The sequence below is a fragment of the Oncorhynchus masou genome, chromosome 29 (assembly GCF_036934945.1).
Source record: "Oncorhynchus masou masou isolate Uvic2021 chromosome 29, UVic_Omas_1.1, whole genome shotgun sequence".
Lineage (NCBI taxonomy): Eukaryota > Metazoa > Chordata > Actinopteri > Salmoniformes > Salmonidae > Oncorhynchus > Oncorhynchus masou.
In genome coordinates this window covers 53,492,203-53,780,560 of record NC_088240.1, presented here as the reverse complement: position 1 = coordinate 53,780,560, position 288,358 = coordinate 53,492,203, and the positions used below count along the sequence as shown (strand labels likewise).

Sequence of the window (288,358 nt, the reverse complement as noted above, 5' to 3'; positions counted from 1 at the left end):
AACAGAATCCAGGAGATTCTAGGAGAAAACTGTTCCAATTCATAGAGTCATTATTTTCCTTTAAATGCTCAGTGAAGATGCTTGGAAAGTCATCGCAGCGATATCACTGCCAACGGTTTAGAGCAGACTCTCCATAAATGTACCTAAATGTTCCCTGAACAGCTTGCAGTCCGAAAGAATGTATGTCATTTTGGATTGTATCAGGTTGAGATACCTGTTTAATATAAGGACACCCGTGTGTCTGTACATGGCCCAATTGGCCTCAGGAAGTGGTGGAACTGTCGCTACTCCCTGTGGAAACTTTGTGACAGTCAAATCACACACCTGGGTTGTTTTCAATAGGCACGAAATGGAAGAAAACTGTCCAAAACGAGGTTAAATTAGGAGGTGTTATCTGAATGTGTCCAGTAAGAAACGCTGTTTTTTTCATTGTCCGTTGCAAAATGTTTTTTTTACAGTGTGAGCTAATAAAAATGACCCAGCTGTAGAAGAATAGTCAGAGTAGACACACTACTACTGGTACTTAATTCTGAAATGGGTTGTCCTCTTTCATATTGAAAAGGCCTAGACGCTTATTGGGTTAGCAGAGGAAGGAGACCAAGGTAAATGGGGCTGGAAAATAATAGTGATTTAAGAGGGAAGTGTGTGAGACTTATTTAGCTGGCCCATTTAGCTTTGACAGCGCACCTGTGGCTTGCTAGATGCTAACTGCATGTTTTTCTATGATGTGTTTACTGTCTGTTAGCCTGAGCAAGCAGTATAACTGCATTGTTGGAAGCATTGTTCTTTAACATAAGCATGAGTAGTTTACTACATTTAAATTATGGATGGACTGAACTGCTGTGCGAAAGACATTTTGAAGTGCCACACAATTAGCATTGTTTTCCTATTGTGCTCCCTATTGTCCCCTCAACTTGGTGTGTTCCCTGTTAGCCCTGATGTGATAATTATTTGTGTGTTACCTGTTAGCCCCAATGTGATAATTCTCTGTGTTCCCTGTTAGTCCCAATGTGCCCATTCTCTGTGTTCCCTGTTAGTCCCAATGTGCCCATTCTCTGTGTTCCCTGTTAGCCCCAATGTGACCATTCTCTATATTCCCTGTTAGCCCCAATGTGCCCATTCTCTATATTCCCTGTTAGCCCCAATGTGACCATTCTCTACATTCCCTGTTAGCTCCAATGTGCCCATTCTCTATATTCCCTGTTAGACCCAATGTGACCATTATCTATATTCCCTGTTAGACCCAATGTGCCTATTATCTATATTCCCTGTTAGACCCAATGTGCCCATTATCTATATTCCCTGTTAGACCCAATGTGCCCATTATCTATATTCCCTGTTAGCCCCAATGTGACCATTATCTATATTCCCTGTTAGCCCCAATGTGACCATTATCTATATTACCTGTTAGCCCCAATGTGACCATTATCTATATTCCCTGTTTGCCCCAATGTGTGCATTCTTTGTGTCAGACCTCCTCTGTCTCTTCTTCTCATCCCTCTATGTGTTTTCCCCCAGACCCTTTAATCAAATCAAGTGTAATCACCTGTCAAGACCTCCCCTGTTACCTGTTGCTCCCCTGTGTTCCCTGACATCAATTTTCCCTTGAGTCTTCATGTTTTAGCGTTGAACATTTCCCTAACCCAGGGTCCTGGAAAGTTACTGGCTTTTGTACCAGCCCAGTACCATCACACTAATAGTACAAATAATCTACTAATTATTGTATTTTCCCATCTAAGCCTGCTGGGCTGGAATAAAAGCCTGCACCACCAGTAGCTCTCTAGGTTCAAAGTTGGAGACCCCTGCTCATAACCTATGTGTCTGATCCATGTACTGTACGATATACTACAGCCCTGTGGCCCCTGTAGTAATATGTTGTCCATCTCTTCTCGTTCTCCAGGCCCCTGAGAGTCTACTGCAGTCCCTGGAGACTCACCTGAACACTCTGGAGGGGAAGAAGCCGTAAGTACCAACCACACTCTCCACCAACCACACTTGAATCCTTACCCCATGGGCATCTTTGTAACCAGGGTGCTACTTGGGAATGGGACTACTTTACTTACTATTTACTTCATGTTTGAGAATTCAGCAATTTCACTATGGTTCATATGCATGAATGCATGAACATCCTTAAAGTCTGTGGAGTAAATAAATAAAGAACACACACCCTAAAGGTGAAACAGAAAGTCGTACTGGGGGTGGCAGGTAGTCTAACTATTAAGAGCGGTTAAGAGCATTGGGCCAGTAACCGAAAGGTCTCTGGTTCGAATCCCTTAGCCGACGAGGTGAGAAATCTGTCAATGTGCCCTTGAGCAAGGCCCTTAACCAGAATTGCTCCTGTAAGTCGATCTAGATGAGTGCATCTGTTAAATGACTGAAATGGAAACATTCTGACTCTTTTTGCAGTGGATTTATTTCACCAACACTTCGGCTAAAAAGCCTCCATCAGGGTGTGAAAATAGTATGTGACCATCCAGTGAACCTAAATTAGACCTGTGCTTGACCCTGATGTCCCATAGGCTTTAATTAGGCCCAGCCTCTCTCAATTAACATCATGAAGACTTCCAGTGTATGCCCTCTAGATTGTGTGATTTTTAGGGGCAGTGTTCGGACTGAATCTGTCATCACCAGACTGTCAGTCGTGTGTTCTTAACAGGACCTTAGTAGGGCAATGATCCAGGGTAGTATTTGTGGGGGGCATCATCAGATCGGATGAAATTTCATACGATGACCTTGCTGCTAGAAGTATGGAAAGAAACATAGCAGATTAAGTTTTTAGCAAATACCAGTGATTGTCAATGTGTGTTACAGAGAGGATGTTCACAGAGACGATGTGTGAGTATTGTGTTGGATCTACTACAGAATGACTTGACGGGGAGGGCCGGGTCATTACTTGCTGTTGTCTTGTATTGAAATGAATGAAACTGTAAAAAAAAAGTCCCCAGTTGTTTTGTGACGTTCACATGCGGATTCTATGGAATTGACATTTCAACCTCCAGTTTAAAGTCATGTTTTGCAGCGTTGTGAAGTTCAAATGGGATTCTATAGAGTTTATGTGAACTTGGCATATTTGTGGTTGTTCGGTGTCTCTCCTGAGTTTTGACTCTCTCTCAATATTAATATGAACTTTGACAGCTGACTCACTTTGCGTCGTTTTTTTAATAATGTGACGTGAATCTGGTGGCCTAGCTCTTCAATGTTCATGTTAACCTCATTGTCATGTTATTGGGATCAATCCACCTCCTCAAAGCTTTTGATGCATGTCATTACTAAACATGGGTTTTGTTATGTGTGGAAAGTAAGAATGAAAAGCTTTGTTCAAGGAAGTGGTTTAATATTTATTCGTTATTCGGCTGTCCCCGTGTCCCCGTGTTCCAGGTAGAACTCTTTTGGGTTCCGTATAGAACCGTCTGTGATAAGGGTTATACATGGAACCCAAAAGGGTTCTACCTGGAAGCAAAAAGGGTTCTTCAAAGGATTCTCCTATGGGGACAGCCGTATAACCCTTACTGGTTCTAAATAGCACTTTCTTTCTAAGAGTGTATCTTTTCACAATGGAGTTTCCTGGAAATGCCTGCTCTCTGCCACCAAAACAACAGGGCTTCTTTAGCTGTCAATTTGACACAACTCAGTAACAGCCATTGTGCTTCACCGTGCATATCATCTGGTGATGGTGGTTTTAACTCGTTCTTATTGTTTCATTGTTGCAGGTCACCGACCAAGGTGAGTCGGCTACACATTATTTTACACCTCAGCCAAACTTTTTGACAACTGCCGACAACTTGAGGATCATTCATTTGTTTATGAGTGTATTAATTTATGAGTAAAAGATGTCTGCTTCTGTAACTGTGGCGCGTCGCCATTGAAACTGGCTAATGAGGCTAACCCTCTGTCTGACAGGAGTGCGAAGAAAATGGCTCCCCGGCCGCAGCCGCCACGCCTACAAAGGCTCCTGCAGCCCCTGCAGCTGCTGCTGCTCCAGTTGCTCCTGCCCGCCCTGGACCACCTGCCAGACCCACGGCGGCACCCACCTTCAAGAGCTCCAACAAGTAGGCGCCCATCTGCTATGGGCTCTTAGGTTGGGCACTTCAAGTGCCACTTCAGGGGCCACACTAGCTTTAACCATTAGCTATGTTGTACAATCTACAGTCTCCAATCTCCAATTAACATTTAACGGTTCAACAATGTATCTCATTTAACCCTTTTGTCGTTCTCTATTCCTGCCTCTCCTTCTCCTCTCCTTCATTTTGTCTCTTGTCTCTTTCTCTCTCTCTCTCTCTCTCTCTCTCTCTCTCTCTCTCTCTCTCTGTTACTCTCTCTCTACCTCGCCCCTCTCTTTCTCTCACTCTATCTGCAGTGCTCTGCTAGACTTGGACCCATTGTCAGCCTCCCCATCAGCAGGTGGAGCAGCAGCCTCTATCTCGTCATGGGGAGGTAAGGCCTTTAATACATTTCATATCTGGGTTGCAATTATTTATGCCACATAATATATAGATTTTTTTTACATGAGCGTTTCTCATTGCAGGCCGAGGACTTCCCTCCCTGTTTCAGTTAGTTTTCTTCCGTTTGGTGCCTAAAGAATTCCACCCTGCTCTCTTTCATGCTTTCTACCTACATCCTCCTCTCCACCCTTACTCAAGGGAAGGGCTGATATTGGCATATATTCAAACCTGGCCCCTCTGCAGATTGAAATTGCTTTAAGGGCCTCTTACTCATAGAAAACTGTATTTTTCCTTGGAGTGGCTTGTTGTTTTCAGATGGCAGTCTGAAAATCAGAAGTACAGTAGTTACGTGGTATGGTAGTGAGTTATTGACCCTGATAGGCATTTCCATGTTTATATTCTCTGTATTTAATCCCTCACTCACGTCTTCTCTTTCTCTCTCTCTCTCTCTCTCTCTCTCTCTCTCTCTGTCTCTCTCTGTCTCGCTCTCTCTCTCGCTCTCTCTCTCTCTCTCCCTCTCTTTCATTGTCTTGTACAGACCTGCTTGGTGGCGGTGAGTACCGAGGAACATTCTGTTCTTTACAGCTCCCATCCACAGCAGAGCATGACAACTGGTAGGATTTACACCTGAAGTTATGATCAACAGCGCAGTACCGACTGCGCAATCAAGTTGATGCAATGATGTACAGCAATGTAGTCGGTCTGGAAGATGACCATTGTACCTGTGGTTCACTGTAGACCTAGGATCTGAGAGGATAGGCCTTCTTCTTAGTCTTGCTCTGTGATCTCTAACAATGTCTCTCAAGGTGTAACATACTCCTCTCCACTTCTCTATTACCACTGTTTTCTTTGACATATCTTACATGTATCTTCTTTTTCTCAACCCAATCCCTCTACTTCTCTCTCCCTGTTATGTTCCCCACTGTTCCTCTATCCTGTTGTGATTGGGGATGGGCTTGGGTGGGGATGGATGGATGGGTGGGGTGTAGGCTTAGATACCCCCGCTGATCCAACTAGCACCTCTGAGCCAGCTGCTGTTCCCGCCGATGCTGCAGCCGCTCCGGCTGCCACGGCGACAGTGGCCCATACGGATGGCCCCGCCGCGCCTTCTGTGGCCCCCGTGGTGGTGCTGCCCGTGCCCGCCACCACCGCCTCTGACATGGATCTGTTTGGAGGTCAGTGGGGGTCAGCCTCATGGGAGGGATCATCATGGCAGACTTGACTACACAGTAGCTGCCTGCTTGTTCGTTACAACCTCTGACCTGCTCACATGTAGTTACACCACCTGGTTCTCCCACTCTCACATTTACGAGTTTCAGTGTACACTCTACATACACCTTTAACAAAAAATTGTCTGTTCATGATATTCTGTATTTGTGCAAAATTCTACTTGGATAGTTATTGGAATAGCTACTGACACCTTGTAAGGACACTCATTACCAAATGTTCCATCTTGCTAAACATTGATTAGCTTGACAGATTAATCATTATTTCGGCACTACATCAGTCAGTCAATTATTTATCCAAGACAGCAAGCAGGTGAGGAAGTTTGCTCTGCACTGTATGGAGAACAGTAGAAACTGTAGTCCGTACTCGGCATATCTCCTCTTTTCACTCTCATTTCTAATAGTAGATATACAGAATTAAATCCCCTATAAAAATTGTATCGCAAAGTGTGGCCCTCTTTTCCATGGAAAAAAGCCTCTGTCAAAGAGAGAGTTTGCATTGCCCATCGCTGAGCTTGGCATTTCCTGTCACACAGTACAAGCTTATGATAACATAATGCTATCTTCACTTTCCCAGCGTGTACAAACATTGTGCACACTGAATGCAGCTTTATGCAGCCTGGAAAGTACAGGCCCCATCCATATGATACTAATAAGATCAGCAATTTCAGCAACATCTCCTATTCTCTGTTTTCTCCTAATGCTGATCTCTCATCTTTCTGTTTCTCTCATTCTCTCTATTCCCCTGCTCTTTATTCACCTCATCTCTCTTTCTCCTGCCTCCCCCTTGTTTCTGGGTGTTGTGGTTTGTGTCCACGGTCCCCTCCTCTCATGTCCGGTACTCCAGATGCGTTTGCACCCTCCCCGGGTGACGCCCCGCCCAGCAGGGCGCCTGCTGCTGATGCATGTGCCGGATCTGGTGGGTGATAACACTGCCCAGTGTGCGTGTGTGTGTGCGCACGTGCATGTGTGTAAGGGAGCATATGCTTGTACGCGCGTGTGCACTCTTCCAACAACACGTGTGTGTGTGTTGTCTGTGCAAGAGTGTATGCGTGAGATCCTGAAGCTTGGGTAGCTCAATGCTGCTTCTGCTTCCATATGGGACAGTAGTAAATCATCTGACACATTGCATTGGGGCCTACCGTCCCAACCCTAACCCCACTATCGGGGCCCAAGCCTCGGCCTCCCTCCGCCACTCAGCCCTGCTTCAGAACAGCCCCCTTCTTCTCTCACCTCGTAATATTCACCTGGTGATGAATACTCGAGTAAAACACAGTTGTAGAATTCTCGCCCAAATCCTAGAATTGTTTATATTTCATGTAGTTGATACCACTTCATACTAACTGACCAGCTTTATTTACCCTGTTTTGTTCTCTCCTTGGCCAGAATGTGTAAGTATTAATCGACTTCTGTAGAAGCCCAGAAGTACAGTGTGTGTAATTCACATGGCTCTATTACTGTGTGTGTGTAGGGCTTTGGTCTTTTGGCTTAGAATAGTAGGACAGTTTTACGTTGAATTATGCATATATGCGCCTTTATCATGTATTTGGATTCTATGTAGACAGAGCTTATTAGTGCGGAAGCAGATTCATGCCAAAATGTCATTATTTGTATTTGTTTTGGCATGATTCTGCTTCCGTGTGTGTGTGTGTGTGTGTGTGTGTGTGTGTGTGTGTGCGTGCGTGCGTGCGTGCGTGCTAGTTCTAATGCAACCATTGGACTTCTCCCTCTGTGGCCTGTCTATGTAACTACAGTATTTACCAAACCAGCTGCTGCCCATTGTCTGAGTGTGAGACATTGAGTGATCTAACCTGTGGCTGTAGTACAGGGTTAATGGTTTCTTTTCTTTTCTTTACCTCTCCCGAAACCTCATTATGGAAGCTGCTCTAGACATACAATAATATGTATTTTACAGCGTTTGTTGTTTTAACAAACTCTCAACTCCCCCTACTCTCTTCCCCTCCTCCCCTCTCTGGTCATATCCCTTAAACCCCCATCCTCCGCCCTCCCCCTTCTTCCCTCCTCCTGAAGACCCCTTCGCTCCATCGGAGGGGAGTGTGAACATGGCTCCAGAGATGGACCTCTTTGCTATGAAGTTCGATAACACGCTGGCTGCCCCAGAAGCAGCCAGCCCCACCTCCAGTGCAGTGCCTATCATCGTCGCCCCCATCGAGCCCCCTGCTGCCACTCCTATTCCCTCCACTACCACCACCACTGAGTCTGCAGCTGCCCCCGCCCCTGCAGTCCCCACTCTCGACCTCTTTGGTGGTAAAGTGCACATTCTACTTCGCACACTGCATTGCTCTGCGTTATGTCAATGATGATGATGGTGATGATAATGGCGATGATACAGCAACTTCCCTACATTTTAGATTTGTTTTTGCAATTATGTTTTCTTCTGTTGTTATTCATTTGATTTAAGTCACAGGCATTGAGTGAGTCACACATTTTGACCGCCTCAGCAAATGAGAAATGAAAAGGGTATGATGATGGGCACAGTATGTGGATCTATCAAATTAGGATTCTTCTCTGCATCCTTCCTGTGTAGACAAGGAGTAAATACACAGATCTCAAAACTGGACGCCTTCTAATGGTATACTTCACTTCAAACCGGCAAAGAATGCATTATGATGCCGTTATCGTGTATTGTAAGATGTCATGGGCATACATGACTATGAGCACCTTTATAATGCATTGTAATCATTTCATAATGATCGCGACTAAATAACAGCCAGAATGAGTCAGTTGAAATATGAGACAAAACATATTATAGGCCTTATTATTAGACATTATAAAGCCTCAGACGTGCTTATAACAGGTTTAGAAGCATTATATCTGCAGGCTGTTACAAAATGAACCTTTTCAGTTGTCTGTAAATGTGAGGCCATTGTTTGTATTGACTTTCAGAGGCATTGATTAAATGCGTTGGCTCAACGTGTTGTGATTTCAACCTCAATCATGAACCATTATAGTCAGTCAAAGCTAGAGGGAAGTGAGCAGAGTTGTGTTTAGTAGGGAGAAAATTATTTGAGTTATTACCTGAACGTGTTCAATAAGAAGGCACATTTTCATTTTCTGTTGCAAAAGTGTTTGATACGGTGTGCCTTACTGAACTTGACCTAGTTGTTATAGTCACTCTAGCTGCAGTGTGCCTGCATGACAACCTTTGCTTTCTTCACCTCCAACCTCTGACCAAGGTTGTAGATATCAACACCCTTCATTTGAGCATATCTTCATTTTATCTTTCACCTGATTTTAGTTCATCTTTTCCTTTGTTTTCAATAATCAGTTTGCAATTAAAAGATGAATCGGTAACACTTTGTAAACTTTCAAGAATAAGCAATTATAAAGTAACGCAATGCTTATTCATGAAAGTTATTATAAAATGTTACATCTTTAGATGTCCTTTTTAAAAATATTTTTTTTGATTTGTGCTTTTTGTTGTTGTTGCTTTTCTCCGTTTCCCCTCTGAACTCATGCTGTATAGATTGTAAACTGAATGTAACTGTGTGTCCTTGTTTATAGATTCTATGTTTGAGAAAAGCCCTACCGCAGAAAAAGCTGATGCTGCTGTTACTCCTAGCGTAGATCTATTTGGGGCAGGTACAGGACGTGGATTTCTTTCTTTTTTTGGAACTTCTTCTTCATCTCTTCTGTCCTTCCTCCTCAAACATCTGTTTCACCACACGTCTTGGTTTGTCCCCATAGTGGTATGCGACTTGTGCATGCACCCAATCCAGGGTTGGGCCAATTTGAATTGAAGTCTGTCAATTCAGGAAGTGATTTGAATTGAACATTCAAAATTGGGGACTTGTTTGAAACAAATTGCTTCTTCTTTTCAGTTTAATTTATTTGAAATTATTCATTCGGAATTTTTTTTTACTTCCTGTATTGGCTGACTTCGAATTTATCCCAACCCTGGACCCACTGGCTAAATAACAGTAAACTCCTACCACAGCTTTCACTCTCTCTGTTATGCTAATGCTCCTCTGTGCTCTTCTACTTCACTCTTCCTACTTCCTCGACCTTCTTCCTCGGGTGTTTCCCTGGAAGATCTCCCTACGATCTCTCGCGGGCCCTCTCCTTTGCCTCCCGAGGCCAATGCTGATGAAGACCTCTTGTCTGGTGTGACTGGTGAGTTACATTATCTGCCCACTCTAAGCTGACCTCACTCCATGATCACCTATGGGTATACTTCCTGTATCTCCAACTCTGCCTGCATGACTACAGCATGCAGTAGTACAAGCTTGGTAGTGCACTTCCGTGTCAGCATGTCAATCAATGTATCTCTTCAGGAAGTGACCGGAATGTTTTTTTGTGATCAGAAGAAAAAGTTTGGGATCACTTAGAAATGTCCTTGTTTTTGAAATAAACTTTTTTTTTGTCCATTAAAATAACATCAAATTGATCAGAAAGACAGTGTAGACATTGTTAACGGCTGATTTTTAATGGAATATCTAAACCATTCTCAACGTCAACAGTGAAGAGGTGACTCCGGGATGCTGGCCTTCTAGGTCCCCTGGCCAGTGTCTGTGTTCTTCTGCCCACCTTAGTCTTTTATTTTTATTGGCCAATCTGAGATATGGCTTTTTCTTTGCAACACTGCGTCCCGGAGTCGCCTCTTCACTGTTTTTTTATTTCTTTTAAATTTCACCTTTATTTAACCCGGTAGGCTAGTTGAGAACAAGTTCTCATTTACAACTGCATCCTGGCCAAGATAAAGCAAAGCAGTGCGACAAAAACAACAACAGGGTTATGCATGGAATAAACAAACATGCAGTCAATAACACAGTAGAAAAGTCTATATAGTGTGTGCAAATGAGGTAGGATAAGGGAGGTAAGGCAATAAATAGGCCATAGTGGCAAAATAATTACAATATAGAAATTAAACACTGGAGTGATAGATGTGCAGAAGATGAGTGTGCAAGTAGAGATACTGGGGTGCAAAGGAGCAAAATAAATAAAATATATAACAGTATGGGGGATGAGGTTGTTGGATGGGCTATTTACAGATGGGCAATGTACAGGTGCAGTGATTTGTGAGCTGCTGACAGCTGGTGCTTAAAGTTAGTGAGGGAGATATGAGTCTCCAGCTTCAGTGATTTTTGCAGTTCATTCCAGTCATTGGCAGCAGAGAACTGGAAGGAAAGGCGGCCAAAGGAGGAATTGGCTTTGGGGGTAACCAGTGAGATATACCTGCTGGAGCGCGTGCTACGGGTGGGTGCTGCTATGGTGACCAGTAAGCTGAGATAAGGAGGAGCTTTACCTAGCAAAGACTTATAGATGACCTGGAGCCAGTGGGTTTGGCAACGAATATGAAGCGAGGGCCAGCAAATGAGAGCATACAGGTCGCAGTGGTGGGTAGTATATGGGGCTTTGGTGACAAAACGGATGGCACTGTGATAGACCGCATCCAATTTGCTGAGTAGAGTGTTGGAGGCTATTTTGTAAATTACATCGCCGAAGTCAAGGATCGGTAGGATAGTCAGTTTTACGAGGGTATGTTTTGCAGCATGAGTGAAGGATGCTTTGTTGCGAAATAGGAAGCCGATTCTAGATTTAATTTTGGAATGGAGATGCTTAATGTGAGTCTGGAAGGAGAGTTTACAGTCTAACCAGACACCTAGTTATTTGTAGTTGTCCACATATTCTAGGTCAGTACCGTCCTGTAGTGATGCTGGACGGGCGGGCAGGTGTAGGTAGCAATCAGTTGAAGAGCATGCATTTAGTTTTACTTGCATTTAAGAGCAGTTGGAGGCCAAGGAAGGAGAGTTGTATGGCGTTGAAGCTCGTCTGGAGGTCTGGAGGTTAGTTAACAGTCTCCAAAGAAGGGCCAGATGTATACAAAATCACTGCGACCTGTATGTTCTGTGAAGGGAGTAGTACACAGCGTTGTACGAGATCTTCAGTTTCTTGGCAATTTCTCGCATGGAATAGCCTTAATTTCTCAGAACAAGAATAGTCTGATGAATTTCAGAAGAAAGTTATTTGTTTCTGGCCATTTTGAGCCTGTAATCGAACCCACAAATGCTGATGCTCCAGATACTCAACTAGTCTAAAGAAGGCCAGTTTTATTGCTTCTTTTATCAGAACAACAGTTTTCAGGTGTGGTAACACAATTGCAAAGGGGTTTTCTAATGATCAATTAGCCTTTTAAAATTATAAACTTGGATTAGCTATCACAACGTGCAATTGGAACACAGGAGTGATGGTTGCTGATAATGGGCCTCTGTACTCCTATGTAGATATTCCATAAAAAATCAGCCGTTTCCAGCTACAATAGTCATTTACAACATTAACAATGTCTACAGTGTATTTCTGATGAATTTGATGTTATTTTAATAGACAAAAAAATGTGATCTTCTTTCAAAAACAAGGACATTTCTAAGTGACCCCAAACTTTTGAAAGGTAGTGTATATATAGTACCAGTCAAAAGTTTGGAAACACCTACTAATTCAAGGTTTTTTCTTTATTTTTACTATTTTCTACATTGTAGAATAATAGTGAAGACATCAAAACTATGAAATAACACATATGGAATAATGAAGGAACCAAGAAAGTGTTAAACAAATCTAAATATATTTTATATTTGAGATTCTTCAAAAGTACACCCTTCTCCTTGATGATAGCTTTGCACACTCTTGGCAAAGCATGCCATTCCATGAGCGCAGCATTTATTTTTCAACTCGAATCAATGAGCCCAATCAGTCCTCCATGACAACAAAATCTCAAATCAAAAGACCAAGTCCGTATTATGGCAAGAACAGCTCAAAGAAGCAAAGAGAAATGACAGTCCGTCATGATTCCATGTGTTATTTCGTAGTTTTGATGTCTTCACTATTATTCTAGAGAACCCTGAGTCGGTGTGTCCACTAGTACTGTATATAACACTATTTTTTTCAAAGTGTGGTAAAATGCTCTCCTCTCTCATTCTGTAGATGCATTCTCTGCTATGGCTCCAGCACCAGCAGTGGCTCCAACTCCAGCTCAAGCCCCGGATCCAGCCCCAGCTCCTGCCCCTGCAACTGTCTCTCCTCCTGAACCTGAGCCCTCTGCACCTGCACCTGTCATTGACCTGCTAGGTGCGTACTGTACCACGAAATCCACCACTTCCTGTACACCTTCATGGATTTGACTCATGCTGAGTAACATATGACTTTTTCCATACTCTGTTCATCTTTTCGTCTTGTGTACTTTGTTTGCATACTACCCTGCATACTGCTTCCGAAGCTAAGCAGGGTTGGTCCTGGTCAGTCCCTGGATGGGAGACCAGATGCTGCTGGAAGTGGTGTTGGAGGGCCGGTAGGAGGCACTCTTTCCTCTGGTCTAATTAATATCCCGATGCCCCAGGCCAGTGATTGGGGACATCTCCCTGTGTTGGGTGCTGTCTTTTGGATGGGACGTTAAACGGGTGTCCTGACTGTCTGAGGTCATTAAAAGATCCCATGGCACTTATTGTAAGAGTAGGTGTGTTAACCCTGGTGTCCTGGCGAAATTCCCAATCTGGCCCTCAAACCATCACAGTCACCTAATCATCCCCAGTTTACAATTGGCTCATTCCTCCTCTCCCCTGTAACTATTCCCCAGGTTGTTGCTGTAAATGAGAATGTCTTCTCAGTCAACTTACCTGGTAAAATAAAAAAATACTTTTTTTGGTTGTTAAATATAGCTGTTAGGTGTGAAGGATATTTGTAAGTGGGGAGCTGTTCATGTGTACGTATATTTGTAGCCAGGGTAACAGACCCTAGATAAGTCTAGATCTAGGAGAGAGATAGTGTGATATGTTTGGTGTTGCAGTATATACCAGAAGTTTTCCTCTGCAACTGGTTTTGGATTATGTAGCCAATGTAGCATTGCTTGCTAGTTAGCTGTGTATGTCTTAGTAGCAGCCATTGAGCAGTGACCGTCACCCGCCCTGAAATCTAAAAGTACTGTCTCCCGCATCAAGAAACACCTTTGGATTTTCAGGTTAAGGCTTCTTGAGTTGCGTTGTTTTGGTGTGCAGAGAGTTTTGAGTTCATACACAGGTTGAGACGGAAATTCTACCCTCTTGTAATTGCATGGTACTTTGAGGTGTGCGTGTATGCTTGCGTGCATGCGTGCACGTGCTTGTGTTTTGCTGCAGGGTTGGGGAGTAAGGGATTATAAAAAACGGTAACTGTAATCCATTATGTTACCAGCAAAAATGATTGTAATCAGATTACCGATACTTTTGAAAAAACTAGATGATTACTTTGAGGATTACTTTTAAATTCAGAAAGGATGTTTACGGAAAGAAATATTTGACACTTCTCTGTTTTCTTAATGACATTCAAATCAGCATTGAAAAAAGGCTCAAGTTAAAGTTTGTTCCACTTGAGCGAGTCTGACCACAAGTCAGAGACCACTATGATGACACACCAAATGTGTTTGATTGATCGTGGGAAAAGAGCAGGAATAGTCTTTTGTGGGCTACAGTCCAAACTATGTCTTCCAATGGTGCGACTGCTGTCGGCATCCGAAGATGATCCAACTTGAATAAACGCTTGAAGGTAAGGATGACAGTAGTGGTGTAGTCTAAGGTGATATGGATATCACTTATTATTGAACCACACTGCTGTTCTCTCATTTAGCTATTTGCGCCTTACGGATTGTGGTTGTTGTGGATGGCTGTTCACAAATCTAAATCTGTATTTGAACCCAATAATGGTTGAATTCAAGAAGTTTAAGCTGCCTATCAATCATTGTTTTTGAAACCAGTGGTCAGCCTGTGAAAAATGCGTTCTTGTGCAATGGAATGGCATGCTTTGTGTGCAAGAGTGTGCAAAGCTGTCATCAAGGCAAAATGTGGCTACTTTGAAGAATCTGAAATATAAAATATATTTAGATTTGTTTAACACTTTTTTGGTTACTACAAAGTTTGGACGCACCTACTCATTCAAGGGTTTTTCTTTCTTTCTTTTTTACTATTTTCTACATTGTAGAATAATAGTGAAGACATAAAAACTATGAAATAACACATATGGAATCATGTAGTAACCAAAAAAGTGTTAGCAAATATAAATGTATTTTATATTTGAGATTCTTCAAAGTAGCCACCCTTTGCCTTGATGAAAGCCCAATCAGTCCTCCATGACAACAAAAACATTAAAAACAGATTAGGGCTGGCTAATACGTCCTTAGTTTTGGGGTCATGCTCAGGTAAAACAATTTGGCTAATCTATACTTCCATATTTCCAAGTCCTATTCTTGAAGATCAAGGGGTATAACATTTATTGGAATGACTGGAATTCTGATAGACTTTTATTTTTTAACGTGAAGATATAATTTAATTGTGTTGTTATCTGTAGTAGAAAGCGATGGGTTAGAAGAAGCCTACGTAACCAACCCATAAAGTAAAATGTAACATCCATATATGGCTAGCTATGTAAACTTAAACACTGATTTATTCTGCAATAGATGTCTTTCAATTGGTAACATACATTTTTGTCTTCTTCTAATGCCTCTTAAGGGGAAAGTAATCTAAAAGTAATGGAATGCAATCAGATTACATGACTGAGTTTGGGTAATCCAAAAGTTACATTACATTACATTACTTATTACAATTTTGGATAGGTAACTAGTAACGGATTAAAATTAGAAAGTAACCTAGCCAAACCTGGTTTACTGCCTGTCTGCCTCCCCTCCCCTCCCTTCCTGGCTCATGGCTAACTAACTCTTCCTTACTGTCGCTCTACAGACACATTCAGTAGTCCTACTCTGTTGGACTCTATGCCCGCTGCCCCTGGGGGACCAGAAGAGGATCTTTTGGGTGGTACGCACACACACACACACACACACACACACACACACACACACACACACACACACACACACACACACACACACACACACACACACACACACACACACACACACACACACACACACACACACGTTTTAGCTTTAACCCAGCTGTAACACCATAATCAATGTCCCGGTGAGCAGCTAATTAGTAGAATAAAGTGAGCTGGATTAGAGTTGTAGTAAAAGCCTGCAGACTGCAGTTCTCCAGGAGAAGGGTTGGGAGCCCCGGCTCTAAGACAGCCATCTGCCATTTGTGATTCATACTGTACGTGCAGTATGTTAATATTGAGTACCGTGACACACCGTAACTTAAATCAATGAAATTCTAATCAATGGAAATTAAAATCATTATCATCGTATATAATACCCTTATTCAAATGGTTCCCCACTTTCAGGACTGATGTCTCCTAGCCTGACTCCCACGGCGGCCCTTGCTCCTCTGGCCCCCACTCTGGCTCCAGCCCTCGCCCCTACCCTAGCTCCTGTCTCAGCCCAGAATGACTTGCTGGAGGGTGGCTTCGACACCCTCGGCGCCCTGCCCCCACTAATCCCCGCCACCCCAGCAGCTGCAGACACAGTGCCGGCCGCAGCAGCACCCTCTGGTGGCTTTGATGCATCAGGTAGGGGACACTGTCTGCTCCATGTGTGTATCCTGAGGGAAGTGTGTGTGTGTGTGTTCTGCATGCATGACTGACGCTGCCAAGAATCACCGCCACTGTCACTATTATGCAACGCTGAGGGATCAACGGTCACCACTGCTCACGGTTGAACTCCTCAACACTGCTTCTCTCTCACTCTCTCTCATCTCACATGTGCACATGCAGAACACATACTACTGTGCTCCCCATCCTATTTCAACTCCTTCTTTCTCTATACGTTGTTCTCCCTCTCCCTCCGTCACTCCTCTGTCACATACTACCCTTCCACATTTCTCCCCTCACATCCTTTCCTTGTCCACCCCTTCAATCCTCTCCTCTCGCCCACTCTGCCCTGGTCTCTTCCTGCCATCCCCTCTCTCTCTCTGTCACTGCTGGGTCATTGCTTGCTGCTACTGCGTAATTGGTGAGTTCACAAGCCTTTCTCCCCTCAGTGCTTTGCAGTATGAGCTGTTTTGTCATGTTCCCCATTTTTCTTTTTTATATTCCATTTCTGCATGTTTCGATATGTTTGTCTCATGTATGAGACAATGTAATGTATGTATTACTCCCATTTGTAACGTTTGCCAGATTCTACCCTCATTTTCAACATAGTGCCCTTTGAAGCTGCGATGCTGTCACTGTGGTAGTCTAAAAGCACATTTAAACACAGTTATAGACTTCAATGTTCAGATAATGTTGTAATGATTGCCTTACAGTGGCTATATGTTAATCTCTCGTGGGCAGACTAGATAAACATAAAATGTACCAAATTACACAAGATTTTTATTCTGGATTAACCGAGATTAGGTGCGTATTGTTTCTGCCCTGTTCGGTGCATTGCACATCAGAATACTGCACTGAATGCTATTGTTGTGGTGAGGAATTGAATGGTGATGATTTCACATCTGCCCCCTCTTTGTGAAGATTAGGGATAATAAAGATTTTATTCCATGCTGTATGTTTCCAACATCTTACTCCCCTTATTTCTACCCTTTCCCTCAAAGTTTTTGGTGGATTAGGGGACCTACTGATGCCAGCCATAACACCCCAGTCCACTGGGGGTAGTGTGGGCAGCACAGGCAGTGGTGGGGGGAATACCAAGGTGGCACCCGCGGTCGGGGGTGGCATGGCAGGTGCCACAGCTATTAAACGGCCATCCATCGGGGGCGACTTGGACTCCTCCCTGGCAAACCTGGTTGGAGGCATGTATTGATCACACCTGGACAGTCTTGATGGTTGTGATTACTGTTTTTTTGTCCGTTTAAAAATGATTTCTGAAATTGCTTTTTTTCTCTCTTGCAGATCTGGGGATTCAGAAAAAGTACGGACGGAATTTCTCTGTGTTCGTGCTTGTGTGTGTGTGTGTGTGTGTGCATGTGTGTGTTGTCCTTTTCTTTGTGTGCTTCCTAAATAACAATCAAAGTCATGCGGCATCTAGTGTGTACTCCCAAACCTTCCAGCTAGCTGATGACAACGTTGGTGTCCTGTGTGTCTCGTATAGGGACCATCAGTGGAATGACAAGAAGCTGACAGGAGGATCTAACTGGACCCCCCAGGTAGCCCCTCCCAGCTGGGGCGCTCCTGGGCCTATGATGGTAAAAGCCTCCACAAGCCTCCCAATATTAGCAAAGAACCGTTATTGGGACATTTAAAATTGAAATCAAATCAAAGTTTATTGGTCATATGCACAGGATACAAGTTGTAAATAGTACAGTGAAATGCTTACCTGCAAGCTACCCTCAACAGTACAATACACATTTATACAAAAAAATAGTAATGTTTTGGAATTTACACAATAAGAATATACAGTGTAGACTATGAAATGTGTTCGAGTGAGTAGTGATATGGTTGAGCAGCTTAGATGGATAGTAACAGCAATGGTGCACGGGTTTGTGCGTGCGCATGTGCGTGCGTGTGAGATGTTTGTGTGCGGGTGTGTGAGGTGTGTGTGTAAGGGTGGATGAGTGAAAGTCTCTTGGGTGCAGCTGTGAAGAGAGTCAGTCCCCAGTGATGGACTGGGCAGTCTTCACCACTCTCTGTAGAGCCTGGAGAGAGTAGAATTTATGTATATTGGAAATAAGCTGTGGACTTGAATGGGAAAGGATTGTTCAGGAATGGAAATTATGTTCTATGACGTAGAGCTGTGAACCGTTTTTGTCTTGACTTCCTGTTTCTAGGGTGGCCCTGCCCCTGGAGCCCCAGGTGCCCCTGGAGCCATGTCTCTGCCCATGGGAGCACAGCCTGGCTTTGGCATGGTGAGATACTGGACAGGATGCCCAGAAGCCAACATGGACAGCTATACTTATAAATGAGCTCAGTGCTCTTATTCAAGTCAGGAAGTAGTTATTGGTCAATTCCATTAACCCCTTCCATCTCTTTCCAGGCCTCAGCAGCTGGATCTGGAGTTTCCATGATGCCTCCCATGATGATGGGCCAGCCAATGATGGGTCAACCCATGAGACCACCCCTGCCAGGCGCTGCAGCACCAGGGGCACCGGTAACACACACACACACGCATGCACACGCACGCGCACACAGATTCACACTCACATTCATTCTCAGATTTAAAAAAATCTAAACCCTCAAACACATACACAGGAATGTGCACATAAGTATACAGAATCACCTGTTACTCCTTCAGTTATAAACTTATTAAAAGGGGAAATAAACTCATATATTCTTCATTAGTCCACTTTTGATACATTCTCATAAAATGAGAATTCATGAATTCAACATTCATGTTTTTTCAAGATATATTGCTTTTAGTCTCCCGATGACCAAAGTCAAAGTGCAAAACCATAAGACTTTTCTACAAATTAAACACAGGCTTGCTATTTGGAAAGGAATGAGTCTTGTATGTGCAAAATAAAGATACTTTAAAGGCAATGTATTTGAAGTGGTCCTCGATTCGTTCCTTCTGTTTTCCAGCTGTCTCCAGGACCTGCTGCCACCCAGAGCAAAAAGCCCAAGGACCCACTGGCAGACCTCAACCTCAAGGACTTAATGTAACCCCCCAGCCCAGGTGTGTGTTCAGGACATTAAACTGTCATCCTGGTGTGATGCTAGTCTTGCCTGGTGTCAGATCTGTTTCTGTGGTTTTGACAAATTATGATCGTTGTCATGCCAATGACTATAGGTGTTGGTTATACAGCACAAAGAGATCTGGGACCAGGCTAATGCTAGTCTTGTGTCAGTGGTCAAACTTAGGGTATATTTTTCTCCTTATTGTTTTCCAGCTCTTGTTTTTCTGGAGCTGGGCCCTCTGGCTGCCTGTCTTATTTTGGCATTCTGTACATCCCGGGACACCAGAGACCCTCCTCGGCTACTCACCCATAGGAGACCCCCTTCCTCCACTCCACCCCCGCCCCCTGTGTAATGTTGTAGCACAAACGGTGAAAGTGAAACCTTAGTGAGAAAAAAACAAGTGTGTGCTTAACTAGATGTAACCCTTTGTCTAAACAAAACCACACAAAACCTACAAAAAAAAATGTCTATAAAAGCAAGCCAGAAACCCGAGCAGAAGCTGAAGGCATATGTGCTGTATGTATTTAGATAATTTCTTCCAGTAGTGTTGGCGTGTTGAGTTGAATGATGGATGCGTGTTTGTTTGGTGCCCTCAGCTCCACCTTCGGCCTTGCACTGGCCTTCTGATCACTCTGGAGGGGGAGGGGCTTCCACCCTGCCTCACCCTGATTGGATAAGAGGGGTAAGCAAAGCAGCCCTGTAAATTTTAGATGAAATGTGCAATGTGTCGTTCACAGAAGTTCTTCTTCGGTGGTGTATATACATTACACTGGGAAATCTCTAAGGATTTGTCTCTACTCTGTACAGTATGTCTGTGGAAGAGCATATTGATGTGAATCTGATATCAAATTGTAAGAAGTCATGTGACCATTATCTTATTTCCTTTCATCTTTTGAACGTATTTAGAAACAAATATGATATGAATATATGATTAATATAAATAAGCAACATGTACGGGCTCCTGAATCCTAAATTACCATCCAATATTTTTTTTTAATGATGTTCAGTATATTTATACGTTTTTTTTTGTCAGCGTTTATTTTTCTATTTATTTTTTAGATTTGGGGCGTCATGACCAGCTTTATTTGTACTTCCTGTCTCTGTTGACATTGTTTGTGAATCTGCTGTAAAACGTTTTCGGATATTTTTATCAACAGGTCATATCTTACTGCCTATTTTCAGAGAAAATGTGTTTATATTTGAGTTATTCCTATTCAAGAGGAAGGTCAAACAGTGCATACCAGGAGCCAAATCTTGCCAGTATCTCATATCTCAATGCAGAGGAGAACAGTCTTTTGTTAAACCACTAAAACAAGTTGTGTACAGTAAGTCTACTTCCTGGTATCACTGGCACTCTCCCTATGGACCTATCACTGTCCTCCTCGTCAGTGGTCTGCTGTTTGATTTTCATAATTGCTCGTACTTTATTATTAGCATTATTACTATGACTAGACCACGATTGGTACTGGATATGTAGTGTTATTTTTGTATTTGAGAAGAAACAGAAACATCCTTATCGCCCTGTTCCCCCCCACCCCAGATGTTGTTACATGTTTCCGTTCCGTTTCCTCCCGCCTTGTTAGTGAATCAGTAATATTGTACATGGTAACATGGGCGGAGTGGAGAGCCTGTGTATACCCAGTCAGAAGGGGACACTGTTGAACAGTGTGCATTCCATGTCTATCTAGGCAGCTGTTTAGAACCAGTGAAACCAGTCCTGTGCCGTATAACCCCCAGATATAACAAATACTGTGTTGTGTCATTGCGAGACTGTTTCGACAATTGTTGTGGGGAAAAAAATATGGATTTCAAAAAATGGGAAAACATCATAATTTTCATTATTGAGTTACATTATTATTTGATTATTATTATTTACTATGCCCCTCCCCAGTGCATGTAAGCCCTTTTAGATGCAATAAACTCAATGATGGAAAGAATGGACCATTACTGATCGCCCATCTTGTTCCTATATTGATAGATCAGAACATGGACGCATTGCATTTTTAATCCGGTGCACTAAATGTCATGACATAGGAATGACATCAATAGGCGTAACCTGGGTTGTGTTCATTAGGGCGCACGATTGAAAACAATTAAAAAATGTAAATGACTGTTTCTTATTGGACAAGTCCAAGAAGTGCCTAATGATCATGACCCTGGCTACAGGCATAGATGTGTCATGGATACATACAGTACATCACTTCTCCTCATGGTAAACACACATACAAGTTGTAATCTTGGTTTAATTGTTGTTTTTTCAATCATGGTGACATGTTATTCATTTTATGTTGTTTGGTCATCAATGGCAAACTCGTATACATTGTGGTACATAATAAACAAGATGCATCAGCATGAACACTTTAGAATGATGATTGTTATCATCACATACCATTATGGCATTTGTTGTCACCACTAGCCTTCAAATGACATGAATCTAATGGAAAACTGAATATCGAAATAACGTTTTTAATCTGAAAGCTCTGTTACATCAAATCCCCTGTGTAGCCTCATATTAAATACATCGTTACAGTACTAGGCTACCAAACATATATTCCGATAGGTCTCCCCAAAGTGCACAATTTTATATTTATGAAATTAGCACCAAGTCTCTTGATAAGCACCATCATTTTTATGTGTATGGCAATGAAACCACATTTTAATGCACTGCTAGAGTAAAAACAAAAAGAACGAAACGGTAGGACTGAAAACAATCCTGTTTTTTTCCAGGATCCCTTTGGAACCTTTCACTAATTAGTCATGGAAACATAATCTTATAAGAAAAGGTAGTTTTACAACAAGGGACATTTACAGGAAACTCAAAAGATCTAGATATACATTATTTTAAACACCAACACGTTGATTTAGAAAATATTTAGAAAAAAGTCAGTTATAACCTCTTAATATACTCAAATGTTAATTTCTCAGAAAAAAATGTTGCTTTCTTCTGGGTCGTTCACCAAAGCCAATGCAAACTTTCTTGTTCCTTTTGCTAGAAAAGGGAACACATTTGAAAATGTTGACATCTCTGCGTTCATTAAGGCTGCCTGGAATATATGAAATAACAAGCATCACTCCCCTGAAACAGCTGAATATACAACATTCTATCAAAATTGGTCAAACCTAAGAATCTGTCAAAATATTCCCGTTATCATAAACACAGACCTAGTTGGACCTGGCAATATAAAATCATGATATTCATAAATTTCTAGAATGTTTGCTTTTTAATAATTTAATAAATTAGACAAGGCAGAACAGCCATAGTTCTCTTTGATCTGTTGACGAGTTCCTGTAATCAACAACAGGGAGTCTGTATGGCCGCTTGTGTGCGATGAATGCTGTGATGAGGCAATCTGTGCCAGTTGCCAGTGGGAAGCACAGGAGGTAATAGAGAAGAAGACAGAGGAAGGCAGTCGGGCAGGCGGGCCCCTGTTTCGTTCGTGATGGAGGGAGGAGGGTGGAGGGGTGTTGTGACATGTTGTGTGTCCCTCAGGCGTCCCGGCACTCGCTGGAATCCCCATGGACCCAGTAACAGATCTGGGCATACTTGAGGGGCGTTATCCTCACCGCCACATTGTAATCTTGCTGCGCCCCATTGCCGTTGACATCCACCCACTGGTGGCCTGAGAACACCCCGATGATCTTCCTCTTCCATTTCTTCTTGCCGGGCTCTTTGAGGCGGATGTAGACCCCGGAGCCGCTTGAGCCGGGCTTGGCGTCGCAATACTGATACAGCAGGTCTTTGGACTCCTCCGACACCGAGCAGAAGCGGTACACCAAGTTGTCGGGCCGGTCATCGTCGAAGCCTGAGAAGTGGATCCTGCCGGCGGGCAGCTTTTTGACCGAGGGGATGACGCCCAGGTCCATGTGCTTGACCTTCTGGGCCTTCTTCAGCTCCAGCACGGCATAGTCATAGTCAGCCGCCACACCGTCCGACGCCCCGCCTTTGAACCAACCTTTAGGGACCTGGGTCTGCTTCACTCTGGTCCACCGGAAGGATGGCTTCTCTACCTCTGCGCTGCGACGACTGCGGCTCTTTCTGTCCTTCCCTTTCCCTCCTTTCCTCTCTTTCACTCCATCTTTCTCTTCTTTCTCTTCTTCCTTGTCTTCTCCCCCTTTCCTCCTCTTGCCTTTCCCCCGTCCTCTCTTCCCCTTCCCTCCTTTCCCACGCCGGGATTTCTCTTTGAGGACGCCCACGCGTAGCTTCTGTGCTCCGCTCACGTAGTCCTGTCCGTCGTGGATGCAGTGGGCGGCCGTCAGGACGTGTTTGGGGGATAACAGGACACCAGAGCAGCCCGTGGAGATCTTGACGGAGGTGGAGAAGGGGTACTTAGTGGAGAATTGCTTGTCAGCGATGCTGAAGCGGGTGTCTGTGCCGTAGACCTCCCGTCTGCGGCGCGACTTGGAGGAAGTGGAGGAGTTCCCAGCAGGCCAGGCGTTGACCTCGTTGAGGCCCTGCACAGACACAGAGGTCAGGGTGCGCGTTCCGTTCTCATACACCGTCTCATAGGACAGGAACTCCTCCAGGTCAGCCAGGGAGGGGTCGGGGAGGCGACGCTGGCACTCAATCCCACAGGTCCCGTTCAGCTCTCCTTGAGGTTTGGCCATGAAGCCGGGGTTGCTAAGGGCCACCGTCCTCCTGTTCCTCACCAGCGGCAGCTTCCACTGTGGCCAGGTATACTCATCATCTCCTCCTGTGGCCTCCTGTGCTTCCACAGCCACCACCACGACCAGTGACGTCACTGAGAGCAGGAGACACAGGGGTACGGGGCCCATTGTGCAGATGGGCCTGGCTCTGGAGGGGCGAGGAGAGAAAGACACTATAAGGAATGGTGGAGAACGCTGAGGTGCAAATACAGTGTGCTGTCAATGCTTTGTCAACATGCATGTGTTTTCTTTTTAAATGGCTTCATATGTCTATTGAACAGAATAGACGGAAAGATTTTTTTTAAATGTGATGCTGCTCTACTTCCACAACATACACACAAGCAGTATAGCCAACCAACTCTGAGATGGGTTAGTAAAAACTTTCTACTGGAACACATTTTCATGTGGTTGTCACAGAAACCACTGTTGTCAATTTACAGTTTGAGGCATCCATCTGTTGTTGGTCAAACTTTTCAGCTGGGATGGGATGGCATTTCATTTGGAGGGTATTTTTTATACGTCTGACTCCGAATACAAACATACTCAGACAAAGATAAATGAGGTCAAATCCTCTCTTCCCCAAAATACATCCAGCACCAGCGTGCCACATCCACAGGAGGGCAATGTAATCCAGAAAATGAACGTCTCACAAGTTGCCAAATACAGAGCACTGAGAAGAAGCGAAGCTGTCAAAAAAAGTGGGCTGTGCCTGTGGCTAACAAAAGACCCAAGAGCACTCCTTGTTTACTAGCACAGTTGTTTTCATGGACACAGCCATCTTCAAAATGCTCATATCAACAAAAATAAGGTGTAGCAGCATCTTCATATGGAAACGGTTAAATATAACTGACAGTGTAAAGAAATTATAGCATTTCATTGAGTTGACATAGGAGCTGTGTGGTTGAGAGGAGATTTATGGAGCCTGAGGCTGAGTGGAGGCTGTGGCCAGTGGGGAAGAGAGGAGGAGGATAGGACCGTCCCTGGGGCTCTGACTATACTGAGATGGTGGCTTGGAGCTTAGCCACATGGTTAGCCTTTAGCTGTCAGTAATGACCATATCTGGTTTCTCTCGGACTCTATGCTGCTCTCTGCTTCATTCCACCCACAGTTTGAAGACGTAGGCCGACATGACATCACACAAGAGGAGAGTTAGACTGTGGCCGAACTGTGGAGTAACTCGCTAAGTGTGAGGGTGCTAATGGGGCTGATAGCCGTGGAGGAAATATAAATCCAGGGCATTCTATTCATTCAACAGACCATCACTGCACTACCGAGCAGAGAAATAGCCCTTTGTCAGCAGCTGTGTAGATGTAGCTCAACCACAATTCTATACAGAGAATAGAACGGGGGGGAAGTCATTTGAGCTACGGTGTAGTTCATAAAGGGGCCTAAGCAGTACTGCTGTCGTGCAAATCCAACAACCATTTCGAACAATGGTGGGATGGGATAGAGGTAAAATGAGGAGAAAAAACACCCGATGTGATTACAGTACATTCATCCAGCCAGTTTGAAGAGCCTAAATACCCGTTGGCATGCTGACTAACATCTGGCCTTCCAAACGGAGGCCGAGCCTGTGAGGGAGGGGCGAGCGTCGGTGGTCAGGTGTCTTCCTTGCATTCCCATTCAATCAGATGCTAGGCAGTGTTAAAGTGAAAAGCCGCCAGGCGTTGCACGGTGGACGGATGAAGGAGATGGACGGTAGGAAATAATCCCATCAAAGGGTGTGCTGTTGCATCGCCAACCATAGGCTACAGGGGACCAGGTCAGTTTGGCATTATCCAACCACACCTCCCACAGGGGAGTTCTCCTTCTTCCACCTCATGTAGCAAACCATATGCCCTGTCCGTTTCAGACAAGTGGTATGTCTACTGTAAGGGCAAAGGTCACACATGGCCTATCCCAGAATAGCATGTATTATGCCATTTTATGGCATCTTAATGCAGTTCTGTCCATGGTAGGTCTTGACACCTGAGGATTCTGATTTATTGGCCTCGGTTTGTGTCTACAAATCAAATCGCTCAACTGTGGATGGGATAGCCATGTACACAACACCATACATCTTCAAACCAACCTTACCCTTAAATAAAACAAGGTAGAATATAAAAAATGACATAAGAATGACTCAATGAATTTGAAATGTGGTGTCAGGAATTTGACCCAGGTTTCTGGCCAAAAAGACACTTTCTCCCAGACCAAGAATAGCACAATTCAACAGAAAATTGAAATTATTGAGGAAAGAGCAGAGACTGATATGTTGCCGGGTATAATTTGATGTTAAAGAATGCCTGCATTTAACTGAGAGATTTTCCATAACAGTATAATCTCTCAAACGCCATACCATACACCATTTTCCACTCCAGCGCATGGTCGAAAGAATGACGCACAAGGCCACCAAAAGATGGTGCTAGATTGCAATCTCTCTCGCGCGTTCCTTAATTTCTTTGTTCATAATTCGGATTTTTATGGGAAAATATCCTCTAAAATCATTGTGGAAAAATGTCGATACAATAAAAATCACTGCAAGCAAGGGTGTTCTCTTGGTCCTAAAGTGTCCTCTTGGTCCTAACTTCAGTAATTATGATGCAGATATGTTTTGTTAATAACTAGACTATCACGCAACCTATCTTGGAAATGGAAAATGAGATCAACTATTGGTTATCAATAAAGCCATGAGTTGGCTATTAATATAAACATTCATAATAACCTGGCAAAATAGGTTTCTAATCTCAAGGTTAAATAAATTGTGTGAATTGTAAATAATTGTTTTATGCTACTATATCTAAAATATTTGATTTTTAAGAAGTCTATGTGAAAATATATATATATATATAAGATTGTAGCCTAAAAACGAAACAAGAATAAAAGAAAATGAGTTAATGAATTAACCTACCACATTTGCATGTAAAAAGCTAACTATCACCTGTTCCATGTCATTGTCTCAATGACTACTCAGATAGTAAAAAAAAAATGCTTTAACAAATACAAATTATTATCCAAAACAATATTAGCCAAGTAATGAATATAATAAAATGAAAATTCCCATCAATATATAATTTAGCACATTTTGAATATCTCCATTATCAAGAAAATAAACCAAAAACCGTATTATGAAAATAATGAACTCAAAATAAACAAAAGCCTCTGCAGCTCCATACCTGCTTGCATTCGATTTATCGATATGACAAATCCTCAAATCAGTTTTTTATTTCCAGAAAGAAACTTCTATTGCATTTAAGACGTCTTCTTATCAGTGGACGAGGTTCCCTTCTCCTCATCACATTTGCACCAAAGAGGCTGAGAGAAAGTCGCAGCAGCCAGAGCCCTCCGTGCGGGCAGCGCTTGATGCTGAGAGAGGGAGGAGGGAAGACAAGTCTGAAAAATATTTTTTCACTTTCGACAAAGCTGTTTACATAGGCGTACATGGGAGTGACCAGCCGGTTCAGCTAAAAAATGCTGGATTGATTGATTGAATGAATGAGTGAGTGTTTGTCAGTCTATGCAATCCAATAGTTCTATATGGCCATCAATTGGATACTGTGTTCATGAGATGCTGTTGCGCCCTATGAAATACATATTACATGTCAGCGTCATTTTCTGCGCTTTATTCAATCGAGCTTTCATTCGACCGGGGACTGGAATTAGTTCCAGGGAGCCCACAATGGCACTCGCAGACTGCTTTCATTGTCGCCCGTCTGAACTCCCACATCTGCTGCACTTGTCTCTGTGCTCGATGAGGTGGTAAACACACTGGCAGGGGGTCTTTGCGCCATATGCACCCATGCCGCGACAGAGAGCACTATTCACGAAAACATGCCTAGAATAGTGAAGCTAACTGTCCAACGGGGTATAGCGCAATCGAATGGGATGCTCATTTCCGTTTTATAGGGAGGATGTGCTTCACTTGGATCTGCATCTGTAAAGATAAAGGGAACCACCCACACTAATCAGAGGAGGCTGGTTGGAGCAGCTATTTGACGATAGGCTCATTGTAAAGACTGAAATGGAATATATGGAAAGGTGTCTATCACATCAAACATATGGAATCCACATGTTTGATTCCATTCCATTAATTCTATTCCAGTCATTGCAACGAGCTTGTTCTCCTCTAGCTCCTCCCACCAGCCTCCTCTGCCACACTTGACTATCCATGTACTGTAAAAAACAAAACAAATGAATCAGCATTATTTTTGTGAGTTGGGTGGACTTCAGAAGAACAAGGAATTTGAGCTAATGGATTGAACATTTGTTCACTCAACAAAAACAGTGAGCTGAATGTACAAAAACGTGTTGAGTAGAATTACAAATTAATGTTTGGAAGAGAACACTGTAGGGGAGAGTGGGGTAAGCGGAGCCAAGGTGTTAGTTCAGCCACCCCTTGTTTGTAGGAAACAATACTGTCTGTGAAGGAGCCTGTCAAGGAAGAAACCACATGGAATGTGGTGGCATGCAAGTTAGCTCCAAAAAAAACGGATTTTCACAAAGGCAAATTCATTTCTGTTATAGGTTTTATGAGCTTGTATCTTAACCAAAGTAGATTGCTTGAAAATTGTTGTATATTGTACATCAACTGGGGTCTTGATAAGCTACATTATGAGGTCCTAAACCTAGCATGACAGTGCATCGTTGTAGGCTAATATAGTCAGAATGTTTGGCCTAGGGTAAGTTGAGCCAATGGTCACCATACCCCATACAAATCATGATTACATTTGGTCAGTTTTATGCAATGTGTCATGCATATGAACTCAAGATAGTGCATTCTTATTGTTACAGAGCTGGCATCATCATGCCCCTTGTAGACAAACATAAAACAAGCAGGGGTCTAGCCCCCTTTGAGGGCAGCCAAAGAAGTGAGATGAGAAAAGATGTCCATTCGAGCAGCAGCAAGAGATTAAAAAAAACACTGAAGAGGAACATTGGGAAGAAGAAAAAAACTGTCACGCCCTGATCTGTTTCACCTGTCCTTGTGCTTGTCTCCCCCCCCCCCCAGGTGTCGCCCATCTTCCCCACTTATCCCCTGGGTATTTATACCTGTGTTTTCTGTTTGTCTGTGCCAGTTCGTCTTGTTTGTTTAAGTCAGCCAGCATTTTCCCAGCTCCTATTTTTCCTCAGTCGCTCTTTTTCTCATCATCCTGGTTTTGACCCTTGCCTGTCTTGAATCTCTGCCCGCCTGCCTGACCACTCTGCCTGCCCCTGAGCCTGCCTGCCTTGACCTGTCGTTTGCCTGCCCCTGTTTTTGCAATAATCATTGTTACTTCTACAGAGTCTGCACTTGGGTCTTCCCTGAAACCTGATAGTACGAACTGGTCATGACTGACCCAGCAGACTTGGAAAAGCTCCGCAAAGCCATGTCCACCCAAGGAGCCATTTTTAGTTGACACTAGGAGTTTGATGGAAGGGTTCCAGGATGTGGCCGAACGTCATGACCTAGCATTGGACGCATTGCCGTAGAAGTTCTTTGGTTTGCTTACCAGGTAGCCTACTACAACAGTAACCTCCCAGCACCTCAGTTGCCTGGATGGTAGCAGCTCCGTCACCCCAGTTTCCCGGGAACCCCACTTACCTCCCCCGGAGTGCTACAATGGAGATTCCAGAACATGCCGGGCCTTTCTCTCCCAGTGCTCCTTAGTTTTCAAGCTGCAGCCTTCTTCATTCCCCTCAGACCGCTCAACGATAGCATACATTATTACGCTGATGTCCGGGAGGGCACTCGTCTGGGCCATGGCGGTGTGGGAGCAGCCTCAGTCTGGAGGTATTTGTGGCGGAGGTGAGAAAGGTTTGAGGCTCTGGTGTCCGGGACAGATGCTGCCCACAAGTTACCTCAGCTTCGGCAGGACTCCCTCAGTGTGGTAGACTATGTGGTGGAGTTCAGCACACTAGTAGAGGAGGCTACCGGGAACCCGGAAGCGCTGTTCGACACGTTCCTGCATGGATTATCGGAGGAGATAAAGGATGAGCTGGCACCGACGGATCTCGACTCACTCATTGCTTTAAACATCCGGATCGATGGTCGACTACGGGAACGTAGGAGGGAGAATAGGTCCGATTGCGGTCCCAAGCGCTCACTCAGGGATCCCACCTTGCATCTGATTAACTCTGGAAGTCCCCAGAATCTATGTCCCTGAGAGGATCCAAGATTATTCGAGTGCGTTCAAGAGCCTCCGGAGACTGCTGATTCACCTCTTCCCGAGCCGATGCAGCTTGGCAGGGCTATGCTGTCTCCAGCCGAACGTGTATGCAGACTTGAGACCCAGAGTTGTCTGTATTGCGGTATTGCCGGCCATTATCTGTCTACCTGTCCCTTCAAGAGACTTAGCTCATTCATTGGAGTGAGTAAACTGGTGGACCTTAAAGATCATTTTTCGTCTCCCCTTGTTTGCCCCCCTCTCCAAGCCATCCTGTGGTGGGGCGACCAGTCCATGTCTCTCCAGGTACTCATCGACTCGGGGGCCGATGTGAGTCTCATGGACGCTACCCTGGTGTCTGAGCTGGGCATCCCTACTTAACCCCTCTCCATTTCCATGTGTGTTAGAGCGCTGGATGGGCGCTCTATAGGCCGGGTCACCCACCAGACCACCCCATTCAACCTACGAGTGTCGGGGAACCACAACGAGAGAATCCAATCCCTGCTGCTTGAGTCTCTGCAGGTTCCCTTGGTATTGGGATTCTCTTGGCTCCAGCAATACAATCCCTCCATTGACTGGGCTACTGGTGCCATAGTGGGCCCATCCTGCCACACTCATTGCCTGAAGTCAGCTTTGCCGGTCCAATGACGTCTTCCTGGGGGCTTGGAAATTGCCCCGGACCTCTCCGCCAGCTCCGCAGAGTACCAGGACCCCCGGGAGGGGTTCAGTAAGGCCCGGGCCACTTCGCTTCCGGTATCCAAGAAGGTCAAGCATGAGGCGCTGGCACGCCACTATATTGCCCGCCGGCTACTCCCCCGGAAGTCGAGACCTTTCCCCCGCTCCAAGATCATTAGCCCCTCTGCTGTTCATCCTCTGTTGCCCCGTACCCTCCATATTTTTCCTATCTTTTCTGTGTCTAAAGTTAAAACCATGTCTGACTGCCGCCCCTATATTTTACACCGGATGAATATACACAAGATATACTAAGAATGATATGTACAGCAGTAGATATATTAGAGTGAGCTATGTCAAGAATCCAGTACATAAATAAATATGCAGTGTGTATAAAATAAATGCAACATGTTGGTCCCATGTTTCATGAGCTGATAGAAAAGATTCAATACATTTTCCATACACACAAAAAGCTTGTTTCTCTCAAATTTTGTGCACAAATTTTTTTACGTCCCTGTTAGTGAGCATTTCTCCTTTACCAAGATAATCCATTCACCTGACAGGTGTGACATATCTAGAAGGTGATTAATTGATGCTCTGGGGGCGCTATTTCATTTTTGGATGAAAAACGTTCCCGTTTTAAACAAGATATTTTGTCACAAAAAGATGCTCAACTATGCATATAATTGATAGCTATCGAAAGAAAACACTCTGACGTGTCCAGAACTACCAAGATATTTTCTGTGCGTGCCCTAGAACGTGAGCTTCAGGCAAAACCAAGATGAGACGGCATCCAGGAAATGAGCAGGATTTTTGAGGCTCTGTTTTCCATTGTCTCCTTATATGGCTGTGAATGCGAGAGGAATGAGCCTGCCCTTTCTGTCGATTCCCCAAGGTGTCTGCAGCATTGTGACGTATTTGTAGGCAGATCATTGGAAGATTGACCATAAGAGACCACATTTACCAGGTGTCCGCCCGGTGTCCTGCGCCGTAATTGGTGCGCAAAAGACAGCTGCCAGTATTTTTCCATGGGATACAGAGAGGAAAGCAAGCTTCCACGAACTGCATATCAATGAAGAGATATGTGAAAAAACACCTTGAGGATTGATTCCAAACAACGTTTGCCATGTTTCGGTCGATATTATGTAGTTAATCCGGAAAAAGTTTTACGTTGTAGGTGACTGAATTTTCGGTTCGTTTCGGTAGCCAGACGCAATGTAGAAAACGGAACGATTTCTCCTACACACAGACGCTTTCAGGAAAAACTGCGCATTTGGTATGTAACTGAGAGTCTCCTCATTGAAAACATCAGAAGCTCTTCAAAGGTAAATGATTTTATTTATTTGGTTATCTGGTTTTTGTGAAAATGTTGCGTGCTAAATGCTACTCAAAATGCTATGCTAGCTTTGCATACTCTTACACAAATTAGTCAATTTCTATGGTTCAAAAGCATATTTTGAAAATCTGAGATGACAGTGTTGTTAAGAAAAGGCTAAGCTTGAGAGCAGACGCATTATTTTCATTTTATTTGCGATTTTCAGAAATCGTTAACGTTGCGTTATGCTAATGAGCCTGAGGCTTTAGTCACGATCCCGGATCCGGGATGGGGAGTTCCAAGAGTTAAACAGCATGATCATTACACAGGTGCACCCTGTGCAGTATGTCCAACCGTCCTCACAACCGCAGAGTACCCCATGGTGGCTGTGGGGTTCTGGTATGGACAGGCTTAACTACATACAACAAACATTTTATCTACGGCAATTTGAATGTACAGAGATACTGTGATGAGATCCTGAGGTCCATTGATGGGCCATTCATCTGCCGCCTTCACCTCATTTCAGCATGATAATGCACAGCCCCATGTCGCAAGGATCTGTACACAATTCCTGGAAGCTCAAAATGTAGCAATTATTCCATGGCCTGCATACTCACCAGACATGTCACCCATTGAGCAGGCTTGGGATGCTCTGGATCGACCTGTACGACAACAATAGCCTTTGGAAGAAAATGTGTTGATGGAAATAAAAGGTCCAGTATTTGCTTCTTGAAATAAGACTGTGTGTATTATAGTGGACTTGGATAATGTGATGATGAGCTAGCAACTAATTCCTGATTGAGAGTGTGTGTGTTCAAAGTTGAGTGTTGGAAAAGCTAAGCATGTCAGCACCTTGTCTATGGACCTGTGAGCTCAGGCCAGGGCCAGTGGAAAAAGCAGGGACTCTGGAAGATGGGAATGCAGTGCCGATTGGCAAAGCCCCAAGGAGCCAAGAAAAGAGCGATGGAAAGAATGTGTTCAATGGAGAGAAAAGGGAGGTACAGTGATGCATATTTGGTGGATTACAGGATGTCACTTGGAAACTGATCCACATGTAGTCACATTGTCACTCACCTTGATGTACAGTAGGCTTACACTCACTCATGCTCTCACAAACATTGTAGAGCGCATCAGCCCCTCCTCCATGTGCGTGTGTGTGCATGCGAGAGAGAGAGAGAGAGAGAGAGAGGTTGATAAGGAACAAAATTGAGAGAGTGCAAAAGAGAGAGTGAGAGAAAGGTAAGGTTGCGAGAGAGAGAGGCTGGAAGAGAGAGTCATGGAGAAAGCGATAGCGAGAGAGGTTTAAACTTTAGAGGCCCTGCTGATCAATGGCAGGCTGTGTTCAGTGAGAATTGTGAAGAGTGGCTAAATGGCCAAATGAAACGTGTGGCAGCGAAGGCTGGGTCATTACTGCCTGCTGAGGTGGTTTAATGGTGTGGCCTGCCCATATAATAGACCAAAGTCATAATCGGTTAGGTTATTGTTTGAATCAAAGTTGTAAATCAGTACCCTGTACTTCACCTCTAAACTGAAAACAAATAGATATGTTTCCATGTCCCCTGCAATTCATCTCTATACCCCCCTGTACAGTAAGAGGACAGCTGGATGTTCAGGTCTTAGTGATTCATAGTGATTTATTATGTTGAAAATGGACACTGGCTCCTTCGTCTAAAACATACACCATCATACATCACCCAAACGTTGAGCTGCCTCAACTCCCTAGAACACCCTTGAACTTCTGAATGCAGAAGGAGGCACAAAAGCCCGTCTGTGCACCCCGCAGACCCTAAACATAACCAGAAACATCACTCACTGCTTTCCCATTTAGAGCCTCTCTCACCCCACATTCACAACCTTTGACTTTGGACTGCAAACAGAAAAGTCACTGTTTCTTTTGTCTCACGTTGAAGCGGTTGCCATGGCAACAGCCATCGGTTGTTATAACGTATGGGTGGGGTAATTCTCTGACTTTTGTTGCACATTCAGTCCTATAGGGGCACCTATGGCCCTGACCAGTGAACCTGAGAGCCTGAAAAGCAAGTCAGTTCCATCCACCTGATCTGTTTAGTAGGGTTACACTCCTTTGGATTACTTGTGTACGTATACATGAATAAATGTCACGAGAGCACAGACATTCAAACGCACGCGCTCACACACACACATACACACACGGTCCCACTTAGATCTATCTCTGAACCGTTTTTTTTACAATTGCTTGAGCACATTTGTCAAAACAGAATTCACTTTTTCAAAAAGAATTAACACGCAGCCCCAAACTGAGACACGTTGGCCAAAATGACACATTTGGTTTGCAAAATGCATTAAGACCCTAACCCTAACATGGTTGACCGTCTTTTATATATCTGTGACATTTATTTAAACTATAATTACAGTATGCACCATTAAAGACAAGTATGTCAGGACCCGGTTACGAACCTGGGTCTCCAGAGTGAGAAACAGTCACTTAACCAACTGAGCCACGAATAGTCAGCAGAACCCAGAAGATGAGGCAGACACAGCAGTACTTAAGATGGTGTATTTAATAAAGTAAAAAGGAGAAGTCCTTCAATACAAAAAATGGCAAATCCAAAAGGTGGTAGGAATAGCACAAAAAGCCTCAAGAGATACTCGAAAACAAAAACAGAATTCCACAAGAGCATCCACCGGAATCGACAAGAATACACAGAACACCAGGGCTGGGTGCTAACATACAAACACAGAGCACAGAACTGAGGGAAACTAAGGGTTTAAATACAATCAGGGGAAACGAGGCACAGGTGCAAATAATAATGGGGAACAAGGGAAAAAACATAAGGTCAAAAAGCACAATGGGGGCATCTAGTGACCAAAACCCGGAACAACCCTGACCAAATCCTGACAAAGTAAACATATTATCATAGCATGGGCTGTCTTCTTTCGTCCCAAAATGATTTTTTACCTAAGATGACCAACGCAGAAGGAATGTCACTGAATATGAAAATCCAGAAACAAAGGTTTTATTTGACCTTTTACCAGATTAACTATCTTCCCCTCTGCCTCTGCCTCTCCTTTGTCCTTGCCCTCGGCCTCGGCCTCTGCCTCTGTCTCTCCTTTGTCCTTGCCCTCGGCCTCGGCCTCTGCCTCTGCTTCTCCTTTGTCCTTGCCCTCGGCCTCGGCCTCTGCCTCTCCTTTGTCCTTGCCCTCGGCCTCTTACTTGGTCCATTCTTAAAAACAGTAGCTCAGAGGTGACCTCTTTCATGTGCTTAGAATTTGCATTGCGTGTGTGAAAGCAATGAGAAATGACGTTTTGCAAAAAAAATAATAGTGTTGTGCTCATTTGGTTATGATGGAGTGGACCCCAGTTTCATTAAAAATGTCTTAGCAATCAAGAAAAAACTGTAATTGTAAATATCTGAGTAAAGGTTTAGCATGCCAAGTTTTACAGTAGAAACTGTAGCCATATTGATGGAAGGCTGACAGAACACAGATTCACACGTGCTTATGAACTTATGCACGCACGGACCATAGGACTGACCTTGAACTCAATGATACCTCTCTACCGAACACCCTATGAGACATCTTAAATGGTGCAAAAAAACACAACCACTGGAAACTATTCAATAATAGTTCATTATCATTGTAGACCTGAGAGCTAAATACATTAGATCCTGTTCAACTACCGTCCACACCTATGGACCTTTTGAGGAACTGTTGACCACTGGGACTGCATAGGTCATCCCCTGATATAGTCTTTCGTGACCAATTACGTACATTGAACAAAAATATAAACGGAACATATAAAGTGTTGGTCCCATGTTTCATGAACTGAAATAAAAGATTGCAGAAATGTTCCATGCGCACAAAAAGCATATTTCTCAAACACTTTGTGCACATATTAGTTTACATCTCTGTTAGTGAGCATTTCTCCTATGCCAACATAATATCTTCTGTTGGAGCCTCTCTAAAACGTGCAGTTTTGTCACACAACACATTGCCACAGATGTCTCAAGTTTTGAGGGTGCGTTCAATGGGCATGCTGACTGCAGGAATGTACACCAAAGCTGTTGCCAGATAATTTAATGTTTATTCCTCTACCATAAGCCGCCTCCAATGTCATTTTAGAGATTCTGGCAGTGTGTACAACCGGCCTCACAACTACAGAGCACATGTAACCACGCCAGCCCAGGACCCCCACATCCGGCTTCTTCACCTGTGGGATCATCTGAGATCAGCCAAACGGACAGCTGATGAAACTGTGAGTTTGCACAACCAAAGTATTTCTGCACAAACTGTCAGAAACCGTCTCAGGGAAGCTCATCTGTGTGCTCGTCATCCTCACTAGGGTCTGGACCTGACTGCAGTTCGAGGTCGTAACCAACCTCAGTGGGCAATTGTTCACCTTCGATGGCCACCAGCATGCTGGAGAAGTGTGCTCTTCACAGGATTAATTCCAGTTTCAACTGTACCTGGCAGAAGGCAGTGTTTTGAACAGAGTGCCCCATGGTGGTGGTTGGGGTTATGGTAAGGGCAAGCATAAGCAACAGACAACGAACATTTACACTTGAGTATAAGTAAAGTTACGTTAATAGAAAATGACTCAAGTAGTGAATGTCACCCAGTAAAATATTCTTAAGTATCAAAAGTAAAAGTTTACAGTATTTCAAATTCCTTATATTAGGCAAACCAGACAGAAACATTTTTTTTTTTTATTTACAGATAGCCAGGGGCACACTCCAACACTCAGACATAATTTACAAGCGAAGCATTTGTGTTTAGTGAGTCTGCCAGATCAGATGCAGTAGGGATGACCAGGATTTTTTTCTTGATAAGTGTGTGAATTGGACCAGTTTCCTGTCCTGCTTGCTGTTCAAAATGTAACGAGTACTTTTGGGTGTCAGGGAAAATGAATGGAGTAAAAAGTGCATTCGTTACTTTAGGAATGTAGTGAAGTAAAAGTAAAAGTAGTCAACGTTTTAAATAGTAAATTAAAGTACAGATACCCCAAAAAAGTACTTAAGTATTTTTACTTAAGTACTTTACACCACTGACAACGAACACAATTGCATTTTATCGATGTCTATTTGAATGCACAGAGATACCATGATGAGATCCTGAGGCCCATTGTCGTGCTATTCATCCGTATCCATCACCTCATATTTAAGCATGATAATGCATGGCCCGTGTCCCAAGGATCTGTACACGATTCCTGGAAGCTGAAAATGTCCCAGTTCTTCCATGGCCTGCATACTCACCAGACATGTCACCCATTGAGCATGTATGGGATGTTCTGGATCAACGTGTACGATAGCGTGTTCCAGTTCCCTCTAATATCCAGCAACTTCGCATAGCTATTGAAGAGGGGTGGGACGACATGTACACTGTATGTCCCTACTTTCACATGCACATGTACAGTGAGCTCCAAAATTCTTGGGACAGCGACACATTGTCACGTACTGACCTTAGTTCTTTTGTTATGTCTTTGTTTAGTATGGTCAGGGCGTGAGTTGGGTGGGTTGTCTATGTTCCTTTTTCTTTGATTTGGGATTTCTGTGTTTGGCCTGGTATGGTTCTCAATCAGAGGCAGCTGTCAATCATTGTCCCTGATTGAGAACCATACTTAGGTAGCCTGGTTTCACTTTTGAGTTGTGGGTGATTATTTTCCGTGTTAGTGTTTGTGTCACATGGGACTGTTTCATTTGTTTCACTTTATTATTTTGTATTTTGAATTTTGAATTTTTTGTTGTTTTGGCTCGGTACTCCAGCACTTTGGATTTGAAATGATACAATGACTGAGGTTAAAGTGAAGATTGTCAGCTTTAATTTGAGGGTATTTTCATCCATATCGGGTTAATAATTTGTCATTACTGCACTTTGTGTATATAGTCACCCCATTTTAAGGGACCAAACGTATTGGGACAAATACACTAGTAAAAAGTTAAGTATTTGGTCCCATATTTATAGCACGCAATGATTACATCAAGCTTGTGAATCTGTACATTTGTTGGATGCATTTGCTGTTGGTTTTGGTTGTGTTTCATATTGTTTTGTGCCCAATAGAAATGAATGGTAAATAATGTACTGTGTCATTTTGGAGTCAGTTTTTTGTAAATAATAATAGACTGTTTTCTAAACACTTCTACATGAATGTGGATGCTACTATGATTACGGATAATCCTGATGAGTGACAAAGTTAGATGCACAAATGTATATTTGTGCGTCTGCACTTTAACCTCATAGTCATTGTATCATTTCAAATCCAAAGTGCTGGGGTACAGAGCCTAAACAATCAAAAAATGTGTCCCTGTCCCAATACTTTTGGAGCGCACTGTAAATTGATCACCCATATCTCTCACACACCACTCATGCACATTCCACATCCCCATCACATCCCATATCTCCACCTGAAGAAACCTGGCTACAACCAAGGTCATCCTAATGAATACCACCATTGAGAGTAAAACCTGTAGGCAGAAAGAGTAAGGATAACAAATTTCCCTGCTCATGAGTAAGACACTGTTCTAACTTAGAACATCTAAAGTGTAAAGCCTCTATGATTGATGAGATCGTAATTTGTGTTCAGGCACAGTAATCATAACTTCTGATGTTTCAAAGGCCACAGGAAAAGCAGCTAAGAGTATCAGCCCATAGAAATGTGCGGCCTAGAAATAGGATGTCTTGGGTCCTCTGCTGCGGAGGCATTTAAGGGCCCTGACTTTGTTGTTTCAATGATTTCTCACACAGAAGCCTCATTATACCGAATACAGAACATGCTTTGGCAAGGCACTGAAATCGCTCTCTCCATCAAAGCGTCAAAGCGGTCTGGTGCAATCAGCCCCGGTACAGTCAAGACATCTCCTCCCCCATCATCTCTGGTCCCAGTGCCAACATACAAAGCGCAGCTAATGGTTCATGCGTGAAAAGAGGCAACACAAACCCAATGTGATCTCAGTGCGTGCTACACACAACCCACCCCCCCAGATCCAATGCAGCATTTTTGCAGTATATACAAAACCTTATGTCTTATCATGGCAATCCAATATGGTACACACACACGCACACACACGAGCACACAAACGCACGCACACACGCGCACACAAACGCACGCACACACATGCACACGCACACTGGTTTACTAAAATACTGTAAACTGCCGTATGCTGTTATTCTACACATCCTCAAGGACTGTGCAAAGAACAATCCATGACTACATTTATACACGCTGAGACAAACAAGCTGACGTAGGACATGTAGTCAGGCTGACAGGCCTCTTGTTTATAGCGAAGACTTGGACAGAAAGACTTGGACATTCATTAGAGAGTGTGTACTGCCGCCAGCCAGCACTCGGGACGAGTGGGGAGAAGAGAGGAGTCGGTGGATGACGAGTTCAGATGTTGTGCATAGTTGCTCTCTGCTCTCTGAAGCCCGGACATGATTTACACGCTTAGTGAGAGTATCCAACTCAATAGCAAGCAGGCCTGTCACACACATTTTATAGTTACATTTTAGTAAACTAACCAGACGCTCTTATCCAGAGCAACTTATGCACGCACACACTCACACAAACAGTAAATGTACACACTCACTCACACACGCATACTCAACACTCAAAAACACACACAGGCACGCACACACACACATTAACATACATATTCCTTGAGGTCAAACAGGTTATACAAACACCACCACACTATGTAAATCAATGTCTTCTGCCCCTGTAGAAGAAAGGTGGTTTTGTTGAAGCAAATCAATGACGTTTCCTGCCCTACCCAAGCCATGACGTTCAGCTAGCTGCTTTGAGAAACACATTTATTTTATAAAGGAGAATGGAATTCAACTCTCCTCTTCATATTTGGACACATTATTTAGACAGGAATTTAGAGAGGAAAATAGACAAGTAGAAGAAACAGTGGGAAGGGTGGGTGTGGGGAATGAACCACAGTCTCAGACTGGGTCATATATGTGCCAACAGCTTAGAGTGTTGCCACTCAACCACGGGCTCTGAACGAGACAAGAAAAAAGCTTTTTTTACTCATCAGGCCTATCCTCTGCCTATAAAATCAAAGATCACTCCGAATCTCCTGTGGATCTCAGTGTAGGACCTTAACCCACCAACTATTTGTGCAGTCACACCCCTTTCAGTACACCCTTTGCTGAGACTGTTGGGTCTCAAGCGGGTCTAGCTCTCTTTGTGGAGTTCTCCATAAATCTCTCTCTATCATGTGCACACACAGACACACACACGCACACCAACACACACTAACAGAGACAAGCATGCACACACAGACACATGCACGCACACACAGAGACACACATAAACATGCACGTACACGCGCACACACACACAGACACACATAATAGGTAGCTAAAAGAATGAAACCAGTTGATTAACCTGTTCAAATAGGTCATTAAATCATAGGCTCAGGAATGCTTTTCTGCGGAAAAGTTTAACCGGACCTTAAATCAAACTAGCCTTTAAATGATCAGACTCCTCTTTGCTCTATACCTACATGTCAACCCAACTCTCTGCATAAAAGCAAGAAAGTAACTCTGCAGTTTCAAGATTTCTTATAGTTGTTATTCTTAGTTTCAACATCCCTAAAATATCCCTGGGCTCAAACACTGGGTCATTAATTCCCATGATCAGTGAAAGGCCCCATTGAATAAGGGACTGGTGGTGTTAAGTGGGCCCATATGCCACACAGGGCCAGTTGTATGATATCTTAGCCAGAGCCAAAGTGCTGGTGGTAAGAGCTGCATGGCTACAGACCTGGAAGGGCACTATCCCACAGGACACTCTCAAAAACAGACACCCATTTCCGCCATAGGGAGGCTCTCAACCTGCCAAACCCAGAAGTACCGTTGTGTGTGTTCTGGTCTGGAACCGAACAACAATTCGGTTTTAATACACCCACCCAGAGGGAAGAAATGTGTTTCTTATTCTGGCATCGATCAGAATTTTAGGGTAAAAGTTGAGACTGCTGGAAGTACTTTATAGATATCAGGTATTTTTTAGGGATAGATGGCTTTAACTATGAGAAGGAAGTTATGTTACATAGCATGTGCGTATCCATGGGCCCATTCCAGGATACTGAACATGTCTAGTACATGGAGCTAGGCATATGAGGCAGAATACACACAAAGAAACTCACATTACTATATGGCCCACAGTGGTCGTCAATGAGAAGCGGAGGAGTGCTACACCTTATAGAGGACTAAAGCAGGTTAACACTCTTGGGAGAGTTAGTCTAGTCTAGAGTTAGTCTAGTCTATTAGCTATTGCTAATCCTACTCCTTGACCTTGGACATTTTCACGGGAACTTTTTAAGCCCTTTTGACATTCAACATCGTACCCCAACAGCCATATTTCCCCTATCCAAATCTCTCCAACAGTCACTCCCGGTCCAGACACACCCACAGCCCACTCAGCCCTCTTCCTACACCCCAAACCACCGGAGCAGTTTTCATATTTCTCCTTCTTTGTACCCCGCCACAGTCTTTCTCACTCACACCAGTGAACTTCACAATGTGGATGTCAAGCCTGTTCAAACTGACCAAAGTCATTTCCGCCAGGGGAACTGAAACAGAGCCATTCTATGCATTTCTAGTGTTCTTTTTTTCATGCTATGAACTCATGGTTTGTATAGTTTGCATAGTTTGTATTGGCAAGTGTAAATCCAGGCCTGTTGGGTTATCCTCATTCCTGTCAGTCGGGCTGTAATCATATATAATAAGCATGTCTGTGAATAAATCCTTTAGCATCAGCCCCAGCTACGGAAGTGTGACCAGGTGTTGCTGTTGTGATACAGTGTGCGAAGGAAGTGTGGTAATCCTGTTTGAGCAGACATTCTGATCCTCTGTAATTTCACTTGTCTCTGTTCATCTTTCCCCTCCCTCTCCTGTTAGCAGTGCCCTAAAGGGTTAAACACATCACCCAGAAGACACTGAGCTACATGCTGTATGCGAATGGAGTTTATATTTTTCACTCAAATTCAGGCTATGCATGGCAAGTGTATGTATTCATCAGAGTCTGTCATTATAAAGCCATGACGGGACAAACATGCTGTTATCAAAAACCTGTCAACTTAAGCTGAAACAACTTTTTTTGTTATTGCAGGAAATGATCTATCAACAAAGGCTTCAGGCGTGGATACATTTAAACCAGGATTGTGGCCATTACATAAGCATTATTCTCTCGTAATTAAATGGAAAGTTTGAATTGATTTCGAGACAGACACACATTATTTACCTCTCAATCCCAGAAAATACGAATGAGTGAGCAAAAACAATGAAAGCTATCCATAGGTGAATGTACCAGCTTTTACAAAGGTATTAACTCAGGTATGAGGCCTGTGCAGTGTTATGCAGAGTGAGTGACCATGTCATGTACTGTGTGTTATTCAACCAGGAACAACAATTTACCCGAAGATCACAAGGTTAGAGAGCCTGATGACATATTGATGCTTAAAAGGTGACCTTTGGCCTTAGTTTGTTTGTTTATTATTATTATTCTTTTATATCGGTACACACCAACCCATCCTCTGTCCAGCCCCATGCCCCCAAGTACGATGCTGTACATGCACCACCCCTCCAAAACTCCAAGTCTTCCTCTCTATTTTTCAGCTCCATCTATCTCTCTTTCTTCGAACCGCACACAAGGGATCCTTGCCACCCTTGCTTTATCACCAGGCGTGCACAACTTCCTGTAGGTCATATCCAGCACCGTGATAAGCTCCTTCCCCCCTTACTAACCAACACGTTGATCTGGTCGGTGGAGGTGGTTGCCAAATTGTTCCTCCCTCTGCCAGCTGGCTAGCTGTCCAACCTGCAACACAGTTACTCCCGGCTCCCGGTCCCATTGGAGACGACAGCTGTTAGTCATCTGGATAAATCCTTCAGCCTCTGGGTGGAAATCTCCTGACAGTGTGGAGTGCCGGGACGCTCAGCCATTATCAAACTACTACATTTCAGGAGAGATTTAGCTGGAAAGTCTGATTGATACATTATCGTTCCATTGAGGGGGAAAAGGGAGTAATGGGTTTCCATTTGGCCTATGGGCTACACTCACTGGGCATGCAGAACTGATTTGGCTGCAGGGTTAAACCTGGGCTTCAGTAGTGCAGGTTTCACTTCTTGTAGTGCAGGTTTCGTTATTGTAGTGCAGGTTTCGCTTCTTGTAGTGCAGGTTTCGCTTCTTGGCCTTTTGCTCTTCCAGCCTGTAGTTGTACACCTTGAAATTTCACTCGACACCGTAAACCAACTACTTAGTTTGGAAAAATAAGAAATCTTACAGCACCCAGCCCAATGAACAATGATATGCTCCAATCCAGAGTGTTTTGACACGGCGGGAAATCATCTGCCTTGCAAGGGGCCTGTTGAATGGCATGTATGTCACCATTATGTCACCATCCATTGGTATAAGAAAGGTCTATCTTAACAATTAACTACCCGCAATCATTCATATTTGACAGTTTCTCTAATAAAATAACCGTGCGTAAATAGAATTTATCCACTGATGTAAGCCAGGTAGATTAAATGTTTAGCAGTCTTATGGGTTGTGGGTAGAAGCTGTTAAGGAGCCTTTTGGACCTAGACATGGTGCTCAGGTACCGTTTGCCGTGTAGTAGCAGCGAGAACAGTCTATGACTTGAAAAATGTTTGGGCCTTCCTCTGACACCGCCTAGTATATAGGTCCTGGATGGCAGGAAGCTTGGCCCCAGTGATGTACTGGGCTATACACACTACCATCTGTAGCGCCTTAAGGTCGGATGCCGAGCAATTGCCATACCAGGCGGTGATGCAACATGCTCTCGATGGTGCAGCTGTAGAACTTTTTGAGGATCTGGGGACCCATGGCAAATCTTTTCAGTCTCCTGAGGGGGAAAAGGCATTGTCGTGCCCTCTTCACAACTTTCTTGGTGTGTTTGGACCATGACAGTTTGTCGGTGATGTGGACACCATGGAATCCTGTCGATGTGAATGGGGACATGTTCGGCCCTCCTTTTCCAGTAGGCAGGCAGCAGAGCTCTGTAGCGCTGACTCAGGGCCAAGGAGGACAAAGTGCCAGCCAGGCGTGCAGTCAGTCACAGTGAATCAGCAGCAGACTCTGACTGTTTGATCTGTGAGTCAGCGCAAAGCTAAGTGCCAGCCAGACGCACTGTTGTTCAGCTGGCCTTCAATTACTCTAGCTGAGCTCTCTCTCTCTCTTCTCTCTCACTCTGTCCTTATGTCTCTGTGTCTCTCCATGTCTTCATACACACAAGCATGCACACACACGCACCAGCATGGATCAAGGTCCAGATAGAACAGCTTCACGTGCACATCCACAGCTCATATAATCTTTCCTTATCTCAATTTGAGGGACATCAATACGCTACAGTTGAACAGGCACAAGCAAGTAGAAACAGAAGGACTGTCCTCATTGCAGAGACAATATACAGTGCCTTGCGAAAGTATTCGGCCCCCTTGAACTTTGTGACCTTTTGCCACATTTCAGGACTTTGACTTGGCCATTCTAACACCTGGAAATGTTTATTTTTGAACCATTCCATTGTAGATTTTGCTTTTTATGTTTTGGATCATTGTCTTGTTGGAAGACAAATCTCCGTCCCAGTCTCAGGTCTTTTGCAGACTCCATCAGGTTTTCTTCCAGAATGGTCCTGTATTTGGCTCCATCCATCTTCCCATCAATTTTAACCATCTTCCCTGTCCCTGCTGAAGAAAAGCAGGCCCAAACCATGATGCTGCCACCACCATGTTTGACAGTGGGGATGATGTGTTCAGCGTGATGAGCTGTGTTGCTTTTACGCCAAACATAACGTTTTGCATTGTTGCCAAAAAGTTCAATTTTGGTTTCATCTGACCAGAGCACCTTCTTCCACATGTTTGGTGTGTCTCCCAGGTGGCTTGTGGCAAACTTTAAACGACACTTTTTATGTATATCTTTAAGAAATGGCTTTCTTCTTGCCACTCTTCCATAAAGGCCAGATTTGTGCAATAGACGACTGATTGTTGTCCTATGGACAGAGTCTCCCACCTCAGCTGTAGATCTCTGCAGTTCATCCAGAGTGATCATGGGCCTCTTGGCTGCATCTCTGATCAGTCTTCTCCTTGTATGAGCTGAAAGTTTAGAGGGACGGCCAGGTCTTGGTAGATTTGCAGTCGTCTGATACTCCTTCCATTTCAATATTATCGCTTGCACAGTGCTCCTTGGGATGTTTAAAGCTTGGGAAATCTTTTTGTATCCAAATCCGGCTCTAAACTTCTTCACAACAGTATCTCGGACCTGCCTGGTGTGTTCCCTGTTCTTCATGATGCTCTCTGCGCTTTTAACGGACCTCTGAGACTATCACAGTGCAGGTGCATTTATACAGAGACTTTATTACACACAGGTAGATTGTATTTATCATCATTAGTCATTTCGGTCAACATTGGATCATTCAGAGATCCTCACTGAACTTCTGGAGAGAGTTTGCTGCACTGAAAGTAAAGGGGCTGAATAATTTTGCACGCCCAATTTTTCAGTTTTTGATTTGTTAAAAAGTTTGAAATATCCAATAAATGTCATTCCACTTCATGATTGTGTCCCACTTGTTGTTGATTCTTCACAAAAAAATACAGTTTTATATCTTTATGTTTGAAGCCTGAAATGTGGCAAAAGGTCGCAAAGTTCAAGGTGGCCGAATACTTTCGCAAGGCACTGTAAGTGCTGACACACAAAGGCCGAATCTGGTTTCATATTCAAGCACATTTTAAACCTCTCTTGATGTCTTGTTAAATGTGATTGTAAAATTAATTGGACAAATATGGAAGAGTAAAGACTTACTCTAGAGGCAAGCACTATAAACATAAAAAAGATGTACAATATGGGATAAGCCTATGCTATTAAATCAGATGATAAAGCTATGAAATTATTTAGGAACATGTAAATGGCGCGTGAGTGATTCAGTGTGAAAAGAGGAAGTGACCACTTCCCTAATCCTGCAACACTAGTCTCTGTAGACAGACGGGTTTCCTCCTACTAACAAACCATTATTCTGGTTTAGGGTGTGGGTTTCCGAGACTACTGCAACACCACAGTTAGTTAACGGGTAATGGACATTGACACCATATGTAGCCTATGTGCCATACTGCCTAATCCTATATACAGAGGGGAGAACAAGTATTTGATACACTGACGATTTTGCAGGTTTTCCTACTTACAAAGCATGTAGAGGTCTGTAATTTTTACCATAGGTACACTTCAACTGTGTGAGACGGAATCTAAAAATCCAGAAAATCACATAGTATGATTTTTAAGTAATGAATTTCATTTTATTGCATGACAAGTGTTTGATATATCAGAAAAGCAGAACTTAATATTTGGTACAGAAACCTTTGTTTGAAATTACAATCATATGTTTCCTGTAGTTCTTGCACACACTGCAGCAGGGATTTTGGCCCACTCCTCCATATAGACCATATAAAATCGTCAGTGTATCAAATACTTGTTCTCTCCATTGTAACAATGTGAATGCAGTTTTGAGTTTTTTTTTACCTTGATTTCTTACCAGAAACAGTGAACATTTAATGGAAAACGGACAGGGGAGCGGGAGCAGGCGTGACAATTCCAGTCAATTCAGGAAGTACTGGAATTTAAATGCAATTCATCCCGACCTTGTTTCTTTAAAAAAAATATATATATATATATATATTTAATAAAGGACACTTCTTTTTTTCAAAGAAACAAGGTCGGGATGAATTGCATTTAAATTCCAGTATATATAGTGCCGGTCAAACATTTGGACAAACCTACTCATTCAAGGGTTTTTCCTTATTTATACTATATTACACATTGCGCATTCTTGGCATTCTCTCAACCAGCATCACCTGGAATGCTTTTCCAACAGTTTTGAAGGAGTTCCCACATACGCTGAGCACTTGTTGGCTGCTTTTCCTTCACTCTGCAGTCCAACTCATCCCAAACCATCTCAATTGGGTTGTGGTTGGGTCTCTTCTTATTTGTGTCCTTTATTAGTTGTTTCTTTGCAGGAATTCAACCATCAAGGCCAGATTCACACAGTCTCCTCTGAACAGTTGATGTTGAGATGTGTCTGTTACTTGAACTCTGTGAGGTGCAGATAATTGCTGATTTCTGAGGCTGGTAACTCTAATGAACTTATCCTCTGCAGCAGAAGTAACTCTGGGTCATCCTTTCCTGTGGAAGTCCTCACGAGAGCCAGTTCCATTATAGGGCTTGATGGTTTTTGCAACTGCACTTGATGAAACATTCAAAGTTATTTACATTTTCCACACTGACTGACCTTCATGTCTTAAAGTGATGATGGACTCTCGTTTCTCTTTGCTTATTTGAACTGATCTTGCCATAATGTGGACTTTTACCAAATAGGGCTATCTTCTGTATACAACCCCTATCTTGTCACAAAACAACTTATTGGCTCAAACGCATTAAGAAGGAAAGAAATTCCACAAATTAACATTTAAAAAGGCACACTTGATAATTGAAATGCATTCCAGGTGACTACCTCATAAGCTGGTTGAGAGAATGCCAATAGTGTGCAAAGCTGTCATCAAGGCAAAGGGTAGCTACTTTGACACAGCCTTGCCTTCACTCCTTATCAACAACACCTGTGTGTGTACTCAAGGTTGGTCATAAAACCTATATGGCTATTGAAGATTTCATGGCCCATCATTTTTAAAAGTGCTCCTACTGTAAGGGATAAAAGCCAATATTCACTCAAATTAAATGATTAATAACAGCCCCTAGCTCTTTCAGGATGGAATATAAAATGAATTCTTCTTCATAAAAATATTACCACACGCATTTGACATTTATTAAATACAATTAAATAGTTGCATTATCTTATCCAAGCAATATAATAGTAGTGTTGTTAATTCATGTAGCCTAACTTCATTCCTCACTGTAGGTAGACTGATCCGTTGCGCTCATGCTCATCGCTCTGTGTTGTCACTGGGAGAGCTGTCAATGTGCCCAAGAGAGCATTCACCGGCGCATCCACTTGTTGACTTGGGTTCATAACAGAGTTCAGGGTTACTGTACGCTATTTAAAGAGGGAGGCAACATGGCACACGGTTTAGTCAAACGGGAATCGGTCGAGAGTGAGATGCATAAATCCGAAGACCAAAGTAAAATGTTTGTTTACACGAAGAAGAGGGGGTATGACGTTACACGTAACCCCTACCTGAACAAGGTAACCAAAAACAAGTGCTTTTTGTGTTGACGTTTCTTTTCTAAACGAAGTGTTAGCTTTAGTCTACATGGTTAGGAGTATCAGCTTCAGAGCAGGCTATATTTAGATTTAAAGGAGCCCAGTGCCCTTCGGAGCGGGTTACATGAAGTTGTACCACTCTCGACTTTGCCGGTTTTTTATCCCCCAGTAGCCCTTAGCTACAAGACATGACGCGAAAGCCCATCCTCCCCGCGTAATACCTATTACACAAATTCAGCTTTTCAAATATTAAATGACGGCCCACTGTCAGCCTTCTGTGGATGATTAAGACTTGTGCGTTTAACATTAACGCGCGAACAATATATTATTTTAATTTGGTAAGTGGAATAACTAAAAGTCGGTCCGCTGCTAACCTTCGCAATTGCACGAGTGGAACGGAGCATGGGTCCCCTCTCGACTTGCTTGTCAGACTTCGAAAACTCTTCCAGTTTTTTTTTTGTTGTTGTTGTCACAGGTTGCCACTTTAGGAACGTGTTTTCAAAATAGCACAGAGGCTGGCAAAACGGTTGAACGAAATTAGCTAAAAGCTGTCAGGAGGTAGCTTTGCTAGGCAACAAAGCATAGTCATTGTGTCAGTCTGAGTTTGGTAACGGAGGGAGCTTTCGAGCGTTTTCTTTTATCGGACGAGCCCTGCCTCCCCTACAGATTTACGATACAGGCTAGTGAGGTCAACCTGGGGGAGAGTGACAGTCCACTATCCCTGTCCATGGTCCTGATCAGGTCATCACGATTACAATTCGTATTATACAGTATATTACACGTTTGCAGAACTTACTATATGTTTACAAATTCTAGCTAGCTGGCTAATGTTAGCTAGGTTAGGGTTAGGGTTAAGTTTAGGAGTTAGGTTAAAGGGGAAGGGTTAGGTAAAAGGGTTCAGGTTAAGGGAAGGGCTAGCTAACATGCTAAGTAGTTGCCAAGTAGCTAAAAAGTGGTAAGTCGTTGAACAGTTGCTAATTAGCTAAAATGCTAAAGGTTGGCAACCTTTTGGTTGCGAGACGTTGGCGTTACAGGGCAGACCAACCACCCAACTTTCGTTTTTGCCTTAGTTAACCATCTGTCTTATGTTACCATACCAAACATAATATACAGTATCATAATAAATTGAGTGTCGCGAATATACATTTACTATGTTACTTCTAGTCTATGAGACCAGGCTGATTTGGGCTGGTGTCATACAGTATGTTTCCTTTGACGCTGTAAAAGAGAAGAACAAGGACTTGGAGGTCACTTGTAAGCTTTAGCTTCATTCAACTGCTAATTAGGATACTTATCTTGTATTTAAGCTAACACGATACATGTAGATATTAGAGTGTTATTTAATTTCAATAGATGACATTTTAGAAATTAGGTAAGAGAAAATTGAATGACCCTGCTATATTCCCCACCCTTGGTCTCGAATGTCCGCTCTGATTGCCTTGAAGCACGGCATGACGCCATTCAGCAGCGGAAGTCTTTGGGTGAAAGCTCTCCCTTATCTGATAAAGAGTGGCATTTACTACTGTTGAAATGGCTGTCAGGGTCCTTGTCCCTACCTAGCTGCTGATAAGTCAGTCAGTGCAGTTCAAGCATCCTGTTTCCTGGAGGGGGGCCCAAGGCCGCACTGCTTACACTGAGCCCAGTTTGTCAGGAAGGTTAATGAGTCCACTCCTCTAAGACCAGCTCTCACACAAGGAGTGCATGCACAGGTGTTTGTGAGCGGGCATGTGTGTGTGTAATATGATGGAAAATTAGGTCACATTTTTCTATTCATGTGTCCTACCACATTATGGTTTTGAGTGATGTCTTTTTTTTACACTGTGAATGTGGCTGGCTGCAGTTGGAGTATGGTTAGGCTTTGTCTTGTGTTGTACAATTCCATACCTCAGTTTGTTAATCCAATAAGAAGTAGGCTGCCCTTGACAAAACCCATGTCATTTTGGTCACTGGGAGCACTGAATCTGCCTCTAATCCCCAGTCATTGATAGACTAAAAGCTTTAGCCAGATTCTTTCTTCTGCTGTTTTGACTCAAGTTGGTCATGTCAGCTCTGAACCCTTTTTAAATTGTTTGTTTACATCTAGTAAACTGGTTGTTTAAATTAACATTTCATCCACTTAGTAGACGCTCTTATCCAGAGAGACATACAGGAGCAACTAGAGTTAAGTGCCTTGCTCAAGGGCACATCGACACATCGATCTAGTCGGCTCAGGGATTCAAGTCAGTGACCTTTCAGTTATGCTCTTACCAGCTAGGCTACCTGCCGCACTTCCCAGTTGCACTTCAGTGGTGTGAATGGACCGTCTGTACAAGAGAGCTGTAGAGGTCTCAGATTGGACAACTAGGCTGTTAGTGTATGGTGAAACATGATTGTTCTACTGATTTGTGTTTAGTGTACCCCAAATGGTCTTTAATTTGTGTTTGGGCCTCTTTGGTAAGAAAATTGGCCCTCCAATGCAAGCTTGAATTTGAAATTGGACAGTGAATTTGACAAGTTGATTGGTCAGACAAACACAGTGAATTTGATTCTGGAATGGCATTGAATGTTGAAATTCCAGAAGGAATGGCTGAGATTTTTATTTGAGTTGCACAACTTCAAGCATGCTTCACTAGGTGCAAACTACAGAGACACTTGTCAGCACATGGTCATATTGGATTTGGTCACATGGCTATGAGCTATCTGAGACCCTGGCTGGTCTACCCATTATATTTCTATGCTCATCTCTCTGTCTCAGAGTAGTATGAAGAGTGAATGTTACGAGACCCACAGTCCTTCATGTTTTATGGTGAGGCTTTTCATGTTACTTATATGTCTTCCATCATAATGAGCTAGCTAGAGCATATGTTATTGATTTGTTTTGGAGAAGACTGGGGGTTTAATGAGATTAATTAAGAAACACTACTTTCAAACTGCTTTCATTTGGGAGTCATTGGAGACTGAGTGCAGCAACCTATTTATTTAACTCTCCTTCTGTAGTAAACGTGCTTCATTTGGAAAACGTTAAGTTAAGCCTAATTCACCAAAAGACTGCATTCAAAACTGTTCTCTTTCCAAAATATTTTTTGTTGCATCAAAATGACACACACGTCATATGAATAGATCTGTCTACCAACCAACAACACACTGATGTGCTCAACACAAAACACTTCTATGAATTTCCCATCAGTAGATTTATGGCTTTTCATTGTTACACTGGAGCCAGTTGTACAATATTGTTACAGTAATGTATACCTACTCAAATATACATAAACACACACAAATGCAATACAGTAACAAAAACATTGTAATTTATTTCCAAAATGCAGTAATTTTGAACACTTTCCATACACAACAGGAGAAAACCAGGAAAAACATATTGTAAGAAAGGTTTTTTTGTAAAAAAAACATTTTTTGAAGTGGCTCATTCTTTCAGAATTCTAAACAGAAAAAGATGAAAACACATGCAAAATGTAAGAAAAAAGACTTCAGACTGCATCCTGCCTCTTATTTTGGTCTGACCACAGTACCTCATCTACATCACAAGCGATGTTCTCCCTGGCTGAACAGCGGGGAAAGAATCTTCTGGAGTGACGGATCCAGCTGCCGAAAGCCCCCACATCAACTTCACCACATGCATCCTCCATTGCCCGGAGAAGAGGCATGCGTGCGAGGGGAAACTAAAAAAACAAAAGTCCTAAACTTGTGGTTTAGGAATGGGGAATATGGTGGTAGGTATAGAACAATAAATTGTGGGTGGTCGATGAACCAGTTGCGGACCCGAGCTCTGGTCCACCCCTCTGCTCGGCTGGAATAAGGATGCCATGTAGTGTGTCCAGGAATGTGATGAGAAGGGCGGCGTTGTAGGGACCAAGGTTGACATGGGGATGGAGGACTCCTTGCTGGCTAACGGCTGTGTACATGGTGATATTCCCTCCATGCTGTCCAGGGACATTCACAATGGCACAGTGGCCAATAACGTTCCATCCCAAATCAAATTTTATTTGTCACATACACATGGTTAGCAGATGTTAATGCGAGTGTAGCGAAATGCTTGTGCTTCTAGTTCCGACAATGCAGTAATAACCAACAAGTAATCTAACTAACAATTCCAAAACTAATTTCTTATACACAGTGTAAGGGGATAAAGAATATGTACATAAAGATATGAATGAGTGATGGTGCAGAGCAGCATAGGCAAGATACAGTAGATGGTATCGAGTACAGTATATACATATGAGATGAGTATGTAAACAAAGTGGCATAGTTTAAAGTGGCTAGTGATACATGTATTACATAAGGATGCAGTAGATGATATAGAGTACAGTATATACGTATACATATGAGATGAATAATGTAGGGTATGTAAACATTATATTAGGTAGCATTGTTTAATAAAGTGGCTCGTGATATATTTTACATCATTTCCCATCAATTCCCATTATTAAAGTGGCTGGAGTTGAGTCAGTGTGTTGGCAGCAGCCACTCAATGTTAGTGGTTGCTGTTTAACAGTCTGATGGCCTTGAGATAGAAGCTGTTTTTCAGTCTCTCGGTCCCAGCTTTGATGCACCTGTACTGACCTCGCCTTCTGGATGATAGCGGGGTGAACAGGCAGTGGCTCGGGTGGGTAATGTCCTTGATGATCTTTATGGCCTTCCTGTAACATCGGGTGGTGTAGGTGTCCTGGAGGGCAGGTAGTTTGCCCCCGGTGATGCGTTGTGCAGACCTCACTACCCTCTGGAGAGCCTTACGGTTGTGGGCGGAGCAATTGCCTTACCAGGCGGCGATACAGCTCGCCAGGATGCTCTCGATTGTGCATCTGTAGAAGTTTGTGAGTGCTTTTGGTGACAAGCTGAATTTATTCAGCCTCCTGAGGTTGAAGAGGCGCTGCTGCGCCTTCTTCACGATGCTGTCTGTGTGAGTGGACCAATTCAGTTTGTCTGTGATGTGTATGCCGAGGAACTTAAAACTTACTACCCTCTCCACTACTGTTCCATCGATGTGGATAGGGGGGTGTTCCCTCTGCTGTTTCTTGAAGTCCACAATCATCTCAGTTAGTCTCATCTTAGTTTTGTTAACGTTGAGTGTGAGGTTATTGTCCTGACACCACACTCCGAGGGCCCTCACCTCCTCCCTGTAGGCCGTCTCGTCGTTGTTGGTCATCAAGCCTACCACTGTTGTGTCGTCCGCAAACTTGATGATTGAGTTGGAGGCGTGCATGACCGCGCAGTCGTGGGTGAACAGGGAATACAGGAGAGGGCTCAGAACGCACCCTTGTGGGGCCCCAGTGTTGAGGATCAGCGGGGTGGAGATGTTGTTGCCTACCCTCACCACCTGGGGGCGGCCCGTCAGGCAGTCTAGTACCCAGTTGCACAGGGCGGGGTCGAGACCCAGGGTCTCGAGCTTGATGACGAGCTTGGAGGGTACTATGGTGTTAAATGCCGAGCTGTAGTCGATGAACAGCATTCTCACATAGGTATTCCTCTTGTCCAGATGGGTTAGGGCAGTGTGCAGTGTGGTTGAGATTGCGTCATCTGTGGACTTATTTGGGCGGTAAGCAAATTGGAGTGGGTCTAGGGTGTCAGGTAGGGTGGAGGTGATATGGTCCTTGACTAGTCTCTCAAAGCACTTCATGATGACGGAAGTGAGTGCTACGGGGCGGTAGGTAGTCGTTTAGCTCCGTTACCTTAGCTTTCTTGGGAACAGGAACAATGGTGGCCCTCTTGAAGCATGTGGGAACAGTAGACTGGTATAGGGATTGATTGAATATGTCCGTAAACACACCACCCAGTCACCTTCTTTTGGCTAGGTTGAAGCCAGCCTCATCAATGTAAATAAAAATGTGCTGATATGCAGCGGCATCCAGCTCCAAGACTCTCTGAAATAGACATTGGCGATCACATTGACTTAGAGCAGTCAATATGGTGAAGCACAATACACTGGATTACAGTACTGTAATGTGTCTATACAGTGCTGATATGATAGTAAATTCACAGTCTAGTATTTACTTGCACATATTCATAATGCTGTTCATTAACTCTCTCTGAGTTTCGCTCAAATGGCACCCTGTAGACCTGTTTCATCCGGCTTCGGTTGCGCTGTAATACACGGTCCAATATAGACAAGCCAACCTGGTGTATGTTATTGAATATTGTGTTGTCTGCAATTATGTGGTTCTGAATTTCTCGTAGTGTAATGGTATTGTTTGCCACCACAATGTTCACAATAGCGGTCTCCTGTTCTGGTGTGAACAGCCGGTATCTTTCACCATGGCCTGGCCATGTCAGTTCTGTAGAAGATCCACAAATAAGATACGATTGGTTACAGTAAGCTAAAATAATCAATTTTCTTTCAATATGAAATTACATTACTATAACATTGGCCAACAATCACTGAGTAGCATAGGCCTACTCATATGTCAGACTGCAGTATACTATAGTATACATACACAAAGAGTATAGTGTAGATGGTAGGTAACTTATCGGTTCTCATTGCTGAATGTACGGATGATGTATGCAACCGTGTAGCGGCTCAGGTTGGGCTGAACTCTCTGCCCAGCCTCCCTCATCTCAATCCATGGTTGAGCACATGGTCAACCAATGTGGCCCTGATCTCATCTGAGACAACTGTCCTTCCTCGTCCTCCTCTTTCTCCTCTTCTTCACACTCCTTCACATCTAGCTCTTGCTTCACCATTGACTTCCATTTCCCTCCAGAACAGGATAGCTCATCTGTGGCCTTTTATAGTGCTTAAAGCTCTGATTTCTAAGTGAACAATTCAGCAATTAGTGCTTACACCTGTGAGGAGTGGGTGTTGCCAATTGGTGTTTAAAACTTGGCATTGTGGTTGGCGTTGCTTTCCAATGGGACTAAAGATATTTTAATTTTCAATGTTGTGCCTAATGTAGGGAACTGTGTTTCGCAAAAAGAGTGATATAGAATTGAAAACCGAGTGTAAAGCAGGAATTGTTCTTGCAATTTTGTAGACTTAGTGTAGGGATTTGGTACATGAGTTTCAGGTTTCGGTGATTTGCGTTTCAAGATTCAATTTGAGTGTGTAAACAATTGGGGAAAACTGTAAAGAACCTTTATTTTTATATAAGTAGGGCTAAACCACAATTACTTTTGACCGCCAGCAGGCAATGAAGCATAAGCACTGAGTGCAAAGACACTGAGATTGCTTTCTTGAATGCACCAGCTTAGGTTTGGTGTGAGCTACCTGATACCCTCATAAGTCCGGTCGAAACAGACGTAGGCATACACACTTAAACACACAAGCGCACAGGTAAGAATAACGTTTTTCTCCTCTGAGGAGAAAAAGGCTTTTTATGCGGCGGAGTGAACCATTCACTGTCGACCTTGTCCATGAACCAGCAGGAGGAAATTAGAGGAGAAGGTAAGAAATGACTGCTAAATTATGTTCTGCTTCTCAACAACAGGCAGCCTTCTGTGGGCCCAGCAGTGGGACATTGTTGCCCTCTCCTGGGTTCAGCACACCCTGGGGTTATGTGTTTGCCTCCCTCACCTGATCCACTTCAGCCTCAGACAGGAGCCAGTGAGCGGGACAACACACTAATTAATGCTGAGGGACAGAGGTTGCTAAAAGTGGCGTGTCCTCACATTTGCAAGAGTCAATTTCGTTTTCATCCCCCTCCACTCACTCTACCTTCACCTCGTACCCCTCCTTTTTCGCTCTACACTCACTCCGCCTCTCTGAAAAGGCGGAACAGGATATTATAGGTGTGTTTTCTATGTGCACACCACGCAATAAAGAAACAAAGTGGGAAGCGAGGCAGAGAAAGGGGGTCTCTGTGGGGAGGAAGAGCGAGCTGGCCGGACTCCACAGACGTCCTCTGTTTCTCTGGGTTGATCAGGTATTAATGAGCAGCCTGTGTGAATCTCAGGCTCCCAGGCCACACTGCAGCTCTCAGACGCTTGCTGGGCAGGCCGGCATGTCACGAAACGCTGGCATGAAAAACAAGAAGAAGTGAATTACGCTCTCTGAGCATCCTATCAGGAATGGTGTTTTACTTCAAACACTGAGGTAGTGGAGAGCAGGTGATCCAACAGATGCCCATTTAGTGTGTCTTTGTGTGCTAACTAAGCTAACCCTGTGCTGAGTGTGGTCATGGTATGGATGGACACTTGGCCCTTAGCATTCATTAGCGTCAATGAAGACCTTGACCTGGGACAGTCCTCTGACATCTCTGGATGTTAAGGAATATGGCTCTCCTCAGAAGAACCCTATCATGCACAGAAGATGTTCTGCTGTTCATCATGGATTGTTATTCAATTTCACTAAAATTGTGTGGAATGGTTTAGAGTTCAGTCTGGCATCAACTTTCAACTCTCCAGAAAATGGAGATCCCTTAATTAAGAAGTAATATGCAGTGTATTGAGGTTTAAATAGCTGGTGTTACGTAACATTTCAGCCCAAAATACAAATTGTGTTGAAGATCCAGACCACAAATGGGATGCCCCATTTGTAACCACAGGCTCCACATGACATCGCAGATGGCCCATCAGACAACAGACGTCCATTAATCTGTGTTCTTGGCTTAGTGAAAACTCTGTGGAACAACACTGTATCTGATTGGACGACGAGGATCTGCTGGAATGTTAACTGGCTGACCCTGGCAATGGAGCTGGGTTATCATAACCCTCTGTCTCTAACAAATGGAAGTCATTATTAGCCTGAATGATTCTGAACCGAACTGTTCTATGGTTGCTACACCCATTGGCTTTCTCTCCCTATAGTTAGCTTCTCCACAAGCCTTGCATCTTCCTCTCACCGAGTTTAGAATAAATACATTTAGAAACAAACATACAGATGGCATCAAATAGCTTTCAAATCTGTAATGGAAACATTTCTAAAGCTGTAACTTTGGATTTTGGAGCACTCTTTATGAGTTGCTGGTTGGAAGACCAGTCAGTGATTGAGAGGGACTGGTTTTGTGTGAATCCACGTTTTTTTATTTTTTTTTTATTTAACTAGGCAAGTCAGTTAAAGAACAAAATTCTTGTTTACAATGACGGCCTAATCCGGCCAAAACCCGAACCTAACGACAATTGGCCAGTTGTGCGCCGCCCTATTGGATGTGCTCCAGTCTGGGCCGTAGTACTTGGACCAAGGTATAACATAATGCTGTCCTAATTGGAAAAAGGCACCACTGGATGCTTGTGGGAGTATGGGGCCGAGACCTGACTTGTTCACCTACAGAATGAGCGTTTCTCTCCAAGTATTTTGTAATGTTTGGGAAACTATTGACCGACGGTCACAACTCTGTGGGGGCCTTGTGTAGCCATGGCTGATGTGTATAATGTGTACAATGTCCTCTAAAGACATAGGCCATTATATTATGAGTAGTACAGAAACATGTTTTTTTTTAGGGCCAATGTGAGATGCAGGCGGGTGTTAGCTGGCAATATGCTTTCATGACACTGTTAAACTGATGATTGGTTATGGGACAAAGAGTGCTCTGTTCTTGCTCTCACAGGTCAGATGGTCCTGTCAATCTCCCGCTCTAAACTGCCCCTAGAACTCCCAGAACTGTGTGTGTGATGTCACAGGTATCTCAGGTGTGGCCAGGTGTCTCCAGGTGTGGCAGTGGAATGTCTGGCCGCCAGACATTCCACTGATGGACTGGAGTGGAGCGGCCAGACGGGGAAAGTGCAACCCTGTTCCCCTCCAATAACTCAACCTCGGTGGCACCTGCCAAGCAGCCTCCTTTTACCCTGTCTCACACACACACACATACACACACAAGATCTCCATCTGCCTGTTCAATCTGGCTTTTTTTCTCTGGGACAGACCCGTCTAAATCCCCTAACCTGCTGGTTCGTTGAGGCGGTGTGTATTCTCTAAGACATTTCTTTCCAGGTCTGGACAATGAACCAGCCATTAGACTGGTCCCAGACACAAAGAGGGAGACAGTGATGGACTTATCGCCTGACTATAAAGCATGGCTCAGACCTCCCATCCCCACCCATCTGTTGCTCTTGTTTCCTCAATACAGCTTTTGTTTGTTGTTTGAAAGGGAACATATTGGAAAGTCCTGATATCAATATGGGTCTAGAGCTGGAGAACCAAGGGAATAACCAAAAGGCCAATTCAAGTGAGGCTAGTCAGTGGACTTGGAATTTGGAATGACCGATTGCCTATTGTATCATAAAGGATGTTGTATGAGGATATTGTCTGATAAACAGGTTGGGGGTCTGGTTTTGGCACAACTCCCAAAGAACTTTGAATATGCCCAAACGTCAATGACTGAAAGTCCAACCTGGTCAATGGGCCTCCATATCCTATTTCTAGGATACAGTGGAGAAACACAGTCCAGCCTGCACAGGCAGCAGCACAAGCTCGCCACCAAGCACATCACTGGGAACTGGAATGCTGTCACAGGGAAAGTGATTGTTGAAGACCAACGCTCTATCCCCCTGAGCCACTGGCAATGGAGTTATGTTATGGGGTTGCAGTGTTACAGCCTTTGCTCATTATAATGGTGAAGGTGTTTGCATAGCTAGAAACAAGTTCAATGCTTCATTCTTTTTCTCCTTTGTGTTTTTTTGCAAAGATTCATTCAGTGCACAGACGTACAGTGGTTCGTCCTTTAAAAGTTGTAGCGTACTTACTGCAGCACAGCTTGCATGGTGCTGCAGAATTCTTTGGCACGTTATTTAAGTGTCAGCCATTGTGAACATTAAAGCTAGTTAGTGCTAGTTTTACCACCAGAGGACATCTTTGAGAAGTATTTGATAGCCTTCAATAGTGGCTGTACTAGAGAATTTCAACCTTTTTTTGTAAGAACGTAGTATATGTGAATGATTTTAAGAAATTTTGCTTAATTCATTTTTATTAATATTATGGTATTTCTATTCCAAGAAAAACAAAAAAAACCTCCGGGTTTCCGTTTAGGATGGAACAGAAAATATGGCGCTGTACAAAGGGACAGTCGGGAGAAGGCTACAGTACTGGGCTGTTAAGGTTTTATTTTATTTTACCTTTATTTTACTAGGCAAGTCAGTTAAGAACAAAGAATCCCTGTGTTGTGCGGGCATGCAGGAGACCGGGGTTCAATTCCCCGACGGGGAGGAAGGAGTAGGCTGTCCTTGTAAATAAGAATTTGTTCTTAACTGACTTACCTAGTTAAATAAAGGTTACACTAAGAGCATAACATTTCTACACCCTAATTGTATAATTGTAGTCCAACCAATACCCAAACAGAGATTCTGTGAAAATAAAAATTGAATTGATTTATCAAGACCAGCATGGCTGTTGTTAAAACATGGCTAAAGCACTTCAATTCTGATGATTGTACAACTGGAAATAAATCAGCCCACCTGATTTATTCAGTGTTGTTATTTTGAGATAACAGGTCAACAAGGATTTACTTCAGCCACATTTACTTATTACTGAGAACAGAACGGAAGCTAAATTGTTTAGGGATTTTCCAGGGAATTTAGAGTGAGAAGAGCAATTCAGTAGCTAAAGGACTTAGACAGGTATGTTTCTTCCTCATATCTAGTCTACCTTAAAACATTTCTGTAGCCTACTTTATACTTAAAGGCTATACAGAAATGTTACATCTGGGGGAGCTCCTGAGCCAGAAGTTGTATACTAAAATGGACAGAAATGACCATCTCTATTGCTCAGAAATTACCTCGTGATTCCTTGATGTACAGCTTCTTTAATATGGATTTAGCTGCATTCTGGGTGTAGGCTCGGTTCAGCTGTCACAAGGGAACACCATGTTGAATGTGACAGAAGCCTTGTGACAGCTCTGCTTGTTTGCATAAATACTTGTGCTTAGCGCTGTCCATCAGTCGTGCCATATCAACCCAGACTGTTTTTGGAACTAGACTAATGTGTGCTAAAGAGGTACTGGCCTGAACTATGTGAATGTTTAGCCCAAGGCTTCAGAGTTGCCGATTTGATTAGAGACTTGGACTCTTGCCCGGCAAGACTGTAGCCCCCGAAGGACCCCAATACACAGAGCTTGAAAAGTCTCAAGAGAAGACCGCGGCGGAAGGCTGCATTTGAAAAGTCTTACATCCCACACCCCGGCCGTCCCCTCTTTAGTCAACACCATCTCTGTTTTCAAAGCTGTTTAACCAGCAAGTGTCCATACAGTCATAAGTTGACACCTCACTGACTTTCAGAGCCCTGCGGCTCACATATTTACTCTGACGGATGACTTGGAGAAGTTCCTCTCAGTCAAAAGAGAATGGGAGCCCAGATGGGTGGAGTTTTCAGGATGAGGATGACTTAATGGAAGCGGAGATAATCTAAATCTAGGCTTTAATGTTGTGCTGACTAATGGTGGTTTTGGAACAGCGCTGGGCTGTGGTATGCCATATGGACGTGTCTGTGATGGTTGTGTACTCTGCATGTTGTTCGTGTCCTGTGGGACACTGTGTGAGGCTGATTGCTGGTCACGGTCACGCTGTCATCCGGCCTCAAGAACGTCTCAGTCATCCAAGGTGACACCACGTCCAAGCAGGCTTAAACACAATGGCAGTAAGCAACTGACAAAGAAGCCAATTTAGAAATGAAATGTACCCGTCAGACTGTCAACAGATGTTCTGGATAATGTTAAGCTCTTCAGCATGGTGCTGTTGAAGATTGACAGCTTAATGATCGAAACTAAACTAAGGCTGTCCTTTACTCCTGAGAGCAAAATTGTGTGTTAAGTCAAAATTTGCCTTTTTAATTTAGAGAAGTCAGTTGTGACGTATGTTGGGAAAGTTTCATAATTAGCCTTTCCAGAGGACCTTGTGAGTCTATCTACTGGCCCTGAACATGTCTGCCCCCCCCCCCCCCCTATGGTGTCCTTGTCTCTCTACTTCCAATACCACATCTCTCAGACTACTATCCTGTTTCACACCACCACCGACTTTCCTCCGCATTTCTCAGTTAAAGTAGGAATGCCTCCATGTTCTCTCTCCACTTACCCTACTTGTTCCTGCTGAGTTATTATTACTAGCTGCAAATGTTTAGGTCCTGATGACAACCGCTCTCTAAACAAAGTTGGCATATTAATGTGTTTTCTGCCCGTGATTCCAACTAATGACCCAATTTGTCTTGGTAAGCGAGTGTTTACAAATGTTGTAGCAGTCGTAAGGCCAGGAATCAGTGGAAAGAAGGTTGAAATTGAAGTTCTCAAAGTGTATATCTATTTTCTTGGTGATCCACCAGTGAAGGCGTCATATATACAACGAGTAGATTTATAAAATATACATGGGCAACGGCCCTAAAGAAATAGCCTCTGTATTAGGCTAAACCTGTCCTATCGGAACAGACACAAGTAGTGGGCAAGACTACACAGCCTCCCTTTGAGAAACCGAATCATTAGTGTTTGAGAAACAGAAGCCTCACAAGTTGCGACCACTTCTCTTTCTATTCTGGTTAGAGCTAGTTTGCGCTGTTCTGTGAAGGGAGTAGGACACAGCATTGTACAAGTTCTTCAGTTTCTTGGCAATTTTTCACATGGAATAGAACAAGAACAAGAACAAGAATAGACTGACAAGTTTCAGAAGAAAGTTCTTAGTTTCTGGCCATTTTGAGTCTGTAATCAAACCCACAAATGCTGATGCTCCAGATACTCAACTAGCCTAAAGAAGGTCAGTTTTATGTTATTATTATTTTAATGGACAAAATGTTTGTTTTTCTTTCAAAAACAAGGACATTTCTAAGTGACCCCAAACTTTTATCTGTACCTCTCCTTGCCCCACCCTGGGCTCAAACCATGGACCCTCTGCACACATTGACAACAGCCACCCTCAAAAGCCACAGCCCTTGCAGGGCAAGGGGAACAACTATTTCAGGTCTCAGAGCGAGTGACGTCACAGATTGAAACGCTATTAGCGCTCACCACCGCTAACTAGCTAGCCATTTCACATCGGTTATATATATATTATATATAGTAGGGAATTGATAAACATTTATGAATCAAATGGCAAACAATTTACACAATGAACGTGCACACTTTTGAAAGGCTTTGTTTAATTAATGAAAAAATATTTGAAAGAGTTAAAATATTATTGCTGTTCAAATTATAAGTAGTTCTGAAATTAAGGACGGCTAGGCCTATACAGTAAGTGTGTGTGTGTGTGCGCTTGCGTATTTCTTTTCTTTAGCAACATATATATTGAGCCTTCTTAGCCAAACACAAATCACTGTACAAAAGCTGTGTCTTACTTGATTTATCTAACTAAGTCCCTCTCATGCTTTGTTGTTTTCAAAAAAGCTTTTGACTCAATTTGGCTTGAGGGTCTGCTATACAAATTGATGGAAAGTGGCATTGGGGGGAAAACATACATTATGAAATCCGTTAACACAAACAACAAGTGTGCTGTTAGAATTGGCAAAAAACACACATTTCTTTCCAAAGAGCCGGGGGGTGAGACAGGGATGCAGCTTAAGCCCCACCCTCTTCAACATGTATTTCAACAAATTGGCGAGTACACTACAACAGTCTGCAGCACCCGGCCTCACCTTACTAGAATCTAAAGTCAAATGTCTACTGTTTGCTGTTTGCTGTCTACTGTCCACTGGCTTCCAGTTGAAGCTCGCATCCGCTACAAGACCATGGTGCTTGCCTACGGAGCTGTGAGGGGAACGGCACCGCAGTACCTCCAGGCTCTGATCAGGCCCTACACCCAAACAAGGGCACTGCGTTCATCCAACTCTGGCCTGCTCGCCTCCCTACCACTGAGGAAGTACAGTTCCCGCTCAGCCCAGTCAAAACTGTTCGCTGCTCTGGCCCCCCAATGGTGGAACAAACTCCCTCACGACGCCAGGACAGCGGAGTCAATCACCACCTTCCGGAGACACCTGAAACCCCACCTCTTCAAGGAATACCTAGGATAGGATAAAGTAATCCTTCTCACCCCCCCCCTTAAATGATTTAGATGCACTATTGTAAAGTGGCTGTTCCACTGGATGTCATAAGGTGAATTCACCAATTTGTAAGTCGCTCTGGATAAGAGCGTCTGCCAAATGACTTAAATGTAAATGTAAATATGGTGCTTCTGTTTCCAACCAAGGAGGGCCTACAACAGTACCTAGATCTTCTGCACAGTTTCTGTCAGCCCTGGGCCCTGACAGTAAATCTCAGTAAAACTAAATAAAATGGTGTTCTGAAAAAGGTCCAGTTACAATGACCACGAGTATAAATTCCATCTAGACACCAATGCCCTAGAGCACACAAAAAAACTATACATACTGTACCTTGACCTAAACATCAGCGCCACCGGTAACTTCCACAAAGCTGTGAACGATCTGAGAGACAAGAAGGGCCTTCTATGCCATCAAAAGGAACATAACTTTCGACAGACCAATTAGGATCTGGCTAAAGATCCTTGAATCAGAACACATTGCCCTTTATGGTTGTGAGGTCTGGGGTCCGCTCACCAACCAAGACTTCACAAAATGGGACAAACACCAAATTAAGACTGCATGCAAAAATAGAATCTGTGTACAACGTAAAACACCAAATAATGCATGAAGAGCAGAATTAGGCCGATACCCGCTAATGATCGAAATCCAGAAAAAGAGCTGTTAAACTCTAGAGACGATCTAATGTTAAATACTGTTGAAGTAATATATCTACAGGTTCATCGGCCTCACCGAAAGCCCATTCTTATGGGAAGCTGTATAAGACCACCAAGTGCTGACAGTCAGTATTTGGATAATATGTGTGAAATGCTTGATAATGTACAGTTTAAGTCGGACGTTTACATACACTTAGGTTGGAGTCATTAAAACTAGTTTTTCAAACACTCCACAAATTTCTTGTTAACAAACTATAGTTTTGGCAAGTCGGTTAAGACATCTACAAGTCATTTTTCCAACAATTGTTTTTCAGACAGATTATTTCACTTATAATTCACAATTCCAGTGGGTCAGAAGTTTACGTACACTAAGTTGACTGTGCCTTTAAACAGCTTGGAAAATTCCAGAAAATTATGTCATGGCTTTAGAAGCTTCTGATTAGGCTAATTGACATAATTTGAGTCAATTGAAGGTGTACCTGTGGATGTATTTGACGGCCTACCTTCAAACTCAGTGCCTCTTTGAGGAACATCATGGGAAAATCAAAAGAAATCAGCAAAGACCTCAGAAAAAACACTGTAGACATCCACAAGTTCGGTTCATCCTTGGGAGAAATTTCCAAATGCCTGAAGGTACCAAGTTCATCTGTACAAACAATAGTATGCAAGTATAAACACCATGGGACCACGCAGCCGTCATACCGCTCAGGAAGGAGACGCGTCCTGTCTCCTAGAGATGAACGTAGTTGGTGCCAAAAGTGCAAATCAATCCCAGAACAACAGCAAAGGACCTTGTGGAGATGCTGGAGGAAACCGGTATAAAAGTATCTATATCCACAGTAAAACGAGTCCTATATCGACATTACCTGAAAGGCCACTCAGCAAGGAAGATGCCACTGCTCCAAAACCGCCATAAAAAAGCCAGACTACATTTTGCAACTGCACATGGAGAAATGTCCTCTGGTCTGATGAAACAAAAATAGAACTGTTTGGCCATAATGACCTTTGTTTTTTGAAGAAAAGGGGGAGGCTTGCAAGCCAAAAAACACCATCCCAACCGGGAAGCACGGGGGTGGCAGCATCATGTTGTGAGGGTACTTTGCTGCAGGAGGGACTGGTGCACTTCACAAAATATATGGCATCATGAGGGAAAATTATGTGGATATATTGAAGCAACATCTCAAGACATCATTCAGGAAGTTAAAGCTTGGTTGCAAATGGGTCTTCCAAATGGACAATGACCCCAAGCATACTTCCAAAGTTGTGGCAAAATGGCTTCAGGACAACAAAGTCAAGGTATTGGAGTGGCCATCACAAAGCCCTGACCTCAATCCCACAGACAATTATGTGGGCAGAACTGAAAAAGTGTGTGCGAGCAAGGAGGCCTACAAACCCGACTCAGTTACACCAGCTCTGTCAGGAGGAATGGGCCAAAATTCACCCAATGTATTGTGGGAAGCTTGTGGAAGGCTACCTGAAATGTTTGACCCAAGTTAAACAATTTAAAGGCAGTGCTACCAAATACTAATTGAGTGTATATAAACTTCTGACCCACTGGGAGTGTGATGAAAGAAATAAAAGCTGAAATAAATCACTCTCTCTACTATTATTCTGACATTTCACAGTCTTAAAATAAAGTGGTGATCCTAACTGACCTAAGACTGGGAATTTTTACAAGGATTAAATGTCAGGAGTTTTGAAAAACTGAGTTTAAATCTATTTTGCTAAGGTGTATGTAAACTTCCAACTTCAACTGTATGTGATCTCAACAGAGAAGTATATTTTTGGAGTGATTTAATATTGACTGTCTCTCATCAAGCTGTTCACTCACAATAGAATAGCCATATCTAGGAAAACCAAAGTTCCAAAGGCTGGGCCTAATATAGTGTATAAGTGGTCATACAATAAGTTGTGTGGTGATTCATATGTTGATGATGTAAAAAATATTTGCTGGTCTGTGGTGTGTAATGAGGAGCAACCAGATGCTGCACTTGACACATTTATGAAATTCCTTATTCCAGATACTAATATGCACCCAATCATTACGAAAATGACTGTAAAAACTGTTAAAACCTTTTGGATTGATGAGGAATTGAAAAATTGTGTGGTTGAGAGGGATGAGGCAAAAGGTATGGCAAATAAGTGTGGCAGCCCAACTGATTGGCAAACATACTGCAAATTAAGATATCATGTGACTAAATACAAATAAATAAATAAGCTTAAATTACATTTTTTGGGGAAAAGCCAACTAAGCTCCATCATTCATTGAATCAGATGGCTCATTCAACACAAACCCCACTGATATTGCCAACTACTTTAACGTCAACAAACGCTGACATTACACATCCAAGTATATCTGACCAATTGTGAAAGACAAGAAATGTACCTCTGAATTCTGAAAAGTCAGTGTGAAAGAGGTGAAAAAAGTTTTTTTGCAAATCAGCAATGACAAGCCACTGGGGTCTGACAATCTGGATACAAAATTACTGAGGAAAATAGCGGACGATATTGCCACTACTTTTTGCCACATCTTCAATTTAAGTCAAGCAGAAAGTGTGTGCCCTCCGGCTTGGAGGGAAGCTAAAGTCATTCCACTACTCAAGAATAGTAAAGACCCCTTTACTGGCTCAAATCAAAGCGACCAATCAGCCTGTTACCAACCCTTAGTAAACTTCTGGAAAAAAATGTGTTTGACCAGATACAATGCTATTTCACAGTTAACTAATTGACCACAGACTTTCAGCACAGTTATAGGGAAGGACACTTAACAAGCACAGCACTTACACAAATGATTGGCTGAGCAAAATTGATGATACAATTATTGTGGGGGCTGTTATCGATCAGTCTGCTGCTCGAAAATGTATGTGTTATGGCTTACACCCGCTGCTATAATGTGGATAAATCGTTACTTGTCTAACAGAACACAGAGGGTGTTCTTTAATGGAAGCCTCTCAAACATAATCCAGGTAGAATCAGGAATTCCCCAGGGTAGCTGTTTAGGCCCCTTGCTGTTTTCAATCTTTACTAACGACATGCCACTGGCTTTGAGTAAGGCCAGTGTGTCTATGTATGCGGATGACTCAACACTATACACGTCAGCTACTACAGCGACTTAAATGACTGCAACATTTAACAAAGCGCTGCAGTAAGTTTCGGAATAGGTAGCAAGGAATAAGTTAGTCCTATTTCCAAAACTAAAAGCATTGTATTTGAGTCAAATAATTCACTAAACCCTAAACCTCAGCTACGTCTCGTAATGAATAATGTGGAAATTGAGAAAGTTGAGGTGACTAAACGGCTTGGTGTAACCCTGGATTTTAAACTGTCATGGTCAAGACATATTGATACAACAGTAGCTAAGAAAGGGAGAAGTCTGTCCATAACAAAGCGCTGCTCTGCTTTCTTAACAACACTATCAACAAGGCAGGTCCTACAGGCCCTGGTTTTGTCGCACCTAGACTACTGTTGAGTAGTGTAGTCAGATGTCACAAAGAGGGACTTGGGAAAATTGCAGTTAGCTCAGAACACGGCAGCACGGCTGGCCCTTAAAAGTACACAGAGAGCTAACATTAACGACATGCATGTCAATCTCTCATGGCTCAAAGTGGAAGAGAGATTGACTTGCCCATTACTTGTTTTTGTAAGAGGTGTTGACAAGTTGAAGGTACCGAGTTGTCTGTTTTAAAATACAAGCGCACAGCTCGGACACCCATGCATACCCCACAAGACATGCCACCAGAGGACTCTTCACAGTCCCCACGTCCAGGACAGACTATGGGAGGCGCACAGTACTACATAGAGCCATGACCACATGGAACTCTATTCCACATCAGGTAACTGATGCAAGCAGTAGAATCAGATTTAAAAACAAAAAAGCAGGTAAAATACACCTTATGGAACAACGGTACTGTGAAGAGACACACACAAAGGTGCAGACATGCATAGGCACACATTGTGATATTGTTGTATGGTGTTATTGAACATTTTGTGTTGTGGACATGTGGTGGTGTAGGGATGTTATATGATGTACAGTTTTATCTTCAGGTCATTCAGCACAAACATAGTTCACGGTTTTATTTTATGTTTTATATGTAATGTGGGTGCTTTGGTGTTTTTGGCCCCCAGGAGCAGAAGCTAATTGGGATCCCGAATAAATGCAACTATCTATTGGTTGAAATACCACTGTGTGCCAACACAGCAGCAAGATTTGTGACCTGTTGCCACAAAAAAAGGGCAACCAGTGAAGAACAAACACCATTGTAAATTCAACCTAATATTTAATGTGTGTATGTGTGTGCGCGTGTGCGTGTGCGCGTGTGTGTGACCATAGCAGCCACTCCTGTGTCAGATGGCGGAGGCCAAGGCCATGATTATTTAAGGTGTGTAGAGTTATGAGTGGAGGAGGAGCTTCCATCAATGGTGTCTGTGTACCTTGGCTGCATATCTTTCAGAGAAACTACTGAGTGTTAGGCCTACTCCTTTCTTCCTGCATTTGAAAATATAGGATCAACTTACGATGAAGGTGGCACCACAGTCAATGTTGTCCTCTGTTATAATTACAACCTGTATAATCGAGAAAGCGGACTCAACTTGACGTTTGTGCATCTTACTATAGCCTAGCCCTAGGTCCCAGTAAAAATGTGGTGTGCCCTTGTAAATGTTTACTAGTCTTTTTCACATAAAATGTTATTTGTCACATGCTTCCTTAACAGGTGTAAACTAACAATGAAATGCTGACTTACGGGACCTTCCCAACAATGCACAGAGAAAGAAAACTGAGAAATAATAGAAAAGTAACATCATATACACAATAAATAATAATAATTTGGCTATATACCAGTACAGAGTCAATGTGCAGTGGTACAAAGTAATTGAGGTATATACAGTTGAAGTAGGAAGTTTACATACACAGGTCGGAGTCATTAAAACTTGTTTTTCAACCACTCCACAAATTTCTTGTTAACAAACTATATGTATTTGGCGAAGGTGTATGTACACTTCTGACTTGAACCGTATGTACATATAGTTAGGGATAAAGTGACTAGGCAGCAGGATAGATGGATAATAAACAGTTGCAGCAGCATATGTGATGAGTCAAAAAGGTGAGTGCAAAAACGTCCAATGCAGATTGTCCGGGTAGCTATTTAACTAAATATTCAGCAGTCTCATGGCTTGGGGGTAGAATCTGTTCAGGCTCCTGTTTTGTGGGTGGAGGTGTGCCTCTCCATACCAAATGTGATAATTCTGTCATCAACGCTAATCATAGCCTGGTCCTAGGTTATGAGAGCATATTTTGAAAACATTGTTGATGTTATGTAGTCATTGTAGCCTAATTTACAATATTTGGCACCATTTGGATTTGTTTTTATAGAAACATAATGACTGACTGACACAGACGGATATAGTTTGTTTACTGTGAACATGTGCTGGCCGAGTGTCTGTCGGCCTGCAGTCTCTCTTAGTAATCAGACGTGGTTTCCTGGCTTCACTTTCAGAAGGAATCGCCTGATTTAGCTATTTTGAACACAGGACAGATGCTTTAATTTCTCATGTGTGCCTTGTTCCTACATCTAACCAGTCATTTGATTGATCCAAGTCTTTGCACTGAGTGAGTGGTATTCCATCTCAGGCAGCAGCACCCTACTGGATGACCCATAGCAGCAAAGCGGAGGTCAAACTCAGGCACATATTCTTTCTGATCTCTCTCACTCACTCACTCACTCACTCACATATACAGTCATGGCCAAAAGTGGAGAATGACACAAATATACATTTTCACAACGTCTGCTGCCTCAGTTTGTATAATGGCAATTTGCATATACACCAGAATGTTATGCAGAGTGATCAGATGAATTGCAATTAATTGCAAAGTCCCTCTTTGTCATGCAAATTAATTGAATCCTCCCCCCCAAAATTCCACTGCATTTCAGCCCTGCCACAAAAGGACCAGCTGATATCATGTCAGTGATTCTCTCATTAACACAGGTGTGAGTGTTGACGAGGACAAGGCTGGAGATCACTCCAGCCTGATTGAGTTCAATTAACAGACTGGAAGCTTCAAAAGGAGGGTGGTCCTTGGAATCATTGTTCTTCCTCTGTCAATCATGGTGACCTGCAAGGAAACATGTGCCGTCATCATTGCTTTGCACAAAAAGGGCTTCACATGCAAGGATATTGCTGCCAGTAAGATTGCACCTAAATCAACCATTTATCGGATCATCAATACCTTCAAGGAGAGCAGTTCAATTGATGTGAAGAAGGCTTCAGGGCGCTCAGCAAGCGCCAGAACTGTCTCCTAAAGTTGATTCAGCTGCGGGATCGGGGCACCACCAGCACAGAGCTTGCTCAGGAATGGCAGCAGGCTGGTGTGAGTGCATCTGCACACACAGTGAGGCGAAGACTTTTGGAGGATGGCCTGGTGTCAAGAAGGGCAGCAAAGAAGCCAGGAAAAACATCAGGGACATGGACATATTCTGCAAAAGGTACAGGGATTGGACTGCTGAGGACTGGGGTAAAGTCATTTTCTCTGATGAATCCCCTTTCCGATTGTTCGGGGCATCTGGAAAAAAGCTTGTTCAGAGAAGACAAGGTGAGCACTACCATCAGTCCTGTGTCATGCCAACAATAAAGGATCCTGAGACCATTCATGTGTGGGGTTGCTTCTCAGCCAAGGGAGTGGGCTCACTCACAATTTTGCCTAAGAACACAGCCATGAATAAAGAATGGTACCAACACATCCTCCGAGAGAGCAACTTCTCCCAACCGACCAGGAACAGTTTGGTGATGAACAATGCCTTTTCCAGCATGATGGAGCACCTTGCCATAACTAAGTGGCTCTGGGAACGAAACATCGATATTTTGGGTCCATAGCCAGGAAACTCCCCAGACCTTAATCCCATTGAGAACTTGTGATCAATCCTCAAGAGGCGGGTGGACAAACAAAACCCCACAAATTCTGACAAATTCCAGGCATTGATTATGCAGAATGGGCTGCCATCAGTGACCCAGAAGTTAATTGACAGCATGCCAGGGCAGATTGCGAGGTCTTGAAAAATAATGGTCAACACTGCAAATATTGCCTCTTTGCATCAACTTCATGTAATTGTCATTAATAGCCTTTTAGACTTATGAAATGCTTGTAGTTATACTTCAGTATTCCATAGTAACATCTGACAAAAATATCTAAAGACACTGAAGCAGCAAACTTTGAAAATGTGTATTTGTGTCATTCTCAAAACTTTTGGGGACGACTGTAGATGGTGTGTGTGTATACAGTGCCTTGCGAAAGTATTCGGCCCCCTTGAACTTTGCGACCTTTTGGGTTATGCTTTTACGCCAAACATAACGTTTTGCATTGTTGCCAAAAAGTTCAATTTTGGTTTCATCTGACCAGAGCACCTTCTTCCACATGTTTGGTGTGTCTCCCAGGTGGCTTGTGGCAAACTTTAAACAACACTTTTTATGGATATCTTTAAGAAATGGCTTTCTTCTTGCCACTCTTCCATAAAGGCCAGATTTGTGCAATATACAACTGATTGTTGTCCTATGGACAGAGTCTCCCACCTCAGCTGTAGATCTCTGCAGTTCATCCAGAGTGATCATGGGCCTCTTGGCTGCATCTCTGATCAGTCTTCTCCTTGTATGAGCTGAAAGTTGAGGGTCGGCCAGGTCTTGGTAGATTTGCAGTGGTCTGATACTCCTTCCATTTTAATATTATCGCTTGCACAGTGCTCCTTGGGATGTTTAAAGCTTGGGAAATCTTTTTGTATCCAAATCCGGCTTTAAACTTCTTCACAACAGTATCTCGGACCTGCCTGGTGTGTTCCTTGTTCTTCATGATGCTCTCTGCGCTTTTAACGGACCTCTGAGACTATCACAGTGCAGTTGCATTTATACGGAGACTTGATTACACACAGGTGGATTGTATTTATCATCATTAGTCATTTAGGTCAACATTGGATCATTCAGAGATCCTCACTGAACTTCTGGAGAGAGTTTGCTGCACTGAAAGTAAAGGGGCTGAATAATTTTGCACGCCCAATTTTTCAGTTTTTGATTTGTTAAAAAAGTTTGAAATATCCAATAAATGTTGTTCCACTTCATGATTGTGTCCCACTTGTTGTTGATTCTTCAGAAAAAAATACAGTTTTATATCTTTATGTTTGAAGCCTGAAATGTGGCAAAAGGTCGCAAAGTTCAAGGGGGCCGAATACTTTCGCAAGGCACTGTATATACTGTACATACACCCATAGAATGGTGTTTTGCTATCAATTTTTCCATCGGCACTGGGGTCCATATGATTGGGTTTTTTCCAGGACATGGCTGTGACACGTCACACTTCACCGGCTCGTTATCCCAACTCTGCTATGGAACGGAAACCACTAAACACAACACCTCTGAGGTTTCACACCTGCTCTCTCTGTACCCCTCTCTCTCCACATTCCTCTCTCTTTCTCTCCCTTTCTCTCTCTCTCTCTCTACTGTGAGGAATTTCCTTTTTGTAATGTTTCTCATGGATCTGTCATCTTTTCTGTCGTTAGGTGACTGGTGAAACACTGCCTGACCTAGCTCCCAATTTATAGGAAGCGGGAACCCAAGTTAGGTACCACCCCCCTCTCTGCAATTTTGTGATGAAACTGAACTTCCTCATGTTATGAAATACATTTGACCAAGATAAATATGATTAATCATGTTCTGAATTGTTTAGTGGGGTCTTTCTCAAACAAATTAACATTATAGCCAAAAAGTCGGATTTCGTAACCTAATACATCCGATAATAAGCACCGAGTTCTATTGACATCGTAACAAGTGTATTTGTTTAAAAAAAAAACTTTATTTATAGATTTTTCGATATAACAACAAAAACGTACAACCCCAACCCCTCATTTTCCCACCCACCCGCCCACCACCACCTCCAAACCACCAAGGCATCTATAAAAGTAAGTTAAATAGGAAAGAAACAAACAGTAATAGAAACAAAAACAAGTTATATAAAAATTCTTATCAGCACAAATGGGCACTAGAACAGACATGACTGCTTGCAAAACTATGCAAGTTCCACTAAGTAAAAGACAGGCTCTCATCATATTGTATTAATGGGAACCAGGTTTAGTCTAACTTTTGTTGGGACCCAAGCACAGTGTACCAAGCCTTCTCCAGAGGCAGAGATGACATCACCTCCTTAACCCACTGCATAAAGCAGGGCGGCTTTGCAGGCTTCCAGTGAAAGAGGACAAGGCGGCGCGCTAGCAACCTTGTCGTGGTAACATTCTGCTCTAGTGGACTCTGGTGGCATCTCAAACACTTGGTCGACATTTGGGTATATTTTTGCCAATCTGTCATTTGAGTAAAGGAGATGGTGCAGTGAATAAGCCCATGCCTTATGCAAAATGTTGCGTGGATACGTTCATTACTTTGTTGCCATATGTCATTGGGTAGCTCGCCACCTGTCTTGCTGCCATGCAGATTGTGTATTTACAAAGGAGGGCGGATTAATGTTCTGTATTATGTCGTATTGTCTGGAGACGGTTAAGATCTAAGCACCTCTCGCCTAGGCACTTAGTAGGCTCAAGTGGAAATTAAGGGAAATATTTTTTGGCAAAGCTGCAAATTTGCAGGTATCTGCAAAAGTGGGTATTGGGAATTTTATGGTCAACCCTCAGTATCGAATGAGACTAATGTGTTATCAACAAATAGGTCACAAAAAAACACCCAGACCGTTTCTATGCCAGAACTGGAAAGCCGTGTCAATCTATGACGCTGGGAAGAGATGATTAGATGTTAATGGAGAGACGCCGCTTGCTTGTTTAAGGCTAAAGTGACTTTGAAATTGGGAACAGATTTTAAGGGAGTTCTTAACAATGGGGTTCAAAACATGGGTGCCAAGGTTCATAGGCATTGTGGAGCACTGGAGCGAGACAGGATAAGTTGGAAGGCTTGATTGTAACTCCATGGTGGCCCAAGTTGGGCAATTCTTGTTTTCAAATGTAGAAACCCAATAAACAAGATTTAGATATATTTGCTGACCAGTAGTAATGTAAAAAATTTGGAAGTACCAGCCCGCCTGCAGGCTTAGGTTTCTCTAAATATACCTTTCTCATTCGTGGATTTGACTTATTCCAAATGAAGTTGGAAATGTAGCTGTCCAGTTGTTTGAACATCGACTTTTGCAGAAAAATGGGAATCATTTGGAATGAGCACAAAACCCTAGGTAGTACAGTCATCTTAACCAAATTAATGCGACCTGTTAATGAAATGGGAAGAGACGACCACCTTATGAAATCCTGCTTGGTGTGCTCAAGGAGTGTTTTGAACTTGTGTTTAAACAGAGCCTTAAATGAGTGTGACCTTTATCGCCAGATAAGTAAAGACCTGATGCTCCACCTTAAATGGGAAATTAGCATACCCAATTCCTTCTGCGAACTGGTTTAATGGGTAGGAGCACCGCTTTTGTTAGGTTTAACTGAGAGAATGTCCCAACACCTTGTAGCGTGTCCAAGAGATAGGGTATAGACTATACAGGGTTAGAGATGTATAAAAGAAGATTGTCTGCATATCAGGACACCTTGTGAGTTATGTTGCCCCTTAATATTCCTTTGATCCTCTCCTCCGCCTGCAGGGCGATAGCAACAGGTTCAATAGCCATATCAAATAGGAAAGGGGATAAACAGCAACCCTGCCCGGCACCCCTGTGGAGAAGTAACATTGTTGGTGCACACAGAGCCACTGGGGACGAGTACAAAATCTTAATCCAGGAAAGGATTGACAGGCCAAACCCAAATCTCTCTAGTACTATAAATAGATATCCCCACTCAGCCTTTTCAGCATCAAGAGAGATGACAATCTCTGGCTGTAGAGTTGAGCGGGCAGGTTACAGAACATTAAATATCATAGAGAGATTGCCTACCTGAGATAAATCTGGTTTGGTCAGTTAATTATATTAGGCATCACTATCTCTAAATGGCGCGAGAGGACCTTCGTGAGAATTTTATGATTGCAGCACAAAAGGCATATAGGGTGGTATGAGCCACAGTCTAAGGGAATCTTGTCTTTTTTAACCTCCGGTTGTGTTAGTTTCATTTTACTTAATTCTGTGTTCCCAGTTCAAAATGACAGCCCCATTTATAGCTTATTATAAATCCATAATAATACATACAGTTGAGGTCGGATGTTTACATACACCTTAGCCAAATACATTTAAACTCAGTTTTTCACAATTTCTGACATTTAATCCTAGTAAAAATTCCCTGTCTTGGGTCAGTTAGGATCACCACTTTATTTTAAGAATGTGAAATGTCAGAATAACAGTAGTCATTTATTTCAGCTTTTATTTCTTTCATCACATTCCCAGTAGGTCAGAAGTTTACGTACACTCAATTAGTATTTGGTAGCATTGCCTTTTAAATTTTTTATCTTGGGTCAAACTTTTTGAGTATCCTTCCACAAGCTTCCCACAATAAGTTGGGTGAATTTTGTCCCATTCCTTCTGACAGAGCTCGTGTAATGGAGTCAGGTTTGTAGGCCTCCTTGCTCGCACACGCTTTTTCAGTTCTTCCCACAAATTTTCTATGGGGTTGAGGTCAGGGCTTTGTGATGGCCACTCCAATACCTTGACTTTGTTGTCCTTAAGCCATTTTGCCTCAACTTCGGAAGTATTTTTTTATTTTATTTTACCTTTATTTAACTAGGCAAGTCAGTTAAGAACAAATTCTTATTTTCAATGACGGCCTAGGAACAGTGGGTGAACTGCCTGTTCAGGGGCAGAACGGCCCTGGCCACCTGGTTAATTCCTTTCACGTCCCAGCTGATAAAGCATGTGGAGCCTAGAGTATGTGAATTCGGCATAGTCATAGTACTCAGAAATGAATATTAAAATATGAACATATGGCCAATGTGCTTGAAGGTGAGAGTTTAATCAAATATAAAGACAAGAAAAAATGCTGGCCTTCCCCCTGTTGGAAGGCTGCATCTACAACTCCTGGATTAGAGCAAAATGCTACCATGTTAAACTGAACCTCTGTAGAGATCTATCCAGAGCGAACATAATCAAGTTTACACCTAAGGAAGGGATTCTGGAGGGAACCACCTCAGTTATCTAACAGTATATAAAAAAAGGAGGTATAGGTATGTGTCCATTATCAGCAACCATCACTCCTGTGTTCCAATGGCACGTTGTGTTAGCTAATCCAAGTTTATAATTTAAAAGGCTAATTGATCAATATAAATCCCTTTTGCAGTTATGTTAGCACAGCTGAAAACTGTTGTTCTATCAAAGAAGCAATAAAACTGTCCTTCTTTAGACTAGTTGAGTATCTGGAGCATCAGCATTTGTGGGTTTGATTACAGGCTCAAAATGGCCAGAAACAAAGACTTTCTTCTGAAACTCGTCAGTCCATTCCTGTTCTGAGAAATGAAGGCTATTCCATGTGAGAAATTGACAAGAAACTGAAGATCTCGAACAACGCTGTGTAATACTCCCATCACAGAATATCACAAACTGGGGCGGCAGGGTAGCCTAGTGGTTAGAGCGTTGGACTAGTAACCGAAAGGTTGCAAGTTCAAACCCCCGAGCTGACAAGGTACAAAGCTGTCGTTCTGCCCCTGAACAGGCAGTTAACCCACTGTTCCTAGGCCGTCATTGAAAATAAGAATTTGTTCTTAACTGACTTGCCTAGTAAAATTTAAAAAAAATATTTTTTTTTAAACTGTCTCTAACCAGAATAGAAAAAGGAGTGGGAGGCCCCGGTGCACAACTGAGCAAGAGGACAAGTACATTAGTGCCTAGTTTGAGAAACAGACACCTCACAAGTCCTCAACCAGCAGCTTCATTAAATAGTACCCGTAAAACACCTGTCTCAATGTCAACAGTGAAGAGGTGACCCCTGGGCTTCTAGGTAGAGTTGCAAAAAAACAAACTATGAGTCTACAATGGCTAGTTAGTATTATGTCGCTTGTTCTCCTGTGGATGTAGGTGCGCAACAATATATTCCTTGGTTGGGTCTAAGAATGTCTTCTGCTTGCCCGGAGAGAGTAGTGATCTTCAGTACAGCTGGGTAAAGAATGCCGAACTTGGTGTCCAGACCGCGGTGTAGGAGCCCCCTCAACTCGTTAAAGGCTGACCTCCTCTTCATGACTGCCGCCGTGTAGTCCGTGTAAATGCGAATATTCTGGACATCGTGGGCAATGGGAGCCGCTCGCACTGCCTTACGGAAGACAGGTAGTGGAATTGAACTACTATGGGTCTGGGCGGCTCCCCATTCTTCGGCGCAGACTGTATGCTTCTGTGCGCGTATTCAAGTGTGGGGGCATAATCGAAGGCCTAGAATTTCCTGTAGCAGTTTAGCTATGGACAGGGTAGGCCGCATTCCGCCTACTGTCTCGAGTCCCTCTCTCACGCCGAAAATTAGGGGGCTGTCTGTTCAAGGTCCTCAACCTTGGAAGTGAGTTTGACGACATGATGATAGCCGGGTGACTTGCTCTTCCAGTTTCACCACTTTGTCAGAGTAAATATTTGCGCCATCTTCCAGGCTATTCAGATGGGTGTCATGTCTCGCCAAGTCTTCATTAACGGAGTCGATCTTTATGTTGACCTCGGTGGCGAGAATAGCTATTTGTGCGGATAAGTCAGTGGATAATGAGTCCACCTTAGCCAGCACAGTCTGTTCAGAGTTAATGATAGCCACCATTACCACGGCTAGGTCGGGGGGATCAGAGTCTGTGTCAGGTGAGCCCGAGGCTTCAGCAGAGGCCTGCTCTTTTGTGGCCCCCGGCCCTTGTTGTCTCTACATTTTTTGAGTAGAAAGTCCAAAATTTCCGGGGGAAAAAAAGCCAGATTGGTAAATTGGGTTCAATTCCAAATTAAATGTTACAAAATAACACTGTGGGGGAGGTGTTGGTCAAGTATTAATAGTAAATTCCTCGCCCTGGATCGGAACACCGAGAAAACGCGTCTTCACATGTTGCTGCTCACCAGCGCCACCCTCTCGTAACAACTTTTTAGGATTTGACATTTTGTGGTTGTCGTCTTCAAAGTTGTTTCCGCAGGTCGCAAAAAAGCTAAATTAGAATGACACGAGCTGAATTATATGTAAAAGGCTTGGAAAATAAAAAGCTTGGTTTATGTTCAGTGCTACGTTGACATTTCACAGAGACCAGCTTGTTTTTGTGAGAAATCTTCGAGACGGGTCAGGGTGCTAGGCCAGTGCACCAACTAGCTAACACTGTCCCCTGCTCCCTCGCTGGGGTCTCTGTGTCACGTCTGCTCCCACTCCCCCTTTCTGGCACGCGAGGTCGCCAAGTTGCTCATCATTACGCACACCTGTCACCATCGTTATGTGCACCAGCGCTTCATTGGACTCACCTGGACTCCATCATGTCATTGTTTGCCTCCCCTATATCTTTAACTTCCTCAATTTCATTCCCTTGCCTGCATTGATGTTTTGTTTCTATTGTCCAGATGCTGTTCTTGTTAATTTCAGGTCTATTTAATATTAAATCGTCACCCTGTACTTGCTTCCCGTCTCCCAGCGTCTGTAGTTACGGAAACATTACAGAATGCAGACACCACAATTGGAAGCATCAGGGAGTTTTTTTGTTTTTTTGTTGGTCGCGTCAGGGCCGGGTGCCACTGCCGAAGCAACCGGAGATGCCTCAGCTGGCTCAAGAGGCGCATGTCTATTTATTATTAAATCCTCACAATGCACTTGATTCCTGTCTCCCAGCGTCTGTAGTTACGGAATCGTTACACTCTGACACTAAATTAACAAGTCAGACTCATTAACACCCCATTGGAACAGGCAGGTGTTGAGAGAAGAACTGGGGCTGGATCGGATGGTGTGTGCATGCGTGTTTGTACATGTGAGTGCAAGTGTGGTATGTGTGTCTGTGTGTGTGAATGCAAACGTATGCATATGTGAGTATGAGAAAGAGAGAGGGAAAGTTATATTCACGAGGGAGAGCGGCCTGTATTGTAGATCTGCTACTGACTCATTGAGCCCTTTCAGATCACCCAGTAAGCCTCAAAGTGCCAGGGAGTCTTTCTCTCCATCTCTCTCTCTCCCTCTCCCCTTTGCTCCCTCTCTTTCTCTCTCTCGCTTTTTCTCTTGCTGGTTTGGCTACGTGGCAGCATGAGAGACAGTGAGAAAGGGAGGTGGTGAGGGTTTATATAACAGGCGAACTGGCTGAGCTAGTCAGGCCGGGTCAAGCCGGGGAGGCGAGTGGACCATAAATGGTCCTGAGTCCTCAGTCTTGGCTCGTATTGTCTTATGCAGTCAGCCAGCAATTGCCTGCCTGGTTGCAATGGCCTGCCTGGTTGCTTCTGGTGCCAGTTTGTCTTTGAGACACAGAATAACAGAGCCTCTCTCTGGACTTTGGGTTCTCTGGACTCTGTCTCTGTCTCCTCATCCCCTTCCTGTGATAACTAGGAGCCCAGCCCCTTCTGTTGGACACACACCCCTCCCCCAGCCCTGTTCCAGTCCCACTGTTTTCACAGCGTCTAGACTCACATGCCACAATTGATCAAACAAAAGGATGATGTGGTACGCCGCTGTACAATAAGGAAGTAATGTAGTGTGTTTCTCCTCTCTTAGTCGGAGCTAAACAGCACTTCTTCGCCACAGCTTTTGTAGTGTTGCACAATCTTGATTTCTTCTCTGAGTTTGTGTCTGTGTCAGGTCATTTTAAACATATTGTGATTTAAACATGGGAGTCAGACTCTCCCCAAGCGGTTCGGTTGTGGTAAACCCAGTCAGGTCACAGACAACCAAACTACTCATACTTCCTGTGTTAGCATGCTTTAACTTACAATTTGCTGACTATACAATTTCAGCCGTTTATGGAATCGTCTCCGCTCTTCCAAACGATCTTACTTTGCATTTCTCAAACATATTTATTCTAGTACAGTATAATGGTGTCCATATGGGCAGGTTTCCACACATGAAACTCCTTGTCATTTCAGTAGAAAAGCAAACCCATCCCTGCTCTCACTGTCCACCAATGAAGACCCCAATGACATACATCATCTGGGTTAAGGTGTTGCATGGTTCTGAGTGTGGTCCGAAGAACACGTGCTAGTAACAGTGTGGTTTAGCTGATGGTTGGCCAGGGTTTATAGTAATAACCTTCGTTCCCTGTTTGGTCAGCTGGAGGGTTCTAGAGTGAGTACCCCCCTGGGACTTAACCTACTTCAGACCCAGAAGAAACTCCAAGGCCACCTCCATTGGGGAGCAACGTTACGTAGTGTTCAGGTATAAATATTGTGTGTAGAACGGAAATGCTTCACTGTCACGTAGAATAGGGAATCATGTCAGCTCTATGTAGGACATTTCTATCTGCAAAGTTACATATTGTTTCACCTCCTGAACACCAGCCAGATCAGCTTAAAGCTGAACACAGGGCTTCAGCACTGCAACACCTCTTAGATCCTTGTCAGCATCTTCAGCAGTTTCATACAGCAGTTGGCCATGTTTATCGATGAGCCAAATGTGCCAAGAAGAGCCCTTTGTGGGCTGATGAGTCCAGGGCTGTACACTGGAGTTGCAGTAAATACAGTTAATGAGTCTTTATCCACACTTCGTCCTTTCGAGTGTGTACACTTTCATTGTGCCCTATACACCCTACAGCGGGGAAAGCATCAGTGGAGGTGCAGGGGGTCAGCTCAGATCAGCGCTCTCCGTCTCTCTGGGATGTAAAGAGAGCCCTCCAGTCCCCCTTCCATAGCGCTAGGAGGAGCAGCAGAGTCCAAACCTCTCTGATCACATGTTTGTGCCAGTGAGTCTATTTTCTGCCAAACATTATCCATCTGTCTTCCATGAAGGGCTTTTGTTTCTGTATCTAATCTCAGACTGGTGTGAGTGGGGTGTCTGGCCCAGGACTCGCTCAATGGGGGTCTTCGCTTCCAAGAGGGGGCTTCGCGTCCACCGAAACCGAATGCTCAGGGGACACACAGGAAAAGGGGGGTGCAATTCAGGAAATGTCAACAGCGGGAGGGCAAATTGTACATCAGGTTCAGTTCGTGCTTTTTTTTATTTTGTAGCTTATTTCAGCAATACTGTAAGAAAAGAAAGAAAGGAGTGGAAAATACTAATTATGAGCAGTGTTACAGATGTAGGATCTTAATTTGATCACCCTGTTGCAGGAGAACTTTCCTGCACTGCTGGACATTTTAAATGTTTAGTGTATTTGAGGTTTAAATAGGCAGGCCCCAGAACCTCTCACTGTATTTGGGTTTGTGGGAGATGTGAGATTACATGGTTGGAGCATGAGAAGGGCCAGTCAAACCACTGAAACGCTCCCTCCAGAATGAATATCCTAAACAACTCTGCCTTTGTTAACTCTGCCTCTGGAACACACGGAAGGATTTTTATCAGTTTGAAAAGAACATACTTTTATCTTCCATGCTTTCACCATCTGGTCTACTAATTACCCGTTTCCTTGTGGACTGGGTGTTCTTGGGGTAGGCTTTGCCGTGGCAGTGTGACCTGAGCTGGAGATGGCGTTGCCCCATGGGCAGATTACAGGTCTGCTTGGTTACCACTAGCTCCTGGAACATGGATCTGCTGGCGACATGTGTTGGCACAGTGAGCGGGCACTTTAGATGTGGTACGGCACATGTGGAAGCGTTCTAGTCCACCCAGCCCAACCCTGCCCAGCCCTCGACTCCCTAAGCAAAAGAGAAAAGCTTTGCAACAATCAAACTTTAAAACTATAGGGCAAGCAAACAAAAAGACAAAAGCTGTGTGTACGCGTGTCCACTTGAGTGTGTAAACTATATATACAAAATTATGTGGACCCTTCTTTAAATTGGTGGATTTGGCTATTTCAGCCACACCCGTTGTTGACAGGTGTATACATTCAAGCACACAGCCATGCAATCTCCATAGACAAACATTGGCAGTAGAATGGCTTTACTGGAGAGCTCAGTGACTTTCAACGTGGCACCATCATAGGATGCCACCTTTCCAACAAGTCAGTTTGTCAAATTTCTGCCCTGTTAGTACTACCCCGGTTAACTGTAAGTGCTGTTATTGTGAAGTGGAAACATCTAGGAGCAAAAACGGCTCAGCCACAAAGTGTTAGGCCACACAAGCCCACAGAACCTGAGCTCCGAGTGCTGAAGCACATAGCGCATAAATATCGTCTGTCCTAGGGTGGCAACATTCACCACTGACTTCCAAACTGCCTCTGGAAGCAACGTCAGTACAATAACTATTCGTCACGATCTTCATGAAATGGGTTTCAATGGCTGAGCAGCCGCACACAAACCTAAGATCACCTTGCTCAATGCTAAGTGTTGGTTGGAGTGGTGTAAAGCTCGCCACCATCGGACTGGAATGATGAAACACGCTTGACCATCTGGCAGTCCAACAGAGGAATCTGGGTTTTGTGGAAGCCAGGAGAATTCTACCTGCCCGAATGCATAGTGCCCATTGTAAAGTTTGGTGGATGAGTATCAATGGTCTGGGGCTGTTTTTCATGGTTCGGTCTAGGCCCCTTAGTTCCAGTGAAAGGAAATCTTAAAGCAACAGCAGACAATGACATTCTAAACAATTCTGTGCTTCCAACTTTGTGGTAACAGTTTGGGGAAGGCCCTTCCCCGTTTCAGAATGACAATGCCCCCGTGCACAAAACGAGGTCCATACAGAAATGGTTTGTTGAGATTGGTGTGGAAGAGCTTGACTGGCCTCCACTTGACTGGCCTCAACCCCTTTGAACACCTTTGGGATGAATTGGAACGCCTACTGCGAGCCAGGCCTAGTAGCCCAACAACAGTGCCCGACATCACTAATGCTCTTGTGGCTGAATGGAAGCAAGTCCCCGCAGCAATGTTCCAACATCTAGTGGAAAGCCTTTCCAGAAGAGTGGAGGCTGTTATAGCAGTAAAGGGGGACCAACTCCATATTAATTCCCATGATTTTGGAATGAGATGTTCGACGAGCAGGTGTCCACATGCTTTTGGTCATGTAGTGTACGTGTGTCTGTTTGGTCAAGAATGCATTTTTGCTCGTGTTTGAGTGAGTGCAAACATTCAACAACGATGACCGGAGGAATCTATTCCATTGATGATTCATGGAAAGTGAAAACATTATTATTATTATTATTATTATTATTAATCCATTTTCTATTTTCTCTCACAATGTTCCAATTGTATATTTACCTTTCAAGAGCCTGGCCTTACCAGAATTCAACCCCAGTCACTGACTGACTGAAACAGCAAAAAGTGTTTGACAACACATTGTTCCATTGTTTCTCAACAAACTATTACCTGCTCCACCTCCTCATCAACAAGTGGAAATGTTTGTGTGAGTTGAACAATTTAAAATATGGCACCCATATTAGGAACACAATCCTCCTTCACCACCTCTTCCCATCACGCCATCTTATCTCATCACTCTCCAGCTGTTATCTGGTTTATTTTGGAGAATGGCTTTCGTCAGTAGCTATCTGAGGGCCTCACCAGGCTGTAGTGACTGACTGAGGGTCTGTGGTGGTTGATTGAGAGGATAGCCAGTTCTATTTATGGGCTAAGTTCAGGGTTGACGCAGGCCGATACATAGCTAGTCAGTCACTTGCCAAATCCACTTGCTGGTTCCCACAGTGAACCTGCCAGGAGCTGCAGACCATGTCGATCTAATATTTCTTGCCATCCAAGCATACAGTGGAAAAGCAGGAAAGCAGCATCTTATCCCTACCCTCTTCTCCTGCTCCTTCTCTCCTCTCCCTCCCACGTCACTAACCCAGCCATCCATGTCCCCAATCGGAAGGTGGTTCCATAGTTCCATACCCAGTGGCTCGCCCTGTCGGCCCAGGCTCCCTGATCCATTAATTGCTCATTTGGGCTAGGTTCCATGGAGGGTCTCCATTTCACGTATGACACTGAGAACCTTTGAGCGACCACAGAGCTGTGTCGAGTAATTATTGTTAATGAGACTGAGTCCATGGGTCATCTGACTCTCTCAGACATGCCCTGACATTTAGCTCTGACACAGACAAGCCCCTAACTGTGTCAGAGCTTCTACTGTGTGGGCCACTGTTTTGTTTTAATGCTTGTCCAAATTCACACAATTATTCAAGAGAACAAGTTTGTGCGTTTGGGCGTGTGTGGCTGTTTGCGTGAGCTTGTGTTCGCATGCCATGGAGGACCTAGTGTCAGCTGGTGTTTGTTTTTTCCTTTCAATTCATACCTAGACAACCAGGTGAGGGGCGTTCTTTACTAATTAGTGATATAACAATGAAAGGAAATGTCTTCAAAAATGAAAGTGCAGTCGGGAGGAGGCAAGATCAGGTGAGCGCATTCTAGTTAATGAGAGGGCAGATATGTGCGTGAACACCAGGCCCAACTCCGATATAAAGTGTATTTTTCCCTCAAAGTTTCCGGGAGGTAACGTGTCCTACTTATGTCATTACACTCGTAACAACCTAAGCATTAGGAAACTATTTGATCGAATAAGCCACACGTAACAAACAAGCCATTACATTTTTGTTAATCAAATTCCACACTCTCATTGACCTCCATATAAACATACAAAACAAATGCCACCTGCTGGAGAAGACAGATTTTGGGCCCAGTTATCCCTCTCGCTTCGCCTCTCCCCCTCTGGTTCGACACATGTGGCGTATGCACTCGCACATCTGAGGCTTGATCTCATATAATAATGTCACCACATTATATGTAGATCCATTCATGTATTTAAAAAAAACAAACCTTGCTTCGTTTCCAGAGCTTCTAGTCTCCAATATGTCTCATGGTCAGTTGTATGAGTCAGCTAAACAGAGCTGTATAATGGCCCAGTACAGTCCAAAGCCTTTGAGACACCCTTTATGATGTCAACCACTGGCTCTTAGCAAAGTAGAATGTATCTTTTGATTATGGGGAAGGTAGCAATTTCCGAGCTGGCAGTATTGAGTGTCTGCTCCTCGGGCCATTTGAAGGACATACTCAGTCAAGCCTGGAGAAAGGACAGGCACAAAGAGGGAACAGAACTTTATTGAAATAACAAACAATGTTCTTAAACGTCAGAACAAATGATAATTGCACCTAATCATCATTGAAATGGCATTCAGGGTGGTGTGTTTTAGCTCCAACACAAGGGACGAGTGTCAATGCCGTATAGGAAGGACTACAGAGGTTACGTCTGACCAGAAGTGGTTGATGTACTATAATGTGCTGCAGTAGCGTGCTGTGGTTCTGGGGCCTGGGCCTTCAGTGAAGTCCTACACAGTCCCACCCAAATTAATCCATCTCTTATTACCATCATTATGATGCCATGGCTCTAGATACTATACATTTAGACAGATACGCAGTATAACCAGGCCTTGCTTCACCTTGAAATTGACATTTTTATTCAGAGAATTGCAGGGGAAGAGTACAATACCTTTTCATTGTGCAGCTTCGTTGCCCTGCGCACCTGTTCGTTGAGCTGTAGAGCCACTCGGGTGTCCCAAAAAGTTTTCAAAAGCACCATTGCTTGTAAGTGCCCAGCCGTACTTTGGTGTCTCGTTGCTGCCTTGGTTAGACAACTCAGGTTTGCAAAGCCAGTGTGGCTCCAAACACCAAATCGATCAATTGCAAATAATAGGCATTCACAGCAGTACAGTTTGCAGTGCTTCTCGGAGCCTGTGAGTCATTGATAGCGCCCATAGTTGAAAGTGGCGAACGAACACCTTTCCCGCCTGTGACAGGCTTTGTAGCGTCGGCGTCTACCTCTCCTGACAATGTCTAACTTTTCTTGAAAAGTTTGTCTTGAGAATGGCGTAATAATTATATCCTCGACCAAATCGATATCTTCTCCTTCCGCCATTGTGGGTTGAAAAAACAGCTTAGTAGTACGCAAATTAATTCGTTGATCAATTTCAGTTTCCTAGTTCTAAGACCTGCCCATATAGGACCTGCCTCTCAATATTGGTAATCCAATCAAAAGACGTTCACGCACTACGCCTGCTAGCTGGCTCCTGTGTAACACTGGAGCCAGCCAGCAGGCGTACAATAGCCAACTCTAAAGCTGATTGGTTGACACTAAATTTTAATTTCCATTCACTTTAAGCTACAAGCGCCCGCACTGTTGATTCTGAAGGCCTGAGGGCAGATTTTAGACCCCTGGCAATACATGATGGCTGAATATGATTGGATAAAAGATCTAACATAAAGACCAGCCCCCCAAATCTCAACCTGGGGCTGGAAGCAGCACAACCAAGAGGAACGCTATGAAATGAAGAGTGTAACTCTTACTCTGGGGAATAATTTAATACATATTTGTGGGAAAATATATTTAAAAAAATTATATTCTGATGATGTTTAGGCCAGCAGAGAAGGCCTTGCTGGCCCTGACGGCCCACCACTGATGTGCTGTTATGTGGCAGTATGGAAAACCACAAGTCCATGACTAGTGTAGGCTTTGGGCTGTGAATAGACACGCTGTTGGCCTGCTGACAGAAATGGAATGCATTGACATTGACATCAGACCATGGGTCCACTGAAAGTCACAGGTACAGTAAATGACATCCAAGCTGTCAACCTCTCAGCCCAAACCTCCCCTAGTATTTATAATAGAATCTGTGTGAATGCTCCTCTATATAAATTTGACAAATAAAACATTGCTAATATGCGAAGTGAAGTGATCAGGCAAATACTTAGCCTGTTCCTCAGGTGTTCTGCCAAGAGGTGTGTGTGTGTTCCTGTCTGATGATGTGCACTGCGTACGAAGGCACTGTAACCTGTGTGTGTCCCAGAGTCATTAGTCCCAAGTTCAGTTGAGACCGAACCCAATAATGTTTTGTTTTTTTTAAGAAAATCTGCCAAGGTTTGAAAATGTGCCTGTGGTCAGTTCCGATGGTTAGTACGACGTCAAGAACACTACATTTTATTGCACTGTATGCTTTTCTTTTTCACTCTTGCTCTGCGTCCATGTAATCAAACCCCTCAACCAGATTTAAAAGTGCCAATTCCTTAAAAAAGCTGTACATTTCAGCCAAGCCCACATGGTGTGCGTTCCAAAACACAGAAGTTGTACCACAACTTCAATTCCATCCCAGCAGCGACATAGATGTAAAAATACAGCCAGAGAGTCTTCAACACACTGTCTCTCACATCTACACACACTCTGATCCCTCTATGGGGCGGTGGCAGCACCTCTATGGACTAGTGGAGACTGGTGTCACTTTAATCAGAGGTTGGGCTCATTGTAATGACTGGAATGGAATTCATTGGAAACCTTGTTGTTAATCTGATACCTTTCCATTTATTCTATTTCAGTCATAACAATGAGCCTACCCTCTTATTTCTCCCTCCACCAGACTCCATAAGAGAGGAGGGGCAACGGTGGCAACAGCCGATTCACAGATCCAGTAGTGTTCAAGGTCATAACCCAGAAGCTAAATGTGTGTGTTTATCGATATGCCCATCTAGAGGTCAGGGTTGTGGTAAAGGTCAAAGGTTGTGGTCGTCTGATGGACTGCAGTGTGTATCTTCGCGGGGACGGACATCACAGCAGAATGTGAGCAGACGGTTGCCCCATCAGAACATCAGATCAGCCAATAGGGTTAATACTTGAGGGGAACCGCCCCCCATCCAGAGCAAACACTGGGATAGGGCCGATGATGCAGTAGCCCGAGTATCATCACTCCAGGGATTCTGTAGAGGGATGAATGGAAATGTCCCTGCTTAAAGAAACGTTGGCTAAAAGTACAAAGGAAGTTTTACTCGGGCAGTCTCAGCCAGTCATGTTGAATGGAAAGAGGATATCAGGGTTGTAGAAGAGACATTTTAAGTAGGTAATGAGATCTGATCTGTGGTTTAAACCATTCTTTCTCCAGTTACTGCTGTCTTTGGACTTGAACTGGATTTGGAACTGTTTAGAATGTAGGCCTATGTACATATCATTCCACAGACACCAGACTTGTACACTTAGAATAACTATCTTTTTTACACAAAGTTCATTTGCAATGTGAAGTTTATCAATTAAAGTACAATCAAAGACAAAATACATACACTCAAGTACACAGTTTGTAGTCAAGAATTACAGCCGCACGATAATGTTGAGTAGTTGGGACCAGAGGGCTTACCGTATACATTAAGGTCAGACTCAGTCTTTCTCAACAAAGTAGTCCTACGGAAGCTAGCCCACGGTGGCCTTAAACAGTGATCTGTGGCGTTCTAGTAGTTTAATGGTCCAACAGATGTCTCTACTGTGCTCTGGTGTTATGGTGGTGGTCTAACAGATGTCCCTAATATGGTTCTGTGTGTTTTAGGGCATGGCCTTCTCCCTGGAGGAACGACTCCAGCTGGGGATCCACGGCCTGCTGCCTCCCTGCTTCCTCAGCCAGGACGTGCAGCTCCTCCGTGTCCTCAAGAACTACGAGATGAAGAGGGACGACCTGGACAGGTGAGACTGAGATCCTGTGTGTGTGCTGGGAGAGCCCAGCTGCAGAGAGAGCGAGAGAGAAAGATCACACACCTGGAAGCCTTCAAAGAGACTGAGATTTAAGGGAAGGATTACGGACTAGTCCTCTGAGCTCTTTATTCAATCCACCCTAGCACCCTACTGGTTACTGAACAAACCACTACTACTTTTTTCTACTTTTTTCTCAATTTCTATGTCTTCATTCATCCTTGTTCTCCTCTCCTTCTTCACAGCATTTTAAATCTTCTTTAAGACATAAAATAAATGCTGATTTAATCTCCAGTCCCTACTGCAGCTGATTATGGTCACAAAGGTTTAGTATTATGTAACGCTGCATTACTTATGTCCCAGGCTGATTTCTTTGATCATTGGCAGTTCGGTCACAGATACCACATTCCTGAAGTTAGTCATGCAGAGTGAATTTAACGTTTTGAATCATGGGGGCGGGTGTACCATATTCTCTGTGTTGATCCCTCTGTTTTAAAGGAGAATTTCACCCAAAAAACTGTATTTTGGTATTTGGACATCAGTCCATTGTTGATATAGTTCCAAAATGTTTTACTTGTCAGTAATCAAGTTTTCAAGATATGTTACTTTTAAAATACAGAAATCATCATCCCTGTATGACATATTTTTCATCCTATGACACAAAACTCAGCTTCATATGATGCACAATGCATCATACAGGGATGATTTCATTATTTTGAAAGTTACATACAATACCATGCCAAGTGTATGTGGAATTGGTCCCCCCCTTTGCTGCTATAACAGCCTCCACTCTTCTGGGAAGGCATTCTACTAGATGTTGGAACATTTCTGTGGGGACTTGCTTCCATTCAGCCACAAGAGCATTAGTGAGGTTGTGCACTGTTGTTGGGCTACTAGGCCTGGCTATCGGTCAGCATTCCAACTCATCCCAAAGTTGTTTGATGGGGTTTAGGTAAGGGCTCTGTGCAGGCCAGTCAAGTTCTTCAACACCAGGTGAAAAAAAAACATTTTTCTTTATAGATCTTGCTTCATCCTCGGGCGCATTGTCATGCTGAAACTGGAACGAGCCTTCCCCAAACTGTTGACACAAAGTTGGAAGCACAGAATCGTCTAAATTGTCATTGTATGCTGCAGCATTAAGATTTCCCTTCACTGGAACTAAGGGGCCTAGCCGAACCATGAAAAACATCCCCAGACCATTATTCCTCCTTTACCAAACTTTACAATTGGCATTATGTATTCAGGCAGGTAGCATTCTCCTGGCATCCGCCAAACTCAGATTCGTCCGCCGGACTGCCAGATGGTGAAGCGTGATTCACCACACCAGAGAACTCATTTCACTGCTCCAGAGTCCAATGGCGGCGAGCTTTACACCATTCCAGCTGCGCGCTTCACCAAGCTGCCCGCTTCAGCACTCGGCGGTTGTGTTCCGTGAGCTTGTGTGGCCTACCACTTCGCAGTTGAGCCGTTGTTGCTCCTAGACGTTTCCACTTTTCAATAACAGCACTTACAGTTGACCAGGACAGCTCGAGCAGTGCAGAAATTTGACAAACTGATTTGTTGGAATCCTATGATGGTCCTATGATGGTGCCACGTTGAAAGTCACTGAGCTCTTCAGTACGGGCCATTCTACTGCCAATGTTTGTCTATGGAAATTGCATGGTTGTGTGTTCAATTTTATACACTTGTCAGCAACGGGTGTGGCTGAAATCGCCTAGTCCACTAATTTGAAGGTGTGTCCACATACTTTTGAGCATGTAGTGTATCTTGAAAACTTGTTTGCTGACGAGCAGCATATCTCTCTGTCAGACACTACAAGGCTTAAAGTAAATGTAATCCCAATGTTGGATACATTTCCATAGTGGCAGGACAGCAGATCTCAATAACCATGGTATCTGCAGTCCTTCATTTGTGGCCTGTGGATGTGTAGTTAGTGTGAGGACTGGTTGGGTTGGTTAATGGGACAGAGAGGGACAGGATTTGTGGTCAATTTGTGGTCAGGAAGACCTTTTAGCCAGTGGTGTATAGTAGTTATTTTAAAATACTTTAAAATACTAAAGTTCCTTAAGAAAATATTGCACTTTTTACTCCATTCATTTTCTTTGACACCCAAAAGTACTCATTACATTTTGAATGTTTAGCAGGACAGGAAAATAGTCCAATTCCCGCACTTATCAACCGAACATCCCTGGTCATCCCTACTGCCTCTGATCTGGTGGAGTCACTAAACACATGCTTTGTTTGTAAATTATGTCTGAATGTTGGAGTATATGCCCATGGCTTTCCATAAATTAAAAAAATCAAGAAAATGGTGCAATCTGGTTGCTTAATATAAGGAATTTGAAATGATCTATTATTTTACTTTTGATACTTAAGTATATTTTAAACCAAATACTTTTAGACTCAAGAAGTATTTTACCGGGTGACATTCACTTTTACTTGAGCCATGTTCTATGAAGGTATCTTTACTTTTACTCAAGTATGACAGTTGGGTACTTTTTCCACCACTGCTTTTAGCCCACTTGATTTTCCAGCGTGGTGGTATGATGACTGAGACACGGTTGCTATACTGTACCACATCAATCCTCCAAAACAGCAATTTAGCCGTGTTTTATTCCTTTTCCCATGCCCTTTCAATGTCATCAACAATTTGTCTCATAGTCCGGCGTTGCCTTCCAGTCCACTCAGGGCATCGGACCAGTTTATTAGAGCTGGTATTCGCCCTGCCTGTCCTCATGCCTCTGGCCATAGTATTTCCATTGCAGTCTGGGCCTTACTTTTCTTCTCAAGCCTTCTGTGGTAATTGTTGGACCCGACCGTGTCACTTGTATTTTTGCATGACCGTTGCTCAAAACTCTCACTAAACGATTACATGCCATTCTATTCCAAGCAGCAACTATTTACTGTTTTTACTACTCCCCAAAGCAGGGATTCATTCTGGTGTCTGGACATTGATAAAGCAGGCTGGACTCTGGACATCACTGGCTTGAAGCCCAAACATGTCTATAACAACAGAGATGGTGGCCCAGGCTGGCTTTATTGGAGAAATCCTCTTCTCTGCATGAAGACCCAGTTGCAGAGATAAAGAGAAGGACTCACGAATACTAAAAAGTCATATGGGGTCAACTCTTAAAATGCCCATTTGTGATTTTTAACCTGATGCATGTGATACGCTATCTAGCCGTTTAAAGGAACATCATAAAAACCATCCGGCAAGAGTTTCTGCAAAGAATCATGCATTTGGATGGAGAGAGAAGGGGTTGGAAGAGGGAAAAGTTATTTTCCCATGCCAAGTTTAAGCAGAGTTTCACACGCTTGTTAACACACTTTATCTGAAAAACAAAAACTGTGTGTGTGTGACTGTGATATCCTTTCAGGCCGAGAGAGAGCCACAACAGGCTCAAGCTGTAGTCGCTCATGGAAAAGATAACTAGACTCAACATGGTTATTGAGACCTGCTGTCCTGCCACAACTAGATAAGTGAAATCAAAATGATCGTATGGGTCTAGACCACCTAGACTGAAATACCCAATTTTACTGACAATATACATTTTGTGCCACCCCGTTTCCTAGTGTCATGTGAGTGGTACAACCCTAGCTTGACACTGTGCGTTGACGTGGCCTCAAAGTCACATCACCAATCACACAATGTTGGGCACCAATAAGTTGGTCTCGTTCTGTGTCCCTAGTTCGTGACTGAATTGTGTTGGTATGGCAGGATTATTTGGCCACCCAAGTTTGCTGAGCAAAAAAAAAAAAAAATTGTGTATATATATATATAGACGGTCAATTTGCAGTCTACAAATGATTAGTAATTATGTTCCCCCTGACCATCCGCCCAATAGGAATTCATCCCGCGTCTGAATCTAGTGATTTTACCCGGGCTGGAACACCATCAACCTTTTTTAAAAGAGATTGTTAACACCCTGTATCCAATGACCGTGGCAATGCACACTTTCTATCATCCCAACAAGAGCGACGTTATACTCCAGCTTTTGTGGAAAGCTTTCTTATCATGAGTGGAGGACCCATGGGGTGGTCTAGCAGTTAATTTGGGTCATATGTAAAATCTTCAGTCCCCCCGTCGATGTTTGATCGTAACAAGGAGCTTGTGAAGGATATCTGATGGGTGTCTGTGCGCTCTGTATTTTTCTAAGCGTTTGTAACATAAGCAACAGCAACTTTATCCAGCAGTTATTGTACTACATGGCACTATCATCGCAAGGTGAGCAGGGCTTGTATTCATCAAGGCAAGGAGGGAGTCAGCATGGGCCATTTCTTTTCAATTGGGCCTTTTTTGTCCAGAGGGAAAGGGGAAAGTGGGGCCCGACAAAGTGAGGTATTGCTCTCACATGGTGCAATCTGTTTGTCACCCCATACGTCTCTCTCGCGCTCTCCTCTTCACACACACACTTCTTCTCTCTCTCTTTCGCGCTCTCTGAGATTTTGTATTTCATAAATCCACTCTGAAGCTCATTTTACATGCACAGTTTAGGAATCAGTGTTAAAGATTGCCACCTTTTCCCTCACCCCCTCCTCCTCTGCCATTCCCAGATATGTGTTTCTGATGGGGCTCCAGGACAGGAATGAGAAGCTGTTCTACCGTGTGCTGACGTCCGACACAGAGAGGTTCATGCCTATCGTTTACACCCCCACCGTGGGCCTGGCCTGCCAGATGTATGGCCTTGCCTTCAGGAGACCCAGGTGAGAGAGAAACACACACACACACACACACACACACACACACACACACACACACACACACACACACACACACACACACATACACACCACATGCATGCATGCACACTGAAAAGGCCTGGATATACTGTCACACACACACACACAGTTGCTGCTCGTGGCCAGCCTAAACATTGTTTTAAGATTTGACCATCAATTGTCAAATAATTTAGATGCATTCTTATGAAACATAAATCCTTTTGAATCTTCAAACATCTGTGTATGTTGGCCTATTGCAGCAAACTCTCAAGCAAAATCAGAGGGTGGGGCGGGTCTGTGTCGAGTTGGGTTCTGCGAGTCCTTGGGCAGCTCAGGCCAGTTTAAGCAGTTACTGTGTACAGTTCACCTTGAATAGACTTGGCATTGCATAAAGCAGGACTTGCCTCTTTGGTCTGCTCAGTTATCCGTGTCTGTTTCTCCTCAAACAATTAGGTCCACGTCTCTCTGTCACCACTGAACTCCCTCGTTAGTCATACTGGAGATCAAACTAATATAACACGCATTCAGACAACGTCAAGGAGCTGATCACGTTTGGCTCCGACACATCTACACTGCGCTGTGTTGTGAAGATGTCAGGTGTTGGGTTTGAGTCTTAGACAGTAGAACTAACATGGTCCAAGAAAGACCACCGCCAGTATTGTTCTGCAGTCAACTACTGTGGGAGAGGGAGAGGAAGAAGGATGGTGAAGTTCCTCTCAGTTAGAAACGCTTTTTACCCTCTCACTCTCCTCACTCTCTCGTCAGTCAGTCACACACTGACGCACCGAGTGCGTTCCAAATGGAACCCTGTTCCCTATTTAGTGCACTATTTAAAAATAAAAATATATTTTTTAACCAGGGCCTGTATGGAATATATAAACTGTATGGACTCCCACTCACTCACTCAACTCCCACTCACGTCCTCAGTGAACTTTTCCTTGTGGGTCTCAAGTCTAAAACCCCAAATAAACGGATCATAACCAGGGATGCTTTTGATTAGTAGCGAATGCTAAATCCAAAGCAGTTTTATTTGAAATGCTTACCTTGGGCACATTTGAAAATGCGTTCGGAAACCTAAGCACACACACGGGGAGTTATACAACCCCCTTTTCCACAATTTCCCCAGAACTAGCAAGTATGTGGAAAATATGTCTATCATGCTTCTATGCTCCAAGCTCCCCTACCTCTGACACTGGACTGAAGGAGTAATCTTATATCTCCCCGCAGACCCACAATGCAGTGGGCCAAGACGCGAGCTGCCAGAGCCCGGGGGTGGGGAACTTGGGACTGGTAGATATGTGACATTGGGTCAGTTAGCAGCAGGCTCTGGATACTCGACACACTGGAGAGGGCCAGTGGACTATCGCTGACTCTCAGACAAACCTGGTCCTCAGCCAGTCCTAGACCCAGGCCTCTCCCCTCAATCCCACTGCTGGCTTGCTTCTGAAGCTAAGCAGGGTTGGTCCTAGTTGGTCCCTGGATGGGAGACCCAATGCTGCTGAAAGTGTCATTGGAGGGCCAATAGAAGGCACCATTTCCTCTGGTATAAAAACAAATATCCCAATTCCCCAGGGCAGTGATTGGGGACATTGCCCTTTGTAGGGTGCTGACTTTTGGATGGTACGTTAAACGGGTGTCCTGATTCTCTGTGGTCACGAAAGATCCCATGACACTTATCGTAGGAGTAGGGGTGTTAACCCTGGTGTCCTGGCTAAATTCCCAATCTGGCCCTCATACTATCACGGTCACCTAATTATCCCCAGCTTACAATTGGCTCATTCATCCCCCCTCCTCTCCCCTGTAACTATTCCTGAGGTTGTTGCTGTAAATGAGAATATGTTCTCCGTCAACGTACCTGGTTAACTAAAAAAATTAAAACCTAGCCCATGGAGGGGGGTGGAGAAGGCATTTCTGACAAAAAAAAGCATTTTGATAAAAAAAATAAGCTTACATTCAAATGCCTCTCCTGTGAAGTAGTGACACGCGACATAGGCCTAGTTTCCTGAAACAAGTCATAAATCACCCAGCAGTGCTATTTGCAGCGTTAGCTCCAGGTAAATTGAGCAATTCTGCAATTTCTGAATCTGCGAAGAAAAACAAGCAAATTGTAACCTATCATATGAATTGGAAATCTGAACATAACATACAAAATGATTGATACCTACCATACAGTTGTGGCCCAAAGTTTTGAGAATGACACAAATTTGAATTTTCACAAAGTCTGCTGCCTCAGTTTGTATGATGGCAATTTGCATATACTTAATTGCAATGTCCCTCTTTGCCATGCAAATGAACTGAATCCCCCCCCCAAAGTTTCCACTGCATTTCAGCCCTGCCAGAAAAGGACCGGCTGACATCATGTCAGTGATTCTCTCGTTAACACACACTCCAGCCTTGTCCTCATGCTGATTGAGTTTGAATAACAGACTGGAAGATTCAAAAGGAGGGTGGTGCTTGGAATCATTGTTCTTCCTCTGTCAATCATGGTCACCTGCAAGGAAACACGTGCCGTCATCATTGCTTTGCACGAAAACGTCTTTACAGGCAAGTATATTGCTGCCAGTAAGATTGCACCTAAATCAACCATTTATCGGATCATCAAGAACTTCATGGAGAGCGGTTCAATTGTTGTGAAGAAGGCTTCAGGGCGCCCAAGGAAGTCCAGCAAGTGCTAGGACTGTCTCCTAAAGTTGATTCAGCTGCGGGATCGGCTGCGGGATCGGGGCACCAGTACAGAATTTGCTCAGGAATGTCAGCAGGCAGGTGTGAGTGCATCTGCATGCACAGTGAGGCGAAGACTTCTCTCCAGGAAAAACATCAGGGACAGACTGATATTCTGCAAAAGGTACAGGGATTGGACTGCTGAGGACTGGGGTAAAGTCATTTTCTCTGATGAATCCCCTTTCCGATTGTTTGGGGCAACCGGAAAAAGGCTTGTACGGAGAAGACAAGGTGAGCGCTACCATCAGTCCTGTGTCATGCCAACAGTAAAGCATCCTGAGACCATTCATGTGTTTGGTTGCTTCTCAGCCAAGGGAGTGGGCTCACTCACAATTAGTCTAAGATCACAGCCATGAATAAAGAATGGTACCAACACATCCTCCAAGAGCAACTTCTTCCATCCATCCAGGAACAGTTTGGTGATGAACAATGCCTTTTCCAGCATGATGGAGCACCTTGCCATAACTAAGTGGCTCGGGGAACAAAACATTGATATTTTGGGTCCATGGCCAGGAAACTCCCCAGACCTTAATCCCATTGAGAACCTGTGGTCAATCCTCAAGAGGCGGGTGGACAAACAAAACCCCCCAAATTCTGACAAAACTCCAAGCATTGATTATGCAAGAATCGGCTGTCATCAGTCAAGATGTGACCCAGAAGTTAATTGACAGCATGCCAGGGCGGATTAAAGAGGTCTTGAAAAAGAATGGTCAACACTGCAAATATTTGCATCAACTTCATGTAATTGTCAAAAATAGCCTTTGACACTTATGAAATGCTTGTAATTATACTTCAGTATTCTATAGTAACATCTGACAAAATATCTAAAGACACTGAAGCAGCAAACTTTGTGAAAATTAATATTTGTGTCATTCTCAAAACTTTTGGCCACGACTGTACATACCATATGAAACGTAACAAATCATACGAATTGGAGTGTCCCGGACATTTACTATGGTACGTCTACTCCCGAGTCAAGGTTAAACTCCGTCTAGATTCACAGGGAACTTGGTCGGGGAGCTCGAGCATGTATGTACTGTATAGAGATCTCACAGCCTCTCAGAGCACCTTTTCTATGGTCAACTGGTCTTATAGGAACAACTTTCTCTGTTATCACGATCTTTGTCTACATACAGTTGAAGTCGGAAGTTTACATACACTTAGGTTGGAGTCATTAAAACTTGTTTTTCAACCACTCCGCACATTTCTTTGCAAGTCGGTTAGGACATCTACTTTGTGCGTGACACAAGTAATTTTGCCAACACTTGTATACAGACAGGTTATTTCACTTATAATTCACTGTATTTCAATTCCAATGGGTCAGCAGTTTACATACACTAAGTTTATGGCTTTAGAAGCTTCAGATAGGCTAATTGACATAATTTGAGTCAATTGGAGGTGTACCTGTGGATGTATTTCAAGGCCTACCTTCAAACTCAGTGCCCCTTTGCTTGACATCATGGGAAAATCATAAGAAATCAGCCAAGACCACTGAATTTTTTTTTGTAGACCTCCAAGTCTGGTTCATCCTTGGGAGTAATTTCCAAACGCCTAAAGATACCACGTTCATCTGCACAAACAATAGTACGCAAGTATTAACACCATGGGACCACGCAGCCGTCATACCGCTCAGGAAGGAGATGTGTTCTGTCTCCTAGAGATGAACGTACTTTGTTGCGAAAAGTGCAAATCAATCCCAGAACAACAAGCAAAGGACAAAGGACCTTGTGAAGATGCTGGAGGAAACAGGTACAAAAGTATCTATATCCACAGTAAAATGAGTCCTATATCGACAAAATCTAAAAGGCCGCTCAGCAAGGAAGAAGCCACTGCTCCAAAACCGGCATAAAAAGCCAGACTACAGTTTGCAACTGCACATGGGGACAAATATCGTTCTTTTTGGAGAAATGTCCTCTGGTCTGATGAAACAAAACTGTTTGACCATGATGACCATTGTTATGTTTGGAGGAGAAAGAGGAGGCTTGCAAGCTGAAGAATATCATCCCAACCGTGAAGCACGGGGGAGGCAGCATCATGTTGTTGGGGTGCTTTGCTGCAGGACGGACTGGTGCACTTCACAAAATAGATGGAATCTTGAGGAGGACAATGATGTGGCTATATTGAAGCAACATCTCACGACATCAGTCAGGAAGTTAAAGCTTGGTTGCAAATGGGTCTTCCAAATGAACAATGACCCCCAAGCATACTTCCGAAGTTGTGGCAAAATGGCTTAAGGACAACAAAGTCAAGGTATTGGAGTGGCCATCACAAAGCCCTGACCTCAATCCCATAGTAGATTTGTGGGCCGAACTGAAAATGTGTGCGCGAGCAAGGAGGCCTACAAACCTGACTCAGTTACACCAGCTCTGTCAGGAGAAATGGGCCAAAATTCACCCAACTTATTGTGGGAAGCTTGTGGACGGCTACCCAAAACGTTTGACCCAAGTTAAACAATTTAAAGGCAATGCTATCAAATACTAATTGAGTGTATGTAAACGTCTGACCCACTGAGAATTTGATGAAAGAAATAAAAGCTGAAATAAATCATTCTCTCTCTCCTATTCTGACACTTCACATTCTTAAAATAAAGTGGTGATCCTAACTGACCTAAGACAGGGAATTTTTACTAGGATTAAATGTCAGGAATTGTGAAAAATTTAGTTTAAATGTATTTGGCTAAGGTGTATGTAAACTTCCGACTTCAACTCTAACTCGTCTCTGTGAATCTCTCTCTAACTCTTATAGCAGATTTATACGCAAAATACAGCACCATCTAGATATAACAGTAATGAATTCCTCATGTGAGTTTGCGTGCATGCTTACGTGTGTGTGTGTGTGTGCGTGTGTGTGTGCGTGCGTGTGTGTGTGTGTGTGTGCTTGTCTAGACCATCAGAGTGGCTGAATAGACTGATATTAGCTCTCTAATCACTGCCTCCCTCTCAGGTATAAAGAGCACTCTGTGGGCGAGGCGCCCTGTTGGTCCCAGGCTTACTGTCTGTAATCCGATTCACACTGACTAACCACGTCAATACTAGGCTCCACTGTAGGGGGCAAAGGTCAAGCCCCATGAAGTGTCAGAACAGAGCTGATTCACTGATCTCTGGGTGGGCTAATCGTAGGCAGAAAGGACCTATAAGCTCATAAGTGTAGGATACACAGGGCATTTTTAGTCTATTTCAGTTAAACGAATGACTTTGTGGCTAGTCACTCACTAAATGCAGGAGCTGTTTGCTAGCACAACTGCCACTAGTATTGCTACAACTATCACCACAAATGTTAATTTCACAGACACTAAATAACACCAACAAAGAACCTTCTAAGGTGAGCGCTGATAACCAATCCATCTTATTAATAAAGATGGATTATCTTCATTATAACCCCTTAGTGGATTCGGCGGTAGAGGTCAAGTGTCGATGACTCTGGACCACTGCAATACTTTTTGTTGGAGGTGGAAATGAGAGGCCTTGAAGATTAACACACTACATGACCAGAAGTATGTGTACACCTGCTCGTCGAACATGTCATTCCAAAATCATGGCCGTAATATGGAGTTGGTCCCCCCTTTGCTGCCATAACAGCCTCCACTCTTCTGGGAAGGCTTTCCATTAAATGTTGGAACGTTGCTGCGTGGACTTGCTTCCATTCAGCCACAAGACCATTAGTGAGGTCAGGCACTGATGTTGGGCTATTAGGCCTGGCTGGCAGTCGGCGTTCTAAATCATCCTAAAGGTGTTCAATGGAGTCAGGTCTCTGTGCAGGACAGTCAAGTTCTTCCACACAGATCTCGACAAACCATTTCTGTATGGACCTCGCTTTGTGCACAGGGGCATGTCATGCTGAAACAGGAAAGGGCCTTCCCCAAACTGCACAGAATCGTCTAGAATGTCATTGAATGCTGTAGCTTTAAGATTTCACTTCACTGGAACTAAGGGGCCTAGCCTGAACCATGAAAAACAGCCCCAGACCATTATTCCTCCTGCACCAAACTAAACAGTTTGCACTACGCATTGAGGCAGGTAGCGTTGTCCTAGCATCCACCAAACCCAGATTTGTTTGTCGGACTACCAGATGGTGAAGCGCGATTCATCACTCCAGATAACACGTTTCCACTGCTCCAGAGTCCAATGGTGGCGAGCTTTTCAATCATGCTGGATAATGGATAAACTGTAGTATAATTAGTCTTACAAAGTCGGGGAGTCTGATTAAAACAAAAGGCGAGATATAAAATAACATTATTTACATACAGTACAAATGGCTATGCTGTTTTAATGATAAACATGAGATGAAATTTCCACAGTCTGCAGGGGCAACATGTGCTTGATGAAGCGCCTCAGCCCCCCGGGTAGAGGCTTAAGTGTTGTGTTCCAAGCATTCAGGCCCACACACATTGCTGCTGTAAGCATGTAAGATGAGTGTCCTTTGGATCGATGAGCATTGAGGTTAAGTGGCTAAGTAGAAAATTGCCCTCTTGGATGTTTAATCCATGAGACACGAGAGCATTCGACTGGGACAAGTCTTTGATAGCCGGAATGAGTGATTGTCATATTACACAAATCCTTTTTTCTATGCATACGTTTGAGAAGTTAATCATGTGACCTATTTTATGACCACTTCATAACTTTATTCCTTCTTTTGTTATGCATGCTATCACACATCATGAAGGAAGAAAATGGAGAGGAAAGGTTTTGAATTACACTGACCTCATGAGGAACGTGGCAAAACATTTGGGATTAATTATCTCACAGACTGAGGACCTAGTAAAACAATTTAGAGCATGTCTTTTGGTCTGCTTGGTAAAAAGTTGAGACAGGATAAACAAAAAACCTTGAATTTCACCTCTCCTTTTTCTCTACACTAACCTTTGTGATAATAAATGAATTTCCGCTGCAGGTATTACCTGACTTCAAACCATAGTCCCTCTCAGTTTATTCAGGAGACATGCACTGTCGTCAACTGGGAAATCAAATCACATGTTATTAGTCACATGCGCCAAATTGTAGACCTTACAGTGAAATGCTTACTTACGAGCCCCTAACCAACTGTGCAGTTGTAAAAAAATATGGATAAGAATAAGAGAAAAGTAACAAGTAATTAAAGAGCAGCAGTAAAAAATATCATTATATACAGGGGGGTGCCGGTACAGAGTCAATGTGCGGGGGCACCGGTTAGTTGAGGTAGTATGTACATGTGGGTAGAGTTAATTAAAGTGACTATGCGTAGACGACAACAGAGAGTAGCAGTGGTGTGGGGGGGCAATGCAAATAGTCTGGGTAGCCGTTTGGAAAAATGTTCAGGAGTCTTATGGCTTAGGGTTAGAAGCTGTTTAGAAGCCTCTTGGACCTGGACTTGGCGCTCCGGCACCACTTGCCGTGCGGTAGAAGAGAGAACAGTCTATGACTAGGGTGGCTGGAGTCTTTGACCATTTTTAGGACCTTCCTCTGACACCGCCTGGTATAGAGGTCCTGGATAGCAGGAAGCTTGGCCCCAGTGATGTACTGGGCCGATCTCACTACCCTCTATGTAGTGCCTTGCGGTCGGAGGCCGAGCAGTTGCCATACCAGGCAGTGATGCAACCAGTCAGGATGCTCTCGATGGTGCAGCTGTAGAGAACGTTTTGACAATCTGAGGACCTATGCCAAATCTTTTCAGTCTCCTAAGGGGGAATAGGTTTTGTCATGCATGCTTCATGACTGTCTTGGTGTGCTTGGATCATGTTAGTTTGTTCATGATGTGGACACCAAGGAACTTGAAGCTCTCAACCTGTTCCACTGCAGCCCTGTCGATGAGAATGGAGGCGTGCTTGGTCCTCTTTTTCATGTAGTCCACAATCATCTCCTTTGTCTTGATCATGTTGAGGGAGAGGTTGTTGTCCTTGCACCACACGACCAGTTCTCTGACCTCCTCCGTATACGCTGTCTCGTGGTTGTCAGTGATCAGGCACTGTTGTGTCATCGGCCAATTTAATGATGGTGTTGGAGTCGTGCCTGGCCGTGCAGTCGTGAGTGAACAGGGAGTACAGGAGGGGGCTGAGCACGCACCCTTGAGGGTCCCCTATGTTGAGGATCAGCGTGGCGGATGTGTTGTTACCTACCCTTACCACCTGGGGTGCGGACTGTCAGGAAGTCCAGATCCAGTTGCAGAGGGAGGTGTTTAGCCTCAGGGCCCTTAGCTTAATATCCTTTCCTCTTTCATTGCTGTATGTTTATTGGAGCACTTATGACAGGATTAAGTGCTAAGGGAGGATGAACTCTTACAGTACTGTATGTGAGAACTCCTAGTCACTATAGGACCTTTTGGGTTTAGCCATGCCTAATTGGCCTAATAGCAGACAACTTGTAGATGTTTGGATAAGCAGGGCTCTCCTCTCCGGCATTCTGGATTATATTAGGGTCAGTGTGCTCAGGTCATCAGACTGAAGCTTCCTCTCACCTCCTCTGGCCAAGCTTTAGCTTGCAGTCCCGGAACGGAGCCCAATGCCAAACAATCACCTCTTCCACTCTCCGCTCCGATCCAGCCATCTCCATCCTCCTCCCCATTTTTTTCTCTCTCTCTCTCTCTCTCTCTCTCTCTCTCTCTCTCTCTCTCTCTCTCTCTCTCTCTCTCTCTCTCTCTCTCTCTCTCTCTCTCTCTCTCTCTCTCTCTCTCTCTCTCTCTCTCTCTCTCTCTCTCTCTCTCTCTCTCTCTCTCTCTCTCTCTCTCTCTCTCTCTCGGAGGATAAGTTAGGCTCTGGCTCACACTTCTACTTCCCTCTCTCAATTCAATGTGCTTTATTGGCATGACGTAACAATGTACAGTGCCTTGCAAAAGTATTCGGCCCCCTTGAACTTTGCGACCTTTTGCCACATTTCAGGCTTCAAACATAAAGATATAAAACTGTATTTTTTTGTGAAGAATCAACAACAAGTGGGACACAATCATGAAGTGGAACGACATTTATTGGATATTTCAAACTTTTTTAACAAATCAAAAACTGAAAAATTGGGCGTGCAAAATTATTCAACCCCCTTAAGTTAATACTTTGTAGCGCCACCTTTTGCTGCGATTACAGCTGTAAGTCGCTTGGGGTATGTCTCTATCAGTTTTGCACATCGAGAGACTGAAATTTTTCCCCATTCCTCCTTGCAAAACAGCTCGAGCTCAGTGAGGTTGGATGGAGAGCATTTGTGAACAGCAGTTTTCAGTTCTTTCCACAGATTCTCGATTGGATTCAGGTCTGGACTTTGACTTGGCCATTCTAACACCTGGATATGTTTATTTTTGAACCATTCCATTGTAGATTTTGCTTTATGTTTTGGATCATTGTCTTGTTGGAAGACAAATCTCCGTCCCAGTCTCAGGTCTTTTGCAGACTCCATCAGGTTTTCTTCCAGAATGGTCCTGTATTTGGCTCCATCCATCTTCCCATCAATTTTAACCATCTTCCCTGTCCCTGCTGAAGAAAAGCAGGCCCAAACCATGATGCTGCCATCACCATGTTTGACAGTGGGGATGATGTGTTTAGGGTGATGAGCTGTGTTGCTTTTACGCCAAACATAACGTTTTGCATTGTTGCCAAAAAGTTCAATTTTGGTTTCATCTGACCAGAGCACCTTCTTCCACATGTTTGGTGTGTCTCCCAGGTGGCTTGTGGCAAACTTTAAACGACACTTTATGGATATCTTTAAGAAATGGCTTTCTTCTTGCCACTCTTCCATAAAGGCCAGATTTGTGCAATATACGACTGATTGTTGTCCTATGGACAGAGTCTCCCACCTCAGCTGTAGATCTCTGCAGTTCATCCAGAGTGATCATGGGCCTCTTGGCTGCATCTCTGATCAGTCTTCTCCTTGTATGAGCTGAAAGTTTAGAGGGATGGCCAGGCCTTGGTAGATTTGCAGTGGTCTGATACTCCTTCCATTTCAATATTATCGCTTGCACAGTGCTCCTTGGGATGTTTAAAGCTTGGGAAATCTTTTTGTATCCAAATCCAGCTTTAAACTTCTTCACAACAGTATCTCAGACCTGCATTGTGTGTTCCTTGTTCTTCATGATGCTCTCTGCGCTTTTAACGGACCTCTGAGACTATCACAGTGCAGGTGCATTTATAATGAGACTTGATTACACACAGGTGGATTGTATTTATCGTCAGTAGTCATTTAGGTCAACATTGGATCATTCAGAGATCCTCACTGAACTTCTGGAGAGAGTTTGCTGCACTGAAAGTAAAGGGGCTGAATCATTTTGCACGCCCCATTTTTTCAGTTTTTGATTTGTTAAAAAGGTTTGAAATATCCAATAAATGTCGTTCCACTTCATGATTGTGTCCCACTTGTTATTGATTCTTCACAAAGAAATACAGTTTTATATCTTTATGTTTGAAGCCTGAAATGTTGTAAAAGATCGCAAAGTTCAAGGGGGCCGAATACTTTCGCAAGGCACTGTACATATTTCCAAAGCTTACTTTGGATATGTACAATATAAAAATAATAAGAATCAAAATTGTCAACGGGACAACAGTAACAACAATAACCGAGGGTCAAAATAACCATACATTCACCAATAAGCATAGAGGACATGTTCAGGTTGGTTGACCTGTCAGACGCTGTCCCTCATCTTATGGCAGGCAGCAATGTAGTGCGCTGCCAACCCACAGCTTTCTGCGTCCTCCCCCAACAGGGTAGCCTATCCTCATCAGAGATGTCTTTGAAACCTTGAATAAGGGTTTCACATTTGGGGAAATGACACTCTCTAATTGATTTATGTTTTGGACATTTTGTCAGGAAATGCAGCTCTCAGATTCTGCTGTTTTGCAGTCGTTGCACAGCCTTTCCTCTACAGGGAGTCAGGTTATCCTGTGTCTATCCTTCTCAATGGCAAGGCTGTGCTCACTGAACCTGTACTGTACTCTTTCTCTCTCTCTCTGGGGGAGGGTGACAAAGACTTTGGCTCACAGGAATGCTTCAGGGGAGAACTAAAGTTATATAGTGATTTGACTGCATCACTGTTTAGTCAATTCAATAATCAAATATAATTTAAGCACACTAACTTCACACTTGATGTGGCGTAAACATGTCAATGCTTAGCAAACCTTCAACAATGCATTGATTTACTGAAAACTATCTCCCATGTTAGTTCAGCGTCATCATTCTATATATCAATTCTAAATATAGGCATTTTTATATTTGCTTGGATTCAGATTTACTCTACCTCTTTATTTTAAGTACACATTAGTAGCAGGTGTGTTGGAACACAAGAAAATATATGGAAAATGTGATGTTTAGGTCCAAGAGAACCCTTCAGTTCCCTAAACACAATCAGTTCACAACACCCCAGACAAAGTTTCCTCCCTCCACAGTACTAACTGCAGCTGGCAGAGATGAAGAAATTCCTCTTCCTTTCTTGAGGAAAGAAGTGGGACCATCAAGTAGGGAGAAGTTGCAGAGTTAAATACAGTGCTTTATGAAATGCCCTGTGTTGGCACATGTCGGCTACTTCCACCAACTTTATTGTGTGTGCATTTTTTATGACGCTATTTTTTTGGCAGAATCATTTTGACTGTGGAAGGGCATGAGAATACGATTTAGAGCAAGACTGAGAATGAAAGAAAATATAGAGTTTATATCTCTCGGGTGCGTGTGTGAGTATGTGTGTGTGTTGCAGTGATACCAGAGCAGATGTTGGCAGAGTGTTTAGAAAGGAGGGGAGCCAGTGTTGTGCTGCTATACCCCAGTAGATATGTTTTAAGCCGGTGACCTGTCTCGGGCCCTGTTCTTCTGTGGCTTTTTAAAGGCCGTGTGTGTGTGTGTGTGTGTGTGTGTGTGTGTGTGTGTGTGTGTGTGTGTGTGTGTGTGTGTGTGTGTGTGTGTGTGTGTGTGTGTGTGTGTGTGTGTGTGTGTGTGTGTGTGTGTGTGTGTGTGATTTAACACATGACACCACATATGACCCGGGATTCAGGAAACACTGCAAGCGAGCAGAAACATCTTAACACCAAGCATTTGTTTTTTTCACGGAAAGGGTTCGCTGCTGGTTTGTTGAATCCAGCTTTGTTTCCCCCAGGGTGAATGGGAAAAAAAGCCCCATTCCAATTCCCAACCTTATTGGCACAACATCGTCTGCAGTCTCTGCCTCTCTTTCTCCTTTCTCTCCGAGCCGGGCTAAAAACCCATGTTACCAATCTGAGGAATTAATCTATATATCAGGAGCATGACATTTCATATGCAACATAATTTACTGTATATAAACAGCTGTTACACCAAATGAGCCAGATTCAAGCTACAGTAGCAGGACTCGATGCATTTTCAATCTCAATACAACTGTAGTGTTGGATATCCCTAGCTACAGTACATAGTTTTTGAGTTACTTTCCCAAACTATCCGTTTCATGATGATTAATAAAATCCATGCTGAGGGATTGGTTGTTTGGGCCATGTGCTCTACTGAACCTGATGCTCCATGGATGTCTATGGCCACCGAGCCTACAACCCACGTGGTTAACTTTAGTCACTGTTTTTCCAGCTCTGGCACTTCAGGCTTCAGCTCTCGATACACACTTTTTCCCCAAACAAAGAAGTCGAGTTTAGTACAGCCAATGTCCAAAGGTTTAATGGTTTCAAGGTTAAGCCAAGTCACGGATTTAAACCGTGGGTGGGCAACTCCTATCCTCGAGGGCCTGATTGGTGTTACACTTTTTTTCTCCATCCCTAGCAAACACAGAGTAGATGATTATTGGAGTCCGGTGTGTTAGCTGAGGCTGGGGCAAAACTGTGAAAAAAATCAGGCCCTCAAGGACTGGAGTTGCCCACCCCTGGATTAAACCATTGTCAGACAAGGCAACAATAAACATGTCGTCCCACACGAATGAGATGCAGCGCCCTTGGGGCAATCCGTGTAAATGATGGATCTCTATGGCAAGACTCATCATTCACCCAAGTTTGGCCAAAATCGAGCAGGTGGTGTCTGAGATATCATGTGGGTTAACTTGACTCACATCCCTGAGCATGTGTAAAAGTTCATCACTCTGAGTCTAACAGATAAAGAGATATAAACATGTGGCCTTTATAGAACCATCCTGTGGTCGATATTTTAGTCAGTCATTTAGCATATGAATGTTCTTGCATATGTTAAGTCTTGAGTGTTTGCAACATGTGTACCACATTTTGTTACAATATGAATATCCTTGAATGATTTTTATATGCATTTATGTGCCAGACCACGCCCACGTGAATGTTTATTGGTCAATAGCGGGGGTTAGAACCGGTTCACGGAACAGAACCCAAAATGGGTTCAGAGGAACAGAAAAGGAACAGAAAAGGAACCTGGTGCGAAAGTGATCCATACTGTTCTGTTATTTTAAAATCATGGGAACTGGTTAATGACATTGTTTAACGTTCCAGTCATTTTTTTCAAGTCCCACAACACAATGCAACAAAGTGCCTATGCAAAGACCTCTGTTACTCAGAAACGTATTCCAGTGTCTGCCTGTGTTTAGACTAATTGCCCCACCCCCCTCCGAAGCATAGGCTACTGTACTGACATTACACGTTTGATTCAGAAGATGGAGAGGGATACTTTAAATTAGCTGGAAAATAATGGATTCACTTTTTTAATGTTAAGGTCTAGTTATCACATTTTACATTGGATTTATTAACTACAAAAGGGTAAATCGTGTTTTACACTTTTAATGTTCAAAGTTCCTCCATAGGAACTTTGAATGTCAGGGTAGGTAACAACACATCCCCAACTGCTGATCCGCAACACGGGGGCCCCCTCAGGGGTGCTTGCTCAGTCCCCCCTGTACTTCCTGTTTACTCATGACTGCATGGCCAGGCGCAACTCCAACACCATCATTAAGTATTCTGATGACACAACACTGATCACAACAATGATGAGACAGCCTATAGGGAGGAGGTCAGAGACCTGACCATGTGGTGCAAGGACAACAACCTCTCCCTCAACCTGATCAAGACAAAGGAGATGATTGTGGACTACAGGAAAAAGAGGACCGAACACGCCCCCATTCTCATCGACTGGGCCGTAGTGGAGCAGGTTGAGAGTTTCAAGTTCCTTGGTGTCCATATCAACAACAAACTAACATGGTCCAAGCACACCAAGACAGTCGTGAAGCAGGCACGACAAAACCTGTTCCCCCTCAGGTGACTGAAAAAGATTTGGTATGGGTCCTCAGATCCTCAAAAGATTTCACAGCTGCACCATCGAGACTGGTTGCATCACTGCCTGGTATGGCAACTGCTCGGCCTCCGACCGCAAGGCACTACAGAGGGTAGTGCGAACGGCCCAGTATATCACTGGGGCCAAGCTTCCTGCCATCCAGGACCTCTATACCAGGCGGTGTCAGAAGAAGGCCCTGAAAATCGTCAGACTCCAGCCACCCTAGTCCATAGACTGTTCTCTCTGCTACCGCATGACAAGCGGTACCGGAGCGCCAGTTCTAGGTCCAAGAGGCTTCTAAAAAGCTTCTACTCTCAAGCCATAAGACAGCTAATCAAAAGGCTAGCCAGACTGTTTGCACCTCCCCCGCTACGCTGCTGCTACTCTTGTTATTATCTATGCATAGCCAGTTTGACAACACTACCTGCATGTACGTAATTATCTCCAGTACCGGTGTCCCCTCACATTGACTCTGTACCAGTACCCCCTGTATATAGCCCCGCTACTGTTATTTACTACTGCTCTTAAATTATTTGTTTTTCTTATCCTTACTTGTATTTATTGTTTTTCTTCTCTTACTCTTATCTTACTTACTATCTTTGTGGGGACCTAACATTTATTTCCATTCCTATTTTCATAACCTCTAACCCTAAACGTAATCCCTAACATTAACCTCTAACCCTAACTCTAAACCTAATCCCTAGGGATTTCCAGTACCCACAAGGATACTATTACAAACACACACACACACACACACACACACACACACACACACACACACCAATGTTTTTCATTACACAACAATAATGACACTTGAAGTATGGGGTGGCAGGGTAGCATAGTGGTTAGAGCGTTGGACTAGTAAACGAAAGGTTGCAAGTTCATATCCCCGAGCTGACAAAGTACAAATCTGTCGTTCTACCCCTGAACAGGCAGTTAACCCACTTTTCTAGGCCGTCATTGAAAATAAGAAATCTTTCTTAACTGACTTGCCTAGTTAAATTAAGGTAAAAAAAATGTATAAACATACCAGTTTAGAGACAGGACATTCTTCATAAACTGTCCTTAAATTAACTATGGGCTAGTAATACTGTACAATTGCCTATAATCAGATTAAATCAACATCATTATGATAAATGCAATTTAAATTAGATGACCAGTTGGCAGGTTCTCAAGCCAGTCGTTTAAGCCAAACCTGTGTGTCATTTCATTACTAGGCGAATTCACATTTTCTGGGAGCTTTGCTCTGTCTTCAGACTGTATTTTTATATGTTGTTGTCATGTTGGAAACAGCATAAAGAGAAAAATATGGCACATTCACATGCCGTCACAACTCCATGGTTGCCGACTGGATACGACTGTGTTTTTGTCAACAGATGCCACACTTTATTAACTTGACTTTGACCATACACTGACCATTGTCAATCTTCGTTTCTAAACTCCTTTGATCTACTGTGATTGACCTGACCCATGACTTGGTCTTTCAGAAATCCCTTTGATTTGGGTCTCAGCATCTCAGCTTCTCGGAGATACTCCTGCAATGTAATCCACAGAAGACCACATATGTGTTAGTGGGGTTGGGTTCACCCATCACACACATTCATCACCTCATACAGTAGGTCTACTGTAGTAAAGTAACTCTTGAAGATAGGATGGCATGCCTTTGAACCTATATCCCCCCCCCCATTGATACACATGAAAGATAATTTAAAAGGTCAAAACTAGCAATGCTGAAATGGAAAATGTCAATACAAATATTGTTATAAAAAACAATAAGGGTGTGCATGCCTTATGCTGACTAATTGTGTTTTTGAACGAAAAGCCAACTTTTACATGGACATTTTAAGCATTTAGCAGACATCTTATCCAGAGCGACTTAGAGGAGCAATTAGTGCCTTGCTAAAGGGAATATCGACATATTATTCACCTCGTCGGCTCGGAATTCCAACAGTCAGCTTGATCTCCAAGAGCCAGACAAAGTCTTGGCCCAGTACAGCATTGTTCATCTTCAGGGGGAAGAAAATGGGGGATCTGAATATAATACTAAAATCTGGATTGTGCGTGAAATGTCTGGTTATTTGTCATAAAATCTTTGTCCCAGTCCAGGCCTGTCATAGTGTCATATAAATGTTCTAAATGATCTCCTCATCTGTAATGTATGAGGAATCAGAATGGGATACCGTTACAAGTGGTTCTACAGCTGTTTCACAGTGGACATTGTTGTAGCAGCCTACCCAGTGTCGCCCCCAAACATCTACTAAAATTCAATCCATATTTATCTGTAAATGTAAGAAGGTATATAATGCGCCATAAATCAGTCTCACATACAGTATTTAATGATGCTATACAATGCGTTTTGACCTGTTTCCCATCTCAACCATACTACGTTTAGGTGATTTTCCCAGACAAAAACAAGATCTCATTTGAACTTTGTGGAAAGACCAATGCAATTTTCTCATGCGGTCTGATCCAATCTTGACCTCTGTTGCTAACACAAAATAGCATTTTGCAGAAACACACTGTAATTGATCACTGCACACAGTTGGCAGAGTCAAATATCAAATCTGATACATTTCAGCACAAAAAGGAGGCACATTTCAATCCACACGAACTGTCATTCGTGCACCAGAAAAGTAATGATCTCTGCAGAAGGGGCTAATTAATGGAAAGTGTAGCGGCATATGGCTGAAAGATATCGGAGAGCTTGTCAGTTTCTGCAGGTCTGTGGCTCTGATTCCTTTAGCAGGATGTCCTTTATTTGGGAAGAGAGACTTTTCCTCCTGTTGTAACGTAAGGCCTGAGAGAAACTCGACACTCTCCTAAGCGGAGTGTCCTGTTTGCTATTGTCATGCAATGTGATTGGCAATGTCATCCACCACAGTGTCAATGGCTGCAGACCTGGAAGGCGCCATATGGGAAGATGCTCTGGCTGTTGGAGGCTTTGCCTATATTCAACGGGCTGCAGTAGAAAGAAACGTGACTCAGGAGGAAGGGGGTGGAGGGGGAGGGAGGGATGGAGGAAGGGTTATGGGTTATAATTTTCCGATGTCGCGGACCGGGAATGTTCTCACTCCGGAGGTTTTATGGAATGGGGGGGGGGGCTGCCAGCCGGTTCATGCAGCGGGAATGCTTCTCATGTCTCTGTGTACAGGAGAGGGGGAGATCGGGGAGGGAGGCAAAGCGCCTGTTTGTCCAGCTGATGCCGGATTCTTCCGTCACCGTTCCAAATTCCCCCCGCCGTCTCCAATTTTAACTGAGCTATTTTCCATCTCCCAGAGCTCTGCTGCATATTTAGCTTATTTGATGCCGCTCCGTTCTGTTGTAATTAGTTATTTTTAAAACTGGCAAACAGAACGACCGTCAGTACAGGCACTGGCATTGGTTGGTTTATTGATGGCCAGTGCCAGTGGCCTGCCTACTATTGGCTCTTTTTCCTCCCCCATATGCTGCTGCTATTGATTTTGGTTGGCGCTGGTTCACTCACTGAAACGGGTGTATTATTCCAGAACCCTACAGCCAACAGTTGCACAAAACAGTTACTTTCCCTGTTATCTTTTCCCCTTTAGGTCCCTTGACTTTTTAGACAGTTGCACAAAACATCTTAGGGTGAATTTCTACCTTAACCCTTTTTATCTAAAACTTCCTGTCTACCTAATGCTGTTAATGACTGACCTGACCCCTGACCTCTACTCTACACATGACTCCTCTCTATTCTTTGACCTTTACCAAAACTGACTCTGATAACTACAGTGGTTTCTCAACTAAAAGTGTTGAGATTATGCTGCAGGATTTAGAGGTCATTTGTGGTTTAGTACAGTACCTTGCGTCACTGCTTCATTGCTTCAGACCAGCACAAGGGGGAGTTAGAGCACTGATTATGCTTTTGGGTCCCAAGGCGCTAATGTGTGTCTAACTGACAATGAATGGGCGACATAAACCAAATAGAAACTGATAACTGTGCACGACTTTAACATTTAATTTCAATGAACTGAATGATAAGGATGAAGGTGATTGAATTTAGAACAATAGTGTAAGAATTGCTATTACTCTGTCCTGCACTCGCACACCCTGGAAAAATACACTTATTACTCGTCAGTATTACTTACTAAAACTGTTGTTACGCTAAGGCTTTTATTCTAAGAGAAACGAAAATGTTCAATTATATTCCATGATATTCTTAAGATATATGTGTTGACTGAATAAGCAGGTGATGTCTGCTAAATAATTAAGTTGATGGCACAGTCATATAGCCTCGGCATCTACATAACGCTGAGTGACTCACTCATTCATGGCTAGCAACATTCTTTCTGATAGTCTTTAATAAAGAAAGGTTTTGGTTATCCTGACCTGGACACCATTATGGGCTGCTAGCAGGACAATAGACTGTTGCCAACACCTCTCTGTATTTTGATACATTGTGCAAGGCAAATGATCAGCATTAAAAACTTTGGATGGGGCCTCCTGACTGGCGCAGTGGTCTAAGACACTGCATCGCAGTGCAACCTGGGTTGCTACAGATGCTGGTTCGATACCCATGCCGACATCCCTTTGTTACCACAGAGAAAGACTTTGCAGTATGGTAACGTCAAAAGGGTGAGTATTTGAACAGTATTTCTATATTCCAAGCAGTTGGAGTGGTCTGTGGATACTTAAGGAACAGTCATTTCGAGTTTGTTTCATTTGTTGACCTCATGAAGGACAGGAGACGCACAATACTTGTTTGTATACACTTCTCAATTATGGGGTTTGCATCTAAATGTTGTATAAAATAAATGATTGAGTTTAGGAATACTTTTGAAAAGATTAAATGTGAGGTTTTCCTTCTAATTGAGACTATGGGTTTTCATATAAAGTTTACTAGTCAGTTAAAAGGACTCCCTACAAATTGTACATCAGACTGTCGCTACATGTTGAAATGGTTGGCGATTTAAATATAGTCAAGATGACCCTGGGACGGGGTCCCCACGTTGAAATGGCTACGACTCTAGACTAAAACTCGCCGGATGATGCTGGTGTGTGAAGTGGTTTAAACTTCAACTCTACAATAGAACAAGACCAGAGAACGTGGAGATCATCACCACGCTGAAATGGTGAAGAAATCTACAAACTAAAGACCAGATTATTCAGGCTGCAGTTGTTTAAATACTTTAGTCTGGTGAATGCATCTGATCTAAGAACATTTCCGAATGGTACTCTGACATATCCATTATAACAAGCTACAACCACGAAAGAACATGGGACTTCTGGGAACGCAACCAGAGACTCTCTGATTAACTATTATCCAGCAGATGGACCGGTGATCACAGAGAGGGACAACAAAGGCATACGCTCATAAATATGTAAAATGCTATTTATTTTCTAATGAGCGGCTGTTCATGTTAAAGGTATTAGCATTTCATGAGTGTAGTTATCAACTGTATTACAGTGAATCCACTCTGAGTTTTCCGTTCTTGAACTGTCCCCACCCCTTTCCTTTGTCTACCAAGTCGTCATATCGTTTTAGTCCACAAGGGACTTATATTTGTGTCATGTTAGTAAGCAATATATGACCTATTGTGTGTGTTTATGTAATTCTGCGATTGGTTAGTTAGAAAATAAATAATTAAGCCAATTTCTATAACGCTGATTTTTGTTAGGGTTCTTGCAGATATCAAAGGGTTTGCGACGTTCAGAAATGAGACTGATGAGGTAACAATACATTAATAGAAGACTGTAATTGATAAGATAATAAAATATCTGAAGAGTTATATTTGGGAAATGAAACTATAAACAAAATGTTCCCGTGGTGCCCCAACTTCCTAGTTAAGTACTATTTCGTGATTCGTTGAATTATGGAATAATTACACATAGAGAATCGATTTAATAATATTACAGTCTTCACATTTAATGACAGCAAACGCTATGACAATTGGCTGTATTAGATTTTCCGTTCCTCCTGAAACCCTTAATCTGCTCACTTAAATGAAGAGATCCTGGTCATGGTGCTACAATATGTTGTTACAGCAAAATGAAAGTGAGGACAATCGGCAATCTGCTGTATGCTTATGGCCTATACTCCTCACCCCACCCCAAACTCCACCCGAAGAGACGCATGGTTGCCAAGAAAGTGGTTAGTTTTGCTAGATTCTTAAAATGCGTACACATCATTTGTGTGTTAGATCAATTAAGAATTAAATGTGACTCCAACGTTTTTATCATAGGCCACTGTAATCGATGGGGGCTCATGGCGGTACCATTCTGCTCATCTGATGAAGGTGCACATGGTTCAGAATCAAACTTTGAAGACTGAGATCAAGTCATTGGAGGCAGACCATCAGAAAGAGAAACATTATCTGAGGGCAGAGATACGGGCAACAGCTGATGCATAGGTCCAGAGCCAGGCGGTATTGGCAGAGAGTCACTCATCATTGGCAGAGAGTCAGGCGGAGGATGACGCATTGACGAGGGCGAGGAACGAGATGGAGTCCCAATCCATGCCAGACACACCTGTGAGCTCTGGAACTCCACCTCCAACAGGCAGAGTCAACATACCTGGCAGGTTCATCAGGTCGTCGGTTCACCCTGACATTTACATTCCTCTTCTGACAACAGAACTTGACCAACTGCTCACCAGGCACAACAAGGGCCATCCGGACCGCTAAGCTGTTCTGCTATTTCAAGGATGTGTAACTGTAGAGGTACCACGAGTGGACACAGAATACCAACTGGGGTGGATCTCGAGGCAAATGTGGCTTACCAGTGAACCTCCGGGGGTTCATCATTAATACTGTGTCTCAGTATTAAGTTTCTGTCCATGACTGATGCAACCCGAAAAAGCATTAAAGACAGTTAATGAGTACTTGAGGTCACTGAGAAATTCTGGACATGGCCTGCTCTCGCATATGTAAGGAATTAGGCACTTTACCATGTTTACTACAGTATGTACTGTAGGCTATGTTTACATGTCAGACTGCACAGTAGCCTAATGAACAAATCCTCAAAATGCTTTAAATGCTTTATCCAAATGTTTAAAGTGCGTGTAGGCGACCTCATGCAACCGCAAAATGTCGGGTAAGTATATACTGTACAGTACTGTGTTTCTTCATCAGCATATATATGCTTTCGTTAATAAAATAATGACAAAAATACTCTTTCAAAATGCAGATGTTTATTTCGTTATGGATCCATAACAAATTATTATGGGAATAAATATCACTGAATGACAGAAATATTGGAACGAAGTAAACAAATTGCTGCTTACTGGAAAATACTCTTTCAAAATGAATGGAAGAGACGGCATTCAGAGGTCAAGACAGCGCTGCTCTGAGACAGGCATGGGGACTGGTCTTGATAAATCAACAAGATTTTATTTTCACTGAATCTCCATTTTGGATATTGGTTAGACTACAATTAGGGTGTGGAAATGTTATGATTATTTTGCTCTTACTGTAGCCTACTCCCGACCAGTCATGGTGTACAGCGCCATTATGAGCTATTAGTAGGACAATAGACTCTTGCCAAGAAGGAGGGTAGGGGGAGAATTGTATCGTCAAATGTATTTGTTAGTTAGGTTGGCTGTATCACATCCGGCTGTAATTTGGAGTTCCATAGGGTGGCGCACAATTAGCCCAGCGTCGCCCGGGTTAGGCGAGGGTTTGTCCGGCCGGGATGTCCTTGTCCAAAATATAGGCACGATAGGCTCATGGTTTCTCTCCCTCTAAAAACAGAAATAAATATTTTGGCCTTTACAAATTTTACTTTGGCCTTTTATTCAGAAATCAATCGCTCACTTTAGGTTATTTGAAAATGAAATTATTTTTTTAAACAAAGCGATTATTATTAATTAATTTTGAATTATTTAAAAGTCCCTTAGATATTCTCACAGATCAGATTTGCCCCAACAAAAAATGCCACTTAGATATTAATTTAGAATCCTCCAATCCTCTAAATCTAAGTATTGGCAGAGAGTCACGTCATTGAAAAAATATGTTTAGATAGGCCTACAGTATATCATAGGCGACATGAGTCTCACTAGTGTTGAGTAATGTGCTGTTAAAAGTGGTGTAGGTCTTATTTATTTAAAAAGCATATTAAAGTTAGAAGCAATATTTGCAGCATAGCATACCCGCTGTGGTCCTCTATTTCGGCACCGTTTCTGTTTCGTAAATAACGTGCCATAGACACAACTTTTACAGGAAGAACCACTGTAACTGGCCCTTTCCTTGATATGTGCAACGCACTGAGCTCGCTGCGGGGGTCAAATGTAGCAGTAGTAATTGGTCCGGGTGAGCCCTTCCCAGCTAGCGAGTTTATTCTGTCTAGCTGGCAACCACAGCAGCATGGCACTATTTAAAACTTGTAAAAGAAAGTGATGTTTATTTCAATGGGCAAGGCAGAAATAACTTGTAGTATTGGTCAGCTTCTGGATGTCACTGTGACATGCAAATGGTTAACGTAACAACAAGCCGGTGCAAATTCCCATTGCAACGATCTTGTATCGAGGTGCTATGTAGTTGGTTCCTATCAGGCAGGCTAGGCAGCTGTATCACATGTCGCCGGTGGTAGTTAATGTGGCCAATTAGTTTTGTCCCACTTGATTTTATTTTGAGTAGGATAGTGGCCTACACAATAAATCATTTGTAATATTGCATACTTCGTAGTAGCCATCTGGATGGATGTCACTGTGCTAGTCTAATGTTACTGCTCAAAGGGAAGAGTTTGTGCTGCAAGAGGGCAACACAACATCAAGGGGAAGAGTGCCCTTTGCTCTCGCTAGGGGGGAACTGCTGTCCGGCTGTTTCGCTTATTAAGATCCCATTAGCGACTGCACATGCAGCAGCAACTCTTCCTGGGGACCGCATAAAATGTACAAATACATAAAGTACGAATCAGTCATAGATGAGAACAACATAATACATTATTACATTCCAAATAAAATAAGTTATACTTTATATAGGAAAGACACCAAGGGACAAAAATATATTATTTACACAATATTCATATTCTTATATACAGTACAGTTACATTCTTGATACACTGATACACTCTTGGTTGAACTCCAATTCCTAGGGGGCTGGGGCAGGTGGGGGAATATTTAGGGAAAATGGCGCTGCACAGCTTTCAGAAAAACAGTCACTTTCAAACTAGGGATTTTGTGGCTATTTGAGGTAAGACAGTAATTCTGCTCATAAATGATGCATGTATGAACTACAAATTGACACATCCAGCCCAAAGAGAGAGGTATAAATTATACTTAGTAGCAAAAGTTCCGTTGCATGTCTTTAAATTACCGCTAGGAGAAGGAAGAAGCCGAAAGCTGAAACCAGCGACCTCATGGCTCAAATATTGTACGGTCAGTCCTTTTCTTAAGCTTACAGATACCACATCCAGTCAAAGAAATGACTCCTCAGTCCAATCTCTCTCTCTCGCTCTCTCTCTCACACACACATTATTCTTGAGAGGGATGACAGAGAAGCTGGATGGCCAGCATGTGCTCAACCGCACACTGCTATCTTTCCAGTCTATTGACAGAAGTTATGTTTTGGAAGGAGACAAAGTAGTTGATTTCCCTTATGACACAAGGGTATTCCACAGTGTTCTCTGTTTTGGAAAGAGTGAAGACCAGAGATATTTGCTGTGTCACAAACTCCCCCCTCTCTCTCCCAAATGAAAAATATCTCCAGTCCAAACAGATGATTTCTTTGCAGAGGAAAGTTATTGCCTTCACTGCATTGTCCTCATTATTATTCTAGACCATTGGCCTACAGTGATGTGGTGAAATAAGACCATTACTAATGACCATCTGAGAGTTATTTGTGACTTCGTGTTTCAGTTAGTCTGAAGGCCATTTGAAAAGAGCTGATTCCTAGTTTCATTACCCAGCAGCTGGACAAAGTTGGAATAAGCAGTTTTTTTAAAGCTGCTTTGAAAATAATCTCCCATGGGATCCACAGACGTTTTTCATATTCCATTTGTGTGGAGTCTCAGCAGATTGGAAATCGGTCTGTGTGGTGCAACACATTGTATTCTAGGTCTTGAATGTGTTAAATTACATGTTATTGTTGATGTCATTTGTCCTTATGGAAATCTTTGAGAGCAGACTGCAATGCTTCATCCTTAACTATGCACTGGAACACACACGCACACACACAGTCTTGTACAGCTAACCCCTTAGCTAGCCCCTTACCCTTAACGTAATTCTAACCCTTACATTTATTCTAACCTTAACCCTAGACCCCCTAGAAATAACACTTGACCTCGTGGGGACTAACCAAATGTCCCCAGTCAAATTTTTGTTTGTTTACTATTCTTGTGGGGACCGGCCCCCACAAGAATAGTTAAACAGGTCCACACACACACACCCATAGGATTACATCACTATGGGAGGTATCTGTGTCTCACCATCTGTGAGAGCTTGTCAGTGTAGGGTTACAGTCATAGCCCTTTGTGTGTGTGTGTGTGTGTGTGTGTGTGTGTGTGTGTGTGTGTGTGTGTGTGTGTGTGTGTGTGTGTGTGTGTGTGTGTGTGTGTGTGTGTGTGTGTGTGTGTGTGTGTGTGTGTGTGTGTGTGTGTGTAACTGACATGGTTACACACACACTCATAAGCCTTACAGCATTTCAACAATGCCAGCACGTATTCTTAATTCTTCAATTACTCTAACAGTAATACAGTAGGTACCTGGCTACCATAACATGTATAGCCGTGTTGCTGTCACAGGATCCAGAAGTGGACACTGTACTGTACATAGCTGTCGACTCTATGCCTGTATCTGTCCACTTCAATCACAGATGCACATTAAATGAAGGCTAGTATCAATGGCATTATAGGTATGGAAACTGTCCCAGATGTTTTATGTAACCCACTGTTTGGGCCTTGGCTTTTTGCCTGGTAAAAGCACTTAGAAGTCTCTCTGAGTGACATTTTAGAATGCATTAAATATCCTATTAACATTGACAAAAAACGTTTGCATTGAACAGCACATAACTGGCACAGGTTCTTTCACCTCCCATTGCATTCTCACTGTACACACACACACACACACACACACACACACACACACACACACACACACACACACACACACAGCTCACACAGCTCACACTGCTTAGTGACAGTTTAGCCGTTCAGAGGTTACGGCTAACGAGCAGCGGGGAGAGTCTTGAATGGGGTGAGCGGTGGCGTGCAGGAGGCGGATATATTTTGGGTGAGTGGCTGGCTCCCTGTGTTTGTTGAGGACACGGGTCGGTAGTCTGTCAGAAGTTGGTGTCTCTCTGGGGCTCTGGCCATGTTGTGGGTCAAGTGTAGAGAGCAGCTCCTGCTGGGGCTGGGTTGTTGCTGCGGTCCCACTCTCGGCACACACTCCCTGGGTTGTGTTTTCTGCTGGGTTGTGGGGTCAGCGGTATTGCTGATTCAGCCCGGTGCTGTTTTCTTTCCTTCTCTCTCGCTCTTCCTTCAATCCGCTGGTCTCTTGTTCTCTCTCTCTCTCTCTCTCTCTACACAGTCTCTAAGGAGGAACTACATAGGCTGGCTCAAAACATTACCTTTCTGTTAACGAAGACTACACAATTGTCGTGACTTTACCATCATTAATCTGATCCACTAATTATGTTTAATTGTTACCCGACTAAATTAATCATGTAACAATTAACTCATTAGGATTTGGGGCACCATGAGAGTGGTTCTTTAAAGAGTTAACATCTCCCAAATGAATCTCTATAACATCTATAAACAGACAACTTATTAATCGTAACCTCGTATCATGTCATCATTCTGAACAGTCGTAACCTTGCATCTGCAAAAACCTGAGCCTTAGTTATGATTCAGGACTACACGTTGTTATAGTTATTTAGTTACTAGCTAACTAAATGGTAACACAGGATAAACATACACACTTAAAACATTAGAAACAGGTCCTTAGTGGACTGACAACAATATGGCTACTTGTTACAAAATGACATGTAGAGGGCGAAAGAGAAAGAGGGACAGAGACAATGTTAGTACATTTAGAAACTACTCACCATAATTTTATACAGTTTATTCAAAAGGGGCGGTTCTGTCAGGCTGTCATGCTCTCTGACCTCACTTGGGCGTAACTTGTTACTTGTACAAAGTTTTATAAAAGTATTGTCTCTTATGGCTCCTAAAATTGTCCCTCTTCACTAAAACACTTTCTAACTTTTTATGCACAATGCATTCGATGGACATTCTACACATAGTGGGTATACTTTTCAAGGTACAGTATTTCCTTTATAACACTTAAAAACAACACAAACACACTATGACATTAGTGTTCTTTTAGGTCACCCATTCACCACGTTCTATGTTAGAAATATTGTTCCAATAGTTGCTTTTGAAGGTGTTTGTTTCATTGGGAAAAAAGGGGAAAACCTTAAGACAAAGGCTCATTCCCTGGGTGAATTTGGAGAGAGAGGTCCTTGATTTACAACAGGGTGTGAGCTGTCAACCCCCACCAGTCCCCCCCCCCCTCCCCTCCCTCTCGTGGGTGAGAGGTGGTCTGGTTGAAGTGATTTATTGCAAAGCTGGTCTGACCTATTTGGGTCCTCACAGGACAGTCATGACACATTCCACCTATCAGTGCTCAAGTGCTTACAGACAGTTACAAACTCCACAAACATCCCTCACCAACCTCATTCTGTATCCATCTCAAGGTGTGCATTCTTTAAACACATTTGATTTCTCATATACATTGTTAAACAGTATTGTGTCTCCTTCCTCTCAAGATGACCTTTCATTTTTACACCTGGATCCAGATTAGGTGATTCTGAGAAGTACTATGATTGGGGTCATTAGAATCTTGGTGAGAAAGCTCGGCTCCCACCCCCTTCTCACAGGTATATCTCATCCCTTTCCCTTCAGCCTAGGAGATGTGGCTGAAGATTGTTCTAGCAGCTTATCAGAAGAATGTCCTATTATAACACCAGTACTGTTCCTAAGGGATGGAGAAGGTGTTGGAGGCCCTGTACAGATGTTTAAAGGGTTCAGAGGAAAGGCGTCAGAGGCGCTGAGACACCTCCCTCATCTCAGGGACATGGGGTCTCCCACTACAGATTGGGAAACTGACAGACAGTGAAAGGGGAAGGGAGAGGGAGAGAAAGAATGATGGGAGAAACCGGAGACAGATTGGGAGAATAAGTGAGATATTTGAACAAATAGAGCTAAAATGCTGTATTAAGGAACATCTATGGTCATAATGTGTTAAGAGCCATGTCCATGTCTATCACATATCAGACAAGTCATTTTCACCAACACCAGTGAATGGGGTCAGTCCAGCCAGTGAGGACCATCCCCTACCATCACCAACATCAACATGCTCCTTTCCCTGGCCTGGATCTCTTAGCTGTGGGATTGGCAGCAGCTCAGCTCTCTGCCCCACGGACGCTGCAGGCAAACACACCCAGCAGGCCTCACACACTCCACGGACACACTGCTCACAGGCTCACACACACACACAAACAAATCCAACTCTTCACAGCTGTTTAAATGCCACAGAGACCGACTGATCAACTGTTCCACCAATGAAGCGTGTCAAACATGACTGTTGCGGGGGTATAAAGGATGGAGACAGGCACAGGTATACATCTTGGTTTTTAATACACCCAAAACAAACACGTATGCAAAACACTGGGGTGTAGCCAAACAAAAGAGTGAGGGTAAACCTTGTAGAATGACACCGGACGAGATCAGTAATGCACAAAACATGCAGCACAGGCTGAGACAACGCACAGGTACTCACACGACCAACGGACATGGGAACAATAATCGACCGCCCAATGGAAAACAGAGGGCACATTTATACAATTGCAATCAGGGAAATGGGGACCAGGTGTGCGTAATGACACAGTTCCAGAGGGATCCGTGACAATGACGTGAGTGTGTTTGTGTGCATGTGTTTGATCACTGATGGTCAAACACATATGAGTTGTGAGTTGTTGCTGATCGTTAGCATTCTCCTTACGTGAGTGACCTCTGGCAGCCATTGCTGGTCCAGTTTAAACATTTTAAAGAGTGTGACTGACTGTGGATGTTTTTGTTTTTGTCTCCCGTCTCTCATCCTTTCAATCTTTTTATTTTGCTGTAAAATCACATTTCCATCCCTTCTCTTACCTGCTCTTCATTTCCTCGTTGTCTGTTTCTTTCTCTCTATTCTTATTTTGGACATGTCGATTCAGATTCATCAGAAATGTGGCAGGAGGACACAGTGTTTACCAATGGAGGCCAAATATGTAGAGCCCCGGGGTGAGTGACGTGGGTCACCATGTGTGAGAGGCTCTCTCTCTACCTTTTTAACTGAAGTAATGTGGCCCCCATACTGACTGGTCCTCTATCAGCCTCGTGTACACACACACACACACACACACACACACATGCATATAGATGTATACGTGCGCTCACACACGCACATGCATGCACAGTCACACAGACACACACGTGCAAACAGACATGCACGTACACACACACACCACGGAAACTAACCCAAAACCCAAGTTTCAACTCCAGAGGTTTCCATTTCTAAATGAAATGGTGTAGTAGAAAGGTTTGCATGTTTCCAGTTTCTCAAGAGGATGAAATGTGACCCCTCATTTTTAGCAAACTATTCATGGCTAACCGAATCTCACAACAGAATCCAATTCTCTAATCTAGTGGGCCTTGATACTAGGATTGGGTCATCAGGTTTCAGGTATGACCCAGATGCAGACAGTGCCGAAGAAATAACAATTTATTTCTAGTACAGAGGCAGGCAAAAGACAGGTCAAAGGCAGGCAGGGGTCAGTAATCCAGTGAGGTGGGGCAAGGTACAGAACGGCAGGCAGGCTCAGGGTCAGGGCAGGCAGAACGGTCAAAACCCAGGAAGGGACTAGAAAACAGGAGCAAGAACAGACGGGACCAGGGGAACAAACGCTGGTAGATTTCACGAAACAAAACAAACTGGCAACAGACAGAGAACACTGGTATAAATACACAGGGGAAGGTGGGCAGCACTTGGAGGGGGGTGGAGACAAGCACAAAGACAGGTGAAACAGATCAGGGTGTGACAGGTTTGTCATTACTATTATACTTGTTGTACTGTCTCTGTACTGTTATTGTCTCTCGTTACCTAAGTCTGGCAGGTAAGTTAATACCCAGCCATGACATTGGGGTCAAGCTCAGCTGAAACTTTACAGTTATCATTTTTATGTGACACATTCATGTCTCTCTTCTTCTTTCCAAACCTTTTTGTGTTCTGATTCTTTTTTAATAGGATTTTGGTCTGTTTGGTGCTTCACATTTTCCTTCTCGCTTTCCAGATTTGATCTGTGTTTTTAGTTTCTGGGCAGATTTGACAATATAGATGTTTTTTTATTGTTGCTGGCACATATGGAGATGATGGTGCCTCCACATCGTGGGCAGATGGCTTTGTTGGAACAATCTGAAACCCTTCTGGGCTGGACCTCCCACCCCGTGGGCCTACACACACGCACACAGACTAAGCGTATCTGTCTAGCTTTTCCTGGAGCAAAGTAGCACTAGAGGGGTCCCTGGCCCAGCGATCCATTTCCCAGGTGACATCTGCTCTGGGACATTACAGCACAAGTAGAGGGAAAATTGGATTTTAAAAGCTACCGAAATGGTGCTTAAAGTTAATTCCAAGCTTCCACTCAGGTATCAAGGAACCATTTGACACTGAATGCAAAAGACAATGTTTTTTTTTCTCTGTACAGAGCAAAAGTATAGTATTTCCTTATGTTGGTAATCAATGCACAATGGCACTGTAAACGGTTTCTCTAGTCTCACTCATTATAACTCATCTGATCTCTGATCTGTTCCAGGGGGCTTTTCATCACCATCCATGACCTCACTCACATCTCCACCGTGCTCCAGAGCTGGCCAGAGAAGGACATACGTGTAAGTCTATAGTCAAACCTGAAATGCCACCCTTTTCCCTATATAGTGCGGAAAAATACGTTGTGTCTGAAATTGCACCCTATCTCTCTATTGGGGGTGCTATGCCCTTTACACTGTTAGGCCTAGTTGTTCTGTCTGACGACTTAAGGCAGGTATTGCTACTGGGTATGCAGGGTTTTGCTCCAGGCCTGTTGTATATTACACACCTGATCCAGCAACTCAAGATCCTGGTGAACTGCTAAATAGTAGAATCAAGTGCGTTAGATCAGGGTTAGAGTTAAAATCTGCTCTGCAACAGAGTGGCTCTCTAGGAGGAAGATGGGAAGCCCTGGCTTAGAAGTCAGGGGTTTGCATTTTTGGTAATTCTGGGATAACTGGGGATAGGCACCAGTGGAGGATAGTGGGAGGAGCTATAAGAGGACATATGGTTTCCATATGTTTGATAGCGTTCCATTCATTCAGTTCCAGCCATTACAATGAGCCCATCCTCCTATAGCTCCTCCCAACAGCCGTTACTGAAAGGCACACGTTACACTACATGACCAAAAGGATTGTGGACACCTGCTCGTCGGTCATCTCATTCCAAAATCATGGGCATTAATATGGAGTTGGTCCCCCCTTTGCTGCTAAAACAGCCTTCTCTCTTCTGGAAAGACTTTCCACTAGATGTTGGAACATTGCTGCGGGGACTTGCTTCCATTCAGCCACAAGAGCATTAGTGAGGTCGGGCATTGATGTTGGGCGATTAGGCCTGGCTCGCAGTCGACTTTCCAATTCATTCCATAGGCGTTCAATGGGGTTGAGATCAGGGCTGTGTGCAGGCCAGTCAAGTTCTTCCACACTGCTCTCGACAAACCATTTCTGAATGGACCTCGCTTTGTGCACGGGAACATTGTCATGCTCAGAAAAGGCCCTTCCCCAAACTGTTGACACAAAGTTGGAAGCATAGAATAGTAGAATGTCATTGTCTGCTGTAGCTTTAAGATTTCCCTTCACTGGAATTAAGGGGCCTGGCCTGAACCATGAAAAACAGCTCCAGACCAGTATTCCTCTTCCACCTAACTTTACAGTTGGCACTATGCATTGGGGCAGGTAGCGTTTTCCTGGTATCCGCCAAACCCAGATTCGTCCGTCGAACTGCCAGATGGTAAAACGTGATTCATCACTCCAGAGAACGCGTTTCCACTGCTCCAGAGTCCAATGGCAGCGAGCTTTACACCACTCCAGCCAACGCTTGGCATTGCACATGGTGATCTTAGGCTTGTGTGCAGCTGCTTGGCCATGAAAACCCATTTTGTGAATCTTCCGACAAGCAGTTATTGTGCTGACTTATCTTCCAGAGGCAGTTTGGGACTCTGTTGTAAGTGTTGCAACCAAGGACAGATAATTTTTATGTGCTGCGCGCTTCAGCACCCAACGGTCCCAATCTGTGAGCTTATGTGGCCTACCACTTCATGGCTGAGCCGTTGTTGCTCCTAGACGTTTCCACTTCGCAATAACAGCACTTACATTTGCCCATTTGCTTGTTGGAAAGACATTCTAATGCCAATGTTTGTCTATGGAGATTGCATGGCCGAATCCATAAATTTGAAGGGGTGTCTACATACTTTTCTATATACAGTGCCTAAGGAAAGTATACAGCCCCCATGTCATTTACCACATTTTGTTACGCTACAGCCTTATTCTAAAATTGATTAAATAAATAAAAAATCCTCAGCAATCTACACACAATACCCCATAATGACCATGTGAAAACAGTTTTTTTTTAAACATTTTTTGCCTAAAACAAATGAAAGTAAAAAGACCTTATTTACATAAGTATTCAGCCCCTTTGCTATGAGACTCAAAAATGAGATCAGGTGCATCCTGTTTCCATTGATCATCCTTGAGATGTTTCTACAACTGGATTGGCGTCCACCTGTGGAACATTTAATTGATTGGTCATAATTTGGAAAGTTACACACCTGTCTATATAAGGTCCCACAAAACTAATTTCCGTAGAGCTTACGAGACGGGATTGTGTCGAGGCACAGATCTGGGGAAGGGTACCAAACAATATCTACAGCATTGAATTTCTCCAAGAACACAGTGGCCTCCATCATTCTTAAATGGAAGATGTTTGGAACCACCAAGACTCTTACTAGAGTTGGCCGCCCGGCCAAACTGAGCAATCAGGGGAGAAGGGCCTTGGTCAGGAAGGTGACCAAGAACCTGATGATCACTCTGACAGAGCTCTAGAGTTTCTCTCTGGAGATGGGAGAACCTTCCAGAATGACAAGCATCTCTGCAGCACTCCACCAAACAGGCCTTTATGGTAGAGTGGCCAGACAGAAGCCACTCCTTAGTAAAAGGCACATGACAACCCGCTTGGTGTTTTCCAAAAGCCACCTGAAGTACTCTCAGACCATGAGAAACAATATTCTCTGGTCTGATAAAACGAACTAACTATTGAATTATTTGGCCTGAATGCCAAGCATCACTTCTGGAGGAAACCTGGCACCATCCCTACGGTGAAGCATGGTGGGGGCAGCATCACGCTGTGTGGATATTTTTCAGCGGCAGGGACTGGGAGACTAGTCAGGATCGATGCAAAGATGAACTGAGCAAAGTACAGAGAGATCCTTGATGAAAACCTGCTCCAGAAGACCTCAGACTGGGGCGGAGGTACACCTTCCAACAGGACAATGACCCTAAACTCACATCCAAGACAAGTCTCTGAATGTCCTTTAGTGGCTCAGCCAGAGCCCAGACTTGAACCAGATCAAACATCTCTGGAGAGACCTGAAAATAGCTGTGCAGCAACGCTCCCCATCCAACAGAGCTCAAGAGACTCTGCAGAGAAGAATGGGAGAAACTCCCCAAATACAGGTGTGCCAAGCCTGTAGCGTCATACCCAAGAAGACTTGATGCCGTAATCGCTGTCAAAGGAGCTTCAACAAAGTACTGAGTAAAGGGTCTGAATACTTATATAAATGTGATATTTCAATTATTTTATTTTTAATAAATTAGCAAACATTTCTGTAAACCTGTTTTTGCTTTGTCATAGTTGGGTATTGTGTGTAGATTGATGGGAAAAAACAACACTTTAAACAATTTTAGAATAAGGCTGTAACACAAAATTCAAAAGGCACTCGCACATCTGAGCAATCTTTTTTGCAGGTGCATGGCAACATTTGAACAAGATGAAGGAAAAAGGAAACCACACACTGCTCTTGGTAGTATCACTGATATTTAATAAGCTTACGTATCGGCCTCACGGCCTTCGTCAAAGCTTTAGTGAATTTTTTTAAAATTTGCACCCTTATGTAGACCTCGCCCCACCCACATCCGTTCCACACATCGAAGGGTGGTGGAGGCAAAGGAAAAACAAATAAGTACTACCAAATACAACATCCATTTCATAAATATTACAAAAGTGTATAAATAAGATGTATTAAACACATCTGTAAAGCCACAATGAGGACAGAGCAAGTTTTCATTAATCATTGGGTACATCGTTCGAAAAACATCAGAGTAATCTTAAATAGGCACATAATTGATGTTCAAATTCACAGCATAACATACATAGGCATTTCATGATTAAGTCCTTTAGGAAATAATGTCTGGAGGGTGAAAACCCCAAAACATTCTCTTTTACTCAGAGTATTATTAATATCACCTCCCCTGTCTGATATCTTAACTTTCTCTATGCCACAGAATCTAAAGGTAGAAATGTCATGCTTAAGGTCATTAAAATGTACTGCGACTGGATAATCCCTGTCGTTTCTCCTGATTGAACTTTTATGTTCACTAATTCTCTGTTTGAGAGAATAAGAATAAGACTGTAACGAAACAACAAAATGTGGAAAAAGTCAAGGGGTCTGAATACTTTCCAACTTTCTCATAAATCGTGCATTGATGTCAATATGTTCAACAGATATCTTCAGTTAGGAGCTGGCCTGTTTGAGGACATTACAACCAACTGAGCTCTAATATGCCAGTACAGCTATGTGCAAAGCTGAAGAACATACGCACATCCAGGTACTTTCCACGGGTGCTGGAGTCGTAGGCAAAACTCATGGAAAACAGACAGGACAACGCAGCACACTGCTGCACATGCTCACAGGTGATATTTATTTACAACAGCGTTTCGACCCGTAGGTCTTCATTGGGCATCCATATCAAGTCATGATCTTGTCATATCCAGTCAAGTAGGAAGACTCTTCCAGGTATTCCTGGCATGGAAAGATATACCTGCTGCAACCGCTAGCCGTTCTTGCACCTGTTCACAGCTGTCAACACAATGGCATTTTCCTCTGCAGCCTGAGCTCACAGGACCTCTTAAAACTATTTATCACGATCCAAGGCTCTACTTACAGTTGAAGTGGAAGTTTACGTACACTTAGGTTGGAGTCATTAAAACTCGTTTTTCAACCACTCCACAAATTTCTTGCTAACAAACTATAGTTTTGGCAAGTCGGTTAGGACATCTACTTTGTGCATGACACAAGTACTTTTTCCAACAATTGTTTACAGACAGATTATTTCTCTTATAATTCATTGTATCAGAATTCCAGTGGGTCAGAAGTTTACATACACGAAGTAGACTGTGCCTTTAAACCGCATGGAAAATTCCAGAAAATTATGTCATAGCTTTAGAAGCTTCTGATAGGCTAATTGACATAATTTGAGTCAATTGGAGGTGTACCTGTGGATATATTTCCAAATGCCTGAAGGTACCACGTTCATCTGTACAATAATAGTACGCAAGTATAAACACCACGGGACCACGCAGCCGTCATACTGCTCAGGAAGGAGATGTGTTCTGCTAGAGATGAACGTACTTTGGTGCGAAATGTGCAAATCAATCCCAGAACAACAGCAAAGGACCTTGTGAAGATGCTGGAGGAAGCAGGTACAAAAGTATCTATATCCATAGTTAAACGAGTCCTATATTGACATAACCTGGAAGGCCACTCAGCAAGGAAGAAGTCACTGCTCCAAAACCGCCATTAAAAAAGCCAGACTATGGTTTGCAACTGCACATGGAAACAAAGATCGTACTTTTTGGAGAAATATCCTCTGGTCTGATGAAACAAAATTAGAACTGTTCAGCCATAATGACCATCGTTATGTTTGGAGGAAAAAGGTGGAGGCCTGCAAGCCGAAGAACTCCATCCCAACCATGAAGCATGGGGGTGGCAGCATCATGTTGTGGGGATGCTTTGCTGCAGGACAGACTAGTGCACTTCACAAAGTAGATGGCATCATGAGGAGGAAAATTATGTGGGTATATTGAAGCAACATCTCAAGACATCAGTCTTGAGAAGTTAATGCTTGGTTGCAAAGGGGTCTTCCAAATGGACAATGACCCCAAGCATACTTCCAAAGTTGTGGAAAAATGGCTTATTAAGGACAACAAAGTCAAGGTATTGGAGTGGCCATCACAATGCCTGACCTCAATCCCATAGACAATTTGTGGGCAGAACTGAAAAAACGTGTGTGAGCAAGTAGGCCTACAAACCTGACTCAGTTACACCAGCTCTGTCAGGAGGAATTGGCCAAAATTCATCCAACTTATTGTGGGAAGCTTGTGGAAGGCTACCCAAAACGTTTGACCCAAGTTAAACAATTTAAAGGCAATGCTACCAAATACTATTTGAGTGTATGTAAACTTCTGACCCACTGGGGATGTGATGAAAGAAATACAAGCTGAAATAAATCATTCTCTCTACTATTCTGACATTTCACATTCTTAAAATAAAGTGGTGATCCTAACTGACCTAAAACAGGGAATTTTTACTAGGATTAAATGTCAGGAATTGTGAAACTGAGTTTAAATGTATTTGGCTATGGTGTATATAAACTTCCGACTTCAACTGTATCTACAGTGCTTGTAAAACTCTATACCCGTCGCAAGACTCACTGGTTGATGCTTTTTTATTAAACCCTCTTAGGCCTCACTCCTCCCTATCTGAGATAACTACTGCAGCCCCCATCCTCCACATACAACACCCATTCTGCCAGTCACATTCTGTTCAAGGTCCCCAAAGCACACACATACCTGGGTCACTGCAACAAACAATCAAACTGGACAGTTTTATCGCAATCTCTTCATTCAAAGACTCAATCATGGACACTTTTATTGACATTTGTGGCTGCTATGGGTGATGTATTGTTGTCTCTACCTTCTTGCCCTTTGTGCTGTTGTTGTCTGTGCCCAGTAATGTTTGTACTATGTTTTGTGCTGCTACCATGTTGTGTTGCTACCATGCTTTGTTGTCATGTGTTGCTGCTTTTCTATGTTGTTGTCTTAGGTCTCTCTTTATGTAGTGTTGTCATGATGTGTGCTTTATTCTATATTTATTCACTGCCATTCAAAAGTTTGGGGTCACTTAGAAATGTCCATGTCTTTGAAAGAAAGCACTTTTTTGTCCATCAAATTGATCCGAAATACAGTGGAGACATTGTTAATGTTTTAGATGACTATTGTAGCTGGAAACGGCTGAACTCTTTATGGAATATCTACATAGATGTACAGAGGCCCATTATCAGCAACCATCACTCCTGTGTTCCAATGGCACATTGTGTTAGCTAATCCAAGTTTATCATTTAAAATGCTAATTGATCAAGAGGATACGTACATTAGGAGAGTCTTGTTTGAGAAACAGACGCCTCACAAGTCCTCAACTGGCAGCTTCATTAAATAGTACCCACAAAACGCCATTCTCAACGTCAACAGTGAGGAGGTGACTCCGGAATGCTGGCCTTCTAGGCAGAGTTGCAAAGAAAAAGCCATATCTCAGACTGGCCAATTTAGATGGAAAGATTAAGATGGGCAAAAGAACAGACACTGGACAGAGGAACCCAGCATCTCGGAGTCACCACTTCACTGTTGACGTAGTGTGACTATTTCCAGTTTAATCATGTACACTTACTGTAACTGATTGGCTAATGAATATACTGGCTTTATTTGCTAATTACTGTATTTTCACTGCCTGATATTAATAAAGATTTTGTCTATTCTGAGAGCTTATTTGGTTAATTTCAAACAGGAATCCGAAAGGAAATGACTTATCAAGAGCCATAGACAGTCTGCTCTGACTGATAATGTATTTGATTGACATAGAATCACAGGTATGATTGACAGATGTGATGTGATTGACAGGCGGTGTGTGTGACGGACGGAGAGAGGATCCTGGGCCTGGGGGACCTGGGCTGCTACGGCATGGGCATCCCTGTGGGCAAACTGGCACTCTACACGGCCTGTGGAGGCATGCCACCCCAGCAGTGTCTGCCAGTCATGCTGGATGTGGGCACAGACAATGAGGTAAGAAGAGACACACCCAACAACCAAATGAATACATAACTACATGCGAACAAGATGATACACTTCACTTTATCCTACACTTGACACCTGTCAACTACATAACAAAAAACGGTCAACTTTGTAACATGTTATATGCTAGATGTAATTTGCCAGCTAAGAAAATACCCTCAAGTCAATACATTATAATCAGGTAAGCCCCTCGGTCTCCAAACTCCAATTTCCAAACACTAACAGCCAAGAAACAAGAAATTCTAACACTTTACAACCAGGGAACGCAACTGAGGAAAGCAGCACCGTTCACCCATGCCAGCTAGAAAAGCACCTATTCAATCCGCCAGCACCGCCAGTCAACAGTATTCAAAGAGGCCCTCTGGTTTGGTTTTTCCTGCTGGTCCCATTGGTCCTATGTATGGCCTGGCCCTCCTCTTTATGGCTGAAAGACGAGCCTCACCTCACTCTAGGCCGTGCGGTACGTGTGCTGTGGCTACACTGTTAAACGGGAGCAAACCAAGAATAGTCTGTTTTGTGTACACGGCTATATTTAAACTCTGTATTTTCTTCATGTCATCCAGAGCTGGGCCAAAGGGTGGGGCACTGCCACCACATGCCTGCTGCCTGGCTTTTAAGCCACAGCTGAGTCAACTCTGAGCCATCCTCTGATTTCCTGGGCCTGGACCAACTCTCCTAGCCACTGATTGTGTTTCAGTATAAGAGTTGGGGAGAGGATGAATGGTGATTTGGGGTTAGTTGAGTCGGTCCGGTCAAGGATAGACATGATCTAGAAAGTTATCAAGATGCCGAGAAGGAGACCTAAAAGAAGACATCACTGTGAAAGAAGGATAGATGGATAAAGGGTGGGAGGAAAGAAGAGGGAGATGGATTTGGGGGTTACCCGGGTATAGGACCGGTCAAAGATGTAAACGACTGGCAATAATCAAAGGAGATGGAGAGAAATAATGAGAGACACTCCATGGGCAACAAAACGAGGACACCAGTATAAAAGTTGGATAAATAAAGGAAGGGGGAGGGAAAGGGAAGGAGACTGGAAGCAGAGTTGAACACAGGGACTAGCCCTATCCATGTCCGATGTAGCATTCAAACTCTCCATGTTCTCTTATGTCGGCTGGCCAATTCACACTTCATCAAACTACACTGAGACCCAGCAGAAATCCCCCGTATTCATAAAACACACATAAAAGGCTTATGAGAGAACCTATAAAAGATCTTGCACTGCAGCATGAATACAGTAGGTGGCATTGGATCTTGGTGAACAGGATTATATTTTCTCTCTCTCTCTGCCAGTTTCTCCCACTCTGTTCTACCTCATAGCAGAGGCAGATACCATGGCCTTTGGCCCCCATCTCTTTAGTGGCATCTCCATAGACACTTCTATGCATGAACTCTTATTGTTCTATTGAAAGCTTTTGAAAGACCATAGACTATCCAGAAGCCATCTATGGTGCACAGATCCAGTTTAGGGATGCTTGGGGGGGATGCTCAACTCTTCCCGTACGTTTATAGGCATCAAAATACCCACTTTAACGAGCTGCCTCAGAGTCTTTGTATGTGTCCTCAATGCACTCTGTAGCTGTTTCCAGAGGATGAGAGCAAATGGGGGTTTATTACCATATATTTGTGTGTGTGTGTATGTCAGCGCTTTTTTCTAAGAGCGCAATCTACAACCTAAAAGGGTTCTTTGGTTGTCCCCATAGGGAAAATCTTTGAAGAAGCCTTTTTGGTTCCAGGTACTTTTTGGTTTTCACAGATGGTTCTACCTGGAAACAAAAATGGTTCTCCTTTTTTCTAAGACTATGTGTCTGTAGTTAAGAGTATGTGTCTGTAGTGTCTGTGTGCGTGCATGTTTGCGATGTGTTTCTCTGCTATGTCTGGATTTGTCTCGGTCTGTCTACATTCTATGTTCCTCTATTCGTTTCTGTATGTACAACTGAAGTCGGAAGTTAACATACACCTTAGCCAAATACTTTTACACTCAGTTTTTCACAATTCCTGACATTTAATCCTAGTAAAAATTCCCTGTCTTAGGTCAGTTAGGATCACCACTTTATTTTAAGAATGTGAAATGTCAGAATAATAGTAGAGACAATGATTTATTTATGCTTTTCTTTCTTTCATCACATTCCCAGTGGGTCAGAAGTTTGCATACACTCAATTAGTATTTGGTAGCATTGCCTTTACCTTGACTTTGTTGTCCTTAAGCCATTTTGCCACAACTTTGGAAGTATGCTTGGGGTCATTGTCCATTTGGAAGACCCATTTGCGACCAAAATTTAACTTCCAGACTGATGTCTGGAGATGTTGCTTCAATATATCCACATCACTTTCCTCCTCATGATGCCATCTATTTTGTGAAGTGCACCAGTCCCTCCTGCAGCAAAGTACCCCCACAACATGATGCTGCCACCCCCGTGCTTCATGGTTGGGATAGTGTTCTTCGACGTGCAAGCCATTCGACGTGCAAGCCTGGCTTTTTTATGCCGGTTTTGGAGCAGTGGCTTCTTCCTTGCTGACTGGCCTTTCAGGTTATGTCGATATAGGGACTTGTTTAACTCTGGATATAGATACTTTTGTACCTGTTTCCTCCAGCATCTTCACAAGGTCCTTTGCTGTTGTTCTGGAATTGATTTGCACTTTTGCACTGAAGTACGTTCGTCTCTAGGAGACCTGAGCGGTATGATTGCTGCATGGTTCCATGGTGTTTATTCTTGCGTACTATTGTTTGTTCAGATGAATGTGATACCTTCCAGCGTTTTGAAATTGCTCCCAAGGATGAACCAGTCTTGTGGAGGTCTACAATTTTTTTTCTGTTGTCTTGGCTTATTTCTTTTGATTTTCCCATTATGTCAAGCAAAGAGGCACTGGGTTTGAAGGTAGGCCTTGAAATACACCTCCAATTGACACAAATTATGTCAGTTAGCCTATCAGAAGCTTCTAACGCCATGACATCCTTTTCTGGAATTTTCCAAGCTGTTTAAAGGCCCAGTCAACTTAGTGTATGTAAACTTCTGACCCACTGGAGTTGTGATACAGTGAATTATAAGTGAAATAATCTGTCTGTTTACAATTATTGGAAAAATTACTTGTCATACACAAAGCAGATGTCCTAACTGACTTGCCAAAACTATATAGTTTATTATCAAGAAATTTGTGTAGTGGTTGAAAAATGAGTTTTAATGACTCCATACATGTATGTTTTAATGACTACATACATGTACGTAAACTCAGCAAAAAAAGTTACGTCCTCTCACTGTCAACTGCATTTATTCTCAGCAAACATATCATGTGTAAATATTTGTATGAACATAAGATTCAACAACTGGGACATAAACTGAACACGTTCCACAGACATGTGACTAACAGAAATTGAATATGTGTCCCTGAACAAAGGGGGGATCAAAATCAAAAGTAACAGTCAGTATCTGGTGTGGCCACATGCTGCATTTCCTCATGGACTGCACCAGATTTGCCAGTTCTTGCTGTGAGATGTTACCCCACTCTTCCACCAAGGCCTGCAAGTTCCCATACATTTCTGGGGGGCATGGCCCTAGCCCTCACTCGCCGATTCAACAGGTCCCAGTAGTGGTCAATGGGATTGAGATCCGGGCTCTTCGCTGGCCATGGCAGAACACTGACATTCCTGTCTTGCAGGAATTCACACACAGAACGAGCAGTATGGCTGGTGAAATTGTCATGCTGGAGGGTCATTTCAGGATGAGCCTGCAGGAAGGGTACCACATGAGGGAGGAGGATGTCTTCCCTGTAACGCACAATGTTGAGATTGCCTGAAATGACAACAAGCTCAGTCCAATGATGCTGTGACACACCGCCCCAGACCATGACGGACCCTCCACCTCCAAATCAATCCCGCTTCCAGAGTACAGGCCTCGGTGTAACGCTCAGTCCTTCGACGATAAACGCGAATCCAACCATCCCCCTGGTGAGCCAAAACCGCGGCTCGTCAGTGAAGAGCACCTTTTTCCAGTCCTATCTGCTCCAGCGATGATGGGTTTGTGCCCATAGTGAGGACATGCCTTACAACAGGCCTACAAGCCCTCAGTCCAGCCTCTCTCAGCCTATTGCGGACAGTCTGAGCACTGATGGCGGGATTGTGCGTTCTTGGTGTAACTCGGGCAGTTGTTGTTGCCATTCTGTACCTGTCACGCAGGTGTGATGTTCGGATGTACTGATCTTGTGTAGGTGTTGTTACACATGGTCTGCCACTGCGAGGACGATCAGCTGTCTGTCCTGTCTCCCTGTAGCGCTGTCTTAGCCGCCTCACAGTACGGACATTGCAATTTATTGCCCTGGCCACATCTGCAGTCCTCATGCCTCCTTGCAGCATTCCTAAGGCACGTTCACGCAGATGAGCAGGGACCCTGGGCATCTTTCTTTTGGTGTTTTTCAGAGTCAGTAGAAAGGCCTCTTTAGTGTCCTAAGCTGTCATAACTGTGACCTTAGTTGCCTACCGTCTGTAAGCTGTTAGTGTCTTAACGACCGTTCCACAGGTACATGTTCATTAATTGTTTATGGGTCATTGAACAAGCATGGGAAACAGTGTTTAAACTCCTTTACAATGAAGATCTGTCAAGTTATTTGGATTTTTACGAATTATCTTTGAAAGACAGGGTCCTGAAAAAGGGTCATTTCTTTTTTTGCTGAGTTTATGTATGTGTGTGTAAGGAATCTTTTTTTTGTGTGTGCATTTAGCGGTGTGTGCTCATATTTCATGCTACTCTCTCTTTGTATGATGTGTGTCTGTGGCAGGGAATGTACTGCAACTGTTGAGAATAATGGGCAGTTCTTCAAATCACACAGTACTAGAATGGGCCGTAACCTTCATGTGTGAAAAGGTGTTCTTCCTCACAGTCAGAGGATTTACAGGTTTCTGCCTGTTGTTTTCCAAATGTGTAAAGTGTTTGCAGATGTAGCACTGCAAAATAATATCACACAGCAGCATCTGTCAGAGTTTACGACAGGCCAAGCACATTTACCTTAAAAATCAACTCACCCGCCCCGGGCAGCAGCATGTGCCAGCAAGCACTCCATCAGGATCACTACAGGCACACAAACACTCATTCAGGCACGGGCGTAGGCACGGGCGCACCCATGCCTAGACACACGCACAGATTTGTGTGTGTGCGTGCGTGTCTGTGTGTGCGCGCATGTGATCCACAACCTCACGAGAACTAGGGCCTTGCACTCTAGTCTCGAGTTTTCCATTGTGTTTTAAAGAGGTGACAGGCCAAATGAGTTGTAATAGGATAAATGGAGTGCCCGTGTGTCTTAAGCCATATGGGGTTCCTTTGGCATGACTCATAATATATTATCTCAGACACACTGGTCTGATGCCATGCTCCAGCCCCTACAGCGGCTGGAGCATGGCATCAGAGCATGGCATTACACAGCGGTAGGAGGTGGCGGGAGGTTGAAAACATGACTGTCGTTATTGGCTTATTTCTGACCTTTGGTAGGTATGAGGACTCCTTGACTGAGGTCAGGCTTGCGACGTCTGGACCTTGACTGGAAAGACTGGGTTGTGTCCAAAATGGCACCCCATTCCCTATGGGACCTGGTCAAAAGTATATAGGAATGAGGAAGTACTGTAGGGTGCTATGTGAGACTCGGCTTGGATCTCCCCCAGTCATGTTCTTCTCCCTGTGGTAGTGTGTAATTCCAGAACATGATATAGCAAGGGGTAATGTTTTGGGAACATGTCATGGGGGAATGTTTTGGGAACATGTCCAGTAAACAGATGGGATATGGCAGAGCTCCTGTATAGGATGTTTCTGATTTATGGGATGTGCTGTGCTGTGGGGTTCCTGCTACCTGTGGACATCTCCCTCTCTCCCTCTCAAGCACACACAAACATGCATACACATACACACACTGTTTCTGTTAAAGACGCATCATTCAGCTCTCTTGCATCTCATCGCATACACAAGCACATACACAGATGCACATCTCGCTCTCTCTCTCGTCTATTTTCCACACAGAGACATACAATTGAAGTCGGAAGTTTACATACACCTTAGCCAAATACATTTAAACTCCACTTTTCACATTTCCTGACATTTAATGCTAGTAATCGTTCCCTGTCTTAGGTCAGTTAGATCACCACTTTATTTTAAGAATGTGAAATGTCAGAATAACAGTAGAGACAATGATTTATTTCAGCTTTTATTTCTTTCATCACATTCCCAGTGGGTCAGAAGTTTACATACACTCAATTAGTATTTGGTAGCATTGCCTTTAAATTGTTTAACTTGTGTCAAACGTTTCGAGCAGCCTTCCATAAGCTTCTCACAATAAGTTGGATGAATTTTGGCCCATCCCTCATGACAGAGCTGGTGTAACTGAGTCAGGTTTGTAGGCCTCCTTGCTCACACATGTTTTTTCAGTTCTGCCCACAAATCTTTGATAGGATTGAGGTCAGGGCTTTGTGGTGGCCACTCCAATACCTTGACTTTGTCTTGAAGCCATTTTGCCACAACTTTGGAAGTATGCTTGGGGTCATTGTCCATTTGGAAGACCCATTTGCAACCAAGCTTTAACTTCCTGACTGATGTCGTGAGATATTGCTTCAATATATCCACATCATTGTCCTCATGATTCCATCTATTTTGTGAAGTGAACCAGTCCCTCCTGCAGCAAAGCACCCCCACAACATGATGCTGCCACCCCTGTGCTTCCCAGTTGGGATGGAGTTCTTCGGCTTGCAAGCCTCCCCCTTTTTCCTCCAAACATAACGATGGTCAATATGTCCAAACAGATCTATTTTTGTTTCATCAGACCAGAGGACATTTCTCCAACAAATACGATCTTTGTCCCCATGTGCAGTTGCAAACCGTAATCTGGCTTTTTTATGGCGGTTTTGGAGCAGTGGCTTCTTCCTTGCTGAGCGGCCTTTCAGGTTATTTCGATATAGGACTCGTTTTACTGTGGATATAGATACTTTTGTACCTGTTTCCTCCAGCATCTTCACAAGATACTTTGCTGTTGTTCTGGAATTGATTTGCACTTTTCGCACCAAAGTACATTCATCTCTAGGAGACAGAACACGTCTCCTTCCTGAGCAGTATGACTGTTGCATGGTCCCATGCTGTTTATTCTTGCGTATTATTGTTTGTACAGATGAACGTGGTACCTTCAGGCATTTGGAAATTGCTCCCAAGGATGAACCAGACTTGTGGAGGTCTACAATTTTTTTTCTGAGGTCTTGGCTGATTTCTTTTGATTTTCCCATGATGTCAAGCAAAGAGGCACTGAGGCACTGAGTTTGAAGGTAGGCCTTGAAATAGATCCACAGGTACATCTCTAATTGACTCAAAGGATGTCAATTAGCCTATCAGAAGCTTTAAAGCCATGACATAATTTTCTGGAATTTTCCAAGCTGTTTAAACAAGTGTGTAAACTTCTGACCCACTGGAATTGTGATACAGTGAATTATAAGTGAAATAATCTGTCAGTATACAATTGTTGGAAAAATTACTTGTGGAATACACAAAGTAGATGTCCTAACCGACTTCTAAAAGTAGTTAAGAAATGTCATTAAGAAATTTGTGTAGTGGTTGAAAAACAAGTGTTAATGACTCCAACCTAAGTGTATGTAAACTTCCGACTTCAACTGTATACACTCACACTCATCAGTAAGACATGTCTCTGTGTCTGCACATTGTTTTCCCTCCCAGTAAACAGATCTGTAGAGTGAGTATACAACACATACATTTGTTTTTCTCTAAATGGCCATTTATCTAAATGTGGCTTGTGGGAAATAAACTAAACAGTGAGTGTTATGGGAAAGTTGGCCCTCTCTCATCTAGCTCTTTCGCTCTCCCACTCACTCCCTCTTTCTCTCCCTTTCTCTTTCACTGAAATTACCTGGTATAACCTCTGTCTCACAACACACACACTGAAATGAGACCCCGGTGATGTCATCCCACACAATGTGCTGGGTGGGCTCTCCTGGACCCAAAGTGGGGTGTCCATTCAGAGTTCACTTTCATAGCAGCCACGTTGTATTCATAGCAGCCACGTTGTATTCCTTTTGCGCTCTCCTGCTTTCTCACCTTTTCCCTTTGCTTGTGGACTTCAATTCACAACACATCAGCTGTATGTGACCAGGTGAAAAAACCTTTCCAAGCCAAACCGTATCATTACCGCTACACACAGCCTAGATCATTGTCACAATTTGTTCAAAACTGCTAGCAATGCTAGCTAGCTGTAGCTTATGCTTTCAGTACTACATTCATTCTCCAATCCTTTGATTGTTTGGACAACATGCCAGTTCATGCTACAAGAGCTCTAATAGGTTGGAGGACATCCTATGGAAGATGTCATAATTACTGTGTAAGTCTATGGAAGGGGGTAAGAACCAGGAGCCTCGTCAATGTAACCAGAGGAGGACAGAAGCTAGCTGTCCTCCAGCTACACCATAGTGCTACCCTACAGAGTGCTGTTGAGACTACTGTAGACCTTCATTGCAAAACAGTGTGTTTTAATCAATTATTTGGTGAAATACGAATATATTTAGTGTACTTTTATCTAAAAATGAAATTCACTGAGGAGGATGGTCCTCCCCTTCCTCTTCTCAGTAGCCTCCACTGAAGCAAACAGTAAGGCAGACGGGGGCCAGGATTGGGGATGGGGGTAGAAGACAAGCAGTAGCCTAGGGAGGACATCCCGCATTTAGAACCTGGCTCCAAGTGGCTCTCTTTACAGACATGCCAGAGATAGATAAGACAAATAGAAAAAATACAGTATAAAAACACAAAATAAAACACTAGCTGACCACATCAAAGAAGTGACATATTGTAGAGTGTGTGTGTGTGTGTGTGTGTGTGATAAATCACATACGGGGGCCCTCTAAACCCAGGCCCCTCTTCACCAAGGACTCCATCAGGATCACCACAGACATGCAGACAAGCTACACACACAGAAACATACACACACATGCCCAGTGACCTTTGCTCCTGATCCTTATCCCAACTCCACGCCTTCCTCCTTCTCCTCCCTTTATCGCTCCATCCAATGGGGCAAAGGGAGCACTTAACATTATGAATAGAGGAGAGTCTCATCTCTTCCACTCCCTGAAGAGATGTGAGGGGCTACAGAAAAGACGTAAATTAAGGCTGGCACGGGAAACTCCTCAGCATCCTACCCTGGTCTGTGTTTGAAGAGAATGTCTCCTCTTGTCCTCTCAAAGCCCTTTAACCCTTTAAATATTCACTATAATACCAGATGCCATTGCTCTCCTCTCTCACACACACACACACACACACGCGCGCGCACTCGACCTGAACTCGGGCCTCAGTCAAAGGGCTGATGTGCCAGCATAGTTAGTCAATCCGTCTTTCTCTTTGTCTCAATCTGGCCGTCTTCGAAACAACATTCATAACATGCCAGCTTGGAACGCAATAAAACGGACTAACTACTCAGGATGTGTTACTGGACTTTGTGATGGTAACCTAACCTAATTTCACCTTTCCCATCATATTGGTTCCTCCATTGGTCCATATTTTGGTGAAAGGGTGTGGTGTTTTTTAATCTAAACATTAGGCCTAATAGAAATCCAGCCAACACCAGTGGCATTTGAATCCGTAGTAAAGGGTATGATAGGCCAATTAAGGTTTAACCTGTTGTAATTGCACACAAAAAAAGAAAACCAATGCACTTTTCTGACCAAAGGACAGTTTTCAACAAAGAGTTTTGGAAGAGTGGATTACTTTTTCCAATGACTTTCAGCAAATTACTTCCACATATTTTTGTCCAGAAGCTTAATTTGAGCTTTTACCTACAGCAATGAGATAATATAGGGATCTAAGCGTTACCAGCTAGTCTGACTTTGTGTCTCCCATAATAGCCCTTGGGAGGAGTGGAAAGTGACGACAGAAATGGAATTCAATCCAACAAGGGTGATAAGGCCAACACTTTTGATTTGGTGAGGGTCAGTGGTATCTGAGTCTGAAGGATAGTGGCCTTGTGAACTCTAACCCAGTCTTTTTTTTTAGATAAGTAGTGGTCTAAAATGCAGGAGTAAATGGAACCCAATCAGACCAAACTCCTCTCTCTCTCATGCCTCACAGTGTGATGTCTGTTCCTACAGTATGTGTGACATACCCAGCTGCTGCAGATGGAAAAAGTTGTATGAACTGACCCTAACCCCTCCCTCCCCCACACACACACTTTTTCTAGGAGCTGCTGAAGGACCCATTGTACATCGGGCTGAGACACAAGAGGATTCGAGGCCAGGCCTATGATGACCTGCTGGAGGAGTTTATGAAGGCAGTGTCTGACAGGTACAGTAGAGCTATTTTCACACTACTGAGCCAAGCCTGAGATGTACTGGGTTAGTCTGGTTACACATGATTATCCATAATCATGGTACCATCCACATTAATGTCGAAGTGTTTAGAGACACATTATATTCTTATTTACAATAAAAGTGATTCCAAAACTACACAGTACATTATTTACTATTTAATGTCTATTGGGCACTTATTGCAGGCACTTTGCGCATATTGTTTACGATAAGTAGCCTATACTACAGAAATGTAAAGTTTGAAATGAAATAAGTTTGCTAATATGGGTGATTTGTTAATGGTACAATTGATGGCTTCAACCATCAAACTAGTAGTAGTAGGATAATAAATAAAAAAACTGTGGTGCACGTTAATGTTAGAAACATGTCGTTATATTTATTGTTATTGCGTCAATTCAGGCAATTTATCGCGATGTGGATATTTGTCCATATCGCCCAGCTTTAGTCGCCATACTGTTCCAAGCCTGTGTGTCGATATGTTGTCTTACTATAGTTTCGATTACACATCGGACAAAAGAGCACAGACTCGTTCTCAAGGCGAACCTCATGCTGATGCTGTTACATGGTGGTGTGGGTCTGAGCTTGTACATAATATCTGAGCCTTCAGTTTACACGGTTGGAATGTGAGGGTGGTACGTGCCTCTGGTTTGTGGGTAGAGGCCGTTTCTGAGTGCTGACTTAAGTGGTCAGACACTGAGAAAGATATCCGACCACACTATGAGTTCCCCATTCACCAAGTTTCTAAACACTCTCTTTCACACACACACACACACACACACACCAACAGACCCATCATATCCTGCAGCCTAGTGATGTAACCAATCTAGCCCTTTCAAACTCCAACACTTTCAGTATTGTGCTTGACATGGCAGGATAGGATTGGTTAGAAATGGGCTCGCTGGGCTTAGATGCATAACTAGATATAGTGCTGTTTGGTATTCTGTACTCCATATCTACATTAGGTTTGTACATTCATATAGGATATTCTGTCACTTTGTGGGGATGGATCAATGACTATAAATAAGGAGATGAATATGGCGAGGCCTATACTTTCCCCTTGGGCTTGGAGTGAGTCCAGTCCTGTCACTGTAGTGACTGATGTTTTGGCTTCGGTGACACAAAGCTGTCCCTGACCACCCCCGGTCACATGTGGGCTTGCTAAATGTAAGACCAACTCAGCTCCACAGAGGCCAGAGCAGAGCAGAGGCCAGGGTCTGGGGCCTCTCCAACTGGCAGGGGAAAGCCATGACTCGGGAAACAAATGATTATGCGGTGGAGATTGAATGAATGAATGACTGATTATAGCCTGGGAGTTTTTAATAATATTCTTGTTTCATTTTGAGAGAAACAGAGAGAGCTCTCATTTGGAGCCACTTCATATTCTGAAGCTGCTTTTTATACTCTCGCTGCCTCGTATATTTTTATATGTTCGCTCATCAAAGGCCGGCAAGCATTTGTCTTTGATTTCAGGCCAAGGTCGTGTCCAAGGTGGCTCCTGTGAAACTGTCTACATGTGTCCCCTCTTCTTTAGTCGCTGGCCAGACTATTGGGAAAGAATACAGAAAGAAACACTCCAATCAGTCAACACTCTCCCCCACAATATTTTAAACCAGAGGAACCAAGGCCCACCAAGAATCTAGACACTGTTCAAGTCTTTCATCTTTTGGGTGAAGAGCCCTCTCTAACTGGCAAGACCATTTTCAAATGCTTAACAGGAGACATTTCCTTTGCAATTCAAATGGCTCTATGAGAGTTGGCCTCCTCAGGGCATTTCAAAGCATTTCAATGCCTGAAAAGTCGAGGATCTTTTTTACTTCTGCCCCTCTCTGTGCCTCTCAACCATTTTCCCCACGTTTTTTGTCCCCATGGTCAAATAATTTAATGAGCAAAGATTCCCTCTTTTGAGCCCAACAACTTTGTCGTCCGTCTTTCTGTTTGTCCGTCGTCATGGTTACGGGGCCAGCTCTGGGTTAAACCTCTTTGGTAGATGAGGATGGAGGGGGAGAAGGAATGCAGACTGTTTCCGTCTTTAATGATGGAGAGGGGATTTTGGGAAATAATGTGTGTTGCTGAGAGATGTTTGCTCTCTGGGGGAGAGAAGGAAAGAGGGAGGCGAGACGCTGGGGCTTTTATTAAGAAGGCTTAGTTCTCAGCCTCTCTGGCCTCTCAGCCCCCAAGGCCCCTCAGCCCCCCAGGGACACTTAAAGAACAGGCAGCCAATGTGGATGCACACACAGGGAGATGGAAACAAATACTGACCTAGCAGGGCTTGACCCTGGCATGTGTGCGTGTGTACTGTACAGGTGTATGTAAAGTTTAGGACAGTGTGTGTGTGAGTTATACTGCTTGGACAGCTGTGTTTGGACAGAGTGCCCTTGTCCATGACATTCTTTATGGAGGCCAGCGGCTCCTTGGTATGCACACAGAGGAACAAGACCCACTTCATGCCTCCTTCTGTCACCCCCTCAAACCTGGAAATAGAAGACACTTCCGGAAAGATTCCAGGTACAAGTTTAGGTTTCATCGGGCCTGGGATTAAGATCCAAGGTCTTAAATTTGTCCTCTTTATCCCACGCGGTCCAGACGTAACACCGCCGCGTCTGAGCGATCCTCCACATGGGAAAACTGCTGTCATCTCTCATAGCCATCTTGGATTTTTTTTTCTTCAGGCCGGTATCAAACATTTGTGTGTCAAAAGGCTTTACACTCACTGTCGGGGAAGTTTGGCAGTTAGTGAGAAACCTCAGCGCCCCATCAAAAGGAGATAGCCGTAAGTGTTTTCCCGTGTCGGCAAGTTATTTCCTTCAGTTACGAAGGTGTACTATCCACGCAAGCTGTAAATCACAGCAGAATGAAAGTGTCAAGAACAAAAGAGGTCTGTGTTGTGCTGGTGACGTCCACCAGATGGCTTTAGCAGTGCGAGGAAAGTATCACATTGAAGGAGGCCTCATCTGTGCGCCCTGCACCGAGTCCATCCGCCAATGAGTTGTGTGTGTGTGTGTGTGTGTGTGTGTGTGTGTGTGTGTGTGTGTGTGTGTGTGTGTGTGTGTGTGTGTGTGTGTGTGTGTGTGTGTGTGTGTGTGTGTGTGTGTGTGTGTGTGTGTGTGTGTGTAACACACAAACCCCACGAAGCAACACTTGCTGTCTACTAAAAAAATTTGGTCTGACCCACAAAACAACACGCACACACAAACACAAAAAATGAATTTTGATTTATAAGAGGAATGAGGAAATAAGTATAGAAAAAAAGTAAACAACATAAATGTAAGAACATGATCGTAGAGGTCACTGGTCACCGTTGGCCTCTGTATAGACAAACATATACAATATATAGAGTACCAGTCAAAGGTTTGTACACACCTACTCATTCAAGGGTTTGTCTTTATTTTTTACTATTTTCTACATTGTAGAGTAATAGTGAAGACATCAAAACTATTAAATAACACACATGGAATCATTTAATAACCAAAAATGTGTTACAAAATATATTCTGATTTATTTATTTGAGATTCTTTAGACTCTAGACACCCTTTGCCTTGATGACAGCTTTGCACACTCTTGGCATTCTCTCAACCAGCTTCACCTGGAATGCTTTTCCTCCATGCTTCACAGTGGTAGCCACACATGTGGAGATCATCCGTTCACCTACTGTGCATCTCACAAAGACACAGCGGTTGGAACCAAAAATCTCAAATTTGGATTCATCAGACCAAAGAACAGATTTCCACCGGTCTAATGTCTGTTGCTGGTGTTTCTTGGCCCAAGCAAGTCTCTTATTCTTATTGGTGTCCTTTAGTAGTGGTTTCTTTGCAGAAATGTGACTATGAAGGCCTGATTCATGCAGTTTCCTCTGAACAGTTGATGTTGAGATGTGTCTGTTACTTGAACTCTGAAGCATTTATTTGGGCTGCAATTTCTGAGGCTGGTAACTCTAATCAACTTATTCTCTGCAGCAGAGGAAACTCTGGGTCTTCCTTTCCTGTGGTGGTCCTCATGAGAGCCAGTTTCATCAGCGGTTGATGGTTTTGGCAACTGCACTTGAAGAAACTTTCAAAGTTCTTGACATTTTCCGCATTGACCGACCTTCATGTCTTAAAGTAATGATGGACTGTCGTTTCTCTTTGTCTATTTGAGCTGTTTTTGTCTTAATATGGACTTGGTCTTTTACCAAATAGGGCAATCTTCTGTATACCTACCTTGTCACAACAGAACTGATTGGCTCAAACGTATTAAGAAGGAAAGAAATTCCACAAATTAACTTTTACCAAGGCACACCTGTTAATTCAAATGTATTCCAGGTGACTACCTCGTGAAGCTGGTTGAGAGAATGCCAATAGTGTGCAAAGATGTCAAGGCAAAGGGTGGCTGATTTGAAGAATCTAAAATCTAAAATATGATCTGATTCGTTTAACACTTTTTTAGTTACATGATTCCATGTGTGTTATTTCATAGTTTTTGTTTAAATGAATAAACCATGTGTAACGCTCGTCCTCTTCTTCCGACGAGGAATAAGAGATATCGGACCAATTTGTGGCATGGTAAGTGTCCATTTTAATATGCCAAACTGAACACTACAAAATACAAAATAACAAAGTGAAACAAACGAAACAGTGTGGCACAAACACTAACACGGAAAATAATCACCCACAACTCAGAAGTGAAACCAGGTTACCTACGCATGGTTCTCAATCAGGGACAACGATTGACAGCTGTCTCTGATTGAGAACCATACCAGGCCAAACACAGAAATCCCAAATCATAGAAAAAGGAACATAGACAACCCACCCAACTCACAGCCTGACCATACTAAACAAAGACATAACAACAGAACTAAGGTCAGAACGTGACACCATGTCGCGGACCCTTGTAAAATTATTCACAGGCCGCTAACCATTTGTTTTACACCTTGTTCAGCCATGTTTGAAACCTCATTAGCTAGCTAGCTAGCAAGCTAACAACCGGGTAACTTTACCAGTATATCCAAACATTTGGGGCCACAGGGAAAAAAAGGAAAAGGGATAGTTTCTTCAGGAGATGATCATAGCAATGAATGAATGACCGGTATTTGTTTCAACAACTCAGCAAAAAAGGAAACATCCCTTTTTCAGGACCCTGTCTTTCAAAGATAATTCGTTAAACTTCAAATAACTTGGCCGATCTTCTTTGTAAAGAGACTCCTAAGACAACACTACAGGGAGACAGGATGGACAGCTGATCATCCTCACATTGGCAGACCACGTGTAACAATACATTCACAGGATCGGTACATCCGAACATCACACCTGCGGGACAAGGTACAGAATGGCAACAACAACTTCCCGAGTTACACCAGGAACGCACAATCCATCCACCAGTGCTCAGCCTGTCCGCAATAGGCTGAGAGAGGCTAGACTGAGGGCTTGTAGGCCTGTTGTAAGGCAGGTCCTCACCAGACATCACCGGCAACAACATCGCCTATGGGCACAAACCCACCATCGCTGGACCAGACAGGACTGGCAAAAAGTGCTCTTCACTGACGAGTCGCGGTTTTGTCTCACCAGGGTGATGGACGGATTCGCATTTATTGTCAAAGGAATGCGCGTTACACCGAGGCCTGTACTCTGGAGCGGGATTTGGAGGTGGGGGGTCTGTCATGGGCTGGCGCGTTGTGTCACAGCATTATCGGACTGGGCTTGTTGTCATTTCAGGCACTCTCAATGTTGTGTGTTACAGGGAAGACATCCTCCTCCCTCATGTGGTACCCATCCTGCAGGCTCATCCTGACATGACCCTCCAGCATGACAATGCCACCAGCCATACTTCTCATTCTGTGCATGATTTCCTGCAAGATAGGAATGTCAGTGTTCTCCCATGGCCAGCAAAGAGCCCGGATCTCAATCCCAATGAGCACGTCTGGGACCTTTTGGATCGGCGGGTGAGGGCTGAGTTGATATGTATAGTTTCTAGGGTACAACTTCTGCTTCAGAAATAGCTAGAATTCATTGAGGCTATATCTCAATCGATTTTATTACAAAGCTTAATTTTTTCTGGTGCTCCTAGATTTTATGTTGTGCACATAACTTGTTTAAGTTGTGAGCACTAGTACTACCTATTTTTTATTTTATTTAGTTAGAGCCCTGGATGAGACACCATTCTTCCACAAGAAATTCCTTAATTTAGTGTTTTGTTGATGATGGTGAAAACGCTGTCTCAGGTGCCTCTCCAGAATCTCCAATAAGTGTTCAATTGGGTTGAGATCTGGTGACAGACAGACAGACAGACAGACAGACAGACAGACAGACAGACTTTAAAACCCTATGCTCCTATGAGACCCTTCTTTCAAAGTTAATGAGATATCTTCTCCTAGACGATTATGGTCACCAAAATAATGGGCAACTGGGCATTTTGATACATTACCCTAAATATGATGGTATGCTAATTGCTTAATTAACTCTGGAGCCACACATGGGTGGAAGCACCTGCCTTCAATATACTTTGTATCCCTCATTTACGCAAGTGTTTCCTTTATTTTTGCAGTTACCTGTAGGTCTGTGGCAGAGGTGTCCAGTCATGTGTTACCTTGTCTTGTTCTTACCTTTTGTGGTGTGATGTCCTATAGACCTACTGGGCTGGAGAGGCCTTGGCCACTGTCTGTGTTTCCCTACAGAGAAGATGGAGACATCTGAGAGAATAATGATGAGACATAAACTTCAGAATTGTTACTTAAGACTTAGAGCTTAGCATTATCTAATTGCAGATATCCAAACAAAAACAAAAAGTGCAAGTACTGCAAATCTCAATGATCAAAGCCAGTAGTAAACCCAGTAGTACAACCATCAAGGAGTGAATTTGGTGCCGAAGGATATGGCCTCTGTTTTACAAATACATTAAAAACTGTAATATCTTATGTTTCACCCAGTCGTGGCTGAATGACGACATGAATAACATACAGCTGGCGGGTTTTATACTTTTTCGGCGGGATAGAACAGAGGCCTCTGGTAAGATAAGGGGTGGCGGCCTATGCATATTTGTAAACAACAGCTACCGCAGGAGATCGAAGGAAGTCTCAAGGTTTTGCTCGCCTGAGGTAGAGTATCTCATGATAAGCTGTAAACCACTTTATTTACCAAGAGAGTTTACATCTATATTTTTCGTAGCTCTCTATATACCACCGCAGAACGATGCTGGCTCTAAGACCACACTTGATGAGCAGTATACGGCCATAAGCAAACAGGAATATGCTCATCCAGAGGCGGCGCTCCTAGTGGCCGGGGACTTTTATGCAGGGAAACTCATCAGTTTTACCTAATTTCTATGAGAATATTGAATGTGCAGAGGGGGGAAAAACTAGACCGCCTTTACTCCAAACACAGAGAAGCGTACAAAGCTCTCCCTCGCCCTCCATTTGACAACTCCGACCATAATTCTATCCGCCTCATTCCTGCTTACAAGCAAAAACTAAATCAGGAAGCACCAGTGACTCAGTCAATAAGAACGTGTTCAGATGAAGCAGATGCTAAGCTACAGGACTCTTTTGCTATCACACACTGGAATATGTTCCGGGAGTACACCACATCAGTCACTGGCTTCATCAATAAGTGCATCGATGACGTTGTCACCACAGTGACCGTACATACATACCCCAACCAGAAGCCATGGATCCGCACTGAGCTAAAGGGTAGAGCTGCCACTTTCAAGGAACCCTGAAGCCTATAAGAAATCCCGCTATGCCCTCTGACGAACCATCAAAAAAGCAAAGTGTCAATACAGGACTAAGATTGAATTGTACTACACCGGCTCTGACACTCGTCGGATGTGGCAAGGCTTGCAAACTATTACAGACTACAAAGGAAAGCACAGCCACGAGCTACCCAGTGTCACATCTACCAGACGAGCTACATTTCTTCTATGCTCGCTTCAAGGCAAGTAACACTGAAACATGCATGAGAGCACCAGCGGTTCTGGACGACTGTGTAATCACACTCTCCGTAGCCGATGTGAGTAAGACCTTTAAACAGGTCAACATTCACAAGGCCGCAGGACCAGACGGATTACTAGGACGTGTACTCCGAGCATGCGCTGACCAACTGGCAAGTGTCTTCAATGACATTTTCAACATATCCCTGATTGAGTCTATAATACCAACATGTTTCAAGCAGACCACAATAGTCCCTATTCCCAAGAACACCAAGGTAACCTGCCTAAATGACTACTGATCCATAGCACTCACATCTGTAGCCATGAAGGGCTTTGAAAGGCTGGTCATGGGTCACATCAACACCATTATCCCAGAAACACTAGACCCACTCCAATTTGCATACCGCCCCAACAGATCCACAGATGTTGCAATCTCTATTGAACTCAACACTGCCCTTTCCCACCTGGACAAAAGGAACACCAATGTGAGAATGCCATTCATTGACTTCAACTCAGCGTTCAACACCATAGTGCCCTCAAAGCTCATCACTAAGCTAAGTACGCTGGGACTAAACACCTCCCTCTGCAACTGGATCCTGGACTTCCTAACGGGCCTCCCCCAGGTGGTAAGGGTAGGGAACAACACATCCGCCACGCTGATCCTCAACACGTGGGCCCCTCAGGGGTGCGTGCTCAGTCCCCTCCTGTACTCCCTGTTCACTCATGACTGCATGGCCAGGCATGACTCCAACACCATCATTAAGTTTGTCGATGACACAACAGTGGTAGGCCTAATCACGAACAACGATGAGACAGCCTATAGGGAGGACCACACCTTGTTGTGTGGTGCCAGGACAACAACATCTCCCTCAATGTGGAGGGAGGAGGAGATGATTGTGGACTACAGGAAAAGGAGGACCGAGCACGCCCCCATTCTCATCGACGGGGCTGTAATGGAGCAGGTTGAGAGCTTCAAGTTCCTTGGTGTCCACATCACCAACAAACTTTCATGGTCCCAACACACCAAGACAGTCGTGAAGAGGGCACGACAAAACCTATTCTCCCTCAGGAGACTGAAAAGATTTGGAATGGGCCCCCAGGTCCTCAAAAAGTTCTACAGCTGCACGATCGAGAGCATCCTTACTGGTTGTATCACTGCCTGGTATTGCAACTGCTCGGCCTTTGACCGCAAGGCACTACAGAGGGTAGTGCGTACGGGCCAGTACATCACTGGGGCCAAGCTTCCTGAAAATAAAATATTTTGGGATATGGAAAATATATTTCACAGGTGGTACAATGATTCTCTACACAACTTGTTTGTTTTGTCACAAACTGAAACTATTTGAATTTTAGCAACTATGAAATGGCGGAGTGATTTCTGCATAGTGCATCTTTAACACACTTCAACCTTCTAGAATATCACCTTTTACAGTTTTTTTTAAATCGCTTTGGTACTATTTTCACAAGTATGTGGTACATTTTCACAACTCTTAGTAACAACTCAAAACTGGTCACACTTGTAATGCAGCCCGTCTTTCATTCAAAACCTGCCTCTGTGCATTGATTTGGATCGTAAACATCTCTCACCACACAACCATTGATTCAAAATATAAGTTTATTGTGAAATGTAATGAGAACATCGGTTTAATCACCAAAACACAACATTATGATATCTTTTCAGTTTGGTTGTTTTAACTACCAGTTAATCCAATAGCAAGCAATGCAGGTTTCAAATCGCCCTTAGAAGTGCTGAAAGTAATTTACTACAGTACTGTAAATCACAGTAGATTATACCGTTTTCACAGTAGGCAATGCATTTACATTACCCAACAAAATTGACTGAAAATCTATAATTTCCATAATATCTATCCAATGTGTGAACATAGACATCCTCAACAATCATTTATGCAAAAACAAAAAATCTGATAGAATTGCAATCTGTAATCAAATGTAAGAAATGTAATTAATTTCATTAATTTGTATCAAGCCTGTCTTGAGCATTCGGCCATAAATTCTCATCCACACCAGTACCGAAAGGTTGCTAGGTCGAATCCCCGAGCTGACAAGGTAAAGATCTGTCGTTCTACCTCTGAACAAGGCAGTTCCTAGGCCGTCATTGTAAATAAGAATTTGTTCTTAACTGACTTGCCAAGTTAAATAAAATTAAAAAAAAAAAGTTTTTTAAGTACTCGGCCCGCAGTTGTTTCCAGGTCATTGTTGCTCTCAAAAGACTCCAGGTAAATGTGGTCCATAGATACCTGGTGCCTCTTCAAAAGCCAGGTGATTGTTGGTAGGCTGGTGGATGCCACATTGGCAAAGGTGTCACAGTTCTCCTCAATGGCCTGCTTTATTTCCCATCAAAGAGGTGGACATGGGCCCCGTCAAATAGGTGGGCATGGGCCCCATCAAAATCCATATATAATAGACAAACCAGTTTAATAAATGGTTAAGTGATTAACCATTAACTTCTTGGAACTCCCCATCCCGGATCCGGGTTTGTGACTAAAGCCTCAGGCTCATTAGCATAACGCAATGTTAACGATTTCTGAAAATCGCAAATAAAATGAAAATAATGCGTCTGCTCTCAAGCTTAGCCTTTTCTTAACAACACTGTCATCTCAGATTTTCAAAATATGCTTTTGAACCATAGAAATGGACTAATTTGTGTAAGAGTATGCAAAGCTAGCATAGCATTTTGAGTAGCATTTAGCACGCAACATTTTCACAAAAACCAGATAACCAAATAAATAAAATCATTTACCTTTGAAGAGCTTCTGATGTTTTCAATGAGGAGACTCTCAGTTACATACCAAATGCGCAGTTTTTCCTGAAAGCGTCTGTGTGTAGGAGAAATTGTTCCGTTTTCTACATTGCGTCTGGCTACCGAAACGAACCGAAAATTCAGTCACCTACAATGTAAAACTTTTTCCGGATTAACTACATAATATCGACCGAAACATGGCAAACGTTGTTTGGAATCAATCCTCAAGGTGTTTTTTCACATATCTCTTCATTGACATGCAGTTCGTGGAAGCTTGCTTTCCTCTCTGTATCCCATGGAAAAATACTGGCAGGTGACTTTTGCGCACCAATTTCGGCGCAGGACACCGGGCGGACACCTGGTAAATGTGGTCTCTTATGGTCAATCTTCCAATGATCTGCCTACAAATACGTCACAATGCTGCAGACACCTTGGGGAAACGACAGAAAGGGCAGGCTCATTCCTCTCGCATTCACAGCCATATAAGGAGACAATGGAAAACAGAGCCTCAAAAATCCTGTTCATTTCCTGGATGCCGTCTCATCTTGGTTTTGCCTGAAGCTCACGTTCTAGGGCACGCACAGAAAATATCTCGGTAGTTCTGGACACGTCAGAGTGTTTTCTTTCGAATGCTATCAATTATATGCATAGTCGAGCATCTTTTTGTGACAAAATATCTTGTTTAAAACGGGAACGTTTTTCATCCAAAAATGAAATAGCGCCCCCAGAGCATCAACAGGTTAAGCACGGTTGGATTAAGTGATGGACAAAAGTATTTAAACAAATTATAAGGAAATCATATGAAAAGTATTTTGAGATTGCATTGTGAAAGGCAATTACTTTACATGAAAGGTATTTCTAGATGAAACCCTGATTAGATTTTGTGTGTTGTACTTAGTCAATTGAAAATGTGCTTAAAGTTTTTGATCTTTTTGAGTTTTGCACTAAGAGTTGTGAAATGTTACCACGTACTTGTGAAAAATAGCAGCAAGGCAAAAAAAAAAAACTGTATGCGATCGCGTCTCATGACGTCGGGCTTTTGTAGCTCTAAAGATCCATTAGTCACGTCGACACTGTTGTGATATCACAGTATTATGCTAGAAACGCCACACCCTCTTGTCGCATCGCTTAGCAATAATAACCATGCCAACCCTTGATGATGTCACTAAGTCAAGGAAGTTATACACAATAATACACTTGAATTGATTATAGCCAATCTACAGAAATACTGCTGTACCCTTTTGATCAATATTTAAATTCAACCCTTGCATTTTTGTGCCTCACATTCTTTAAGATAGCTACAGATGCAAATCTGACTTAAACAATCTGTGATCATCCACTTAACAAATGTTTTCTTTATCTTACACATGTCATCTAAAGTTGATCATGCTTGAAAGATCACTAGATGCCTTGGAGTTATTTACACAACGCAAGCTTGAATCAATTATATTAGAACATTTTCGCATTAAAAAAAATATATATAAAAAAGGACTTAAATATAGGCCTACATTTTATATAATATTTGGCTAAGAAACATGTTAATATTCTCTGTCATTTGTGGGCATAATACTTATCTGCTTACCAATGCACTTTCTTTGTCCAACTAGGCTACCTCTTGGAACATAGGGCTGGCTACCTGTCTCCCTGAATGTTCTCTCACCTAAAATGTTATCCCCATTGTGCAGTGTACAAGAGACTGGCAGTTTGTAGTAAAGTTTAGGCCTACCTTTAGACTTAGACCAACCTAGTTGAGTTGAGATCTATGGTGTCCTCTCCCTTGTACAGTAGCACACAACCAGCAATGCTTTTTGTGCGTGTGTGTGTGTATTTGTTTATCTGCATTACGTTACTGGGTGTGTTTCTTCAACTTTTCCTCGGAACACTGCGTTTTTTTGGTTAAGGCCTGATGTGGTACAGTTTAACCAATGCGTAAGCAACCCAGACCTATTCTGAGCCCCTTCAGCAGGGACACACACACACACACACACACACACACACACACACACACACACACACACACACACACACACACACACACACACACACACACACACACAGCCTTAGCTCACAGGTGTGTGTTGTGCCAGGGAGATGTGGTTAGCCTGGTCCATGATCTGTTTGTGCTTTTGAAGCCAACTCTTATGGTTGTATGACCATATGAGTTGGCTATTCATCACATACAGATTTGGGACCAGGTTAGGTGAACTGTCTTGTGAACACTTCCATAAGCAGGTGCAAGGAGGACGACTTTTTCCCTCTAATCTACAGTGACGGATGGAATGTTTTTCCAGTTGTCTCTGCAGCCACTCTGTCTCCTATGAGTCTGACTGGACAGTCTAGTTGACAGAGGAGCTGAGGAGTGGATCTGAAAGGACCGGTAGACAGAACTGATTCCCCCTGCCAAATCACAGTCCGAGTACATGGATATGGATACTCTATTTTGTACCATCTATTGCATCTTGCCGATGCCGCTCTGTCATTGCTCATCCACATATTTATATGTATATGTTCTTAGTACATTCCTTTACTTAGATTTGTGTGTATTAGGCAGTTGTTGTGGAATTGTTAGATTACATGTTAGACGTTGCTGCACTGTCGGAACTAGAAGCCCAAGCAATTCGCTACACTCACAATAACATCTGCTAACCATGTGTATGTGACCAATACAATTTGATTTGATTTGGATTGTTCCTTTTTTCCATAACAGCCATCTTCCCCAATATCTCATGGCTATCATTGAGTTATGGGCTGATTTAGCACTGGGCAGAGGAGCTCCTCTCAACAGGTCTTCTCATCTCTCTCTCTCTCTCTCTCTCTTTCATCAGAGAAAGACAACAGGTTTTTGGGAAGAATGGAAATCGTTAATGCATACCAGGGGGTTTTGTTCTGGTCGGAGGTACCTCCCTCTAGCCCTCACGCCTAACTCCCCTCTCGCCGTCACTCCCTCCTTTTTCTCCCCCTCTCCCCCTCTCTCCATTGGTATGGCCTGAGGACCAGGGGCTTGACCCTAGCCAAGACTGATCCAAACACAGTCACTGTTTTCAGTCTCTCCCTCCATCACAAACATTCTCATTTTGCTTTTGATTGATTGATTGTGGCCATTCAGTCCTCATTAGAACTCCTATACAGAGCTGTGTAGATCATGTACTGTCTATCAGCAGGATAGAATCTGTCTGTGCTTCCACTCGAAGCTCTCCACTCCCTACTATATGATTGTGTCACACGCAACACGAGAGCTGCTTGACTGTCATCTGTCTCAGAGCCACAGAGCCACAGCCCTCTGCCTCCAAAAACCACCTCTTTGAAGAAGTGTGAGGGCGCCTGTTTTTCTGGATGAACTGAGGTGACCTCGCAGCGAATACACTAAAGCCCGGTAGGGGGCGGTAGTGGTGCTGCAGTTGCGACCAGCATCCTCGCCTCTCCCTGAGACAATGAAAAGTTTATGGTCCTCCACGTAGCCAAAGCTCCACTGCTTTAGCACTTTGCTTTCCCCTCCTGCCTGATAGAAAACACATTTTCTCTCCACGGTCCTGCTGTGCTCGTTTTGAGCGCTCGTTCCGTCCTTCCCTGCGTCAATCGTCACAGAATGCGCCGTATCACAGATGGCTGAGTCTGATGAATACAGGGTCAGACAGACCGACACTGACCTCTCTGATCTGGAGCTGAAGTTTTATTATCGCTGAAGCCCAACTCTCATCCTCTCACCCTTCCTCTCCAATTCTCATCCCCCTCTCAATTCTTCCTCCTCCTCCTGCCCCGAAGGCCTAAGCTTTTCAGCAGCCGAAGGCCAACTGGGAAACCGCTTTAGTGACTTGTACAATAAGCTGCAAAAGTGCCGGGACGAATATTTTCCATGTGCCGGGTGCGATGAGGTGGGGCTTTACCAGAAAGATGGAGAGAAGGAGCGAACGAGAAAGGTAGAGAGAGAAATAATGGAGAGGGACAGAAAGACGTATTGGAGCAGGAAAGATCCATGAAGAGCAATGGGGTGAAAGTCGCATCACCTCTCCCGCTCCTTGCCCCCGTGGTTGACGGGTCCATACTCTGGGCTGGCGTCAATCTCTCTGTTTGCTTGACCTGTCCCCAATTTCCTCCCGCGCCATGCTGCCAAAATGCGAGCCCTGGAGGTTTCATTAGAAACGCATGTCCCACCCTCTCCCTCCCGCCATCCCTATTGTATATGTGTGACCCTGGGCTTGGCTAACAGAGCTTATGTTACTCTGTTTTCACAGATTTACAGCACTGCAGAAGATAGCATGGGAACCGGGAGTTACTTTCTGCTAAGGCTATTTTAGCAACTCACAACGCACTTCTTATTGTCTGTGTATCGTGTTTGTTGTTGGGTTTTGGTATTAGTGGATGAAGAGGCCTATATGATGGTGAACAGGGTGTCAGGTGGATTGTGGATTAGCTTGTAAAGTAGATTGGTGATGATTTACTCGGAGGTCCTGCCATTCTTGCCATTACTCAGGGTTTTATAGTGTTTCCATTCCTTTTGTGGTAGCTTGTCGATCTCCCTTCTTGACAGACATTTAACTTGTCTAGTCACCTGAAGGACAGCTGTTTGAGGATCGGTCACTAAGCAGAGGCAAATAGCCTGTCATGGAATCAGTCGTGAACATCAAGTTTCTTGCTGCATTCTTGTGGCCTAAGTCATTGACAAAGTGGATCGCTGGATGCTATAGCCTGCACATTGAGACATGCATATTTACATGCACAATTAGTTGTATGCATAAACACACCAAGCTCATACAGCATCCCACTCCACACGTTTCAAATGTAACTCCTCAACAGTGAAGGAGTGCCCTCTCCAGGACACAACTGTGAAGGTCCTTATTCTTATGGTGTAGAAGAGGGACTTGGTACAGGCATAGGCAATGCACTATATAGAGCATGCTACACAGAGGTGTGTGTGTGTGTGTGTGTGTGTGTGTGTGTGTGTGTGTGTGTGTGTGTGTGTGTGTGTGTGTGTGTGTGTGTGTGTGTGTGTGTGTGTGTGTGTGTGTGTGTGTGTGTGTGTGTGTGTGTGTGTGTGTGTGTGTGTGTGTGTGTGTGTGTGTGTGTGTGTGTGTGTGTGTGCAACATTCCTCTGTCCTGTAGATGCACAGCATTATCACAGTCCTGGAAGTGATTAATCTGATTTTCAGCTCTCTCTCCTTTTGTTTGAACTCTCTTGGCCCTGTGGTGAATGACTAGAAAAAGGGTAGAGATGTGAATGTGGTCTTATCTGACTTGGCTGTCTTATCCAAAGGTATGGAATGGATTGTCTTATCCAGTTTGAGGACTTTGCCAATACCAATGCCTTCCGTCTACTGAGCAAGTACCGCAACCAGTACTGCACGTTCAACGATGACATCCAAGGTACACGTATACTTCAATTGCAAAATTCCAATCTCAATTGCACAGAGACTCGATAACGTGCTCACAAGAACCCACCCACGCACGACGCACGCACACACACACACATACCACATGCACTCAAACTCCCTCTCGATCAATCATCCTCCTTTTTTTTCTATTTCCACTTTCTCTTCCTCCCTTCCTATATCCCTTTTCCTTTCTTCTCCAACGCACGCAAGCGCACACACGCACATCCATCCGCCCATTCATCCAATCAATCAGTTTAAATCAGATAGCTTGTTCATGGAGCACTAATTCAAATCTCAAACACACCGTGCCCCTGATCCCTCTCTCTGATCCCTCTCTCTGATCCCTCTCTCTGACCCCTCTCTCTGACCCCTCTCTCTCTGACCCCTCTCTCTCTGACCCCCCTCTCTCTGACCCCTCTCGCTAATCGCTCCCTCTGACCCCTCCCTCTGACCCCTCCCTCTGACCCCTCTCTCGCTGATCCCTCTCGCTGATCCCTCTCGCTGATCCCTCTCGCTGATCCCTCTCGCTGATCCCTCTCGCTGATCCCTCTCGCTGACCCCTCTCTCTGACCCCTCTCTCTCTCTCTCTGACCCCTCTCTCTGACCCCTCTCTCTCTCTGACCCCTCTCTCTCTCTGAACCCTCTCTCTCTCTGACCCCTCTCTCTCTCTCTCTGACCCCTCTCTCTCTGATTGCTCTCTCTCTGATTGCTCTCTCTCTGATTGCTCTCTCTCTGATTGCTCTCTCTCTGATTGCTCTCTCTCTGATTGCTCTCTCTCTGATTGCTCTCTCTCTGATTGCTCTCTCTCTGATTGCTCTCTCTCTGATCGCTCTCTCTCTCTCTGATCGCCCTCTCTCTGACACCCCTCTCTGACACCCCTCTCTGATCGCTCTCTGACACCCCTCTCTGATCCCTCTCTCTGATTGCTCTCTCTCTGACCCCTTGATAGAGTCCTGTGGAAAACAACAGTAATGTAACAGTAAGTCCAGAGACTCCAGACTCTGGTTGTGTCGCAAATGACACCGCTATTCCCTCTGTAGTGGACTAGTTTTGACCAGAGCGTTATGGGCCCTGTGTGTACTATACAGGGAATAGGGTGCCATTTGGGACACGGACCAACTTTTTGCATCCGCTCTGTTAATGAGACCACAGTAATCAGTCACACCGTGTCTGAGGAGCCATTAGTTTGTCTGTCAAATAAAACTACATTCCCCAGAAATTAGCCCTGGTAGCCGTTGTGATTTCTGCAGGCTAATCTAAACCATATTTTCTCTCTAATTCTCTGTCTCGGTAAATCTGCTTGCTATTACTGCAGACAACGTAAAGAGTAAATGCACTTTTGCTGTACAAGCCCTATGATGTACTGAGGAGATTGTGTTACGGTGTGGCTCTGTAAAATGTCTCATCTTTTATTTTGTCAGTTTTCTGTCTTTTATACTCTCTCTCTCTCTCCCTCTCTCCCTCTCTCCCTCTCTCTCTCTGCAATAGTAACTCACTTGAGGAAATGTCATACTTCCAGGGCTAAATCATATGTCACTCCCCCCCCCAGGTACCGCTGCAGTGGCGGTGGCCGGCCTACTCGCTGCCCTTCGTGTCACCAAGAGCAAGATGTCAGACCATACCATTGTATTCCAGGGTGCAGGGGAGGTGGGTGCAGAGCTCTTGTCAATGTGCAAATTCACTCCTGGTTTCTTTCCTGCTCAGAAACACGGCAGATTGATTGCCCCTAATGACAGAATCAGAAATAAGCGCAAACCAATGCTTCAAATTCCCATTCCCAATCACTGAGCTTTTTATTGAGGTCTAGTAGACCTCTAGGCTGTGGCTCAACAGACCCTGTCTCTAATAAACAGGAGAACATGGCCATAAAATTGTGATTAGCTCAAAATAATTTGTAATTGGGGAGACATTTAGAATGTATTTTAGTCTCTGGGGCTCTTGGCCTGACTGTGAACTATAGTACCCCCATCTTCTTTAAAATGCCAAGTTTCATGTGTTTTCCATGTTGATGCATGACCACTTTGTATTGAAAGGGAAGTAGATGGTAATGTGTAGAATTTGAGGGCATTTACAGTAAAGGGTTATTGTGCTGAGAACAGAAGAAAATGACTTGTTGAGCCTTTCAAGCGTTTCACTGACCTGCATTGAATTAAATCCCAAAATAAAAGGTGTGCATTAATATAACGAGAGTCAAGATTATATTAAGTCTGAATAATGACTGGGTAAATTGTCTGCAGGTTTAGGGGTGAAAGCTAGGGACTTATTCCTTGTTTGATCAGGGAAGTGAATGGTGGGGCACAGAGGCGTTCCTATCACATCTGCCTTCTCTCTCCCTCTTGTCCCCAGGCCGCGATGGGGATAGCTGACCTCATCACGATGGCGATGGAGAAGGAGGGACTCCCAAAAGACGAGGCTCTGAGGAAAATCTGGATGGTTGACTCCAAGGGCCTCATCGTCAAGGTGATACAAGTACCTTCGCTCTGCCACTCGGCCAGGGTCACTCAGCCCCTGTAGAGTAGACACAACTCTGTCTGGAGTCCCCACTGTCCGGACCTATAGACATGCATATATTCATGATGTATGAATAGATTTGTCACCAACTCTGTAGACCAGCATTGAGTCAACACTGCCCTCTAGTGACCAGAACACATAGCACTTGACTCCACTGAAACCCCATCAAGCTTATTTCCCTTAAGTGGGTTAGGGTTGAGCAGTTCAGAATCTTTGGCTCTTGGAGATAGTCTTTGTGTTTTTGTGCCTGTGTTTGAATGCCTCCATGTATTCATTTCAGAGATCCTCAAAGAGAGCACGGCAACTGCCAGTTGGCATGTGTAGAAAAACAAGCTTCATCACAATCTGTCTTCCAACTATCTCTCTTCCACTCTCAGGGCAGAGACCACCTGACCCATGAGAAGGAGAGGTTTGCCCATGAGCACGAGCAGATGAGGAACCTGGTAGATGTGGTGCATGAACTCAAACCCACAGCCATCATAGGTAATACACCAATCAGCTCACTGGGGGGGGGTCAATTGGATTTTCATATAACCTTTATTTATGTAGATTATAATTCCATACAATCCAGTAAATCACTGAGATTTAATTGAAATTCCAATTACCCAATATCTCTCCAGGTGGATAGAGCTGGTTTACAACTCTTGGGTTAGAGTTTGTAGTCTGCGTGGTTAATGTGTTCTCTCGTGGGTCTTGTTCATTAGGATACACCACAGCAAAACATTTTTGCAACTGCAAATGAAAGTGAGCATTTCGTATTGGGTTTAAGTTCAGGTAGTCCCTCCCTGTTTCAGTCCGTTTTCTTCCGTTTGGTGTCTAATGAATACGATCTTGCTCTCTAGGTGTGGCGGCCATCTCTGGAGCTTTCACAGAGGAAATCATTCGGGACATGGCCTCGTTTAACGAGAGGCCAATCATCTTCGCCCTTAGCAACCCCACCAGCAAGGCAGAGTGCACTGCCGAGCAGTGCTACACCATCACAGAGGTACTGGAGGGGGTCTGAAGTGTGCTGTTGCAAATGTCTTCAAATGTCTGTGTACTTCAACACTCAAACAACACTGTGCTTGAACAGTATGTGTACAGAAGTTAATATAAGTGAATGTATTGTGTTTACTGGTTAATTTGGTGGCTGAGACTGCGTGACCGAATCAAACCAATGAGTGCCTGTCCCGCCCACCTGGGCGCCTCCTCCCCAGAGCTTAACAAAAGAATCACATTCTGCCCAAGTGTTTATTGGTTTACTTCCTCATATTTCTGAACGGCTGAAATGAAAAACCCAGCGGCGATTTAAACGAACGTTAAAAAAATATAGATATTTTCTAGGTTCATTTAGGATGTAGGCTACAACCCTCTGTCTGTTGTAACTTGCGATATTGCAGTAGAATAAACATAAGCAGGACACAGTCTAAGACAGTCTGCATTTTAACCCCCAAAACTGTTATTTCGCTTTTCATTGATCAACACCACACAATTTGATTGACAGCATGATTGAAACTTGCCAGTGTTCAACCTCTGGGCAGCCGGACGTCCTGTGTTTTCACCAGAGTAGCCTGTAATCCCACAGATGGTACAGAAGGTTCAGCTGTTTAGAGATCGGGAAGAGGCGCCCAGAGAATTCGGCCATGCAGCCACTCCATAAATTGATAAAGAGCACATATTGTACTTATGTTACAGGAATGAAATTCCTTTATGTTTTATTTAACCAATTCAATTAAACACTCTGCCCACTCCTAAGAATTTGTAAAACCCTTATTTGCATAAAATGGACAGAGACCAGTCTCAAAATCAATCAGTAGCGTTTATTCTCGAGAGTACTGAACACGATTCAATTTACCACAGGTTATAAACTGAAAATGACGTCATTAGTTTTCGAACTGTCCCGTCTCTTCTCCACCCTGGTACAAAGGCAGTATCTCAAGCCTTCCCACATAGTCTCTCACCAATTTAGATCATTTATTTTTATTTTTAAATTTTACCTTTATTTAACCAGGCAAGTCAGTTAGGAACAAATTCTTATTTTCAATAATGGCCTGGGAACAGTGGGTTAACTGCCCGTTCAGGGGCAGAACGACAGATTTGTACCTTGTCAGCTTGGGGGTTTGAACTTGCTACCCTGCCGCCCCTATGACTGAGCCAAGGTCTCCCTGTGTAGATAAGCATTCTAGCCAGTCTGCCGATAAGATCATTCATTTCTACCAAGGAACAGACAGTCATTGTTCTAATTCTTGATTATAATTACACACATTATATTCAGTAGTAGGATTAAAAGAAAATTCATACATCTATACAGTAACATAATAGTATTCTGATTATTCAGTCCTGATTGAAATGTATACATAATTAGTCATTATTGATAAAAAATCCCTTAACAACTTACTACAAAAGTTCATTTAGAGAGGTGAGGGGTACAGTATATGCACAGTATAATATATTTTCCCCGTGTTGACACCCTTGACACTTGTGTTTGGTCCAGGGGCGGGGCATCTTTGCCAGTGGCAGTCCATTTGACCCTGTGACCCTCCCTGATGGGCGGACGTTCTTCCCTGGCCAGGGCAACAATGCATACGTGTTCCCTGGAGTCGGCCTGGGCGTCACCGCCTGTGCAATCCGACACGTCACAGATGAGATCTTCCTCATCACCGCAGAGGTACATACATACACACATACATACATACATACATACATACATACATACATACATACATACATACATACATACATACATACATACATACATACATACATACATACACACACACATACATACATACATACATACATACATACACACATACATACATACATACACACATACATACACACATACACACATACACACATACACACACACATACATACATACATACATACATACATACATACATACATACATACATACATACATACATACATACATACATACATACATACATACATACATACATACATACATACATACATACATACATACAAATGTATCCATCCAATTATCAGTTAATTTATTTTCAAATAGCTTGGTGACAGACATTCATTTAAATATCCTCTTAATACACACCCACACACAAACACCCTCCAACTCTCTCTTCTTCGCTCTTCTTCAACTGACTCTCTCTCTCTCTACATATTCCTCCCTATATCTGGTATTTTGTCTCTTTTACAACACTCTCTCTTCCTTTCTCTCTATCACTTCCTATTCAACTCCCTCTCTGTCTCTCTCCTTTTGTATCTCTCTTCTCCTTCTCTCTGTCTTTTCTCCTCCAATTCAATATCTCTCTTTCTGCCTCTATCTCTTTCTCTATTTTTTTACACTCAATCTCGCTATAATTCTTCCCCCATATCTCTACCCTCCTTCTTCCCTCTTCATCTTCACTCCTTTCTGGAGACCCTACATTAAAACTACTACAGTTTACTATAGAATACTCCAGTACTCACTTTAGAATTCTATAGTAAACTGTAGTACACTGTAGAATACCAGAGTAAACACTACAGTATTATCTGCAAAACGAGCACTGTAGTAAATGCTACAGAAATGTCTGCAAAAACACAGCCCGCAGAAACACTACACTTTATAACTATAGTTAATTCTACATATACCTTGCCCATTCCCCTCCCCCATATCGCAATTTCTGCCACCCAGGAGTGAGAAACCTACACCTCAATTACATAGAAAAGAGCAGAATCTCAGAACTATCCGTTCAGACCCCAGTCCTACCCCCTTACCCAGTCCTACCCCTTACCCAGTCCTACCCAGTCCTACCTCCTTACCCAGTTCTATCCCCTTACCCAGTCCTACCCAGTCCTACCTCCTTACCCAGACACCCCCAATAAAGGAGTGGTTCTTCAGGTGGTCACTTTTGAATGCTGGCGGTGCTTTCACTCTAGTGGTAACATGAGACTGAGTCTACAACCCACACAAGTGGCTCTGGTAGTGCAGCTCATCCAGGATGGCACATCAATGCGAGCTGTGGCAAGAAGGTTTGCTGTATCTGTCAGCGTAGTGTCCAGAGCATGGAGGCGCTACGAGGAGACAGGCCAGTACATCAGGAGACGTGGAGGAGACAGTAGGAGGGCAACAACCCAGCAGCAGGACCGCTACCTCCGCCTTTGTGCAAGGAGGAGCAGGAGGAGCACTGCCAGAGCCCTGCAAAATGACCTCCAGCAGGCCACAAATGTGCATGTGTCTGCTCAAACGGTCAGAAACAGACTCCATGAGGGTGGTATGAGGGCCCGACATCCACAGGTGGGGGTTGTGCTTACAGCCCAACACCGTGCAGGACGTTTTTCATTTGCCAGAGAACACCAAGATTGGCAAATTCGCCACGGGCGCCCTGTGCTCTTCACAGATGAAAGCAGGTTCACACTGAGCACATGTGACAGACATGACAGTCTGGAGACGCCGTGGAGAACGTTCTGCTGCCTGCAACATCCTCCAGCATGACCGATTAGGCGGTGGGTCATTCATGGTGTGGGGTGGCATTTCTTTTGGGGGGCCGCACAGACCTCCATGTGCTCGCCAGAGGTAGCCTGACTGCCATTAGGTACCGAGATGAGATCCTCAGACCCCTTGTGAGACCATATGCTGGTGCGGTTGGCCCTGGGTTCCTCCTAATGCAAGACGATGCTTGACCTCATGTGGCTGGAGTGTGTCAGCAGTTCCTGCAAGAGGAAGGCATTGATGCTATCGACTGGCTCGCCCGTTCCCCAGACCTGAATCCAATTGAGCACAGGAGCATGCCCAGGCGTTGTAGGGAGGTCATACAGGCACGTGGAGGCCACACACACTATTGAGCCTCATTTTGACTTGTTTTAAGGACATTACATCAAAGTTGGATCAGCCTGTAGTGTGGTTTTCCACTTTAATTTTGAGTGTGACTCCAAATCCAGACCTCCATGGGTTGATAAATTTGATTTCCATTGATCATTTTTGTGTGATTTTGTTGTCAGCACATTCAACTATGTAAAGAAAAAAGTATTTAATAAGAATATTTCATTCATTCAGATCTAGGATGTGTTATTTTAGTGTTCCCTTTATTTTTTTGAGCAGTGTATTATAGTTAACTGTATATACTACAGTAATCACTGTAGTGTTTTTGCAGACTTTAGTCTGCAAAAATACTACACTAAATTCTGCAAAAACACTACAGTAAAACCCAGTCTGTGCTTACAGATCATTAAGGAAATCCCTTAAACATGTCCTCATGTCTGTCCCCAGCTCAGTGGCACGGGAAATATAATAATATCCCTGTAAGCCCAGTTAATAAACCGTCAGAAAAAATGGCAAAACTGATAACCTCTCATAGGCTGTTCTTTGTGCGAATGCCAATCAGCTCGCTTTGCTCTCTGCTGCCTGGCTCTGCAGACATGGGAGACGATTAAAACTTCACAGGGACGCATAAGTGGGGGTGCAGTACTGAATGACAATTTCATATTTTATTTGATACTGTCATCGTGTGCCTCAGGCATATAAGAGCCACACTTAGCCTGCCAATGAGGTAGACTGAGGATGGAGGACAGTTGCGCAACAGCAGGAGGGAGAGGGTGGGATGAATGTCAAATCTTAGCCACATGATCTACACTGATTGCCACCTGTTATACCCTCCTGCCCACCTAGCCAGTATATCATGTAGAACATCTAATCAAATGTAACTTTATTTAAAATGCACTCCAATGTCTCAATACTCTTTACAGTAAAATGTGTGTATGTGTTGAGATATGCCGAATATCTGTTTGACTGTGTGTGGATAACTCATCCATTTGGGTGCTCTCTGACAGACCATTGCCGACTTGGTGACGGAGAAGGATCTGTCGGAGGGAAGACTGTACCCTCCCCTGAACACCATCAGAGATGTCTCTCTCAAGCTGGCCGTAAAAGTGAGAGCACAGTCAGACACACACATCTGCACACACACACAAACATGTCCTTAGTTCTTCATGCTTCCATACCCTCAATAGGTCTTCACACTTACACTGAGTAGGCCAAACATTAGGAACACCTTCCTAATATTGAGTTGTCTTGCCCATTCACCCTCTGAATGGCACACATACACAATCCATGTCTCAGTTGTCTTAAAAATCCTTCTTTAACCTGTCTCATCCCCTTCATCTACACGGATTGATTGAAGTGATTTGACAAGTGACGTCAATAAGGGATCATAGCCTTCACCTGGATTCACCTGGCCAGTCGATGTCATGGAGAGAGCAGGTTTTCTTAACATGTTGTATACTACTCCGTCTATACCGTGTACACCTATGAACTATCGCATTTGTGTGTCTTACAGATCGTGGAGTTTGCCTACGAGCACAAGATGGCGACGCTGTACCCGGAGCCTGAGGATAAGGAGGCTTTTGTGCGCTCCCTCATCTACAGCACCGACTATGACGAGTTTGCTGTGGACTCTTACCACTGGCCCAAGGACGCCATGACCATCCAGTCATGCAAACTGTGACGTGGCGGAGAGACTGAGGGCGAGGGACGCGGGGCACAAAGGAGAAGTGACAGGAGACCAGGGTCCAGGAAGGGAGTGAAGGAGACGACAGAAGTGCAATATCATCAAGACAATGGTGATTGTGGGTTAATAATGTAAAAGAGAAAATATCTTTATGAATGTGATAGCTACGAGCCAAAATAGACACGATGATCAAATAAAATGGTTTAAATGATTGTTTACTTCATATCTGCTGCCATTGTGTTTGTGTGGGTGTACAGTACTTTGAGAGGTTTCTTGGGGAGGTTTTGGGCATCGCCATTGTTTGCTCCCATGACCCTGTCATACTAAGAGGGAAAATACAATCGTCAAAGCTAACAGAAAATGTGTGTACAAAACGTATAACTCTGAGAAAGACTGTTGGCAGTGATGCACAGGGTGAGAGGAGAGTGGGTTTTTGATGTCACATGTTCGATGTCTCCACTCAGCCGTCCCAAAGTAGCATGACTAACTCTTTCCCCATGGATATACTGGTAAGAGTCGGTCATCCATACACAAAGGCCAGGGTTATAGAGAAGCATGTTGCCCTGCCAACAATGTGCCTGCCTATTAAAGGCTATATTCACAAGGTTCGTGGGCACCACATTCACTGTAGACTCAGGTTGGCTCAGGTGTGAATTAGAGTAAAACTGTGAAATGCAGAGTAAAACCGTGAAATGTCCTTCCCAATGACACGGAGTTTAAAAATAATACAAAATAAAATAGTAACACGACGAATAAAATAAAATACACAAGAATGGTGCTATGTACAGGGAGTAGCAGTACCATATCAGAGGTAAGAGGTATTTGAGGGAGATACTTTTGTATATGTAGTGTACGTAAACACCCCTTAAAATTGATGGAGTCAGCTATTTCATACACACCTATTGCTGACAAGTGTATAAAATTGAGCACACAGCCATGCAATCTCCATAGACAAACATTTCAGTTAGTCAAATGTCTGCCCTGCTAGAGCTGCCCCGGTCAACTGTATGTGCTGTTATTGTGAAATGGTAACATCTAGGAGCAACAACAACTCAGCCACGAAGTGGTAGGCCACACAAGCTCAGTGCATAAAAATTGTTGGTTGCAACACTCACTACCTAGTTCCAAATTGCTTCTGGAAGCAATGTCAGCACAAGAACTGTTTGTCGGGAGCTTCATGAAATGGGTTTCCAAGACTGAGCAGCCGCACACAAGGTCACCATGTGCAATGCCAAATGTCGGTTGGAGTGGCGTAAAGCTCACCGCCATTGGACTCTGGAGCAGTGAAAACGCATTCTCTGGAGTGATGAATCACTCTTCACCATCTGGAAGTCTGATGGACGAATCTGGGTTTGGCATATGCCCGGAGAACGCTACCTGCCCCAATGTATAGGGCAAACTGTAAAGTTTGGTGGATGAGTAATAATGGTCTGGGGCTGTTTTCCATAGTTCGGGCTAGGCCCCTTAGTTCCAGTGAAGGGAAATCTTAACTCTACAGCATACAATGACATTCTAGATGACTTTGTGCTTCCAACTTTGTGGTAACAGTTTTTTTTGTTTTTTTTTACCTTTAAAGTCAGTTAAGGCAAAAGGTAGAAGCTGTCTCGGAGCCTGTTGATACGAGAGCTGATGTAAACGGTGTGTACAATACCTTTCTCTGACCTTTCTCTGACACCGCCTGGTATAGAGGTGATGCAGTCAGTCAAGATGCTTTCAAATGGTGCAGCTATGCAACATTTTGAGGATCCGAGGGCCCATGCCAAATCTTTTCTGCCTTCTGAGAGGGATGAGGTGTTGCCGTGCCCTCTTCATGACAGTGCAGGTGTGTGTGGACCATGTTAAGTCCTTAGTAATGTGGACACCAATGAACTTTTAGCTCTTGACCCTCTTCACTATAGTCCTGTGGATTGGGTCTCTCCCCTCTTTCTCCTATAGTCCACGATCAGGTCCTTAGTTTTACTGATGTTGAGGGAGAGGTTGTTGTCCTGGCACCACACTGCTAAGCTTCTGACTTCCTCCCTGTAGGCTGTCTCATTGCCGTCGGTGATCAGGTCTACCACTATTGTGTTGTAAGGCAGTCGTGCGATGCCAGGCAGTCGTGGGTGAACAGCGAGTACAGGAGGTGACTAAGTGCACACCCCTGACAGAACCCCCGTGTTAAGGGTCAGCGTGGCGGAGGTGTTGTTGCCTACCCTTACCACCTGGGGCCGACCCATCAGGAAGTCCAGGATCCAGTTGCAGAGGGAGGTGTTCAATCTCAGGCTCTCTAGTTTGGTGATGAGCTTGGAGTGGACTATGGCGTTGAACGCTGAGCTGTAGTCTATGAACAGCATTCTCATATAGTTATTTCCCCTCTTTTCCAGGTGGGAGAGGGCAGTGTGAAATGCAATTGAGATTGCATCATCTGTTGGGGCGGTATTTGAATTGGAGTGTGTCTGGGATGATGGTGTTAATGTGTGTCATGACCAGCCTTTCAAAGCACTTCATTGCAGATGTGAGTGCTACAGGGCGATAGTCATTTAGGCATGTTTCCTTGGAGCTCTTAAGAACAGGGACAATGGTGGTCAACTTGAAACATGTTGGGATTACAAACTGGGACAAGGAGAGATTGAAAATGTCCATTAAGACACTTGCCAGCTGGTCTGCGCATGCTTTGAGAACATTTGAGAACAGTATTCTGTCTGTGATTGTTGACTTGTTTTAAACATTTAGCTCACATCGGCCATGGAGAGTGAAATCACACCGTCATCTGGAAAAACAAGGACTTTCACACAGGTGTTCTGCATCAATGGGCATCTCACGGCTGGCTTTCACTTTTGTAATCTGTTATTGTCTGCATGCCCTGCCGCATACGACAAGCATTCTTTTTGGTTCTTCAAAGAACCCTCCTGTAAATGGTTCTATCTAGGACCCTCTATGAAGGGTTCTTCCAACAACCTGGGGCAGCAGGGTAGCCTAGTGGTTAGAGCATTAGGCTAGTAACCCAAAGGTTGCAGGTTCAAATCCACCGGCTGACAAGGTACAAATCTGCCGTTCTGCCCCTGAACAACGCACTGTTCCTAGGCCGTCATTAAAAATAAGAATTTCTTCTTAATTGACTTACCTAAAGGTAAAATAGAGTGCTCTTCCAAGAACTCACTATGAACAGATCCATTACCCTTTAAAATAGAATGATTTATGACAATACATTGCATATATAAGGCCTTTCTTTGAGTGCCGAGTTCTATCCTAACGCAGGGGTGTTAGGAATCTCCTGGTTTACAGGCCACATCAGGCCTGCAAGTCACAATATGCTGGCTTGCAAAGTGATGTGTAATTCTTATTGGAATCCAGCTAGAGTTAGGGTATCCAACAAGAAGAATTGTTAATCATTCAGAATGATTGCATTCAGAATGATTGCCAGGGAAGTGAAGATTGATTAGTTTAGAAATCGATATGTTATTTATCTTCGTGTTGCATGAAATGTATCAACCAATCAATGCAAGAACAACTGATATAACAGTAAAACAAACAATTCTGAAAATATCCCTGCACTAGAGCATGCTGGAATATATGATATGATTCTTTGTAGAAGCCGTTTTGCCTTCCAAAGAATTATCAAAGATCCCTTTCTTCCAAAAACAATTATAAGGATGTTAAAGGTTATATAACCCTTTGCCTTACAAAGAACCCTTGTCTTCCAAAAGGGTTCTTCTGATCAAAACAGTTCTTGGTAGAAGCTTATCCCTCCGCAAAGAACCCCTTTGGAACCCTTTTTTTCCTGAGTGTATCGTCCTTTTACATGTTTGATGTCTCATTGGTGGTCGAAGCATCCATGTCCATGTCCTGTTCCGTGTAAGGGGTATCTATCGCCTTTAGTCTAGGTGGATATTGTCTGTTATCTATGGTTTTTGGTTTGGATATGTTCGTATAGTCACTGTGGGGACAAAATCATCTATGCACTTATTGATGAAGCCCGTGACTGTTGTGGTAAACTCCTCAATGGTATCGGATGTATCTCAGAACATAGCGAAACAGTCTTGTAGCCTCACATCCGCTTCATCCGACCACTTCCACATTGAGCGCATCACTGGTACTTCCTGTTTGAGCCTTTGTTTGTAAACAGGAAGCACGAGATTGGAGTCATGGTCAGATCTGCCAAAGGGAGGACGAGGGAGGGCCTTGTATGTGTTTTTGTGGGTAGAATAAAAGCGGTCTAGAGTTTTAACGCCCCTAGTATTGGTAAAAGTGAGGTAGGACGGTTTTATGCTTCTCCGCATTAGTCTCCACCCACCAGAAACACTGCCTCTGGGGGAGTGGTTTCTTGTTTGTTTACGTTCCCATACAGTTTGTTGAATGTCAGAATGGATGTAGACAGAGTGATAATTATGGTTGAGAACTCTCTTGGTATATAAAAGGCTCAGCAGCTTAATATTAGGTATTCTATATAAGGTGTGCAAACAACAAGGATTGAGTCCCGACCATACTCACAGTATTAGTGTCTGTCAGAGTATGTGAGTGGAGTTGAGGGGTCAGAAATCCCGCTTATTGCTCATGGAGTGGTGCTCAAGCTCAGGTGCTCCATGTCCTTTCCAACCAAAGCTAAAATCTGCTCCTTGCTCACGGAAAAAAACTCTCCAAAATCACTCCATTCATTAAAATCAGAATTTAACCAACACCCGTCAATTTGTGTGACTACCTGGATCTACTATTTGGTTTTGAAGTATTGAAACCAAACCATATGTTTTGAATGAAAAGTATTATAATAAACACGAAAAGGTGAATGCAAGAAGCACTCATCATTTCAAATAGGCTACATGTCATATTAAACTGCATATAAACACTCTAAATAGGTCAGGAGCCAGAAAGGGAGCCTAAAAAGGAATGGAAGTTAATTATTTAGGCTATATTATTTAAATTATTTCAAGGCTATAGCCTATAAAGAAATATATTGTGGAGCGTTAATGAATGTGACACGCTAGGCTTGTAGGGAGTCAGGGATATTAAGCGCTCAACATTTACACAACATTTTGTTGTATTAAATCATCATAGTGTATAATTGTGCATAATAGCTGTGACTTACTTAGAATTAAATTCAAATTAAATGAACAATGCCTCATTGCCTTTGAATTCATTTTTAGAAACACCCGTTTGGCCAGAGTCTGTTGCTTCAGGCTCATGCCATGGTGCCTGGAGAGCAGGCCAGCAGCGGAGAGTATCCTCTCCATGCTTGCAGAGCCACTGGGGATGTTGAACACCCTTTTGGCCGCTCTTGCCAGGCTGGGCAGGGATGCAGTGTTTTTTATTTTTAGGTAAGCCTAAAGGTTTTTAGGCAAAATAACCCAACCAGGCCTCCCAAGTGGCACAGCGGTCTAAGGCACTGCATCGCAGTGCTAGCTGTGTCATTACAGATCCTGGTTCAGTCCCAGGCTGTGTCTTAGCTGCCGCGACCAGGAGACCCATGAGACCGCGCACATTTGGTCCAGTTTAGGAGAGGGTTTGGCCGGCCGGGATGTCAATGTCCCATCGCGCTCTAGCGACTGCTGTGGCGGGCCAGGCGCATGCATGCTGACTCGGTTGCAGGTGTGTACGGTGTTTCCTCTGACACATTGATGCGGCTGGCTGCTGGGTTAAGTGAGCATTGTGTCAAAGAAGCAATGCGGGATCGTGTTTCGGGAAGACCCGCGGCTCTCGACCTTTGCCTCTCCTGAGTTTGTACGGGAGTTGCAGAGATGGGACAAGACTGTAACTACCAATTGGATACCAAGAAAAAGGGGTAAAACATTTTTTATAATAAAATAAATAACTCAACCAAACGGTAAGCTGCTTGAAATAATAAATATGTCAGGCCTATTGGGCCAAAATCAATTATGGCCTATTGTATAGACAACAGAACAAAAATGAAGGAAACTTTTAAGAGATCAGATTTTTTGTTTATAAATACTTTGCTGCGATGACTTAATTAGCTAACCACCTCATTCCTTTCTTTTAGCATGTGCACGTAGTAAGTACACCATCATGCTTTCAGGATTTGTGTCTTTTCAGATTCCGCAATGATTCTTTATTTGTGGACATTACATCACCGCACTCCCTATCTTGCTGTTGGTCCTCATCTTTGTAAGTCTCCTTGTTTTTTCAGTTTCTTTATGAAAATATTTTGCGAACTCCATGACATTAGCTAAAGCAAGGGCCTAAAGCAGCCCACAAGCAGACTACAAATGCATGCTGGGCCGGGTATGCCCCGAGTTTGTGAAGTGAGTGCTACTGGAGCGCTATTGGTGCAAAATTGGACACTCCAGCCTTTGGGAATCTCTCTCCACTCTCCAGTCAAATTGGGCAGGCTCCTCGCTCCACTCCAGCACCGCTCCACTCACGTACTCTGGTCTGTCATCATATTGTTTGATAGATTCTTCAAATCCTTAGTCTATCCACTCTCTCGAGAAGAACTGTAATTGTTTGTTTGAGTCTACAGTAGGTCTTCCAGACTGATCGTATTCCACCTAAGACTGATCGTATTCCACCTAATGATTCACAACCACCTTGAGAGAATTGACTGAGACATTATTTGTCCGTCTAGTTATTTATTTGAGAAGTTCAGGAAGTAAAGTAAAAAATGTTGATTGTAATGTTCTCTTTTGAAGACAGAGTAACCAATAAAAGCAAATAAAAATACTGACACTGACTTCAGCACAGTGAGAGCTACCCATGGACTGATGCTGCTAAGCAGTGACCTTTAGTGTCTGTCTGGGTATGAGAAGTGGTCAACCCCATAATACAGATCACTTGCTCAAACAGGTGGGCTGGAGGGGCCATGTTTTTAGGCAGCAACAGACCTTAGAATGCCCGACCATAGCTACATAGCTCTATCACGTCTTGTAATATGTGACGTGAGAGCTTAATATATGGTTCCTTTATGAAAAAGGCTTGCAAAAGAAACAAGATCATCCGACCATACTGTAGCTATCACGACAATGCAATGTTGTTATGTGGGGACTTTTGACATGTCTGGTTCATTTATGATACCACTGTTGTTTTGTTTTTCGTCTTTTAACCACTCAGTTATAAGTGATGCTCTCTTTCCAATCCTTCAGACGATAAAGCAATTATTTATCCTCTTCATTCCCTTATCTTTATGCAAAGTGCTCCAGCAGTCAGCCCGCTGCCTCGAGTGAAGATGGGAATCTCTGCCTGCCTGGACTCTGATTCCCCCAAACACATGTGGGCTCAGTGGGGTGATAAGAGGAGTGTCAAAATGTGCTCTCTTCATGTTAGATCTCCGCCAATGTCTAATTGCTTTCCCACTTTTCTCAACTTTGCTGAAATCAGGAATGGAGCCAAGTTGTGCTTGCGCAAGGCAGTGTTAATAGGGATCAACAGGTATTTGAAAGAAATGAGAACCTGGACATTGTGATTCTACTCTTATGCTGCTTCTTCAGTTATAAGTAGTTTTTATTACCTTTATTTAACTGGGCAAGTCAGTTAAGAACAAATTCTTATTTACAATGACAGTCTACCCCGGCCAAACCTGGACGATGCTGGGCTGCCCTATGGGACCTTCAATCACGATGTGATACAGCCTGGATTTGAACTGGGGACTGTAGTGACGCCTCTTGCACTGAGGTGCAATGCCTTATACCAGTGTGCCACTCTGGAAACAGGCTCCATTTAGTTCAGTCATAGGGGACAAATTAAACATACAGGTTTATGTAAATCCCTTGTGTTCTACTCTCTTTGAAAAAAAATTAGTTCCTTGGCTGTCTCCATGATGTGGAAACAATGTTGATTGATTCAACCATTGCTTTTCTAACTAAATTGTACTACAATGTTTTGGCACAAAAAACTGTGCGTGTTGACTTTTCTTCTGAGTTGCAACGTGTGTGTGTGTGTGCTGTAGATATCAATAAGAAAATTGCACGCAAGTCCTCTTCCCTTGATAGTGGGTGTTACCATGGACATGACACTATTGTGTGTTATTGTGTAAGCATACCACGGGTTTTATTTCCATCCCATGACATGGCTCCGTCGTGTACAGGCACTGAACTACAGATATTGATGTCAATATTAAAGATGGCCACTGTGGTTGTCTAAGGGTTGCTGGTGTACAGTACGTGTTTAACATAAACAGTCTTCCGAACGTTATCTTCCAGAGGACAGTACACAGACATAGCTTTTAGTCCATTTGTGAATACATTTATGGTATACAGTGCCTTCAGAAAGTATTCATACCCCTTGACGTATGTTACAGCCTGAATTCAAAATATTTTCTCACCCATCTACAGACAATGCCCCATAATGACAATGTGAAAACATGTTTTTGCTAATGTATTTAAAATGAAACAAACATCTAATTGACAGAAGTATTCACACGATCCAAAGTGTAATTAATAACTACACCATGCTCTAAGGGATATTTAGTACCTGCTTTAAAAAAATAAAAATAAAAACATCTCCCAATAGGTGCCCTTCTTTGCGAGGCATTGGAAAACCTGCCTGGTCTTTGTGGTTGAAATTCACTACTCGACTGAGGGACCGTACAATTATCTGTATGTGGGGTACAGAGATGAGGTAGTTGTTTTATTCATGTTAAACACTTATTGCACATGACCTTATGATGGGACCTGCTAAGCAAATGTTAACTCCTGAATCTAGTTAGACTTGCTATAACAAAAAGAGTTTGAATGCTTGACTAAAGACATTTCAACTTTCCATTAGTTTGTAAAAATGTCTAAAAACAATTCACTTAACAATTATGGGGTATTGTGTGTAGACCAGTGACCAAAAAAAATAATCTAAATGTAATACATTTCAAATTCAGCTTGTAACACGTGGAAAACGTTTAGGAGTGAATACTTCAAGGCACTGTACAACTCTGACTAGGGAACTCAGGGAGATCCACTACAGAAAATCAGACATAGGCCTACACAATGTATTGACCTTTGGTAGCGTTTTAGACAGCCAGAATGTTGTTGTGCATTTGCACAATGTGTAAAGAGGAAGAACAGTCATTTCACCAGATACATTTTTATTAACACTTAAACGTGTAACATTACATTTGGAAATAGTTGTTATACATAGTCCCCCTGTGAAGAAAAATACAAAGGAACAGTCAGTATTGTTTTGACAACCTTACAGAAAACAAGAAATGTCTAATAATAATGTTTTAATAGTATGTTTGGACAAATAATCTTAATCTTATCTCAAGAGAAAACATCCTGTTATGCTCTGAGAACGTATACAATCTGGTTAATGTGTTCCGTTTGATAAACAGCATACCGAGCATGACCAATGCACATGAGCGTGTATACGGCGTCTGTTCAAACTGCGTGCGTAATGAGCTCTTGGAGTTTCATTGCAAGTCTTCAGGAGAACGTTAGTTCCCACCATTCAGCAGTGATGATTGGAAATTCTTCACCGCCACTTGACCATGGAACAGTATATTTAGTTCAGTTTCAGTAACTCATCACCAGCTCTTGAACGCGTTTTTGCTTTTCCACCATGGACGGACGTGTATTCTGGAATCGGACCTCTCAAATTCTTCTCAATGAATCTTGGGACAATGAGTGCAATGACCATGATCTTTTTTATTATAATTTTGTCCGTCTAACAGAGACCACTATTTTGCCTTCTCTCATTGGAATCCTCTGTTCAACGGGGCTTGTGGGAAACATTCTGGTCTTGGTGACTATCCTAAGGTATGTATCACTGCGTTCCACTGGGCACACTGTTGAATCAAAGTTGTTTCAACATAATTTGTCAACACATTGTGACGCAGCATTAGTGGATTTGAAAAAAAGTTAACCATCTAACTTCAACTAATGTAAACATTGCAATTAAGTTAAAACTTCAACTTAAATGGACAACCTGACTAACGGGTTCATACATCAATCTAATTTCAAGATGATCGTCAGAACCATGTATATGTTGAAATTGCATCAAATTCCATAGACACAGATTTCATCTTATATTGAATGGTTGAAAATTATGTAGAATGTTATACTTGATTACACGTGACCTTTGAATGTTGATAGTAAAAATGGTATGTTTGAATCAATGTAATTGTTTTAACATACCGTCCACCTAGAATAAAGAGGCCTATTGAAATAAAATGTGAAACCATAGTCCAACGATTCCTGCCTGAACAGTGGCTCCTGTTATGAGGGGAAATAAACCTCCGTGAGAACATCGCCCTTAAATGTTAATTGGTTGCGTTTGCGGTTCAATAGGTCTACAATGAATCATTGATATGATGTATTCACATCTCCATCTGAACCATCAAGCAAAGTCAAAGAAACACACTAAAACAAATCAAACTTGAAATGCACCTAAAATAGTTTGCTTTAGCCCTATTCTTCAACTTTGCTTGATGACGTGAACCCACCATATTAATCATTTTGTAGACTACATTTTTTGTTTTGTTTTACATCAATCAACCATCCTTTATATAAAATACAATATCCAAAGATAAAAGTATATTATTCATCTAATGAATTTGGCAGGGCTGGGCTGAGTTTGGAGAAACCTGGTCTACGCAAATGAGTATGGAAGCTCATCAATATCGAAACTGTTTTGACATGATAGCTCAGCTGAAACGAACACCGCTAAGCACAGGACATAGGATCTGGATGATAGACTTGTTCTCACTGAACTGCATTACCCCCCATAACAGTAGGAGTCACTGTTCAGACAGGAATCGTTGGATCCAACGTATTTTCCATGTTGATCCCACGTCACAATACGTTAACAAATGACATTAATTTCAACCAGTGTGTGCCCAGTGGGATCTGGTCACAACAAAGCTAACACTTTTTCTGCAAAAGTTAAGCAGATGGATTTACAAAATGTTATAAATGGTTTAGATGACTAATGAATTTAGAAACATAAAAATGTGTAGTGTCTGGTCGAAAGTAAATATTTGATTCAATAAAAATGTCCCATTGTTAAATTACCTCATGCTAGGTGAGGGGCGCCAGGTAGCCTAGTGGTTAAAGTGTTGGGCCAGTAACCAAAAGGTTGTTAAATTGAATCCCCAGCTGAGGTTAAAAATCTGTCGTTCTGGCCCTGCACAAGGAAGTTAACCCACTGTTCCTAGGCCGTCATTGCAAATAACAATTGGTTCTTAAGACTTGCCTGGTTAAATAATAGTTTGATTAAGATGCCAAACGCTTTTCATTACCAATGTACCCACAGTTGCCTTTTCATTATTTAAGTCAATGCACAAACTGATCTGTTAATGTGCATTGTAAGATCATATGTAATCGCTCATTGTGCAAAATAGGCCTATGCGCTGTTTAACATAACTGTTGTATGAGATGCAGTTTTAATGAACTACTATGTGACATTTTGTTTTTTTACTGAAAGTATGCTCTTTGTAAATCCACATTAAGCGCCCTGGACTGTGGAAAGCCATTTTCCTTCAGTTGGCTGCTTTTAACAATTTGTTACTCGTAATCCATTGCAATCATTGTGGGCGAATTCATTAAATACTTCCTTGTAGTTTTTTCTGAAGAGGATAAATGGGGGGGGGGGGGGCGTTTCAGTCAATCTAATGAGTGTGTGTAGATTAACTATATGGATTGACTGATTATGTGAAGGCATATTTTCTCAACCGCTGTGGCCAACCACCCTATAGATCAGAAATGGGCAACTCCAGTCCTCGAGAGCCTGATTGGTGTCAAACTTTCCCCCCCAGTCCTAAAGCTAACACACCTCTATAAACTAAACAAAAATATAAAACATGCAATAGTATCAATGATTTTACTGAGTTACAGTTCATTAGCCCCTTACAGAAGGAAAAAAAAAAGAAAAGTGGATCAGAAAACCAGTCAGTATCTGGTTGGACCACCATTTGCCAGATGCAGAGTGACATGTCCTCTACAGATTAATTTTAATAGATTTTTACAGGGTGTAGATCAGCTTTAATATAGCTGATGGATTGTGGCGTCCAACAATGTAATTGTCTGCATTTCCAATCCCCATCTTGTTTTTGTAAACGTGTACAGTTGAAGTCAGAAGTTTACATACATTTAAACTTAGTTTCACAATTTCTGACATTTAATCAGAGTTAAAATTCCCTTTCTTTGGTCAGTTAGGATCACCACTTTATTTTAAGAATGTGAAATGTCAAAATAATAGTAGAGAATGGTTTATTTCAGCCATAACATTCCCAGTGGGTCAGAAGTTTACATATACTAATTGATTGTTTGGTAGCATTGCCTTTAAATTGTTTAACTTCGGTCAAACATTTTGGGTAGCATTCCACAAGCTTCCCACAATAAGTTGGGTGATTTTTGGCAGATTCCTCCTGACAGAGCTGGTGTAACTGGGTCAGGTTTGTAGGCCTCCTTGCTCGCACACGCTTTTTCAGTTCTGGCCACAAATTTTCTATAAGATTGAGGTCAGGGCTTAGTGATGTCCACTACAATACCTTGACTTTGTTGTCCTTAAGCCATTTTTTTGCCACAACATTGTAAGTGTGCTTGGGGTCCGTCCTGCAGCAAATCACCCCCACAACATGATACTGCCACCCCCGTGCTTCATGGTTGGGATGGTGTTCTTCCACTTGCAAGTCTCCCCCTTTTTCCTCCAAACATAATGATGGTCATTATGGCCAAACAGTTATATTTTTGTTTCATCAGACCAGAGGACATTTCTCCAAAAAGTATGATCTTTGTCCCCCTGTGCAGTTGCAAACCGTAGTCTGGCTTTTTTATGGCAGTTTTGGAGCAGTGGCTTCTTCCTTGCTGAGGGGCCTTTCAGGTTATGTCGATATAGGACTTGTTTTACTGTGGATATAGATACTTATGTACCTGTTTCCTCCAACATCTTCACAAGGTCCTTTGTTGTTCTAGGATTGATTTGCTCTTTTCGCACCAAAGTAAGTTCATCTCTAGGAGACAGAAAGCGTCTCCTTCCTGAGCGGTATGACAGCTGTGTGGTCCCATGGTGTTTATATTTGCGTACTATTGTTTGTACAGATGAACGTGGTACCTTCAGGCATTTGGAAATTGCTCCCATGGATGAACCAGACGTGTGGAGTGCTATAAAAAAAAATCCTAAGGTCTTGGCTGATTTAATTTGATTTTCCCATGATGTCAAGCAAAGAGGTACTGAGTTTGAAGGTAGGCCTTGAAATACAGCCACACATTCAATTGACTTAAATTATGTCAATTAGCCTATCAGAAGCTTCTAAAGCCATGACATAATTTTCTGGAATTTTCCAAGCTGTTTTGAGGCACAGTCAACTTCATGTATATGTCAACTTCTCACCCACTGGAATTGTGATACAGTGAATTCATCTGTCTGTAAACAATTGTTGGAAAAATGATTTGTCATGCACAAAGTAGATGTCCTAACCGACTTGCCAAAACTATAGTTAACCTGAAATGTGTGGAGTGGTTGAAAAACAAGTTATAATGACTCCAACCTAAGTCTATAAAATATATATTTGCCTTTATTATTTTCCCCTAACCCTACCACCCCTCCCCTAATTGGAGCAAACTAATGGACAAGACTTAGGCTTTTACTTCCAGTTGATACATACATTTTACAGACACAGTATTTTACAAGTTATCCTTTGTTTTTAGTCCTGTCCTTCAGCTACCCTCAACTCCTCCCATCCACCTCCATCCACCTCTGAAGACCCTCCAACTTTTATTTCTATTTGCCATATATTTATCCAACTGTGCGGTTACAAAAGTTCTGAACCTTTCTATTCTTATACTTTGTACATATTGTAAATTAAAGAAACATTGTTGCTTAGAGTTATTGATCAATTGACTAGGACTTTTTATATCACCCAGCAGTGCTATTTTCAGAACCTGCGACCAAAAATAAGCTACATATGGAGAGTACGAAACATTATCTAATGATTGTCTCTTTGCAGCAAAATCTGCAGAGCTGGGATGGTTGAGTCACCCATTCATTATCTATCTAATGTCTATTGGTTGTAACAATTTTTGTTGAAAAACTATTTTGAATATCAGTAAATAAACCATGTGCTATAGAAATCTCTTAAACTATTTTCCTATCTATATGGCACAGCTGTCCATTCTTTGGTCCTTAGATGAACCTATCAGTTCTTCGATGCAGGGCCGACAGACAAATTAACTTTCCCTTCCATACCCCCCTTACATTTTTGCGGTAATTAGTTTAACTTTGAGTAGAGCATACATTTCCATATACGTTTGTTAGCTGCATGTGTGACATAACTAACACCACCAGTCCTATTTATGATATCATTTACAAAAGGTTATACCGTTGTAACTTTTTTTTCAACAAATGTTTTTGTTGTTGTTGATTGATTAGTATATTGGAGTTCTGGTGGATTAAACTGAAATTTTAACCCACTCTCTATGGCTTGTTTTAAAAATAGCGTTATTTTGCAGATCTTTTGGCGGGTCATGTTTCGGAGGACGCATGACTCGACCTTCGCCTCTCCCAAGTCCATTGGTGTGTATTTTTTATTTATTTTAGGGGGTAGATCAGCTTTAATATTGCAGATAGATTGTAATCACTTCCAATCCCCCATATATATTTATTTTCTATCCCCTTGATATTGTTGGATCTGATAGATCTGATGGATAAATAGATTTGCTGATAGTGGACAACCTTGTTTTACTCAACAGTTTAATACTTTGAGAAGTAGCCATTATTTACTATTTTACACCTAGGGCTACTTTACATAACTTTAACCCATTGTTTAAGAAATTCTCCAAAATTGAAATATTCCAGACATTTAAATATAAATTCCAGTTGTACTTTAAACTTTTGGTGCCAGCGAAGATGACATAAGAAAGCAGTCAAGACGACTTGCTTGATTGAGCCTCCGCCATGGATATCTCACTCACTAGGCCAGGATATTTAAGCCTCCATAAAGCCACTAGTTCCAATATATCCATGATTTTACCGCTTTTCCTTCACTCTGCTGTCCAACACTTCCCAAACCATCTCAATTGGGTTGAGGTCGGATGATTGTTGTGGATCCATGCTGGTTAAGTGTGCCTTGAATTCTAAATAAATCAGACTGTCACCAGCAAGCACCCCCACACCACCTCCTCCATGCTTTACGGTGGGAACCACAAATGCGGAGATCAGTAGTTCACCTATTCGGCATTGCACAAAGACAGTGGTTGGGAAACAGATTTCCGCCAGAAATGTCCATTGCTCGTGTTTCTTGGCCCAAGCAGGTCTCTTCTTATTGGTGTCCTTTAGTATGGTTTCTTTGCAGCAATTCGACCATGAAGGCCAGATTCACGCAGTCTCCTCTGAACAGCTGACGTTTTGATGGGTCTGTTACTTTAACTTTTTTGGGCTGCAATTAGAGGTGTAATCTAACCCTGCTCTCACTCAACCCTATCCAGGGCGCGCTCGATCAAGAAGCAAGCCCACAGGCTTTGACTATAGACTCAGATACAAATGTTGCGATGCACAAGGCAAACCACATCATAATAGCCAATTCCACTCAAACGCCAATAAGTCGATCCGTTTTCACCATGAACACAAATGACACATCACGTTGTTGAACAAACACTGAAACAGTTCTGGAGGACTGCTTAACCCATAAGCTAAATAAGTCTGTCTCGACAATATCGCTCATATCTCAATCGTTGTTACATGATCTCAAAAGGACTGTGAACCCAGCTAACCGTCGGTCAAAAACAGAACGATGCGAAACTAAACTTCGTGGTTTCACTCGGACTACCTCGCCTCTCACAATGTGACTCATGCTGAAACTACACCTCCAAAACATATAGCTTGTTCACCCTGTGTATGTTACCAGACTCGAAACTGAACACCTGCTACTCGGAGCAAACTTGATGGATTGTTTGGTCCCACTGATGGATTGGGGTAAAAATATGGTGGTCACAAGTAACCGTGCCATCTCTACTGACTACGCTGTCTTCTCTTAATGCTGGCTACAACATTCATCACCAATGATTTCCTGTCAAAAGGACCCCTTGGGAAAAAGAGGTTGCGACATCTCTTGGTGCAGAATCTGACTCCGATATCTCGTCACATTCAATCAACAAACCTGAGAATATTATTTTCATGATTTCGAGCCAGAACTCTGAGTGAGCAACTTCCCTCCTCAGAGGCATGCAATACTGTAGCTAAGATAAACTTAACTTGTCCTTCAGACACTTTTGCGAGCACCGCGGCCAAAACAAAGCATCAACGTTCAGAGTGTACACGGCTTCCGAAGACACATTTTTTGCTTTAAGGGTGACTGAAACCCCGTACAATGAAACTACCGGTATCAGTCCCGCCACTGAGCCGGTGACTCCAACTGGTGAAACACTGTGCGACTTCACCGAAATATATCCTTGTCTCAGTGTGCAGGTACTGGAACGGTTACCACACAGATGCTGTGGTGAATGGCAGGCCAAGACAGCCTAGGTTATGGCCAATCTACTAACAAAGCTGCTGCCGACAACTTGTACAAAGGGCACAAACCTTGTTTGTGCCTCGGACACCAACCGCTGGTGGGTGGGTCCCGAGACACAAAGGGGGGGTATACAAGCCCAGACCCATGATGAGCCTTGTTGTGGGTGGGGTGCAACACTGTACGAGGCCGCCCGATCAGGAAACAACTCAAGTTGTAAACGTCGCCACGAGAACAGGGGAGCGGACAAGCCCCTCAATGGATTGTTTGGTCCCACTGATGGATTGGGGATAACCATAGAATACATCTGAGATATCACTCTGGTAGATGTCTAGGGTTTGATCATTTCTCATTCATACCTATTTTTGTGCCAGCAAAACTTTTGACCATTATTTGGCAACGATTGTGCACTCATATCGCTGTCCTCTATCTGAACTTGTGTACACATTCGAGTTTGATTTTGTTGACAGTGTCGCCTAGGTTCTGCAGCGGTTTAAGATGGAATTCTTTCACTTCACTTTCAGGATCTTCACCCTCATTTTCTATGATACCAGTAAGTACTGGATTTTTTTCTCTCGCATGGATCAAGTCTTTATTTCAAGTAAGGCTTCTCTCAGAGACATGTTCTCCTTTTTAAGTTATTTAACATCCGTTTCAATAGTATTGCCTGTACCTTTTGAGCTTTTTGTCACTCATTCCTAGCCTCGCCTTCATATCCTTTACTTACAAGTGAACATCATAAAAATCATCTGTCGAGGAATCTTGTAGTTTCTCTTGATGTTTGGTTCTCAATTTTTTCCCTGGATCCTCTCCGACATCTTTTGGCCTTGACTGCGTTCGTAGTATTTATCAATACATTTCTCTAGCCTTATGTTTTTTGGGGTTATTATCCAGCTTGAATGTTATTACCCACAAGTAAATAGATCAGTGTAGTGCTAATATTTAGTCAGTTTTAGAGAGATTGAATATTCCGCTCTCTTCTGTCCTTTCTAGAATTACCAAACAAGAGATTGAGGTCAGCTGATACCTCAATGGGTGACATGTCTGGTGAGTGTGCAGGCCATGAAAGAACTGGGAAATTTTCAGCTTCAAGAAGTTTTGTACAGATCCTTGCAACATTGGGCCATGCACTATAATGTTGAAACATTAGGTGATGGCTGCGGATGAATGAACGACAATAGGCCTCAGGATCTCATCACGACATCTCTGTGCATTCAAATTGACGTCGATAAAATGCATTTGTGTTCGTTGTCTGTCGCTTATGCCTGCCCATACCGTAACCCCAATGCCACCATGGGGCACTCTGGTCACAACTTTGACATCAGCAAACCACTCACCCACATGATACCATACATGCCATGCCGTCTGCCCAGTACAATTGAAACCGGGATTCATCCGTGAAGAGCACACTTCTGCCATTGGCCATCGAAGGTGAGCATTGTCCAATGAAGTCTGTTACGATGCAGAACTGCAGTCAGGTCAAGACTCTAGTGAGGACAACAAGCACACAGATTAGCTTCCCTAAGACGGTTTCTGACAGTCTGTGCAGAAATTCTTAATTGTGCAAACCCACAGTTTCATCAGCTGTCTGGGTGGATGGTTTCAGACGATCCCACAGGTGAAAAAGCCAGAGGAGGTCCTGGGCTGGCATGGTTACATGTAGTCTGCGGTTGTGAGGCCGTTTGGATGTACTGCCAAAGTCTAAAATTATGTTGAGGTTATGCAACCTGGTGTCAGACTCGGCATAAGTCTCGGTACATTTAAATCCAGGATACTGAAATTAGTATGATATGTTACGTTTGGTATGGTTACATAAGATAGAGAGTTATAACAGGAACGTCTAGCAACCGAAAGGTTGTGAGTTCAAATCTCAATATGGGCAACTTCAATATGTTTAGTAACCTTTCACTACTGTTTAGCTACCTTGCAAATACTTAGCATGTTAGCTAACCCTTCCCCTAACCTTAACCTTTTTAGTTAACCCTGCACCTAACCTTAACCCTTTAACCTTACTCCGAAACTTAACTGTAACCCCTAGCCTAGCTAAAATTAGCAATCTAGCTAATATTATTAGCAACCTAGCCAGAATTTGTAATATAAACATTTTTCAAATTCGTAACATTGTAATTCATAACATATCATACTAAATGGAGTGTCTTGGAGGTCCGTTCAGAATAATATGAAATTCTCTGAGACCAGATTCCCTTATGCAGCGTGGTAAGCGTTCATCATTATATTAATAAACTGAACACTAAATACAACCAGGAACAAAAGAAACAGCTCCGTCAGGTGCAAAACACACTAAACAGAAAATAACTACCCACAACCCATAGTGGGAAAACAGGCTGCCTAAGTATGGTTCTCAATCAGAGAAAACGATAACCAGCTGCCTCTGATTGGGAACCATACCAGCCCTAAACATAGAAACACAACAGCGAGACATACAACATAGAATACCCACCCACATCACACCCTGACCAAACTAAAAATTGAAACATACAAAGCAATCTACGGTCAGGGTGTGACAGTACCCCCCCCCCGAAAGGTGCGGACTCCGGCCGCAAAACCTAAACCCATAGGGGAGGGTCTGATGGGCATCTGTCTGTGGTGGCGGCTCTGGCGCGGGACGTGGACCCCACTCCACCATAGTCTTGGCCCACTTAAGTGGCACCTTTGGAGCACCGCCGACCTCAGACTGGGGACCCTTGCAGCGAGCCCCGAATAGACGGGAAACTCCGGCAGCGCCTGACTGACGGGCGGCCCCGGCAGCGCCCGACTGACAGGCGGCTCCGGCAGCTCCTGACTGACGGCCGGACAGGAGGGAGACTCTGGAAGCGCCGGACAGGAGGGAGACTCTGGAAGCGCCGGACAGGAGGGAGACTCTGGAAGCGCCGGACAGGAGGGAGACTCTGGAAGCGCCGGACAGGAGGGAGACTCTGGAAGCGCCGGACAGGAGGGAGACTCTGGAAGCGCCGGACAGGAGGGAGACTCTGGAAGCGCCGGACAGGAGGGAGACTCTGGAAGCGCCGGACAGGAGGGAGACTCTGGAAGCGCCGGACAGGAGGGAGACTCTGGAAGCGCCGGACAGGAGGGAGACTCTGGAAGCGCCGGACAGGAGGGAGACTCTGGAAGCGCCGGACAGGAGGGAGACTCTGGAAGCGCCGGACAGGAGGGAGACTCTGGAAGCGCCGGACAGGAGGGAGACTCTGGAAGCGCCGGACAGGAGGGAGACTCTGGAAGCGCCGGACAGGAGGGAGACTCTGGAAGCGCCGGACAGGAGGGAGACTCTGGAAGCGCCGGACAGGAGGGAGACTCTGGAAGCGCCGGACAGGAGGGAGACTCTGGAAGCGCCGGACAGGAGGGAGACTCTGGAAGCGCCGGACAGGAGGGAGACTCTGGAAGCGCCGGACAGGAGGGAGACTCTGGAAGCGCCGGACAGGAGGGAGACTCTGGAAGCGCCGGACAGGAGGGAGACTCTGGAAGCGCCGGACAGGAGGGAGACTCTGGAAGCGCCGGACAGGAGGGAGACTCTGGAAGCGCCGGACAGGAGGGAGCACCTGGAGGGAGGAGATGGAGAGACAGCCTGGTGCGTGGGGCTGCCACAGGAGGCCTGGTGCATGGAGGAGGCACCGGATGGACCGGACCGTGGAGGCGCACTGGAGGTCTCGAGCACCGAGCCTGCACAACCTGTCCTGGCTGGATACTCCCCGTACCCTGGCCAGTGCGGTGGGGTGGAACAGACCGCACTGGGCTGTGCTGGCGAACCAGGGACACCGTGCGTAGGGCTAGTGCCATATAACACGGGCCGAGGAGACGCACTGGAGACCAGATGCGCTGAGCCGGCTTCATTGCTCCTGGCTTGATGCCCACTCTAGCCCGGCCGATACGAGGAGCTGCGATGGACACAGTGCGCCTCACGGCATAACACGGTACCTGCCCGGCCCACCTCTCACCACGGTAAGCACGGGGAGTTGGCTCAGGTCTCCTACCTGACTTAGCCACACTCCCCGTGTGGCAACCCCCAAGAAATCTTTGGGGCTGCCTCTCGGGCTTCCTTGCCAGCCGTGTTCCCTCAAAGCGCTGGCTCCCTTTACCTGCTGCCTCCACTCTCCTGGCTGTTCCCATGGGAGGCAATCCCTTCCAGCCAGGATCTCCTTCCATGTGTAGAAACCCTTCCCGTCCAGAATGTCCTCCCATGTCCATGAGTCCATTCCACGCTGCTCCTGGTTACCACGCTGCTTGGTCCTTTTTTGGTGGGTAGTTCTGTAACGACTGTTAGAAGGAGAAGATGAGGACCAAGATGCAGCGTAAGTGTTAATCAAATCAAATCAAAATCAAATTTATTTATATAGCCCTTCGTACATCAGCTGATATCTCAAAGTGCTGTACAGAAACCCAGCCTAAAACCCCAAACAGCAAGCAATGCAGGTGTAGAAGCATGGTGGTTAGGAAAAACTCCCTATCTAGGAAGAAACCTAGAGAGGAACCAGGCTATGTGGGGTGGCCAGTCCTCTTCTGGCTGTGCCGGGTAGAGATTATAACAGAACATGGCCAAGATGTTCAAATGTTCATAAATGACCAGCATGGTCGAATAATAATAAGGCAGAACAGTTGAAACTGGAGCAGCAGCACGGCCAGGTGGACTGGGGACAGCAAGGAGTCATCATGTCAGTTAGTCCTGGGGCATGGTCCTAGGGCTCAGGTCCTCCGAGAGAGAGAAAGAAAGAGAATTGGAGAGAGCATATGTGGGGTGGCCAGTCCTCTTCCGGCTGTGCCGGGTGGAGATTATAACAGAACATGGCCAAGATGTTCAAATGTTCATAAATGACCAGCATGGTCGAATAATAATAAGGCAGAACAGTTGAAACTGGAGGAGCAGCACGGCCAGGTGGACTGGGGACAGCAAGGAGTCATCATGTCAGGTAGTCCTGGGGCATGGTCCTAGGGCTCAGGTCCTCCGAGAGAGAGAAGGAGAGAATTAGAGAACGCACACTTAGATTCACACAGGACACCGAATTGGACAGGAGAAGTACTCCAGATATAACAAACTGACCCCAGCCCCCCGACACATAAACTACTGCAGCATAAATACTGGAGGCTGAGACAGGAGGGGTCAGGAGACACTGTGGCCCCATCCGAGGACACCCCCGGACAGGGCCAAACAGGAAGGATATAACCCCACCCACTTTGCCAAAGCACAGCCCCCACACCACTAGAGGGATAGCTCATCATTATATTAATAAACTGAACACTAAATACAACCAGGAACAAAAGAAACAAAGAAACAGCTCCGTCAGGTGCAAAACACTAAACAGAAAATAACTACCCACACCCATAGTGGGAAAACAGGCTGCCCAACGATAACCAGCTGCCTCTGATTGGGAACCATACCAGGCCTAAACATAGAAACACAACACCTAGACTTACAACATAGAATACCCACCCACATCACACCCTGACCAAACTAAAAATAGAAACATACAAAGCAATCTACAGTCAGGGCGTGACGGGCATTGTGTTGTTTGACAAAACTGCACATTTTAGAATGGCCTTTTATTGTCCTCACCTGTATAATGATCACACTGTTTAATCAGATTCACCTGTCAGATTCACCTGTCAGGTGGATGGATTATCTTTGCAAAGGAGAAGCGCTCACTGAAAGGGAATTAACCAAATTTGTGCCCGGAATTTGAGAGAAATACGTTTTTTGTGTGTTTGGAAAATTTCTGGGATATTTTATTTCAGCTCATGAAGCATTGTACCAACACTTTACCTGTTGTGTTTGTAGTTTTGTTCAGTATAACTGCATTCTAAACTGAAGACCATGATTAGTTGATTATTGTGTGTCAGGATCAGGATTTGCACTTCCCGGCTTACAGCTACAGAAAGTCAGAGATATGGAACTCAGTGGAGAGTGACAGTAATAACATCGAGCAATCAAACATTAAAGGCATTCTCCGGGGGATCTCACTTCACCGGACTGTACGTGTACCACTGCAGCACAAATTGGATGTGTTATCACTATATTTGCTCAATGTTAAATCAAATCAAATAAAAGTTGGTGTCAGCAGGTCCTTTCGGTCAGTGTTTCCCAAATCCAGTCCTCGAGTACACATCACAGTACACATTTCTGTGGTGGCCCCGGACCAGCACACCTGATTCAATTAATCACCAAGCCTTCAATGACTTGAATCAGGTGAGTTTGTCCAGGTCTTACAACAAAAATGTGTGCTGTTGGGGTACTCAAGGACTGGAGTTGGGAAACACTGCTTAAGGTGGAACAATTTACTTGAAAAGCAATCCTAAAGATCCCATTACCCGGCTGTGTGTACACTGATTGTAGATGTCCTTTCCATTTCCATACAGAGAGTCTTTGAAGCAAGACCTTTGATTTAACCAGTCAATAAAATCAAATGCAGTGCATATTGGGATGTTCCCATGAGGGGAACCAAAGGGTAGAGTGAGGACCTCAGGCCACATGATAAAATAAGTTGAAAGGTGATGGTCAGGAGCCACTAGAGGACAGATGGCACAATTATGACTCTTTTGATAACTTTATTTTAAATCTTGCTCCACTGGGGTTTGTTAACTATAAAATAAAGGTTGTGAAGGAATCATCTCAAAACACAGCCCTACAATGTGACCTTATGCATTAAGCAGATTGGAGTTCCTTACTTTAACTTCTTAAGGGCAGCTCTGCCTTAAGAACATAAACTAATGCAATTAGCTGTGTTTAGGAAATAAAGGTGATTGGTTGAGTTTAGGCAAGTAATTCCAATTGGTTGAGGTTTGGGTTAGGCTAAGATTACATAAGACATTTGATTGGCTAAGTGTACTGTTGCGAAGGGTTGTGTGGCGAACAAGCATGCTTGTGTATGAAAATGTGAATGTTAATGACATCCTCCACCAACACGCACCACCACCAACCAATCTACCATTCTTTCTGCCCCTTGAGGCAGAACAGCCCTCAAAACAAAATTGAACAAGCACAGATTGTTGCTTTGTTATTAGATGTGATAAGTGTGCAGTAGTTATGCAGTCCACTATTGTTCGTTCTGAATGTATTAAACACAGAGTACAGACAGTGTTGAGATGTGTGTTATTTTACAGGACCACAAAGAAGACCGTTCCAGACGTATACATCTGTAACCTGGCCGTGGCTGATGTGGTCCACGTGACGGTCATGCCCTTCCTGATCCACCAGTGGGCCCGGGGGGGGCACTGGGTGTTTGGCAGCACCCTCTGCACCATCATCACCTCCCTGGACAACTGCAATCAGGTGGCCTGTGCAGCCGTCATGACCGCTGTCAGCCTGGACAGGTGAGTAATATGATATGGGAGTCAGTTTGCCTTGTGCTCTGTTGCCTGTTGGCAATACCCAGTTGGCAATAGAGCACAGCTAGGAGACCGGCACATAAAAACACCAAAATTACAATTAAGTAATCCATTTCTGTCCTAAGCACAGATCTTCACATTTTCATATTTGGATCATGTCCTTGCATGCCATGCACTGAGTATGTAATCAGACACTTCATTCGATTCTGATCATAATTGGGGAGTTGACTTTGCCAAGCTGTTGAAGGTTAAATGTCTCAGTAGTGGAAAAAGGTGTATAGTCCGTTCAAATCAAAGTTTATTGGTTGCGTACACAGATTTGCAGATGTTATCGCAGGTGCAGTGAAATGCTTATGTTTCGACGGTGCAGTAATATCTAGTACCAAATATCCAAAAAGAAAAACAATTCTAAAAAAGAAATTAAGAGATCAGAACGAGCAATGTCTGAAATATAAATAAACTCAGCAAAAAAAACTCAGGACCCTGTCTTTCAAAGAAAATTTCTAAAAATCCGAATAACTTCACAGATCTTCATTGTAAAGGGTTTAAACACTGTTTCCCAATGCTTGTTCAATGAGCCATAAACAATAATGAACATGCACCTGTGGAACGGTCGTTAAGACACTAACAACTTACAGACAGTAGGCAATTAAAGTCACTGTTATGAAAACTTAGGACACTAAAGAAGCTTTTCTACGGACTCTGAAAAACACCAAAAGAAAGATGCCACGGGTCCCTGCTCATCTGCGTGAACGTGCCTTAGGCATGCTGCAAGGAGGCATGAGGACTGCAGATGTGGCCAGGGCAATACATTGTAATGTCCGTACTGTGAGACACCTAAGGCAGCGCTAGAGGAAGACAGGACGGACAGCTGATCGTCCTCGCAGTGGCAGACCATGTGTAACAACACCTTCACAGGATCGGTACATCCGAACATCACACCTGCGGGACAGGTACAGGATGGAAACGACAACTGCCCAAGTTACACCAGGAACGCGCAATCCCTCCATCAGTGCTCAGACTGTTCGCAATAGGCTGAGAGAGGCTGGACTGAGGGCTTGTAGGCCTGTTGTAAGCCTAGACATTACCGGCAACAACGTTGCCTATGGGCACAAACCCACCTTTGCTGGACCAAACAGGACTGGCAAAAAGTGCTCTTCACTGAAGAGGTGTGGTTTTGTCTACCCAGGGGTGATGGTTGGATTCGCGTTTATCGTCGAAGGAATGAGCATTACACCGAGGCCTGTACTCTGGAGCGGGATCGATTTGGAGGTGGAGGGTCCGTCATGGTCTGGGGTCTTTCTACTCTCTCCAGATGAAATCTTGCGACTCGTGAGGTCCAAAATGGCCAGAGTCGCTCCCCTCCTCAAGAAACAAACACTTGAGCCCTCTGATGAAGAAATGACAGGCTGGTATCCGTTCTTTTTTTCCCAAAACAGTTGAGCGTGTTTTCTCTGACCAACCCGCTCACTGGCTCTCTCAGAACAATCTTCTTTACCCTAACCAGTCAGGCTTCAAGACGGGTCATTCAACTGAGACGGCTCTTCTGTGTCACGGAGACTGCCAATCGAACCCAAACACTGCCAATCCTGACTCTCTCTCCTCTGTTCTCATCCTCCTAGATCTATCCGCTGCCTTCGACACCGTGAACCATGGTCCCGTGTGGCTCAGTTGTTAGAGCATGGCACTTGCAACGCCAGGGTTGTGGGTTTGATTCGCACGGGGGACCAGTATGAATTAAAATGTATGCACTCACTACTGTAAATTGCTCTGGATACGAGTGTTTGCTTAATTATTAAAATATAAACATAATCCTCTTCTCCACCATCTCAGACGCTGCACATTCTTGGATTGTATCCTGGCAGGCCGCTCCCACCAGGTGACGTGGAGAAGATCTGTGCCTGCATCACGTACTCTCACTACTGGGGTCCTTTAGGGCATGGTTCTAGGCCCTGTCCTCTTCTCTCTATACACCAAGTCACTTGGCTCTGTCATATCCTCTGTCATTTTAATAGGCTGTCATTGTAAGTAAGAATTTGTTCTGTTCTGGCTTGCCTAGTTAAATAACGGTTAAATAAAAATCCTCACAGGGTCTCCCCTATCATTGCTCTGCGGATGACACTCAGGTGGCGACACACATCTCTGCTTGCCAGGCAGATCTCGCAGCTAGGTTGTCGGCCACCACCTCAACCTCGACAAGACAGACGTGCTCTTCCTCCTGGGGAGGTCCTGCTCACTCCAAGACCTCTCCATCATGGTTGACTCCACAGTGTACCCCTTCCGGAGAGCAAAGAACCTTGGCGTGACCCTGGATAACACTGTTATTCTCTGCATACATCAAAGCAGTGACTCACTCCTTCAGGTTCATGCTCTGCAATATCTGTAGAATCCGATCCTTCCTCACATGATAAGTGGCGCAGGTCCTAATACAGGCACTTTTTATCTTCCATCTGGACTTCTGCATTTCGCTGTTGGCTAGGAACTCATGCCATCAAACCCCTGCAACTTATCCAGAATGCCGCAGCACGTCTAGTGTTCAATCTTCCCAAGTTCTCCCATGTCACCCCTCTCCTCCGCACACTCCACTGGCTTCCAGTCGAAGCTCACATCCACTACAAGACCATGGTACTGGCCTACGGAGCAGTAAGAGGAACTGCCCCTCCCTAGGCTCTGCTCAAACCCTACACCCCAACCCGAGTACTCCAGCCACCACGGGTCTTTTGTAAACTACCAGCACTGACTTTGTTGATAGCTACTTCAAATGTGGATGGGGCGTGTTCTCTGCTCTCTCCTGTAGTCCACGATCAGCTCCTTTGTTGACATTGATTGAGAGGTTATTTTCCTGGCACTACTCTGCCTGGGCTCTCACCTCCTACCGCTTGGCTGTCTCGTTGTTGGTAATCAGGCTGTTGTGTTGTCTGCAAACTTGATGATTGAATTGGAGACATGCATTGCCACGCAGTCATGAGTCAACAGGGAGTACAGGAGGGGACTGAGCATGCACTCCTGTGGGGACCACGTGTTGAGGGTCAGTGTGGGGGAGGTGCTGTTGCCTACCTTCACCTCTTGGGGTCGGCCCGCCAGGAAGTTTATGGCCCAGTTGCACAGGGAGGGGTTCAGACTCAGGGTCCTGTGCTTAGTGATGATCTTGCAAGACACGATGGTGTTGACGGCTGAGCTCTAGTCAATGAACAGCATTCTTACATAGGTATCCCCCCCCAAACCCTCTTTTACACTACTGTTACTCTCTGTTTATCATATATGCATAGTCACTTTAACCATATCTACATGTACATACTACCACAATCAGCCCGACTAACCAGTGCCTGTATATAGCCTCGCTACTGTTATTTTTACAGTTTCTTTTCTTTCTTTATTTTCCTATAGTTCGCCTAATACCTTTTTTGCACTGTTATAGCCTATAGATATGCATTTCACTGTAAGGTCTACTACACCTGTTGTATTCGGCGCATGTGACAATAAAACTTTGATTTGATTTATTAATCTTGTCCAGGTGGGATAGGGCAGTGCAATGGTGATCGCGTCATTCGTGAATCTGTTTGGGCGTTATGCAAATTGTGGTGGGTTCAGGTGTCAGGTAAGTTGGAGGTGATATGAAGGGTGCCGTCTTTCTGTGTCCTGACACTCTTTGTGGTCACCAAAGATCCCATTGCATTATCGGAAGAGTACAGGTGTTAACCCTGGTGCCCTGGCTAAATTTGCAATCTGACCCTCATTTTTTTATTTTTTTTTATTTTACCTTTATTTAACCAGGCAAGTCAGTTAAGAACAAATTCTTATTTTCAATGACGGCCTGGGAACAGTGGGTTAACTGCCTGTTCAGGGGCAGAACGACAGAGTTGTACCTTGTCAGATCGGGGGTTTGAACTTGCAACCTTCCGGTTACTAGTCCAACGCTCTAACCACTAGCCTACCCTGCCGCCTCATACCGTCATTGCCAACTAATCATCTCCAACTCCAAATTGGCTCATTCCCTCTCCCCCCTATAAGTTTCCCCCAGGTTGTTGCCGTAAATGAGAATGTGTTCTCAGTCAATTTTCCTGAAAAAATAATATATATATACACACATACATCTATATGGTTGAAGTCGGAAGTTTACATCCACTTAGGTTGGAGTCATTAAAACTTGTTTTTCAACCACTTCACAACTTTATTGTCAACAAACTAGTATTGGCAAGTTGGTTAGGACATAAACTTTGTGCATGACACAATACATTTTTCCAACAATTGTTTAGAGAGAGAGTGAATTTTAAGTTCAATAATCTATCACAATTCCAGCTAGTCAGAAGTTTACATACACTAAGTTGACTGTGCCTTTAAACAATTGGAGGTGTACCTGTGGATGGATTTCAAGGCCTACCTTCAAACTCAGTGCCTCTTTGCTTGACATCATGGGAAAATCAAAGTAAAAAATTGTATACCTCCACAAGTCTGGTTCATCCTTGGGAGCAATTTCCAAACGCCTGAAGGTAACACGTTCATCTGTACAAACAATAGTACGCAACTATAAACACCGTGGGACCACGCAGCCGTCATACCGCTCAGGAAGGAGACGCGTTCTGTCTCCTAGTGATGAACGTACTTTGGTGCAAATCAATCCCAGAACAACAGCAATGGACCGTGTGAAGATGCTGGAGGAAACAGGTAATATCCACAGTTAAATGAGTCCTATATCGACATAACCTGAAAGGCCGCTCATCAAGAAAGATGCCTGCTTTGCTGAACGAGGGACTGGTGCACTTCACATAATAGATGGCATCATGAGGATGAAAATGATGTGGATATATTGAAGCAACATCTCAAGACATCTGCCAGGAAGTTAATGCTTGGTCGCAAATGGGTCTTCCAAATGGACAATGACCCCAAGCATACTTCAAAGTTGTGGCAAAATGGCTTAAGGACAACAAAGTCAATGTATTGGAGTGGCCATCACAAAGCCCTGACCTCAATCCTATAGAAAATGTGTGGGCAGAACTGAAAAAGTGTGCGTGAGCAAGGAGGCCTACAACCTGACTCCGTTACACCAGCTCTGTCAGGAGGAATGGGCCAAAATTCACCCAACTTATTGTGGGTAGCTTATGGAAGCCTACCCGAAATGTTTGAACGAGTTAAGCAATTTAAAGGCAATGCTACCAAATATGAATTGAGTGTATGTAAACTTCTGACCCACTGGGAATGTGATGAAAGAAATAAAAGCTGAAATAAATCATCCTCTCTACTATTATTCTGACATTTCAAATTCGTAAAATAAAGTGGTGATCCTAACTGACCTAAGACATTCATTCAGCCTACAGTGAATGAGGCCCATTACCCATTTCCACCACTGCCCACTCCTGCTGGTCGGTGAGCACACGGCCACGGCCATCATCACGGGGCCTTCTGTCAATTCTGGGGGAAGAACAGGATATACTGTCAATAGATCTGTAACATGTTTTGTGTTTTTACTTGCATTACAATATGTCATTTACATATTTTGCAGATTTACCGGTTTTCTTGGCAAAATGTTTTCATGATCAAATTTATCTTTTCAGATTGGGTTGAACTAATCTGGCACCCTCTGCCATGGTAAGGACTCTCTTTAAAAGCCTGGGCAAAAGACTCGCTGGCACAAAAATAGGCTTGAATGTTCAGTTCCTGAAGGAAACTATTCACTATCTAAAGTGAATATAATAAAAGGGAAACGTGTAGGTAGTCAAACTGTACATTGTAGAAACAGAATAGAAAGGTTCGAAACTTTTGTGAAACATCACAGCACAGTTAAAAAATATATATGGCAAATAGAAATCAACACTGGATAGTGTTCAGAGATAGATGGGAGGGGTTGAGGGGAGCTGAAGTATGGGATTACAAATAAAAATATAAACAAGATAACGAATGTAAAATATACTGTGCCTGTAAAATGTATATAGGTTCAGAACTTTTGTGAAACAGCATGGCAAATAGAAATCAAAACTGTATCTTCAGAGATAGATGTGAGGGTTTGAGTGGCGCTGAAGGATGGAACTAAAAACAAACAAGATTACTGATATAAAATACACTGTGTCTGTAACATGTATGTACAGTGGGGCAAAAAAGTATTTAGTCAGCCACCAATTGTGCAAGTTCTCCCACTTAAAAAGAGGAGAGAGGCCTGTAATTTTCATCATAGGTACACTATGACAGGCAAAATGAGAAAAAAAAAAAAATCACATTGTAGGATTTTTAATGAATTTATTTGCAAATTATACTATTGTACTCTTGTAGCTTTAAACGGCCAATTGAAAAAAAAAATTATATCTACATAGGCGTACAGAGGCCCATTATCAGCAACCATCACTCCCATGATCCAATGGCACACTGTGTTAGCTAATCCAAGTTTAGCATTTTAAAAGGCTAATTGATCATTAGAAAACACTTTTGCAATTATGTTAGCACAGCTAAAAACTATTGTGCTTATTTAAAGAAGCAATAAAACTGGCCTTCTTTAGACTAGTTGAGTATCTGGAGCAACAGCATCTGTGGGTTTGATGACAGGCTCAAAATGGACTGAAACAAAGACCTCATCAGTCTATTCTTGTTATGAGAAATGAAGGCTATTCCATGCGAGAAATTGCCAAGAAACTGAATATCTCGTACCATGCTGTGTACTACTCCCTTCACAGAACAGGGCAAACTGGCTCTAACCCGGATAGAAAGAGGAGTGGGAGGCCCCAGTGCACAACTGAACAAGAGGACAAGTACATTAGAGTGTTGTTTGAGAAACAGACGCCTCACAAGTCCTCAACTGGCAGCTTCATTAAATATTACCTGCCAAACACCAGTCTCAAGTCAACTCAGGGATGCTGGCCTTCTAGGCAGAATTGCAAAGAAAAAGCCATATTGCAGACTGGCCAATAAAAATAAAAGATTAAGATGTGCAAAAGAACCCAGACACTGGATAGAGGAACTCTGCCTAAAAGGTCAGCATCCTGGAGTCGCCTCTTCACTGTTGACGTTGAGAAATGTCAAACTTTTGAACGGTAGTGTAGGTAGGGGTAAAGTGACTATGTATAGATAATAAACAGTGAGTAGCAGCAGTGTAAAATCTAAGGGGGAGGGTGTCAATAAAAACAGTACATGTAGCCATTTGATTAATTGTTCAGCAGTCTTATGGCTTGGGGTTAGAAGCTGTTGAGGAGCCTTTTGGACCTAGGCTTGGCGCTTCGGTACCGCTTGCCGTGTGGTAGCAGAGAGAACAGTCTATGACTTGGTTGACTGGAGTCTTTGACAATTTTACAATGACCCTCTGTAGTGTCTTCCGTTCTAGGCGTTGATGCAACCGGTCTGGACGCTCAATGATGCAGTTGTATTACTTTTTGAGAATGAAATGAAAGGGTATTGTGAGCATTGCATTGTGAAAGGTATTTCTAGATGAAACATTGATTAGGTTTGGTGAAAAGGTTACAGTGTGATTTTGTGTGTTGTACTTAGTCATTTGAAAATGTTTTTAAAGTAAAAAAAACAAACAGCCTTTTGATGATCTGTTTAGATTTTTATACTAACAATTATGAAATTTTACCACATACTTGTGAATATAGTACAAACGTAATACATTTTTTTTTAAAAAAATAGTCATGTCTATTCAATGATCTATATTTCTGTTGGTTGCCTATGGAAGATTGAAAGTATGATTTAAAACAAGAGATATTCCCATTCAAGTCAACATTCTCTGAGTGGACTTTCACCATCTTTGTGGTACCTTTGAAAGTATACATTTCAACAACAAAAACATTTGCAGTGGTGGGTATTAATGGAGTCAAGGGAAGCCAAAATATGTTCCCCAGAATATTGACCAAGAAAAAAAAACATATAAAATAATTGATCTTTAATCACTCTGTGTTTCATAATTTTCATTCAGTTCACAAGAGACTGATTGTATCTCACCAGAGAAAGCATCCGAGCCAGCGAAACAGCGCCCCTCTGTCTCCGCATGTGTTTCCCATATATCTGACACTGTCTGGTTAAAAAGAGTATGATGTTGTTGCCCCCTGTAGCATTGAATGCAAGGGAAGCCAGCGAGCATTTGGCCTCCCTTGATTAAAAAAAAGTATAAAATAATAGCCAATCAGCATTGAGCTAAACTGAGTGAGCTCACCTCTGAATGGTCCTGGGGCACCAAAAAAAATATCAAGGGAAGCCAGTTTGGAATTGGCTTCACACCAATCACATCACATCGAGAGCAAAATGTAATTGACAGAAAAAATTTGCATCTCGTTGTGTTGTTTTCCTCCGGTGGCTAGCCAGCTAAACTTGACCCTTTCCTAAATTAGCCATGGATGGAGATAGATATTTGGATGTGTGGTTTTACTTAATTCTCCATACCGACCAATGTGTCTTCTTATTATCTCGGCCTTAGGCCTATATATCACGGTCGCAAAGGCATATGAACTAACAGGTTATAGTGAAAACAACACAATTATCACAACACATGTAATATAGCTTTTTGGTGGTGCTTGGCTTCCCCAGTGATTAAAAAATAAATTAGACATTTGTTTGACAACCCTATTTCTAAGCTTTTAAATTATATCAATCTCAACCTTTTATCTTTTCCAGAGATGAAGACATGGATATCTCATGGTGTGGTGGGGTATGCAAAATAGGGTATCTTTGAGCACCTTTATCTCTTGAAAGTTTTTGCATTCAGGTCCAAAAAGTCACTTTCTGAGCACTTCAACAATGGGAAAATATGTATGGAGGTTTCGTTCAAATCAAAGGGGTGCTGTCAAAAAGTGATTGAACTCAAATGGATTTACCCATTAGCCAGGCTAACACTCCACTGTATTGCATTAAGTACAGCATTGTTCCTAACATTTCCTTTCACAGGGGTTGTGGTACGAACGTCGTGCATGTTAACATTGTGCATTCACCATACACTCTACATTCCATGACGTCTGTGATTGCATTCCTATTTATACTTCCATAGAAACCTAAAGTATGTTCCAAATTGCTGTTACACTTTCTAAACTTTATTTACCATCCAATCCAGGGACATTTCTTGACGATTTACTCTGGTTATGTTAAATTCATTCTTATACAAATGGCATACAAAATGCCAGACGAGGAACAGTAGCATAACTTGGAGGGAAAATCCATTTCCCTCAACTTCTTAAAAGTGACATCTGGCTCAGATTAGGAACAACAAACAGATTTGTGGGAGTTGAATCATTTATGGGTTTTCTTTAACCCTGAATGCCCTGTTTCTAGTGATATGCAGATGGTGTCACGGCTTCAGTTGTATAATTGATAGCGTAGCGGCCTCCATGTCAGTGTCGCCTGGGTATTAAAGATATGCCAGTTGGAGGCCGAACCCACTGACAATCGTTGTTCTGCTCATGATCAAAGTTACCTATCCATTCGTTCCAAACCAGCACAAGATGAAAACTCAATCATCTCACCCGCAATCTCTACACACTCTCACTCTACAGTCTCATCTGCACTGTATTACAGATAGTAACAGTGACCCTACCTGACTCTGTATAGATTGGTTAGCTGACAATGTCACAAAAACAATGTGCACGCTTCAACGGAGCAGAAGTCCGTAAGTTGTTGTGATTCTGGATGGCAAAACGGCAAGCAACAATGACAAGAAACTGCCATGTGGGGAATCATAAAAGTGTCGTTTCGGCTGCGGTGGTTTCATCTTGTTCTTATTAACACCGTCTTGTTTTGAGGTGTTTGATTGATTTCATGTCAATGCTAATATTGCTAAAGTTCGCTAGCTAGCTAACCAACAACTTTAACAATGCATTTGAGAGACAACACGTGCTCATTGTGCAACTGTATTATGTTTTCAATAAACAATGGAGACTAAATATAATTTACATGTTGTCAACATTCTAAAGCCAACCTTGTCTGTTTTGCCCCACAGTTGTGCACGCGTCGGTTTTGTTGCTCAACAACCAACCCTTCTATAGATTGTTGTGTTGTCAGTCTATGTCTGCAAGGATAGAAATTAGGTTATTTAATGGGGATGTATGTTTGTGGCATGTAGTGTCACTGACATTTAGGGTCAGTTGTGCGCTCTTATGATAACACAATTGGAAGAGGAAATCATACATTCAGAGGACAGCTGTTGCATCCTATAGATAATTAAATCAGCATGTCTCTATGAGTGATGTACCACTGACATACATGAAGACCATGGTATTGTGCTGCTGCTGCTGTTCTTGTTATCTGAATATTGTGAAATACAGCTTGCTTATTAAGGCAATTAAGAGATTGATTTGGAGGTTGGTCTGATTGACAAGAGCATTGATAAACTTGCTGGTTTTCCTGGTTTCAAGTACTGATCCAGATTTATCAAGGGACCAGATCTAAATTCACTGTATTGTTACTCACTTAATATACATGTAAATGAATGAGGACTAATTTAAACTAAACTTGCAGGCAATTAAATCCCATTCTGTTACCCTTGAAATTCTGAATCCTGAGTCCAGTCATTCGATCCTGTATCCTAATTATCTCTAATTATATGGTTAACACAGAGAGCCATTTGTCTGTGTGTGAGTGAGAATAATATTTAAAAGAAACAGGATAATGTGGTATAATACATAGTAGTCTACTCCCACTCACAGATAATACATCCCTGTTGTCATGTCACTTCCCTAACAACCCACATCACATCCTCTTGGTGCTCTTAGCGTTTTAGCCTTTTGTTTTCATTGTTATGTTTCACATTAACAGACAACCATAGTTTTGTCAGATTTCCCCTTAAAACGGTTTAATTGGTCAGTTCCTCACATTGATCTATCAACTGTCTCATAGGTACCTGGCGGTGGTGCACCCGTTCCGTCTGATGACCCTCCGAACCCGCTCTAAGACAATCTGGATCAACCTGTTTGTGTGGGTGGTGTCATTTGTCATGGTCCTTCCCGCCTGGGTCCACTCCAAGGTGATTCGCTTCCCTGACGGACTGGAGAGCTGCTCCATGAACCTGGTCACTCCCAAAGAGGTGCTCTGGTAAGGTCACAACCCTGACATAACATCAAATCAACATTGAATTTGGATGGGTATTTAATTGAGTTCACTAACATGATTTCAACATGGGGTAAACCAGTCCATGAAATCATGTTGTTGGTTTGCGCTTGAAATAAATGTTTAATGTTAAAAGAAACACGAAATATGATGTTTATAGAACTTGGTGTCCAATGTATATTTGTCTGGTGGGGTCAGATGACTCATGCTGGTCTCTATATCATGATCCTCTACTCTAGTGGTTCCCAAACATTTTATAGTCCCGTACCCCTTCAAACATCCAACCTCCAGCTGTATACACCCTCTAGCACCAGGGTCAGCGCACTCTCAAATGTTGTTTTTTGCCGTCCTTGTAAGCCTGCCACACACAAACTATACGATACGTTTATTAAACATAAGAATAAGTGTGAATTTTTGACACAACCCGGCTCGTGGGAAGTGACAAAGAGCTCTTATAGGACCAGGGCACAAATAATAATAATAATCAATAATTTTGCTCTTTATTTAACCATCTTACATATAAAACCTTATTTGTCCATCAAAAATGGTGAATAACTCACCACAGGTTACTGAGAAGGATGTGCTTGAAACTCTGAGCGCAGCCCTGTCCAGAAATCTGACAGTGGCTTCTCATAAAATTCAATTTTCACAGAACCGCTAGTTGCAATTTTGATGAGGCTCTCTTGTTCAGATATTCGTAAGTGGACTGGAGGCAGGGCATGAAAGGGATAACGAATCCAGTTCTTTATGTCGTCCATTTCAGGAAAGTACCTGTGTAATTGCGCACCCAGCTCACTCAGCTGCTTCGCTAAATCACATTTGACATTTTCCGTAAGCTTGAGTTCATTTGCACACAAAGAATCATACAATGATGGAAAGACATGTGTGTTGTCCTTGTTAATGCAGACAGAAAAGAGCTCCAACTTCTTAATTATAGCCTCAATTTCGTCCCGCACATTGAATATTGTAGTTGCGGAGGGTCCCTGTAATCCTAGATTCAGATCATTCAGGCGAGAAAAAACATCACCATGCAAGCGGTCAGACAAGTGAAAATGATTGTTAGTAAAGAAAACTTTAAGCTTGTCTCGCAATACAAAACAATGTGTCAATACTTTGCCCCTTCATAATCAGCGCACTTCTGTATGTTGTGAAAGCATTACATGGCCGCTGCCCATATCATTACATAAAGCAGAAAATACACGAGAGTTCAGGGGCCTTGCTTTAACAAAGTTAACCATTTTCACTGTAGTGTCAAAAAAGTCTTTCAAGCTGTCAGGCATTTCCTTGGCAGCAAGAGTCTCTCGGTGGATGCTGCAGTGTCCCCAAGTGGTGTCGGGAGTAACTGCTTGCACGCACCTTACCACTCCACTGTCTCCCTGTCATTGCTTTTGCGCCATCAGTACAGATACCAACACATCTTGACCACCAAAGTCCATCTGATGTCACAAAGCTGTCTAGTACTTTAAAAATATCCTCTCATGTTGTCCTTGTTACCAGTGGTTTGCAGAAGAGGATGCCTTCCTTAATTGACCCCCCATTAACGTAACGGACATGTACCAGGAGCTGTGCCAGGCCCATATAATTCACTGCCTTTTTTCGAAGCAGTAATTGTTTCAAAACATCTCCTGCCATGTCACTGACACGTTATGAAATAGTGTTGTTTGGTGAAGGCATTGTCTGTATAGTTTTTTGGCCTTTTCTCGCAGAATTGTCCGAGCCATATCCGCGGCAGCAGGAAGAATTAAGTCCTCCACAATAGTATGGGGATTGCCTGTCCTAGCCACTCAGTAGCTCACCATATAAGATGCTTCTAGCCCCTTCTTAATGGTATCTGTTGATTTTATACGTCTTCCTACTCGAAAGTCATCTTTATTCTCGCTTCAAAAACTCCCGTGTCTTATTTTTCAAATTGTCATGTTTCATTTCTAAATGTTCGCGCAAGAGTGAAGGTTTCCCGCGAGAGAGTAATGGTTAATGTGATTGGATGTTAATTATTTGACGAGGCTTCCTGTATTTGACATTGTGTTGTTATTTCGCTGAACACTAGATGGTTGCATTTTTATTTTTGGCAGTGAAACGAGGCTACTCAGGAGAGAAAAAAACCTCACCCAAATGTACAGCCCCGTTGGAAAATATAAATGTACTGTTTAAAAATGTGAAGAATTGTTTGTTTTTTTAAAATGCGGATCACATTTTTATTTGACCGTGCCCCGACTGCATTGCGCGTGCCCAAGTTTGGGAATACCTGCTCTGCTCCAATGCAATTCAACCCACCCTCCCCCCAAATAGCTTCATAAATAGGAATGCAATCACAGACTAATGGATGACCTGATGTAGCCCATAAAGTCCAACACTTTCCATACTAATGAGAAGACAAACCATACACATGTTATTGGCTGGGGAATTTACTTGACTCCTGCAGAAAATAGAAATTAAATTAAATTAAAATGTCAATTTAACTGGTATCAAATCAGATTTTATTTGTCACATGCGCTGAATACAACAATGCCAACAATGCAGTGAAAAACCATGCAGTTTTAATGAAAATACCAACAAAAAAGTAAGAGATAAAAATAACAAATAATTAAAGAGTGTGAGTAAATAACAATAGCGGGGCTATATACAGGGGGGTACCTGCCAATGTCAAGGTAAAATGTACAGTTGAAGTCGGAAGTTTACATTCACCTTAGCCAACTACATTTCAACTCAGTTTTTCACAATTCCTGACATTTAATCCTAGTAAGAATGCCCTGTTTTAGGTCAGTTAGGATCACCACTTTATTTTAAGAATGTGAAATGTCCGAATTATAGTAGAGAGAATGGTTTATTTCAGCTTTTATTTATTTCATCACATTCCCAGTGGTTCAGAAGTTTACATACACTCAATTAGTATTTGGTAGCATTGCCTTTAAATTGTTTAACTAGGGTCAAACGTTTCGGGTAGTCTTCCACAAGCTTCCCACAATAAGTTGGGTGAATTTTGACACATTCCTCCTGACAGAGCTGGTGTAACTGAGTCAGGTTTGTTGGCCTCCTTGCTCACACACACTTTTTCAGTTCTGCCCACACATTTTCTATAGGATTGAGGTCAGGGCTTTGTGATGGCCACTCCAACACCTTGACTTTGTTGTCCTTAAGCCATTTTGCCACAACTTTGGAAGTATGCATGGGGTCATTGCTCATTTAGAATACCCATTTGCAACCAAGCTTTACCTTCCTGACTGATGTCTTGAGACGTTGCTTCAATATATCCACCTAATGTTCATTGCCATCTATTTTGTGTAGTGCACCAGTCCCTCCTGCAGCAAAGCACCCCCACAACATGATGCTGCACTCCCATGCTTCGCGGTTGGTATGGTGTTCTTCAGCTTGCAAGCTTCCCCCTCCAAACACAACAATGGTCATTATGGCCAAACAGTTCTATTTTTGTTTCATCAGACCATGAGGACGTTTCTCCAAAAAGTACAATCTGTGTCCCCATGTGCAGTTGCAAACCGTAGTCTGGCTTTTTTATGGCAGTTTTGGAGCAGTGGCTTCTTCCTTGCTGAGTGGCCTTTCAGGTTATGTCAATATAGGACGTGTTTTACTGTGGATATAGATACTTTTGTACCTGTTTCCTCCAGCATCTTCACAAGGTCCTTTGCTTGTTGTTCTGGGATTGATTTGCACTTTTTGCACCAAAGTACATTCATATCTAGGAGACAGAACGCGTCTCTTTCCTGAGCGGTATGATGGTTGCGTGGTCCCATGGTGTTTATACTGGCGTACTATTGTTTGTACAGATGAACGTGGTACCTTCAGGCGTTTGGAAATTGCTCCCAAGAATGAACCTGACTTGTGGAGGTCTACAAAAAAAAATCTGAGGTCTTGGCTGATTTCTTTTGATTTTCCCCTGATGTCAAGCAAAGAGGTACTGAGTTTGAAGGTAGGCCTTGAAATACAGCCACACCTTCAATTGACTTAAATGATGTCAATTAGCCTATCAGAAGATTCTAAAGCCATGACATAATTTTCTGGAATTTTCCAAGCCGTTTAAAGGCACAGTCAACTTAGTGTATGTAAACTTCTGACCCACTGGAATTGTGAACAGTAAATGAAATAATCTGTCTGTAAGCAATTGTTGGACAAATTACTTGTGTCATGCACAGCGTAGATGTCCTAACCAACTTGCCAAAACTATAGTTTGTTAACAAGAAATTTGTGTAGTGGTTGAAAAACAAGTTTTAGTGACTCCAACCTAAGTGCATGTAAACTTCAGACTTCAACTGTACATGTAGGTAGAGTTAATAAAGTGACTAGGCATAGATAGAATGTAGTTACTATCTAATGAACAAATGTATTCATTGCAGTGGGACATCCCACTGGGCACAGACATCAGTTCTATGTCTCGTTTTGATTGACATTTGTTTGAGTTGTTTGGCTAATGTGAATTCAACGATAGCTGTAACCATTTCGTTTAAAAGTTGGGTAAAAAAAAAGATGAAATGCCCTTACTTTATGAAAACACAATTAGTTTTCACTGTTGATTCAACATTCATCGCATTATTGGGTTGAAATGATATGGAATGGAAACCACATTGATTCAACTAGTTTTTTCCCAGTGGGATGGCACTAGCTCCTGCAAGCTGACAGATGTTCTCTACCCCCCCCTCCCCCCTAGGTACACCCTATATCAGACCATCACGTCTTTCTTTCTGCCCCTGCCCCTTATCATCACCTGTTACATGCTGATCCTGTGCTATACCTGGAGGATGTACCTGAAGAACAAAAGAGAACGGCGGTGAGTCATGCCCGCTGGCAGCTGCCCAGTGGGCACATATGGGCGTGCATAGAGCAAGGCTGAATAACGTCATACCCTGGGCAGGGCGAGAGCCTATGGTATCTCTAGTGGCAGAGAGCATGGCCATTATCTCTAGTGGCAGAAACGTAGTCGTGGTTATCAACCATGGCAGAGGCTGATAGTTACATAAAGACACAGAGACACACAGAGGTACTAGATACAGTAAATGTGAGGCACTAGAAATAGAGATGCCCACAAGTATGAAATTACAGGTTTTGGCAGGTGTTCTAAAAATAAATTACATTAAAACAGTTCTATGCTGGAGTAAACTAACGGTACCATGACCTCCACTCAGTAATCTAGTCATTAGCCATCTCTCTCTCTCTGTGGGTAGAAATTGAGCCTGAGGACAAGGTTATCCACTCAGTAAACCAAAATGACAGACAACAAATATGGGGATGACTTATGTGATGCAGGAAGGACTTCTTGATGTATGCTTCTATGCTGGTCATTATTGTCACTAAGCCCTGGTTCCTCTCCCCTCCTCAGCTTCAGTGCTAACAACCAGTCCCGGGAGCGAGCCATCCGCCTCACCAAGATGGTTCTGGTCCTTGTGGCGGTTTTCCTGGTGAGCGTAGGGCCCTACCACATGCTCCAGCTGGTCAACTTAACGCTGCGGCGGCCCACTCTGGCCTACTACACCTGCTACTACCTGTCAGTGTGCCTCAGTTACGCCGCCAGCAGCATTAACCCTTTCATCTACATCCTGCTCAGCGGACACTTCCGTCGCCGGCTCACTTACCGCAAGCCGCCCAGCAGGCCTGTTGTTGAGAGGGAGCCTAACGGGCCCCAGGTCCGTACACCACACTCAAGCTTCTGACAGTCTTGTCCTCAAAGCAGGCACACACACACCACCACCACCACCACAGCCTGTCCCCAACACACTGCGTGGGGCATTACCTATGGCAGGAGCATTACCTTTTGATCAAGGATTGCTTTATTTGACATTGTGGATTGACTTACACCTCAAAAGGATCCGAGTGTTGTTATTTATTTTCTATTATGGTTTTCAAACGGACTGTACGATAGCATTGGGATATTGCAAGGATTGATCCACTATAATTTTGGATTTCCCTGAATTCGGCTGACATTACTTTCACTGTGTATTTTATTGTATAGCTAAAACAAAAATAACACATACTAAGTGTTTGCCATTAACACATAGTTTGGCCTTTGTTTTCAACCTATAGTTAGTGTTGCTATATAATTAATTGGTGCATTGATTGGATTGTGTGGGACTTTGAACACACAGAAACATCTGTCCTACTGTATGTATGGCTAACAGTGCTGAGACTGCTGAGTGAATACTTTTTCTTTACCGTTAGTCTGAATGCTAAGCATTAGACTGGAATCACTGGGATCGGTCCAGGGTGATTTGGTACTGTCTGGTGTTAACTGGGCTGGACTGGGAACTGGCCCTAGGATGTAACGGTATTACTAGTCAACAGACTGACTGAACACGGGCCTCAGACACACAGATAGACAGCACCACCAGGGGCATCTAATCAAACAACTCCTCCTTACCCTCACCCAGCTTGTGATCAATAAAAAGCCTATAGCAAACCAGATCAGACAGATAGGAGCAGCGTCACGCCCCCGGCAAGGCTAAGGGGAGACTACAGTGCAACCCCTCCCCACTCTCTCTTTCTCTATTGTTCTCTTTCTATGGTAATCCCACTCTGTTTTTACTCTAAAATTGCCTCAGGCATAGAGTAATTTGACATATTGATCAATATGTCTCAATGTCAACACACTCCTGCTGTCTCCAGGATTTCCAATCAGTCTCTTATTGGATTGGTTGTGATCAACATCCTAAATTCCATTGTGTTATTGGTCGACGATGGATATATTTGTATGTTATCAGTACCAGTGTACCTAATTTATTAACGTTAACTCTCTGCTCACACCTCCTCCAATAACATCAGATTATTAAATCGACTAATATACCAATGTAATATAATTCGATTTTCTTCCTACTCGCTCTCTATACTCTCTTCAACTGTTACTTCAAAATATTCCCTTCCCATACTACTGCCTGTATAAATCTTCCATCTCTTTGTACACCTCAATCCTCTTATTTCCCCTCTGTGCCTCAACCCCATTACCTCTTCCCCTTTCTCCATCTCTCCCTATACGCATTGCTCTCTGCACTTAAGCAGTGGTGTAAAAATACTTGAAAGTACTACTTAAATCGTTTTTTGTTGTTGCATTGTCACGCCTGCTCCCAATCCCCCTCTCTGGCGCTCGAGGGCGCCAGCCTGCCCTTCGTTACGCACACCTGTCACCATCATTACGCGCAGCTGTGCAATATTGGACTCACTCTGTCTGCTCCTCACTCTGTTCCCTGTGTCAGCATATTGTCGTAAGGTTTCCCTTGTCCAGACGCTGTCCTTGTTTCGTTCATGTCCATTATTCTTTAAATGTTCACTTCCTGTACTTGCTTCTTGTCTCCCAGCGTCTGTCCTCACAGGTATCTGTACTTTATATTTTTGATGTTCACTTCCTGTACTTGCTTCTTGTCTCCCAGCGTCTGTCCTCACAGGTATCTGTACTTTATACTTTTACTTTTACTTAATTCCTAAAGAAAATTATGTACTTTTTACTCCATACATTTTCCGTGACAACCCAAAGTACTCGTTACGTTTTGAGTGCTTAGCAGGACAGGAAAATGGTCTGATTCACACAATTATCATGAGAACATCCCTGATCATCCCTACTGCCTCTGATCTGGCAGACTCACTAAACACATACTTCATTAGTAAATTATGTGTGAGTGTTTGAGCGTGCCCCTGGCTATCCGTAATTTTAAAAAAATTAAAAGCAAATGGTGCCGTCTGGTTTACTTAATATAAGGAATTTTAAAGGATTTATACTTTTACTTTTGAATCTTAAGTATATTTTAGAAAGTACGCTTACTTGTGATACTTAAAATATTTAAAACCAAATACTTTTAGACTTTTACTCAAGTAAGAGTAGTCACTGGGTGACTTTCACTTTTACTTGAGTCATTTTCTATTAAGGTATCTTTACTTTTACTCAAGTATGACAATTGAGTACTTTTTCCACCACTGCACGTAGGCACCTCGCGGGTCAAATTAAGGGTCTCTGTGTTTGTAAAGGGTGCTAGTCCACAAAGTGGACGACGTCATGTAAAAGACATGACGTATTCTGGATAATTATTTCAGGTACTTCATATGTTTTAATTTATTTTCTACTTTCTTTTGGAAATGACACAAGTCACCTTCCTGGTTCCAGTCAGTCTGCCAGTCTGGGGGAGACAGACGGACGGATGGACAGACACCTGTCACCTGACGTTGTTTGACCTTGTTTACCCCATCCTGGCATCATGTCAAACCAGGACCTTGTCAGTAACACTGGCACCCCTGAGTACCCGCAGCCTCGTGTCTGTCTGTCCAAAGACCGTCTGCCGTAGTGAACACAGACACCCTCTCCTCTAACCCATCCCACCCTGCTCACCCTGTCCCTGTCAAGTGTCTGTCTACCCCCATCATCCAAAAGGTGGAACAGATAGTCATGCATTCATGTAATGAATTATAGAATAGAGCACACATTGAGAGGCACAGGGTCAGCCACAGAGCAGCACAACTGAATATAGAGTTGGAGCTCTTTCACTCGGTTTAGGAAATAATTGTGTTGCATTTGTCTAGATAGTCAAATGTGTCCAGAATGTGTACAAATTAAAAATAATCAAGACAGTCCATAACGTTGTAGGAGTCTGACGCCATTGTTTCAAGTTGTTATTGTTGTTTTCTTAGTAAGGCTTTTGAGCGTTAGTGTTATTACAGTTTGTAAATAGAAAATATGCTGTCTTATTTTTTGTCTTCTTCAATAAAATGTGACCTTGATGTTTGTATCTTAGTGAGAGAGAGAAAGAGAAAAAGAGAAAGGCAGAATCCCAATTAAAACTATTTTATTTTAGCGTTATTATAGACAGCAGAGGGCACCCTTTTCCAATGTTCCTCAAAACTGCAGTGTTTCCCAACTGTTGGGACGTCACAACTGGTTTGACTTGTTCTGTCTACTTGCCTCACACGGCATCCAAATGTCAGTAAATTACATCAGATTTTTTCTGTGCACATTTTTTGTACAGTAAACCATACATTTAATCAGAATTTTATTTTATTTATTTAATTATTCCCCACTCATTTTAAACAAAGACAACGGGATTATGCCTATTTATTTAACATTTATTTAGCTAGGCAAGTCAGTTAAGAACACATTCTTATTTACAATGACAGCCTACCCAGTCCAAACCCAGACAACGCTGGGCCAATTGTGCGCCGCCCTATCCCAATCACAGCCGGATGTGATGCAATTAAATGAAGACACTGACTTGAATCAGTCAAATGAGAATGATACAATGACAAAATGAAATAGAGCAAATTGAGTTGAATTGAATTATAGATACAACACGGTGGTGTCAGTTGCCACTTGTTTTGCAGTCACTGACCACCTCATTGACCACCTACAGCATGGATAGGCAACCCTGTTCCTGGATTATTGCAGGTACTGTAGGATTTTGTTCCAACTAGGCACCACACCTGACCAACGTGTACATAGCCAAGTTATCATTACTCATTGTGTATTCATTCCTTGTGTTATTATTTCTCTATTATTTTTATTTTTCTCTGCATTATTGGTGAAGGGCCCATAAACATGTCACTGGTAGTCTACACCAGTTGTTGACGAAGCATGGGACAAATAAAATGTTATTTTGATTTGATTTGATCAGTCCATCGAATGCCTAAATTGAACACACCTGGTCTTCCAGGTCGGTTAATTCATAAACATGAAGTGCCTTCCCCCTGACCTACACCTGAGTGGTACCGTGACCAGTGCTTCATTGTCAAGCCCTGACCACTGCCCTAGCCTATGGTCCTGAATGGTGTGATGCCTATGTCAAAACCCCCTGCCTTACATTGCTACTGTAATCTGAAAGTGCTCCCGATGAAGCCATGGAGATACAGTATAATGCATGTTCCATTCAATTATGTAGGTGAAGTCATGGCCACCAGAGTAGACTATTTGCTTTACTGGGCTGATTTGACCCACATCCTGCTGACCTTACCACTGATCTTCGGTGCTGGGGTCTCAACTTACTATTGAGAGTAAGAATAGTAGAATACACTAGATACAATTTTGATATTTGGTTATGTTTGATTTGGCAGTTTTTTTTCTTCTTATGTCAGCCACTGACAGTCACTCAATTAGCCTTGTCAGCTAAGCATTTTTAGATTGGTAGTTAGTTTAGCCAGTTATCTAAACTTGTTGTAATTATGGTCGAATACTCACCGAGCGTGCAGGGCACTTGCCCAGGGCCCTGACCTCAAGGGGGCCCCCATTGGTTGTGTTAGTAATTCTCACTCAGACATCATATTAATTAATAACATGGCATAAGTCATGGCAAAATGTGTAGAATTGCAGGAAATTAGCTTTAAAGCATTTTTAAAGAGTGTCTGCCCCTAAAAAATCAACCTCTTGTTTTGAAAATGGCATATATGGCATCAATATGAGTCAGAAACATTTATTGACTACAAAGTGTAAAACAGGATACTTTTGGTCATAAAGTCAATCTCATCCAAAACTGAGCTCTGGAGATGCTAGAAAATATTGTGTGTCACAGAATGAAGGGTACCATAACAATTTTCTATGGGTTGGGTTAATTTTAATTCTGCCCACATGCCCACAGCTGGCTGCAACATCAATTATAATGCCCATGGTCAATTTGGTTTGACATTCGATATCACTATGGGGCTAATTAGGGACCATCAGTAATTTACACAATGGCCACTGGACAATATTTTAAAAGGTCAAAAGCTCCACATTTCAATTACCTTAAAAACCTCAAAGCAACTATACATTGTAGAAATTCATATACAAATATTGAGCGCATTTAATGAGACAACAACAATGTGTGCAACATGAAAATATTGGGTCATTAGCATTGTGTAATTTATTGACGGTCCCTAACTATCCCCAGAGATAGGCTATACAAAGTTAAACCAATTTTTACATGGTCACATGGGTTCCATGGTTAGCTGAAGCTAAAAAAAAAAAGATTGGCTAACTCTTCCCACACACATAAAACCACATCCAGAAACCAACTCAGGTTTGTATTCAGTCATGGCCACTATAATTTCGTAATGAACCAAATCAGAGAGGAAGAGGCGAAGAAAGACAATTTACTCCACCCTAAAATCTGTCCTGTGAGCTAAACCCTTTTTTGTATGGAGATCTATGAGAGTGTCGAATTACGTGAGGTTTATTTAATCGAATAGAAGTTTCGTAATGTTTAAGCTGTTACACGTGTACTGATAGGCATATGAGTGGATGATCTTTGAGAAAAACTATTTAGTTGTTCCTTTTGTTCAAACATGTATCTTCCATCTCATTGGCTAGAATGGCCCCACCTGATCTCGCCTGCCCACAATCACTGAAGACATGTATTTCCATTGCTAAGGCAGTAAACTAGGCTATCTTGTCAATATAACAAATCATCTTTGGCCAAATCAAGAAGCGCAGTCGACTTTTATTTTTCATCACATTAGGCTAACTGGTGGACCACCTAATTTCCCAGACACAAACATGAAAAACTACAAGTCCTTGAGAGAGAAAATAGCACGCATAAAACCCCTGACTGTTTTGCGATTCACTTGACTGATTCTGTGAATAATGTATCAAGACATCTCGGTTTCTCCAGACAGCTCGTGCTTCCCGCCCTACGCACAGGCTTTCGCCTGTGAGGCAATGGTGGGCACAGGTTTCCGACAGCCTGTTGGTTTCTCGGACGGGTACCACGCTCAGATAGCAAGCAAACCCGAAAGACTGGGCGACTTTTACATAATTAGACGAGGGTTCTCACCGCGGTGTGACTCAACTCCGAATTGAACATGACAAGTGTGATCACGACCCAAAGTCGCGTTTAATTAATTCTTTGTTTCAATTTAGATGAGACAGTCTTACCCGAATCCCCCACTGAAAACCTCTCAGTCCTTTCTGTGGCCAAAATAAATGGTTGCTGATGGTTTTGACCTTATCCGACATGGTAGGACAAGCCTGTTTTGGTTTAACTCAGCAAGCACTCAACCTAGGCTACTGTAGAGAAATATAGCCTGCTACATCACACTATTGGTAGGGTGTCCACCCGACCTGCTGAGGGTCTCAAAACTAAATTAGCATGACAGGAGCTGAATTCAATGTAAAAGGCTTTTAAAATAAGACGCTTGGTTAAGATCAGTGCTTCGTTGACATTTAATTTCACTTGATTTTGTGAGAAAGTTTCAAAAAAATAACAGGAATATCGCATTCATTTGAAAAGCATATAGGCTACTAAAAGATAAATACTGCATATCATGTCTCAATCGAGATGTCTTACTTCTATTGTTTTATAATAATAGGCCTAAGTAAAACTTAACATTTTTCATGATAAAAATCTCAAAGCCCTTCATAACAAAAAAAACGTACAAATAAGCAATATATGAAAATTGAGACGACTTCTTTGAACGCTGCATCCTCGGCAGATAGATGAGGGATTCAACAGGAAAGTGAACCTCTCGGGTATCCTTCATTCTCCTACAGCATTCTGCGAAGCTGAGGCGATGCTGTGCAATTTTCCTTATTTTTTATTTAAAAAATGATCTGGCCTCCATTGATTTAATCACCCTAATTGTGGCCATCCAACAAGGGTAAAAAGTCCAATACATCTTTAACGGATTGTGATAGACATGAAGTTTGGACTATTGGTTTTCTTAGAGGATTCCCAGCTAGCAGCTAACGTTTTGAGAATCATATGTTTCTTAGAGCTTGGTTGTCCTATAGATATTTAGCATACAACCTTCCCACAATGTTCTGGGAATGGTGCAGGATACCCAGCTAGCCATAACGTTCTGAGAACCATATGTTTCTTAGATAGGAATTTCAGTACTTCAGCGTAACATTTCCTACAGGTTTCCTTGTGGTTCTATTTAGTGAATAAAAAAGAAAAAAAATATCAGAGAACGTTAAGAATCAACGTTCTTCTGTGGGAATTTCAGTACTTCAGCATAAAGTAAACTCACCCCATTCCGTACAAATGTGCGCAACAGCAACATTCAAAGGAGGCTAGAAAGAAAACTAATGGGACTGTAGTGACTGTGTTGACGTCAAAATTGGGGGTGTGAACTAGGTTTCTATTCAAGCGTTGATTGACATGGTAATAGCTGTATAGTATTAGAGAAAAGTTGAAAAAACTCTGCTACATCGAGGCGTGTCATGTCATCTATGCCAACCCGGATGTTCCAGCTGTGTCTGAATCCTGGCTTAGGAAGACTACCAAAAATTCTGAAATTTTAATTCCAAACTACAACATTTTCAGACAAGATAGAACTGCCAAAGGGGGCGATGTTGCAATCTACTGCAAAGATAGCCTGCAGAGTTCTGTCCTACTATCCAGGTCTGTACCCAAACAATTTGAACTTCTACTTTTAAAAATCCACCTCTCTAAAAACAAGTCTCTCACCGTTGCAGCCTGCTATAGACCACCCTCTGCCCCCAGCTGTGCTCTCAATCTCACACAAATTATCAATGAACCTACCAGGTACCTCCCCAAAGCCTTAAACACGGGCACCCTCATAGATATCATCCTAACCAACTTGCCCTCTAAATACACCTCTGCTGTCTTCAACCAAGATCTCAGCGATCACTGCCTCATTGCCTGCATCCGTAATGGGTCAGCGGTCAAACGACCTCCACTCATCACTGTAAAACGCTCCCTGAAACACTTCAGCGAGCAGGCCTTTCTAATCGACCTGGCCGGGGTATCCTGGAAGGATATTGGTCTCATCCCGTTAGTAGAGGATGCCTGGATATTTTTTTAAATGCCTTCCTAACCATCTTAAATAAACATGCCCCATTCAAGAAATTTAGAACCAGGAACAGATATAGCCCTTGGTTCTCCCCAGACCTGACTGCCCTTAACCAACACAAAAACATCCTATGGCGTTCTGCATTAGCATCGAACAGCCCCCGTGATATGCAGCTGTTCAGGGAAGCTAGAAACCATTATACACAGGCAGTTAGAAAAGCCAAGGCTACCTTTTTCAAGCAGAAATTTGCTTCCTGCAACACTAACTCAAAAAAGTTCTGTGTAAAGTCCATGGAGAATAAGAACACCTCCTCCCAGCTGCCCACTGCACTGAAGATAGGAAACACTGTCACCACTGATAAATCCCCATAATTGAGAATTTCAATAAGCATTTTTCTACGGCTGGCCATGCTTTCCACCTGGCAACTCCTCTCCCGGTCAACAGCACTGCACCCCCCACAGCAAATCGCCCAAGCCTTCCCCATTTCTCCTTCTCCCAAATCCGTTCAGCTGATGTTCTGAAAGAGCTGCAAAATCTGGACCCCTACAAATCAGCCGGGCTGGACAATCTGGACCCTTTCTTTCTAAAATGATCTGCCGAAATTGTTGCCACCCCTATTACTAGCCTGTTCAACCTCTCTTTCGTGTCGTCTGAGATTCCCAAAGATTGGAAAGCAGCTGCGGTCATCCCCCTCTTCAAAGGGGGGGGGTGGACACTCTTGACCCAAACTGCTACAGACCTATATCCATCCTACCATGCCTTTCTAAGGTCTCCGAAAGCCAAGTCAACAAACAGATTACCGACCATTTCGAATCTCACCATACCTTCTCTGCTATGCAATCTGGTTTCAGAGCTGGTCATGGGTGCACCTCAGCCACGCTCAAGGTCCTAAACGATATCTTAACCGCCATCGATAAGAATCATTACTGTGCAGCCGTGTTCATTGATCTGGCCAAGGCTTTCGACTCTGTCAATCACCACATCCTCATCGGCAGACTCGACAGCCTTGGTTTCTCAAATGATTGCCTCGACTGGTTCACCAACTACATCTCTGATAGAGTTCAGTGTGTCAAATCGGAGGGTCTGCTGTCCGGACCTCTGGCAGTCTCTATGGGGGTGCCACAGGGTTCAATTCTTGGACCGACTCTCTTCTCTGTATACATCAATGAGGTCGCTCTTGCTGCTGGTGAGTCTCTGATCCACCTCTACGCAGATGACACCATTCTGTATACTTCTGGCCCTTCTTTGGACACTGTGTTAACAACCCTCCAGGCAAGCTTCAATGCCATATACAACTCTCCTTCCGTGGCCTCCAATTGCTCTTAAATACAAGTAAAACTAAATGCATGCTCTTCAACAGATCGCTACCCGCACCTGCCTGCCTGTCCAATATCACTACTCTGGACCGCTCTGACTTAGAATACGTGGACAACTACAAATACTTAGGTGTCTGGTTAGACTGTAAACTCTCCTTCCAGACCCATATCAAATATCTCCAATCCAAAGTTAAATCTAGAATTGGCTTTCTATTTCGCAACAAAGCATCCTTCACTCATGCTGCCAAACATACCCTTGTAAAACGGACCATCCTACCAATCCTCAACTTTGGCGATGTCATTTACAAACTTGCCTCCAATATCCTACTCAACAAATTGGATGAAGTCTATCACAGTGCAATCCGTTTTGTAACCAAAGCTCCATATACTACCCACCATTGCGACCTGTACGCTCTTGTTGGCTGGCCCTTGCTTCATACTCGTCACCAAACCCACTGGCTCCATGTCATCTACAAGACCCTGCTAGGTAAAGTCCCCCCTTATCTCAGCTCGCTGGTCACCATAGCATCTCCCACCTGTAGCACACGCTCCATAAGATATATCTCTCTAGTCACCCCCAAAACCAATTCTTTCTTTGGCCGCCTCTCCTTCCAGTTCTCTGCTGCCAATGACTGGAACGAACTACTAAAATCTCTGAAACTGGAAACACTTATCTCCCTCACTAGCTTTAAGCAACAACTGTCAGAGTAACTCACAGATTACTACACCTGTACATAGCCCACCTATATTTTAGCCCAAACTGCCTCTTTCCCTACTGTATTTTATTTATTTATTTATTTTGCTCATTTGCACACCATTATTTTTATTTCTACTTTGCACATTCTTCCATTGCAAATCTACCATTCCAGTGTTTTACTTGCTATATTGTATTTACTTTGCCACCATGGCCTTTTTTTGCCTTTACCTCCCTTATCTCACCTCATTTGCTCACATCGTATATAGACTTGTTTATACTGTATTATTGACTGTATGTTTGTTTTACTCCATGTGTAACTCTGTGTCATTGTATGTGTCAAACTGCTTTGCTTTATCCTGGCCAGGTCGCAATTGTAAATGAGAACTTGTTCTCAACTTGCCTAGCTGGTTAAATAAAGGTGAAATAAAATCAAAATAAAATAAAATGTCGAAACGTACAGCACGCATAAAGCAACTATTTCTGTCTTACAATCTCTCTCCATCAGGTGTAGCACTTCACTCATCGTTTAAAAACAAGAAATGGACAGTGACGGGGGTAAGTCATTTTTTAGTCATTTTTTGAGTCATCTTTGCATGCGATCATCATTCTCAAAGCCGCTGTTTACTTCTAAGATCACTTTAACACCGCCCTAAAAACCTGATTCAAATTCGACACAAACCTTTAAATAGGTATGTAAATGACACATTATATAAACTCTTTATAGTGTTTTATTTACATTTTAGATGGAATAAGGTGATAAGTTGGGCAGATTGAGTGAAAAAAAGCAATTTTCCCACACAACATCTCTCCTTCTCACTATCACGCATTAGTTTCGCTTCCCCACCCGCCATTTTTAAAAACACCCGATGGGGCTTATTGCCTGCTTGAATTATGCAGAAACGGGCAGCATTTACGTCATGCCATTTATTTTGTTGGAAATGGGGAAAATTGTGCCTTACAATGGTATTGACATTACAGTTGATCTATTTCGTTTTTGGGGCGCTAAAATAAGGGCAGTTGTACGGACCAAGGCGATGTACGAGTTTACGTGAGTTTACTATAATGTTTTCTTCGGGGTTCCGAAGTCATGTTCTCAAAACTTTAATAAAACTTTCCATAAAAACCACAAGAAAAAGACCTAAGAATGTTATTGAAACACATATACATTCCATTCTCAGCTTCAACAAAACTCTCTATCCTCTACCCTCTCTAAGTGTGTTGGCTGCGCCCACTAATTCACTTCACCTGATCTTAATGACTGCTTGTTTCCTTTGAAATGGGGTCTGTACGAATAGACTAAAATGAACAGCTTTGTATCAGTAAAAAAAAACAGCATGCTAGCTCCATGCTGGTGAGGCAGTGGACTAATTCCATGGGTAGAGAACAGAAGATCATAGGTTCAAATCTCACTGATGCTGTGCCATAATAAAATATAGATGTGTTTGCATGATTAATGCCTAAGAAAATGAATTCCCATGTGTGCTTGGAGTTCAAAACAGTTAATTAAGCTAAGCTAGCAGAGTTATTCAAAGTCTTATTGAAATATTTTCTCAGAATATTATTAAATAACCTAGCATTTCTGTTCTCAGAATGTTAATTAAACCTCCAAGGAAAATGTTCAGGGAACCATAGTAAAATGTTCTCAGCAACTCCATGCAACCAAAAAGTTAACGTTCCCAGAAAGGCACTTTTTTTAAACTTCAGTTCTCAGAATGTTTAATAAAAAACATTCAGTTTTTTTTTGTTGGCTTTTTTTTCCCCAGAAGCAATGTGAATTCAAAAACTTACATTCCCACATCTTCCAAGGAACTGAATGTGCTAGCTGGATTTGCTACTCAATAATCATATTATTTTACCCATTGGTCAAAATATGTGTTTTTGATTGGACACCCTACTATAGGGGAAACCTATGATAAGCCTGATAGCCCTTGAGTAGCCTAGGCCAGGCCCATGTTAACATGATAGACTAATAGCTTCAGTTTTTGACATTGGCCGATTTAGTGTTTATTGTATACCAATATTTCAATAATTTTTCTGGCAACGAACACTAAGGAAAAAATGGCCTATTTTGAATAATCTTGTGTCCGTAACTATGAATGCATGGTGAGGCTTGCTATTTTTCCCACCCTTACCATTTAGGAACATGCTCGCATGGCTTGTGCTGATTATTCACTTCTTGCTACAGTTCCAGATGGACCAACACATGCTGGAAATATGACATGTAAGATACAGATTTACATTTGACCTCAATCCTTCACTTCTGCCCCACTGTACAGACAAGGAATTTTACATATTTAGCAACCTTGGTCCTTAAATAACTTCTTTGCTACAGCATACAGAAGCATAGGCCTACCTTCAATAATACTATACCAACCTGACATTTCCTCAAATGTGAGCAGAAATGTTAATATAGGCCAAATGTGTTACATTGACTCTGTTCAGTTTTAAATAATAAAGAGTAGCTAGATGAAGTGCTTCAGCTATCCAGGGCTAGACAAGTATACTGGAAAAAAATGTAAACGCAAAATGCAACAATTTCAAAGATTTTACTGAGTTCAGTTCATATAAGGAAATCAGTCAATGGAAATAAATGCATTAGGCCCTATATAGATTTAACATGACAAAGAATACAGATATGCATCTGTTAGGGTGTGGATCAGAAAACCAGTCAGTTTCTGTGTTCGTTGTCCGTATCTTATGCCTGCCCATACGATAAACCCACCGCCACCATGGGGCACTCTGTTCGCAATGTTGACCTCAGGAAACCACTCGCCACACAACACCATACACGCTCCCTGCCGTCTGCCCAGTTGAATTGAAACTGGGATTAATCCGGGAAGAGCAAACTTCTCCAGTGTGCCAGTGGCCATCGAAGGTGATAATTTGCCCACTGAAGTCAGTTACGATGTCGAACTGCAGTCACGTCAAGACCCTGGTGTGGACGACGAGCATGCAGATGGTCTGCGGTTGTGAGGCCAGTTGGACTTACTGCCAAATTCTCTCAAATGACGTTGGAGGGGGCTTATGGTAGAGAAATTAACATTAAATTCTCTGTTAACAGCTCTGGTGGACATTCCTGCAGTCAGCATGCCAATTTCACACTCCCTCAAAATTTGAGATTACTGTGGCATTGTGTTGTAACAAAACTGCACATTTTAGAGTGGCCTTTTATTGTCCCCTTCACAAGGTGCACCTGTGTAATGATCATACTGTTTAATCAGCTTCTTGAAATGCCACACCTGTTAGGTGAATGGATTATCTTGGCAAAGGGGAAATGCTCAATAGCAGGGATGTAAACAAATGTGTGCACAAAATGTGAGAGCATGTGCGTATGTACAATTTCTGGGATTTTTTATTTCTGCTCGTGAAACATGGACCAACACTTTACATGTTGCGTTTATATTTTTGTTCAGTGTAAAATGAGGCATGTGAGTAGGCCTAGAGTAGGCCTAGTCCAGGGATGGCAAACCTAGTCCAGGGATGGCAATTCTACACATTTTGCCATAAGGTGGAGAAAATGTTTGCAGTTCTTAATGTGATATCTGAGTGAGAGGGACTAACAAAATCAATGGGGGCCCCCAGTTAGTAATTTGATCATGATTACTGCAAGTTTAGAGAGCTGGCTAGACTAATTTACCAATCAAAATCAGTGACAGATAAGAACAAGAAAAACTGCTGATGCACAACCACATTTCTAAATTACACTTTGTGTATTCTTCTATTCTAAATCTCAACAGTAAGTTGAGACCCGGACTGAGATCCCACATTTTTTTAATTCATAATAATATTTTGATCCGCGGGCCTTCGAGTTGCCCAACCCTAGCCTAGTCTGTCAACCATTAGTGAGATATTTATTGAGTTTTAAATCTTACTGCTGACACTGTCCTTTGCAGACTTGTTCAGGATTCCATCCAAGTCTGTCTGGTTCCTTCCTGTAACTGAGAGGTGCTGATGAAGGTAACATGATTTAAAACTGCTCTTATTTCATTACCTATTAAATCATAAAAGTTATTCCGTTCAGGAGGATTAAATACATGCTATATATCAAGGACAAGAATACAGACACTGGCCAATTAAAAGGTATTGATTCAAATCACATTTACATGCATGTATTTGAGGCATATTAATGTGCATGTATTTGAAACAATAGCCCCAGCCATTGTTTTTGCTGTCTTCATTAAATCTGCAATTGTTTGCCACTGATGATTGACTGCCAAGGTTGGTGAACATCAAAGCATTTCAAATTGTCCCCCAAACCTGAGAATTAACATGCATATTGAATCTTGAGCTCAATAAGTTGCCTAATTGTGAGAGGCACCGACAATAGAGTAGTTTCGTTATCATGTCGATAATACAGAAAGATATAGAACATAGTTGGTATGTTTACTCGTGTGTGTTTGTGGTTGTGTGGCTGTGCGTAATGGCGGATGTGTTCGCGTGCACTGTTGATTCTAAATGAGCGTGGGAGAGCATGTGATGGTAACACAGCCTCCAGTGCTCTCCATCCCCCGTTAATAACCTGGTCTCCTTTGATGTGGCTGCAATGGATGAGGTGTCTCTTTCTCTGCATCACTTGTGGCATGTAAATCCGGCTGGCATTTTATCTCCTTACCTGCTCAAGGGTCTACGTGATATCGTAGACACCCCACCCCCCTCACTTCCCACTCCCCACTGCTGAACAATACAGTGACTCAACAGACTTGCCCACCTAACAGACCACTTAGAACTTCTCCAAAGCTGATTGTCGTCTACGGTTGTGGGTTTTTGAGTCACTGTCTAAACATGGGAACATTTATTATTTGGTGCTTCAGATTTAATTGTCCAGGCAGCAACAATGTCCATATCTGACCAACTGAATCTCAAAGAGCGGAAATTAGAGAGGTTGCTGTTTGTTAGACATCAAAGTGGACAGTTGGTTGGTTGAGAAGCATCTGAGACGTAAGTATGAGTCGGGGGTCAGTACACTCTTAGAAAAGAAGGTGCTACCTAGAACCATAAATAGTTCTTCAATTGTCCCCTCTGAAATAACTATTTTTGGTTCCAATTGGAACCCTTTCAATAATACAAGGTTCTACGTGGAACCCTTTCACCACTTAAAGGTTCTAAGTAGAGCCTTTTTCACCACCAAAAATTTCTACCTGGAACCAAAAAGCTTCTCCTATTAGGACAAACAAATAAAATATTATATTGTCTGTCCTGTTTTTACGTGAGCATGTGTGTGTGTGTGTGTTTGGGTGGGGGGTAACGGGCACGTTGTCTGTCTCCCGCTCTGCCCTGCAAGCCACACATGGGCAGAAAGCTCATTATCCATTGTCGGCAGGCACAAAGGCCTCAAGGGCAGCCTACATGGGTCCAACAGCCTCAGCACAATACTTGTAAATAACCAGCGACCTAATTGAAAACAGAGCAGGATCACCGGGCTGTTTCACAATTATGAAAGGGATGAATAAGAAAATGGTTTTTGAAGAAAATCTTTTTTTGATGAAAGGGGGGAGTGTAGTCTATCTGCATGCTTCCCAGCCAAAACAGTTTGGTAGAGTTTATGCATATATTATGCCAACATTTTTGTTCTTTTGGACTTTGGCTGTTCGGGCACACTACATTTTTTCTGGAGGCAAGCCGAAGTTCAGAGCCGAGGTCTACGCCCCTTCGTCTGTGATTTGTAAACAGTTGGGATTCTTCAGTAGTCTTCGATGTCATTCAACGAGAGACGACTTGTTTTCATGCACATTTTATACAAAAAATCTTAAGATGTTAAATTGTGCAAATAAGATCTTCTCGGCAAAAACGTCAAAAGTGATGACAGATTTCTTGAGGTCTTAGATTGATTCTGAATATTTTGAGGAAGTGTATACTGGCTATGGCATCTCAAAATGGACAAACAGAACTATTGCCACTTTTTTCTTGTTTCTCAAACGAAGATCTTTTAAGGATTATGGGAGCACACTCATTCAGTTCGGCATGAACTGAAGCATGCTTATCCATTTAGACATGTAATTTGTTCTGTGATGCCTGTCTTCTGGGTTGGTTCTTCTGGGTATTGTTCAACAGGTGAATTTTGCAGGTTGTTGTTTTCTTTTAGTGGTAAAGTTTGCTATTCAAGGTGGATTCTATTCTGTGGTAATAAACCATTTATTAACTCAAATGCAAGACAACCTATGTCCCCACATTAGTACTAATTAATGAAAGTTCAACCCATATATTTTCACTCAAAAACGCCAATGGTCTTTTGGCCGATGATATGGGTTTGCGCTGCTGGTGTATTGTGCTTATAAGAATCATGTTATTTAATGCGTAGTATACATATACAGTCGAAGTCAGATGTTTACATGCACTTAAGTTGGAGTCATTAACACTCGTTTTTCAACCACTCCACAAATTTCTTGTTAACAAACTATAGTTTTGGCAAGTTGGTTAGGACATCTACTTTGTGCATGACACAAGTAATTTTTCCCACAATTGTTTACGGACATATTATTTCACTTACAATTCACTGTATCACACTTCCAGTGGGTCAGAAGTTTACATACACTAAGTTGACTGTGCCTTTTAAACAGCTTGGAAAATTCCAGAAAATTATGTCATGGCTTTAAAAGCTTCTGATAGGCTAATTGACACTCTCTTGAGACAATTGGAGGTGTACCTGTGGATGTATTTCAAGGCCTACCTTCAAACCCAGTGCCTCTTTGCTTGACATCATGAGAAAATCAAAAGAAATCAGCCAAGACCTCAGAAAAAAACACAGAACCACAATTCTGGTTCATCCTTGAGAGCAATTTCCAAACGCCTGACGGTACCACGTTCATCTGTACAAACAATAGTACTCAAGTATAAACACCATGGGACCACGCAGCCGTCATTCCGCTCAGGAAGGAGACGTGTTCTGTCTCCTAGAGATGAACGTACTTTGGTGCGAAAAGTGCAAATCAATCCCAGAACAACAGCATTGGACCTTGTGAAGATGCTGGAGGAAACAGGTACAAAAGTATCTATATCCACAGTAAAACGAGTCCAATATCGACATAACCTGAAAGGCCGTTCAGCAAGGAAGAAGTCACTGCTCCAAAACCGGCATAGAAAAACAGACTACAATTTGCAACTGCACATGGGGACAAAGTTCATACTTTTTGGAGAAATGTCCTCTGGTCTGATGAAACAAAAATAACCATTGTTATGTTTGGAGGAAAAAGGGGAGGCTTGCAAGCCAAAGAACACCTTCCCAACCATGAAGCACAGGGGTGGCAGCATCATGTTGTGTGGGTGCTTTGCTGCAAGAAGGTCTGGTGCACTTCACAAAATAGATGCATCATGAGAGGGGAAAATTATGTGGATATATTGAAGCAACATCTCAAGACATCAGTCAGGAAGTTAAAGCTTGGTTGCAAATGGGCCTTCCAAATGGACAATGACCCCAAGCATACTTCCAAAGTTGTGACAAAATGTCTTAAGGACAACAACGTCAAGGTATTGGAGTGGCCATCACAAAGCCCTGACCTTAATCCTATAGAAAATGTGTGAGCAGAACTGAAAAAGTGTGTGCGAGCAAGGAGGCCTACAAACCTGACTCAGTTACACCAGCTCTGTCAGGAGGAATGGGCCAAAATTCCCCCAACTTATTGTGGGAAGCTTATGGAAGGCTACCCGAAACGTTTGAACGAGTTAAACAATTTCAAGGCAATGCTACCAAGTATGAATTGAGTGTATGTAAACTTCTGACCCACTGGGAATGTGATGAAAGAAATAAAAGCCTAAATTAATCATTCTCTCTCCTATTATTCTGACGTTTCACATTCTTGAAATAAAGTAGTGATCCTAATTGGCCTAAGACGGGGAATGTTTACTAGGATTAAATGTCAGGAATTGTGAAAAACTGAGTATAAATGTAGTTGGCTAAGGTGAATGTAAACTTCCGACTTCAACTGTACTTAGTGATCTTTCGCATGTGTCCATCATCCAGTCCATGTGGCGAAAGTCTATTAAATCTTGTAGGTTCTGTGTAAGGCCCATGTTTTTCACCAAGTGTTTTCTTGTTATCTCTGTGCCTCCCAGTGACCCTAGTGCTTGTTGAATCAGTTGGCAGTGAATATGGTGGTTGGCTTGTTGGGCCCCAAACATGCGTTTTCTAAACAAATTGCTTTCACACCGGAAAATCTCTCTCATAGTGGCCTCACTCTCTCCGCTGAGCTGAGCAGCTCCACTATCAGAGAGTCCACCCCTCTCTGTCCAGGGCGATGCCCGGCAGCTGTTCTGTATGGGCGAGCTCCATCGGGCGTGATGATGTCATCATCATCAGACTTTCCGGCCGCTCAGGCCCTTTCTGGGTCGGCCTCCCTAACTGATGATGGTGACCCGGGGCGATGAGGCTGGCCAGTGATGTCACGGACACGTGACCTGGGGCCATAGTAAACTCAGGCAGGTCTCTGGCTCAGCGGTGCCGCCTCACATTTGCGTCCAGTCCGTCTGGAGGGCCCTGAGTGGTACTAATGCGATGGGCTGGTTGAGGCGGGTTGGGACTCTGGTGCCCCATTAAGTTTGGGCTAGAGGATCATAAGGTTACAAGTTCAGCCACTCAAATCTGGACTGGGCTGAGGTAATATGATCTGAAGGTCCGCACCGAGTCTTGCTATCACTACCACCAGAGATGCTATTAAAGACAAGAGGCGATTAGTAGAGAGAGAGGAGGGTACGAAGAGGCGGAGGGAGAAATAGAGAGAGATACACGAAGAGTAGACACTCTTCAGTCTGCATCTCCCAAAAGAGAATACAGCACAGGTCATTGGCGTGTCGTGTGGTAGGTCATGAGAGACGCTAACCACAGGCCCTAACCACAGGCCCTTAACCACCGAATCGAGAGTTGATACCAATCCTTCATCTTATCTCTGGAATCACTTCATGATCTTCCTATCTTCCCCACCCCAACAGTACCCACCCGCCAAGGCCTCTCCTCATTCTCTCCTGTCACTCAGTGATACTCTCTGTGAAGAGCTGGGGTGATACAGTTCCTCTTGTCACATCTCCATGCCCACAAGTTTGACATTTTTCAATTACAGTCTTTGAGAAGCAGTGTTTTCCCTCATTGTCTGAGAGAATTACTTATGGAATAAACCTTGACGTTCTTTAGACACTCTATGGCTCTAGAAGCAAAGGCTTCTCTTTGCCCGTATGTCAATTTCACTTTGATCTGTGACTAAGACTGATACACAACTGTACCACAGACATACACTACCGTTCAAATGGCCAGAAACAAAGACCTTTCTTCTGAAACGCATCAGTCTATTCTTGTTCTGAGAAATTAAGGCTATTCCATAAAAGAAATTGCCAAGAAACTGAAGATCTCATACAATACTGTGTACTACTCCCTTCACAGAACAGCACAAATGGGGGGCGGCAGGGTAGCCTAGTGTTTAGAGCGTTGGACTAGTAACCAGAAGGTTGCAAGTTCAAATCCCCGAGCTGACAAGGTACAAATCTTTCGTTCTGCCCCTGAACAGGCAGTTAACCCACTGTTCCTAGGCCGTCATTGAAAATCAGAAAGAAGGCCAGTTTTATTGCTTCTTTAATCAGCACAACTGTTTTCAGCATAAATGCAATAGTTTTCTAATGCTCAATTAGCCTTTTAAAATGATAAACTTGGATTAACTAACACAATGTTCCATTGGAACACCGGAGTGATGGTTGCTGATAATTGGCCTCTGTACGCATATGCAGATATTCCATACAAAATCAACCGTTTCCAGCTACAATAGTAATTTACAACATTAACCATGTCTACACTGTATTTCTGATCAATTTTATGTTATTTTAATGGGCAAAAAATTAGCTTTTCTTTCAAAAACAAGGACATTTCTAACTGACCCTAAACTTTTGAACAGTATGTATCAGACCAAAAACACATACATTTATTATCACACAATGGTAAGAATGAAATAAACCATTACATTATATATACATTCTGACATTTCATTGATTTTCTTACCAGAAGAAATACAATAGAATACAATTTCAAAATGTGTATAGATGACATACTTAAAACATAAGAATGTTGTGGCAAGCACATAAAAAAGTCAACCTTATCATTAATCCTCATCACAGGAACAACAGCGAAGTAATTAGATGATAACTATTACTCTCATTAATCTTTCTTCTCATTGGACAAACAAAATCTGAGCTCCCGTAGTTTACATGAGCTTTAAGACAAACTTATTTCAGAGCCCAGCCCGTAGGCAGTATAGATTCAAATTAAAGCTGGTGTCGCGTTCAATTATGTCCCCAGGATATGTCGCCATTAGGTTGCCTTTTTTGAGGGTTCAGCTCACAATGCTAATTGGGTCCCATCCTGAGCTGCGTTATTGAACATGACACTCGGGACAGGGCTGGCCCTCTTCTCAACCCTTTGGATTGAAGAGAGGGAAGGAGGAGGGGGAGTAGAAAACAAATTAAAAGTAGATTACTGACCAGTAAATTTGGCAATTACGGTCAATTAGCCAGCGCGTGGGGAAGTGTGAAGTGATCCCAGCCCAAGCCACGTGTCCTAAATGAGTCTCCTGACACTGTGACCGACTTAAGCTTTCAAGGGGGCTCTGTGATTTTGTACGTATGCCCCTTGGGCTATGCAATGCTCCCTGTTTTTTTGTTTGAAGAGAAAGTTCTGTTTGTTTTTTTACTCTATATAAAGTTTTCAGAGGGACTTGATATTAAAGACCTGCAGAGAATGTGGATAGTGGCCACATAGTGCCATGCTCTGTTGCTGACATAACGGCTTGTTATCGAAGAGATGAATGAATATTGTATGCTTCAGTTCCTCAGAGTAATACGCACTGTGAGATACTCAACAGACAAGCTGATCATTCACATGATATTCGGTGTCAGAATTGGCGGCAAATGATTTCACTGCTGGTGATTTCATTTTCAGTCCCCACATGAGCAGATTTGTTCTGCAACTTTGTCTGAACTAAATGGAATAACTGTGTAGACCTAGAAGGTGCTGTGTATTTTATCTTTCGTTTCAAGTTCATTTTTGTAATGCTTCACTTTTTTCACGTCTGTACATCCGACCCTTGTGATAAGACTTGAAAGGAAATAACTCAAGCGAAACTCCTCTTCTTGTCAGGACAGATCCAGAGATGCACACCGCTGAGATCTGAAGGTCCAGGGACACTCAGTGTGACACCATCTTCTTCACAGAATAAGACTAATCCATTATCCCCCCTACACTGCTGTAGTTCTTTTGTTCCATTTCTTACACCAGTTCCTTCCCAAAACTCAAAGGGGGGGCGTGGTGGGGGTTACAGAGAGGATGTTGGGGACGCACAGTATATCAATTAAAGAGCTTGTTTTGTCCCCTAGGGGGAGGTAGGACTGGTCCAAATATTTACATTAGGGCCTATCAGGGTGACGGCTGGCTGGCGGAGCGGAGAGGTGGGCCATTTGCCATGGCAGAGTGGCCATTAGCCAAGCTAAATGGCCAGAAAGAATCTGGACCAGACAGGTCTACTCACAAGGCCAGTAGACCATAGCACATAGAGCCAGGCTGGCCAAACACACACACATGCACACACACACACAGTCATGCAAGCATGCACATGTATGCACACTCCAACGCATGTACACACACACATACATGCATGTGCATGAATGCATGCATACATGAGAGCACATACACACACACACACATCACATACCCACAGTTGTGTAAAGTAAGGAAATAGAAATACTTTGTTACTGTACTTAAGTCATTTTTAGGGTGTCTTTACTTTTCTATTTATATTTCTGTCGACTTTTACTTAACTACATTTTTTTTAAAGTATAATTTTACTCCGATATATTTCCCCTGACACGCTTCAAAATGAAATCAATCTGAAGGTGGAAGGAAAAAAATGAATCATGCTGGAAAAATGAAGCAAGCAATGGCGCACCCATGGGTGAACTTGTTTTTCAAGGCAGCACTCGATGACATGCACCCCCTGGGAGCCTGTCACTTCCAAAACAGTCATCCACTCAGCAGTACTTTGCCCAAGCAAGTCCGAAATAGCACAAGCAGGTCTGACATGTTCTACCACCACCACCTCCTGATGAGGACGAACACCCTTGGCCGTATCTAATATAAATGTTTTATTTTCTCAGAATGAAGGATTCATCCTACAGGATGAAATGTATGTTATGTTTACTTAAAGTCCAGGAAATACTAGCGTTCGAGAACTCGCGGGTGAATCTAAAATCGAATCTAAAAAAAACACATTGAGGTAAGCCTACTGTTAGCTTGCCAGCTAGCTAGAATAATGTTAGCATGCTAGCTAACATTAGCTAACCTAGCTAGCTAGCCCACGTTTACTAATGCAACAAGCAGTGTTAGTTGATGCTAGTTAATCCTATTCCTAAATAGTTCACTAGCTAGTAGCTACCTACTTTAACTGGCTAAAATGTGCCCAGATTTGGAAGCTTTGTTAGCTAATGCAATCTAAATAAACTAATGTTCGCTAACTAGCCAGCGTAGTAGTTTCCGTATCTGGGCACATTTTAGTCAGTTAACGTTAGTCTAGCCAAATACCTTTTCTCTAAACACCCATGGTGAAGCTAGCTAGCTAACATTAACATTTTATTCATTGTGTTAATTGATAAATTTGTTCTTCTTACCTAGCTAATTAATGTAGACTTAAGGTATTGACATAACCTACCAACTAGATGAATGAACATTTTTGCATGTTTACAATTAACATTGTAAAATGAAATGGTGGTCACAAACTCTCACTTAAATAATGTTGTTTATACATTTAAAATTAGGATCTGTGAGGTTCTATGTTATGCACTATAGCCCGTTACCATATCATATGTGATTGAATATTATCTGCTGTTGGCTTGTGTGGGTGTATGTGTTATGCAACATAGCTGACTTGAGACATTGTTAACAGTTTCAGGGCCATGGGCCTTTCTCGTGATGGAAAAATACAGAATAACATAAAAACGGACACATACAGAATGTAATGTAGGGAACAAACAGTATTTTGTTAGATAACAGGAGCCAGGTGTGTGATAACTGTATTGAGTGCATGAGCGCATAGATGTTCTACACAACTACAACGACTGACCGCCGAAGCGCCTAGGGGGCTGGGACCAGCTCGTGCACCAACAATCAACGATAGGCTGAGTGAGTTTAAACCACACCCAGTCTCTACTCTGACAGGCCGGCTCTGAAGCAGGAACTACTTCTGTCAGAGTATATTATAATAACTTTGTTAGGAACAACTCCGTTCTCTGTTCTACCCTGCGTGGTGTTACAGCAGACCCGTATATACGAAAATTGCATTTACCACTTATTGCTTAGCTAATAAAAAGTACATAGTATACAATCGGTGACTCAATGTCATATTTATCCTGATACCAGATTCGATTGACGCAATCCTTAACAGATCCTATACCTTAAGTATTGTGAGGAAGCTGTGGTGAAGTATGTGGTCCAAGGGCTCCAAACATTCACTGTTGTAGAATAAGAAACGTTCAGAGAGTTTGTCCAGGATCTGCAGCCTAACTCAAAGATCATATCAAGACCCAATGCGCTCCAGTATTGATGAAACCTCCAAGAAAATAAAGTGACTGAGGCCATGACAAGTTGATCACATCGCCACCACCACCGACTGCTGATCTGCAAGAAGACAGAAATGCATTGGTGTTACAGCCCATTGGATAGACCCTGAAAGTCTCAACAGATGCTCTGCAGCCCTGGCCTGTAAACGGTTGAGAGGCCCGCACACCTTTGTTGGCAGGCGCCATAAATTACATAAATTCTCAGTTATTAATCCGGGGTAAGATTGTGAGAACAACAGACCACGGCTTTAACTTCTTGAAAGCTTTCCAAGTTTTTGGAGAAGATGAAAATAACGATGCAGTCGATGTAGTGGGTGGTGGTGGTGAAGCAGCTCAGCCAGGACAGGAAGATGATGAAGTGGAGGAACAAGAGGAGAGTGAAGAAGTGGAGTTGGTTTATGTGGCAACGATCCTGAATGAAGATGATAGTTTTAAGTACCAGCTGCCGAAGCACCAGCGTTGTGTTAGACACCTACTCAACTTAGTATCTACAGTCGATGCCCTGAAAGCATACAAAAAAAAGTGTCCCGTTCAACATTTGGCAAGTGCCAAGCACTTTGGAACAAATGAGGAAGATCCACACTTGCAGCCGAAACGTTTGAAGATGCTTGGGACCTCCAGCTGCTGCGCCCGAATGCTATAAGGTGAACCTCCTGGTTCATGGCTGTAGAAAGGCTCTTGTGGATCATCAAAGACAAAGAGAGGCTGCCGTCAGAGTTCTCCGCACAGACATTGAGGTTTGAATGTAAGTAAGGATTATGTATTCTTTTATCATAATTTAAGGTCTTGAATGTTGTCTAAATCTGTTGCCGTATTTCCTGATCCTTTGCTTTGGGACTAATAACTGTTTGACATATTGTAGCCATACACTACACAGTAAATCACCCATGTTAAATTCACTGTATAAAAAGTGATCAACTCCCATAGAGTTGTTTAAGCAACTGGCAGTGCCAAATGACCCCTAGCGTCAGTGCTGATAACTGGTGTTAATTGCTAAGGTATACAATTTTACTCTATTAGTGTAGACTTTTACTCAGTAAGTGTAAACATCATCACAACCCCGCCCAGTTTCTGAGTTCAAATTTCCTCTTTTCTCGACACCATTGTTGGATCAACAAAATCCTAATTTGTTCCACGCAAAAGTGAATTTTAAACAATTATTTCACTAATATTATTAAGCTATTTTAATTTAAATACTTGATACTTGTTTGTCAGAGTGCAGTGTTACATAAAAAGTAACAGTTTTGATTGTGTGTGCAGCTAATGTTAGAGTTACTTGCGTTTCACTTTTTGCACGTCTTTACTAGATAGCTAGCATGCTAGCTAACTAGCTCGCCCCTGTCCTGTGCAGTTAGTCTGCTCCACGTGGTGGTTCCATGGGCGCGTGTCTCATTTCAGCACCAGGCTTTTTTAGCCCCATGCTAGTTTGTTCTCTTTATTTCAGCTGCTTATTATATATTTAGGACTAATCTGATTCAAGGTGAGTTGTTTATTTAGCCAAATTGTTACTGCATTTTCGACTTGTGGGTGATGCTTATAGATAAATATTGTGACCATTGCATCGACAGCTAGCTAGACTTAACTAACTGCATTTCCCACTTGCTTTATGACCAGTTAATTTTGGCCGTCTTGTAAGACTGCTCCTAGAACATGACAACATAATATAGTGACTAGCTGGAATTATGAGTGCATTTTACTGGACTAATTAGGCCATCCATATTTTGGGACAGTGAATGTGAGTTGAGTAGTCTGTTTGCTGTAGTTTTGGACCTGCTTTAAGTCATATCAGACAAGTTGTGGTCATGATCCAATATTTTCATAATACACTTTGAAATTAGCATTGCTAAGTAAAGGAGTATTGGTGAAAACATTTGTAGTTATCCTGATATAATGTGTCATGATTTAAATACAAATACAATGCCTTTTCATCCATTTTGGCCTTATCTCGTACCATTAACTGCTTTCAGACCTAGTTTTCATGCTGATCAGGGTGAAATTCAGTGGTGAACAAAAATATGTCAAGATCATTGACCTGACACTTGAACATCTTTTGATTTGAGGTCAACTTTAAGTTTGTGATTGGAAATAAATGTATTGTGTTCATAGATTTACAAGTCAGTCTGATTACTCTCTTGCTATTACAATTGTAATTGTAGGTTGTTGTTTTAATGTTTGTCACAGCTTTCCTGAAATTTGTGACCCCACTTACTAGTTTATCAGAGGCAAAGCTGTATGATGGGTCTGGAACTGAAGATGATGGGTATGTGTTTGAGGAGGTGGTGAAATGGCCAGATCTTGGTGTTTCCAATCTCACACTAAACAATGATGCTAAAGGCATGTGCTGGTTTTCAAGTATTGGTTACTTGTGGCATCAATTTCAATATAACCATACATTTGACATGTATTGTTTTGTCATCCTGTATTTAAGAATCTTCCCTGATGAGTCATGCCTCTGCCAGTTCTATGATGGGTGGTTCAGGCCATGAGTCGGATGATACAATAATGGATGATACAAAAATTTTGAGCGAGGATGGAAGCCCCTCGCGAAAGCATCAAAGATCTGATGACGAAACAAAAAATGTACGTTTGTAATTCATTCTTCAATTCACTTGCCATCAAATGGATTTTTCACTGTTGTTTTCTTTTTACAGCTAATAGAGAGCAAACTGAAGAAAAAGTCTGGTGGAGAGGTTGTCATCAAGGAAAACTCCAAAACTAACTAAACTGACTGCACCAGACGAAAGATGATCAACATTCTTGTTTTGGAGATGACAGACTCTTACGGTAAGTTTAAATATCTGCTGAATGTTAAAAATGATTTCTGTATCAGTATCTCAGTCACGTAATTGGTCAGGTTACTGCTAATAGCTACATTGCTATTGGTAGAAGATTTCTCTTGTAGCAAACTCGATGGGCATGATACTGATTAAAAAAATCACTCCTGATATTTAGCTGACTGGGGACCAAAGCTGCTTGTGGAGATTCTGATTGCCACCTAGATATAACATTATAGGATTGTCAGGACATCACCATTGCGCAGTGTGAGAGAAACAATTGCATAAGACATAGTCTCCTTGTTCCCATACCAGAAAGATCCCTACACCGCAAATGGATATGTAAGTATACATTACAACTGATAAAGGGCATCTGTGTTTAATTAGTCTGGTATGGTATCTGAGCAAATGGGACTTGGTTATTTGTTTTTTCTTTCAAGATTAGTAACCATATTCATTTTCTTAAGGAACATTATTACGACCCTAATAGTGGAGAAGTGTACCTCTCGTATAGAATCCAAACCATTCAGAGGAATTTGGCTTCATCTGAGAAACGGCCCACTCAACTATACTATGGAGGGCCAACTGCTGAAAGGGAGTCCAGTCCATACACTTTGGATGGACCGGTGCAGAGAGGCCATTTCTCTTATGAAAAATTATTCTAATGAAGAAACAGTCAAACTTGAAATTAACCTTCGAGTACAGGAAGATGACCCACGACCTGAGTAAATGTTCCACCATCCTAACCAAATTTCCACGCTTTCTGGATGTGAAGGGCTTGGTAAAAAACAATGTTTTTATGTTTTAAGTTGTATAAATTTTGTTTAATTTCCAGATGCCAATTTTTTGCCCGCTTTGAGGACAATACAGTGCCACTGACACGGCCTGCAACGGAAACATGCGGTCTCTCCATCACTGCAGCCGAGGTGAGTAAAACATTTAAACGTGTTAACCCTCGCAAGGCTGCAGGCCCAGACGGCATCCCCAGCCGCGCCCTCAGAGCATGCGCAGACCAGCTGGCTGGTGTGTTTACGGACATATTCAATCAATCCCTATACCAGTCTGCTGTTCCCACATGCTTCAAGAGGGCCACCATTGTTCCTGTTCCCAAGAAAGCTAAGGTAACTGAGCTAAACGACTACCGCCCCGTAGCACTCACTTCCGTCATCATGAAGTGCTTTGAGAGACTAGTCAAGGACCATATCACCTCCACCCTACCTGACACCCTAGACCCACTCCAATTTTCTTACCGCCAAAATAGGTCCACAGACGATGCAATCTCGACCACACTGCACACTGCCCTAACCCATCTGGACAAGAGGAATACCTATGTGAGAATGCTGTTCATCGACTACAGCTCGGCATTCAACACCATAGTACCCTCCAAGCTCGTCATCAAGCTCGAGACCCTGGGTCTCGACCCCGCCCTGTGCAACTGAGTACTGGACTTCCTGACGGGCCGCCCCCAGGTGGTGAGGGTAGGTAACAACATCTCCTCCCCGCTGATCCTCAACACTGGGGCCCCACAAGGGTGCGTTCTGAGCCCTCTCCTGTACTCCCTGTTCACCCACGACTGCGTGGCCACGCACGCCTCCAACTCAATCATCAAGTTTGCGGACGACACAACAGTGGTAGGCTTGATTACCAACAACGACGAGACGGCCTACATGGAGGAGGTGAGGGCCCTCGGAGTGTGGTGTCAGGAAAATAACCTCACACTCAACGTCAACAAAACTAAGGAGATGATTGTGGACTTCAGGAAACAGCAGAGGGAACACCCCCCTATCCACATCGATGGAACAGTAGTGGAGAGAGTAGCAAGTTTTAAGTTCCTCGGCATACACATCACAGACAAACTGAATTGGTCCACTCTCACAGACAGCATCGTGAAGAAGGCGCAGCAGCGCCTCTTCAACCTCAGGAGGCTGAAGAAATTCAGCTTGTCACCAAAAGCACTCACAAACTTCTACAGATGCACAATCGAGAGCATCCTGGCAGGCTGTATCACCGCCTGGTACGGCAACTGCTCCGCCCTCAACCGTAAGGCTCTCCAGAGGGTAGTGAGGTCTGCACAACGCATCACCGGGGGCAAACTACCTGCCCTCCAGGACACCTACACCACCCGATGTTACAGGAAGGCCATAAAGATCATCAAGGACATCAACCACCCGAGCCACTGCCTGTTCACCCCGCTATCATCCAGAAGGCGAGGTCAGTACAGGTGCATCAAAGCTGGGACCGAGAGACTGAAAAACAGCTTCTATCTCAAGGCCATCAGACTGTTAAACAGCCACCACTAACATTGAGTGGCTGCTGCCAACACACTGACACTGACTCAACTCTAGCCACTTTAATAATGGGAATTGATGGGAAATGATGTAAATATATCACTAGCCACTTTAAACAATGCTACCTTATATAATGTTACTTACCCTACATTATTCTTCTCATTTGCATATGTATATACTGTACTCTATATCATTGACTGCATCCTTATGTAATACATGTATCACTAGCCACTTTAACTATGCCACTTTGTTTACATACTCATCTCATATGTATATACTGTACTCGATACCATCTACTGTATCTTGCCTATGCTGCTCTGTACCATCACTCATTCATATATCCTTATGTACATATTCTTTATCCCCTTACACTGTGTATAAGACAGTAGTTTAGGAATTGTTAGTTAGATTACTTGTTGGTTATTACTGCATTGTCGGAACTAGAAGCACAAGCATTTCGCTACACTCGCATTAACATCTGCTAACCATGTGTATGTGACAAATAAAATTTGATTTGATTTGGTTTGCCAGTAAATTTAAACAATAACAACACTTCCGTAATAGTAGTTCAATTAGTGTGTAGGCTGGTGATTTACCCAAACTCTGTTTTGTAGGTTAAAATGGAATGTTTTATGAGAAAGAAATGGACTTGCACAAAACTAATGTTTTGTTCTTTGTCTTATTTGTTTCAGATTGAACAGGATTTTGTGCTGCTGTTTTTTGAGGGAACATCAGCCAAGTTTTTGGAGAGGTGGCCAACTACAATCAAGCACGAATGCGGATGGTTAGATGATCATCACTTGTCATTTACACTACCGTTCAAAAGTTTGGAGTCACTTGGAAATGTCCTTGTTTTTGAAAGAAAAGCACATTTTTTGTCCAATAAAATAACATCAAATTGATCAGAAATACAGTGTAGACATTGTTAATGTTGTAAATTACTATTGTAGCTGGAAACGGCGGATGTTTAATGGAATATATATATATATATATATATATATATTTATATATATATATATATATAACTTGCGGTCACTTCAAAAGCTTGTTGAAGGCTTACATTACCCACACGTGTAAAAATTGAGATTTAACAAACACGCAACAGAGCAAAGGACTTAAACCGTATAACAGAACAAAGGACTTGAACCTTATACTTCACAGATACGTATCACTCATTGCATGCACTAATTATTACCTGATTTGGTTCTTTCAAAGGATATTGGATATTACACAGAAATGAAGGAATTGAACAATATAGGGTCCGCTTCCTTTTTAGTCACCATGGGTGTGGAGTCTCTATACACTACCATTGAGCATGAACAAGGTTTGGCAGCTATGCACCATTTCTTGAGGACACGGCCTGAAACTGAGATGCCTCCTACAGAATTCATACTCTCACTGACTGAATGGACTCTTAATCATAACATCTTTATCTTTCGGGACCGTATTTCTAAACAGGTCAAAGGGTGTGCCATGGGAGCTACAGCCCTTCCTATGCTGGTTTGTACTTGGGTAAATGGGAAAATGACTTCATTTTGGATCCTTCTAATAACCAGTTCTTTGACCGGATTATATGGTGGGGACGCTATATTGATGATGTTTGCCTATTCTGGTCTGACTCAGAAGATGAACTTATTTCCTTCCACAAATACCTTAACAACATTAACCCTAACATCAAACTAACTATGGAGTACAGCAAGGATAACATTCATTTTTTGAACCTCGACATTAGTAAAAATGATAAAGGTTGTTTGCACACATCAATCTTTAGGAAGCCTAAATACCATTCTGAGGGCAGACAGCTTTCACCCCAAAAGGCTAAAAGAGAATATTCCATATGTCCAATTCCAAAGAGTCCGCAGAATTTGTGATCAGGAAACAGGCTACATTGTCAAATCTGCTGAATTGGAGAATCGCTTCTTGAATCAGGGCTACAGCGTTCAGGTCCTGAAAGATGCCGGTATAAGGGCTGGATTACATGACAGAGAGAACTTGTTGCGAAGGGGAGTGCCTCGTGATATATCAGAGAGAGTGTATTTTGTTACAAAATACAGCACTGAAGCAGAGAACATTAAAATAATCATTAAAAATAATTGGGGAATCATCCAAAGTGGAACGCTACTACGCCAAGTCTTCCCTGAGCCACCAGTCATAAGCTTTAAGAGATGTCCTACCCTAAATGACAAATTAGTCCACAGTTATCTTCCGGGTGACTCTCAAGAAACTTGGCTTGACCACAAACCCAAGGGCTCTTTTAAATGTAACCAATGCAACCATTGCAGTAATATTGCACAGAAGAAGTATTTTGTTGACACAGCTTCCAAAATGGAGTATTACATCAAGCATTTCATTAACTGTAAAACCACTCATGTCATCTATAGATTGGAATGTCCGCAGTGCAAGGTGTTCTACATTGGATGGACAAAGAGACGTCTTCAAGATCGCTTAGCAGAACACAAGTATGCCATACGGGTAGGCAATGAAGACTACCCCATGGCAAGGCACTACAAGTCCCTACACCGTGGCAACCCTGCCTCCCTACAAGCTATGGTATTGATCATATTCCGGCCTCTATTAGAAAAGGGGACCGTCTTAAACAGTTAAACCAAAGGGAACGTTTTTGGATTTACAAACTACAGGCCACTAAATACCCTGGTTTAAATGAAGATATGGATTTCTCACCCTTCCTGTAGGGTCGTGATGGGTCCATTTGCTGTCATCTAGTGGACATTTTGCTCAATTGCCCTTAGCTATGGTTAGACTGTTGTTATTCATGTTTTGCTGTGTTTTAGTGTACTATCTATTGCTTTCTTATTCTTGATACTTCTCCCAGTCATATTTAAGGTTTAGAACTACATTTTAGTGTTCTGATACTTTTAGCTTGGAGTTGTATTTTTATGATAACATAGCTACAGTATTTTACCTTTTAATGTGTATAGTATTGCTTACTAGGTGTGTCCAATCAACTGTGTAACCACTCCCTGTTTCAATTAGGTATAATATTGAAGAGCTGTTCAAAAGAGGACATTGTATTCCTTTTTTTATTTTTATTTTGTACTCCCTGACGAAGGCCATGCAGCCGAAACGCGTCGGTTTTTAAAAACTTTGTTTCTATTGAACATGCCATACTAATAAAGGCATTTTAATCAATTATATGAAGAGTGCCTTGGTCCTCCTCTCTTTTTGATGACCAATTTACCCCTTTTACCAAAGATCACCTTCTATCTACCAAAATGTACTATTGTGTACCTTAGTAGCACTTTCCCTTCCTCCACTTTCTACCAGATATATGTTAGCAGTCAATCAGGAGATTAAGAGTTGAATCCTGTGGGTTGCGCTCAGCCCTCTCTCTTTTTTACCTGGATCAACACACAGTTGAGATTGTCAAGACCAATTCCTCCGGATCACGGCGCAAAGTGTTAGCAGTTGGTGTTACTCTTCAATAACACAGACCCCAAAGCAAATCAGGGGGAGGATAATATGTTTATTCAAAGAGGAGATGTTATCCTGAGAGGTAGATGTTCATTCTCCTCTGTCCTCAGTGATTCTCTCCTGTGATTCTCTCCACAGAACAAAGGGACAGGATTCAGTTTTATAACCCAGCCCTTGCCTGTGGTTAAGCAATTAGAATTCCTTGCAATAAAACTGGGCCAATGGCCAAATAACCAGTATCATATTTCAGGCTCAATATTCCTCCCATGTCTCTGACCCATTGAACATTAATCCCCTATTACAGAAAAAAACACTGTTCCCATTGATCGTTAGTACTCCATTGACTTTTAGTCCTCTTGGCCTTCAGTACTCTATTAACCTCTCGACTTCTGCATTGTGTATTTATTTTTGAAATATTCTTACACATATAATATGGAAAATGATGAAAGTATTTTTGTTAAGATAGGTACATGATTTTAGGAGCCATAAGAGATAATAGTTTTACATAACTTTGTGCGTTGTAAGTAGCCACACCCCGAATGAGGTCAGAGAGCAAGTCAGACTGACGGTACCGTCCCTTTTGGCCAGGGTGCATAAAAGGATTGCCAACAGAGATTAACCTCTTACATCTATGGGGGCGCTATTTCATTTTTGGATGAAAAACGTTCCCGTTTTAAACAAGATATTTTGTCACAAAACGATGCTCGTCTATGCATATAATTGATAGCATTCGAAAGAAAACACTCTGACGTGTCCAGAAATACCAAGATATTCTCTGTGCGTGCCCTAGAACGTGAGCTTCAGGCAAAACCAAGATGAGATGGCATCCAGGAAATGACAAGGATTTTTGAGGCTCTGTTTTCCATTGTCTCCTTATATGGCTGTGAATGCGAGAGGAATGAGCCTGCCCTTTCTGTCGTTTCCCCAAGGTGTCTGCAGCATTGTGACGTATTTGTAGGCAGATCATTGGAAGATTGACCATAAGAGACCACATTTACCAGGTGTCCGCCCGGTGTCCTGCACCGAAATTGGTGCGCAAAAGTCACCTGCCAGTATTTTTCCATGGGATACAGAGAGGAAAGCAAGCTTCCACGAACTGCATATCAATGAAGAGATATGTGAAAAAACACCTTGAGGATTGATTCCAAACAACGTTTGCCATGTTTCGGTCGATATTATGTAGTTAATCCGGAAAAAGTTTTACGTTGTAGGTGACTGAATTTTCGGTTCGTTTCGGTAGCCAGACGCAATGTAGAAAACGGAACAATTTCTCCTACACACAGACGCTTTCAGGAAAAACTGCGCATTTGGTATGTAACTGAGAGTCTCCTCATTGAAAACATCAGAAGCTCTTCAAAGGTAAATGATTTTATTTATTTGGTTATCTGGTTTTTGTGAAAATGTTGCGTGCTAAATGCTACTCAAAATGCTATGCTAGCTTTGCATACTCTTACACAAATTAGTCAATTTCTATGGTTCAAAAGCATATTTTGAAAATCTGAGATGACAGTGTTGTTAAGAAAAGGCTAAGCTTGAGAGCAGACGCATTATTTTCATTTTATTTGCGATTTTCAGAAATCTTTAACGTTGCGTTATGCTAATGAGCCTGAGGCTTTAGTCACAAACCCGGATCCGGGATGGGGAGTTTCAAGAAGTTAACATTAGAGTTGCAGCCCATGTCTAAAGTGGTTTAAACGCTGAATCTCATAGACCAGGAAAGATGGGGAGTTGCAGCCCACATCTAAAGTGGTTTAAACGCTGAATCTCATAGACCAGGAAAGATGGGGAGTTGCAGCCCACGTCTAAAGTGGTTTAAACGCTTAATCTCACAAACCAGGAAATGTGAAGCGGGAGCTACACATTTGAAATGGTTGGAACTTTGAGCCTCAACACGAATGGAGAAATAAACATGCCTTCTTTTTGTCCAGAGAGATGGTGAGCTGCAGCTCATGTCCATCGTGGTCTAAATCCTGAATACCAACACAATGGGGCCAGCAGCAACACAATGAAGCCAGCAGCATACCACCCTGCATACTGCTGGCTTGCTTCTGAAGCTAAGCAGGGTTGGTCCTGGTCAGTCCCTGGATGGGAGACCAGATGCTGCTGGAAGTGGTGTTGGAGGGCCAGTAGAAGGCACTCTTTCCTCTGGTCTATAAAATATCCCAATGCCCCAGGCCAGTGATTGGGGACACTGCCCTGTGTAGGGTGCCATGTTTCGGATGGGATGTTAAACGGGTGTCCTGACTCTATGCGGTCATTAAAGATCCCATGGCACTTATCATAAGATTAGGGGTGTTAACTCCGGTGTCCTGGCTAAATTCCCAATCTGGCCATCAAAACATTAAGGTCACCTAATAATCCCCGGTTTACAATTGGCTCATTCATCCCCCTCCTCTCCCTTGTAACTATTCCCCAGGTCGTTGCAGCAAATGAAAATGTGTTCTCAGTCAACTTACCAGATACAATAACGGAAAAAATAACATAAATGGGGAAAACAAACTCCCCTCTCAGACAATCACTGAGACAGCTGATTAGTGTACAAACTATATGATTACTGTAAGAATAGTTCTGAAATGTATTAACGATAAGTGTCTTTTCACTCCCTCCCTCTCCTTGTCGTTGTGTAGAAAGCCACCATATTGTAACTTTGTCTCATGTATTAAGTGTGTATTTTATCCTGTTGTTATTTATTTAGCTAGTGAATAAATAATTAAACCAATTTGTGTAGTACAGAATCATGAGTAGTGCTGGAGTTTTTGCGGATGCGTGAGGTTATGACTGTTCAGAATGATGATATGATAAGAGGTAATGATTAATAAGATGACTGTTTATCGATGTATGACTGTTTATTGATATATATCTTATAGAGTTTAATTCAGAAGATGGTAACTCTTTAAACAACCACTTCCACGGTGCCCCAAATTCCTAATGAATTAGTTGTTACATGATTAATTAAATTGGGTAACATTTAAACATAGTTAGTGGATTAAATAAAAAACAGTCATCAAATTAAAACCTCTTTGGGCTAGACGTGCCTCTAGCGGCACACCTCGACAACATCCTGTGAAATTGCAGAGCGCGAAATTCAAGTCAGAAATAGCGATAAAATGAATAACTTACTTACTGTTTCTTGTGCCTGTTTCCTTGTTCTTCCCGGTTTTGACCCTTATGCCTGCCCTGAGCCTGCCTGCTGTTCTATACCTTGCCCCACCTCACTGGATTATTGACCCTTCTGCCTGCCCTGACCCTGAGACTGCCTGCCGTTCTGGACCCTTTGCACCCTCTCTGGATTACTGACCCCTGCCTGCCTTTGACCTGTCTTTTACCTGCCTCTGTACTAGAAATAAACTTTTGTTTCTTCGACACTGTCTGCATCTGGGTCATACCTGACACATGATAGGGCTCAACTTTTCAAGGTCCACCCTTAGACTTGGCGTTGATTAAGTGTCCCCATGAGTGACAGAACACTGAGCCAATCACGACGCTATGCTCCATATTTTCTGCTGGCTTGCCCCACCACCACAGTAAGCACGGAGCTAGGCTGAAACACTTGCATTTTGTAGCTGCCTTACTCAAGAAAACAAAAAAGAAACCACTTTTGTATGTGGCTTTATTAACTCAATGATACATTTTTTCTTTACATTCTTTGCAAACTGATATGTGACACGTATTAATGCCAAAATAACATGCAAAACAGGCAAGCTCCCATTTTTGCTAAAAATCTGGGGCTCAAAACAGGTGGGGCACTGCTTGAGATGTCATTTGACATTTCTTAATGTCAGCTTCCAAAACCAAATGTTTTGTGTGCGATTGCCATCGATAGCTATATGTTTTGTACGATTATGAACTTTGCCTGGCCAGGTTTCCCCATATGTTAGGTGTGAATGAGATGTGTAGGATACTGTGTGCACTCCTATCCCTCATTAGTGACCTCATCACTGCCCTAGTTTTGTCGCACCCGGACTACTGTTCAGTCGTGTGGTCAGGTGCCATAAAAAGGGACTTAGGAAAATTGCAATTGGCTCAGAACAGAGCAGCACGGCTGGCCCTTGGATGTACACAGAGAGCTAATAATAATAATATGCATGTCAATCTCTCCTGGCTCAAAGTGGAGGTAAGATTGACTTCATAACTACTTGTATTTATGTTGAATGCACTGAGCTGTCTGTTTGAACTACTGGCACACAGCTCAGACACCCATGCATACTCTACAAGACAAGCCACAAGAGGTCTCTTCACAGTCTCCATGTCCAGAACAGACTATGGGAGGCGCACAGTACTACATAGAGCCTTGACGACATGGAACTCAATTCCCTATCAAGTAACTGATGCAAGCAGTAAAATTTTATTTGAAAAAACAGATTAAAAACACTTTATGGAACAGCGGAGACTGTGAAGCAACACAACCATAAGCACAGACACATGCATACACACACACGATAACATACTATACACACACGTACACATGGATTTTGTATTGTAGATATGTGGTAGTGGTGGAGTAGGGGCCTGAGGGCACATGGTGTGTTGTGAAGTCTGTGAATGTATTATAATGTTTTTAAAATTGTATAACTACCTTAATTGCCTTTTTTGCAGCAGCTAATGGGGATCCATAACAAATACAAATGCCCTGCTCTGCAGTCTGCATGGAGAAACGTATTAATCCCTAACATGCCCTACTGTCTACTGATGCTCACCCATGACCCCAAAAGCCCAACCCCAGGACATTGCTTAAGCAAGTGTATAGGATACTGTATGGGGTTAGATTATCCAAATAGGATGAGGAGGATTTTGTTCATAAAAATTATAATCAGTAGTATTGCTATATAATACTTGCATTGTTATCTATTATATACAGATGTCAGTCATAGACTACTAATATAAGACAATAAATAGGATTATAATGTAATCGTGTTCATCTCAATATAGTATTTACTATGGAAGTTAACTATTTATATATATTTTATTGAAAATGTCAGAATATAATCAAGGCAAATGTTAAAGTCATGTAATTGCTTTTTATTTTATTTAGAATATAATTATGGATATTTAATATCAATGTAAAAATGAAGAATATCCATCTTGGGTCTAATGCCATTATTCTTCCAATTTGGTTTACCATCACTGTTATGGACAGACTCTGCCATGATGTTTAATTTGGTCATCACTTACATGCTGTCAACTCAACTAAAGAACCAATTATAGTGATGAGACACAGGTTGTAAAGCTGGTTAAAGTTTTTTTGAATTGAAGAGCTTGCTCATATTTTAAGATTACTCAGGAAAACAAGACTGGGCAACCAATTATAATAAGGATAGTACTGTCGGAGGACTTGGAAAATAATGAAAGAAGTGCTTTCTATCCCCTTATTCTGCTTGATTGGGTAGGTTTGTTGAGGCCAAGACATTCAAAAACTGCACTTGTAGCCTCGAGCTGCATTATTAATTCATCATAAAAAATAGATGCAGTAAAAAAAGATTTTTCTTGAACATGGACTAGATTGCGGTTCGTTGCGCTTTTTCCAGTGGAGTATGCATGTCTGAACTCACAAGCCAATCTCCCTCCAGGTATGAGAAGTGCGTGGCCTTTCACAGACCCCAGGGCGAAGCATTTTTATAAAAGCGAATTGCATATTAGAGACATATGGTGCCGAAACAAATTTTGGAAATAAGCTGTCATCAAATAATCAAATCAGTCATGTTTCAGAGAGCAATAACGGAGGTATACGAGCAGATATTGGCTGGGACCCTTCCTTGTGTGGTTCCATTGTGCTAGGTATGCATGTGGACCAACACAAGGCTACTTACAGATTGAATTTGTCAATTGTGGTCAACAAATGTGATTCACATAGGAGAATTTTAAACAATAACAAAAAAAGTACTTTTTGATCAGAAATTCAACAATTCATCTGAAACAGTTTGGTGGGTTTATTTCCTATTTTAATTTGAAACAAGGCATATCATTCCTTGCAGGTTAGTGGTGAGTGAGATGTATTCATCAATTCCAGAAGGACTGAACATTCCAGATTAAACATGCTATCAAAAACACAGTAAAATGGCCATGTTGTTCATATAGTCAGATTTTTGGTCAGTATTTGTCTTTACCTAGTCAACACCAGTCTATTTCCAGATTTACTTTCATCTGTTTGTTTCCTGTCAAATAATTTCTGTATTTGTCAAAATACCAATATTTTCTGTAGTAAAAACACCACATTACAAACAGAAGACAAGGAAAATGTAGGGTTAAACGACACGCATGTAACTTTAAATATGAGATTACTACGTTGCCTTTCTCCAGTCAGAAGTGTGAACAGTATTGTCACAGATAAGGCGACTGGTTGCTGATCAATTCCCAGTGGTCCAGATCTGCACTTAGACTAATTCATTGGAGCCTTAGCTAAAACACTGGCTATGTGATGCACACAATGCAAGCACTAGGAAAGACAAGCCAGGCTTCCTGTACCCTGTCTGTGCTCATCCCATCAACGTCAACAGATCACGGTGTCCTCGCAGTCAAGAAGAGCCCAGCAGATAGAGGGAAGGAAAAAAACATGCACCACTCCGCCCACCAAACCCCAGGCTCTGCTTTTTTTAACCCGCGTCTCCGCCTCCACCTCAGCCCCCCCTCCCCCCAACCCTCCAATCCCAACCCAAGGCCATGCATCCAGGCTGTGCATGACAGCTCGCAACATCCCCTGCCATAACTGTTTTCCCATTGCATCCACTTCCGTGACCCTATCAGCAGCTCATAAACCTCCCCGCCTGCATCCCCTGACAGAGTGCGCCTCTCACTTTTTTGAACGTGTCAACAATTTCTGTGTGTGTGTACACGTTTGTGTGTGTACGTTTGTGTGTGTATTTGTGTGTTTGCCTCTTCCTCTGCGTAAAAGAGGGGGAAAAGGGCCATGTCATTCTTCCACAACTTAATCAGGAGCTACACACAGGAGCGGGCTGCTGCAGCATGGACCTCCCTGATCCCGATAATGAGGTCCCCTGGCTATGCAGTCAATGAAGTATAATTGACTTGTTCGTCTCTTATTTTCCTAATAGACACTCTGACCCAGAACACGTTTATTTCACTATGAGAAATGTCAAGAAGGATTGGAAGTTTCCTCAGTGTGCCCATTAAAACTGAAGGCATGCCACCCTGTCTCCGGCCAGCCAGGGCTGCCATTGGCTCCCCAGTTCATTATGCAGATGCAAAATGTAAGTAAATGATTTCCAGATTTCCTAGGATTTGGAAGGAGGTTGTAAGGAGAAAAACTACACAACAAAAGTGGTCTGACAGTTCGGGGCATACAACGAGTTGTTTCTCAGAGAAATAAATCATATTTAGGTAATAATTATAATAAGACATGTCCCTGACTTGAAAACCTGGCGAAGCGCATTGATGTTGTTATAGCTACGTATGTCTCCTTCCTTTCAGGGCGTATCAGAATCAAACAACGCCGTGGATAACATTAGGGACCTAAAGCAAGCAGCAGAGCAGTAAGGCGGGCAAGAGTAAAACCCAGAGACCATGGTCACATGCTTGTGGATATGAAGGGGAACAGCTGTGCAAATCAGTAGTCTACCAAGCTTGTTCATCCACCATTTTTGGACCAGTCCCCAAAAATATTTTGTACCATACACGTATTCAATTTTTTATTATTTTACGGTATATACCGTATATATATTTGTTCCTGAAGAATTATGTCTTCTGTTTTTGTTTTCTTTACGTACTGTACAATTACCCTGATTTGTCTGCGTTCATTTTGTTTCATTTGTCCAATTTCTTGGGCTAATATGCAGATTTCAAGAATTTTCTGGCTAGATCCTTGTTACAATATATTCATGTGTATGCTGCTTTGCGTGTACTGTATGATATTCACACGCAATGAATTGCAAGAGATTCCGACATCCAATAATGTTGATATGACAGTGTAGAAGTTGCTTGTGGTTATAGAAAGAATTTCTGCAAGGCCAAAGTTTTGTGTCTTCCATTACTGTGAAGGTCAACACCCTTGGTTTTTCCAGTGTAAAATCAGAGGGGTCGTCATCTGTATAATATGTGCTTCAAGTGTTGTTTCATGTCCTATTAGAGAATCAGGCAGCAGTCTGGGCTCTGTTCTCTTTCTCCCTGCTATATTAGCATGTATTAATGAGATGATTGTGCCTGCCCCGTGTGTCCCCTGAAATTGTATTTTCTGATCAGCCTTTGACTGATTGTGGCACTGAGTCGGTGACTGCGCGGGGACATCATTAAAGTAATTACCACAAGCTCTAGTAGTTGCAGGCAAATAATTCCGCCGGGGTAATTTTTCTGCTGCACAGAGGGGGGAAAATCTCATTTTTCACCAAACATGTCTGCTGTCTGTATTGTGACAGCAGTCAAAGCCAATCAGATTTCCTTCCCACTAGTAGTGTTGTACAATCTGAATAATGGCACACAAAAAAGCAGAGAAGGAAAAAAATGGTCTGTTTACTACACACACACATACACATACATATATACACATACTCCTGCTCATACACAATATGAGCATGAGAAGAATATGATGGTAATTGCAGGATTATAATTCCAATACTTTATTGTTCAGAGCTATCTGAACGGGTTCCTAACTCTGTAAGAGGAAAGCTGCTAATTCCAGAAGGAGCACTTCATCTTGTTTGTATTGTGTGTCCGTGGTTAATGGAATGATCACATTTTATGACAAAAAGGAGGGCTTGGTGACTATGATAAAACTCCCCGCATGAATATTGATCAAAGTGTTCTGGGAATGGCAGGATGGAATGTACGGCCATTTCGGATAAGGTTTCATTTGACCAATCCCTTTTCAAAAAGGCTGCAGACATTATGAAAGGTGGCAAAACCTCTCTCTTGCTGCAGCTTTTCTTCCCTAACATTGGTTATATAATTTTATTCCACCAATGTTGCTCAGTGTTGGCAAACGTAATGACAATGATGATCATATTCCATATTTTTCAAACTGAGTTTTGATTAAACTCTCCTGAAGCCACTCAACAGCAGCTCGAATAACAGTACTTGAGCGAGCCGGGCACCTATTGGTGATATCACTGAAGTGCCCTTGTGATGGCTTTCCTCATTCGACGGTGTTCTTGGTAAAACCTCTATTAAAAAAAATAAACAATCCATCTAGATTCAATTCATGCAAAATAGACCGACGGGGGAGAACTGGTGAAAGGAAGAGAGATAGAGAAACAAAGAAAAACAATAGTCGTGTGACTGTGAAACATGGATCATCAAATGGACGTGAGTGTCAGCGGCCACTTCAGACCAGAGACTGGGAGAACAGAGTGTATCCAGTCCCAGAGGATCAACCCTGAATGCACACAGGCTAATAGTCTAGCCATTCACATGCCCTACATGAGAGCACACTCTCTGTGTATGAGGCCAGCTTGTAGTTTGGGGAGGACACCTAGCGATTTTCCCCTCAAGCTAATAATCAGGTATTCACACAGACTTTATCCTTTAATTCAACCCTGTCGCTATCAAGGGGTTTATTAACCCTGTAATTGAACAGTTTATTTACCAAATGCTTTATCTGCCCATTTTTCACGTGTACTTTTTCATCAAAAATTCATGCTTATTAGGTACCTTTATGGGTGTGTAAAATGTTACTGTCCTCAGATTTTATATACATAGATTTGAAATGTGCATTACAATTGGTTTTGTTGCCAAACATATCCATTATTTATCTGGAATGGAATGTTTGTGTCCTGTATATTTCACATGCAAATTGAACACATCATAAATCTAGCCTCATGCTCCAGCGTTTGGTTAGAGTAAGGCCTCGTCCCAAGTGGCACGCTATTCCCTGTAGACTGCACTACTTTTGACCAGAGCTCAGATCTCATATTACTGTATTGATCATTTTTTATATGACATATACAGTGGGCCATGCAGTCCTCCATGCAGATCTCCTCTAGAGCAGTGATGTTTGGGGCTGTTGCTGGGCAACACGGACTTTCTACTCCCTCCAAAATCTTCTATGGGGTTGAGATCTGGAGACTGGCTAGGCCACTCCAGGCTTCTTACGAAGCCACTCCTTCGTTGCCCGGGCGGTGTGTTTGGGATCATTGTCTTGCTGAAAGACCCAGCCACGTTTCATCTTCAATGCCCTTGCTGATGGTAGGCGTTGTTACTTTGGTCCCAACTATCTGCAGGTCATTCACTGGGATTCTGGGATTTTTGCTCACCGTTCTTGTGATCATTTTGACCCCACGGGGTGAGATCTTGCATGGAGCCCCAGATCGAGGGAGATTATCACTGGTCTTGTATGTCTTCCATTTCCTAATAATTGCTCCCACAGTTGATTTCTTCAAACCAAGCTGCTTACCTATTGCAGATTCAGTCTTCACAGCCTGGTGCAGGTCTACAATTTTGTTTCTGGTGTCCTTTGACAGCTCTTTGGTCTTGGCCATAGTGGAGTTTGGAGTGTGACTGTTTGAGGTTGTGCACAGGTGTCTTTTATACTGATAACAAGTTCAAACAGGTGCCATTAATACAGGTAACGAGTGGAGGACAGAGGAGCCTCTTAAAGAAGAAGTTACAGGTCTGTGAGAGCCAGAAATCTTGCTTCTTTGTAGGTGACCAAATACTTATTTTCCACCATAATTTGCAAATAAATTCATAAAAAATCCTACAATGTGATTTTCTGGATTGTATTTCTTCTCATTTTGTCTGTCATGGTTGAAGTGTACCTATGATGAAAATGACAGGCCTCTCTCATCGTTTTAAGTGGGAGAACTTTCACAATTGGTGGCTGACTAAATACTTTTATGCCCCACTGTAGATATGTTTTAAAATACTGATGCCACAAATAATTTGTACCACATGAGGCTGCTGAGTGGAGAACGGCTTATAATAATGGCTGGATTGGAGTTAATGGAATGGTATCAAACACATGGAAACCATGTGTTTGATGAGTTTGATTATCATTCCATCTGTGCCGTTCCAGCCATTACTATAAGCCCGTCCTCTCCAATTAAGGTGCCACCAACGAAATGTAATTATTTATCACATTTGACTGCATCAAACCTTGCAGTGCTACTTTTTTCATTGAGAGTAGCTAGGTTTCCATCCAATTTGGCAACAGATATTCATGCAAATATTTAAAAAGTCTGCATAAAGAAAATATGTGCCTTTTCCTACCGGTGGTGTTTCAATTGCATCACAAATGTCATGTTGTTTTATATATATACAATACGACTTTACTTGCATAAAAACTGTGGATGCAAACGTTGTTAGTGAGGCGGATATATCTCATTTTGCAACTAAATGTGATTGTTTGTCTCTGAAATGAAACCATCTAGTTTCAAGCAAATACATGTCTGTCATTTAATAACCCATAAATAGACAGGGGGGGGAGCATACCAATCTCTTTCATAAAGTCTTTAAACAAAAAAAGCTAATTTACCAACATTTCTGAAAATGGACATATAGCATTTTGGACTGAAACTCTTCAATTGTATCATTAGTTTTCCTCCATGAAATCTCCTATCTTCCCCACAAACGATCAATTTCAGCCCAGAAAATGTGCTTGGTTTCAATGACATTTTGTATTTTGACATAAAATAAAGGCCTCTCTGTGTGTGTGTGTGTGTGTGTGTGTGTGTGTGTGTGTGTGTGTGTGTGTGTGTGTGTGTGTGTGTGTGTGTGTGTGTGTGTGTGTGTGAGTGTGAGTGTGAGTGTGAGTGTGTGTGTGTGTGTGTGTGTGTGTGTGTGTGTGTGTGTGTGTGTGGTGTGGGGGGAATGTGGAGGGGGGTCACAGATGCTGTGGAGTGTTTGTGCTAAACAGATGTTAGTTTGTGCCCTAGGACCTGATCTGGTTCCTGGACGCAGACATCAGGAGGTCCATGAACACATGCCACCCGGACCCCCGTCTTAACCACATTCATATCAGTCTGTACACGCACAAACGCACACACATACACACACACCGTAAACTGGCACAAACACAATTACATCCATAAAATCCATACTGTGTGAACCTTGCAGGAAAGAGTTACCCTAGCACAGAGCTACTTCAAATATTTTACAGACTTACAGCAACTATTCAATCTGTGATATTTCAATGATATCGCACAAAGGAGACTACTCAGGGAGTCTACTCAGGAAGCCCACTCCTAGCGCAAAGCTACTCCATCAAATAATTCAAAAACTTTCACCAACTTTTCCCTTTCTGGCACATAAGGTCATCAGATGAAGTGGGACAATAAGATCAGTATTTTATCATCATAAAGTGAGGTCCACGTAAGAAACTATGTTTGGGGAATGTATTCTAATTTAACTGTGGAACTTGGATAAATTCCTTGTCTTGTGCAAGCAGATTAAGTGTTTTATTCAGCTTGTGTGTTCGGAAAAATCTTATTTTGTCTTCACTTAGACTCAATGGCTTAACTGAGGCCACATTTTATAGACTTAATACAATGGAACCCTGGAGAAGGTGCATTTGAATGACGAGCAAGGTCTTCAGGACAAAGTATGCCCCTGTACCTCTATTTGAATGTGAGGATTCATGTACATTTGTTCAGGTACCTAAGCTTGTATTGGTACATTCCCAGCTAACGGCTATTGCCTCTCAAAACACTTCCAAAAAGCAACATTATTAGAACTTCAGTGAAAAGTTCCTTGGACATTAAACCATGACATTTCCTTTGTCAGATGATTTCTCCTGCTAACAATGTTAGGACAGGTGAATCACATAGAACTCAGGTGAAATAGTCCCCTTATGTTCTCATAACGTTTCGAGTTGAATTTGTGGTTGGTAAGAATGAACGCAGATAGATTGATGAGGTTGTGCAAATGGCGTTGTCAAAGAACCACTGTGGACATTTGTGTGTGTGTGAGTGTGTGTGTGTATATATTTCTGCATATGTGTGTGTGTTCATACATGCATGTGTGTGTGTGTGTACGTAGGGCACGCTTATAAGTGTTCCGTGTCTGTCTGTCTGTCTGTCTGTCTCTGCCTGTGTGCCTGTCTGCTTGTGTGTGAGTGGGAGCGCGTGTTGAACATGTGCTGGCGTTCTCAGAGAAACAGCAGGGCTCTAATAAGGACTAGCCTTGGATGGCAGCTGGTAAACTCTGTCCTACAGAATAGGTGTCCTTTATCCACACACAAAGGAATGCAAATTAGCCCCCGTGCAGAGTGGAGGCTGAGAACGGATCCACATGGCACACACTCTTCCACGGCTCGAGAGCCGCTCCGCAATGCAACTTCCCTCAATAAAAAGAAACAAACAGGACAAACAACAAGGCCCACCCATACAGGTGTGTGTGTGTGTGTGTGTGTGTGTGTGTGTGTGTGTGTGTGTGTGTGTGTGTGTGTGTGTGTGTGTGTGTGTGTGTGTGTGTGTGTGTGTGTGTGTGTGTGTGTGTGTGTGTGTGTGTGTGTGTGTGTGTGTGTGTGTGTTTCTGGGCTCACTGGGTCATTTTATTCTCTATGACGAGGAGTCTAGTAGAGTAGTCTCGGAACCTACTCCTGCTGCTCTCCGTACACTTAAACATTAAACACACAAACACGCACACACACACACACTTAAATCACTTTCTTCCAAACCCCACCTGAGAGCTGACTATTGAGTACCTCCTCGTGCCCTCACAGGCTGCCAGTGCTTTGGTTCATTTGAAAATGACACTCTAGCTCTAACATGGTAGTAGTCTCAATGTGTATAAACGAACTAACTATGTTAATGTAAGGCCACTTTAACCAAAAAATCTGGTGGTTTTCTGGTTCTTAGAAATCTCAAGTGCACCTCTTCACCCATATATGCTCTACTACAGGCTAGACTGCTTCAGATTTGTTCAGCCTTTTTTAGAATGATTCCTGCTTAGATTTATTCCACGCTAATTTAATGCTGGTATTCATCCAGAAAAAATCCAAGGCCTCCGAAACAACACAATGAAGGCAGTGTGGGTGATGAAGGTTACGTCTGTGTCCATGCTTGTGTGTGCACGCTATGAGTGTGTGTTTCACGTGTGTGTGTGCACGTGCACGTGTGTCGATATTAGATATAGTTCAGCATCTGATTCCAAACTCTCCAATATGTCCCTCGGGAGGAAGTTTGTTTTTGCTTTTTACAAGCTTTTTTTGTAAAAAGATACATTCACACACACACACACACACACACACACACACACACACACACACACATACACAAAAAAAACATACATTCACTTGCCAAGATGGCCCATTACGGCAGTCAGTCAAAGACATCAAAAGAGGGTTGGAGCTGTTTTCTGGGTGGTGGAGGATAAGGACAAGATGGGACACTATGTTGAATCTCTAGGAGTGTCACTTTATGTAATGGGGAAGTGGTGGATGGTATTCATCCAGCTGAGAGAGTAGATAGAGGAGACTTCAATGAGACTTGGGTAATTACAGCACATGTGGATCTCAGAACTGTGAGTGGGACTGGAGGTGTGTGTTGGTGCTGCTCTTCCTCATTCAGACCAAGGGAAGTACTTTCCTTGATTCAAACCTCCGGGATGACTTCAAGAACATCTCTATAATGTTACAAGACAAAGATCTCATTACATGTAATTAAATATGGCCAGCATTAAAGGAAGAAAACCCTCCCTCCCTCTCTTTGTCCAGCCTCCAGTACTTTCATCCTCTCACTCTGCACAAGAGGATTAGAGAAGGGTCGGAGGGGGGCCAGACACTGATCATGGACACTGATGCTTTACTGCACTTCCATTCATATGGAGTGGCTCACTTGCTGGCAGCAATTACTGAAAACTGGGCCCTCTGACTGACTGGCTGATTGAGTGAGTGACTCTCTGTGGTACTCCTTGTTTTCCTTTCTTGATTTTCTCCCTGTGTTCCTTATTGTATTATCTACTGTGTAACAGGTTCAATTCTACCTGCTACAATGGTAACGCCATATTGTAGATGTTGTAGAGTACTGATCAGTTTGTGGGTCTATATTTGTAGTCGTATTACTCTATACTCTATACATTGCATTTAACACTATGATCTGGTTTCCCAGGCACAGATTAAGCCTAGTTTTGTACTAAAAAGCATTTTCAATTGAGATTCTCCATTAAGCTTTTTTACATTTTTAAATTTCACCTTTATTTAACCAAGTAGGCTAGTTGAGAACAAGTTCTCATTTGCATCTGCAACCTGGCCAAGATAAAGCATAGCAATTCGACACATACAACAACACAAGGGTTACACATGGAATAAACAAAACATAGTCAATAATACAGTAGAAAAAAAGAAAACAAAAAGGCTATATACAGTGAGTGCAAATGAGGTAAGATAAGGGAATTAAGGCAATAAATAGGCCATGGTGGCAAGTAATTACAATATAGCAATTAAACACTGGAATGGAAGATGTGCAGAAGATGAATGTGCAAGTAGAGATACTGGGGTGCAAAGGAGCAAGATAAATACATAAATACTGTATGGGGATGAGGTAGGTAGATAGATGGCTATGGACAGGTGCAGTGATCTGCGAGCTGCTCTGACAGCTGGTGCTTAAAGCTAGTGAGAGAGATATGAATCTCCAGCTTCAGAGATTTTTGCAGTTCGTTCCAGTCATTGGCAGCAGAGAACTGGAAGGAAAGACGACCAAAGGAGGAATTGGCTTTGGGGGTGACCAGTGAGATATACCTGCTGGAGTGCGTGCTACGAGTGGGTGCTGCTATGGTGACCAGTGAGCTGAGATAAGGCGGGGCTTTACCTAGCAGAGACTTGTAGATAACCTGTAGCCAGTGGGTTTGGCGACGCGTATGAAGCAAGGGCCAACCAACGGGAGCATACAGTTCGCAATGGTGGGTAGTGTATGGGGCTTTGGTGACAAAACGGATGGCACTGTGATAGACTGCCTCCAGTTTGTTGAGTAGAGTGTTGGAGGCTATTTTATAGATGACATCACCGAAGTCGGTAGGATCAGTAGGATGGTCAGTTTTACGAGGGTATGTTTGGCAGCATGAGTGAATGCTTTGTTGCGATATAGGAAGCCAATTCTACATTTACTTTTGGATTGGAGATGCTTATTGTGAGTCTGGAAGGAGAGTTTACAATCTAACCAGACACCTAGGTATTTGTAGTTGTCCACGTATTCTAAGTCAGAGCCGTCCAGAGTAGTGACGCTGGACAGGCGAGCTGGTGCGGGCAGTGTGTTTAAGAGCAGTTGGAGGCCACGGAAGGAAAGTTGTATGGCATTGAGGATTATCTGGAGGTTAGTTAACACACTGTCCAAAGAGGGGCCAGAAGTATACAGAATGGTGTCTTCTGCGTATAGGTGTACCATTGAATCACCAGCAGCAAGAGCAACATCATTGATGTATACAGAGAAGAGAGTCAGCCCGACGATTGAACCCTGTGGCACCCCCATAGAGACTGCCAGAGGTCCGGACAACAGGCCCTCCGATTTGACACACTAAACTCTATCAGAGAAGTAGTTGGTAAACCAGATGAGGCAATCATTTGAGAAACCAAGGCTGTCGAGTCTGCCAATAAGAATGTGGTGATTGACAGAGTCGAAAGCCTTGGCCAGGTCGATGAATATGGCTGCACTCTTATGTCTCTTATGATGTAATTTAGGCCCTTGAGCGTGGCTGAGGTGCACCCATGACCAGCTCTGAAACCAGATTGCATAGCGGAGAAGGTACGGTGGGATTCAAAATGGTTGGCAATCTGTTTGTTAACTTGGCTTTCTAAGACCTTAGAAAGACAGGGTAGGATAGATATAGGTCTGTAACAGTTTGGGTCTAGAGTGTCACCCCCGTTGAAGAGGGGGATGACCGCGGCAGCTTTCCAATCTTTGGGAAACTCAGACGATACGAAAGAGAGCTTTGACAGGCTAGTAAATAGGAGTTGCAAAATTTCGGCAGATCATTTTAGAAAGAAAGGGTACAGGTTGTCTAGCCCGGCTGATTTGTAGGGTCCAGATTCTCCAGCTCTTTCAGAACATCAGCTATCTGGATTTGGGTAAAGGAGAAATGGGGGGGGCTTTGGCAGGTTGCTGAGGAGGGTGCCGGGCAGTTGACCGGGGTAGGGGTAGCCAGGTGGAAAGCATGGCCAGCCATAGAGAAATGCTTATTGAAATTCTCAATTATAGTGGATTTATCGGTGGAGCAGTGGGCAGCTGGGAGGAGGTGCTCTTATTCTCCATGGACTATACAGTGTTTACACTTTTTTGAGTTAGTACTACAGGATGCAAATTTCTGTTTGAAAAAGCTAGCCTTAGCTTTCCTAACTGCCTGTGTATATTTGTTCCTAATTTCCCTGAAAAGTTGCATATCACAGGGGGTATTCGATGCTAATGCAGAACGCCACAGGACGTTTTTGTGCTGGTCAAGGGCAGACAGGTCTGGAGTGAACCAAGGACAATATCTATTCCTAGTTCTACATTTTTGAATGGGGCATGTTTATTTAAGACGGTGAGGAAGGCACTTTTAAAGAATAGCCAGGCATCACCTACTGACGGGATGAGGTCAATGTCGTTCCAGGATACCCCGGCCAGGTCAATTAGAAAGACCTGCTCGCAGAGTTTAAGGAGCGTTTGACAGTGATGAGTGGAGGCCGTTTGACCACTGACCCATTACGGATGCAGGCAATGAGGCAGTGATTGCTGAGATCTTGATTGAAAACAGCAGAGGTGTATTTGGAGGGTGAGTTAGTTAGGATGACAACTATGAGGGTGCCCGTGTTTACGGATTTGGAGTTGTACCTGGTAGGTTCATTGATAATTTGTGTGAGATTGAGGGCATCAAGCTTGGATTGTAGGATGGCCGGGGTGTTAAGCATGTCCCAGTTTAGGTCACCTGGTAGCACGAGCTCAGAAGGTAGATGGGGGCAATCAATTCACATATGGTATCGAGGGCACAGCTGGAGGCAGAGGGAGGTCTATAGCAGGTGGCAACAGTGAGAGACTTGTTTCTGGAAAGGTGAATTTTTAGAAGTAGAAGCTCGAATTGTTTGGGTACAGACTTGGATAGTAATATAGAACTCTGCAGGCTATCTTTGCAGTAGATTGCAACACCGCCCCCTTCGGCAGTTCTATCTTGACGGAAAATGCTATAGTGGGTGATGGAGATTTCAAGGTTTTTGGTGGTTTTCCTAAGCCAGGATTCAGACATGACTAAGACATCCAAGTTGGCAGAGTGTGCTAAAGCAGTGAGTAAAACAAACTTAGGGAGTAGGCTTCTAATATTAACATGCATGAAACCAAGGCTTTTACGGTTCCAGAAGTCAACAAATGAGAGCACCTGGGGAGTGGGAGTGGAGCTAGGCACTGCAGAACCTCTACATCACCAGAAGAACAGAGGAGAAGTAGGATAAGGGTACGGCTAAATGCTATACGAACTGGCCGTCTAGCACGTTCGGAACAGAGAGTAAAAGGAGCAAGTTTCTGGGCACGATAGCATAGATTAAAGGCATAGTGTACAGACAACGGTAAGGTAGGTTTTGAGTACATTGGAGGTAAACCTAGGCATTGAGTAATGATAAGAGAGATGTAGTCTCTAGAGACGTTTAAACCAGGTGATGTCATCGCATATGTAGGAGGTGGAACAACATGGTTGGTTAGGGCATACTGAGCAGGACTAGAGGCTCTCCAGAGAAATAAGACAGTAATCACTAACCAGGACAGTAATGGACGAGGCATATTGATATTAGAGAGAGGCATGCATAGCCAAGTGAACATATGGGTCTAGTGAGTAGTTGGGCTGACTGGGAACACGCCGATTCAGACAGTTAGCAGGCCGATGGTAACACGCTAACAGTTAGTAGGACGGGGCTAAACAAGCTAGCAGTTAGCAGGGGCTAGCAGTTAGCAGACTGGGGCAGGCAAGCTAGCAGTTAGCAGACCGGGTTAGCAAGCAAGCAGTTAGCAGGGGCTAGCAGTTAGCAGAACGGGGCAGGCAAGCTAGCAGTTAGTAGACCGGGGCTAGCAAGTTAGCCTTTGGGGGACATCGCAATGGGGGTAAGTCTGTTTTTGGCTCTTCGTGCGTTGACGCCGATAGACCAGTCGAAAAATTAGTAGGGTTCCAAGTAGCTCTAGGTAGCTAGCAGGCCTAGCAGGTTAGCAGAATGGGCCTTCAGCGGGCGTCGCGCCTGAGGGGCCTGTTGGAATCCAGATTATGTCGGTATTCCAGACGTAGAGGATCGGCGGGGTTCCGTGCCCTGTACCGGTAGTAGAAGGGATCCGGATATTGTAGCCCATGAGTGAGCCGGGAGATGGTTCTAGCATGGGCTAGCCCCAGGCTAGTAGGTGCTAGCTCCGGGACGGAAATGTTAGCCAGGAGTAGTCAACCCTGGTTGCGGTTAGCTAGCTGTGATGATCCAGATGAAAAGGTTCAGAGTTTGTGGTAGGAATTTGGGGATATGGAGAGAAAAATAGGTCCGGTATGCTCTGGTTTGAAACGCGTTGAACTAACTGGCGAGAGCTTTCCAGGCTAAAGGTTAGCTGATGACCGCTAGCAGTGGTTAGCTGACTGATACCTGGTAGCTAGTTAGCTAGCTAGCTTCAGTTGAGGTATTCCAGTTCGGAGGTAAATAGAAATACTTTAGGGGGGAAAGAAACAAACCCACACCACATTGGGTGAGGCGGGTTGCAGGAGAGTATTTTGAAGTTGAGGTTTAGGAAAAATATTAAGAAGAAAGCGAAGAAAAAGATATACACACATGGAACGAAACAAGACAAAGACAAGACGTCTGACTGCTACGCCATCTTGGATTCAAATTGCTTATAGTCCAGGACTAGGCTTAGGAAATCGTCCCTATAAATTACACTGCACTATTGAATCTACTTACATCTCAGTGTAGAATACTGTTGAGAGTGTGGGTGTTGTGTGTGTGTGTGTGTGTGTGTGTGTGTGTGTGTGTGTGTGTGTGTGTGTGTGTGTGTGTGTGTGTGTGTGTGTGTGTGTGTGTGTGTGTGTGTGTGTGTGTGTGTGTGTGTGTGTGTGTGTGTGTGTGTGTGTGTGTGTATGGCCTGCTCCCTCTCACCAGGCATTGGCCCGGCCTAGGCTGGTGCAACAGGCAGGCCTGTCAACAGCAGAGCAGAGCACAATGGACTCTTCCTCTGGCTGCCTTTGTATATGTCACTCTAGGAACAGCATAATCAACCCCCAGTGTCACCACCAGCTGTTCCCGCAGGCCAAATTAAAATAAACAACTAGAAAGGGACAAGGCCAAGGTAGAAAAAGTGAGAGGGAGAGAGTAAGAAAAGGACAGCGCTTGTGCTCAGCGATACAAAAATGAAATTGTTCAGTGTCATTTAGCCTGTCAAAGCAGCGTCTGTGAGGGCTGCATGGTGAATGGAGGAGCGGGATAAAGCACACATTGAGCTGGCGATTGAAGTAGAAAGATGCAGACTCCTCTCCTCGATGTCTCTGTGCATAGCCATGAGAAGATGGGTGACCATTTTTAAAATACCCAAATGCAGGACACAGAATGATTTTATGGCCCATTAGTGGGACAGTGTAGTATACATAAACAAAAACATTTGGTTGATCTCAGGGAATGTAAAACAGTTAGGAAGGGAAACTTAAAACAGGATTGAGTGGAGTAGCAGTAAATATGTTGAATGAGCAACTAATAAGCATGGAGTCCTCACAATTTTGACAAAATTACCTTATATCTTTCAGTCTAATACTGCCATTTACTTACATTTGTAGATCTTTATCAGAACAACACAATTCCCTGCACCTATCCCGTAACAGTAAAACATAAATATTTTTTAAACATGCTTATTCGTAAGGGCGTAGTTAGGCCTACTGTCTTCTTCAAGTTTAGTTGGAGCAAAGATGATGTATATACTGACAAGATACATGTCTCTCCGTCCTAACGATGTTGCCCGTGCTACAGAAGGCTGCATTGGCCCGCTAATACAGGACTAACAAAGTCCCAGTGCACTACTTCTGTGAAGAAAATAAATCTATCTAAAAAAACATATATTGTTTAAAAAAAAAAAATCCGATTTATCAGAGGTAGCACGCTTAGAGCCCCTACTTCCCGCGGCTATGTCTTCTGTGCATCTCCTCTGTAGAACTGGTGGTCTACACAAGAAGGCCAGAGAATTTTTAGGACATGACCAAAACATAACCTGCATCAGTCTATGCCAGACTTAACAGAAAAGCTCAAAGCCCAAAGGCAAGGACATAGAGGGAGACATAAACATTCACAGGTAGCTTACAGTATAAGTACATGCCAAAGAAGAAGAATTTTAGCAGTTTAGTGCAGCTACGTTATTTGCAATGGGAAAAGAGGCTGAAAAGAAAGGAAAAGAAGACCACTGGCTGACATTGCTCTTGATAATGAAATAATTATTAAGAAACCTATTACATCTCAAGTGTTTCTGTCATAACGAGTACAGCAATAAAAAGGTTGTCCTTGGAAAACTCACAAAGGACATGAATGGGAATTTGAGACAATCCTAGACAAAAGACCACTTTCACATGTATGGAAGCAACATTTTTCCAGTTTTTTTAGGTCACAAGCAGGTTAGTTTCAAAGTAAATGTAACATTTTCTTATACATTTTTCAAACTTCCCAAGTCAAAGGCAGTAGATGTGAATGTATGTACACAATATGTATGTACATAATCCAGTATACAGTATAATATACTGTAACACGTTTCAGTATATTACACGATTCATCATGTATTGGTCTTGTGGCATGGTGACAACTCTCCACCCTCTTGTTGAGTGCCCTCTCACTATCCTCACTAGCACAGATGTCCTGTGATCTCCTGTATTTCTGAATAATACTGACAAAACCACCAAAATTATGATATATGCATGTGCCATTGATTATATCACTCTTTGGTACTTCGGTATTCCTATTATAATGTGTCTTTTAGTTAGATATGGCAGGAATAAAGGACAGCCTTTCTTCTCCTTGTCAAAGGTAGGCTGTCTTCCAAATGACGTATTCTATAGTTAAAAGGCCATGTGGCTAATCAGTCTATTATATGGGACTAATAGATGACCAGTAATTGCAACTAATAACTTATTACTCATCTATACAAATGTTCTAATAGCATGTATTTAGAAGACAATTTCTTCAATGGGAAAAGAAAAAAATCTTTTCAGGAGCCAGACATAAAGCAACACAAAAAAAACTGCCACAAAGAAACCTTACAACCTGTAGCATGTATTTTTTTCTTAGCAGGATTAATATATAACCTAATTCAAGTCATCTGAAACCCCTGTCTCTTCTTCATCTCTACCACAGCAGCCCCCCAGGGCTTTGTTTGGTTGTCCCACTTGAATGAGGCGGTGCAGGGAATTAAATCTAATGTTCTTTACCCTCTTCTCTTCTCTGTCCCGCTAGGCCTTTAGATAGACAGACTAGTGAGGACCAGAGGATTGGACAGAGTGTCACGTTCGCTGGAATAATTATCGGACCAAACTGCAGCGCAATAGGGTTTCCACATGATTTTTATTTGAAAACGCAGAAAACGCAGAAAGAACGAAACAAACAACGAACCGTGACTACAGAGGTGCTACATGCACTAACTCAAAACAATATCCCATAAAACACAGGTGGAAAAAATTATACTTCAATATGATCCCCAATTAGAGACAACGATAGCCAGCTGCCTCTAATTGGGAATCATACCAAACACCAACATAGAAAAACTAAACTAGAACCCCACATAGAAAATAATAACTACAAAGCCCCCCAGTCACGCCCTGACCTCCTATACCATAGAAAAACAAAGGCTCTCTATGGTCAGGGCGTGACACTATCCCCCCCCCCCCAAAGGTGTGGACTCCGGCCGCAAAACCTGAAACAAATGGGGAGGGGGGTGATTCGTGTCAGTGGCGGCTCTGGTGCAGGTCGTAGCCCCCACTCAGCTCGCGGATCCGCCAGCATTGGTGGCGGCTTTGGTGCGGGATGAAGAACCCGCTCATCCCGCGGATCCGCCAGCATCAGGGGCAGCTCTGTTGCGGGTCGAAGTACCCGCTTATCCTGCGGATCTGCCAGCATCAAGGGTGGCTCTGGTGCAGGCCGAAGAACACGCTCATCCCGTGGATCCAGCCATGGACCCGGGCGGAACACTGTGCCTGGACTGGACCTTGGTATCAAGGAAGGCTCCTGCCATGGAGCGGAACTGGACACCAGATATGGACTGGACATCAGTGCAGAGGAATGCATTGGAGCTGGACTGGACGTCGTGCTTATACTGGGCATCGGCGCAGGGGAAAGCTCCGGCCATGGAGCTGGACCAAACGCCGTGCCTGGACTGGGCATCAGCGCAGGGGAAGTCTCCCGCCATGGAGCGGGAAAGGACGCTGTGCCTGGACTGGGCACCAATGCAGAAGAAGACTCTGGCCTTGGAGCTGGACTGGACGCCGTGCTTAGACTGGGCATCGGCGCAGGGGAAGGCACCGGCTATGGAGCTGGAGGTTCCGGACCGTTGACCGTCGCAGGAGGTTCCGGACCATTGCCCGTTGCAGGAGGTTCCGGACCGTTGACCGTTGCAGGAGGTTCCGGACCGTGGACCATCTCAGGAGGTTCCGGACCGTGGACCGTCATTGGAGGTTCCCGGACTGTGAAACGTCGCCGAAAGCTCTGGATTGGGGACCGTCGCCGGAAGCTCTGGACTGGGGACCGACGCCGGAAGCTCTGGACTGGGGATCGTCGCCGGAAGCTCTAGACTGGGGAGGCGCACTGGAGGCCTGATGCGCGGGGCCGGCACAGGTGGCACTGGACTGGTGACACGCACCTCAGGGCGAGTGCGAGTTGCAGGCATGGGATGCATCGGACTGGGAAGGTGCACTGGAGGCCTAGGCCTAGTGCGTGGAGCTGGCACAGCTGGTGCCAGACTGGTGACACGCACTTCAGGGCGAGTGCGGGGAGCAGGCATAGGACGTACCTGACTGGGGACACGAACTTCAGGGAGAGTGCGAGGAGCAGGCACAGGACGTACCTGACTGGGAACACACACTTCAGGGAGAGTGCGAGGAGCAGGCACAGGATGTACCTGACTGGGAAGGTGCACTTGAGGGAGAGTGCGAGGAGCAGGCACAGGACTACCCGGACTGGTCGCCGGAAGCCTGTGCCTGCTCCCCGCACTCGCCCTGAGGTGCATGTCCCCAGCCCAGTACCACCAGTGCCAACACCACGCACCAGGCTTCCTGTGCGTCTCCAGAGCCCTGTACGCCCTGTTCCTCCTCCCCGCACTCGCCCTGAGGTGCGTGTCTCCAGCCCGGTACCATCAGTGCCGGCACCACGCACCAGGCCATCAGTGCATCTCCAGGGTCCAGTACTTCCTGTTCCTACTCCTCGCACTCGCCCAGAGGTATGTGTCCCTAGCCCAGTACCTCCAGTACCGGCATCACGCACAAGGCTTATAGTGCACCTCGGCAGTCCAGTACACCCTGTTCCTCCTCCCCGCACTCGCCCTGAGGTGTGTGTCCTCGGCCAAGTACCACCAGTGTCGGCACCACGCACCAGGCCTACAGTGCGCCTCGCCAGTCCAGAGCTTCCGGCAACAGTACCCAGTCCAGAGAGTCCGGCAATAGTACCCAGCCCAGAGCATCCGGCTACAGTACCCAGTCCAAAGCGTCCGGCAACAGTACCCGGTCCAGAGCGTCCAAAAACAGTATCCAGTCCAGAGCGTCCGGCAACAGTCTACAGACCGGAACCTCTTACGACGGGCCGCAGACTGGAACCTTCTACGACGGGCCGGCAGGACCGGAACCTCCTATGACGGGCCGCAGACCGGAACCTCCTACATCGGGTCACAGTCCGGAACCTACCACGACGGGTCGCAGTCCGGAACCTACCACGATGGGTCACAGTCCAGATCCGCCAGAGTCTCCCTCCAGTCTGGATTCGCCAGAGTCTCCCTCCTGTCCTGAGCCGCCAGAGTCTCCCTCCTGTCCTGAGCCGCCAGAGTCTCCCTCCTGTCCTGAGCCGCCAGAGCTGTCAGCCAGCCAGGAGCCGTCAGCCAGCCAGGATCCTCCAGAGCCGTCAACCAGCCAGGAGCCCCGATTCCGCCGGTCATGCCGGTGATGCTGGAATCTCCCTCTTATCCGGAGCTGCCAGAGCCGCTCCTCAGTCCAGTGACACCCTCTACGATGATCTTCAGTCCGGGGCCTGCTGCGAGGGTCCCCGCTCCAGAGGCCCCACCTAAATGGGCCAAGTCTGGGCCAAGTCTGAGGTAGAGCGGGGTCCACGTCCTGCACCCGAGCCGCCGCCGTGAAAAAGGCCCACCTGGACCCTCCCCTTTAGATTAGGTTCTGCGGCCGGAGTCTGCACCTTTGTGGGGGGGTACTGTCACGCCCTGACCTGAGTATTCTTTGTTTTCTTTATTGTTTTGGTTAGGGCAGGGTGTGACATGGGTGATGTATGTGTTTTTTGTACTGTCTAGGGGTGATGTAGGTTTTTGGGGTTGTTTACTATCTAGGTGTTTATATATGTCTATGGTTGCCGAGATTGGTTCTCAATTAGAGGCAGGTGTGTATCGTTGTCTCTGATTGGAAACCATATTTAGGCAGCCATCTTCTTTGAGTATTTTGTGTGTTATTGTCTATGTCTATGTCTAATTGCCTGTGTCTGCACTAGTATTATATAGCTTCACTTTCGGTTTGATGTTTTTGTATAGTTTGTTAAGTGTTCTTCGTCTTCATTAAAAAGTTTGTATTCATATCATGCTGCGCCTTGGTCTCCTCACTACGATGATCGTGACACTGGGTTAACTGATCTATGGGAACGTGTTGAGGTTGTTATCAGGGAATAGGTCAAATTAAAAGCTGTGGCGCACATTTTGATATATGGTTTTCAGCTCTAATTTGATCTGTTAAAGGGACAATCTGCACTTAAAACAATAACAAATGGCACTCCCCACCACTGTTTTGGTAAAACGCTGAGCGATGGGGCGGGAGAAATGTAACCACTCTCAATTCATGGCAGAGCTATGGATGCAAGGACTGACCATACGGTACACCTGTATTTGGGGAGTTTCTCCCATTCTTCTCTGCAGAGCCTCTCAAGCTCTGTCAGGTTGGATGGGGAGCGTCACTGCACAGATATTTTCAGGTCTCTCCAGAGACCCCTGTGTTGTCTTGGCTGTGTGCTTAGGGTCGTTGTCCTGTTGGAAGGTGAACCTTCACCCCAGTCTGAGGTCTTGAGTGCTCTGGAGCAGGTTTTCATCAAGGATCTCTCTGTACTTTGCTCCGTTTATTTTTCCCTCGATTCTGAGTAGTCCCCGGTCCCTGCCGCTGAAAAACATACCCACAGCATGATGCTGCTATCACCATGCTTCACCGTAAGGATGGTGCCATGTTGCCTCCAGACATGACACTTGGCTTTCAGGCTAAAGAGTTCAGCCTTGGTTTCATCAGACCAGAGAATCTTGTTTCTCATTGTCAGAGTCCTTTAGTGCCTTTTGGCAATCTCCAAGCGGACTGTCATGTGCTTTTTACTGAGGAGTGGCTTCCATTTGCCCACTCTACCATAAAGGCCTGATTGGTGAAGTGCTACAGAGATGGTTGTCCTTCTGGAAGGTTCTCCCATCTCCACAGAGGAACTCTGGAGCTCTGTCAGTGACCATCGGTTTCTTGGTCACCTCCCTGACCAAGGCCCTTCTCCCTCGATTGCTCAGTTTGGCCGAGCAGCCAGCTCTAGGAAGAGTCTTGGTGGTTGCAAACTTCTTTCATATAAGAGTGATGGAGGCCACTGTGTTCTTGAGGACCTTCAATGCTGCAGACATTTTTTGGTACCCTTCCCCAGATCTGTACCTCTACACAATCCTGTCTCGTAGCCATGCGGACGAGGCAAGCAACAGTGAACCAAGCACCAGCTGTTCCAGACGACTGTGTGATTACGATTTCCATAGCCGATGTGAGTAAGACCCTTAAACAGGTTAATATTCAGACAGATTACCAGGACGTGTATTCAGAGCATGCGCTTCCCAACTGGCAAGTGTCTTCACTGACATTTTCAACCGCTCCCTGACCCAGGCTGTAATACCTACATGTTTCAAGCACACCACCATAGTCCCTATGCCCAAGAACGCCAAGGTAACCTGTCTAAATTACCTGTAGCACTCACATCTGTAGTCATGAAATGCTTTGAAAGACTGGTCATGGCTCATATCAACACCCTCATCCCAGACACCATGGACCTATTCTAATTCACATACCGCCCCAACAGATCCACAGACGACGCAATCTCTGTTGCACTCCACTCTGCCCTCTCCCACCTGGATAAAACGAACATCTATGTGAGAATGATTTTCATTGACTGCAGCTCAGTTTTCAACACCTTGGTGCCCTCAAAACTCATCAATAATCTAAGGACCCTGGAACTAAACAACTCCCTCTACAACTGGATCCTGGACTTCCTGACAGGCCACCCCCAGGTGGTAAGGGCAGGCAACAACACATTTTCCACACTGATCCTCAAAACAGGGGCCCCTTGGGAGTGTGTGCTCAGTCCCCTCCTGTACTCCATGTTCACTCATGACTGCATGGCCAGGCACGACTCGAACACCATCATTAAGTTTGCCGATGACACAACGGTGGTAGGCCTGATCACCGATAATGATGAGACAGCCTATAGGGAGGAGGTCAGAGACCTCAGTGTGGAGTGCAGTGTGCAGAGTGCAATAGAGATTGCATCATTTGTGGATCTGTTGGGGTGATATGCAAATTGGAGTGGGTCTGGGGTTTAGAGGATAATGGTGTTGATGTGAGCCATGACCAGCCTTTCAAAGCACTTCACAGCTACAGATGTGAGTGCTACAGGTTGGTAGTCATTTAGGCAGGTTACCTTAGTGCTCTTGGGCACAGGGACTATGGTGGTCTGCTTAAAACATGTTGGTATTACAGACTCAGTCAGGGACAGGTTGAAAATGTCAGTGAAGACACATGCCGGTTGGTCAGCGCATGCTCGGAGTACACGTCCTGGTAATCTGTCTGGCCCTGCGGCCTTGTGAATGTTGACCTGCGTGATCACACAGTTGTCCGGAACAGCTGATGCACTCATGCATTTTTCAGTGTTACTTGCCTCGAAGCAAGCATAGAAGTAATTTATCCCGTCCAGTAGTCTCGTGTCACTGGGCAGCTCGCGGCTATGCTTTCCTTTGTAATCTGCAATAGTTTGCAAGCCCTGCCACATCCGACGAGAGTCGGAGCCAGTGTAGTACGATTCACTCTCAGTCCTGTATTGACGCTTTGCCTGTTTGACTTGGAAGTGTTATAGTTTTGGATAACCTTAACCAGCTAACTAACATAAATAGCATAGTCCTACAGAAGTCGTCATAATTACTGTGTAAGTCTATGGAAGGGGATGAGAACATGAGTCTTCTAGGTTTTGTATTGAATATAGCTGTCCTCCGGGTACACCATGGTGCTACCCTCAGAGGGCTGTTGAGGCAACTGTGGACTTTTCAAAACAGTGTGTTTTAATCAGTTATTTGGTGACGTGAATATATTTAGCATAGTTTTATCTAAAAAGGATCACTTTTAATGTTTTACTATGTGATTTTTTTATTTGTAGGATGGCCAAACTTTCCTCCTCTGAGGAGCGTCCACTGCAGTACACATGTATACAAAATTAAATTCCTGGGGTCTTTTTGATAGGGGGAGGGGGGGGTCACACTGCTTTACTAAATTTGCATTGGCAAATACAGTACTGTAATATATGCCATTTATGTGCAGGAGTTTTATCCACAACAGTGAGTCCATATAATTATTTATGTGACTCCTGTGAGAATCGAATCCACAACTGGTGTTGCTAGTGCCATGCTCTTACTAACACATGACCACTGCAATGCATGATGTCACAACTTCCGCCGAAGTCAGTCCCTTTCCTTGTTCGGACGGCGTTAGGCGGTCGACGTCACCGGTCTTCTAGCCATCGTCGCTCCACCTTTTATTCTCCATTTGTTTTGTCTTGTTTTCCTGCACACCTGGTTGACATTATAATTACAATGTGTATTTCTCCCTCTGTTGTCATGTCTTGTTATGTCTGTTCCTGTCCTTTCTCTTCATTCTCTCTCTCTGCTGGTCTTTTTAGGTTACCTTCTCTGTCTCTCATTCCTCAGCTGTTCTACATTTCCCCTAACTAGCTCATTCTCTCTTTCCCCACCTGTTCTCTCTTCCCCCTCTGATTAGGTCTCTATTTCTTTCTCTGTTCCTGCTACTTTCAGTGTCTGATTCTTATTTGTGTTTTTTGATGCCAGAAGCAAGCTGTCGTCTCGTTTGCTTCCACCTTGTCCTGTCCTGTCGGAGTCTGCCTGGCAGGAGAATCCTGCACTATACTAACGTTCTTTTGTTCCGCTGACAACGTTGGAAGAGGATTTATGCCATTCCTGTATTTTCATTAAAGAACTCTGTTTTCTGTTAAAACCGCTTTTGGGTCTTCACTCAAGTTCATAACAGAAGAATCAGACCAAGAATGGACCCAGCGGCTCCGGACCCTTTTCACTCCGCCGTCGAGATCCAGGGAGCGATGCTAGGCAGACACGAGGAGGAATTGTCTGCTGCTCAACATGCCGTTGAGACCCTGGCCGTCCAAGTCTCCGACCTCACAAGACGGGTTCACCAACTCCACCTCGATCCACCGCCCACTTCCAGGGTTTCCGAGTCGCCGGAGCCCAGGATCAACAACCCGCCGTGTTACTCTGGGGAGCCCACTGAGTGCCGCTCATTCCTCACTCAGTGTGATGTGGTGTTCTCTCTCCAGCCCAACACTTACTCCAGGAGCGCAGCCCGCACGCCTACGTCATTTCTCTCCTTACCGGACGGGCGCGTGAGTGGGGCACGGCAGTCTGGGAGGCGAGGGCTGAGTGTATTAACCAGTATCAGGACTTTAAGGAGGAGATGATACGGGTTTTTGACCGTTCTGTTTTTGGCGAGGAGGCTTCCCGGGCCCTGTCTTCCCTATGTCAGGGGAATAGATCCATAACGGATTATTCTATTGAGTTTCGCACTCGCTGCCTCTAGTGACTGGAACGAGCCGGCTTTGCTCGCTCGTTTTCTGGAGGGTCTCCACGTCGAGGTTAAGGATGAGATCCTCTCCCGGGAGGTTCCTTCCAGTCTGGACTCCTTAATAGCTCTCGCTATTCGCATAGAGCGACGGTTTGATCTTCGTCGCCGAGCTCGTGGAAAGGAGCTCACGTTCTCCGTTGCTCCCCTCTCCACATCACTGCCACCTGCCGCATCACTGCCACCCTCCTCCGCCGGCTCGGATGCTGAGCCTATGCAGCTGGGGGGTATTCGCATCTCGGCCAAGGAGAGGGAACGGAGAATCACCAATCGCCTGTCTCTACTGCGGCTCCGCTGGTCATTTTGTCACCTCATGTCCAGTAAAAGGCCAGAGCTCATCAGTAAGAGGAGGGCTACTGGTGAGCGCAACTACTCAGGCCTCTCCTTCTGGATCACGCACTACCTTTCCGGTCCATCTCCGCTGGCCCGGTTCATCTGCTTCCTGCAGTGCCTTGATAGACTCTGGGGCGGAGGGCTGTTTTATGGACGAGACCTGGGCTCGGGAACATGACATTCCTCTCAGACAGTTAGGGGAGCCCAGGGCCTTGTTCGCTTTAGATGGTAGTTCTCTCCCCAAGATTCAGCGTGAGACGCTGCCTTTAACCCTCACTGTCTCTGGTAATCATAGCGAAACCATTTCTTTTTTAATTTTTCGTTCACCTTTTACACCTGTTGTTTTGGGTCATCCCTGGCTAGTGCGCCATAACCCTTCTATTAATTGGTCTAGTAATACTATCCTATCCTGGAATGTTTCTTGTCATGTAACCTGTTTAATGTCTGCTATCCCTCCTGTTTCCTCTGTCTCTTCTTCACAGGAGGAGCCTGGCGATTTGACAGGGGTGCCGGAGGAGTATCACGATCTGCGCACGGTGTTCAGTCGTTCCAAGGCCACTTCTCTCCCTCCACACCGGTCGTATGACTGTAGTATTGATCTCCTTCCGGGAACTACTCCCCCCCCCGGGGTAGATTATACTCTCTGTCGGCTCCCGAACGTAAGGCTCTCGAGGATTATTTGTCGGTTTCGCTCGACGCCGGTACCATAGTCTCCTCCTCCTCCCCGCCGGAGCTGGGTTTTTTTTTGTTCAGAAGAAGGACGGGTCCCTGCGCCCATGTGTGGATTATCGAGGGCTGAATGACATAACTGTTAAGAATCGTTATCCGCTTCCTCTTATGTCTTCAGCCTTCGAGATCCTGCAGGGAGCCAGGTTTTTCACCAAATTCGACCTTCGTAACGCCTACCATCTCGTGTGCATCAGGGAGGGGGACGAGTGGAAGACGGCGTTTAACACTCCGTTAGGGCACTTTGAATACCGGGTTCTTCCTTTCGGCCTCGTTAACGCTCCAGCTGTCTTTCAGGCACTAGTTAACGACGTCCTGAGAGACATGCTGAACATTTTTGTTTTCGTTTACATGGACGATATCCTGATTTTTTCACCGTCTCTCTCGATTCATGTTCAGCACGTGCGACGCGTCCTCCAGCGCCTTTTGGAGAACTGTCTTTATGTGAAGGCTGAGAAGTGCACTTTTCATGCCGCCTCTGTCCCTTTTCTCGGTTCCGTTATTTCCGCTGAGGGCATTAAGATGGATCCCGCTAAGGTCCAGGCTGTCATTGATTGGCCCGTTCCTAAGTCACGCGTCGAGCTGCAGCGCTTTCTGGGCTTCGCTAATTTCTACCGTCGTTTCATCCGTAATTTCGGTCAGGTGGCAGCTCCTCTCACAGCCCTTACTTCTGTTAAGACGTGCTTTAAGTGGTCCGTTTCAGCCCAGGGAGCTTTTGATCTTCTTAAGAATCGTTTTACATCCGCACCTATTCTTGTTACACCTGACATCTCTAGACAGTTTGTTGTTGAGGTTGACGCGTCAGAGGTGGGCGTGGGAGCCATTCTTTCTCAGCGCTCTCTCTCTGACGGCAAGGTCCATCCTTGCGCGTTTTTCTCTCATCGCTTATCGCCGTCAGAACGTAACTATGATGTTGGTAATCGCGAACTGCTCGCCATCCGCTTAGCCCTAGGCGAATGGCGACAGTGGTTGGAGGGGGCGACCGTTCCTTTTGTCGTTTGGACTGACCATAGGAACCTTGAGTACATCCGTTCAGCCAAACGACTTAATGCGCGTCAGGCTCGTTGGGCTCTGTTTTTCGCTCGTTTCGAGTTTGTTATTTCTTATCGTCCGGGCTCAAAAACACCAAACCTGATGCTTTATCTCGTCTCTTCAGTTCTTCTGAGGTCTCCACCGACCCCGATGGGATTCTCCCTGAGGGGCGTGTTGTCGGGTTGACTGTCTGGGGAATTGAGAGGCAGGTAAAGCAAGCACTCGCTCACACTCCGTCGCCGCGAGCTTGTCCTAGGAACCTTCTGTTCGTTCCCGTTCCTACTCGTCCGGCCGTTCTTCAGTGGGCCCACTCTGCCAAGTTAGCCGGCCACCCCGGCGTTCGGGGTACGCTCGCTTCCATTCGCCAGCGTTTCTGGTGGCCCACTCGGGAACGTGACGCGCGTCGATTTGTCGCCGCTTGTTCGGTCTGCGCGCAGACTAAATCTGGGAACTCTCCTCCTGCCGGCCGTCTCAGACCGCTTCCCATTCCCTCTCGACCGTGGTCTCACATCGCTTTAGATTTTGTCACCGGACTGCCTTCATCAGCGGGGAGGACAGTTATTCTTACGGTTGTCGATAGATTCTCTAAGGCGGCTCATTTCATTCCTCTCGATAAGCTCCCTTCTGCTAAGGAGACGGCTCAGATCATTATCGAGAATGTTTTCCGAATTCATGGCCTTCCGTCTGACGTCGTTTCCGACAGAGGTCCGCAGTTCACGTCTCAATTTTGGAGGGAGTTTTGCCGTTTGATTGGGGCTTCCGTCAGTCTCTCGTCCGGCTTTCATCCCCAGTCTAACGGTCAAGCCGAACGGGCCAATCAGACTGTTGGTCGCATTTTACGCAGTCTTTCTTTTCGTAACCCTGCGTCTTGGTCAGAACAGCTCCCTGGGCAGAGTACGCCCACAACTCGCTTCCCTCGTCTGCTACCGGTCTATCCCCTTTCAGTGTAGCCTCGGGTACCAGCCTCCGCTGTTCTCATCTCAGCTCGCCGAGTCCTGCGTCCCCTCCGCTCAGGCTTTTGTCCAGCGTTGCGAGCGCACCTGGAAGGGGGTCAGGTCGGCACTTTGCCGTAATAGGGCGCAGACTGTGAGGGCCGCTAATAAGCGTAGGACCAAGAGTCCTAGATATTGTTGCGGTCAGAGAATATGGCTCTCCACTCAGAACCTTCCCCTTAAGACAGCTTCTCGCAAGTTGGCCCCGCGGTTCATTGGTCCGTTCCGTATTTCCCAGGTCATTAATCCTGTCGCAGTGCGACTTCTTCTCCCGCGCTATCTTCGTCGCGTTCACCCGGTCTTCCATGTCTCCTGTGTTAAGCCCGTTCTTCGCGCCCCCGCTCGTCCCTCCCCCCATCCTTGTCGAGGGCGCACCCATCTACAGGGTTCGTAAGATTTTGGACATGCGCCCTCGGGGCCGTGGTCATCAGTACCTAGTGGATTGGGAGGGGTACGGTCCTGAGGAGAGGAGTTGGGTTCCCTCTCGGGACGTGCTGGACCGTTCGCTGATTGATGATTTCCTCCGTTGCCGCCAGGTTTCCTCCTCGAGTGCGCCAGGAGGCGCTCGGTGAGTGGGGGGTACTGTCATGTCTTGTTATGTCTGTTCCTGTCCTTTCTCTTCATTCTCTCTGCTGGTCTTTTTAGGTTACCTTCTCTGTCTCTCATTCCTCAGCTGTTCTACATTTCCCCTAACTAGCTCATTCTCTCTTTCCCCACCTGTTCTCTCTTCCCCCTCTGATTAGGTCTCTATTTCTTTCTCTGTTCCTGCTACTTTCAGTGTCTGATTCTTATTTGTGTTTTTTGATGCCAGAAGCAAGCTGTCGTCTCGTTTGCTTCCACCTTGTCCTGTCCTGTCGGAGTCTGCCTGGCAGGAGAATCCTGCACTATACTAACGTTCTTTTGTTCCGCTGACAACGTTGGAAGAGGATTTATGCCATTCCTGTATTTTCATTAAAGAACTCTGTTTTCTGTTAAAACCGCTTTTGGGTCTTCACTCAAGTTCATAACATCTGTTCCCTCCATGTCTGTGTGGGGTATTGTTTATTGTCGAGGTTGGCATGCTTCCGGCTGGTTAGCGCCAGGTTTTATGTATACCTATGTTGTGTGGCAGCCGGTACTTTGTACTTTGTTTGTGGTACTTTGTGCTGCCTTACTTGTTTTGGGCATTTGGTTTTGGTGACGCTGTTGCGTTCTGGTCTTACTATTTGCCTCAGTAAAGTGCTTCGTGTTCACTCATCTCTGCTCTCCTACGCCTGACTTCCATGCACCAGCTACACCCATCATTGACACATGAGTACAATACAATACTGTGAAATACAGTACATGATTACAATAGAGGAGGAATTTGTAGGATCACCATCCCCATGAGCGTGCCACCACCCTCCAGGCCTAGGGTGAGGGATGCAATGACATCAATCCAGACCAATAGTATGTCCGGCTTCAATTCTCCATTAATTCAATATCAATTTTACTGCGATGCCGATGAGAACCTAGGCCAAATTCTCAAGAAAGGCTTTATGCAAACTAGTGCCCTGCTAAACGTTATGTTTCTTTCATTCATTTAATTTGTTTCATTTCATTACAGTCCACCTATGTTGTCATTATATCTGAACAATACATACTTTTTTGCATCAAGGATTGGGAAAGATGTCTTTAATGATGACACCTTTGATCACACATGGGATAGAAATGATAGAAATTAGATTTTCAGTCGATTTTGATGGGTAGTGCAAGTGTATTGCCTGATGTGAAAACAGTATAATGTACTGTAATGTGTAGTACTGTAGCATATTACATTCAAAGGGGAATTGCAAAACATGTATCTTGCATTTTTTTGCTATTGGATTAATTGATTGTTAAAACAACTACATTGAGAAGACACAGAATTATTATTTGTGTTTTGACAATTAAATCAGTGTTTCACAGTAAACTTATATTTTGGATTAATGATGATGTGGTAAAAGATGTCTCCAAATAAAATGAATGCACAATAAAAGGTTTTGAAGATAAGACTTGCCACGTTTCAAGCGTCACCAGTTTGGAGTTTTGTTCTAAGAATTTAGAAAATTCTCCACAAACTTTTGAAAATAGCACCAAACAATTGAAGTCAACATGGTTTGGACAGAATCTAATATGGCTGCGGTTGGATGAGACAACATAAACAGTATGTTTGAAGGCTGAAAGGCAGAATACAATAGGAATGTTTAAATGGGAAGGGCCCCCCCAAAAAACCATTGGAAGAATATAGCCCCTGCTGATCAATGACCTCATTCAGAGTCAATGGGACTTTGAAAGGCGGTGAGACCAAAGAGGGCTGCCTCCTTTTCAGAGGGCCGATATAACAAACCAACACCAGACACCCAATAAAGAGACTTCCACTTCATTTAAAAGCAATTAATATTCTTGGCTGGCCGGCATAGTCTCTTTGGTGTGGCAGGTCTGTACACGCCCCCTGCACTGTAATGGAGTTGACTGGTTAACTTTGTGTCTGTAGACAGTGTTGCTGCTGCCCGGGTGAGATCGCTGATGCACAGTCTGACACCGTGCTTAGATTTGGCTCAATGGGCCTGTCTCACACCCCGCTGCACCCCAAAAGAGACCCTTCTCTATCTCTTTCTCCCTCTCTGTCTAACTCTTTCCCTCCTTCTTACTCTTCTACTGCATTTTACTCTCTGTGTCTGTCTTGCCCTTTGCTCCCCTTCTTTCTCTTTTTCCCACTTTCTTGATCTTCTGTCTTCTTCAATGCAGAAGCATAGCCCGACAGGGAGAGGGTTTACATTTTAACAGTATTTTATCCCAAATGATCTGTTTGGCCCAACAGCAGGCCTATGCCTCATGCCAGAAATGAATGAAAGACAGACTTAGGGATATTATCATGGACCAACTGTATGTGTTTTGAAATTAAGGTTAACATACACATCTCTGTACTTTTTAGTTCATCACGGACAAAATGGATAGCTTACCTTCTATATTTGTCACGCCTGCTCCCACTCTCCCTTTCTGGTGCACGAGGGTGCCAGGTTGCCCTTCAATCTGCTCCTCAGTTTGTTCCCTGTGTCAGCATTGATGTTGTTATTTCTCCCCTGTCCTGACACTGTTCTTGTTCTGTTTCATGTCTGCTGTTTATTAAATGTTCACTCCCTGTACCTGCTTCTCATCTCCAGCGTCAATCCTCCACAGAATGCTGACACCACTAAAGGAAGCATCAGGGAGTTTTTTGGTTTTGTTGGCGACGTCCTGATGCCATTGCTGATGGAACCGGGGGTGCCTCAGCTAGCTCGTTGGGCTTCCACGCCTTAGCTGGCTCAAGAGGTCGTCTTGCCTCAGTGGGCTCGGCAGGAGTCTTACTTCAGCCGGCCCATCAGGCTCCAATGCCTGAGCCGGTTCATCAGGTTCCCAAGCCTCAGCGGGATCGTGATATTGGACTCACCTGGACTCCATTACTTTGTTGATTATCCCCTCCATATTTGTCTGCTCCTCAGTTTGTTCCCTGTGTCAGCATTGATGTCATTATTTCTCCCTTGTTCAGACACTGTTTCTGTTCTGTTTCATGCTGTCACGTTCGTTATAAAGATCGAACCAAGGCACAGCGCGGTATGCGTACATTCTCATTTATTAAAAGAATAAACACTGAACAAACTAACAAAATAACAAAATTAAACGTGAAGCTATACAAACGAGTGCTGACAGGCAACTACACATAGACAAGATCCCACACCAGAAAGTGGGAAACAGGGCTGCCTAAATATGATCTCCAATCAGAGACAACGATAAACAGCTGTTTCTGATTGAGAACCATATCAGGCCAACATAGAAATACAAAAACACCTAGACCTAAAAACACCCTAGACATACAACACTAGAGTACCCACCCTAGTCACACCCTGACCTAACCAAAATATAAAGAAAACAGAGATATCTCAGATCAGGGCGTGACTGTACCCCCCCCCCCAAAGGTGCGGACTCCCGGGCCGCAAACCTGAACCTATAGGGGAGGGTCCGGGTGGGCATCTACTCTCGGTGGTGGCTCCGGTTCTGGACACAGCCCCCCTCTTTACGCTGATCCCTCCGCCTCTGTGGATCATCGCTGGAGGCTCTGGACTGAGGATCATCGCCGGAGGCCCCGGACTGGAGACAGTCGCTGGAGACCCCGGACTGGGGATCGTCACTGGAGATCCCGGACTGGGAATCGTCGCTGGAGGTTCCGAACTGTGGACCATCGTTTGAGGTTCCGGACTGCGGCCTGTCATTAGAGGTTCCGGACTGTGGCCCGTCATTGGAGGTTCCGGACTGTAGACCGTCATTGGAGGTTCCGGACGGTGGCCCGTCGTTGGAGGTTCCAGACTGTGGCCCGTCGTTGGAGCTTCCGGACTGTGAAACATCCCCGAAAGCTCTGGACTTGTGAACTGTCGCCAGAAGCTCTGGACTGGGAACTGTCGCTGGAAGCTCTGGACTAGGAACTGTCGCCGGAAGCTCTGGACTAGGAACTGTCGCCGGAAGCTCTGGACTGGGAACTGTCACTGGAAGCTCTGGACTAGGAACTGTCGCCGGAAGCTCTGGACTGGGAACTGTCGCCGGAAGCTCTGGACTGTAGAGGCGCACTAGAGACCTGATGCGTGGTGCCGACACTGGTGGTACCGGGCTGAAGACACGCATCTCAGGGCGAGTGCGGGGAGCAGGCACAGGACGTACTGGACTGTGGAGTTGCACTGGAGGCCTGGTGCGTGGGACTGGTACAGGTGGGTACTGGGCTGAAGACACTCACCTCAGGGCGAGTGTGAGGAGCAGGCACAGGACGTACTGGACTCTGGAGGCGCACTGGAGGCCTGGTGCGTGGAACCGGTACAGGTGGCACCGGGCTGAAGACACGCACATCAGGGCGAGTGCGGGGAGCAGGCACAGGACGTACTGGACTGTGGAGGCGCACTAGAGATCTGGAGCGTAGAGCTGGCACAATGCGTACTGGCTGGATGCTCACTGGAGCCCGGCAAGTGCGGGGCGCTCGCACAGGATGCACTGGGCTGTGCAGACGACCGGTGACACAGTATGCAGAGCCAGCGTAGGATATCCTGGTCCATGGAGGTGTACTGGAGACCAGGAGCACTGAGCCAGCACCATGCGTCCTGGCTGGATGCCCATTCTAGCCCAGCAAATGCAAGGAGCTGGAATAGAGCGCACCGAGCTATGAATTCTAACTGGAGACACCGTGCTCATCACTGCGTAACACGGTGTCTGACCAGTCACGCGGTCCCCACGGTAAGCACGAGGAGCTGGCTCAGGTCTCCAACCTGACTCAGCCAATCTCCCCGTGTGCCACCCCCCCCCCAAAAAATATGGGGCTGCCTCTCGTGCTTGTCTCGTTGGTGTAACTTCTCATAATATCGCCGTTCCGCTTTCGCTGCCTCTATCTCCTCTTTAGGACGGCGATACTCCCCATCCTGCGTCCAGGGTCCGCATCCATCCAAAATCTCCTCTCAGGTCCATTCCTCCTGATCACACTGCTTGGTCCATTTTTGGTGGGATCTTCTGTCATGTTCGTTATAAAGATCGAACCAAGGCACAGCGCGATATGCGTACATTCTCATTTATTAAAAGAATAAACACTGAACAAACTAACAAAATTACAAAACGAAACGTGAAGCTATACAAACACGTGCTGACAGGCAACTACACATAGACACGATCCCACACCAGAAAGTGGAAAACAGGGCTGCATAAATATTATCCCCAATCAGAGACACACGATAAACAGCTGTCTCTGATTGAGAACCATATCGTTCCAACATAGAAATACAAAAACCCCTCGACCTAAAAACACCCTAGACATACAAAACCCTAGACATACAAAACCCTAGACATACAACACTACAACCCACCCTAGTCACACCCTGACCTAACCAAAATTGAAAGAAAACAGAGATATCTCAGGTCAGGGCGTGACACATGCCTGTTGTTTATTAAATGTTCACTCCCTGTGCCTGCTTCTCATCTCCAGCGTCGGCCTACCAGCATTCAGCATCTACTTCAAGGTCTTACATTCAGACATTTCAGAGACTTGAAGAGAAAAGTGAAGGTTGGGCTGTCTTCCAAACAGTGGAAGTTACTAAGAAACCATTATCTAAGACTATGATTTGAATGAAAATCTACAAAGCATGGTATTCTGAGATCACTGCACTTAGAAAATACAATCTGTACAATCAACAGGTTTTGCTTCTCGTGTGATGTCATGTGAGGGAATAATTTAATTGACCAGTAATTTAATTTCAAACTATCTGCCAATATCGTTACCCAGAAATCTTTTGTTAAGGAAAGAACATCAAAATGACTTTACTGGGCCTTTAAGTCTCCCATTTGTATGAATGAATGATTTACATGAATGCCTGAGTGGCACACGCTTATCTCAAATCTGAATCTCAAGACAAAGGCAAATGGAGAAATTTTTCGTTACTCCAAGCAACAGAGATTACGGTGTGTTTTGCCCGTTTAATTACATTTTGGAGCCATCTTTAGATTCTGAAGTGTGTTACCGTTTTAATAACAGAGTGTGTTGCCATCTGTTAGCGATCAGTCAAACTGCCCAAAAGTGAACCCAAAACTAACCTAAATTTTAACATTAGGCATTATTCAGAGTTTAAAAAAAGTTTAGGCATTAGGGTTACATTTAGGCATTAATTCCGACTGGTTAGGGTTACGGGTTGAGTTAGGGTTAAGACAAACACACACAGCACCTTGCATTGGGATTGAACCTACGAGGTTCAGAGCTGAAGCACATGATTTTAGCCTATCCTCACCCCTTTCCTCAATGCCCTAGCTTGCTGTGAGCCTACGAGATGATAACAGGTCCTAACAGGAGTGTGCCGAGTACCCGGACAAAATTTGTATTGTTAACAGATATCGGAAATTTTCCAGATACGATTATGATCAGAGTATTTTTTGTCATTAGCCACATCTCTCTTATGTCACTGAAACATGTGTGAGGTACTCTAAATGCTCAAAATAATTGCTCTTAATAACTCAACTGGATAGTTCTGCTATCTGTAAAGAAATGGGCGGGCTGTAGGTTGATCCTAGTATTACAATTGGATAGAGTGCAGCTTTAACACCGTCCAGTCACAAACTCCATTTATCAACATTCAATTTACGATTACGAATATGAGTATAACTGATCAGCACACCCCTAGTAACAGGTGGAGCTCTGCTACCCGACCAAGCCTGACAGGTTCCTGATACTATATATTGGGTTAGGGCCATGTAGGGCCTGTTTTTTCATCCATAACTAGGGTACGGGCCGACACTGGTATTATTTTCAAGAATTATTAAGTTAATTTTGAGGCTTCAACCTTGTCAAATATATGACCAGAACATTGTCCGAGTTGACAGGAGAGATTATTTGACTGGAAATTATCATGTTCTGTGAGTTTTGTTTGAGTTAAGAGTGACAAAACGTAGCTAGCTAACGGGGAGGGTAGGGCCTGATCGTTGTGGGCATGGTTAGGGCTCAGGCTTCAATTTCATGCCCATGTGGCGTGCAGGGCTCTCGTAAAAGGCACTTGCATTGCCCCTAGTGGACGGTTGGAAATTGGCATGGAAATATAATGCCAAGTGGTGCCCGTAACGGTTAGACAGTGCGTAACCACTAGAGTTTGGGCTTCTTAATCTGTAATGGAGTTGGCTGGGCTCTATGTCTGTATTATTTAAACATCTGACTGATAATTCCAATTTAAGGATGGCTAGATTTGAAAATAGCTGCTGTCCTAGTAAAAGCACGTTGAACTAAATATAATAGCATACCTTGCCTTCTAAAATAAATTATCGATGAGCCTTGACTTCGTCAAAAACCACAGATAATGATAGTGTTCTTTCACTTCAGGGAGGGAGTCCACTGAGTGTGTGTTGAATCACAGTGCATTTGCAGAGTAGCCTGGCTGTTTAATAGGCTGAGGCTAATGAGGAAATCAATGGGCCACATTTATGCATCTTTAGCCATGCCCACACATACGCACACACACCCAAACACACACACATCTTCCTCTAAGTTAGAACCATAGTAGTGGTTGTAATGGCCTTAGAACATACCCTAGCCATAACTGTATTGGTCATAGATTAAGCACAGTGATGAGATGTTACACTAGTCTACAGTCATGTGATCAACTGCAACCAGACAGTCGATAACAGCCTTTAGCTGGCGGCAGGCTTCAATTGAGTCCAACCTTTGACCCACCCGTTAGTCGATCCGAACCTAACCTGGTACTTTGAGTGCCTTTCACTTCTTTGTTTTTTCACTTCTCGCCCAGTAAACAGGTTGGTCAGTACATGTTGGTAACCAGCTTTGTTTGGAGTGATCCAACCAAGGTACTCAGTCCGACTTTCAACTTAATCTTTAAAGTTGTAATAGTAGAACGCACAAGGTGCAATTTAGAAATTGGGTAGTACATCATCAGTTTTCCTCTTGTCCTGTCAGTATTTATGTGCCTTAGAGAGCTATTTGTATCTTTCTCAGAAATGTCCAGATCAACTAGCCCATGTCTGCTAATGTTTTTTAGCTAGGCTTTTTAACCCATAGATTTTGTTGTTTTATTTTTTTATTTTACCTTTATTTAACCAGGCAAGTCAGTTAAGAACAAATTCTTATTTTCAATGACGGCCTGGGAACAGTGGGTTAACTGCCTGTTCAGGGGCAGAATGACAGATTTGTACCTTGTCAGCTCGGGGGTTTGAACTCTCAACCTTCCGGTTACTAGTCCAACGCTCTAACCACTCGGCTACACTGCCGCCCCTCATTCAAATATCAAATTAATATACGTGAGACATAGTAAAATGTTAAGAATTGCAAGAAAATTAGCTTTAAAACTGCAAAATGTTCTCTGCACCCCATGACAAAATGTGTAGAATTGCAGAAAATAGGCTTTAAACCTGCAACATTTTCTCTCCACCAATAAGAGGGGTGTGAACAGTTTGTTTAATTAACTAAATAGAATGGAGCCAGAGGGGGTGGCCACCGTTTTACAGGCTCCTGACCAATTATGCTATTTTGTGTGTTTTATTGCGCTGTTTGTTTTCTCTTTATTTTACATAATGGTTCCGCCATCATTTCCTATGACCAAAAATAGCTTCTGGACATCAGAAGTGACTACTCACCTCTATCTGAACAAGGATTATTTGTTTAATGCGTCAGACGCGAAGGATATACTGCTATTCCCAGACCAGGTCCAAATTGTAAGATGGTGTCGGAGAAGAAGGCAGACGTTTTACATGCCCCCAACCGATTGTATTTTTTTGTTTGTTTATTTGCATTGTTTGTAACTTGTTTTTTAACTTATTTTGTACATAATGTTGACGCTACCGTCTCTTATGACCGAAAATAACTTCTGGACATCAGGACTGCGATTATTCACCACGGACTGGCAGAATCCTTTTTTTCCTTTAACGAGTCTGACAAGCCCGACGCGAACGATATACTGCTTTCTCGGGAACAGGCCTAGATCCCCATGATTTGTGTGAAGAGGAGGTGGAGACAAAGGGAATGCTCTCTGAGAATTCAAAAGCGATCGAAGGAACCCCCACTTCCTTCCATTGTGCTAGCAAGCGTGCAACCTCTCGAGAATAAAATAAATGACGTACGTGGAAGATTAAACTACCAATGGGACATTAAAAAGTGTTATATCTTATGTTTCACGGAGTCGTGGCTGAACGATGACACTATACAGCTGGCTGGTTATATGCTGCAGGCAGGATAGAACAGCAGTGTCTGGTAAGACAAGGGGCTGAGGACTATGTATTTTTGTAAACAACAGCTGGTGCACGATATCTAAGGAAGTCTCGAGCTATTGCTCGCCTGAGGTAGAGCATCTCATGATAAGCTGTAGACCACACTATCTACCTAGAGAGTTTTCATCTGTATTTTTCGGAGCTGTTTACATACCACAACAGTCAGCGGCTGGCACTAAGAGCTGTATTCTATCATAAGCAAACAAGAAAACGCTCACCCAGAGGCGGCGCTCATAGTAGCCAAGGACTTTAATGCAGGGAAACTGAAATCCATTTTACCAAATTTCTATCAGCATGTTAAATGTGCAACCAGAGGGGAAAAAAAGTCTGGACCACTTTTATTCCGCACACAGAGATGTATACAAAGCTTTCCCTCGCCCTCCATTTGGCAAATCTGACCATAAGTTTAACCTCCTGTTTCTTGCTTACAAGCAAAAATTAAATCAGGAAGCACCAGTGATTAGATCAATAAAAAGTGGTTTGGTGAAGCAGTAGCTAAGCTACAGAACTGTTTTGCAAGCACAGACTGGAATATGTTCCGGGAATCCTCCGATGGATTTGAGGAGTACACCACATCAGTCATGGGCTTCAACAATAAGTGCATCGATGACATCGTCCCCACAGTGACTGTGCATACCCCAACCAGAAGCCATGGATTACATGCAACATCCGCACTGAGCTAAAGGCTAGAGCTGCCGCTTTCAAGGAGCGGGACTCTAACCCGGAAGCTAATAAAAAATCTCGCTATGCCCTCCAACGAAGCATCAATACAGGACTAAGATCGAATCGTATTACACCGGCTCTGACGCTCGTCAGATGTGGCAGGGATTGCAAACCATTACAGACTACAAAGGGAAGCAGAGCTGAGAGCTGCCCAATGACACAAGCCTACCAGACAAGCTAAACTACTTCTATGCTCACTTCAAGGCAAATAACACTGAAACATGCATGAGAGCACCAGCTGTTCCGGAAGACTGTGTATCATACTCTCTGCAGTCGATGTGAGTAAGACCTTTAAACAGGTCAACATCCACAAGGCCGCAGCGGCAGATGGATTACCAGGACGTGTACTCCGAGCATGCAATGATCAACCGGCAAGTGTCTTCACTGACATTTTCAACCTCTCCCTGTCTGAGTCTGTAATACCAACATGTTTTAAGCAGACCACCATAGTGCCTGTGCCCAAGAACACTAAGGTAATCTGCCTAACTGACTACCAACCCGTAGCATTCACGTCTTTAGCCATGAAGCGTTTTGAAAGGCTGGTCATGGCTCACATCAACACCATTATCCCATTATCCCATAAACCCTAGACCCACTTCAATTTGCATACTGCCCCAACAGATCCCCAGATGATGCAATCTCTATTGCACTCCGCACCGCCCTTTCCCAACTTGGCAAAAGGAACACCTACGTGAGAACGCTAGTCATTGCCTACAGCTCAGCGTTCAACACCATAGTGCCCCAAAGCTCATCAATAAGCTAAGGACCCTGGGACTTAACAACTCCCTCTGCAACTGGATCCTGGACTTCCTGACAGGCCGCCCCCAGGTGGTAAGGGTAGGTAACAACACATCCGCCACACTGATCCTCAACACAGGGGCCCCTCAGGGGTGCATGCTCAGTCCCCTCCTGTACTCCCTGTTCACTCATGACTGCATGGCCAGGCATGACTCTGACCCTCAACACAGGGGCCCCTCGGGGGGTGCGTGCTTAGTCCCCCCTGTTCACTCACGACTGTGTGGCCACGTATGACTCCAATACCATCATTAAGTTTGCCGATGACACAATGGTGGTCATCGACAACGACGAGACAGCCTATAGGGAGGAGGTCAGAGACCTGACCATGTGGTGCCAGGACAACAACCTCTCCCTCAACATGATCAAGACAATGGAGATGATCGTGGACTACAGGAAAAAGAGGACCAAGCACGCCCCCATTCTGATCGACGGGGCTGCAGTGGAGCAGGTTGGGAGCTTTAAGTTCTTTGGTGTCCACATCACCAACAGACTAACATGTTCCAAGCACACCAAGACAGTTGTGAAGAGGGCACGACAAAACCTATTCCCCCTCAGGAGAAATATTTTGCATGGGTCCTCAGGTCCTCACAGGGTTCTACAGCTGCACCATTGATAGCATCCTGACTGGTTGCATCACTGCATCATTGCAGTCAAAGTCCAAGAGGCTTCTAAATAGCTTCTACACCCAAGCCATAAGACTCCTGAACACCTAATCAAATGGCTACCCAGACTATTTGCATTGACCCCCCCTCTTTTACACCGCTGCTACTTTCTGTTGTTATCATCTATGCATAGTCACTTTAATTACTCTACCTACATGTACATATTACCTCAACTAACCGGTGCCCCCGCACATTGACTCTGTACCGGTACCCCCCTGTATATAGTCTTGCTATTGTTGTTTTACTGCTGCTCTTGAATTACTTGTTACTTTTATTTCTTATCTGTATTTTTTAAACTGCATTGTTGGTTAGGGGCTCTTAAGTAAGCATTTCACTCGAAGGTCTATACTTATTGTATTCAGTGCATGTGACTAATAAAATTTGGCTTGATTTGATTTGATTTGGATTTGAAATCCCCATCATTCATAAGAAAAGGAGACTTCACTACAGGGCGAGACTGCGTCGGCGAGTGGATAATCCGTCTCTAACCTCCGTTCCACTGGAAAACGTGCAATCACTGAAGAATAAACTGGATGAGCTCCTTTCAAGACTATCCTATCAATGGGACATTAAAAACTGTATTATCACGTAATATCCTATCACCGAGTTGTGGCTGAACAAGGACATGGATAATATACAGTTAGCTGCGTTTTCTGTGCATCGGCAAGACAGAACAGCAGCCTCCGGTAAGATCTGTGTATCTATATTACCAACAGCTGGTGGGCGAGTACCTCATAATAAGCTGTAGACCACACTATTTACCAAGAGAATTTTAATCAATTTTCTTCGTAGCTGTCTACGTACCACCACAAACCAATGCTTGCACTAAGATCACACTCAATGAGCTGTATAAGGCCATAAGCATACAAGAAAATTCTCATCCAGACACGGCGGTCCTTAATGCAAAAAACAAAGCACTCCTTTGCCCTCCATTTGGCAAATCTGACCATAACTCTATCCTTCTGATTCCTGCTTACAAGCAAAAACTCATACAGGAAGTACCAGTGATGCGCTGAATACTGAAGTGGTCTGATGAAGCGGATGCTGATCTACAGGACTTTATTGCTAGCACAGACTGGAACATGTTCCACTATTCATTCGATGGCATTGAGGAGTGTACCACATCAGTCACCGGCTTCGTTAATAAGTGCATTGACAACATTGTCCCTCAGTGACCGTACGTACATATTCCAACCAGAAGCCATGGATTAAAGGGAACATCTACACTGAGCTAAAGTCTAGAGCTGCAGCTTTCAAGGAGTGGGACACTAATCTGTATGCTTATAAGAAATTCTGCTACACCCGACGACAAACCATCAACCGTCAATACAGGACTAAATCTACTACTACTACACCTTCTCTGACGCCTGTCAGATGTGGCAGGGCTTGCCAAATATCATGGATTACAAAGCAAAACCCAGCTGGGCGAGCTGCCCAGTGAGGCAAGCAACACTGAACCATGCATGAGAGCACCAGTTGTTCCGGACAACAGTGTGATCATGCTCTCCGCAGCCGATGTAAGAAAGACCTTTAAACAGGTCAACATTCACAAGGCCGCCTGGCCAGACAGATTAACAGGGCGCGAACTCAGAACATGTGCGGACCAGCTGGCAAGTGTTTTCACTGACATTTTCTACCTTTTCCTGACCCAGTCTGTAATACCTACATGTTTCAAACAGACCACCATAGTCCCTGTGCCCAAGAACGCCAAGGTAACATGACTATCGCCCCGTAGCACTCACATCTGTAGTCATGAAATGCTTTGAAAGGCTGGTCATGGCTCACATCAACACCATCATCCCAAAACCCTGGATGCACTCTAATTAGCAAACAGCCCCAACAGATCCAGAGACAACGCAATCTCTATTGCACTCCACACTGCCCTTTCCCACCTGGACAAAAGGAACACCTATGTGAGAATGCTGTTCATTGACTACAGCTCAGCGTTCAACACCTTAGTGCCCTCTAAGCTCATCCCTAAGCTAAGGACCCTGGGACTGAAAACCTCCCTCTGCAACTGGATCCTGGACTTCCTTACATGCTTCCCCCAGTTGGTGATGGTAGGAAACAACACATGCACCACGCTGACCCTCCACACAGGGGCCCCTCGGGGGGTGCGTGCTTAGTCCCCCCTGTTCACTCACGACTGTGTGGCCACGTATGACTCCAATACCATCATTAAGTTTGCTGATGACACAATGGTACCAAGCGGTACCATTGTGTCACTGACGATGATGAGACAGCATATAAGGAGGAGGTCAGAGACATAACAGTGTGGTGCCAGGGCAACAATATCTCCTGAAACTTAAGCAAGACAAAGGCCCTGCTTGTGGATTACAGGAGAAGGAGGACCGAGCACTCCCCCATTCACATCGACGGGGTTGTAGTGGAGTAAGTCGAGAGCTGCAAGTTCCTTGGTGTCCACATCTCTAAGGACGTATCACGGTCAAAACACACCAACACAGTTGTGAGGAGGGCACGACAATGCCTATTCCCTCAGGAGGCTGAAAAGATTTGTCATGGGTCCTCAGATCCTCCAAAAGTTCTACAGCTGCACCATTGAGAGCATGCTGACTGGTTAATCACCTCTTGGTACGGCAAGTGCTCGGCATCTAGGGCCTCTATACCAGGCGATGTCAGAGGAAGGCACTAGACTGTTCTCTCTGCTACTGGATGCAAGAGGTACCGGGGCGCCAAGTCTGGGACCAAAAGGCTCCTTAACCTTTTCACATGTGAGTTCCAAATATCTCTAACTGTCGCCCCAGCGTGAGTTGTTTTATGCACGTGATGTCAGAATGCACTCACTGTTCCAAAATGTGATCGTTACACAATAGGACACACGCTGCCTGCTAATTATCTATAGGCTGTTTCAACTTGTCAATTTCAACATTATTTTCTAACAAGTTGTATTTTTTAACAGTATGAATTGAGGTGTGTTCCACCTTCATATAGAAGTAGCCTTTTTCAGTGTTGCGGACAATTTATGTTTGAGGATTTACTGAGCCAGACAAAACATCCCTCTTTGAGGAGATCCCTTCCCCATTTTTTGCCGCACATGAAGTATGCAGACATTTGCACAGTTTTCCACGAACTGGCACATTTTCTGCCGCTTGCATTATTGCATTTTTGAGAAATTGCATTATTGCATGTTTGTGCTGTTCTGTGAAGGGAGTAGTACACAGCATTGCACAATATCTTCAGTTTCTTGGCAAATTCTCACATGGCATGGCCTTAATTTCTCAGAACAAGAATAGACTGACAGAAGAAAGTTCTTTGTTTCTGGCCATTTTGAGCATGTAATCAAACCCACACATGCTGATGCTCCAGATACTCAACTAGTCTAAAGAAGGACAGTATTATTGCTTCTTCAATCGGAACAACAGTTTTCAGCTGTGCTAACATAGTTGCAAAAGGGTTTTCTAATGATCAATTAACCTTTTAAAATTATCAACTTGGGTTAGCTAACACAACGTGCCATTGGAACACGGGAGTGGTTATTGCTGATAATGGGCCTCTGTACACCTATGTAGATATTTCATTATAAATCAGCCATTTCCAGCTACAATAGTCATTTACAACATGAATAATGTCTACACTGTATTTATGATGAATTTGATGTTATTTTAATGAATTTTTTTTGCTTTTCTTTCAAAAACAAGGACATTTCTAAGTGACCCCAAACTTTTGAAAGGTAGTGTATGTGTGTTCCTATCAAAACAAGTGCCTTATTTTCTGTATATTGTGTTGTCATTTCTACTGTAGCATACAGTGTGTATGTGTATATGTATGGAGCGTAATGTATTTACAGTTTTATTCACGTTTTCAAGTACTGCTGACAAATAATGTTGTCCGATTATTGCATAGATTGTAATGGACACCTTTGATGTGTGTAAAACTATTTTTTGGTATTTTGTTGTACTGATTCTAATGAGCTAATGCTAAGCTATTTGCCAGCTATGTGTGGAGCCATGTTTGTTGACATACAATGCATTCTGGGTTTCAAGTAAATGTCTGTGAAGTTATAATGAGGTGAGGGAGGGTTCATTCATTTTTCAAGTAAACTTCCGGAAGTGAATGATGGGATGTGAACAATGGTAGATGACACATCCCTTCAACATGCATACTATAAACAGACCAAACTCATCTTGTCTCCTCTTATAATCTTTGGTTGATGCAGAAAAACAAACATGGCGGCGCGCACAAACTACCCATTGTTAGATTATTTCTATATTTCTATAAAGTGTTTTGTTCAATTACTTAGTCAATAGTGAGCTCACCTGTGATGTGATTAATTATAAATAATAATTGCTATTAGCTAATTCATATTAAGTTTAAAAAATAAACTCGTCACATTCTGGACTTAACTTAGCTGTATTTGTGCAAAATCAATGTAGCTAGCAGTGTGGCCAGCTCAAACACTAAATAAGCCTTCTAATCACACCGGTTTGAGCGTATGCGGCAGGGACCACTGTGGAATGATCACACCCATTTTTTGGTACTGTGAAAAGATTAACAGTTTCTATCCCTAAGTCAGAAGACTGCTGAACAGTTAGTCAAAATGACTACCCTGACTATTTGTATTGTCCTATCTATTCTTATATTTTGCATGGGGCAGCAGGGTAGCCTAGTGGTTAGAGCATTGGACTAGTAACCGGAAGGTTGCAAGTTCAAACCCACAAGGTACAAATCTGTCATTCTGCCCCTGAACAGGCAGTTAACCCACTGTTCCTAGGCTG

At 43.5% G+C, this 288,358-nt stretch overlaps 4 protein-coding genes and 2 long non-coding RNA genes across 9 annotated transcripts in view; 5 read left to right on the top strand and 1 right to left on the bottom strand.

Moving 5' to 3' along the window:
- Positions 1 to 21,093, top strand: part of snap91a (synaptosome associated protein 91a) — a 58,624-nt gene extending 37,531 nt beyond the window's left edge. The window contains exons 10-30 of the mRNA XM_064945305.1: positions 1,901 to 1,962; positions 2,812 to 2,835; positions 3,711 to 3,723; positions 3,901 to 4,049; positions 4,358 to 4,434; positions 4,981 to 4,995; positions 5,432 to 5,617; positions 6,516 to 6,587; positions 7,700 to 7,936; positions 9,194 to 9,271; positions 9,722 to 9,802; positions 12,608 to 12,751; positions 15,388 to 15,462; positions 15,890 to 16,114; positions 17,137 to 17,334; positions 17,435 to 17,453; positions 17,634 to 17,727; positions 18,310 to 18,387; positions 18,516 to 18,629; positions 19,061 to 19,154; positions 19,369 to 21,093. Of these exons, the coding sequence (XP_064801377.1) occupies positions 1,901 to 1,962; positions 2,812 to 2,835; positions 3,711 to 3,723; positions 3,901 to 4,049; positions 4,358 to 4,434; positions 4,981 to 4,995; positions 5,432 to 5,617; positions 6,516 to 6,587; positions 7,700 to 7,936; positions 9,194 to 9,271; positions 9,722 to 9,802; positions 12,608 to 12,751; positions 15,388 to 15,462; positions 15,890 to 16,114; positions 17,137 to 17,334; positions 17,435 to 17,453; positions 17,634 to 17,727; positions 18,310 to 18,387; positions 18,516 to 18,629; positions 19,061 to 19,141 (2,022 nt within the window). The 3' untranslated portion in view covers positions 19,142 to 19,154; positions 19,369 to 21,093. The remainder of the gene's footprint in view (positions 1 to 1,900; positions 1,963 to 2,811; positions 2,836 to 3,710; positions 3,724 to 3,900; positions 4,050 to 4,357; positions 4,435 to 4,980; positions 4,996 to 5,431; positions 5,618 to 6,515; positions 6,588 to 7,699; positions 7,937 to 9,193; positions 9,272 to 9,721; positions 9,803 to 12,607; positions 12,752 to 15,387; positions 15,463 to 15,889; positions 16,115 to 17,136; positions 17,335 to 17,434; positions 17,454 to 17,633; positions 17,728 to 18,309; positions 18,388 to 18,515; positions 18,630 to 19,060; positions 19,155 to 19,368) is intronic.
- Positions 21,094 to 21,143: 50 nt separating this feature from the next.
- Positions 21,144 to 27,157, bottom strand: prss35 (serine protease 35). Its single transcript, XM_064945304.1, has 2 exons — positions 26,956 to 27,157; positions 21,144 to 23,948 (listed from the first exon to the last, which is right to left on the bottom strand). The coding sequence occupies exon 2, from the start codon at positions 23,927 to 23,929 to the stop codon at positions 22,643 to 22,645; it is 1,287 nt and encodes a 428-aa protein (XP_064801376.1). The 5' UTR covers positions 23,930 to 23,948; positions 26,956 to 27,157; the 3' UTR covers positions 21,144 to 22,642.
- A 20,710-nt stretch (positions 27,158 to 47,867) lies between these two features.
- me1 (malic enzyme 1, NADP(+)-dependent, cytosolic) lies at positions 47,868 to 166,347 on the top strand. The gene is made up of 14 exons (XM_064945303.1): positions 47,868 to 48,096; positions 87,886 to 88,019; positions 92,580 to 92,729; positions 123,418 to 123,493; positions 130,641 to 130,802; positions 141,012 to 141,115; positions 157,047 to 157,156; positions 158,714 to 158,811; positions 159,511 to 159,624; positions 160,053 to 160,158; positions 160,518 to 160,660; positions 162,149 to 162,322; positions 165,448 to 165,546; positions 165,954 to 166,347. The coding sequence occupies exons 1-14, from the start codon at positions 47,968 to 47,970 to the stop codon at positions 166,119 to 166,121; spliced, it is 1,767 nt and encodes a 588-aa protein (XP_064801375.1). The 5' UTR covers positions 47,868 to 47,967; the 3' UTR covers positions 166,122 to 166,347.
- Positions 166,348 to 175,533: 9,186 nt separating this feature from the next.
- LOC135521220 (melanin-concentrating hormone receptor 2-like) lies at positions 175,534 to 206,518 on the top strand. Its single transcript, XM_064947150.1, has 5 exons — positions 175,534 to 175,795; positions 189,595 to 189,804; positions 200,623 to 200,817; positions 205,493 to 205,612; positions 206,168 to 206,518. Exons 1-5 carry the CDS (start codon positions 175,599 to 175,601, stop codon positions 206,490 to 206,492), a joined length of 1,047 nt encoding a protein of 348 aa, XP_064803222.1. The 5' UTR covers positions 175,534 to 175,598; the 3' UTR covers positions 206,493 to 206,518.
- Positions 206,519 to 210,026: 3,508 nt separating this feature from the next.
- LOC135521219 (uncharacterized) lies at positions 210,027 to 218,746 on the top strand. Its single transcript, XR_010452509.1, has 3 exons — positions 210,027 to 210,199; positions 217,055 to 217,104; positions 218,689 to 218,746. It is a non-coding gene; the product is annotated as an uncharacterized LOC135521219 (long non-coding RNA).
- A 9,672-nt stretch (positions 218,747 to 228,418) lies between these two features.
- LOC135520001 (uncharacterized) lies at positions 228,419 to 236,078 on the top strand. 4 transcript variants are annotated; one of them, XR_010452333.1, is made up of 5 exons: positions 228,419 to 232,710; positions 232,782 to 232,914; positions 233,220 to 233,246; positions 233,372 to 233,830; positions 235,885 to 236,078. It is a non-coding gene; the product is annotated as an uncharacterized LOC135520001 (long non-coding RNA). The 4 variants fall into 4 exon arrangements; XR_010452331.1 differs by having other exon boundaries at positions 233,083 to 233,246; XR_010452332.1 differs by having other exon boundaries at positions 233,220 to 233,830.
- Positions 236,079 to 288,358: the final 52,280 nt, after the last annotated feature.

Coding starts and splice junctions, on each gene's coding strand:
- prss35 (XM_064945304.1), bottom strand. CDS start 23,929: ATGGGCCCCGTACCCCTGTGTCTCCTGCTCTCAGTGACGTCACTGGTC.
- me1 (XM_064945303.1), top strand. CDS start 47,968: ATGGCACACGGTTTAGTCAAACGGGAATCGGTCGAGAGTGAGATGCAT. Junction 88,020..92,579: donor AAGAGGGACGACCTGGACAG/GTGAGACTGAGA, acceptor TGCCATTCCCAG/ATATGTGTTTCTGATGGGGC. Junction 158,812..159,510: donor TATTCCAGGGTGCAGGGGAG/GTGGGTGCAGAG, acceptor TCTTGTCCCCAG/GCCGCGATGGGGATAGCTGA.
- LOC135521220 (XM_064947150.1), top strand. CDS start 175,599: ATGGACGGACGTGTATTCTGGAATCGGACCTCTCAAATTCTTCTCAAT. Junction 175,796..189,594: donor GTCTTGGTGACTATCCTAAG/GTATGTATCACT, acceptor GTTATTTTACAG/GACCACAAAGAAGACCGTTC. Junction 205,613..206,167: donor AAGAACAAAAGAGAACGGCG/GTGAGTCATGCC, acceptor CCTCAGCTTCAG/TGCTAACAACCAGTCCCGGG.